The sequence below is a fragment of the Chionomys nivalis genome, chromosome 6 (assembly GCF_950005125.1).
Source record: "Chionomys nivalis chromosome 6, mChiNiv1.1, whole genome shotgun sequence".
Taxonomy (NCBI): Eukaryota; Metazoa; Chordata; class Mammalia; order Rodentia; family Cricetidae; genus Chionomys; species Chionomys nivalis.
In genome coordinates this window covers 5,586,518-5,856,056 of record NC_080091.1, presented here as the reverse complement: position 1 = coordinate 5,856,056, position 269,539 = coordinate 5,586,518, and the positions used below count along the sequence as shown (strand labels likewise).

The 269,539-nt window shown below is 57.3% G+C and overlaps 19 protein-coding genes and 1 non-coding gene across 41 annotated transcripts in view; 9 read left to right on the top strand and 11 right to left on the bottom strand.

Moving 5' to 3' along the window:
• Positions 1 to 4,297, top strand: part of LOC130875556 (fizzy-related protein homolog) — a 12,415-nt gene extending 8,118 nt beyond the window's left edge. The window contains exons 2-14 of the mRNA XM_057771551.1: positions 1 to 42; positions 151 to 276; positions 370 to 433; positions 535 to 662; positions 825 to 907; positions 997 to 1,180; positions 1,472 to 1,537; positions 2,021 to 2,123; positions 2,202 to 2,386; positions 2,544 to 2,777; positions 2,953 to 3,057; positions 3,421 to 3,513; positions 3,597 to 4,297. The exon at positions 1 to 42 is cut by the window's left edge and continues 61 nt beyond it. Of these exons, the coding sequence (XP_057627534.1) occupies positions 1 to 42; positions 151 to 276; positions 370 to 433; positions 535 to 662; positions 825 to 907; positions 997 to 1,180; positions 1,472 to 1,537; positions 2,021 to 2,123; positions 2,202 to 2,386; positions 2,544 to 2,777; positions 2,953 to 3,057; positions 3,421 to 3,513; positions 3,597 to 3,638 (1,455 nt within the window). The 3' untranslated portion in view covers positions 3,639 to 4,297. The remainder of the gene's footprint in view (positions 43 to 150; positions 277 to 369; positions 434 to 534; positions 663 to 824; positions 908 to 996; positions 1,181 to 1,471; positions 1,538 to 2,020; positions 2,124 to 2,201; positions 2,387 to 2,543; positions 2,778 to 2,952; positions 3,058 to 3,420; positions 3,514 to 3,596) is intronic.
• A 1,180-nt stretch (positions 4,298 to 5,477) lies between these two features.
• On the top strand, positions 5,478 to 8,072 carry LOC130875558 (tektin bundle-interacting protein 1-like). Its single transcript, XM_057771553.1, has 4 exons — positions 5,478 to 5,681; positions 7,011 to 7,249; positions 7,325 to 7,450; positions 7,893 to 8,072. Exons 1-4 carry the CDS (start codon positions 5,599 to 5,601, stop codon positions 8,060 to 8,062), a joined length of 618 nt encoding a protein of 205 aa, XP_057627536.1. The 5' UTR covers positions 5,478 to 5,598; the 3' UTR covers positions 8,063 to 8,072.
• On the bottom strand, positions 6,103 to 14,666 carry LOC130875557 (major facilitator superfamily domain-containing protein 12-like). Its single transcript, XM_057771552.1, has 10 exons — positions 14,315 to 14,666; positions 11,695 to 11,905; positions 10,680 to 10,818; positions 10,417 to 10,602; positions 9,860 to 9,952; positions 9,682 to 9,774; positions 9,202 to 9,372; positions 9,030 to 9,124; positions 8,505 to 8,635; positions 6,103 to 8,405 (listed from the first exon to the last, which is right to left on the bottom strand). Exons 1-10 carry the CDS (start codon positions 14,601 to 14,603, stop codon positions 8,383 to 8,385), a joined length of 1,431 nt encoding a protein of 476 aa, XP_057627535.1. The 5' UTR covers positions 14,604 to 14,666; the 3' UTR covers positions 6,103 to 8,382.
• A 7,769-nt stretch (positions 14,667 to 22,435) lies between these two features.
• On the top strand, positions 22,436 to 26,969 carry LOC130875818 (SWI/SNF-related matrix-associated actin-dependent regulator of chromatin subfamily E member 1-related). Its single transcript, XM_057772055.1, has 10 exons — positions 22,436 to 22,489; positions 22,719 to 22,774; positions 23,433 to 23,541; positions 23,790 to 23,993; positions 24,374 to 24,494; positions 24,629 to 24,675; positions 25,771 to 25,843; positions 25,992 to 26,207; positions 26,325 to 26,457; positions 26,537 to 26,969. Exons 2-10 carry the CDS (start codon positions 22,737 to 22,739, stop codon positions 26,547 to 26,549), a joined length of 954 nt encoding a protein of 317 aa, XP_057628038.1. The 5' UTR covers positions 22,436 to 22,489; positions 22,719 to 22,736; the 3' UTR covers positions 26,550 to 26,969.
• A 2,062-nt stretch (positions 26,970 to 29,031) lies between these two features.
• On the top strand, positions 29,032 to 35,304 carry LOC130876197 (PDZ domain-containing protein GIPC3). Of its 4 annotated transcripts, none has more exons than XM_057772653.1 (7): positions 29,032 to 29,360; positions 30,419 to 30,604; positions 30,711 to 30,891; positions 31,410 to 31,522; positions 32,703 to 32,797; positions 32,943 to 33,283; positions 33,320 to 35,304. In XM_057772653.1, the coding sequence occupies exons 1-7, from the start codon at positions 29,181 to 29,183 to the stop codon at positions 35,161 to 35,163; spliced, it is 2,940 nt and encodes a 979-aa protein (XP_057628636.1). In that variant the 5' UTR covers positions 29,032 to 29,180; the 3' UTR covers positions 35,164 to 35,304. The 4 variants fall into 4 exon arrangements, with proteins under 4 accessions (XP_057628636.1, XP_057628639.1, XP_057628638.1 ...); XM_057772654.1 differs by lacking the exon at positions 29,032 to 29,360 and adding an exon at positions 29,478 to 29,574; XM_057772656.1 differs by lacking the exon at positions 33,320 to 35,304 and having other exon boundaries at positions 32,703 to 32,784; positions 32,946 to 33,199.
• A 119-nt stretch (positions 35,305 to 35,423) lies between these two features.
• LOC130876198 (thromboxane A2 receptor-like) lies at positions 35,424 to 40,483 on the bottom strand. 3 transcript variants are annotated; one of them, XM_057772658.1, is made up of 3 exons: positions 40,212 to 40,483; positions 36,795 to 37,613; positions 35,424 to 36,035 (listed from the first exon to the last, which is right to left on the bottom strand). In XM_057772658.1, exons 2-3 carry the CDS (start codon positions 37,569 to 37,571, stop codon positions 35,787 to 35,789), a joined length of 1,026 nt encoding a protein of 341 aa, XP_057628641.1. In that variant the 5' UTR covers positions 37,572 to 37,613; positions 40,212 to 40,483; the 3' UTR covers positions 35,424 to 35,786. The 3 variants fall into 3 exon arrangements, with proteins under 3 accessions (XP_057628641.1, XP_057628642.1, XP_057628640.1); XM_057772659.1 differs by lacking the exon at positions 40,212 to 40,483 and adding an exon at positions 39,131 to 39,184; XM_057772657.1 differs by lacking the exon at positions 40,212 to 40,483 and adding an exon at positions 37,718 to 37,931.
• A 1,848-nt stretch (positions 40,484 to 42,331) lies between these two features.
• Positions 42,332 to 47,868, bottom strand: LOC130876621 (splicing factor Cactin). Its single transcript, XM_057773260.1, has 9 exons — positions 47,657 to 47,868; positions 45,962 to 46,406; positions 45,212 to 45,453; positions 44,708 to 44,870; positions 44,479 to 44,593; positions 44,026 to 44,218; positions 43,534 to 43,653; positions 43,163 to 43,440; positions 42,332 to 43,077 (listed from the first exon to the last, which is right to left on the bottom strand). The coding sequence occupies exons 1-9, from the start codon at positions 47,851 to 47,853 to the stop codon at positions 42,587 to 42,589; spliced, it is 2,244 nt and encodes a 747-aa protein (XP_057629243.1). The 5' UTR covers positions 47,854 to 47,868; the 3' UTR covers positions 42,332 to 42,586.
• An 817-nt stretch (positions 47,869 to 48,685) lies between these two features.
• LOC130875450 (phosphatidylinositol 4-phosphate 5-kinase type-1 gamma) lies at positions 48,686 to 73,760 on the bottom strand. Of its 3 annotated transcripts, XM_057771251.1 has the most exons (19): positions 73,573 to 73,760; positions 62,918 to 62,949; positions 62,364 to 62,456; positions 61,853 to 61,983; positions 61,277 to 61,394; positions 60,447 to 60,599; positions 58,285 to 58,584; positions 57,082 to 57,287; positions 56,204 to 56,287; positions 56,012 to 56,060; positions 55,530 to 55,614; positions 55,129 to 55,290; positions 54,737 to 54,875; positions 54,625 to 54,657; positions 54,187 to 54,288; positions 53,216 to 53,342; positions 52,306 to 52,383; positions 51,134 to 51,208; positions 48,686 to 50,761 (listed from the first exon to the last, which is right to left on the bottom strand). In XM_057771251.1, the coding sequence occupies exons 1-19, from the start codon at positions 73,664 to 73,666 to the stop codon at positions 50,759 to 50,761; spliced, it is 2,064 nt and encodes a 687-aa protein (XP_057627234.1). In that variant the 5' UTR covers positions 73,667 to 73,760; the 3' UTR covers positions 48,686 to 50,758. The 3 variants fall into 3 exon arrangements, with proteins under 3 accessions (XP_057627234.1, XP_057627235.1, XP_057627236.1); XM_057771252.1 differs by lacking the exon at positions 52,306 to 52,383; XM_057771253.1 differs by lacking the exons at positions 51,134 to 51,208; positions 52,306 to 52,383.
• A 2,088-nt stretch (positions 73,761 to 75,848) lies between these two features.
• On the top strand, positions 75,849 to 90,681 carry LOC130875828 (tight junction protein ZO-3). The gene is made up of 21 exons (XM_057772077.1): positions 75,849 to 75,874; positions 80,673 to 80,729; positions 80,800 to 80,909; positions 81,287 to 81,389; positions 82,103 to 82,430; positions 83,007 to 83,110; positions 83,308 to 83,467; positions 83,646 to 83,754; positions 83,880 to 83,941; positions 84,311 to 84,377; positions 84,518 to 84,674; positions 85,081 to 85,189; positions 86,276 to 86,516; positions 86,883 to 87,091; positions 87,647 to 87,742; positions 88,720 to 88,790; positions 89,002 to 89,212; positions 89,298 to 89,398; positions 89,661 to 89,921; positions 90,037 to 90,083; positions 90,468 to 90,681. Exons 2-21 carry the CDS (start codon positions 80,682 to 80,684, stop codon positions 90,568 to 90,570), a joined length of 2,697 nt encoding a protein of 898 aa, XP_057628060.1. The 5' UTR covers positions 75,849 to 75,874; positions 80,673 to 80,681; the 3' UTR covers positions 90,571 to 90,681.
• Positions 90,660 to 96,847, bottom strand: LOC130875829 (amyloid-beta A4 precursor protein-binding family A member 3). Its single transcript, XM_057772078.1, has 11 exons — positions 96,743 to 96,847; positions 94,657 to 95,347; positions 94,536 to 94,575; positions 92,435 to 92,580; positions 92,263 to 92,349; positions 92,019 to 92,180; positions 91,723 to 91,893; positions 91,417 to 91,629; positions 91,169 to 91,288; positions 90,945 to 91,082; positions 90,660 to 90,841 (listed from the first exon to the last, which is right to left on the bottom strand). The coding sequence occupies exons 2-11, from the start codon at positions 95,230 to 95,232 to the stop codon at positions 90,770 to 90,772; spliced, it is 1,725 nt and encodes a 574-aa protein (XP_057628061.1). The 5' UTR covers positions 95,233 to 95,347; positions 96,743 to 96,847; the 3' UTR covers positions 90,660 to 90,769.
• Positions 96,848 to 98,880: 2,033 nt separating this feature from the next.
• Positions 98,881 to 101,435, top strand: LOC130876217 (39S ribosomal protein L54, mitochondrial-like). The gene is made up of 3 exons (XM_057772685.1): positions 98,881 to 99,026; positions 100,378 to 100,543; positions 101,055 to 101,435. The coding sequence occupies exons 1-3, from the start codon at positions 98,909 to 98,911 to the stop codon at positions 101,185 to 101,187; spliced, it is 417 nt and encodes a 138-aa protein (XP_057628668.1). The 5' UTR covers positions 98,881 to 98,908; the 3' UTR covers positions 101,188 to 101,435.
• A 1,602-nt stretch (positions 101,436 to 103,037) lies between these two features.
• LOC130875466 (megakaryocyte-associated tyrosine-protein kinase) lies at positions 103,038 to 132,837 on the bottom strand. Of its 11 annotated transcripts, XM_057771313.1 has the most exons (31): positions 132,602 to 132,670; positions 131,727 to 131,845; positions 127,558 to 127,750; positions 125,206 to 125,296; positions 124,332 to 124,576; positions 122,842 to 123,021; positions 122,160 to 122,346; positions 121,346 to 121,491; positions 120,544 to 120,663; positions 119,828 to 119,967; positions 118,838 to 118,970; positions 117,900 to 118,078; positions 117,138 to 117,312; positions 116,275 to 116,413; positions 115,386 to 115,480; positions 115,200 to 115,295; positions 114,738 to 114,849; positions 114,063 to 114,160; positions 111,871 to 112,101; positions 107,227 to 107,286; positions 106,501 to 106,614; positions 106,303 to 106,418; positions 105,997 to 106,216; positions 105,618 to 105,711; positions 104,932 to 104,997; positions 104,399 to 104,498; positions 104,219 to 104,303; positions 104,066 to 104,139; positions 103,777 to 103,972; positions 103,460 to 103,546; positions 103,038 to 103,377 (listed from the first exon to the last, which is right to left on the bottom strand). In XM_057771313.1, the coding sequence occupies exons 3-31, from the start codon at positions 127,696 to 127,698 to the stop codon at positions 103,138 to 103,140; spliced, it is 3,960 nt and encodes a 1,319-aa protein (XP_057627296.1). In that variant the 5' UTR covers positions 127,699 to 127,750; positions 131,727 to 131,845; positions 132,602 to 132,670; the 3' UTR covers positions 103,038 to 103,137. The 11 variants fall into 11 exon arrangements, with proteins under 11 accessions (XP_057627296.1, XP_057627297.1, XP_057627293.1 ...); XM_057771314.1 differs by lacking the exons at positions 131,727 to 131,845; positions 132,602 to 132,670 and adding an exon at positions 132,820 to 132,837; XM_057771310.1 differs by lacking the exon at positions 131,727 to 131,845 and having other exon boundaries at positions 132,602 to 132,676.
• A 1,866-nt stretch (positions 132,838 to 134,703) lies between these two features.
• LOC130876495 (caytaxin) lies at positions 134,704 to 164,529 on the top strand. The gene is made up of 13 exons (XM_057773063.1): positions 134,704 to 135,012; positions 137,048 to 137,176; positions 137,793 to 137,851; positions 154,965 to 155,186; positions 156,308 to 156,493; positions 156,686 to 156,788; positions 157,140 to 157,271; positions 158,065 to 158,151; positions 158,818 to 158,916; positions 159,344 to 159,379; positions 161,206 to 161,283; positions 161,569 to 161,601; positions 162,257 to 164,529. The coding sequence occupies exons 2-13, from the start codon at positions 137,100 to 137,102 to the stop codon at positions 162,264 to 162,266; spliced, it is 1,122 nt and encodes a 373-aa protein (XP_057629046.1). The 5' UTR covers positions 134,704 to 135,012; positions 137,048 to 137,099; the 3' UTR covers positions 162,267 to 164,529.
• A 1,502-nt stretch (positions 164,530 to 166,031) lies between these two features.
• Positions 166,032 to 170,234, top strand: LOC130876076 (nicotinamide riboside kinase 2). Its single transcript, XM_057772505.1, has 7 exons — positions 166,032 to 166,125; positions 167,392 to 167,482; positions 167,842 to 167,890; positions 168,529 to 168,685; positions 168,884 to 168,955; positions 169,154 to 169,260; positions 169,382 to 170,234. The coding sequence occupies exons 1-7, from the start codon at positions 166,100 to 166,102 to the stop codon at positions 169,465 to 169,467; spliced, it is 588 nt and encodes a 195-aa protein (XP_057628488.1). The 5' UTR covers positions 166,032 to 166,099; the 3' UTR covers positions 169,468 to 170,234.
• A 5,146-nt stretch (positions 170,235 to 175,380) lies between these two features.
• Positions 175,381 to 188,390, bottom strand: LOC130876478 (death-associated protein kinase 3). Of its 2 annotated transcripts, none has more exons than XM_057773036.1 (9): positions 188,292 to 188,390; positions 187,462 to 187,560; positions 178,195 to 178,555; positions 177,987 to 178,116; positions 177,852 to 177,900; positions 177,398 to 177,424; positions 176,572 to 176,724; positions 176,045 to 176,090; positions 175,381 to 175,966 (listed from the first exon to the last, which is right to left on the bottom strand). In XM_057773036.1, exons 1-9 carry the CDS (start codon positions 188,375 to 188,377, stop codon positions 175,448 to 175,450), a joined length of 1,470 nt encoding a protein of 489 aa, XP_057629019.1. In that variant the 5' UTR covers positions 188,378 to 188,390; the 3' UTR covers positions 175,381 to 175,447. The 2 variants fall into 2 exon arrangements, with proteins under 2 accessions (XP_057629019.1, XP_057629020.1); XM_057773037.1 differs by lacking the exon at positions 188,292 to 188,390 and adding an exon at positions 187,845 to 188,084.
• Positions 188,391 to 188,937: 547 nt separating this feature from the next.
• On the bottom strand, positions 188,938 to 194,153 carry LOC130875851 (elongation factor 2). Its single transcript, XM_057772117.1, has 14 exons — positions 194,010 to 194,153; positions 193,200 to 193,414; positions 192,837 to 193,018; positions 192,294 to 192,505; positions 191,904 to 192,082; positions 191,720 to 191,825; positions 191,359 to 191,611; positions 191,082 to 191,277; positions 190,738 to 190,996; positions 190,536 to 190,643; positions 190,108 to 190,461; positions 189,839 to 190,021; positions 189,630 to 189,762; positions 188,938 to 189,404 (listed from the first exon to the last, which is right to left on the bottom strand). The coding sequence occupies exons 1-14, from the start codon at positions 194,010 to 194,012 to the stop codon at positions 189,211 to 189,213; spliced, it is 2,577 nt and encodes an 858-aa protein (XP_057628100.1). The 5' UTR covers positions 194,013 to 194,153; the 3' UTR covers positions 188,938 to 189,210.
• LOC130876648 (small nucleolar RNA SNORD37) lies at positions 192,164 to 192,227 on the bottom strand. Its single transcript, XR_009057307.1, has one exon. It is a non-coding gene; the product is annotated as a small nucleolar RNA SNORD37 (small nucleolar RNA).
• Positions 194,154 to 203,564: 9,411 nt separating the features above from the next.
• Positions 203,565 to 216,732, top strand: LOC130876527 (E3 SUMO-protein ligase PIAS4). The gene is made up of 11 exons (XM_057773117.1): positions 203,565 to 203,630; positions 206,822 to 207,227; positions 212,001 to 212,085; positions 212,497 to 212,538; positions 212,694 to 212,784; positions 212,875 to 213,003; positions 213,114 to 213,219; positions 214,335 to 214,408; positions 214,491 to 214,651; positions 215,546 to 215,676; positions 215,753 to 216,732. The coding sequence occupies exons 1-11, from the start codon at positions 203,604 to 203,606 to the stop codon at positions 216,025 to 216,027; spliced, it is 1,527 nt and encodes a 508-aa protein (XP_057629100.1). The 5' UTR covers positions 203,565 to 203,603; the 3' UTR covers positions 216,028 to 216,732.
• A 3,951-nt stretch (positions 216,733 to 220,683) lies between these two features.
• On the bottom strand, positions 220,684 to 233,729 carry LOC130875656 (zinc finger and BTB domain-containing protein 7A). 4 transcript variants are annotated; one of them, XM_057771693.1, is made up of 3 exons: positions 233,712 to 233,729; positions 224,747 to 225,990; positions 220,684 to 222,176 (listed from the first exon to the last, which is right to left on the bottom strand). In XM_057771693.1, exons 2-3 carry the CDS (start codon positions 225,973 to 225,975, stop codon positions 221,714 to 221,716), a joined length of 1,692 nt encoding a protein of 563 aa, XP_057627676.1. In that variant the 5' UTR covers positions 225,976 to 225,990; positions 233,712 to 233,729; the 3' UTR covers positions 220,684 to 221,713. The 4 variants fall into 4 exon arrangements, with proteins under 4 accessions (XP_057627676.1, XP_057627674.1, XP_057627675.1 ...); XM_057771691.1 differs by lacking the exon at positions 233,712 to 233,729 and adding an exon at positions 232,502 to 232,907; XM_057771692.1 differs by lacking the exon at positions 233,712 to 233,729 and adding an exon at positions 232,540 to 232,907.
• Positions 233,730 to 243,647: 9,918 nt separating this feature from the next.
• On the bottom strand, positions 243,648 to 259,158 carry LOC130876134 (dual specificity mitogen-activated protein kinase kinase 2). The gene is made up of 11 exons (XM_057772583.1): positions 258,839 to 259,158; positions 256,888 to 257,098; positions 251,520 to 251,666; positions 249,145 to 249,222; positions 248,611 to 248,662; positions 248,380 to 248,504; positions 248,056 to 248,269; positions 246,774 to 246,838; positions 246,025 to 246,086; positions 245,486 to 245,531; positions 243,648 to 244,802 (listed from the first exon to the last, which is right to left on the bottom strand). The coding sequence occupies exons 1-11, from the start codon at positions 258,928 to 258,930 to the stop codon at positions 244,692 to 244,694; spliced, it is 1,203 nt and encodes a 400-aa protein (XP_057628566.1). The 5' UTR covers positions 258,931 to 259,158; the 3' UTR covers positions 243,648 to 244,691.
• Between the last annotated feature and the right edge of the window lie 10,381 nt (positions 259,159 to 269,539).

Sequence of the window (269,539 nt, the reverse complement as noted above, 5' to 3'; positions counted from 1 at the left end):
CTGCGGCAGATCATCATCCAGAATGAGAACACAGTACCGTGTGTGAGTGACTGGCTGCGCCCATCGAGCCCCCAGTGTGTCACCTGCAGACCCTGGCCAAGGGACCTTTTCTGGGGGTCGCCTCAGCTGAGCCCCCCACCTCTCTCCCAGGTCTCAGAGATGCGGAGGACCCTGACACCAGCCAACTCCCCAGTGTCCTCGCCCAGCAAGCATGGTGACCGCTTCATCCCCTCACGGGCTGGGGCCAATTGGAGTGTGAACTTCCACAGGATCAATGTGAGGGCCAGACCTAGCAGAGAGCGGGCTAGTCACCCCGAGGTGGGCACAGCCCCCCATTGCGGTGTTCCCTCACGGGCTGCTCTCCCATAGGAAAACGAGAAGTCCCCAAGTCAGAACCGGAAGGCCAAGGATGCCACCTCGGACAACGGCAAAGGTGAAGGTCGGCCCCGCCCATTCAGCCACAGCCCCGCCCACCCCTCCAGCCATGGGCCCCGCCCAGAGCACACCCAACAACCTTCCGTCCTGCCCCTGCAGACGGCCTGGCCTACTCCGCCCTGCTGAAGAACGAGCTGCTGGGTGCAGGCATCGAGAAGGTGCAGGACCCGCAGACAGAGGATCGGAGGCTGCAGCCATCCACGCCCGAGCACAAGGGCCTCTTCACGGTGAGCCAGCGGCAGCCAGGGCCCCGTGAGGGAGAGGGATGTGGGGGGGCCGGGGCTGCTCTGTCTGCGGCATCCAGCCCATTCTGTGGCGGCTTTGGGCGCTTGGGGGTTCCCAAGCCCTGAGGCCACAACAGCCACTCCGCACGGTGTCCCTGCCCCCAGTATTCCCTTAGCAGCAAGCGCTCCAGTCCTGACGATGGCAACGACGTGTCTCCATACTCCTTGTCCCCTGTTAGTAACAAGAGGTGAGCCACGCCTGGGTCCCCGAGTGTCCGGGTGGTGATAGGGACGCGGGTCTGGGACAGCAGCAAGCGGCCTCCTGCTGTCCCCGCAGTCAGAAGCTGCTGCGGTCGCCACGGAAGCCCACGCGCAAGATCTCCAAGATTCCTTTCAAGGTGCTGGATGCGCCCGAGCTTCAGGACGACTTCTACCTCAACCTGGTGGACTGGTCCTCCCTCAACGTGCTCAGTGTAGGGTTGGGCACCTGCGTGTACCTGTGGAGCGCGTGCACTAGCCAGGTGTGCACCAGGCACCGTCCATGGGGGTTTGACTGACCACAGGCGGTGCAGCCCACGGGAGGGGGCAGAAGGAGGGAGTAGTGAGCACAGAGTGTGCCTGTTCCTTCGATGCCCCCACACAGACATACACCCACTTCTCCCTGAGGAGACGTGAGTGGTCCCGGAGGCAGGGACCACTGTGGATGCTGGGGCTCTGGTGCCATCTCTGTACATTCCACCCCGTGGGCACTAGCTGGGGAACACAGGTCTGAGGCCAGAGCATCTGCCCTCACTCTGACCTCCTGCCCACAGGTGACCCGGCTCTGTGACCTCTCTGTGGAAGGGGACTCAGTGACTTCTGTGGGCTGGTCTGAGCGGGTGAGTGAGGAAGGGGAGCCCTGGGGTCACCTGTGACCCCTAAAGGAGGAGGGGTGGAACCCACCTGACCCTTTGATCTTTGAGTAAGGCCACTGAGCTGGAGGCTTCTTCCCTGTGCCACGAGCCTTGCCATCTCTGAGACTGTGCTGCTGCTGCTCACTGCAGCCTGGGGTGCAGGGGTGGGCGGTGTCTCCCGCACAAGGCTGGCACAGTGGTGGCCGAATGGTGGTGTTGCCAGGAAAGTCCCGCAGACGGTTTAAGCAAAGCAGTATGTCAAGGTAGCTGAGTGTGGTGGCTCCCAAGGCTGGAGGATTGCCCTGAATGTGAGGTCTACTAGTCTGGATTATAGAGTGAGCCCTTGTTTTAAAAATCAAAACAAAAAAATGGGCTACAGAGACCGTCCTGCCTCTCTGGGCACGAGATGGGTAAACTTCTTGTCCCCATATCCAGCTGATGGCCACCTGGCCACTCCTGTCCCTCTAGGGAAACCTGGTTGCAGTAGGCACACACAAAGGCTTCGTGCAGATCTGGGATGCGGCCGCTGGGAAGAAGCTGTCGGTGTTGGAGGGCCACACTGCACGCGTTGGTGAGGACCTGGCCAGCCCAGCCGCACCCTTTGCCCCAGCCCTGCCCAGGCCCGGGCTGACCCGCTTTCATCCTGCAGGGGCACTGGCCTGGAACGCAGACCAGCTGTCATCGGGTAGCCGTGACCGCATGATCCTGCAGCGCGACATCCGCACACCACCCCTGCAGTCAGAGCGGCGGCTGCAGGGCCACCGGCAGGAGGTGTGCGGCCTCAAGTGGTCCACAGATCACCAGCTGCTCGCCTCAGGGGGCAACGACAACAAGGTACAACTGCTGTCATTCCTGCCCTGCCCCAGGAAGGCACGGCCCTGGGGTCATCTTAGGACATAGAGCTTATGACCCCAGAGTTGGCCTGGGCATGTGCCTGCCCTGGGTGCATGTTTCTGGGTGGGCCCCTGTCACAGCCTCGACCTGCCCGCAGCTGCTCGTGTGGAACCACTCAACCGTGAGCCCTGTGCAGCAGTACACGGAGCACCTGGCAGCCGTGAAGGCCATCGCTTGGTCCCCACACCAGCACGGACTGCTGGCGTCTGGGGGTGGCACAGCTGACCGCTGCATCCGCTTCTGGAACACGCTGACAGGCCAGCCCCTGCAGTGCATTGACACTGGCTCACAAGTGTGCAACCTGGCCTGGTCCAAACATGCCAACGAGCTGGTGAGTGCCCACGTGGGCCCGTGGGAGGCAGGAAGCATGGGGGCTGAGACCCCGCCACCTGTGTGCACTGTAGACAGATGCCGGCCTTGACCGGTCCAGACTCCATGCCCCACTGAGGGAAGCCCAAGGGCGCCTCCAAGCCCTCTGCAGCCCTCACACCTGGTCTCCATCCTAGGTGAGCACACATGGCTACTCACAGAACCAGATCCTCGTATGGAAGTACCCGTCCCTTACACAGGTGGCCAAGCTCACTGGCCACTCTTACCGTGTCCTCTACTTGGTGAGTGTCGGCCACTGTTACTGTCAGCCCCCTGGGGCCCCACGTGGTGGACTTGTTCCTGGCTGGCTGAGCACCGCCCCAGCCTTCCTGCTGTACGCTCCTAAACAGTGTCCCCCTACCCCGGGATGTGGGAAGTGGAGGATCCTCCCCACCAGGCCTCTGTCCAACAAAAGTGCCAGTGTCCCGCCTGCCTGGTAGGCCCAGCTTGGGAACCCAGGGCTCAGACCCACCGCTGCAGGGACCTTTGTGTCCTGCACCCTCAGCCTGGGGTGTGTCCCCTGGCACCTACCTGGCTTCTGCCTGGGTCTCAGAACCTGCCTGCTGCAGCTGGAAACAACCAGGTCCCTTTTGTCCCCTCTATAGGCCATGTCCCCTGACGGGGAGGCCATTGTCACTGGGGCCGGAGACGAGACCCTGCGGTTCTGGAACGTTTTCAGCAAAACACGCTCTACAAAGGTAAGGAGGGTGCGTGGTGCCCTCACATGGTCACACCCCTTGGGTTCTCAGGGCACACGGTCATTCTTGTTCCCTGTTCCCAGGAATCCGTGTCTGTGCTCAACCTCTTCACCCGGATCCGATAGACCCGCGGGCGGGAAGTGCAGCCCCTTGGGGCAGAGACAGAGCAGCCAGCATGCGTGGCCCTGCTGTGCCCGCAGACCCAGGAGGCATCTGACGGGCGGGAGCCGGGCTGGAGACCCCAGAGTCTCATTAAATGCCTCATTGTGAGCTGTGAAGCCAGTGTCTGGGACAGGGACACGGGGACCCTCGTCCACCGGCTGCATCCCCTCTCTGCTGGCCGCCAGCGCTCTCAGATGGACACTTTTGACCTCCCTGTCACCACTGCCCGAGCCATATTGGACACAGCTGAGCAGGAGGCCCGAGACCCCCATCAGAGCCCCAAACCCAGTGTCACCTGGACCTGTGGAGCAGAGCCGATATGCCGCTCTGCAGCCACCCCAGCCAGAACATCCTGGGAGGTGCTGGCGGGGCCTGCGCCTCTCGCCCTGACACCCTGATCGCGCTGCCACTCTGTGTCTGTGTGTGCGCCTCCTGTAACCCATGTGTCACCTCGCCCCTCCCCAGCCAGCTGCCTTGTCTGCCTTATCCACTTCCTCTTGGCCTTCTGGAAGCTTCTCAGGCCTCCCTGACCTCAGACCCCCATCTTTGCTGCTCCTCCCCAGTGTGGTGGCCATGACCGTGGTGTGTGCACGTGTGTATATATGTATTTGTGATGCCTTGGGGTCTGTTGTGTGTTTTGTTGCCTTGTTCTAACACTCTGATGGCCGGAGAAGCCACTGGGCTTAGGACACAGGTTACTGTGGGGTCTGCTGCCTGAGGCTGGGAATGAGGCAGACAATCTTAGCTGTGCTCCCCAGCAGGGGCTTCATCCCCAGGCAGCGGGGTGGGTGGCTCAGCCTGTCGGGAGTCACCAGAAACGGTACACCCTGGGACCCTTGTTGCCACAGGAGGCTCCATAAGCCACCTGCCTGAACAGAACAGCCTTGTCCATCTGTCAGTCCCAATACCACGCTTGTGAGTGAGGCTGGGCTGGTCCCCAGTGGACAGACAGCTGTGAAGGGTGAGGTCCTATCTCTACCGAGGGAGAAGCTGCCACTGTGGTGGAGGCTCAAAACTGCAAGCAAGCGGGTGTGGTCCAGGCCCCCATCCACACACTGGGGAAAGCCTGCAAGGGTCCTGAGTGGCCAGGGAACTCAAGCCCCAAGTGCCCAGAGGTGGCCTTCTGCAGCCTGGGCAGTGGGCAGTTTGCACAAAGTCCCTGGGGCAGGACAGGTCCAGTATGTTGCAGAGAGGGAGTTGATGTTTGTGCTGTGGGAATGACCCCAGATGGACCCTGGTGCCTGGGTAGCTGCCACCGGATACCGGTGCCACCCAAGGGCAGCGAGGTGGCCATCAAGTACTTGTGTTGTTTATTGCAGTAAAAAAGACAAAACATCCACTGTACTATCGTAAGATGAGCTCTGTAACAATCACTGCTAATTCCGGGGCATCCTCTGACCAAAGGTGCAAACCCAACCACATCCATCACGAATCCACTTCCCTCTGTGGACCCCTGGGTCACAGACATTTACTGTCATGGAGCCCACACTTTCTCCCTCGCTGAGTCCTGTGTCCTCGAGGTCCCTCCACACTGGCTGGTGACAGTCTCCTGTCTAGGCTGTGTCCCCACCACCCAGCAGATAGCACGGAGCAGTGCCTTCCCTGTGGGTGTCCAGGACAGAGACTGGGGTGAGGTGGACAAGGGCAGACTGCGGAGACCCTGGCACAGGGAGGGCATGGCTTGCTATTGTGGGGCAGGGAGAAAGTTAAGGAATGTTCAGGTATCCCCAGGTAGGGAGCTGGTGAGAGCCCAAAGCCACAAGTCCCACTTCTGTCCTGAAGGCTCCAGTCTCACACCAGGAAGTAGGCTGAGGTCATGGGGACCATGGCTGCCCACTTCCCTGTTGCTGGGACACCTTTGTCCCTGTCAACAATGGCCCTAGGGCCTTATTGGTCTGCGCCTCTGGGAACACAGGGGCAGACATGGAAAACCTGAGGCGGGAGGCTGCCCAGCCCTTTGTCCCCTCAGGCACTCTGGAACTCAACTTCCCCGCCCTTTTATACAGGTGGGTTCCTGCATTTGGCACCTCCCTTCACCCAGGCACCAGCTCGCGCCCCCCCCTCCCCTGTAACCTGCAGTTCAGTGGGCTGGGATACAGGGGTGCAAGGGATTGGGAGTTAGGCATGTGCACACCCACACTCCAAAGAAGGGAAGCCCCCAGTCTCAGATTGTTGGATTTGCAATGGTATGTGTGAGAGGTGGTAGCCCTAAGGGGCAGTATGCCTGGCCTGTGCACCCGTGTACTTGTGAGTGATGGGGAGGTGACGTCTCAAGTAACCCAGGCTGGCCTCATCTTTACCACGTGGCTGAAGATGACCTTGAACTTATGACCCTCCTGCTGCCCTCCACAGGGCTGGAATATACCACCACACCATACATTTTTTTTTTTTGGTTTTTTTTTTTTTTTTTAAAGAGTTTATCATGTATACAACATTCTGCCTCCATGTATTCCCACATGCCAGAAGAGGGCACCAGATCTCATCACAGATGGTTGTGAGCCACCATGTGGGTGCTGGGAATTGAACTCAGGACCTCTGGAAGAGCAGCCAGTGCTCTTAACCACTGAGCCATCTCTCCAGCCCCTTGGTTTTTTTTTTCGAGACAGGGTTTCTCTGTGGTTTTGGAGCCTGTCCTGGAACTAGCTCTTGTAAACCAGGCTGGTCTCGAACTCACAGAGATTCAACTGCCTCTGCCTCTGCCTCTGCCTCCCAAGTGCTGGGATTAAAGGCGTGCGCCACCACCGCCCGGCCACACCATACATTTTTAAAGTTTGAGCCAGGATCTTTCTGTATAACCCAAAGGCTTAGAAAGATCCCCCACCTCACTCAGCATACTGAGCACAAGACTTGTCACCCAGCAAAAGTCCCATTTCAGGCCTGTTTCACATCGGTCTTTTGTGGGCTAAGTACAATCCCAGGGGGTCACCACGGAACGACCGAGTCCTGGTTTTGGTTTTGAAACTATAGAGGATGTACCCTCTTCTCCGCTGCAAGCTCCAGGCCACCCGAGGCCTGCCCGAGCGCTCAACTCCGGGTACCATCTGAGAAATTTCCTGCCAAGCAGACCCCGGCTTGGTCCCCTTCTGTCCCCAGAAACTAGGCTCGTGCCTGTCATACAAGCACTTGAGGGGCTACGGCAGGAGGATTGCTGCATGGTTGGGAGACGTACCTCAAACACAAGCAGGGCATCCTCGGCTATGAGACAATGACAGCGGGTGGTGACAGAGGAGAGCCTGGGCGGGTATGGGGTGACCCTCACCCCTTTGCAAAGGGGGCGGACACCCTTGCGACAGGGAGCAGCGAGGCAACTGCGCTCAGTGCCCATCCTCCCTCAGCAATGACTACCTGTCCCTGGAGGGCCCCCGTTGGGCACCGGCCGTCAAGCAAGCCGTGCGCTGGAAGTTCACGCCCATGGGACAGGACGCAGCCGGCCAGGTGTGGCTCACCGGCCTGACCAACTCGGACCCACGCGAGGCCTGGTACATGCTGCCTGCTGCGCTTGACAGACCGTACCGCGAGGCCCATGCGCGCTGGCACGGCTGCTTTGAGAGTCGCCAGCGTGGCCTGCCGCCCGGTGAGTGTCGCACCCCCAGCCGTGTGCACGCCCGCCCTTGGGTCCCATGCTGACCCCGCCCTCGCCTTCCCTCAGCCTACACGCAGCGCCTGCGGGAGACGGCTTTCTGGGACCCCGTGCTGCCTGCGCAGTATCTCAGCCCAGGCACGCGCTGGGGGTGCATGCCGTGGAGGGACAGGCACATCCGCGGCAAGGAGTTTGGTGAGTGGCGGATGGGGACGGGAGGGAGGTGGGGCGGAGGTGCAAGCGGGTCACCCCAGCACTCCCGCGGCAGTGGCAGGAGGATCTCTGAATTCTGGGGACAGCCTGGGCTACACGGTGTCAAGCTTTAAGAGACCCTGCATCAAAACTACAGGGAAAGAAAAAAAAAAAAACAGTGGCCGGGTGATGGTGGCGCACGCCTTTAATCCCAGCACTGGGGAGGCAGAGGCAGGTGGATCTCTGTGAGTTCGAGGGCAGCCTGGTCTAGAAGAGCTAGTTCCAGTACAGCTCCAAAGCTACAAAGAAACCCTGTCTCGAAAAACAAAAACAAAAAACAGCGAAGACCCGGGCAGCAGGTGGGAGGGGGTGGGGAGCAGGGGCAGGGCGTGGCCAGCATGCAGAGGGTCCCCTGCCAGCCTCTGAGCCCAGTCCCGCTCCCCAGTGGTCAACAGGAACCAATTCGGGGTGGAGCCCTGGCGGTCCGACTACGTGCCCCACCTGTCGCCGCCACAGCGGCCGCGCTACACCTCGCAGGACTTCAGGCAACGGGATAGAGAGCGCCCCTGCCCGGCCACCGGCCAGCCGCCCCCGGCCTTCACGCCCGCGCTCTGATAAAGCCCTGCTGCCGACCAGTGCCTCGCGCGTCCGTGGGCCGGGCGACCGTCCCCACGCATGCAGTCCGGGGTGTCAATCCTGCTTTATTCTCCTCGGGTCCCAGAGAGCCGACTGAGGGAGGCCCTGGCCTTCTCGTCCCTGGTCCCTGCGCTGGTCCACGGTTGGGGCGGGACACCCACGGGTCCCCGGGGTTCAAGGTGCATGGCCGGGTATCCTTCCCCCACCCTCACACCGTGCCCTCTGACCCCCTGCAGGTGGGGGACCAGGGGGCCAGGGTGTCTGCCTGGTCCTTCATCGTGTTGCCCTGGGGAGCCAGGTCAGGGCCGGTCTCCGAGGTCCCCTGAAAATGAGGAGCAGGGTGGCGTTGGGGAGGGCAGGTCCCAGGTCGCACCTACCCCAGCCCCGAGACCCCACCCAAGCCGCAGCGATGGAGACTCACGGGTGCGGATGCGGATGGGCCAGATGAGGAGGCTGCAGAGAGCCAGGGCCGCGGCCACACCCACGCCGCCCGTCACAGTCACCATTACCCAGTGGTAGAAGCCGACGCAGGCCCAGCAGCAGAGCTCAGAGCTAGGGGGCAGACGTTGGGCTGAGGGCAGTGTCCCCTGCACCAGCCCTCCACGGAGCCCATCTCAAGTCCCAGAGGACCCTAGGCCTACACACACCCCAGTAGACACAGAGTTCCCCTGCAGCCCACAGCCCTGCCTTGTCCCGTAGCTCCAGTGCGGGTTTGGTCCTGCCCCAGGGCCTTTGCGCGGGCCCTCAGGAACCCTCCCGGCCTCCTGTCTGATCCCAACTCCTGAGATGGCACCTTCCCACCCCCACGCTCAATCCCGTTTCCTACACGCCTGGCACTGTCCTGGGCCAGGACGGGTGACTCTGTGTCCCCTGTAGCCTGGCCCTCAGCTCACAAGAAACTCAGAGAAACGGATGCTGCTCCTGGGGTCTGAGGACATGAACTCACGGGCAGGGGTGCAGGCTCTGCACAGCCATGACGGCCAGCCCGTTGGCTACCTTATCCGAAAAGCTCATAGCACCGTACACGAAGGCTCCACTGTGCTGGGGGACACAGATCGTCAGTCCCCAGGCCCAGGATCCAGACCACTGCCTCCCGAGACTCCTCCCACCAGCCCTACCGTGTGTGGGCCGATGAGGTCAGCTGTCATGGCCAGCGAGGTGACCAGGATGGTGGCACAACCCGCACCCAGCAGCACAGCGGCCCCGTACACGGCCACGCCCAGCTTATCTACCAGGGCCACCCACGCTGCGAAGGCCAGGATCACCAGCAGCCCGGTGAAGTAGGTCATCTAGAGAGGAAGGAGGCGGGGCCTGCATCAGGCCCCCATGGCTGGGCATCCCGTGCCCGACACTCGCCCTCTCGGGTTCTCAGCCCAGTGAAAGGCTCCACTCCCAAGACAGGCATTGCTGGTCCACGCCAGGGCACCCATTACCAATCAGCCTTCTGTTGTACAGCCAAGTCAGACACTACTAAGCAATTTTCCATCCTACATCCAGGGTAGGCTGTCCAAGGGCCGCAGCCCACCAGGAAGGGCCAGAGAACCCCTGCCACCACCCCCACCCCGCCCCTCCAACCCGTCTTCCCAGCCGTCACTCACATTCCTCCCTATGCGCCTGTTGACTGGCTTCATGAGGAAGGAGGAGAAGAAGCCACTCAAATACATCACCAGAGGAATGGTGGCGATGAACTTCTGGGGAGGGAGAGGCGGCGCCGGTCCAGAGGGGTCTCCCGGGTGGGAGGGGCCTGCCCATCTCCTCCCCACGACCCTGCCTCACCTTGGGCAGGCTGAGAGAGTATGTCAGGTACATAGCGATGTAAGTCTGGGACAGGTTCACGATGAGCCTCGTGGTCATGTACAGCATGCCCACCTGTGGGCAGATGAGCAGGGGGACAAGCCCAGGGCTCAGTGGGAAACCCAGACAAGGATTTGGAGAGCAAGCTGAGGGCTTCCCCAACGGCATGACTCATTACAGCTGACTGCTCAGCAGGCAGGCCAGGAGAAACGACATCTGTGATTAGTAATGTCTGCCCTGGGTGGGGTACGGGAAATCGGGAACATATGCCCCGTATGTGGAATGGAAAGCTGAATGATGTCTGCCCCAAGTATGAAACAGAATTCAGCTGGCCCCGAAAGATCAGCGAGGGAGTGATTAGTCTATCCTGAGCACGGGACGGCAGCTGAATGGACACCCCGGCTGTAGAAGATTGGTTCACAATGTCTACTCTGGATGAGACAGGTTGATTAGTAATGCCTGCCCTGGGTACAGACTGTGAGAGCCACTGGTAATGTCAATCCTGGGTGGTGCCATGGGACTGGGCACCCACAGTGTACCTGGTAGAAAGCTGGCTCCCGAAGCCAGTGTTTCCAGAGCAGGAGTGGCCGGGCTGTGGGGGCCACCAGGGGGCTGTGTTCATCAGGTTCTATCTCCCGAGGCCGAGGCCAGCGCCCCTCCTTGGTACCCAAGTGGAAGAGGAGCGAGAAGATGGCTCCCACGCCCACCACCAGCAGGGCCAGGTTCTAGAAAGAACAGCGGGATTCAGCTATGGCTTCCGTAGGCTCGGGGACCCCAGGGCCACCACACAGCCCTGACTTACCCGGAACACCGGCACATCCTGGACTCCCAGCTGGTCACCCACACTGATGTCCTGTTCACCATGGGCAGAGCCCTGCAGGTGCAGCAGCAGCCAGGCAGCGCCGTAGACCGTGATGTTGGCCACCACCGTGAAGGCATACCTGTGGGTGAGCGCCCGGCTCAGCATGAGTCCACAGAAACCACATCTGTACACAGCAAGCGCTCAATAAATGCTTGCTGCCTATCAGAAATCTAGAATACTTACTTCCCGAGCCGGCAGAGCTCCCGATCCCACAGAGTCCCAGCCCTGCCGGTGTCCTTCCCTGAGGCACAGGCCACAGATCCACAGCACAATAAAGGGTCAAAGGGTCCCGTGGAAACAATTAGGCCCTGGGCCAGTTGCCCAGTTGCGATTCCTTTGAAGCAGTGTCCCTGGAGGGTCTGGTCTAATCAGGTGACCTTAGGACATCAGCCTTAGGCTACGACCTGGGGTCACAGACCACTGCCAGCATCAGAGAATAACCCAGCCAAAGCTTCTAACTCTACAGCCAGGCTAGTGCACACCCACCCTGCTACTCTGGAAACTGAGGCAGGCAGGAAGACCACACACAATTCAAGGTCAGCCAGGGCAATGGAGTAAGAACTGACTCAAATTTGTCTTTAAAAAATGGGCTGGCAGCCGGGCGGTGGTGGCGCACGCCTTTAATCCCAGCACTCGGGAGGCAGAGGCAGCGGATCTCTGTGAGTTCGAGACCAGCCTGGTCTACAAGAGCTAGTTCCAGGACAGGCTCCAAAGCCACAAAGAAACCCTGTCTCAAAAAACCAAAAAAAAAAAAAAAAAAAAAAAATGGGCTGGCAATGGTGAGGCACGCCTCAGAAGGCAGAGGCAGGCGGATCTCTGTGAGTTCGAGGCCAGCCTGGTCTCAGAAGAAAGACTTAGGGCACCGCGTCCCTCTCTGAGGCTCACCACAGCTGGGACTGACAGATAAAACTCCCCAGGGATACCTAGCTAGGTTACTGCCCCCAGCCCTGGGTACCTGAGGGCTGTGAGCTCCACCTTCTCATGCTCACTGGTCACTAGCTCGGGGATGAGGCTCAGGTGGGCAATCTGCGTGGCAGCCCAGCCAAACTGGAAGATGACGATGAACGGTGCATAATAGAGCAGGGCAGCCCACTCTGGGGTGGCCTTCCCGCAGCCGAGGCACGGGCTGAAGATGAACGGGAAGGACAGCAGGACGCAGACGGTGCCTGTGGTGGCAGAGGGGCAACATGGGGCGGTAAGGGGAGGCTACAGAGCGGGCAAACGTGGCAGGCCAGGAGTCTCCTTGAGTGGCCTGTGACTAAGGATGGGGAGGAAGGCCAAGAATGGGGTCACTCACCTGCTGAGCTCAGCATCACCCCCCCCCCACATCTACAACCTGCCCTATGTTCTGCTCCCGAGGACCAGCTGGACAGGGAGGAGTCCGGAGGCCGCTCCTGGGTACAGAGCAGAGCCTGCCCCTGTCCAGGACATGCTGGGTGTTCCATCCTGCTCCATCCACTCAGAAAGATACTAATGAGTTTAAGATGCTCCTCATCCTACCGCGTCCTCCCCACCCAACCCCTGCCCCAGCCCCCAGGATCCGTCCGTCCTGTCCCTGAGCCTTCCCACGGCTGCCCCATGTATCCCACCCTGCACTGTCTGCAGTCCCTGCCCGACACACCCAGACCCAGGGACTCCTCTCCAACCAGACCACAGGGCCCCCGGGACTGGAGCAGGTACCCCCATGTCCCTTCTGTGTCCTAGGCATTCAGGTCAGCCTGAGGACTCTGAGCCCCAGGTGCGTTCATAACAGAGGTTTCTCTTCGGTCCAAAGGGAGACATTATCACTCCACAGTCCAAGCTAGCCTTGAACTCCTGATCCTCCTGTCTCAGCTTCCAGAGTGCTGGGACCAGAGGCGTGTGCCGCCACCACCCCCTGGTTCCCTTCACACATTTTTAAGTGGATGAACTTGAATCTGAGGCCCTGTGAGACACACATCCCTCAGAAAGAACCCTGAGCCTCCTTCTTCTGCCTGGCAAACTGGGCTTCCAACTTCCCCTTTCTGCTCGGAGGTGACCTTACCCCCCTCCCTCGTGTCTTGGATTGAGAAATGAAACCAACCCTCAGGAGCGGACCAAGGCAGATTCCTAGGGGCTGCCCCAGGGGGCCGTGTGGCCTCTGGACTCTCTCCCGTGACCACACACACCCTGAACTACCTGGTTAACCACTGCAGCCAGGGCTGGGCGGGTTGAATGCAGGTGGGCCTCAGTTAACCTAAGAGTTCTTGTTTGGTTCTGGGACCCAAAGTGGGGGGAGTTTCAGGTTTAATGAGCACATCTGCCAGGCATGGTGGTGCACCCTTCAATCCCAGCACTTGGGAGGCAGAGGCAGACCAATCTCTGAGCTCCAGGCCAGCCAGAGCTGCCTCCGCTATCCTGGCTTACAGAGTTCCAGGCCGGCCAGAGCTGCCTCCACTATCCTGGCCTAGGCAGCACAGAGAAGTTGTCAGTTTGCTTGGGTGCCCACCCGCCTCACCTGCTCGGGTGCCTCCCAGTCTGCCCTCCCCAAACCCTAGCCACCGGCCCATGCTCAGTCACAGGCTCAGGGCCTTGGCACAGCTGGGCTGGCCTGGTGTCTCCAGGCAAACATGAGCCCTTTTGTGTGCTTCTTCTCTTTGTTGGAAACAGGGTCTCACTAAGCAGCTTCAGACGCCTACACCGGCTACTACCAGTAGGTCCGTAGCCTAGAACACTCCCGAGAAACTAGAAATTCCAGCCCTAAGGCTCAGAATCCAGTTTGGGGCCACTGCTGTGTCTCGCAAAAAATGTCGCCAAGGGGCAGGGCTGGGTCCCACAACTACCACCCCAGGGGCAGGGCCAGGCCCTTCCAGAACAGCTGCCTGGAATTCCAAAAGCAGCAGCTACAATCCCAGGGCCATACTCCCCAATGTCCACACCAAACAACAGCCAGAGGGGGACCCCAAGCTGGGCCACCCCAGACAGGATGTGAGGGATGAGAGGCAGGCAGTTGTGGGGTGGGGATGTGAGGAGGAGGCTAGACCACTGGATGTCAGGGAAGGGAAGGACGTGTCCCGAGATGACAGACTGCGGGAAAGTGAGAAGCGAGACACGGGGTGGCAGGGTGTGGGGGGAGGGCAGACAGAGGGTGACAGTTGGGTAGGGGGCGATGGTCCCAGGGTGACTGTCAGAGGGGGAAGGGCCATGCCACAGGATGGTAGTCAGCAGGGAGGATGGACACAAAGTGACGGAGTTGGGGGACAGTCCTGAGTGACAGTCAGAGGGTGGAGGACAGCCTGGGGTAACAGACGTGGGGGCACAGCCCGGGGAGACAGTCAGAGCGTGGAGGGCAGTCCCGGGGAGACAGCGGTCAGACGTGGGGGACAGCCCGGGGAAACAGTCAGAGCGTGGAGGGCAGTCCCGGGGAGACGGTCAGAGCGTGGAGGGCAGTCCCGGGGAGACGGTCAGAGCGTGGAGGGCAGGCCCGGGGAGACGGTCAGAGCGTGGAGGGCAGTCCCGGGGAGACGGTCAGACGTGGGGGACAGCCCGGGGAGACAGCACCGGTGGAGGACGGTACCGGGGCGGGAGTCTGAGCCGGGAGTGGGAGGACGGCTCACCTGCCAGGTGCCAGGCCTTGCGGGGTCCGCAGCGCGCGCAGGCGGCGCGGTCAGCCTCGTAGCCCACGAGCGGCGTGCAGAGCCCGTCGGCCGCCTGTCCGAGCAGCAGCAGCAGCCCGGCGCCCCGCGAGCTGTAGCCGCGCACGGAGTGCAGGAACAGCAGCAGGTAGGTGAACCACATGCCCGCGCACAGGTCGTTGAGGAAGTGGCCGACCGCGAAGCTCAGCCGCGCGGCGGGGGACAGCGTCCGCGGCGGCCCGGGGCCCGCGTCGCCCGGCGGAGGCGACATCGCGGCCGCAGGCCCCACCGCACAGCGGCCCCGGCTGCCGCGCCGCGCGCCTATGCGGCCGCTCCCGGGAGCCGCCTCGACGGGGCGGAGCCGCGGAGCGACGGCCGCGATCGCCAATCAGAGCCGCGCGCCTCGGCCGGACGCCCAATCAGCAGGCAGGAGCGTGGCCTCGGGGCGGTGCACTCCCGCGGCCCTGAACGCCACCCGCTACGCGTCAGGCTTTCATCATCGCGGTTTGTTTCCCTTTTATTTTCTTCGTGTTTTCATTTATTTGACTAAAGGAATTCTTTTTTGTTTGTTTCTTTTTTTTAACGCAGGGTCTCCTGTAGCCCAGGCTGGCCTTGATATACCTGTGTAGCAGAAGACATCTTTGAACATTCTCCAGAGTCACCAAATTTATCCTTTCAAACTGAAAACTGTTTTGAGAGGGTCTCATGTAGCCCAGGCTAGCCTCAAACTCAGTGTGCAGCTGAAGATGGCTCTGAACTGTTGATCCTCTGACCTCCCGTCCTGGTCATGGGGTTGCACCCACAAGTGAGCCTTTTTTATTGTTTCTGCTTTGAGACGGGGCCACACTCGTCGCCCAGGCAGCTAGCCTGGACCCTCAACAACCTAGGCTGGCCTTGCACTCTCAATCCTCCAACCTCAGCCTCAGGAGCTGCTGGGATTTCAGGCCTGGCTCGGGGAGTAGAGTCGTGAGCCCTGTTGCCTGCCACCCACCCACGCCTTGGACCCCAGCCAGCTTGCTGCTGGAGGTTGGGGCTCCCTGCAAAAGGCCAGAATGAGACCACAACTGGGTGATCTCATAAACTTCCAGAGATACACAGTGAGGCCCTTGGGAGACATATTAGTTCTAATTAATTATTAATTACAGAGAATACTTGGGTAGAATGGCATAACACCCACTAGCCTTTAATGAGGCTGCAGGTGCCAGGCGCCCCACGTGGCAGATGCCCAGCTTTCACTCCTACTTACTGGGTGGTTCTGAGAAGCACTCTCAAAGAAAGGGGAAGCCAGGCCTCTGTGGTGAGTCAGAGGCACACACACTTCCAGGCCCAGACGTGGGATGTAGTGGGACGAGACGAGGGTTCTTTCACCTCCTCCACACGACATTTCATCCCTTTTTTTTTAACCCCCCCCCGCCCCCACTTTGGTACTGAGGCTGACCTTGACCTCTGAGTGCTGCCTGCCGGGCAAGCTGCGTGCTGCTCAGAGGCTGGAACCTGGGCTTCGCCATAGCTCGGGCTGGCTGGGACCACAGCCCCGCTACCGTGATGATGTCTCGGTTACCACACAGAGCCTTCCTCCTGGGGCACTCAGAGACATACAGCCTGGTTGTGAATCTCTAAGTCCCAAATGGAACTGCTCTCCCGTGAGCCCCTATGCTCCCAACAATAGATGTTAAAGTGATCAAGGTGTCATGGCCACATCTTTAATCCCAGCACTCGGGAGGGAGAGGCAGGAAAATCTCTTGAGTTGATGCCAGTCTGGCCTAGGAGTGAGGTACAGAGAAATCCTGTCTCAAATAAATAAATATATAAAGACTTCATTCCAGAAGGCCGGAGGATCTGATACTGGGCCGCACAACACCCAGGGGACGTCCCAGGCTCCTCTGGGGAGGTGACCTGGCCTGGGTTGGGCAGCAGATAAAGGGCAGCTCCAAGCTCTAGGCCTGAGGGGACTAAAAGATAGGAGAGATGAGGAACCAGAGGGGTGGCTCAGGCCGGTCTCTCCCAGAGAACGTCAGCCTCGGGCTGACTTGTAATTCTCAGCACACAGGTATGTCAGCTGTGGCTCCCAAACCTGGGCAGAGACACCTGGGATGGACCATACCAAGTGGCTGTTTTAAAGCTGGCTAATCACGCCTAGGGTTTATTTCTGTTCCTGTCCTTCTCATCAACCACCCCAGAGGCCTCTATTTGCTGACGAGGTCTCCTATGACCCAGGCTGGCCTTAAACTCCCCCCGCCCCCCCCCCCCGTAGCCCAGAAACTGCTGGGATATCTCCCAAGTGCTGGGATAAAGGTGACAAAGGCCTTAGCTGGTCCTCCCGCCTCGACCCCCCAAGTACTGGGATAAAGGTGACGAAGGCCTTAGCCACCCAGCTCATTTATCCAGTTGCTGGAGACAGAACCCAAGGCTTTCCTGCAAGCTGGGACAACGCTACCTACTGAGCTCCGACCGCAGCCTTGGATTATTTTATTTTACGGACAGGGTCTCATGTAGCTCAGGCTGGCCTGTAATTCCCTCTATAGCTAACCTCAAACTCCTGCCCCTCCTGACCTTCCATCCACCGTTGGTGTGAAAGGCCTGGATCAAGGTGCTTAGTTCCAGGAGGCTGCTGGCTGACTCTGCAGCACCACGGTGTACCTGGGCTTCTTACCCTTTTGAATTCAGCTCAGATTTTCCCTGCCCTTTCTATCCCACCTCCTGCCCTGTGCCTCCCTGGTTGGAGAAGTCACCAGGAAAGTAGTCCAGTGGCAAGGTGAAGACTGAGTGTCAGTGATGGCATTGGGGAGCCATGGCAGGTTTGAGAGCAAGGCCTTCTGGGTCAGACAGGATGAAAGCTGAACCCCCTAGGATGTGGGATCTCTGGCCAGGGGAGACAATGGCAGATAAAGAACCCAACAGAGCACAGTGATCCTTCTAAACTCCGGAAGGGAAGGCATTTGTGCCCCAGGAGAGGCTTTGGAATTGGGCAAAGGTCAAAAAGACCAGTTAAGAGGAAGGAATCATCATCCGGACCCTCAGGGTAGGACACCGGGACTCAGAGTCCAAATAGATCCTGACAGCCTTTGATGTCCCTTGAGCGTCTGGCAGCCCTGGACGCCAAACCCACGCTCCCATCCGTCCATCCTCTGGGCATCGGATATCCTTGTGGCCAGAGTCCAGCCTCGGGGTGCGGGGCCAGCTTTGAAGCAGCGGGGGCCAGACCTGCTGCGGGGGGGGGGGGTTTCCAAGTCTGTGCTTAACATTCTGAGATCTGAGGGTGAAGGTCAGGTGTCAGGGCAAGCCAGGAGGCCTCAGTTTCCCTCACTGTTCAATAAGGAAGAGACAAACTCAGAGATCTGCCTACCCCTGTCTCCTGAGAGCTGGGATTGGTGGCACTGTTCCAAGTTCTAAGAAGCCTTTGTTTTGTTTGGTTTGATAACCTGGCAGGGATGGAACCCGGGGCCCGCAAGGCTAATGCTCCACCACTGAGCTTTGTCCCCAGAAGGATGAGGCAGGGGGATTGCGAGTTCAATGGCAGACGGGGCTGTCAGGTGTACTGTGTCACATAGGTGGTCCAAGAAAAAGGGTCGCTCCAGAATGTGATTTTAGGTTCTCTGGCAGCCGGGAGGAATGGAAGTTTTTGTACACAAAGGTTGTTTGGGGTACAAGTTCCTCACACTCAAGCCCCTTTGATCTATTTCTATATGTTACCCTGAAGGAAATCATCACAACCAGTTCACAAACTTGTGCCTGGATAGGCTTGTGTCCAGAGACAGATGGAAAACCTCAGAAAAAACAACTCTACAGATCATAGGAAACAGCCATCATTCTCTACAATGGTTTCTTCAAAGTCTAGGATCTTCAAGGAACACTAATACATTCAACTGTTACCTCAGACGGTGAGAAACAATTAGAACATTCTATGTTTACCAAAGATACAATAACTCTTCTAGATTCCCACTACACTGAGCAATTTAGTGAAACCCTTAATCAAGATGGTAAAAGAAGACCTGGGGCATGGTCTAGTGGGGTACACCATTAATTCCAGCACCCCACAGAGGCAGGTGGGTCTGGATGAGGTCCAGGAGAGCAAGGGCTGCACAATGAGGCCCTGTCTAAAACAGGATTAAAAGCAACAACAACCAAAGTTGTCAGGGACATGGCTCAGGGGTCAAAGAAAATTCCCTAGAATCCCCAGTGAGGGGCTGGGGGCGTGGTCAGGGTGGAGCCCCGCCTAGAATCCCCAGTGAGGGGCTGGGGGCGTGGTCAGGGTGAAGCCCCGCCTAGAATCCCCAGTGAGGGGGCTGGGGGCGTGGTCAGGGTGGAGCCCCGCCTAGAATCCCCAGTGAGGGGCTGGGGGCGTGGTCAGGGTGAAGCCCCGCCTAGAATCCCCAGTGAGGGTCTAGGGGCGTGGCATAAGGGTAGAAAGCCTGACTAGTCTCAGCAAAGTACTGGGTTCCATTCCCACTAACAAAAATGAAAATTAAAAATGTAGAACCCCCGGGGGGGTCGGGGGTGGAGAGATGGCTCAGTGGTTAAGAGCACTGACTGCTCTTCCAGAGGACCCCGGTTAAATTCCCAGCACCCACATGGCAGCTCACAACTGCCTAAAGACCCAGTTCCAGGGGATCTGACACCTTCTCACCAATGCACATAAAATAAAAAGTTAAATAAACCAAAAATAGAAGAGATATGCAGATACATCTGCTATTTGAGCATCAAGGAAGCAGGCTCCCACACGCACTCCATCTGGGCAACTACTTCTGTCTGGACCACACCCCTCACCAACAGCTCTCCCCACGCCCACCGCTGATGTCCTCTTGCTTCGTGGGGTGGGAAACACCGTAACTCACACCTGAGTCTGCCTTATTTTTTATTTATTTTTAATTGTTATTTTTGAGAGGTTCTCACTATGTATCACAGGTTGGACTGGAACTCACAAATTACTCCCGCCTCTGCCTCCAGAGTGCTGAGGTGGAAGGCAGGAGCTGCCACGCCCAGCTCTTAACACCGGTAGCAGGGCGGCGGCCAGGCCAGCTTCTCCCTTCCTGATCCTGGGCCCTGGTGTCCCCTGACCAGAAGAAGCCTCCCTTGGCTGGGCCCTGTGCTCTGTCCTCACTGCAGCCTGCGCTGTCTCCAAGCAATGCTCATCTATGCTGTCACAGGAAGCCCAACCTTATCTACCCTGCTTCCCCCGGGGGAGGAGGGAGGCTCAGAAGCCTCCAACTGGTGAGTTTTGGGGAATCACTTGCACCTGCCATTAAGGCAGAAGTATAATCACATGCCTGCATATGTGCACATCTGTGTAGTCCCTTAGAAACATGCCGTAACCACCACGTGTCTAATGAGTCACCTACATTGTGATTAGTCCAATGTTACAGCATCACAGCGTTGTACTTCAGTTTTCTGCAGTGTGGGAGGATGGAGCGCAAGACCCCCGTGTTTGGTGGAAACAGCCTAACAGGCCCCCAGCCCCTCACTGGGGATTCTAAGCGGGGCTCCGTCCTGACCACGCCCCCAGCCCTCACTGGGGATTCTAGGCGGGGCTCCACCCTGACCACGCCCCCAGCCCTCACTGGGGATTCTAGGCGGGGCTCCACCCTGACCATAACCCAGCTCTCTGTGTGGATACCAGGTACCAAACTGGTAGAGCAGTGTACTTTATGCTTTTAAACCACTGAGCTAGCAGGGTGGTTGTGGCACAGGCCTGTAATCCCAGCACTCTGTGAGTTAGAGGACAGCCTGGTCTACAGAGCAAGTTCCAGGACAGTCAGAGCTACACAGAGAAACCCTGTCTTGAGAGAGAGAGAGAGAGAGAGAGAGAGAGAGAGAGAGAGAGAGAGAGAGAGAGAGAGAGAGAGAGAGAGAGAGAGAGAGAGAACACGAACTCCTGCAAGTTGTCCTCTGAGCTTCACCATGTGCTCCGATGTGTGCGACCCAACCCCTACACAAAATAAACAAATGAACATACTCTTTATGCAGGAGGACTGCGGAGATGGTCTGTGTGCATTCCCTGACCTGAGGTCGCTGGGTTTTTTTCCCATGGAGCCTGGATTTTACCCCCTGCACAAGAGGTACATTGAACTACAGCAGGACGACCAGGCTGGGAGGCTCCTCACTGACTCCTAGATCTGGGATGGAGGTTTGCTTGGGAGCATTTTCATAAAAACAGCATTTTGAAGGCTAGCCCTGGGCTGGTGAGAAGACTCAGCTGGCAAAGGGGCTCTCGGAGAAACCCAAGAACTTGAATTTGATCTCCATTATTTGAATAGAAAAGACAGAAGACCACCTTCTTCTTCTTCTTCTTCTTCTTCTTCTTCCTCCTCCTCCTCCTCCTCCTCCTCCTCCTCCTCCTCCTTCTTCTTGTGGTTTTTCGAGACAGGGTTTCTCTGTAGCTTTGGAGCCTGTCCTGGAACTAGCTCTTGTAGACCAGGCTGGCCTTGAACTCACAGAGATCCACCTGCCTCTGCCTCCAAGTACTGGGATTAAAGGCGTGCGCCACCACCGCCCGGTGACAGAAGACATTCTACATCTCCTTTGCCAGGTGTGATTTTCACTCTGGTCTTCTGTGACTTCCACAGTTAAACAGAGACTATAAGAGATTTGGAGAGCTGGCTCTGTGGTTGAGTTCCTGTTTCTCTTGCAGAGGACCTGGGTTCAATTTCCAGCACCCACTTGTCCGCTAAACGACTATCTGTAAGTCCAGTCCCAGAGTCTGTTGATCGACCTGGGTATGAGGCAAGCACATAAGACATAGACACGCATACAGTAAAATACTCATAAACATAAAATAATAAGTCACTCTTTTTTTTTTTTTTTGGTTTTTCGAGACAGGGTTTCTCTGTAGCTTTGGAGCCTGTCCTGGAACTCCCTCTGTAGACCAGGCTGGCCTCGAACTCACAGAGATCCGCCTGCCTCTGCCTCCCGAGTGCTGGGATTAAAGGCGTGCGCCACCACCGCCCGGCCAATAAGTCACTCTTAAAACAAAACGGCAGGGGGCTGGAGAGATGGCTCAGAGGTTAAGAGCACTGCCTGCTCTTCCAGAGGTCCTGAGTTCAATTCCCAGCAACCACATGGTGGCTCACAGCCATCTATAATGAGATCTGGTGCCCCTTCTGGTCAGCAGAACACTGTATACATAATAAATAAATAAATCTTTAAAAAAAAAAATAAAATAAAAAAATAAAATAAAATAAAACAAAACGGCAAAAGGGCCTGAAGTATGGCTCAGTGTTGTTTGTTTAATTTTTGTTTGATTTTGGGTTTTTTTTTTTTTAAGACAAGTTTCGTCTGTGTAAAAGCCCTAGCTGTCCCTGAGATCACTCTGTAGACCAGACTGGCCTCGAACTCACAGAGATCCACCAGCCTCTGTCTCCTGAGTGCTGGGATTAAAGGCGTGTGCCAATACTGCCTGTTTTTTTTTTAACTAATAATTTATTTACTTTTATTTTATATGCCTTGGCGCTTTGCCTGTGTATGTCTGTGTGAGGGTAGTTGTGAGTGGCCGTGTGAGTCCTGGGAAATGAACTCAGGACCTGTGCAAGAGAATTTAGTGCTCTTAACCACTGAGCATTTCTCTAGCTTGCTTATCAGTTCGTTCGTTCCGTTCTTTCATTCACCGGTTCTCACGTTCCGAACTCATGTCTTGCCCACTAGGTGGCAAGCTTCTCCAGGTGCTGTGGCATCTCATAAGCTCCCCCTCTTTTTTTTTCAATGTGGTAAGAAAAAGTACACTTTGTCCTACTGCAGGGGTTGCCTCTTTGGAAATTAACTCCTTCCTCGTAAACCTAGTAAGAACGTCTCCTCTTAGTGAGGACTCCGATCCTCATTCCCACACCGGAGCTCCCATGTCAGCATGGGGACTTCTGGCCCTTTAAGGAGCTCCGCCCCATAGCTAGCAGCCAATCACCTCCGATTGGTCCCGAGCGCGTCCGAGCGCAGCCGAACTTGACGCACCCGCCCGCAACCTGCCCGACGCGCCTCCCACGCGGTTTCGTAGCTTTTCAGCCAATCACCGCCGGGCGCGCCGAGACTGATCTGCATGACCCCGCCCCCGTCAGCGTCCTTGGCCAATGGGCGCATTATGCTTGGCCTCATTAGCATATGGGCGGGGCGGCCGCGGGCGCTTGGTTGGAGCAACGCCGCATCCCAGGTCCCGGGAAAGTTTTTTTGGAGGTGAAAAGAGCCGGGAAGTCGGGGCCTGCGCGGGGCGGGGGCTGGGGGGCTCGGGGCGCGGCCTCCAGGACTCGATCTCTCAACAAAGGATCGCGGGGCCGCCTGCCCGAGGACCTCCCGCCCCGGGATCCGCCTCCCCCCTCCCCCCCAGGGCGCCCTGGGCACTGGCCTGGGGTTCCCATCGGGGTGGCGGGCGGGACCCCCTGACCTCTGCCGGCCTCCGTTCCAGGTCCCGCCCAGAGAGGCCATGTCCCACGGCCCCCGGCAGCCAGGCGGGGCCACCGCGTGAGTGCGCCTTCCCCAGCTTGTCCCCTCCCTGGGCACCCCGGTCATGCCCTGTCCCATCCTTGGGTACCCCTAGGCATGGCGTGTTTTCACCCCGGGTACCCCCTAGACATGCCCTGTGTGCACCCCACGGGACCCCTGCCCACCCTCGGGTACTCCTGAACCTGGCATTCCCTGTCCCCACTCCATGTAACTCTAGAATTGTCCTATCCCCAACTCAGGGTACCCCAGACATGGCCTCTTTCAGCCCAAGTGCTGCTGGACATGCTCGGTCCCCACCTTCCTGAACCCCTGGTTCAGTCTTGTCCCTGCCCCCTAGCTACCTTATCTCCACTCCTGGGACCTCAGTATTCACAGGTTTCTGACTCTAGGGTCTCTGCTCCCCCAGAATTGTTAGGGTACCCTATGGTCTCCCTCACTACCTCATCTTGTCCCCAAGTTCCTGCATGGCCCCGAACCCACCCGTCCCCAGCTTGAAATCCTTGGGCTGTTCCCGAGGTCTGCTGTGACCCTCCGGTCCTCAAACGTTCGGTCCCCACTCCTCCCTTTTCCTGGGCTCACGTGGACTCCCACACACTTCTGCGATCCCCAGCCACAGGAGGTGGTATGAGGGGATGCTTCCGGCATGGGGGATGACCCTGGTTTCCGTGTTCCCAAGGCCTGCGGGAGGCAAGACTCAGGGCCAGCACGGGGCCTTTGTAGTGACTGTCAAACAGGAACGCAGCGAGGGTCCCCGTGCGGGAGAGAAGGGGTCCCAGGAGGAGGAGGTGAGTCACAGGTTCACACCGTATAGAAGCCTCCCACTGCCTAGCTAGAGGCCGCGCTCCAGCCTGCCTAGCCTGTCAGTGGCCTCGGCGCCACCCCTGGCAGGCTCAGTACCGGCCCAGGACCCCCTCTTTTGACTCTCCGGAGTTCTGACCCTTGACCAGTGCCTGAGCTAGACCCTGCCCACACGACCCAGGGCCACGCCCACATGTCCCAGGGCCCCTCCCAAGTGCACAGCTCCCTCCTGCAGCCTGTGAAGAAGAGAGGCTGGCCCAAGGGCAAGAAGAGAAAGAAGATTCTCCCCAATGGGCCCAAGGCGCCTGTCACGGGCTATGTTCGCTTTCTGAACGAGCGGCGGGAGCAGATTCGCACTCGCCACCCGGACCTGCCCTTTCCGGAGATCACCAAGATGCTGGGCGCCGAGTGGAGCAAGCTGCAGCCGACAGAAAAGCAGGTGGGGAACGAAGGAGATGGGAGAGGCAGACAGGAGGGCCCCTGGGGCTCCTGGCCAGGAAGGCATGCCTCATGGGTGAGATCAGTGAGTGACCCTGCCTCAAAGAACAAGGTGGAGAGTGACCAACGGACTGAGGTCTGCACACGTGGGCACAGCACACATCCCACACAAATCACACAGCTATCACACCAGCCAGGGCGTAGAACATGGAGTTCAGGGGCAGAAAGGTGAACAGAAAATCCTGGGCATCAGTTAGACGTTGAGAATGTATATTCTCCAAGAGCTAGAGGGAAGGTGGGAGCTATGGGGGCAGGGTCCTGGCCCTGGCTGCCTGCCTTCCTCTGGGCTATCCCTAATCTGTGGTTGCTGCCCCCTCCCAGCGGTACCTGGACGAGGCGGAGAAGGAGAAACAGCAGTACTTGAAGGAGCTGTGGGCATACCAGCAGTCAGAGGCCTACAAGGTCTGCTCGGAGAAGATCCAAGAAAACAAAATAAAAAAAGGTGAGGGGCCCTGGGCCTGTGATGAGGTGCAGACACAGACACTTAGTATCAAGACGGGGTCATGGGTGTCGGCACTGGCCTGGAGGAACCCCCCCCCCCCAGCCCTGACTGACCACGCTCTCCCTCTCCACTAGAGGACTCTGGCTCTGGACTCATGAACACACTCCTGAACGGGCACAAGGTAAGGTGCTGGCCGGAAGTACGTGGGGGAGAAGGCGTGGATGTTTCAAGCTGGTCAGGGCCATGTTCAGAGGAGGAAGTGATCATGACCGTTTCTGGTCTAGATGTGCTCCAGTCAGAGGCAGGACTCCTGAGGGGCCACAGCAACCCTGGATGGGGCATGACTTAGTGGTGAAATCATGGCCCAGCATGCAGAGGACTCATGGCTCACAGGCGCGCACACACACACACACACACACACACACTCGCATGCATGCACACACACACACACACACACACACACACACGGAGTCAATTGAAGTGTTTTCATTTGAGAGAGAGGGCCTTACGTAGCCCAGGCTAGCCTGGATCTCACTGTGAGGCTGAAGATGGCCTTGAATTCCGATCTTCCTGCCTCTTTCTCCAGTTTGGGGATGACAGACATGGTGTGCGTCCCAGAGCTCTGTGCTGGGCAAGCGCTCCGCCCACTCAGCTGCAGCCCTTCTCGCCCCTGACTGTTGCTGAGGTGGGCACGGCAGCACACACCTAAGCTCCCGACACTTGGAGCTTGTGGTAGGTGGGGTGTGACAGGTTTGAACAGAGAAGGACCTTGTGTTAAAACACAAGCTGAGCCGTGGTGGCGCACGTCTTTAATCCCATCACTCGGGAGGCAGAGGCAGGAGGATCTCTGTGAGTGTGCAGCCAGCCTGGTCTACAGAGCGAGTTGCAAGACAGCCAAGGCTCAGAGAGAAACCCTGTCTCAAAAAACAAAACAAACAAAAAAGAACCACAAACATGAAGAGTAACGCCAATCACAGGAATAAATCTGTGCACAGAGTGCTTGCTTGGTGTGTACAGAGCCCTGTTCAGCACGGTTAAGAGCATCGGTTGCCCCTGAGGAGGACTGGGGTTCAATTCCCAGAACCCACATGGCCACTCACAGCCCCTGAAGTTCCAGCTCTGCGGGAATCCTCTGTCCTCTTCTGGCCTCTGTGGGCATACACACAGACACACAGCAGAAGTAGGCCGCACTGCCACCGAGAGTGGCCCAGGAGATCCGCCCCCCCTCCCCCCCCCCCGCCCCAGAGTCCCCATCAAACTCATTGCCATGTCCCAGGGTGTGGACTGCGATGGCTTTTCCACCTTCGATGTTCCCATCTTCACTGAAGAGTTTTTGGACCAAAACAAAGGTGAGGTTTGGCAGGTGCTGGTACCTTGGTTGGAGAGTAAGGGCTGGAGGGGGCTGGGGGTCAGAGGTGAGGCCAGGGATGGAGTGCCTGTCGCGCGCCCTCCGTGCTCTATCCAGCCCCGCGCTGGGCTCTGACTCCCTTCCCGCAGCACGTGAAGCGGAGTTGCGGCGCCTGCGGAAGATGAACGTGGCTTTCGAGGAGCAGAACGCGGTGCTGCAGCGCCACACGCAGAGCATGAGCAGCGCGCGCGAGCGTCTGGAGCAGGAGCTGGCGCTGGAGGAGCGGCGCACGCTGGCGCTGCAGCAGCAACTGCAAGCCGTGAGGCAGGCGCTCACCGCCAGCTTCGCCTCGCTGCCGGTGCCCGGTGCGCGGCCCCGCCCACAGCCCCGGCCCCGCCCACCGAGCCCGCCTTCCTACGCGCTCGACCCGCTCCGCCCTTTCCCAGCAAGGCCCCGCCCCTCGCTCACCCGCTGTCCCGCAGGCACCGGGGAGACGCCGACGCTCGGGACCCTGGACTTCTACATGGCGCGACTGCACGGAGCCATCGAGCGTGACCCCGCGCAGCACGAGAGGCTGATCGCGCGCGTCAAGGAGATCCTGGCGCGAGTGGCCAGGTGCGCGGGCGGGGCGGGGCGGGGGGCGGGGAGTGCACGGCTCTGCCTCCGGTCTCCATCACCCCTTTCCGTCCCACAGCGAACACCTGTGACAGAGCCCTCCAGGACCGGGAGACCCCCGACCCCACCCGCCGAGGAAGAAGCTGGGGGTCCCGATGGGGCCGCGCCCCGTGCTGCACCTTGGGGTCTCCAGAACCCCCCTCAAATGAAGTGTCAACGCATCCCTTTAGCTTCGAATCCTAGACTCCCAGGTTGCAGAGCCCGGGCCCTCCCTGCCTTGCAGGGAGAGGAACGGAGGAGCCACAGCCGCTCGACTTGGACACACCCCGCCCCAGGTGCAGAGCTCGACCCTAGGGCACTCACCGCAGGTCCGGGGGTCCCACTGCGCAGGCGCTGGGCGACGTGTCACAGCCAGGGGAGGGTGCAGTACAGCCCCCACCCCAGTGTCTTCCATCACCCGATCCGGACTTTTAAATAAAAAGAAGTGGGATTTGCACTGAAGTTAATTTTTGCGGCTTGGGGGGAGTGGGCCTGGCCCTTCGCCTGATTCTCTCGCTACAGTGACCTCTGGTAGAGGGTCTCAGATCCTTTACTACCCTCTTATCAGGTGGGGAAACTGAGGCAGAGCTGGGCTGGGGTCTCCCATCGACCCGGCCCTCCTGAGGGTCCTTTAAGGGTTCGAGGGTGGAGTCGGGCTGGCCATTCAGTTCACCCCAGTTTCCAGACTAGGTCCTCAGCAATTTTACTGTCTTAGGAAACAGCACACGCACTTCCCCGGGTCCTCCAGCTGTCAGCTCTGCGTAGTTCCAGAAGTGCACCCGTCACCCATGCCCCGTGCTTGGAGTCACGTGTCTGGCTCATTCACCGAGCACGACAGCACCGTCCTGACGCTGCGGGCCATGCCCTCTTCACGGCTGAGTAATACTCCAGTGTGCATGGTACAGTCCAGTGTGCCCCGGGACTATCCAGTGTGCACCGGACGGCCCAGTGTGCTCTGGGATGGTCCAGTGTGCTCGGGGACGGTCCAGCGTGCCCCAGAACTGTCCAGTGTGCCCCGGGAAGGTCCAGTGTGCACGGGACTGTCCAATGTGCCCGGGACAGTTCAGCGTGCCCGGAAATGTCCAGCGTGCCGCAGGCTGTCGTGCGTCACTCTGGCGAGGCCAGCCTGTGCCTGCGTCCTGTTTACACAGCAGTCGGGATGTCGCAGATAATTGTCTCGGATAACTCTGGCTCCTCCGTGAGAGAGTTCTGCCAGGGGGCTGCTTAATAATGAGAGAGTGAGACTATCTGTAAGAACGTGCACAATCCCACATGCGTGGTGCCGAGGAACTGTCTCCCCTCCCCCCCACGTGTTCCAGCCCTCGCCCCAGAACCTCCAGGCATGACCGTATTAGGAATTAGGGTGATGGCGGGTGTAATTAACTCCAGTGAGGTCACGCTGGGGCAGAGTGGGCACTGTGCCAACAGAGAGTGTCTTTTCGAGAAAAGGAAAGTTGACACAGAGCTAGGACTGTCCGCTGAGAAATGACAGAGGTGGAGACTGGTCAATAGGCCTGCAGCCGGGCAGACAGAGTAGGGAACGCCTCTCAGAGCACGTGAGGAGGGGGAACACCCCCACTTTAGAACTGAGGGAGGGAGCCGGGCATTGGTGGCGCACGCCTTTAATCCCAACACTCGGGAGGCAGAGGCAGGTGGATCTCTGTGTTGGAGGCCAGCCTGGACTACAGAGGGAGTTCCAGGATAGCCAGGGCTACACAGAGAAACCTTGTCCTAAAAAAGAAACAGACAAAAGCAAGTAAGTAGGCAAGCAAACAAAAATTCAACTGAACAAGCAAAAGAGCTGAGGGACAATTAATTAATTTTGAGTTTTGTTTTGTGTTAAGGCCTCATGTAGCCCAGGCTAGCCTGGAACTCACTGTGTAGCCAAGGGTGACACCGAACTCCTCATTCTCTGCCTCCACCTCCCCCGCTGGGCCGGTGTCTCCAGGCCTAGACACTTTCTCTGTCTCTCTCTGTCTGTCTCTCTGTCTGTGTGTGTGTGTGTGTGTGTGTGTGTGTGTGTGTGTCTGACTCTCTGAAACCAGCTCCTCTGTGGCACTCTGTAGAGGGAATCTAGGAGACCCGTGCGTCTACTTCTGCCCCCTACTCCACTTCATCTGGCTCAGGTCTAGTCCACCACACACCTGCATCTCCATCCCAGCACTGGGGAGGCGGAGGCAGGAGGATCAGGAGGAGTTCCGGGCCAGCCTGCACTACCAGGAGACCCTGTTTCAAAAACAAAACTTTTTTTTTTTGAAAAAAAAAGGGGGGGCGGGGAGATTCGGAGGTACGGGCAGCAGGTGGTCTTTGGCATAAACAGGTGAGCAAGAACTCATTGGAGGCTCTGGGGACTGAGCCCCAGAGGAGGTCGCAGCTTGTGCAAGGGCCCTGGGGCAGGGAGAGGAGGGAGGCACGCGTGGCTGAGCAGAGAGGAGGGCGGTGGGCCTTGCGCGGAGCGGGGAGGGGGGCGAGCGGGGCGGGGCTCCCGGGACGCCTGGACTGCGCGTAGCGCCGGAGCCCAGGGCCTCCCCCTGTTGTTCGCGGGTCCCCAGGGAGCTGCGCGTCTGGTCCCCGCGCGGTTTCACCTTCCCGCGGGCGGCTCAAGTTCCCGGATCCGCTTACGCCCGGCTCGGCTGTCGCCGGCCCGGGGCGGGAGGCGCAGGACGCGGCGGACCCCGCGCGCCATGGACAGCGCTGCGCCCCGCGAGCCCGGGGCCACCGAGCCCCCCGCCCGCGCGCGCCCGCGCCTGGTGTTCCGCACGCAGCTGGCGCACGGCAGCCCCACGGGCAGGATCGAGGGCTTCACCAACGTCCGCGAGCTCTATGCCAAGATCGCCGAGGCCTTCGGCATTGCGCCCACAGAGGTGAGGTCGAACCCCAGGCCCCGCCCGGGACCCATCTGCACGCCTCGCGAAAAGCCGGACGAGACCGTGTGGGTGGGGTCCCCACATCCGCCGAGGGCCCGACCCAGGCGTCAGGACGCCGGCGTGGCTGGTGGGTGGGAATCAGCTCAGTGGGCAGAGTGCGCGAACGGCCAAATTCCGTCGCCCACATAGGATACAGGTGTAGTAGTGTAAGGTAAGGGCTGTTACCCAGTGCTGGGAAGGTGGAGGATTCAAGCTACGCAGTAAACTGGAAGGTCCGCCTGGGCTACACGAGACCCTTAACACATCACTTTTAATTTCTTGAATTTAATTCTTCGTGTTACGTTTCTAGTTGTTGTTTCTTTTCTTTCTTTTTTCTTAATTTTTTTTTCTGAGACCAGGGTCTCACCGTGTAAACCCGACTGACCTGGAACTCGCTCTGTAGACCAGGCTGGCCTTGAACTCACAAAGGTCCGCCTGCCTCTGCTTCCCGATTACTGGGATTAAAGGCATGCGCCACCACTTAGTGTGTTTTTAGTTTATCGCATGTGGGGGCACCAGAGCAAACGGCGGAGGTTGGGGAACAGCTTGTGGGGGCAGTTCCCCCTTCCGCCATGTGGGCCTGGCCAGCTGGCAGCTGTCTCGCCTGCTCCCGTCCCTTTGTTTGTTAAATTAGGATAAGATCTCACTTTGTAGCCCCGGCTGTCCTGGAACTTGCTCTGTAACCCAAGCTGGCTTCTAGCTTGCAGCAATCCCCTTGCCTCAGCTCCCCAGCTTCTGTGGTTACATTGGTAAACCAGGATGCTTGAGGAAGTCTGAGACTCTCAGTCATCCTCCTGGCTCAGCCTCCTGAGTGCTGGGATGACAGACAGACACCATGCCCACAGTCAGGCCTGCCCCCTTGTTTACAGGTGAGCAGTGGGGGCCACAGCTGTGGCCCATGGGCGCACAGGTGCCTCTGGCCTCCAGGGGGCGCCCACAGAGCCCATCTACCCCAGAAGGGTGTGCACAGGGTGGTACCTCTGTGACTGATTGTGGTCCCTGTCCTGTCCGGACAGATCCTGTTCTGTACCCTCAATAGTCACAAAGTGGACATGCAGAAGTTGCTTGGGGGGCAGATCGGACTGGAAGACTTCATCTTTGCACACGTGCGTGGAGAGACCAAAGAGGTGGAGGTCACCAAAACAGAGGATGCTCTAGGACTGACCATCACGGACAACGGGGCCGGATACGCCTTCATCAAGGTGCCTGTGGGTGTGTGTGGTGACGTGGGTGGTCTGGGTCTAAGGAGACTCTGGGGACCCTGGGAAGGATGGCCCGGCGGCCTCAGGAGTGACCGATTCCCCACAGAGAATCAAGGAAGGCAGCATCATCAACAGGATCGAGGCAGTGTGCGTGGGAGACAGCATCGAGGCCATCAACGACCACTCCATTGTGGGCTGCCGGCACTACGAGGTGGCCAAAATGCTGCGGGAGCTGCCCAAGTCGCAGCCCTTCACCCTGCGCCTGGTGCAGCCCCGAAGAGCCTTCGGTGAGGACCACCGCGCCCCGGGCTTGCCCCAGGGCAGGGAGAGGCAGGAAACAGTTTTCTGAGACAACAGTCTCGTAGCCCAGGCTACCCTCAACCCAGTAGTTAGACAAGGATGACCTAGAACTCCTCATCCCGGCCTGGTTTGCGATGGCTTCTTCGCGGTGTGCCTGGGATGCTCAGATGAGGAGAGGCGGTTGCTTCCAGGAGAGTTTCTCAAACTTGGCGATGCCAGCAGTGTTCTGGCTGTTTTCTCCGTAGTGTCCCAAGCTCTTCAGGGTGCTGAACTCACTCCTTGTCAGGAGCTCCGCAAGGTGGGAAGCCACAAATGTCCCCAAACATCACTCAGGGTCGCTCAGGGAAAGAGGGATTGTGGGCGGGGCTCCACCCTGACCACGCCCCCAGCCCTTCAACAGACTTCAGGAGCCGGCTGCAGCCAGAGCAAGACCCTGTTTACAGAAAAGAACAAACATAAAACAGTCCGCACAAAACAGAACACTGTGTCTGCTTTGTCCCCGCAGACATGATTGGCCAGAGAAATAGAAGCAGCAAGTGTCCCGTGGAAGCCAAAGTGAGCAGCGGGAGAGAGACACTGCGCCTGCGCTCTGGGGGCGCTGCTACCGTGGAGGAAGCGGTGAGTTCAGGGTCCCTAGGAGTCCCATAACTAATGGTGTGGCCACAATTAACACCTTCTCGTGGAGCCCAGAATGCGGATGGTAGCCCAGGGCTGTCGTCCCAGCACTCAGGAGGGTGAGGCAGGAGGATGGTTACAGTAAGGCCAGCCTGATTCAGAGCAGGACCCGGGTCTCTTTCCCAGCTTGTGTAACGGGTACCGGGTACCGGTTGGAAGGCGGGGAAACAGGAATGAGTCCAGATCACAGGGTCCCAAGGGTGCCAACCGTCCCTGGCCGGAGATGCAGGAGGGACCGATTGACCTCCAGCTTTTCTTTTTTTGCACTTGTGTGTAGAGGCCCAAGTTTAATATCTGTGTCTTCCTTTCTCCCCAACTTTAAATTATAAAATTTCATTCATTACTCTATGACATTCTGCCTGCATAGTGTGTGTGTATGTGTGTGTGTATATGTGTGTGTGTGTGTACAAGCGTGCAGAGGTCAGTGGACACCAGGGGAGTCATTTCTCCCCTCCTCCTTTACGAGGATTCTAGGGGCTGAATTGAAGTCCAACTTTCTCTCTCACAGAGCGCCTAGACAATTATAATTCTGTGTCTTAATTGTACTAGATAATGGGTGTCCTTGTGAGATGTTTCACGCGCGTGTCAAGCTTGTTTGAGGGCACCCATTACCCCCTTTCTCCCCTCATCGTGTCTCCCTCTCTCCCTCCCCCCAAGACCTCCTCCTCCACTCACCTCTTCTTTTTTTTGTTTTTTTCGAGACAGGGTTTCTCTGTATAGCCCGAGCTGAGCTGTCCTGGAACTAGCTCTTGTAGACCAGACTGGGGCTCAAACTCACAGAGATCCTCTGCCTCTGTCTCCTAGAGTGCTGGGATTAAAGGCGTGCACCACCACCGCCGGCCCACACACCTCTTTTTAATGTCACGTGATTTACTTCAGGGACTGACTAGCAGCAGCTTCACCACTGAAGAAAGTGTCGCTCACAGTCTGGCTCCTTGGGGCGGGTCGCCCAGCCCCTCCCTTTGCCGTCTGTCGTCAATCCGTCCGGAGGGGAGGGCGTTACCCCAGCCCACTCACCCATCAATGCTTAGGCGCGCGGTCCGGCAGCCCTTTCCCCTAGCAACCACCAAAGGTTTATTAACCTTGGTCCTGCTCTCTCACCCGGTCACTCACCTGTCCGCAGCCCAACGACTTGGAGGTGGCGGCGGCGCGCAGGGTGGACGACCTGCTGGAGAGCTACATGGGCATCCGGGACCCCGAGCTGGGTAAGCGGCGCGGGTAAGCGCGGGGTCCCCGGCGTGGGCTGGGGGCGGGAGTACGCGCCCGAGCTGACAGTTGGTTCCGTCGCTGCGTCTGTCTGTCCTGTCCCTCTGTCCATCCCATCCCTCCGTCCGTCCGTCCTTCCATCTGTCCGATCCTGCAGCAGCTGCAGTGGTGGAGACTGCCCGGAGCGCAGAGGGAGCCCAGGCCTTCGCGCGCGGCCTGGACGCCGTTCTGGGCGAGTTCGCCTTCCCGGACGAGTTCGTGGTAGAGGTGTGGGCAGCCATCGGCGAGGCCCAGGACGCCTGTGGCTAGCATGTGCGGGGATCCGAAGCCCTGGGCCCAGCCCCCTGCCGCAACGCCGCTCCAGGACCCAGGACAGCCCTGAAACCCGGGCTGGTTCTAGAACCCGGCCCAGTTCTGGAACCCAGGCCCACCCCAAGACCCAACCTGGCTCTCGAACCAAACCCAGTTCTGTAACCCAGGTCAGGCCTGGGGCCCAGCCTAGTTCTAGCACCCAGGTCAGCTCTGAGACCCAGCTGGAACTCCAGCCAACGTCTGGAGCCCAGTTCAGGCCGGAGGCCCAGTCCAGCTCTAGAACTAAAACTGAGGCCTGGTCCAGCTCTAGAATTGAGCACAGCTCTGTAACCCAGGCCTACCCCGAGGCCCAGGCCTACCCTGAGGTTCTGCCCACTTCTAGCACCCAGGTCAGCTCTGAGACCCAGCCAAGCTGTAGAACCCGATCTAGTCCTGGGACACAGCCTGGTTCTAGAACCCACAGCAGTCCTGAGGCTCAGACCAGCTCCGGAACCAAGGGCAGCCCTGGGGCTGAGCCCTGTTCTAGAACCCACCCTGAATTTGAATTCGAGTCCAGCCCTAGAACCCAGGCTGGCTCCGAGGCCAGACCTAGTTCCAGAGCCCAGGGCGGTTCTGAAGACCACACCAGCCCAGAGACCAAACCCAGACCTAGAACCCAGGGCAACTCCCAGGTCAAATTCTGTTCTGAAATCAAGGCTGCTTCTAGAATACAGACAGGCCCTGAGGGTGGGCCACGTTCTAGAACTCAGGCCCACCCAGATAGGAATCCTGGCTCTAGAGCCCAGCTGGGCCTGGGGTCTAACCCTGATGCTGGAGCCCAGGTCCCCCGGCCAAGTCCTGCCCCACAGCCCCACTCCAGAACCCAGACAAATGTTAAGACCCAACTGGGCTCAGAGCTCCATCCCAACTCTGAATCCCAGACCAGTTATGAAACAGTCGCCACCACTGTAGCCTGGCCCTTTCTTAACGTTTGGAGCGACTCTGGAGGACCAGCTAGCTCGGGAGCCCAGGCAAGGTCCACCAAGCCACCAGCGGCTGTTGGAACCCAAGCCAGCTCCACTAGCCAGCCATCTTCCCGACCGCTGCCCCAAGCAGGCAGCCAGAGCCGTGCTACAACAGAGTCCAGACTCAGACCCCAGCCCTGCTCCCCAGCCTTTGCCCCCAGCGCCTCCCAGCACCCTGCACCCCAGGCTGGCTCTAGTGGTGAGTCAGAGTCTGAGGATCAACCAGCCGGTGGAAGCCAGCCTGCTGTGAGGGCCGGGCCCCACTCCCAAATGGCCTCCATCTCCCGTGGGAGGCCCGGCCCCAGGGTGCTGGGCGCCCAGCCCTCCTCATCCAGAAGTCATGCCGGCTCCAGGGCACTGTCTAACTCAGGGACCCAGACAGACTTCCACGCCTGGCCCAGCTCCGGAGCCCACGTGGGTGTGGCCAGCCATGGAGGGTCTCAGCCTCGGCCACTGGCTGAGAAGGAGCCCAGCTCCAGAGCCCTGTCTAGTTCTGGGGGCAGATCCGGAACAGATGCAGGCTCCCGAAACCAGCATCTGAGGACAGCTGGAGCCAACTGTGCCTCCCAGCTAGACGCAGGACAGAGGCTTGGCTCTGGAGCCCACTCGGTCTCTAGAACCCAGTTCCCTCCTCAGGTTCCAGCGTGCGCTGGAGCCCAGGCAGGTGCCGCAGAGGCCTCGGGCCCCAGAACCCAGCCAGGCCCTAGCCCTGGCGGTTCTGGAAGCCGGCCCTGCTTCGGAGCCCATCTTCCCAGCTCTAAAGACAAACCCCGACCCCAGACCCCAGGCCTCGGGCCTAGAATACAGCCTGATCTCCCTGCCCAACCTCAGCCTCCAAGCCCACCACTCACAAGAGCCTCCACTCCTGCCCCAAGCAAGGTGGCTGGGCCTCAGCCTCAAGATGGAAGCGGGGCCACAGCCTGCCCTGGGTCACAAACCCCCACCACTCCCCAGAAGCCAGCCCTTTCACCCAAGCCCCAGATGGGACCCCAGAAGTCCTTGCGCCCCACCATATGCGTCCCTCCTAGCCTCTTCTCAGGGCCCCTCCCCCACCAGGGGTAGCCAGGCTGGAGTTGTCCCCTGGGCAAGATGGTGGAACCGACACTTGGGTTTCAGGAGCCTGGCTGCGAACCTTGAGTAAGAGGATCCGACCACAGAAGGGGGGGAGCTCCCTGGGGACCTTGGCAGTGAATAAAGCCTCGAATCCCCACAGCCCCATCTCAGCGAGTGGTTTGCATCGAGCTGCGGGGGAGTGGGGCGAGCGGACAGCACGCTAAGCTGGGTGCCTGCTGCACGCCTCGGATGCGCACCACCGGGCCATTTAACCGTTTATTGAGCAAGTGCATTGGGTGGCCACAGGGGAGGGGGGCTCCGGACCTGGCTGTGGGGACCCCAACGGAGGCTTCCAACACTCAAGGTCGATGACCCTTGAGTCCAGACCAGAGGAACATGAAGCTTCGTGTCTCAGACCCAGGCTGTGGCAAGGTGGGGGACGCCCCCACTCAGGCTCCGGGTCTCGCTGGTCCCCACATCCCCAGGTTGTTCTGGGAGGAGTCTGGGGATTCAGGGAGGACATCCCTAAGTTAGGGGCTCCCCTCTTTAGTCCACAGGGCACTCGGGCTCCTGGGATAGCACATGGGCCTGTGGTAGTCACCGAGGACCTGAAGTTTGGGTGATGCTGTCCTTCAGGGCCCACTGGGCGCGGCCTGGGCTGGGGGAGGGTGCAAGGTCAGAGCCCGGAGCCGTGAACTGAACCGTGGGTGCAGGCGCCGAAGCACGGACCTACGAAACAGGATGTAGACCCAGGGGTCCAGGATCTGGTTCCACGTGGCCACGCGCAGGTAGATGAGTAGCTGGTGCTCCGTGGTCCGCAGCAGCTGCCCAGAGGAGCTCATGACAGGCGGCGTCTGCAGCAAGGTCTGTGCGATAAAGACCTGCAGGAGCAGAGAGGGCTGTGCTGTGTGACCTTGTGGGAGCGGGACAACCTCTCTGAGCTGCTGCTGTAGGACCCAGGAAGGAGTACAGGCTTTTGGCTCATGTCTTAGCTGGACAGAGGCAGAGAAAGTAAACTTGGCTCAAAGCAGCAGCACACCCAGCGCCAGGCTCCGACCTTTTTTTCGCTTTCTGTGTAGGCCAAGCTGTCCCGGAATTCACTCTGTAGACCAGGCTGGCCTCGAACTCACAGCCTGCCTCTGCCTCCCAAGTGCTGGGATTAAAGGTGTGCGCCAACATGTTTTAGTTTTAGACAGAGTCTGGTCAGTTGCCCAGGCTGGCGTGAGACTTAATCCTGAGTGCCTGGGCCACACGCCTGCTATTCAGGCCCAGAGGTGGATCTGCTTTGTGCTGGGGAAGCCTGTATACAGTCGGCACATCATAAATGTCTGCTGAAGGAATAACGCCAAAGAAATAAAATAAAACAAAAGGTCTTGTGCCCGTGTTATAGCGGGGCTCCTCCTACCAGCAAGATTCCATCTATACAGGAGTCCACGGGGCAGCCAGGGGACACGCGTGGTCCGGCCACGCTATCTAGAACATGTTTTCCTCTTATTCACCCTTCAGAGCCCTGCTCCGGAGTGCCCAAGCCCAGACACACTCCCCGTGGCAGACCCTAGAGGCCTGGAGGTGTGAACCCGGGGGCTGCTCCCCCCCCCCCCGCCCCGCCCGGCCCGGCCCGGCCCGGCCCGGGAACTCACCAGCAGGGGCATCCAGCACACGGTGGCCACCACCATGATGCCCACCAGCTGCACCATCATCTCCACCTCGCAGTCCCGCGGGCGCTGGCGCGCGGCCTCGCGGCCGTGGTAGACGCGGCAGAGCGTGGCCACGCTCACGGTGTTGAGCAGGAAGGACAGCCCGACGGACAGGCCGCCCAGCAGCGCGAACAGCAGGCCGAAGGCCACGTCCCCGCGCCGCGCGCCCAGCGTCAGGAAGCACCAGGAGCCCGGCCACTGCACCGAGTAGCGGCCGAGCCCCAGCAGCGGCAGCAGCCCGAGCGCCAGCGCCGCCAGCCACACGAGCGCCACGGTGGCCCAGGCGCGACGCCCGGGGGCCGCGGGCCGCCAGAAGGGCCGCGTGATGCCCACGAAGCGCTCCGAGGCCATGGCGGCGCCCAGCAGCAGCGGGCACAGCCCGAAGAAGACCATGGCCACCCCCATGAAGTGGCAGAGGCGGCAGCCGGGGTCGGCCGCCTGCCAGGCGAAGAGCGCCGCGTGCTGCGCCACCACGATGGCGCCGGTGACCAGCAGCCCCAGGAAGTCGGTGAGGACCAGGCCGCACAGCAGCGTGAGGAAGGACGAGCGCGGCGCGGGCGCCCCGGCCAGCGCGCTCAGGGCCAGCAGGTTGGAGCCCAGGCCCAGCACGCAGAAGGACGCGGCGAACCAGGGCGACGCGATGAGGCGCCGCTCCTGCGCGGTGATGGTGGCGTTCATCGGCCTGAAGCACGGCCCGGGGAGGCTGCCGTTGGGCCACATGGCTCCCGAGCTGACCCGGGCGTCACCACCCCATCGGGCGACCTGGGGAGACGAGGTGGACGAGGTGGTGAGCGCCCTGGCCTCCGGGGTGGGGCGCAGAGCTGGACCTCAGCTTCCCCCTCCGTCGCCCCGGCCCGGTTCGGTACCTGCCCCGAGGCCAGCTCACGGGACCGGCCCTCGCCATTCCTCCGCGTCCCTAGCGTCACTTTTATAATAAGAAAGGAACCCAGAAGCCCTCGTTCCATTTTGGGAACAAGAAAAACCCAAGCTAACCGGGACACATCCCCCGGGACGACGGCCAGTCTGGACCTGGCGTCTGTTCCACAGCCTGGTCCCTCCCAGCGCAGGGAGCGTCCGAGGCAGGAGGATGGCTGTGAGTTTAAGCTACACAGAGAGATAAAAAGCCCAGACTGGAGACAGGTGGGCACTTGCCAATGTCTAACAACAGCCTCAGGCCGACGAGCGGTCCGTGTGATCCTCCTGCCTCAGACTCCTGGTGTGAACCATGTTTGGTCTTTTCCCTTAGTTTTGCTTTTTCGTGTTTAGCATTGTTCATTTACATGTGGGGGTGTGCACGGGGGCCTGGGCGTCAGAGGACTGAGCCATTGCCAGCCCTTGGTGCTCTCTTTTTCTTCCTCCCCCTGAGGCCCCCTCCCCTCCCACTGAGTTCTAGGGTTTTGCTTTAATTTTCGAGACAGGGTTTCTCTGTAGCTTTGGAGCCTGTCCTGGAACTAGCTCTGTAGACCAGGCTGGCCTTGAACTCACAGAGATCCCCCTGCCTCTGCCTCCCGAGTGCTGGGATTAAAGGTCTGCGCCACCACCACCTAGCTGAGTTCTGGGGTTTTAACGGTTGGCCACTCAGGGTTCAGGAACCCCTGTTCTTGTTCTCGTGTCACTGCAGAGACTCAGTTTCCCCTCCTGTAAAGCCTGCTGATGCTGAGAACGATTATCTTTTATGTCCACTCCTGGTACACAGAAGGTGCTCAATTCATGCAGCCCAGAATGCTCCAGGAGGACAGGAGCAGTTCCCTGCCTCACTCCCATCTCATCCCCAGGCCACCGACTGAATGGGCCTTCCAGGGCCATCGAGGAGGGGAAACTGAGGCTGGTGCCGCCCTGGCTCTGAGACACTGTGCACGTGTTTGAGTTTCTGTGATCCCGGCACTCCACCCCCCTACCCCTGCAAGGCAGGTCTACATCAGTGGCTGCCGCCTCCTCTGTCCCTGTCTTTGGCCCAGCCTTAACTCTGGGTCCCTCAAGTTTGCTGTGCGGGGAGCAAGCCCCTCTCTCTGCCCAGGGCTTCAGCCTCTGAATTCTGCACCGAGGATGGCGGTTTCCAGTCTCCCCTCTGCCTGGCGCTCCCTCCCCTGGGGTTCAGGTGATAATGGCAGGCTCAAGTTGCCCAGGCCAGACCTGATGCAGGGCCTGGCAGCCTCCCAGGCTGGCCAGCAGCTGGGGCTGTGTGTTCCCAGGGAGATCTGCAGCATTTCTGCGCCCTTCGGATTCCCCAGCAGCAGGGAGCTCCGGGCCTGGGAAGACCGGGCTAGCCTAGAACTCACCGAGATCCTCGCCTCCAGCCCCACTGTGATGACAAGCACAGGCCTCCCTCTGCTGCACCTGACCCCGTGTGCCCGAGGATCCTAGAATCCTGTGGTCCTGAGTCCTGGGGTGTAGGGTGGGTGGCAGAGCCCAGCCAGGGCGGCTCTGTGTCTCCACTCGGGTCTGTGATGGAGCCTCGTCCTTGTCATGTGTGCACCCTGGGGCACTGCTCCCCGTTCCTTGAGGCCCAGGCATTGGTGGTTGGAACTCAGCCACCAATGTGGAATGTGTTGTGGGGCTGGGTTCTAAGCGCCAGGCCCTTCCCCCTCCTCTCAGCCCATCCATCTCCCTCAAGCCTCTGCACCGGCCTCAGAGCAGCCTGGGCTCTCCAAGTCTCCACCCCACAGCCACTGGGCACAGCCTCAGCGTCCCCCTGTACAATGAATTCGTACCCCCTCTCCCCTCGTGATTTTCTGCTAACACCAGGATGGGCAGGGCTCCTGAGGCCAAGCCTTGGCCCTCGCTGTGGCCAGAGGGGACTCTGCCGGCTCCGCCAACACCCTAGACACCTGGTGTGGTGCCCCACACCCCCCACAGACCCTCAGGGCTCACCATGGGCTGTGTCTCTCCCTCCCACAGGGCTGCTTCCTGTTTGTGCCGAAGCCCAGGGTGCAGGTTTCATCTCTATTGAAGTGTGGCTCAGCGGAGGCTCGGCCTGGGCCTCAGTTTCCTGGTGTTCAGTGAACAGGCCAGGAGATGAGGCCCGAGCTGAGCCCATGCGTGTCCACACTGGTGTGCACAGGCATACACACACCCTAAGTCACATGCCACGGTCCCCAGCTCCATCACTGCCTGAGCATCTTGGACTGGCCTGGCCCAGACTCAGGGAACCGGGATGCCCATGGGTTGCCAAGGGAACTACATCTGTGCACTGGACCACTGGAGCGAAGACCACACCCGGGATTCCCTCCAGGGAACTTGGAGACCTGGTGGCTGTCACCACACCCCAGGGGATGTGGTTCAGCAGAGAGGTCAATGGGTCTGGGCTCCCAGCACAGCTCACCTCGGCAGTCAGTGTTAGGTCTCATGGGGGGGACTCACCGCAGGGTCAGTACCAGGGTGTCGCGGTGATGTCCCAGGAGCAGAGCAGGCAGCACCGCTGTGCTTTCCCAGGTCAGGCAGAGAGAGCGGGGAGCAAAGCACCCTGGGGAAACCGAGTCACGGGCTGAAGACAGGTCCCGACAGGGGCCCTGGGGCTGTGGGCGGATGGTGTAGCGCTGGGGACCCCCAGGGGCACGAAGCTGGGGGGTTGTGATAGTGAGGCTGTCTCCCACCACGCCCTGTCTCCATCTGTCTTTCTGCCTGTCTCTCGCCAGCCCCGCCCCCTGCTCTGGCCTCGCCCCGCAGCCGGGTGCTTTGGCTAGGGTGGGAACTGGGCAGGGCACAAGGGTGCTGCGGACTGTCGGTTGTTGACAGGCCACTGACCCAGAGGCCCAGGCCCGTGCGTGTGGGAAGAGCTGAGGGCAGGATGGGGGCCAGTCCTGGCAGGACAGCAACCAGGCGTCTTCCAGGAGACTCGGGAGGGCCAAGGTCCGGCTGCTGGGGCCACAGGGCTGGAGAGGGAGCGGCGGGGGAGGGGTGCTGTGGGGGAGGCCAGATGTCAGGCTGCCGCCAGAGATGGAGCAGACTTGGGGACCCCTCCCCCCAGCCCATGAAGTTCTACTGTGTAGTCTAGTGAGCCGGGCCCTGAAGGGACGGATAGCTGGGCCAAGGGAGGCGACCTTGGGCCTCTTTGGCCTCAGTTTGGTGGGGACCAGGATGCCTGGCCTAGCCGTGACCCCAACCCACCCAGTTCCACAGCCGGTCCAAGGTCAGCCAGATTGTCAGCAGCCGGAAGCCCCTTCCCTGATGCCCTGCCCCTCACCCTTCCGGTCTCACTCCTGGGGGCTCTCCCGGCCCATCCCATTATTCAGCCCTGAACCCTAGCTTGTCTCTTTCCTGGTCAGGGGCTCCGAGCCTCTTGTAGCTTCTTTTTGTCCTCTCCCAGCTGGACCTGTCTTTTCTACCCCAGATTTCTGCCAAGCCAAAGCCAAAGTCCTTACGGTCCCCAAAGTTTGGCTAGGAATTAAGGCTGTGGGAAAAGGGTTTAGGGACTGGGGTTTTGTGGGGTGAATGTGTTCCTCTGGTCCGAGATACGAGGCGCTGGCAGGAATGGTGGGAGTAGAGCCTTGTGGAACTGTGGTGTGGGGCTATGGGACCGGCGGGGAGGGCTGCTGCCGTCCGTGTTTGTGTCAGCTCCCCACAGTGTGGAGGGCACAGCACACAGCGTGCGTGCGGAAAATGAGCCAGAGAGGAAGTGTGCGGAGGCAACACGTGGCTCCTGGCACACAGGCTCACTCAAGGCTCGCTAAAGCTAGGGGCTCAGGATGCACCCCCTGTGGCTGTGGCTTCCTCTGAGGCCGGGCAGGGGTGCCTATTCTTAGCTGTGGATGCAGTCAAAGGAAGGAAGAGGCTGGAGCAGGAGCTGGACACAGCTTCCGGGACACCAGGGCACCCGTGGGGTCAGTCTGATCCTTGCCAGGCCCGGTGCCCCCACGGATCCAGTGCCGTGGGCGGGACCCCCTGCCAAGTGTCTTCTACACGGCAGGGCACCTCAGGGTCTCCTTGGGGTCCCCTTACTTCCCTGTCTCCCCAGGCCGGAACCCTGCTGGGGCTGTGCACACAGAACCAGCAAACCAGAGATCTCATGGGGCAGGTGGTAAAGGGAACAACCCCTTCTGGTCCACATAGAGAAACTGGGCCCAGCATGCAGTGCACCATGCACGCATCCAAGTAACTCCTGAGCTCAGACGCCCCGGCCTGGCTGCCTGGAGGACCCGGAGCCCTGGCTGCCACAGGCTCCGCGGGGGCATGAGTGTTACCGTGAGGATGGCTGGTTTGGACAGGTCTGGGTCCTGCTACACTCTCAGGCCCCTGCCGGAGGCCCCTGGACCTGGGCTGGGCAATGCTTGGTAGCACATCTGGGATGCAGTAAGGCGCCCTTGGCCTCCACTGGATGCAAACCATGACCTGGGGGTGGTGCCAGCACCACGTCCCCAGAAGGGTGGTCTTGGGCTCAGGTGGGCGAAACAGACTGAGTACTGACCCTCCCAGAGACACTTGGGCGTGGTGTCTACACTACGGCCTCAGAGCTGTGACTCAGACACGAAGCCATTCTAGAATAAGCTTTCTATTAAACGTATCAAAACCACATGGGGTGCCGCGGGTAGAAAAAGTCTGTGGAAACAGAAACAAGACATCCTTCCCACCTAAAGCAGTCCTGTCAGATAAACAGTCACAATCTGTTCCAGATGGGCTGGGATCTGAGGGGGCCAGGGCCGGCAGAATGGCAGGGACTGCGCCCAGAAGATGCAGAGGAAGGCGTCCCTGTCACTGTCCCCTGGGAGGTGTCCGGGGCCAGCCCTGCCGCGCGGACGTCACCTGCGGTAGCGGTACCGCTTGAAGTGGAACCACAGCTGGAAGATGCCGTTGGCGAACTGGCAGCGGAAGCCGTGGCGGTGCGAGTACTCCCACTCACGGCTCACGATCTTGAAGGCGATGTCCTCGTAGGGCGGCCCCGCGTGGAAGCGCAGGATGGCGAAGTCGCGGTTGTCGGCGCAGGCCTCCAGGAAGTACTCCGGCGTGGCTCGCTTGCGGATGAGGTCGGGGTAGAAGATGTTGAACTTGTAGCCCTGCACGATCTTGGGCGGCGGGTTGTCGAAATCGTAGTGCGTCTGGTTGTACTTGTTCCACTCGAAGCCCGTGTGCACACGGTTGAAGAAGCGAGGCTTGCGCGGCCGGTACTTGTCAGCCCACAGGTAGGCACGTCCACTCAGCGGCATCTCCACACTGAACTGCGCCTCGTCCTGCCCCATGCCCTCCCGCGCACGCCTGAAGAAGATGTCCTCAGCGCTCTCGCTCGCATCGCCTGTGGGGGTGGAGGGTCAGTCGCGGCGCTCCAGGCCCCCACCGGCCCCCACCGGGCTGTCCCTCCCCCGGCTGCCTCGCCCCACCTGTGGCCTGGAGCTGCTGGCGGGACAGCTGCAGGCGCTGCAGGTCCTCGTGCGGCTCCAGCACGTGCGCGTCCAGCGGCAGCTCATGCGGTGTGAGCAGCCGCGGGCTGTAGCGGCCAGCGTCATAGTCCGCCAGGCTCTGCTGGATCAGGTCCTCCTCCATCAGCACCGCCTCGCCATCCGCATCCACCTCCGCCTCCGTGGCTGCCGGAGTTCCCTCGGCTTCTGCGGGGTCCGCGGAGGGTCCAGGGCTGGGGGCCGGCTCCTCAGCTTCAGGGCTGCATGGGGCAGTGGAGGAGGGGTGAGACCCAGATGTGGTGGGTAGGGCCCACACCCCGTCCCTGTCCCCCTCCTGCGGGCCCCTCCCTCACCTGTGGGTGGCCGTGGGCTCAGTCTTGAGGATAGGGAACAGCGGTTCGCTCTCCACCCCCTGCTCCTGCTTCAGCTTGAACAGCTTTTGCCGCAGAACATCCTGGTGGCGCTCACGGAGCCTGTGGGACAGGAGGGTGGTCACCGTCCTAGTCCCCAGGCAGGGCACATTCCCTGTGTGGCCCCAAATCCAAGCCTCAGGACACTGTTAGCCAAACAGTCAGGCAGGGGGCGCTGGCCTGCTCAGACTGGGGACATGTGGAGTAAGCAGAGCAAGCAGCAGCCACTGTGTTTAAACCACAGTGCCAAACATGCCGGAACATATATCCAGTTCTCAAGCAAGACGGGTGGACCGAGGGAGCAGGCGGGACGACGGGCAGGACAGACAGCCCAGTTTCTCAAAACTCTCATGACTCTAGAGGAACTGGCCCTGGGGACCTGAACTGGTCTGGTGGCTCTGAAGGGTGCTGAGGCCAGCAGGGACAGAGCCTCACCTGGCCCTGGCCATGTGCGCTCGCAGCTGCTGCAGCAGGCTCTCCCAGTAACCCATGTCCAGGTTGGGGCCACCTGCGCGGATCTTGCCCTCGATGCCCTGGAAGATGACCTGCAGCTGGTTGTACGTCTTCCCCTTGAACACCGACTGCACATCGGAGCTGACAGAGGCATTGACCCCCTCCCGGCGCTCACCTGCAGGATGGGGCTATTCAGAGTGGGCCTGAGTTCCTCCTGCCCCACCTGCTGGGTGCTGCATTCCACCCCAGGCGGGGACGGGGATGATGGGGCTGCCACCCTCCTGGAGTGGCCTGCCTGGGAGAGGGGTGGCTGGAAGCACAGCCTCCGGGAAGCAGTGTACCCTGTTTAGATCTCAGCTGCCCTGGGACAGCAGCGAGCACGGGCCCTAGCAGGGAGGTCTCGGAGCAGCTAGGAAGACGCCTCAGGCTGCTCACCTGGGCCCTTGCCCGAGGCCTCCAGCTTGCGGAGCTTGGCAATCTCATCTTCCGTGATGGTTGTCATGTCCCGCCAGAAGTCCACGTTCTTACCCTGCTCCAGCTCCATGTACACCTGTGGGGTGGGGCCGTGAGGGAGGAGCATCAGAGGAGGAGCGAGGCGACACGGGGGTGGGGCAGCAGGGGTAGGCAGAGGCAGGCACAGCTGCAGAGGTAGGCAGGGGGGCACCTGGATGTCCTCCAGCAGGTCCTCCATGTCCGCTACCGTGAGGCCATTGAGGAAGGTGTAGGGCTCGTGCATCTCCACGGCCAGGTCATCGTCCTCTGCGCTGATGTACTTGGCCAGCAGGTCGATGGGCTTAGCTCGCCCGTCTCGGATGCGGATCTTGGAACTGCAGGAGAGGATAGGGTGGCAGGGTCAGGGCCAGCAACATGATGGAAGATGACCCTAGGGCATCCTCTTGGGACCTGGGAAGAGTTGACTCTGGGTCCTAGCCAAGCAGGCTCAGGCTAACAGAAGCACCAGGACAGCAGGACTAAGCTGGGTCCCCAACACAGTTAACCAGGTCTGTGCTCAGACTCTTCGCGTGAGCCCTCGTGAGCCCCCTGGAGCCCACCCCCCACCACGGTCTTAACAGACTGCGGAGGGTCTGTCTCGGGAGTCCACACGTTCCACCCCGCAGAGCCAGGGGAAAAGGGGCAGGGTCTGCAACAGAAGCCAGCGGGGGCGCACCGCAGCTTGGCCTGCCGCAGGTGGAAGCTGTCCTCCTGCTCCTCCCAGGTCTTGAAGTGCTCCGCCTCCTTCTCCCGCTGCAGCAGCTCCAGCTCCTGCTCCCGCATGGCCTTCTCGCGCTCGCGCTCCAGCCGCAGCTGCTTCACCTTCTGCAGCTCCAGCCGGTTGTCCTCCTGGATCCTCTTGTTGCGTTCCTTCAGCTCTTTCTCCTCCAGGTGGCTGATGCCCTTCTTCTCCAGAGCCTGTGGAAGCAGCCACACCCACTCAGTCCTCATGTCTACTGTTGAGGGAGGACGGCAGAGTGCCCAGAGGTGGCCATGGGTGCTCACAGGCTGGAATGGGCAGGGGCCTCAGGACTGAGACCAAAGCTGCCCGGGATCCCCATGGTCCATGGTAGGAGGGCTCCTGGGGTCGGCCCTTCTCCCAGACACAGCCCCAGGAGCCCCGCATGTCACCTAAGAGTTGTGCCCTAACCGTGTGCTTTCGGATGCTCTCAAAGTGTATAAGGATGTCTTGGTACCCTGTGGGGTGTCCCCAGGGCTCAGAGACAGCGGCTGGCAGCACAGCTAAGCTTGGAGCCTGCGTGGGTGCACGGCAGGCAACGACTTGGGAGCCAGTGTACTGGAGGACACTCTGTAGGGGCTAAGGCTCCAGGAGCCAGGCTGGAGGGAGAGCACTGCAAAGGCCGTGGGCAGGAAGGGTCCCTCTCCGGACATGACAGCTCCTGGCTGCTGACGCTGGAGCACCCACCTTGTTCCAGATGAAGGTGCCGAGCAGATTGTTGTCTCCAAAGGGGTTGTCGGTGTTGGTGTAGCCCATGTACTCCTCACCCCAGCCCATCTTCTCCCGCTTCTTGCGCTCCTTAGCTTCCTTCTTGGCTAGTCGCCGTGCACGCTTCTCCTCTGGGGTCTCGAAGGCCTTGAGCAGCTCTTCTTGCTGCTTCCGCTCCTCACGCAGCCGCAGCCGTTCCTGCAGGCTCTGCTGCTGGCTCAGGGCCAGGGCAGCCGCCCCAGGGCTCCGAGAGCGCTTCCGAGATTCCAAGCTAGATGCCGATGACCCCGGGGACCGCGAGCACCGTGCCCGCTCCTCACCCGAGTCAGACTGTGAGGACTGGTCCTGTGAATGCCATCGGGGCGGACGAGGGCTCCGGCTTCGCCTCCCAGACCTCTGCCGCCGGTCTTCTTCCGAATCTGACCTACAGGGAGGACACAAAAGTATACTCTACGCCAGCTGCAGCTGGGGTACCATTGTTGGTGTCGAGGTCACAATGACACCCTGAGACTACATGCCCTTGCAGTCTCCCAACCGGCAAGTCACTCTGACCACACAAACCAGGCTGCCCTGCATGGTACAGCCACACAAGTCTCACGGCACAGCCCACGGCACAGCCGCACAAGTCTCACGGCACAGCCCACGGCACAGCCACACAAGTCTCACGGCACAGCCCACGGCACAGCCCACGGCACAGCCGCACAAGTCTCAGGCCTGGACAGACAACACTGCAGGAGAGCTGTAGGTTGACGGTGAGAAAATGTATTTATTTTCTTTTTTAGGTTTTTCAGGTTTGTGTAGCTTTGGCTGACCTTGAACTCTTGGAAGCAGAAGTTATGGAATTAAAAATGTGTGCCACTAACAAAAGGGTGGGGGATGGTTCTTAACACAGCCAAGTATCAACCAGAGGGAATGGGGGGTCACAATGCTGGGTCATGTGGGCAGAAGAAACAGCATGAACAAAAGCTCTGGGGCATGGACAGCCATGGGAGCCAATGGGGTGGGAACAAGGGGGCTGACCACCTCCAAGGTACTGAGGCTGGGCATTCAAGGTGTGTGTGGGATGGAGTACTTACGTTGGTCCTATCAAATAAGAGAAAGATAAAGGTTGTTTTATTTTAGATACGTAATTTACATTGCTATGTCTGAGAGGGGCATCTCCCTCTACAGCACAAGCTGGCCGTCAACGTTCAAAAGCGCCCCAGTCTGTCTCCTAAGTGCGGGGGTTACTGTTGTGTACCATACCATCAAGTCCTGCTGAGATGAAAGGTCGAAGGAACGAGGCCCAGCGGATGGATTCTCTGACATCCCAGGAACCATGAAAGAGGAAAAAGCATCACCAGGTAATATTTTGAGGACACGAGTTCGAATCCCCAGCACCCACAAGAGAAGGTGGATGTGGCTGTTTGAGTTTGTAACCCCAGTGCTGTATGGGTAGTGTCCTGGTCAGTTTCTGCCAAATGTGATAAACGACAGTCACTTGAGGAAAAGCAACGCCCATTGAACAAAATAACTTAACTATGGAGAAACACAACATGGGGGGGTGGTGTCGAGACAGGGTTTCTCTGTGGCTTTGGAGCCTACTGTAGACCAGGCTGGCCTCGAACTCACAGAGCCCCGCCTGCCTGCGCCTCCCGAGCGTCGCCGCCGCCCCTCAGCCCCCGGGACGCTCACCTGCGCCCCCGGCTCCGCCGCCTGCGTTCGCGCCGCCTCTCGCGCTCCCGGCGCCGCCGGCTGCTCCGTCCATGGCTCCCGCTGCGGCTCCGGCTCCGACTGCGGCTCCGGCTCCGACTCCGGTGCCGACTCCGGCTCCGCCGCCTCCGACTCCTCCGCCCCGCAGACCGCGAGCGCGAGCGAGTGTCGCGACCCATTTGGCGGTCCGCGCTGCGCACGCGCAGACGTAAACAACCAAGGGACGGCGCGTCGGGGGCTTTCCTTTGCCGTGGCGCGCTTGCAGCTGCCCAAAGTGCGCCTGTTCCCGGAGAGTGCCTTAATCCCTCTGCCCCGACTCTCAGAAACGTCACAACCCGGGTATCTTTTGACTTCTCAAGTTTGGCACGGATGAAGGACTCCGACAGAGTCGCTGTCAGGCCAAGCGGGGCGAATCTACATTCAGGCGGTGAGAGAGACTGACCCGAGGGGGGTCCTCGCGCCCTAGGGAGCCTGGGAAATCAGGGCTGGTGCATGGGGAGGCGGTTGCAGGGCGGAAGAGGAGTCCGAGTGGGCGGGGCCTGGGCGGAACGGCGAAGCGGTCATAGGAGAAAAGCTGGCCGGGTGGGCGGGGCCTGGCGGGCTAGATTGACAGCCGTGGATCTGAGGGCGAGTGGGTCCGGGCGGAAGTGGAGTCGCGTTAGGAGTCAGGAGCCTCGGTCGGCGGGGCCTAGGACGCGACACAGACGGACGTGGATCTCAGGGCGGGACCGCTGAATCCAGACTGCCCCGCCCCACCCGGAAGAAGAACGCGAAGGGAGGGCGTGGCTTACGTGGGCGGGACTTAGGGGGGCTGGGTAGACCTAAACCGTGACGTCCCGAAGCTCCGGAGCGCCACCGAAGCCTTAGACGTTCGAGCCCAGCCTGGACGGGAGCCTCTGCCGACTCCTGGATGTTGCTCTGGGCACTGTTCTGCTGGTCAGTGCATGCCGCGCGTGTCCCCCCCTGACGTCAACAATCTCTTCCCACCCCAAAGACCCCGGCACACGCTGACGTCATCGGAGGCGAGCTGTTTATACCCGATTTATTAGAGACCTCAACTTAAAAAGAGGAGCTGTGGCGGGTGGGGCGGGAACCTGGGCTGCATACGGATGCTGGCTTCGGCCAGCAGCGGCTGCACTGGAGGGACAGGGCCCCGATTGGTGCCGGGGGACACCGTGCTTGGATTGTCACACACCAGACAGCAGGGGCTGAGGATCCGGGATTCCCTCGCCCTGATGAATAAGACACACGAGGTTTGTAGTTTTCAGAATGGATTCAGCAATAAAAACAGGACCGGGGTGAGGGTATGCGATGCGATTTTTAACCACCGGAGAGAGGAGGTGGGGGCGGGGGACGGAAGGACTGCGGAGACAGTACCGTGCCAAGGGACCCCACGGGAAGAGCATATTGCACTGAGGTTGCTGTGGGGCTGGACAGGGGACTTGCTAGGATGGCTGGGGGGGGGGGGACAGAGACGGACCGAGGACACCTCAGCCTTGGAGGTGCCGCTGGTCCTTACAGTACAGTTCACACGCCGTCCACGGTGGGGCGATAGCGGCCGTTGGAGAGAACAGGATGGGGGTACAGGATGGGAGTCACAAATACTATTTACAGATTGTTTTTTGAGAGGGTCTCATGTAGCCCAAGCTGGCCTCCGACTGGATATATAGGCAAGGATGACCTTGAACTGCTCCGTCTCCACCTCCCAAGGGCTGGAACCTAGAGCTCCTGCTGCCGGTCACTCACCAGCGCTCCACCTCTCTCTTTTTTTTTCTTTCTCTTTTGGTCTTTTCACTCTGTAGCCCAGCCTAGCTTGGAACTTGCCACAGTCCTCCTGCCTTAGCCTTCCAAGACTAGGAATGACAGACATGACACAATGCTTTCCTGGAGTGGTCTGTGCAGGCTGGAAGTCAGTGGCTCACCACGTGGGTTTTCACTCGCCACTTGCGGGTCCCATCAGCAAGCAACGCAGACCTGTGGAGGGGCTCTGAGACCTAACAAACACGAACTGTGGCAGGCATCCATCCCTGTCTGTCCCTCCTACTGTGGCTCCTCACCCCTCTACTAGCCTGCTGTGGTCCCTGGAAGCTAGCCAGGTCCAGACTCTAGGTCCCTGCCAGTGCAACCCAGGGGCCCATGGGTCTGGGCTGTGTACTGGAGCTGCAGCCTGGCTGGCAGCTGGTCCCACTGGACTCCTACCACACGTAGTGGTGGAGCATCCTTGAAGCAGGGGCAGGATGGTTCTGCACCCAGCATACTACTTCCCAGGAGTCCCATGTGGGTGGAGATGGGGTGCAGTTGGCTCTGGTTGCTGTCTTCAGCCAGGGTGAGCCCCACCTGCTCTTCTCAGGGCAGGGCTGCTCTGAAGGGGAACGCCCAGAGAGTCGAGGGGAACCACACCCCCAACTCAGGGCTTCATGGGGATGGGAGGCAGGCAGCGTGGCTGCCCCCAGTCAGCGCCAGGTGTGATTGTAACAGCAGGACATTCGTGCTTTGGGTCATCCTTCCTGTGGCAGTTTGAGAAGATGCAGAAAGTCCACAGGGCATGGCTCGTCCTGGTCTGCTCGGGTCCCAAACCTGAGGTGACGGAGAGGCTCTGCCAAGGCAGCAACAGTGGCCTCGTCCAGCTCAGGAGCACAGATCTGGGACAGCAGGCAGAGGCTCCCGGGCCTGTCCCTTCTGCAGGCCACTATGAGAGCCCTGGAGAGTGGTCGCTGGGGCAGGAGGCCATGTAGGGCCTGATCGGCCAAGGCCAGCAGCTGCGGCCTCTTCCTGGTTTCCTGTCTTCTGTCTCTCTCCTGGAAAATCGCTCCTGTGCTCCCTCTCCGTGCAAAAAAGGACCCAAAATAAATATAAACTCGGGCACTCCGGATGTTGCCGCCCCAACAGGCACAGGTGGCGGCAGATGGTGGCCCAAGCTATCCTGGGATGGCATCTGTCGGTGGGGAGGGCAAGAACGAGGTTGGGCCAGGGCCTTCGGGGTGATGTCGCTGAACTCTGGGCCCCAGTGGGGATCAAGCGCCTCCAAGAAGTGGCTGGGGTGGCAGAAGGACACTGGGCTCCAGACTGGGGACTGCATAGAAGTTACTGCAAAGACCAGAGGGGCAGGTGAGGGAGGGCAGGGCCAGCGGGAACCCCAGCCACCCACTAGGCGTCCAGGTGCAGCCTCAGGGCTGCAGGTGTGGGTGGCCCGGAGGTCAGGCCCGGTTTCCCTGGGCCACCTGGCTGGCACACACAGAGATGCCTGTGCCTAAAGCAGGTGGTGGGGGGGGAGAGGAGGAGTTGAAGCAAGAGGAGCAAGAACGGGTGGGAAGTCAAAGGGAGGAGGGGCTGGGAGAGTCGGGGCCGGAGGAAGAGGGGGGTCACCAGGAGGGGAGGAGCTGGGAGAGGAGGGGCGGGAGTCGCCAGGGGAGGGGGAGGAGCTCCGGCCTCGTCCTCCCACCCTGCCTGGGGACTTACTGTGTCGCTCTCGCCGGAGGCGGGCCGCGTGCTATAGTGGAGTGGGGAGTACACCCAGCTCCTCTCGTCGGTGGGCTGTGCAGCGCGTGCAGGAGGGGTGCAGAAGAGCAGGGGGCGAGGAGCAGACAGGCAGAAGGAAGAGACAGAAAGTAAAAGAGGGGGATCCCAACCCTGGGGAGCAGCCGCAACCCCGGTTCCCTTTGTGAGGGGCACCTGCCCCCAACCCTTGGCCCTGGGGAAGCAGCGGTGGCAGCGGAAGCAGTTAGTGAAGCCGGGGTGCAGGAAGGACAGCGGGGTGTGGGGCAGGGGTCTCCTCCTCTCCATGTGTACCCCGATCTGTTCCATTGCCCTGGTCCCCTAGCCTGCTCTGGCCAGTCCCCTGGGCACTGAGACAGTACATGCCCCCTACAGCGGGCTCCCACAGGATCAGAACCCCAGAGAGCCAGCTTGAGCAGCCACCCCGCAGCTGCAGGCTTCCCAGTGGCAAACAGCACTGTCCTGGGTGGGAACAGTGGCACAGACTAGGAGGAAGAGATCACAGGCCAGCGGCCCAGGCACAAAAGGGCCTCAGGGCAGCATAGCAGATGGATAAAAATCCTGGGGTGATCTCCCAGAGGCCAGGGCCAAGGTCAGCCCGGCAACTGCGGTCTACTTACTGTCTCCTCTGCAGACTGCAGCTTTGCACCCCACCTAGCCACCCCCGGCTGACGTCCATCCCCACCTCTGGTGCTGGGGTGACAGGCTGCGCCACATCCGCGCTGTCCCTGCGAGGGTGGTGCTCACTGCTGATGTGGAGGTGACAAGCCCTAGCTATGAGGTCCAGATGGCAGCCAGTCACAGGTACTGGGAGGTGACCTAGCAGTAAGTGTGGGGACTGTGGGGACATAGTCTCTCCTCCTGTGAAGTATGCTGCAGAGGGAATGGCAGCGGCACCAGGATGGGAAGAGGTGTCCACACGCAGGACGCAGGTGGCTGGGGTCTTACAGACCCCGCCTGCCGCAGATGGGCAGCTGCTGCTGTGGGCTCTGATCACAGCGCACATCTGCTCAGGTCGGGGCTCAGCTGACCTCCACTATGACTGTGATTTCCCACAGTCATTTGAGGAGAGAAGGGGTGTGGGGTGCTGTGTTCCGGGAGCCCATCTCCGCGTGTGACGGTCTGTGGTCACTTACAGCGCCTGTGTGGCTCGGTGTCACGGCCCGCAGTTGGTGACGACGGGGAGAGAAAAGCCAGTATCTCCCGTGGGCGAACTGGCCACACAGTGGGCCGGGCGGGAGGAAGGAAGAGAGGAGAGGGCAGAGGATGAGGCGGGAACCAGGCAGGGGAGACAGGCGGGTGGCCGAGCAGGGCTGGTGGGCACAAGCGACTGAAGCAGACGTGTGGGCGGGGTGGAGGCTGGGGGACCCCATTAAGGCCGGAACCTAATTCAGGTCGCAGTCCTGGGTACCGCCAGGTCAAAACCAGCAATGCACGCACACCTTAGCCCAGCATGGGTGACCACAGGCCTGACTGGGGCTCTCTAGGGCCTGGTGGGGGACAGGGGCCTCAATGGCGCAGTGTAGAGACAGTGGGTGAGTTAGTTGGGAAGCAGTGAGGGCCTCGGGTGGGTGTGAGGACAACCCCGGGCCCCAGGTGAGATGGCAGGACACTGTGATAGGCTAGCTCACCCAGGGGCTACTGAGGCTCTGACCTATTTACGGGCATGTCGGGGCCCACAACCCTCTACCACTCTCCCCACGGTGGATGGGTCATGGAGGACCCCAGATCCCTGAGGCCTGGGCTGACCCAGCCTTGTCCATGAGGGGCCAAGTCCCAACTTGCTCTGCAGCCACGGGGCCTGTCGCTCACCGGGTCTCCAGACCCTACCGCCACAAACAGAACTTGCCCCCAGAAGGACGTGGTATTCTCATGGGTCCCTGGCTTGCAGGAAACACAGGGCCTCAGTTTTTGCTCAGGTCTCCCCAGGGCCAAAAAGGGGCAATGCCCCTGTCACCCAGAGCGCCGACACGAGACAGAAGCAGGCGTGACTGTCCACAGGGGCCTTGGGGCCCCAAGGGGCTGGGAAGGCTTAGGGGAACTTACAAAATAGATGTCTGTGGAGGGCGCGTCCTCCTCATCCGAGGCCTGGCTGGCGGGCTCTGAGGCCTGGCTGGTGGTATCCACTTCCACAGTGGCTGTAGCCGACGCCCCAGACGGGGGAGCCTCCACTCTGGAGACACAGGGCAGAGGTGGGGTCCTGGGTGTCTCTGTGCACATCACACTCTCTCCCAGCCTTAGCCGGATCGACCAGCTCCCTCCCTCCCTCCAGATTAAGGGACCCTGGGTTGTGTGTGTGTGTGTGTGTGTGTGTGTGTGTGTGTGTGTGTGTGTGTGGTCAGGAGAGCGGGTGCCAACCCGAAGCTCTGTGCTGTCCAGTCCCACCAAGACACAAGCACTGTCATCCTTGAAGACGGACCCAGGAATGAGAAAAATGCCATCAGATTGTTCTGTATACAAGTCTGTGGGGCATTTCCTTCATCTTTTAGTGATTTATGTATTTATTTTGAAACAGTCTCTCTTCAGAGCCCAGCTCTCCTGGAACTTGCTCTGTGGACCAGGCTGGATTTGAACTCAGATCCTCCTGTGTCTAAAGGCATGCCTTACTATGCCCAGCCTATGGGGATGTTTTCTTGATTGACTGATATGGGAGGGTCCTGCCCACTGTGAGCCGGGTAACCCCAGCAAGGCTGCGTAAGAAAGCAGGCAGAGCCCTAGGAGGCACCTCCATGAGCTCAGTCAGTTCCTGCCCCGTTTCCCTCCTGGCGGAGTATGGAGTGTGGCAGGAGATGAACCCTTCCTCCCCAAGCTGCTTGTGCTCACGGTGTTTATCCCAGCAGCAGATCCTCGGCCTCCCCAGTGTTGGGGTGACAGGTGTGCACACCCTTGGATCACTGGACCCGTGTCTAACAGCAGCAGGCCAGGGAAGGTGTCCTCCGTGGGGCAACAGTGACAGACACACACATCTCTAGATATGGTAAAGTCATCACCCCTGACCGGGGAAGGCACTCCCTCACCCTGCACCCCGCTCCTGGGGGGCCACAATCCCCACGTCACACACTGGCTCCACCTGGACTGTTATCTTCTGTAGGTCCTCCACGTGGGGCTCCTCCTGGGGCCTGCAGAGAAAAGCCCAGCCTCAGTTTCCTCCCCGACCCCAGAGCCGCCTGCAATTCCTGATCCCTGGGGGTCCTAGTTTGGGGGCTATGGGGGAGCAGGAGCAGCTTGGGTCCTGCTGTGGTCTGTGGGGATGTCTGCAGCACAAGCAGGTGGCCAGGTGGCCAGCAGCCCACACGCTGGGGAGGTGGATACTGCTGGGTGTCTGGACCTGAGATGCAGGAGGGTCGGAAGGTTCTGGAAGCCGCCAGGCCTGCAGTGTCTGGGGTGAAGCCTGGAGCTCAGTGCCAAACGCTGATGCCTTTGAAGGTGGATGGGGACAGGGAGAGGGGGCTCACCGGCCATCCTGGCCCGAAGACTGTGTGCGCCGCCTGTGGGGAAGGAACAGAGTGACTGGGACCCATGTCAGAGCTGCAGAGACCCAGCAGCCTCTCCTCGAGCTCCACCCACCTGTACCGGGGCTGCTCTGATGTCTCGGAAGGAGAGCGCTCTGGGATGGAGAGGGAAGTGGACGACAGGGTGGTGGCGATGGAGGCCGTGGTGGCTTCTTCAAAGGATGGTGGGGTGCAGGGCAGGAGGTCAGGCCGGCCTGGGGGGAAGAAGTCCAAGCGATTGGGGTGCCATCCCCCCCACTTGCTCAGCCTCAGGAGCTGGCCTTCTTCCTGCTCCTGCCTTTCGGATTCTCCATCCTGTCCGAAGCCCCTAGCCAAGACCACCTGATGCCTGCAGGTGCTCCGCACTGCTCCTCCGCTTCTCACTTCCCCCCAGGCCACCCTGGGCCTTTGCACGTCTGTACTGCACCCCCAGTTCCTTGATGCCCAGAGCACAGGCTGACGGGTCACCTTCATCTTCCAGCGTGGGGTAGCTGCGGGCCCCCCGCAGGTCATACTGTGCGTCTTCCCTCTCACTGGGGATCTGGCTAGCTGAGAAAGCCGCCGTGGGTCCCAGGGGTTTGACCGCCAGCAGGGCACCACGCCCTTTCTTGGATGGAGAGGACTTCAGGGCTGCAGGGTGAAAAGGGCAGGAGTTGGGTGCTGGAGTGGCCTTGGACCCCATGGCTTCCTGGAGGTGACTCTTCCCCTCACTGCTTGCCCCTCCCCAGACATCCTGTGCTGGGCTGTGATCTGGGGAAGTGCTGCCTCTCTGGGCCCAGTGGCCAGGAGCTCACTGGCTGACCCTGCACCGTCCCCAGCCCCAGCCAGGGACTCTCTGGCCTGTGTTCCCTCCCACAGGCCAGGCTCACATGAACTCTTCCGGAAGACTGTGCTGCTCATGAACTTGAAGAAGCGCTCGGCATAGAAGCTGGGCCGGTGGACGGAGACAGTGTCCTGGGTGGGGGGATGGGAGCGGAGTCACTGGAGGACACAGCACCAGCCTTCGGCCTCATCCCTTGAGCGTCACCATGACACTGCACCCCAACCTTAGCACGTGCTCCGGAAGCTTCCACTTGCCCCTCTAGGGACCCCTCACAGAGTTCCTCTCTCGGAGCCCGGATTCTAGGATTCTATGGGCAGCCTTGAACAAATGAGTAAGAATTCCTGAGGCAGGGCTGTGGCAATGAGGCCCCGGGAGCTTGTCAAGTAAAGAAACCCTTCCCAGCACTCCTGTGGAGAGCAGGCTGGAGGCCAGCTCTGAGCTGTGGGGTCCTGTATGCCCCCTGCCGTCTCGGCCTGGCCTCCCTGGGTGCAGTGACTGAGTGACCGGACGAATGTGGATGGCACTCACCCCATCATGGACGAGGGCCTTCCAGGTGTGTTCTAACTTCTTGATGAACCTGGGGACAAGCAGAAGGACTCAGGTCAGCCTGCTGCCTGAGGCAGGGCTGGGAGGGACCTGGCCAGGCTGAGATGACAGGGGCTGGGTCCTGAGGAGGCTAACGGGCAAGGTCGGGGAGGATGAGGTGGGTGTGGCCTGTACCTGTAGGACTGCAGGATGTCAATGATTCCGATGTGCAGTAACAGTCTCTCCCCACGCCCGTTCACAGCTGGGATCCCACCCATCCTGCAGAGAGGCTCAGGATCAGCCAAACACGGAAGACCTGGCCCACAAATCTGGGACTTCCTTCCTGAGGGCCCCGGGGTTCAGGCTGAGCAGACACAGCACACCTCCATGCGCGCAAGCACACTGCGCCCAGGGCACAGCCGCTGCCTCACACAGCCTAAGCTGCTAATCACACCACACTGGCCGCCACGCGGCCCCGTCCAGTTACTGATACCCCTTGATGCCACAGCAGCCCAAAGTCCTACAGCTGGAGAGGAAGCCCCGCCAGTTGGCTCACCTGGTCCCCGCGGGGCCCCACGCAGACCCTACAAAAGCCGAGACGGTCTCAGGGGGGCGGCCTCACAGGGCCTCTGCTCACCCTTCTCCCTCTACAGGTGACAGAGCCACAGCCAACAGTCCTCACGCCAAGTCAGTGTCACTGGGCCTCATCCCCGAGGCGTGACTGGCAGCTCTCCCCACACTAGAGACTTTGGACCCGTAGTTGGGAACCTGAGGGGCGAGGCACCCTCCCTTTCAGGGCCCTGGGGTGGTAGATGAGAAGACAGGGACCTGAAGGTCTCCCGCTGGGTCACTACACAAAGGCGCTGTCCCTCTTTAGACTCACTATGCAGTCTTCGCTGGCCTGGATCCCTTAGATTCCCTGCCCAGCTCCACTGCCCCCTGGAGCCAGGGCCTGTAACTGCACACACAGCCCGTCCACTGTGGAGATTGCAGGCTGCATGCGTGTGCACAAGATACAGCCCCCACGAGAAAAGTGGACGGGGCCAGCTCTGGGCGCCCCGTGACCCACTTACGTGTCGTCTGTCTCGATGGCCTCCCCACGGGCTGCGCCACCCTGGATGGACTCCATGGCCGTGGAGTACAGGGCCTTCTGTGCCACTGGCCGCTTCTCATCCGCGGTGCTCCGGGCACCTTCGGCCTGGCGCTCCCGCTCCTGCTGGTCGATGTTGTGCACACCCAGCAGGAGGCTATAGTCCATGATCTTGAAGCTCTCTAGCACCTGGCGCCGGGGACATGGGTCAGGGGACGGGTGGCTCAGTTGCCAACCCAAACCCAGCGCAGACCCGCAGCACACTGGGCACAGGAGGGGCTGGGTCTGCCACTCTCGGACCTAGGGCTCAGTGCCCCTGGGGGGCGGGCGGGGTCTCCCAGGACTGGAAGCCAGGTGCCTGGTCTGGTTCCTTCTAGGAGTCTGTGAGCTATGGGCAGTGAGAAGACACAGTGCTGACAGCCAGGGGGCCCTTCTAGTCTCTCAAGGACAGGAATTTAGAAACTCCATTCAGGCCTTGTTCAGCATGCGCCTTTAGTCCCAGCAAACGTGAGACGGAGGCAGGGGGATCTCTGTGAGTTTTACGTCCAGCTTTGTCTACAGAGCGAGTTTCAGAACGGCCTGGGCCTGTCTCAAGAAAACCCCACATAAACAAAAAAACAAAAAAGTCAGGCAGTGGTGGTGCACGCCTTTAATCCCAGCAATCAGGAAGCAGAGGCAGGCGAATCTCTGAGTTTGAGACCAGCCTGGTCTAGAGCGAGTTCTAGGACAGGCTCCAAAGCCACAGAGAAACCCTATCTCGAAAAAACAAAACACAGAACAAAAGAAAATTGTTTTGTCTTATTTTTCAGAAAAGGGTTCATGTAGTCCATGCCGGCCTCAAACTCGCTATGCAGCTCAGGCTGACCCACCTGGTTTCTGCGGCAGTGGGATGGACCAGGGCGTCAGCATGCTGGGCAGAGACCCTGCCCACTGAACCCTGCTAAGCTCTTGTCTCTTGGTGTGTGACGTTGGGGAAGGAGGCCCCTGTGCTAGCTAAGTGCCAGCCACTGAGTTCATTTTTAAAAGAGGCTCTAGTTAACCTACCCAGGCCTTGACTAATTCCCCAGCCTGAGTGATCGATCCTCCTGCCTCAGGCTCTCGTGCAGGGACAACAGGAGTCACCAGAGAAAACTGGTTCCACTCTTGAGCCTAGCAGGGCAGCTCAGGGTGAGGGGGCCGTGTTTACCAGGCAGTCACGCTGCAGGGTCTTAACCAGGGCACCAAAGGTGTCAGCGTCCAGCAGCAGCCCCTCGGGCATGTCCTGCATGAAGTCCAGGTCCTTGTAAGTGGGCAGGCTCTTCTCCTTCTCCTTCTTGCTCGCCCTGCGCTTGTAAGTGGAGCCCTTGAGGTCAAATTTGAGATGCATCTTGACGACCCGGGGCAGCACGTTGTTCATGACCACCACACGGATGTTCTTGCCACCCGACTGCACGCAGTACAGTCCGTAGAACTTGGGCAGCAACGTGCGCGGGTTCTGGTTGAGGTTCTGCAGGGCAAGGCGACAAGGAACTAGGAAATGGCCGTGGACCCCCATGGTCAGATCTCAGAAGAGTGGGGGGCACATGCCATGATTTCCCAATCGTCCACCCCATCTCAGCCCCACTCCTCTCATCACCTCTCATCTAATGTTTCTGGTTTGTTTGTTTTTTTTTTTTGGGGGGGTGTTTCAAGACAGGGTTTCACCAGGTGGGGCCACACACCTTTCATCCCAGCACTCGGGAGGCAGAGGCAGGTGGATCTCTGTGAGTTTGAGACCAGCCTGGTCTACAGAGCTAGTTCCAGGACAGGAACCAAAACCACAGAGAAACCCTGTCTCGAAAAAAAAAAGAAAAGAAAAGAAAAGAAAAAAAAGGTGAAAGATGAAAAGAAAGAAAGAAAAAAAGAAAGAAAGAAAGAAAGAAAGAAAGAAAGAAGAAAGAAAAAAAGAAAAAATACAAGACAGGGTTTCTCTCTGTAGCCCAGGCTGACCCCAAACTCATAGCAATCCTCTTGCTTCTGCCTCCCGAGTGCTGGGATTAAAGATGTCCACCACCAACCGACCAGCTCTCATGTAGTTCTAATTTTTATATTTTTGTGCATGTGTATATATGCATGCTGTATATGTATATGTGTGTATATGCATGCTGTATATGTATATGTGTGTATATGCATGCTATGTATGTATATGTGTAATATGCATGCTGTATATGTATATGTGCATGTGTATATATGCATGCTATATATGTATGTGTGCATGTGTATATATATATATGCATGCAGTGTATGTCTGGTGTCCACAGAGGCCAGAAGGGAGCATCAGATGCCTTGGACCTGGGGTACAGGCAGCTGTGAGAGCCAGCCATGTGTGTGAGAATTCAGAATGCTTCTCTGAAGAGCAGCCAGTGCTCTTAACCACTCCAGTCCCCATTATCTTTGTTTGTTTGTTTGTTTATTTATTTATTTATTTTTTGGTTTTTCGAGACAGGGTTTCTCTGTAGCTTTGGTGCCCATCCCAGAACTAGCTCTTGTAGACCAGGCTGGCCTCGAACTCACAGATTCACCTGTCTCTGCCTCCTGAGTGCTTGGGATTAGAGGTGTGGCCACCACCCGGCATTTGTTTGTCTCTTTAAGAAAGGTCTCACTGTGAGGCCCTGGCCAGCCTGGACTCACTCGTACACTAGTCTGACATTTAGCTAAGAGATCCTGAGAGCTGGGACTGGAGGTGTGGGTGCCACATGCACACATTTTACTTTGAGACCGGGCCTCACCCGGCACTCGTCCTGCCCCAGCCCCGACTCCAGGGCAACGGTCTGTTTGTGTACCCTCTCCGTGCCATTTCTGTCTGTGCACACGTGCGTCTGACCGCATGCCACAGCACACACGTGGAGGTCAGAAACCACTTCTTTCCTTACACTGTGTTTTCCTGCATGCCGCTCAGTGTGGCAGGTGGGGATGGGGCCTCTCCCTTGAGCTGCCCTCAGCCCCTGCTCTGGTCTCTTTCAAGGTCAGAATTCCCAACCTGTCCCATCGCAGAAACACAATGGCAGGCTTGAGCTTGGGACATCTGGGGTACCATCCTGGGCATCATTCAGTCTAAGAATGATGCTCCAGAACTGAGTCGCACTCCATGTTTGGCTACCCAAGGTGGTCATAGTCAGGTCCCTGCCCTGGGCTGAGAATCTGGTGCACTCTGACTCAGTCCTGCCTGAGTTCCCGGGTGAGTGAAGCAGGTGGGGAGCCAGCTCCTGCCACCCATGCCAGTGGCCTTTTACGATGGGGTCTTCTCCTTTGTGCCCATGACTCACACCTCCCCCGGCTTGGGGCCTACAGTCAGTTCTGGAAGGTGCCGCCCCGCCCACCCGCACGCACCATGTAGTAGCCGGGCAGCAGCTTCTGCAGGAACTCGGCCTCTTTGTGCATGACAGTCTTGATGATAAACTCGTCGTCGCTGGTGACGTAGAAGACGGAGCCGCTGGCACCGGGGTTGGAGAGTTCGATGAGTGGCTCATTGCACAGAGAGTACTGGGGGTAGAGGTGGGAGGCGTGAGCAGCTGAGGGCTGTCGCCTTGGTGGGCCACATGGTGTGTGATGGGCCTGGGCCTGTTCCCATTGGCACCTCGCTCCCTCCTACCTATTCACCACCTGGAACCTCAGCGTGACAGCCATCTGTCTGTCCTTCCTCCATCCACTGCTGTGAGCCACCGATGTCCCCGAGGCAGGGACACTCACACCTGCCTGCATTACTCTCCCACACTGCTGGCCCCTGAGTGTCACGGTGACTCAGTGGTCAGGACCCTGGGAACCCAGGTGCCCGTCCTATGTCTGTCTACTGTAAACCAGGCCGGGCTCACTTTCCACAGGGCCCCTCAACCAAGGTTTCTCAGGGCATGACGCCCAGCCGCTCTCTATAGACTGTGCCCAACTCAGCAGGAGCCAGCAAACAAGGATCGTGAAAGGGACCAGGGATACACAGCCTTGAGGAGGCCCATGGGTGGCAGCGTCAAGGCAGACCCCATGGCTGAAGACTTGGTCCCCAGTATGCTCATGGGTGGTGGAGCCTAGGAGGTGCATCCTTAAAGGGGCCATGGGCACCCAGGGGAGCCATACACTCCAGGCCCTGAGAGGTGGCACGCAGCCGCTGTTCTCAGCACCAGCCTAGGGCCAGTTTGTTACTTGGCGATGCTGACTGATACACTTACCAAATAATCGTCTGGCCGGATGCCAAAGAGTTCCCGGAAGTAACGGAAGGCAACAGGTGCATAGGTCTTGAAGCGGAAATCCTGGAAGTGGTGGGCAGGGGTGAGGTTGCTCCCTTCGCTGCGGAGGAGGACGCAGGGGGATGGCTGTGAGGGATGGTGGCTTTCTGCAGTGCCTCTCCCCATTAGTGCCACATGTGCACATGGAGGTCAGAGGTCAGCCCCCTTCACCTTATTTTCTGAGACACTGAGCCCAGAGGTCACTGATTTGGCTGTGAAATCTCTGCCTCTCCTGAGCTAAATTATAGACATGTACCAGGACTGGCTGGAGTGGTTTTGCGGCACCAGAGGCCAGAGAGGCTTGCTTACATGGTGGCTGTGTGACCCGCGGCCCCTCCCTGTCTCAATGGAGCCCATGACAGTTCCCAGGGCAGAGATGGTCAGAACAAGACAGCCAGCTATAGTCATGTGACTGATTCTGGCCAATGAGATGCAAGCAAGCAGAGCAGAGGTGCACATCCTCCTTGCCCCAGAGGGTGGCTGTGAGGCAGGAGGCAGGCGCTGCGGCAGCAGGCATACCTGGGGAAGAAGATGCTCTCCACCACGTAGAAGTCCTGCATGAGCACGTCCCGCTCCGGCTTGGAGCTGAGGTTGCCCACTGTGTACCCGATCCCCAGCTGGATGGCACCCTTCAGGGTTGACGAGGTGGTCTGAGGGGAGAGTTGGTGACATCAGAACCCTGAGGACTCTGTGCTCTGTAGCAAGATCCCGGCATCCATCCAGTCAACAGCCACCCTCTACGGCAAGGCCCTACAGGCCTTACCACACGGAACAAAGGGCGCCATGAAGTGGATCCTTGGGACAGCTGCTTCTCATGGGCTGGGTGGGGTTTTCTTTGGGGAAAGGCAACACTCTAAGCCTGGCAGCAGGGACGGCGCCACATCTCTGGCAAGCTCAAAGGAACTGACGTCTCACCGAACTGTGTGTAGCAACTGCTATGGTGGGGGCCACAGCGCCTGGTGACCCGCAGGGCCTGCCGGTCAGCCACGGTCCCTACCGCCCTGGCCCCCCATGACGGCCCCCCAGCCACCTTCTTATATGTGGTCTCTCCAGATGCGTCCACGCCTCGATGACCCAGCTTCTTCCCATGGCCAGGGCCTGGCTGCCCCGTCACCGAGGGGGCCTGGGGAACAGGGAGCAAAAACAGGTTGGGAACGTTGCCAGAAGGTCTAGGAAGCTCAGAAAAGGGCTTGGGAGGCAGAAGTCGCTGGTGATGTGGGCTGAGGGGACAGAGGCTGCAGTTTTCCGTATCTGACACCAGGGGGCGGACTGCTCCCAGACACTCGGATGGCCGCACACCCCATCCACAGACACTGGAGCCTGGGGTCCACCCCCCACTGATTGATCTGCGGCTCTGGCTGTCCCTGGGACCCTCCCTTATGAGGACTTGGGGGAAAACGGTCCTCAGCTAGGGGGACAAGGTCTTCCAATTCCTCACCATCAATTCAGGACTCAGGCCTGGAGGCAGGTGGTGCCCTAGACACCAGGCTCAGGCGGCCAAGGTCTCTCTTCCCACCACTCTCTCCCTGACAGCACACTGGACAGTATCTGTGCCTCCTTGGAGAGAAGGGCAGGTGGACTCACCTCTGCAAGGACAGCCTTCTTCTGGGTCCCACCTGGAGAGGGAGAGCACAGTTAGAACTTGTCTTCCATGTTGACCTCAGCGCCCAAGCGGAGGCCAGGGTCCAGGCTGGCGTCAATTGCTTCCTCAATTGCTCTCCACCTTGGATTTTTGCTCTGAGGCAGGGTTTCTCTGTGTAGACCAGGTTGGTCTTGAACTCACAGAGATCGGCTTGCTTTTTGCCTCCTGAGAGCTGGGATTAAAGGTGCACCATGGCCGCACTGCGGCTAGGTCTATCACTGAGCCGCGGCCCCCACCCCCACTGTCTCCGTCTCCCAGCGCTGGTCGCAGGTGTATTGCAGCACCCAGCTTCTCACCTGGGTGCCGGGGGTCCAAATGTGGTCCCTCAGCTTGGACACCCACCAAGCTGGCCCTGGTCCACAAGGGGTGTGCATGCCCGTGCCCAAGGGTGACTTCCTCCCCACCCCAGGCTCATTGGGGTCCCTGGATCCAGACAGAGACAAGGACCAGGTGACTGCTCACGTGGGTTTCACACCCAGGACTGCGTGGACCGCAGTGCTGGTGACACAGGGGCTGGAGACTCGGAGGCTGTGGGATCTCAGAGTGGATGGAGGTCACAGGGTCATGGAACTCGCAGGAGGCCCTAGAAGTTGACCTGGTGCTTGCCCTGGCCTCTCTGCAGCAGAACAGTCTGTGATTTTGTGCCCCAGGAGCCTCGGGGAGTCAAGTGCTCACAGCAAGGAGCTGCTGGGTACAAGGAGGCGTGAATGGAGTCACTCGGTGATGACAGGGGTGGGGTGGGCAGGTGCCTCTGTGGGAGGTGAGCTAGGATGGGGGTGATTCCTAGAACCCAGCATTACTGCGGGGTCCTGGGGAAGGAAGGAACTGTAAAAACAAGGGTACAGGCTCCATGTGTTCCAGGTGGGCCTGGGAACCTTGATCCCAACCGTGACTTGGGGACTCTGGGGACATGGGTGACAATGGTAGCCATCCGACGGCTGAGCACCTGTAGCCAGCGAAGGTTCTAGAACATCATTTGCCTTGATAGTGGAGCAATCTGTGGATGCATCTGGGGCCCAGAGAGAAGGGAGGAGAGGCGGGGACGAAGGACTGGGGGGAGGACTAAGGCAGAATGTTCTAGGGCTCATAGGAGGCCCCTGGGGTTGGAAGCAAGAACTCAGCAGCTCCCAGGGCTGCAGGTGACATTCTGAGGCCCTGAGACCCTCTCTGACCTCACTGGGCTCCTGCCTCGGTTTCCCTTCCTGCCTGAAACATGGTAGCCAAGCAGACCCTGTGACATGGTCTGGAGGGGTAGAGCGTCACTCTCGGCCCTGACTCAGCGCAGACACCCTCTCCTCCCAGCCAATTATCTTCTGAGTGAGCAGCCCCGTTTTCCAGGAAATTATGTTTAAAAATAGGCGGGGAGGGGGGGAGGGGGGGTACCAGCTGGCTACGGGTGTGGTGCATGAGCCCTGGTCAGCCCACGTCTGCCAGCAGCACCCAGGGTCTGCTTTCCCAAGGCTGTGTGACCTCGGGTAAGTCTACAAACTCTCTGGGCAGGTTGGGAGCTGTCAGCACCCATCACAACCACTCATCCGCAAACGCGCTGCCTGCCTGGGAATACCACCTGGCCACACCTGCACTCCATCAGCCTCTATCTCTGCAGACACTCCTCACCGGCCACCCTCTGCCTCACTAATGCTGCCCTGCTCTGAAGCCGCCATCTGCGTCCTCCTGCCTCAGCGCTCTTCCAGTCACCACTTGCTGACTGACGGCCAGATGGACGCCACACACTGTGGGCCCTGAAACTGAGGCAGGGAACAGGTAAACCCCGACGACACCAACAGGGAAGAAACACGGAGAGGCCTGCGGCACAGGAAGGAAGGGACTGCGCTAAACTGACAGGAAACAGAAACTGCGACCAGGGAGATCCCAGATCCTCGCCAGCCTGGGGCAGGAGAAGAGGAAGCACGGATGGGGGAGGGGGTCCCAGCAAGTGCTTCCTGTCCACAAGTTTTCCTGTTCCGTCTTGCCCGGGCCTTTGCACGGCTGTGTCCCCTGAAGCTCCCTCTGCCAGATTCCTGCAAGGCCTGCCCCACGGGCACCCTAGACAAACCTTGTGTGCAACTGCTAAGGGCCTGGTGGCTGGGATGCCCCACGCACACAGGCCTGCTCTAGCCCTGGGCAGAGCCGTATCACAGAGAGGGTCTTTGAAAAGCTGGCGTGTGGTCCTGGAGGTCCTGGCAGCTCGGCTTACGGCTTCTCCCGCTAACCGTGACCACAGGTGAGACCCACGGAAGAGCAGCAACCCTGGCTGAAGGCACAAACGAGGTGCAGAGTCCCCGCATCCGCGCTGTGTTCTGCTGCCCAGCGTGACTCCCCGCACGGCGGTGTATCCTGTCGGCCTGCTCGTCTGCACACTGGAGGCCACACAGCCAAGCACAGGAATGAGCCCTGACACCGAGGACACAGGCTCAGAGAAACCAGACACGAAAGTCACAGTGCAGTCTGTGTCTGTGGGCTAGGGGCTGCCTGAGGGACAGAGAGATGCTCTGGGAAATGTAGCTATACTGGCTGCACAACCAGTAACCCCGGACATCTCGCAGGTGGACACCGTTAAGTAAGTGATGCCTGCAGTCCACCAAAGAGAGCTCAAGAAGCCCCAATCCGAGCACAGAAGAACCATGGCTGTGAGCACACCGCCATGCCCAGCCTCAGAGGACCTGCAGACTCCAGCTGCCAGAGCTCAGGCCTGGTCTCCGAGTGGCCGGGGTCACAGAGAGCCACCACTTTCCCTCAGCAGTTGCACACATCGCCCCCACAACCCACCGCTGCGGTGTGCGAGGGGACAGGCCAGTGGCTCTCTGCAGGGCTGAGAAACAGGTGGAGGAGGAGGAGATGGAGGAAGAGGAGGAGATGGAGGAGGAGGAGATGGAGGAGGAGGAGAAGATGGAGGAGGAGATGGAGGAGGAGGAGGAGATGGAGGAGGAGATGGAGGAGGAGGAGGAGATGGAGGAGCAGATGGAGGAGATGGAGGAGGAGGAGGAGATGGAGGAGGAGATGGAGGAGGAGATAGAGGAGGAGGAGGAGATGGAGGAGATGGAGGAGGAGGAGGAGATGGAGGAGGAGATGGAGGAGGAGATAGAGGAGGAGGAGGAGATGGAGGAGGAGGAGGAGATGGAGGAGGAGATGGAGGAGGAAGAGGAAATGGAGGAGGAAGAGGAGATGGAGGAGGAGATGGAGGAGGAAATGGAGGAGGAAGAGGAGATGGAGGAGGAGATGGAGGAGGAACAGGAAATGGAGGAGGAAGAGGAGATGGAGGAGGAGATGGAGGAGGAAGAGGAGATGGAGGAGGAGATGGAGGAGGAGGAGGAGATGGAGGAGGAGATGGAGGAGGATATGGAGGAGGAGATGGAGGAGGAGGAGGAGATGGAGGAGGAGGAGATGGAGGAGGAAGAGGAGATGGAGGAGGAAGAGGAGATGGAGGAGGAGATGGAGGAGGAAATGGAGGAGGAAGAGGAGATGGAGGAGGAGATGGAGGAGGAGGAGATGGAGGAGGAGGAGGAGATGGAGGAGGAGATGGAGGCGGAGATGGAGGAGGAGGAGATGGAGGAGGAGATGGAGGAAGAGGAGGGATGAAAGAGGATGAGGAAGAGGAAAAGAAGACGGAGGAGGAGGGGGAGGATAAATAGTCTTGGGCAAGGAAGTGACCAGAACTGGTGGTGATCTCCATCTTTCAAGGACTCTGAAGGCTGAGGTAAGAGGACAGTGGTGAGCTGGATGTCACCGCACTGCTGAGTTGGTGTCTTAAGCTTGTCATCCAAGCACAGGGAGGTAGAGGCAGAAGGGCTACTGTTTACGATCAGGAGGGCTATCCTTGGCTACATGGTGACCTTGTCTCAGACAAGAAAAGCTGTGGTGTCTCCTGTGGACTACCACCTCTCCCTGGTGAGCAAGTCGCCACATTGCTGGTGCATCCTGCCACTTGCCAAGAAACTGGGTCCTAGAAGCTGCTAAGGAACAGGGAGGGTCTAAGGTCGCAAAGAAAGAGAATTTACCAGATCCTGGCGGAGCCACCACCCCGGCCCTAGTGCGATGGCACTCCCACCCTCCACCGGTTAATCTTTACCCCACGCTGCAGGCGGCAGGACAACGCTGGACCCTTGGACTCCATGGGCCACCGCTGTGCCGCTGACAGCTCTGACAGGCATCGTGCCCCACACCCACCCAGGAGGCTGAGGCAGGGGATGATGTGTCTCCTGTGGTGTGTGGGCAAGGGGAGGGTGTTGAGACAGGCAGGGTCTTACTGTGTAGACCAGGCTGGTCTGGAACCCATAGACATGCCCCTGCCTCTGCCCCTTAGTGCTGGGGTTGGAGGCAGTGCAAGCCAGGCGAACACACTCTGCCTCACCTCAGATTTTACCTGAGGACTCAGGGAGGCTGGGAACCCTGGGTTAATGTTCTCAAGAAAGCAGGTCACAGTGGCGGTGGGAGCTGAGCACTGGGGAGGCCTGGAGACCAGAATGCACCCTGGATCACGGGATGGGTGGAGGAGGGACAGGACAAGGGTCTGCTGCCTGGGAGGCCGCGCGCGGCTGCAGAGTCCACGGCTACTCATTCCCCAGGGGTTCGTTCTGAAGCTTTTGATAATCAGATCCCTCTCTGGGCGCCAGAGCCTCCACACCAGGGCTTTCTGGTTCTGGCTTAGGAAGAACTCACGTTGTCCTGGGTGCCTGCCGTCTGCCATGTACTGTCCCCATCATTACCCCAAGCCTGGGTCTCTGCCACAGGATTTCTGCACGGCCAACTCCTCCATGCTGCCTGCCGCACTGCTCAGTTCTCAGGGACAACACGGCCAACAGACACCTTTTTTGGCAGTCCCTTCTGTTTCGGCCACTTCAATCCTTTTCTCTTGTCTCTGTCTGTCCTGGCATCCACTCTCTAACTGTCCCTGAAGGGTGAGCCCCAGGCAGCAGGACTCTCGGGCACCTCCCAGCTGAGATTTTACTGGTTCATCTCAGGGACACTTGCAGGTGCTGGCACATTTAAAGATTAAAACAAAACAAAACAAAAAACAAACAAACAAACCCTACGCAGAGGGGACTGGCCATGCCCAGAGGGGATGCTACTCAGAGACCAATGAGGGGCACAGCTCACCAGCACGCAAGACATCCTGAGCTCCCGGCTTCACAGAAGGCACGGCAGCCCCCACCTGCCATCCTGGCTCTCAGGAGGTTGAGACGGAGGATGGGGAGTTAAGGCCAGCCTGGGCTACACAAAGAGACCCTGTCTAAAACACAGACGACCATGGGCTAGGAGGCAACGTGATCGGTAGGAGCACCAGCTGCTCTTCCAGAGAACCTGGGTTCAATTCCTAGCACCCAGTTCCAGGGGATCCGTGGCACCCTACACACAGGTGGCTACAAACCCACACAGACACGTGTGCACACACATAAACAATGAGACAACCCACAATGAGATGCCTCCTCGCGCCCTCCAGTTTAGCTTCGTCAGGAAGCAGGCAATGTGGGCCAGCAAGAGGACGCGCTAGGTGAAGACGCTTGCCACCAAGCTGGACAGCCGGAGCTCAATCCCAGGACCACAGGGTAGAAAGAGAAAAAACGATTCCGGCAAGCTGACCTGTGACCTCGACACCCGCAGGGCAGCACACGTGATAGGTATATACATAATACTAAAAATTAAAACAACCACAAACATCAGTGAAGCTGGTCACAGGAAGCCACCTGCGGCGGGCAAGAGGGAGAAGCGGCCGTGGCTGTGGGCCTGGCTTGTTCTCAGTAGGACAGTTTCTCAGTGACTCAGCAGCCACCAGGGGAAGTAAAAAGCTTGGTCCACCCAGAACCCTGCGCACACACTCCCTACACGAGCACCCGAAACAGTCGGTGTCGGGGAAGCACCAAACAGCTGCCCACATGGGGAGCAGCACACCAGCAGGGCTGATCCCCAAATGGAATATTACTCAGTTGTGAACAGGAGCAAGGTTCTGACACCCCACAGGTGTGTGTTCCAGTATAGGCCAGTCTGAGACAGAGACTGGATTGTGGGTTTGGGGAGGTGAGGAGGAGGGGATGGGGTGATGGAAGGTTCTGGAAGGGTACAGAGATGGAGGCTGCATAATTCTGATATCAACACCACAAGGGCAGCACATAAAGACACACAATCCTGAGGACCAGCATTCACTCCCCTGAACCCACATGAAAGGAGAAGAGTGGCTCAGAGCCACCTCGGGAGGGCAGGATGGTGACAGTAGCTGCAGCCCGAGCTACTAATGGGGGAGCGCACCGACACCCGGAGGTGAGAGGCAGGCTCGCGCAGGTGTCGGCCACGCGGGACACCCTGTCGGCCGGGAGGCTGGGCGGGCCTGGGCTGCACTTCCTCTCAGCCCACCACTGTCCTGGGAACAGAAAGAGGAAATCACGAGGTGGCTACTGCAGGAGAGGTGGAGGCAACCACACACACCTCAGGCCCTTAGGGGCCCTGGGGACCATCAGGGTAGAGATGGGTGCAAGCCCGGGTGGACACTGGGACCCCATGGCACCCATTCTCCAGGGTGACTGTCCCTTCGGCCCTCCCACTACACTAGACAGCAGTGTGCCTCCCTGTGGGTCAGCTCTGGCAGCAAACAGGAAGCCAGGCCAGGCAGGGAGACAGCCTGCAGGAGTGGGACAAGGCTCAGGCCCAGGGGTGGAGAGAGGAGAGAAGGCTATAGAGCCTGCCCCGAAGAATTAACTGTGTGTCAGGCAAGGCAACTACCATCAAAGTCCCAGGTAGGAGGCCGGGCTGTCCCACCAAGACACGTGGCCGGGTATCCCCACAGGCAGTGTCCACCAAGGTGTCCACCCACGCAGAAGCCCTGGCCATTTTTCTGCTCTGTGGCTGGGGCTCAGCGGGCAGAGCACTCTCCCAGCATGCACCAGGCCTGGGCTCCGTCCTCAGCATCATGTGAACCAGGTGTGGTGGCACACACCCGTTACCCCAGCACTGAGGGGGCAGAGGCAGCAGAATCGGAAGCTTAGATCATCCTCTGCTACACAGCGAGTTTGAGGCTAGCCTCGGCTACGTGAAACAAAAACAAAACACAAAGAGGGAACTGAGAAGAGTGAGAGTTAAAACCTCAGGATGGGAAATTTCTGTCTGTGATGTCAACCTGGGAACAGACACACGGACACACTTGGCAACAGAAAAACTAAAATCTGCTGGAGGTCAGCGGCCAGAAGAGCAGCGGGACGCACACTGGCGTGGCAGGTGTCAGAGAAGGGTCCACAAGGCTCATTCAGAGAACTTCCTACACACCAACAAAAGATCACACGATTGGAAGCAGAAAAGATGCGGCTTCCAGAAAATCATAGGACCAAAGGCAGGCACATGGGGTGAGCAAGGAAAAATGGCCGTGAGGACAAGAGGGCCACCATGGCAGAAAACATCCAAACCAGTGGTCAGCACCATGTGGTGAACCACCCAGACCCCAGCACCCTCAGGAGCCAAAGCTTTGGCCGGACCCAAAGCTTACTCGGTGCCCTGCTGCTGCAGGCTGGGGATTACGTGTGCCCCACATCCTCTCCCCCGCACCCTGACACAGATGGACACAGAGTCACCGGCAGTGTTGGGCGTCAAGCCCTCTGTCAGCCTGAGACCGCAGCTTTGTGGTGGCTCTGAGCTAATTCCTGGCTTGGTCTAATCCCAGGGAAGGGTCTCCACCTGCACCGTCACCAGGGACGGGTGCCACTTGGCCCAGCAACAGAAGAGCAGGAACCCAACAACTGACTCCTGGTCCACTCAAGATCTGCCAGAGCCCTCGACCGTCTCTCCATAGCCGTGAGAACCCACCACACTCGTTCTCAAGGGACGCAACCACTCAAGACCAATGCTGGTGTGGCCTCAATCGAGCCCAGGCTGCCGAATTCCAGGTCCCCAAACCTGCAGCAAATACATGTAACCACAGACAGTCGGGGCTCTGGGCCGGCTGGGTCACAAATCCTCTGAGACCCTGCCTCCCAGAGGGAGCAAGAGCTCCAAGCAATCCCCAGCCATCGCAGGCCCTGGTGCTGCCTCTGGTCCTCACAGCCCCAGTGAACCGAACACAGTCGGAGCTCCTCAAGATAGGTCAGTACTGGGCCTGCAAGAGGAGCTTCCTGCCAACCCTGAGGACCTGACGCCACCTCCAGGACCAACAAGATAGAAGAAAGAGCATTGACCGCTACAAGCACGTAGCCCAGGCTGACCCTCTCACCTCCAGCTCTCGAGTGTTGGGATGGTAGGTGTCTGACCGAGTAAGGGCCCCAGAGCCTCTCTCCATCGGACAGTCTGAGGCAGCAGTCATCCGACTGCAGGATCTCAAGAGGACACTTAAGGCAAGACCTGACTGAAGCTTCTGTCTCTAGGGTCAACAGTTCTGACCCTCACATAGACCACTGCCTCTTCATGGTACGCATGGCCTGGCATGGGCTACCCCGGCACTCCTTGGCAGTCGCAGCGCACCTGTTGATGACCCCTGTCCTGGTGCCATGCTGTGGGAGGGGCACTCAGGCTCCTGTGGCTGGAGCTGAGAGAGAGGGGCAGAGGGAGGGCCCTGAGCCAGCTCCTAACAGGGCTCCTTCTGGACCGGGAGAGCTGGGGGAAGCTGGACCAGGTGGAGGCAGAGGGTGGAGGATACGTGGGCAGGCTCTCGGGTGATTTTAGAAGCAACGCTGACATAATTGGCTGCCCGTGTGGATGGAGGAGGGGGCAGTGGCAGGCTGGGAACGATGGGGTTTAGGAACAGGCTCACACTACAGCCCAGGCAGGTCACCAGCCTGGCCCAAGCCATGCCACACACTCACAAACCGCACAGGGCCCCCGGTAGTCATGGGAAGACATGACGCAGGCAGGTTTTGGGGCCAGGCCTCTGGAGCAGAGTCCTTAATGTAACTGGATTCTAACCAGCACGGAGATAGGTTAGTGTCCCATCAGATTGGTGGAAATTACCAGACCAGATAGCAGGCCGGCTGGCCAGGCTTCCAGGAAGAACCAGCAGAGGCCTACTCCGCCCGCCCCCACCCCGCATGACTGACTGGACACCCCGCTGTGTTCACACATTTAACAGACAGAAGGCCTCAGAACAGACCACAGTGGAGGGCTGGAGGGGGGGGCAGGCATGCAGTTGGTGGTAAATAAATGCTATCACAACGTGCCACACTGACTCCTTTAAGTTGGTCAGGGGTGCGGTGCTCCCCAATTTACAGCTGGGGGCATATGGAGGAGCTGGACTGGAGGATGGGACCCACACACGGCAGCTATGGGATTCTGTGTGGATGACTAACTTAACAGGACTCCAGTCAGGAAGAAGGACTTCCGGGAGGAACAGCCCCTGGGGGTCTGGAGTCAGGCTTGTCCAGAGTTCAGTGGCAGATCCTCTGTCCCCAAGGCTCCATGACTGCCGTGGGACCTAGCACCTACAACTACCAGAGGCCAGAAGGTGGGCAGGGAGAAAGGGACCCTGGACAGCTCTTCCAGCGCAGCAAGGGACTGACTGCCAGGGCACCAGGAAACAGTGGAGAAAGAGGGCAGGTGGCGAGAAGCAGGTTCACTGCCACTGGGTTCCAGATGGCGCGGAGGAAGGCGCTGAGAGCCTGGGGCTGGGGACCGCCGGCAGCCTGGCTCCGCCTCCCTCTCTGGTCTCTAACGAGGACAGTTCAGGAGACCTAACTGCACCAGTGAGCCATGGGATACTGCTGGACGCATCGACGGTTCTGTGAGTCCAGAAAGTTCCTGTGCTCTCGGTGGAGAAGGGAGAGCTGTGTTCTCTGAGCTGTGCACATCCCTGCCTGCAGAGCGCACGCCCTGGGAGGCTGCTCACGACGCCGGCTACGCTAGCAAGGCAGACAGGGTCCAGGGGGAAGGGTTGACAGGACTTCGGCTCACGCAACCAGGATGGAAGAAATGACCTCAACATCATTCCAACGACAGGCGCCCCCGCCCCCCGTTCTAGAGAGAGGTAAACTGAGGCCCACAAATGGGTGACTGACTGGTGGTGTGTAGCAGGGAGGGACAAGAAGGTGTCACTTGTATGACAGCCCAGCATGGTGGCCCCAGAAAGGGGTCGGGGTCGCATGGAGGACGTTTTCGGTCTTCCAAGCCAGGCAGGGCCCACAGGTAGGGTCCTCTCCCTAGAACAGGGTGCTCTAGCATCCCCCGCACTGTGGAGAAGCCACTCTCCACACACGCAAAGAGGCAGGTTTGGAGGGCTGTCTCCATCACCTGCAGCAAGACGATGTCCCCAAACGGGTCCCCTCTGCCTCCAAACCTGAGGACCCCTAGCCTCGCTACCGCAAGCATCTAAAATGGGCTCGCCCCCGCCACAGGCTGCTAGGATAAAGAGCCGCACCCACGCACTTCTACGAATCGACCGTGTCACCCAAGGATCCTAAAACCGGCCGTGCGCTGCGAACCCCGCATCCGCGGGTGGGGCGGTGCAGCCTCCCGGCCCAGCGCTGCCTCCCCCCGCGCACGGAATGGGCGAGCGCGCTCCCCCCCGCGCCGCGTGTGCGAATGGAACAGCCCGGCGGGCCGCAGTGCAGCGCGGAGCCAGCGGGCGAGGCCACTGCGCCGCGGCGGGGGAGCGGGCGAGCCCATCGCGGCGACAGGGGGTTGGATTTACCTGCCTCCGCCCCGCTCTCCGCAGACCAGGCCGCCTCCGCCGTCACGGCCCCCGCCTCGGCGCTCTCCGCCTCGTCCGGCACCTCCAGCTCCATGGCCGAGCGCTCCGGCGGCGGCGGCGGGCCCGAGGATGCACCCGAGCTCAGCCGCCGCCGCTGAACAACAAGCGCCGCCGGCACCACAGGGCGGAGGGAGTGGCGCCGCCGCGCGGGGGCGGGGTCTGGGAGGAGCCTGGCGGTGACGCAGACCGCTTAACCAATCAGAAACCCGGACGGGGCTTAGGGCGGTGCCCACTTAAGGGAGTCGCGAGCGCCCTCAGGCGCCCGGAGCCGGAAGAACTCGTGTTCACGTGCAGTTCGGGGGCGGAGGGAGGGACTTCGGTAGGGGCGGGACCTAACCAATCAGCGATCAGGGGCGGGGCTAAGGTGAATTACGACTCAGCAGCGCCTTCAAGCGTCCATAGAGGGAAGAACAGAGCAGCGAATATTAACCAGAGAATGCAGGGGAGGAAGCCTTGCGAGGGGCGGAGACAGGAGCGGGGCTTGGGGTGGAATCTAGTGACAGGAGGCTCAGGAACGCCCCAGGCGGAAAGCAAGTCTCTGAACCAGACACAAGGCCAGCCTGGTCTACCGCAGCAGCAAGTTCTTGGTCAGCCAAGGCTACATAATGGTATCCTGAAATAATGTAATATTATTTATATTGATAATGTACGTTATAGTGTAAAGCGATAAAAAACAATAGCAGTAAAGAACACTTCCACTCATAAACATATTAAATTTCTTTGAGGCAGAGACTCATATAACTCAGGCTGCTAGAATAATAACCCTGACTCTCCTGCCTCAGCTTCCCCGTGCTAAGGCAACAGGTGTGGCCACCCTTCCTGACACTAAGACTGTTCCACCTGAAAGAGCGCACGGATAGAACCGAGTTAGCCTGACTAATGCCAGTGCTTCCAAACGTCCTGGAGCCGCAGAATCAGCGTTTGCCAGGAACGGCTAGAAACCTGAATCTGAAGCCCTTCCTGCCACAGAACTACTCCCGGTAAAAGCTGAGAGTCTCGGGGAATCACAGGAAGGAATGAGGTCATGAGTACTCAAATCAAGTGGAAGCAAATTAAAAATAAACAAAACAACAACAACAACAAAATTTTCCACCTGCAATTGGAAAGTCACGAAGGGCCAAGAGACAGGATCTAGACATAGTTAAGTCAATACTGATACAAAGGATAATGATCTTGGGAGAGACTCAGAGGTGGAATCTCCCTAGAACCCTTCAGTGAGAGACTGGGGGCGTGGTCAGGGTGGGGCCCCACCTAGAACCCCCCCATGAGGGGGCATGGTAAGGGTAGGACCCCACCTAGAACCCTCAGTATGTGGGTTGGGGGCGTGGTCAGGGTGGAGCCCCGCCTAGAATCCTCAGTGAGGGGCGTGGTCAGGGTGGAGCCCCACCTAGAACCCCCAGTGTGGGGGTAGGGGGCGTGGTCAGGGTGGAGCCCCGCCTAGAATCCCCCAGTGAGGGGTTGGGGGCGTGGTCAGGGTGGAGCCCCACCTAGAACTCCCCAGTGAGGGGACTGAGGGCGTGGTCAGGGTGGAGCCCCGCCTAGAATCCCCCAGTGAGGGGCTGGGGGCGAGATCAGGGTGGAGCCCCACCTAGAACTCCCCAGTGTGGGGGTTGGGGGCGTGGTCAGGGTGGAGCCCCACCTAGAACCCCCCAGTGTGGGGGTTGGGGGCGTGGTCAGGGTGGAGCCCCGCCTAGAATCCCCCAGTGAGGGGCTGGGGGCGTGGTCAGGGTGGGGCCCCCCACCTATAGTCTCCAGGGCACAGCTCAGCTGTTAAGTCCTGTTCTATTTGGTGTCAGCCCCTGCAATGAAAGGAAGTTTGGCAGCGGATGGGTTGCACAAAGGGCACAGCCCCCCTCGACCCCATAGTGCGCTCAGTGTTTTCTGAGCGCCTTCTCTGTGATCCCCGAGGTTGGTGCCGTGGGGTGCATTCCTAGGTAGGCCTCTGGGTGCTCAGGGGTTAAGGCCTGTCCTGCCACGTGAGAGTACCTTGCGACAGAGCCACACGCCCTCCCACCTGCGGGCGGCCTCCTGCACTCACCATTGCCCAGTGTCGCCGGCTCCACCCGACATAGGGATGCGCCCTCCCGCGCGTTCGCTGCGCTCTGCCAGGGCACCGCGGTGAGCAAACAGGTCATCCGGCCTGAGCAGCCAGCTTGGGTCTCCTCCCTGCCACCCATGCCAGACGTGCATCCAGGACCCGGCTGCTATGACCCACCCTGCCTCCGCTCAGTCTTCCAGACGGGTAAGTCTCCAGCCAAGCTCACCCAGAGGGCCACATGCATGCAGGTGACCCCGCCTCGGGCTCCGGGGACCCCCCAAGTTGGCTCTGAGTGCTCCTCGGGGGAGCCGGAAGCCGCCATCCTGCGTGGGCATCTGACACAGTTTCCGAGGCTTTGCGCGGCTGCAGTTTCTGCCCTGGCACGGTGCCCGGGACGCTGCAGCCGAGACTTCAAAGGGTCATTGTGAGCGCAGGTGCCGGGCAGGGAGGTGGGGACAGCGAGCTGGTCCCTGATCCCCTAGCCCGTGAGGGAAGTCTGGTGGACTAAGTCCGGGTTTTCCTGGAACTCTCCCAAGGGTCACCCCGAATTCCCAAGGCAGAGGGGTGCCACCTGTCCCAGGTTACACCCTGAGGGGACCCGGACAGGACGGGGCTGGAATTGTATGCTGAGGGGCATGGCAAACGCCTGACAGGGAACCAAGGGGGCGACAACAGGAATTGGTTGCTTCTGGGTCATTTGCCCCCAAACAAGGAAGGAATGAAGAATTCCTTCAGGAGGGTGTGACCTGCCACCCGAGGTGACTTTATTCTGGACCAGGAAGGCTCAGGTGGCAGGGTGGGTCTGGCCTTGTAGTTTCAGAGGTCGACCACAGTGTTAGCCCAGCCTCAGTTTCTCATTCTGCAACACAGAGAAGCCAAGGCTACACTCACAGTCGCTGGGGCAGGCGGTCCCCATTAGCCACAGAGTGAACTGAGAGGCCCAGAGAGGGTCAGCCATTTCCCTGCGGATGCACAGTAGAGTAAGACTGTCCCCGAAGGAGACCTCGGAGCTGACCCCTAAGACACTAGACACTGCCCCAAGCTCGACATCTAGGAAAAGTCCCTGTCCCCTCCGTTCAGGCACTTCCGTGTGGCCCCGAGTCTGGGGAAAGTCCATGCAGAGAATTTGGGCTCCGTCCTTCCTCCTGGGCCTGGCCGGGTGCCAGGGAGGCAGTGTTTGCTCAGGGTAGAACCCAACACCCTTGGGCATGGCCAGGTCAGTGGGACACGCGGCTATGGGGACAGGCTGCCTAAGCAACGACGTGCGTTTATTGAGCGTTTACTGTATGCCGCCAGGTATATCGGGAGCAAGGCTCAGAAATTCAGTTTTATCTTTTCAGTTTTTTTGGAGACAGGATCTCAGGTAGCCCAGGCTGTCGTCTGTCTCCCTAAGTAGCCAAGGGCAACCTTGAACTCCTGACCTCCCTCTGCCACTCCTGGCTGCGCACACAAGACCCTGCCCAGAAGTTTAATTACTGAAGTGGCGCTCGGGGCTACGAACCGATCGTGAGCTAGAGGCACTGCCCGTCAGGCGCTCGCCCCTGAGTCCCCCTTATTCCTCAGGGGCCTTGCGTCCAGCTGCACCCCTGAGCTGTGCCCACTATTCAGAATGAGATCTGGCAAATAGCAGGCACTCCATAAATGCACAAATGGCGCGGTGGTACAGACAGCTGCAGTCTGAGGAACCCCCCCCCCCCGAGTTCTACATGGTGAGCTCTGGGCCAGCCTGGTCTACGTGAGACTAGAAACAACAACACCCCCAATCGACAGGGAGCTGAGGAAGCCCGCAGACTGTTTGATGACTTGGGGGGGACAGGGACCCCGTCTAGACCTGCGACGCCCGGTTCCACTCCTGGGCTCCGCGTGCCCCCTGCTGGCCGAAGCTGGAATTGCAGCCCCAAGTGCTAGCCTTTCTGAGAAGGGGAAACTGAGGCAAGGAATGAAGCGGCTGGGGATCTTTCTGGAGCCCCGCTTGCTCCAGGGTTGGTCTCCGGGCTCGCCCACCCCGGCGGCCCCCACGCCCCATCCCCCTATACAGCCAGACCCTGGCCAGAAACGACAGAATCTGCCCTAAGTGACTCAGCTTCGTAAATGTTCCTCTAAACCTTGGAAACAGGTGCAACTATCACTCCCATTTCCAGAAGGGGAAACTGAGGCACAGACCCACAGTCCACCCGCCCACCCTACCGTGCAGGACGTGGTCTTTGGTTTTAGCTCGGAGACCTCGTGGTCAGCTCCACCTTGACCGACCCCACGGTTGCGGCCTCGGTCCGGACGCACCCTTTGACCTTGGGATGGGCGACTCCCCCGGACGCGGGGAGGCCGAGGAACCTGACGAGGGTCTCACTGTAGCCCAGGCTGGCCCGGGCTCACTCTGTCCCGAGGGGGCTGTGCAGTTCCCGGAGCCGCCCGTGGGCAAGGGGGATTCGAACTCAGGTCCTCGCGCTCTCACAGCAACCGCGCCGAGGGGGCGGGAGATCATCGCTGCCCCCGTCTCCGCAAACTCTTAACCGAGCTTCAGAGCCCCATCTGCCACGTCCCTACCCGCCACACGCCGGCCTCGTCGCCCTCTGCGTCCCGCCGACCCGGGTGCACCCCGAGCGCGACGTGTGACCGGCCCACGAGTGGGACACATCAGCCGGGCCGGTCCGCTCTGCCCCGCCGCCGGCTCAGCGCGGCTGTGTGGAAAGCCGGGACCGGATCGCGGGTGTGGGGACCGGAGTGGCGGGGCGTGACCTGGTTGGGGGCGTATCAGAGGGGCGGGCCCAGGTGGGGCGTGTCGGCGGAGGTGGGGTCTGGTGGGGGCGCGTTGGGAGGGCGGGGCGTACTAGGGGGCGCGGCCTTGTGGGGCTGAGAGGCGGGGCCTGGTGGGGCTGCGGGGCGTGCCGGGGGCGGGGCGTGATCGGCGGAGGTGGGGCCTAATGGGGGCGTGTCGGGGTCTGGAGGGCTGCGGGGCGGGGCCGGGCGGGGCGGGACCTGGCGGGGCGACCAGGGAGGAAGACAGGTGCGGCGGGAGCGCCGCCCGACCGGCCTGCGACCCTCCTGGCCCCCGGTCGGGGCGGACCTACGGTCTCCAGGCCCCTCCCTCTCCACGGAGGGGCGCTGGTTGTCGGGTTCCAGGTCCCCTGTTTGCACCATGGCGGTGAGATTCCAGGCGAGTAGCTCCGGAGCTCGGGGGAGGGAACGGGAGTGCGACCCAGGCTTTCCAAACCTTGTCTGTCTGCTTAACAGCCGGGGAAACTGAGGCCCAGAAGTGGGGCCTAGCCTGGGGCGGCGTAGGGCTACAAAGGTGTGATCCCGCCCCCGAGAGCCCCGAGTTCGAATCCCACCGCGACTGTGAGACCCGCTCGCACGTGATAGATAATCGGGCTTTGTTCTATTCTTGGCTGCTGGCATTTATAGAGCACCAACTGTGTACAGACTTTCAGGAGCCTGGAGGGCGGGGTGATTGTAGCCGGCTCTGGGGACCTTGGGGGACTTTGCTCTTTAGGCGTGGAGTCCTTTACTCCCCAGGAGGATAAACTGAGGCAGCAGCTGCTGGGTCACCTCGCTGCAAGCTTTGTGTCCGCCTGGGAGGAATGACGACCCCCCCCCCCCGCAACCCCGCCCCGCCCCACGGACCTGTTCCTAGCCCTGCCCCTCCCCCTGCCACCTGGCCCGCGGGGAGGGACGGCCGGGAGCCAGTGTCCCCCGGCCGAGCGCGCCTGCAGGTGACAGGGGCGGGGCCGAAGGGCTGGGAGCTTGTGGGTTTAAACCGCCCTCCTCTGGTTTTCAAGCACTCGTCCCTAGACCCCCAGCTGCCGCCGGCGCCCAGAGTCGGGGCATCCCTAGAGGAAACGGGATTAGATTGTGACACCCCAGACTCCAAAGGGAGGGTGTCAGATGTGCGTGTAGGAAGCAGAGGAAGAGACCGTGGCCATGGGGCTTTGAAGGCTGAATAGGAGTTTGAGGAGGGCTGTAGCTGCTAGCAGGTCTCCTGGGCTTCCTGATGGCTGGTTCCGGAACTCACACCTAAGCGAAAGGGCGAGAGCCTGCAGGGGACTGCGGCGAAAACCGTAGGAGCGCCAGGGACTGGCAGCCAGGCTCGGGCTAATCCTTGGGGAGCCCCGGAGGGTTTTAGACAAAGCCTGGCTACCCTCAGGGGACCGGCCCACACCAGCGGGGACAGGCTCGGCAGGTCCGGACAGGCCCGGCCACCTGCCTCCCCTCCCCCAGCAGCCCAGGCACCCTCCAGAGCCTTATCTTAAAGGAAAGCAAGAAATAAAAATTCCACAGCCGGGGACCTTTCCCAGCGCTTGAAGAAAGTCAGCCAGGGTTTGTGGTGCCTGCGGCACCCAGGAGCTGAGGCAGGAGGATGGCCATGAGTTTGGAGCTACCTAGGCGACGGAGCAAGAATCCCACGCCCGCCCCGCCCCCCAAAAGCAAACTAAAGCCCAGGGATCAGAACTGGGGAGATGGGGGGTGTCACACAGCTCAGCAGGGGGGAGGTCACAGCTCAGCAGGGGGTGTCACACAGCTCCGCAGAGGGGGTCACGCAGCTTCACAGAGGGGGTCACACAGCTCAGTAGGGGGGGTGACACAGCTCAGCAGAGGGGGGGTCACAACTCAGCAGAGGGGGTCACACAGCTTCGCAGAGGAGGGTCACAGCTCAGCAGAGGGGGGAGTCACACAGTGCAGCAGAGGGGGTCATACAGCTTCGCAGAGGGGGTCACACAGCTCAGCAGAGGGGGTCACAGCTCAGCAGAGGGGGGGTCACAGCGCAGCAGGGTGGTCACACAGCTCAGCAGAGGGGGTCACACAGCTCAGCAGGGGGGTCACACAGCTCCGCAGGGGGGGTCACCTAGCTCCACAAAGGGGGGAGCCCCGGAGGCAGATCTGGAGGAGAGGCCCAGCCTGTGAGCTGGATGGAGGCTGGTGTTTGGGGGCAGGCAGGACGCCCTTGTGGCTGCCCCCGAGGAAGGTGGTCTTCTCAGGCCCCATGAGCCTGTCCCTGTCCCCGTAGGTGGCAGACATGGAGGAACTGACCATCTGGGAACAGCACACGGCCACGCTGTACAAGGTGAGCTGCAGCCTGGCCCTGACGGAGGGGGAGCCCCTGGGCCCGGGAAGTAACGCCCTGTGTCCCTCAGGACCCCCGCCGCGGCTTCGGCATCGCCATCTCTGGAGGCCACGACCCCGACAGCAGATCCGTGGTCGTGTCCGACGTTGTGCCCGGAGGCCCGGCCGTGGGCAGGCTCCAGTGAGACTCGGAACGCGATGGGGGCGGTAGGGGGGAGCATAAGGGCCAGACCCCCCCCCCCCCCCCGCACCTGCAGATCTGTCAACAGGGCCTCCTGTCCCTAACACTTCCCGGTCCCAGAGGCAGGGCAGAGCCCCAGGGCAAGATGGCAGGGAACTGGAACAGAAAGATTGCAAACAGGGTTCCTGGAATCCGGTGGACAGAGCCATGGGTGATGGAGGGAGGAAAAGACACAGAGACGCAGAGACAGAGAGAGAATACACCGGAGGGCAGGACGGAAAAAGCAAAACATCTACTTAGAACCAGTCTGGGTACACCAAAGAATGGCCACGGGCTGGGTGCAGCCCTGAGCTTCCTCACTTGGGCCACTCCCTCAGGACCGGGGACCACATCGTCATGGTGAATGGGGTCTCCGTGGAGAACGTCACTTCTGCCTTCGCCATCCAGATTCTGAAAACCTGCAACAAAACGGCCAACATTGTGAGTGGGCATAAGTTGGGGAAACTGAGTCCACACTCAATAAGCCAGGAGGTCCTGTGATACTGGCGGGAGCATATATAATTCCGTTAGCATGTTTTTCTGGTGGTGCTGGGAATGGAACACAGGATAGGGCACATTGAGTCTGTGCTCCGCCCTGACCACGCCCCAGCCCCTCACTGAAAGAATCTAGGCAGGTACAGCTAGCTCCCTTTTTCCTTTTTATTTTTCTCAGTCTCTTTTCCGAAATCTTTCCTTCTTTTTTTTAAACTTATTTATTTTACGTATGTGGGTGTTTTGTCTGCCTGGACATCTCTCTGCCCACCGAAAGAGTACACACCATGAGACCACAGTCACAGACAGTTGTGAGCTACCTTGTGGGTGCTGGGAACTGAACTCGGGTTCTATGAAAAAGCAGCCAGTGAGCTAACCGCTGAGCCCCCTCTCCAGTCCCTAGTTTTTAAGTCTTGATCCCCCTGCCTGGGTCCCTTGTATGGTCAGAGTGGCCATCCTGGACTGATGGGCGAAGGACCTGCTCCTGATAGCTGCTGTGCTGGGGAAAGAGCCCACGTTGTGCTCATATCGGGACCCCCTCCCCCACAGAGTCACACACGGGCCCAGTCAGATGACAGCTTTGGTGCTGAGCCCAGAGAGGGGCTGGATTCCCTAAGGTCCACTCTTCCTACCTCTTCTGACGTCTCTCCTCCCTCCCACAGACAGTGAAGCGCCCTCGCAGGGTGCAGCTACCTGTCACCAAGGCCAGCACATCACCGGGCCACCAGCTCTCAGACCGGGAGGAAGTTGACCATGGCCGGGGCTATGAGGGCGACTCCTCCAGCGGCTCTGGCCGATCTTGGGGTGAGCGTTCTCGCCGGACCAAGGCAGGACGCCGTAGCCGCGTGGGTAGTCACCGGCACCAGAGCTCGGGTGGTAGATCTGAGCCCAACGGACTGGACCTGGTATCTGGCTACAAGCGCTTGCCGAAGCAGGATGTGCTCATGAGGCCGCACAAGTCCGTGCTGGTGAAGAGAAGAAACAGCGAGGGTGAGGGGACTGGGCTGGACCCCAAAACAGAAAAAAAAAATCCTCAGGCGCAGGGAACATGGTGGATGCCCCCCTACCCTCTCTCCACCTAGAATCCTCCAGTCAGGGGGTGTGGCCAGGGTGGACCCCGCCCACTTTAGAGGCTAAAGCAGGAAATTTCATTTTTTTTGTTTTTTGAGACAGGGTTTCTCTGTAGCTTTGGAGCCTGTCCTGGAACCAGCTCTTGTAGACCAGGCTGGCCTCAAAGTCAGAAAGATCCGCCTGCCTCTGTGGTGGGATCCGAGTGCTGGGATTAAAGGCATGCGTCACCACCACCCGGCCAGGAAATTTTTTTTTAAGACTTATGTATTTAGTATTATGTGTGCAGTGTTCTGCCTGCAGCCAAAAGAGGGCATCAGATGGTTATGAGCTGCCATGTGGGTGCTGTGAATTGAACCCAGATCCTCTGGAAGAGCAGTGCTCTTAACCTCTGAGCCACCTCTCCCGCCCCTAAAGCAGGAGGATTATACGTTACTTCAAAGTCAGGTTAAATGATCTTGGTCTCCTGGCTAAAGAGTTCCCTCTTCTCCCCTCCAGAGTTTGGAGTGAAGCTGGGTAGCCAGATCTTCATAAAACACATCACAGATTCTGGCCTCGCTGCCCGGAACGGCGGGCTGCAGGAAGGAGACCTTATCTTGCAGGTGAGGCCAGGATTATGCTTGAGGTGGGGAAATTGAGACCAATGCGGGCAGTGCTGTGCTCCCAGCACCAGGAATTATTTCCAATCCTCTTGTTGTCTGCTTCGGGATCCCTCCCCAAGCCAAATGTTTCCAGTCCCCCCTCAATCCCATGCTGCTTCTCGACACTCGGGTTGTTTGTTTCTACCGACCCCTCTCAGATCAATGGGGTGTCCAGTGCGAATCTGTCCCTGAGCGACACACGGCAACTCATCGAGAAGTCAGAGGGGGAGCTGGCACTGCTGGTGCTGAGGGATAGCGGGCAGTTCCTGGTGAACATCCCTCCCGCAGTGAGTGACAGCGACAGCTCCCTTATGGAAGGTGAGGAGGGCAACTCCAAGCTTGGCTCCCGGAGACTCAGAGAGGGATGAGAACTGACCTCAAGCCTCGCAAGTCCACAGCGGCACAGCGGGCTCTTCAGGGCCTGCGTGGTTCCCAGTGTGACATGAATGCCAAGACCAGGTGCGACCCTGGCTGACCCGCTGCCCCTCCTCTACAGACATCTCAGACCTGACCTCGGAACTGTCCCAGGCGCCCCCATCCCACATCCCTCCACCACCTCTGCAGAGTCAGCGGAGCCCCGAGGCCAGCCAGCCAAACTCTCCGATGTGAGTGCAGGGTGGAGGCTGTGAGAGGCCAGACCCTTGCTCTGCCTAGTTGCAGGGGTGACCCTACGTCTGGGGGGGGGCCCATGCAGATGCACTCCGACTCACTGGGCTCTCGTTTCACCCAGGGAGAGCCCGCAGCCCCGAAGGCGGGAACGGTCAGTGGATTCGAGAGCCATTGCTGAACCAGGTGAGCACTCATGGCTGCACTCTTCCTCACCTGCAGCAGCCATGCTAAAAGCCAGGCAGGGAGGGGAAAGGAGGGACTGGGGGCGTGGCCAGGGGATCCTCCACCTAGAATCCCCCAGTGAGGAGCTGCGGGGCGTGGTCAGGCTGGAGCCCCGCCTAGAATCCCTAGTGATAGGCTGTGGGCGTGGTCAGGGTGGAGCCCCGCCTAGAATCCCCAGTGATGGGCTGTGGGCGTGGTCAGGGTGGAGCCCTGCCTAGAATCCTCCAGTGAGGTGCTGGGGGAGGAGGGTGTAGCCCCATCTCGGTTGGCTCTTTGCTCTGTGCAGTATTTGTTTAATCTGAACGAATGAAGGCTGCCGGTTTCTCGTAGAGTATCCTGGAGAAACCCGCTATGACATTTACCGGGTCCCCAGCCAGCAGAGCCTGTCAGATCGTGGGTGAGTATATCAGATGAGCATGTGATTCCAGAGGTCCCACATCCTGCAGCCGTCCTCCCAGCCCATGTAACCCTAACTTCCTGCTTGTGGAATGTCAGCACCCACCGCCACGATGGCCTGATCACCCTCCTCTCTGGTAGCTACAGCCCCGACACGCGTGTCGTGCGCTTCCCCAAGGGTGCAAGCATCGGCCTGCGGCTGGCTGGCGGCAACGACGTGGGCATCTTCGTGTCCGGGGTGCAGGAAGGCAGCCCAGCCGACGGTCAGGGCATCCAGGAAGGGGACGAGATCTTACAGGTGACACGGGGACAGCAGGCCCCGGGAATGTGGCCCTGGGTCCTCCTGGTAGCCCAGGCTGGCCTGCAACTTACTATCCCTGAATCGTTGGGATCACAGGCCTGCGCCCCATACCTGACTTTTTCCATGGGTGGCAGGGATTCAAATTCAGGTCTTCATGCTTGCATAGCAAGCAATTCCGCTGAGCTCTCTCACTAACCTGGAGATTTTTTACGTGGTAAAGGGATGGGGCTGGGCCCCTCAACACTGCCTGAGGCTTTCAGACTTGGCTGTGTGTACTAAGTCTGGGTCCTCCCTGGGTCTGTATGACACTCAGCCGTGGGGGGAGATCCGGTCACAGAGACACTGGGGAGGCAGTGGCTCAGGTGCCAGCCCCACCCCATTACCCTTACCCCTTTTCCGGCAGGTGAACGGCATGCCATTCCGGAACCTGACCCGGGAGGAAGCTGTGAACTTCCTGTTGGAGCTGCTGCCGGGGGAGGACCTGGAGCTTGTGATGCAGAGCAAGCAGGACAGTGAGTGTCCTTGAGGTGTCCCGCAGGCGCCCGGACCCCACGTGAAAATCCAGACACTAGCCAGGTGGTGTTGGTACACCACCCAACACTTGGGAGGCATGAGCAGGCAGAACTCTTTTTTTTTTTTTGGTTTTTTGAGACAGGGTTTTTCTGTGACTTTGGAGCCTGTCCTGGAACTAGCTCTGTAGACCAGGCTGGTCTCGAACTCACAGAGATCCGCCTGCCTCTGCCTCCCGAGTGCTGGGATTAAAGGCGTGCGCCACCACCGCCCGGCCCAGGCAGAACTCTTGAGTTGGAGGCTAGACTGGTCTACAGTGTGAGTTCCAGGACAGCCAGGGCTACAGTGAAACCCTGTCTCAAACAAACAAACAAAAAAAACCAAAAAGCCAGACTCTAAGCCCTGGACCAGCTATGGGGATGTGGAGACAGGAGCATCCCCGGGGTCACGCCAGTCTGGCAGAGCTGCTGAGTCCAACATCAACCTCTGGCCGCCACCAGCCACCATGATGGTGCGCACCTCTAATGCTAGCACTCGGGAGGCAGAGGCAGGCGAGTGGAGTTCAGCCTGGTCGACAGAGAGAGTTCCAGGGCTACACAGAGAAACCCAAGGGGGCTGGAGAGATGGCTCAGTGGTTAACGGCACCGGCTGCTTTTCCTAGAGGTCCTGAGTTCAGTTCCTGCCCAGAACCCAGAACCCACAGCGATCTGTAATGAGATCTGGGGTGCAGGCAGAACACTGCATACACAAGAAATATATGAATCTTAAAAAAAAAAAAAAAAGCCGGTGGTGGTGGCTCACACCTTTAATCCCAGCACTCGGGAGGCAGAGACAGGCGGATCTCTGTGAGTTCGAGGCCAGCCTGGTCTACAAGAGCTAGTTCCAGGACAGGCTCCAAAGCTACAGAGAAACCCTGTCTCGAAAAACCAAAAATAAACAAATAAACAAACAAATAAATAAAATAAAACTAAGACCCAAAGCTCCAGGCCCCGCAGGGACAGCGCACTGTGTCTGCCCAAGCGAGGTCCCCAGGAGGGATGGGCCCCTGAGGAGCTCGCGAAGACACCCTCCCCCACCTCTGTCCTCAGTCTTCAGGAAGATGATCCAGTCCCGCGTGGGTGACTCCTTCTACATCCGCACGCACTTCGAGCTGGAGCCGAGCCCACCCTACGGCCTGGGCTTCACTCGTGGTGACGTCTTCCACGTGGTGGACACTTTGTACCGTGGCTCAGGGTCTGGCTACGGTGGTCGTGGGGGCCTCTGGCTGGCCGCCCGCATGGGCAGAGATCTCCGAGAGCAAGAACGCGGCGTCATCCCCAATCAGAGCAGGTGGGAGAAGCTCCCCAAGCTCGAGCCTCAGTTTCCCCATTGCCTAGGACTCCCTGGGGTGAGTCACAGTGGTGTGAGCGGGGGAGTGTGCTGCCGCCACTGTATACTGAGCGCAGATATGGCCTTATTTATCCATTGATTTCTGAGGCAGAGTTCCTTCCCAGTATCCAACCCCTCCCGGGTACCAGCATCCAGAGGCCCCGCATCCCTTGACTTGTGGTCCCATTCTCTCTTCAGAATCAGCGCAGCCTTTCCCGCCTTCCTCTAAGGACCCACCTCGGATGTCCCCAGTTCAGGGTCCTCAGCCTGACTTGGTCCTGCCTCTCTAGGCCGTGTTCTGCCCCTCATGTCCCCTGTGCTCCCCAGGGCAGAGCAGCTGGCCAGCTTGGAGGCTGCCCAGCGGGCAGCGGGCGTTGGCCCAGGCGCTCCCTTGGCCTCCAACCCACGAGCCGAGTTCTGGCGGCTCCGGGGTCTCCGCAGAGGGACCAAGAAGACGCAGCGGAGCCGCGAGGACCTGTCAGTGCTGACCAAGCAGGGACATTACCCACCCTACGAACGCGTGGTGTTGCGAGAAGGTGGGTGGTCGTGGGAGGGACCCTCCTCCCCAGGTCACAGGGCCTCAAGGCCATCGCCTGCCTTCCCCTTGGTTCTGTTGGATAACACAAACCTGTGCACCCCCCCCCGGAAGCTGAGGCAGAGGGATTTCTGTGAGTTCGAGACCAGACTGATCTACAGAGTGAGTTCCAGGACAGCCAGGGTTACACAGAAAGACCTTGTGTCTAAATAAATTACTAAAAATCTTAATAAATAAAAAAAACAAACTCAGGCATTTTTGACTCTCTCAGCCCAACTGTACTCAGTTGGCTGCGCAGCGGGAGAGGCAGGCAGATAGATGGTATCTCAATAAAACTTTATTTACAAAATCAAACCAAGGGCCAGACACAGTGTGACTGTAGTTACTTGCCAGTCTGTTCCACATCTAGTAGTACCAAATAGGATCAGAAACAAAACAGAACTTCCTTTGTTTGCCCGCCTTGAACTTGCAGCAATCCTCCTGCCTCAACTTCCCAGGCTTCTGGCTTGAGCACCCTGACCCCGAACCTGACCTCGCTACTTTCTCCACTTCCCAGCCAGCTTTAAGCGCCCAGTGGTGATCCTGGGACCAGTGGCCGACATCGCCATGAAGAGGCTGACGGCAGAGATGCCCGACCAGTTTGAAATTGCGGGTAAGACATGGGATGAGGGCAGCCATGAAGGGGGTGTCCCACCCTCTCCCCCATCCGTGCCAGGGCCAGATAGCATCCATCTATGCCAGCTCCCACCTGCCCCCACCTCTCCACCCCCACCCATGCCTGGGCCAGACAGCATCAATCTCAAGCCAACCACTGCACTCAATGCCAGGGCCAGACATTGTCAATCGATCTGGGCACAGTCTGTTGGTCTCTGGGAACCGAGGCAAACACCACCTTCTCATTTGCTGAAGAGTTGTTCAGTTTTTCTTCTTTATTTTTAAAATTCCGTTTCACTTTTAACTATGAGCACGTCAGTACATCATCCCACCTAGGATCCCTGCTGCTTCAAGGCTGAGGCAGGAGGATAGCAGTTTTCAGGACAGCCTGGGCAACTTAATGAAACTCTGTATTCAAATCATGTCTCCATCCCAGCATAAACTGGGCCTGTCATCAGGAGTCCAGGGTCAGCGCTGACTACATAACTAGAGGCCAGCTTGGGCTACATCAACTCCATCTTTTAAAATGTTAAAAGGGGAAACCGAGGCCCGTGGGTGTGGTTCAGGAGTGAGCGCTTAGCAGGTGGGGTGGCTCTAGGGGGCTGGGAGTCTTAGAGGGCTCCTCACACGGAGAACCAGATAGGACAGATGTCAGGCTGCTCAGAGAGGAGGCCCCTGGAGGAGGCTGGGTGGCGTTCAAAGGGCAAAGTCATCTGCAACCCCATTAGTCATCAGGAAATACAATCGCTGGGGTTGATGTGCGGAAGGACGGAAAGTCGGGCCCCAGACAAGCACGTGGTGGACTATTACTCAGCCAGGAAAAGAAAGAAACCCCCATGGGCGGTGGGGTGAGGTCCTACTTCCCGGAGCCACAGGAAGTGGGAGGGTGGGAAAGGGGCTGGGGTGAGTGTGCACACCGCGGTGGGGGACACGGTGGACGGCGGATGGCATTAGCCGGGTCCCCTGCCTCCTCAGAAAGCGTGTCCCGGACTGACAACCCATCCAAGATCATCAAACTGGATACGGTGCGGGTGATCGCCGAGAGGGTAAGCACAGGCATGGGGAACCTGAGGCCCCGCATGGGCACGGAGGGATCCCCTCTGGGGCAGCGGTGCGCTGCGGGCTCCTGCGGGACGCGGGTCTCAGGCCCACACCCCTGAGGACCCGAGTTCGAATACCCGGAGCCGTACACTTGTGGATCCGGGTTCCCAGCCACAGCGGACCCCTCACCTGCCCCTTACCCCGCCCGTGACCCAGGACAGGCACGCGCTCCTGGACGTCACCCCCTCAGCCATCGAGCGCCTCAACTACGTGCAGTACTACCCCATCGTGATCTTCTGCGTCCCCGAAAGCCGCCCGGCCCTGAAGGCTCTGCGGGAGTGGCTGGCCCCGGCCTCCCGCCGCAGCAGCCGCCGCCTATATGCACAGGCGCAGAAGCTCCAGAAACACAGCGGGCACCTCTTCACAGGTGCAGGGGGGGTGGGGAGGGCAGTGCGCGCGGGGGGGGGCGTGTAGAGGAGGCGCCGGGGTGACGTCTGCCCTCGTCTTCGCAGCCACTGTTCCCCTGCACGGTACCGATGACTCCTGGTACCAGGAGATCAAGGCCGTGGTGCAGCAGCAGCAGACGCGGCCTATCTGGACTGCGGAAGACCAGGTGCGGGGTGCGGAGAAAGGAGGGCATACATAGCCTGGGCGAACCCCATAAGTAACCAGGTTGTGGCTTCCTAGTACACAGTAGCCAAGATTTTGCTTGAGCAAGCTCCTGCCCTTAGGGCTGGACTTTGGATCCGGGACTTTGTAGGATGCATAGAAGTTGTCCAGAGCTGAACCCCAGCAAAGGCACCCATCAGACGTCGTGGCCGGGCATGGGGTAGTGGAGGCTGGCATTCGGGGTCACAGCATCCTGTTCCCCACAGCTGGACGGCTCATCCGAGGACCTTGATCTGCCGGGCCGCGGCCTGGATGCCAGCTCCGGGGACCTCAGCTGTGACAGTCGGGCCAACAGCGACTACGAGGACACGGACGGCGCCTACACGGACGGCGAGGGCAGCGGGCCCCAGGACGCCGATGAGGAGCCCCCGGTCCCCGCTCTGGCCCGGTCTTCGGAGCCTGCATGGGTGGAAGACCACGAGGGGCTGAGGGGTCACGGGGGTATCACTGCCGAGTTTGAGACGCAGGTGGGCACGGCCCCGCGCGGTGGGGGAGTGGGACCCTCCTGTGCGCCTAGTCAGTCACCCCACCCTCACCCCCTCTGCGCCTGTCAGCGGGTCACGGCCTTTCTCTTCCCTCCAGGCTGGCAGCCGCCATCCCCAGGGCCAGTGGCGCGAGGACAGCATGCGGTAAGCGCCCTTGAGGGACTCAGGGGCGGAGAGGCGCCTCCCACAGAGCCACTTCGCACCCCACCCAGTCAGGACTTGAGGATAAAGAAAGCCTAATGAAGGAAGGGCATTGGGGCTGTGGCTTCTCAGGATGGGAAGGAGTTTACTTGCAAGTCCCAGCCCACAGTTAAATGCCTGGTGGGGTCGGTGGGACAAGGTCACGTTGTGCATCCCCACCTCCTCCTTACCGCGCACCTGCACCCCCTCCCCCAGCGCGCACCCACACCCTCTCCCTACTGTCCTCCCCAGCGCGCACCCCCTCCCCCACCGCGCACCCACACCCGCTCCCCACCGTCCTCCCCACCGCACACCCCATCGCCGCCCTGCACCCACTTCTGCCCCCAGGACCTACGAGCGCGAAGCTCTAAGGAGGAAGTTCACAAGAGCCCGGGATGTTGAGTCCTCGGATGATGACGCCTACGACTGGGGCCCAGCCACCGACCTGTGACCTGTGACCTGAGAGGTCACAAGCCCTGCCTCCTGCTCCCTGGAGCCTCATTTTCCCTTGTAGGACCCAGAGCCTCTGACCATTTAATAAACCTTTAATTTTCTTTAACATTAGAAAGTAATATAAGGCTGAGGATTCTGGGGTCCCCGTGGGCTGATAGAGGTGGTGGCCGGGACGAAGGCACGCGTGGGCAGGGCGATCACAGGTACACCGGCTGTTCCTGCCCCGTGAGCAGCCGGTAGGTGGCAGCTGGCATCGTCTTGATGTGAATCTAGGGGTCAGGGGTGATGGGTTAGAGGTGAGGTCAGGGCGATGGTGCAGGGTGAGGGGCAGGGGTGACAGGGTTTGAGGTCGGGTGATGTCCCCTCTCGCACCTCCCGCGCCTCGGTGAGCAGCTGGATGATGCGCGCGTGGGGCATGGCTACCACGCTCTGCCCGTTGACCTCGATGATGCGGTGTCCCACGCGGACACCCCCGCGCTCGGCCGCACCCCCACGCAGCAGACTGCAGATCTGGGGGGAGACACGGCGCTCAGGACCCGTCCCTGGGCTGTGGGCTAGCCTCCACCCCACACCCGGCCCGGAGGTCCCGGCCTCACGATGCCGTCCTCCACGCAGAAGCCCAGTTGCTCGCGCACATGGGGCCGCCGGATGACGGCCGTGGTGACCGGAGGGCAGTGGATGATATTCAGTGTCACTGACGAGTGTCGCCTCACGTCCTGAGGGACCCACCGTGCCGTTTAGGCCTCCGCAGGCCTCAGTCTACCCACCCGCCTATCCCCCGGGCGGCGAGGGGCTGTGATCAGTGGCACCCCTGGGGCCCGGTCCCCGCGGAACCACGACTCACACGCACGGCGGCCTGGCAGGCGGCCAGGGACAGCCCCACCAGGCTGGTCCCGTTGATGGCGGTGACACGGTCCCCGATGCTGAGGGCCCCCGAGCGCTCGGCAGGGCCCCCGTGAAGCAGGTTGGCGATGACAGCGGTGGGCAGCAGTGAGCCCCAGCCGGACTCAACCAGGGCGACGCCCAGGGCCTCTCCAGGCCTCTTCTGGATACAGACCTGGGGGCGGGGCCGCGTGGGCGGGGCTCAGAGGGGGCGGGGCCTAGCGAGGGCCCTCTGTAAGGCAGGGGCGGGGCCCGAGCCCTCGCTCACCTCCCTGCAGTTCTGGCTGTTGCAGAAGTGGTCCAGGTCGCCGTTGTGCGGGTGGCTGGCAGCATCCGAGGGCCGCGTGCCCACTTGGCTGGGGTCGATCCCATTCTCCTGCAGAAACTGGCTGTAGGCGATGCTGAAGGCCTGGCCGATGGCCTGGGCGATAAGCTGGGCCTGTGGGAGGACAGCAAGCGCCTTCGCACCCTACAAAGCCCCAGTTCCAAGGCCCACACCTTCAAGAAACCTCACGGTTTCTGAGTCAAACTCAAGGAGGGGGCAGGCAGGGCTCGGCTGCTTACATCCTCCGAATGGAAGACATGGCACAGCATCTTGTAGAGACGCCGACCGCGGTCCTGGGGAGTGGTCCTCCTGGCCATCCGTCTCCGGGCCATCACGACCAGCACAGGCCCGATGTCCGCAATGTAGGAGATGGTCTGCAGGGCGTGGTCCATCAGGGCGTCCTGTGGACACGCGATGAATGGGCTGGGGACCTCTGGAGATTCCCGAGAGTCCACCACAGCCAAAGCCTGGCCCTCTGGGTACCTGTGAGTCGGCGGCCAGCACCTTGACCCTCTTGGTGGAGATAAAGATGTCCACCTCTGCCATCGGTTGGGTCTCACCTTCGGGGGCCTGTGTGGAGGGGGGTGGGACACGGGGATTCGTGGTCATCCAGGACACCACGCCATGCAGCCCCAGCAACTCCACCCTGGCTCACCTTGACGCGGTCCACAGCCTCCTGCGCCTGCGCCATGCGCGTGCTGGGCGGCGGGCTGCGCTCTGACAGCAGCTGGGTGGAGCCCAGATATTTCGCAGTGAAGATGACACCGTCCACGAGCTCCTCGTGTCCACAGGGACCTGGAACTGCGGGTGACAGCGAGGGGCACCTTCAGGCCAGGCCCGTCCCGGGGATTGGTATAGGCTAGACCCGCAGTGCTCCATCGCCTGTTCTAGAAAGATCCACAGGACTCCAGCTCCAGTGTCGGCTAGCCTGCTGTGTACCCGCCACTCCCAGAACTCCTGCGAAGCATCACCCTCAGCAGGACCCGGGGCTCATGGACCCCTCTTCTAGACTAACCTTCTGACCGGGCTGAAAGCCAATGACCTCACTGTGGTGTCTCAAACCCCTAACATTCCAGAATTGGGCAGAGGCCAGCAAGATGTCTCAGCGGGGTACAGGGCGCTCTGCAGCCAAGCATGACACCCTAAGTTCGACCCCGGGGACTCCACATGATGGCGGTGAGAACTGCTCCCACAAGCCGCCCTCCAAGCCCCTTCTGTCATAAGCAATAAATAAATGCAAAAAAGATAAATAAGTGCAAAAAAGCAAAAAAGAGGAGGATCAAGGTCATTTCCCTTTTCTTTCTTTCTTTTCTTTTTTTCGAGACAGGGTTTCTCTGTAGCTTTGGAGCCTGTCCTGGAACTAGCTCTTGTAGACCAGGCTGGCCTCAAACTCACAGAGATCCGCCTGCCTCTGCCTCCCGAGTGCTGGGATTAAAGGTGTGCGCCACCACCACCTGGCTTCAAGGCCATTTTCCATAGTTACCTAGAATTCTCTCCAGACAGCCCAGAAAATCCACAGCATCTAAAGCCCAGGTCCTTGACAGCACTCAAGCAATTTCGCCCAGACCCTGTAAACTGCTACACTGCTGAGACCCGCGCTATTCCCTGCCCCTGGCAGCCAGAAACTCTTCCACCCTAGTCTTTCTGGACTCCTGAGTACCAGGATCCCTTTCCATCCGAGCTGCAAGGCTGACAGACCCTTCTTCAATTCCAGACCACTTTGGTTTTTAACCTTTCTTTAGCCCTGGGCCTATGCAGCTCAGGCCAGTATGGAACCTGCCATCCCATCCCAGCTTCCCGTGTGCTGGAGTCAGGTGGGTGCCAGCATGCCCATATGCTGACCTGCAACTTCCAGGTCACCCTGAAGCTGACGTAGGATCCTGTTCTTTCTGTGGTTCTAGAACGTTCAGGCCTATGCAAAACTGGGCAAAACCATCAGCTTGGACACCCCTGAGATAAATCATAGCATTAACCACAGCCCTAGAATCTTCTGTCATGCAGGGCTGCACAGGCTCCTGGGCTCCTTGAGTGAGCAATGAGGATTCGAACCCAGTTCCTCATGGTGGTGTGCCGTATCCACTTAGATGCCTCCCTGGATTCGAACCCAGGTCCTCATGTTGGTGTGCCGTATCCACTCAGATGCCTCCCTGGATTCAAACCCAGGTCCTCATGCTGGTGTGCCGTATCCACTTAGATGCCTCCCCGGATTCAAACCCAGATCCTCATGCTGGTATGCCGTATCCACTTAGATGCCTCCCTGGATTCGAACCCAGGTCCTCATGCTGGCATGCCGTGTCCACTTAGATACCTCCCAGCCCTCAAAAATTCGCACAAAACTATAAATGTGTTGCGAAGCGGTGGTGGCGCACACGCCTTTAATCCCAGCACTCGGGAGGCAGAGGTAGGCGGATCTCTGTGAGTTTGAGGCCAGCCTGGTCTACAGAGCTAGTTCCAGGACAGGCTCCAAAGCTACAGAGAAACCCTGTCTTGAAAAATAAAAGCAAAACAAACAAAAAAGTCCTGTAAATGTCATCTTTAGGTCCTAGGAGCACTCTCCCACAGCAGTCTGGAGCTGGCCTTGTGGACAGTGGTTTCTAGGATACTTTCCATCCTATATCTCATTTCTAGCCATCCAGGGTCTCATTCAGCCATCCTCTCTAACCCTGCATCCTCAGGGCAAACGTATCAAGTTTGGGAGTCTGGTTGTGGGCTGTTCTAGAAGGCTGTTCTGGTCCTGTGTGAGAAGGAACACTTACCCTCTGAGACAGCAGGGCATGAGGCCAGGGTCTCAGGGCTCTGGAAGATAGAAGAGGAACAGGCCTGGGTCCCCGGGCTGCGCTGCAGGCCGAGGTCAGGATTCATGAGTCGGGGTGTTACCTGAGCACCCAGAAGTGGCTCCTGCTGTGTCACCAGGGGCACTGTCTCTAGCCAGGGCTCTGGGGAGCTGCTGGAACTCCTGCTGTCTGCTGGCTCTGCCGACACCCCCTCCATCCACCCTGGGGATCCTGGGTCCCCCTCTGGCTCTTCAGGCGGCTGCAGCAAACGGGGTGTGGTCTGTGGAGGATCTGGGGGTCCCGGTTGGGCAGGCAGAGATGTCTCACACCTCAGCAGACCCAGAAGGTCATCCCCGCCCGCGTCGGCGGACAAGAGCCCACCAGAGTCTGTGCTGTCCTGGGTGGCCAGGCCTTGGCCAGTGGCAATGTGCAGGGGACAAGGCTCTCCATCTGGGAACGGGCCACCCAAGTCACCAGGCAGAGCTTCCAGCTGCTGGACCAGCACCTGCACACCAGATGCATCCAGCTCCATCTCGCTCAGGGAGGCAGGTCCTCCAGGTCCCGAGGCCCACTGGGTACTGGAGGGGTGGTCCTCAGGGGGCACCTTGGGGCCTTTGGGCTCCTCCAAGTCCATGGCTGGGAGCCCTAAGGGGTCCTGGGCGTCTGGCAGAAACTCCATGTCTGGAACCCAGGTTCAGGCTGGCATCGTCACCAGGCTGAAGAACAATGATGCCAGGTGAAATCTCTTAGGAAAGCCACTATCCGACAGGTGACAGTCTCGGTCCCCATGAGGCCTGCACAGGAAAGAAGTTCCTTTTCACACAGGGGCCAACCAAGAACTCAGGCACTGACCCTCAGAACTCAGGCTGCGGCCCCCAGAACTCAGGCACTGACCCTCAGAACTCAGGCTGCGGCCCCCAGAACTCAGGCACTGACCCTCAGAACTCAGGCTGCGGCCCCCAGAACTCAGGCACTGACCCTCAGAACTCAGGCTGCAGCCCCCAGAACTCAGGCACTGACCCTCAGAACTCAGGCTGCGGCCCCCAGAACTCAGGCACTGACCCCCAGAACTCAGTCTGCAGCCCTCAGAACTCAGGCTGCGGCCCCCAGAACTCAGGCACTGACCCTCAGAACTCAGGCTGCGGCCCCCAGAACTCAGGCACTGACCCTCAGAACTCAGGCTGCGGCCCCCAGAACTCAGGCACTGACCCTCAGAACTCAGGCTGCGGACCCCAGAACTCAGGCACTGACCCCCAGAACTCAGTCTGCGGCCCCCAGAACTCAGGCACTGACCCCCAGAACTCAGTCTGCAGCCCTCAGAACTCAGGCTGCGGCCCCCAGAACTCAGGCACTGACCCTCAGAACTCAGGCTGCGGCCCCCAGAACTCAGGCACTGACCCTCAGAACTCAGGCTGTGGACCCCAGAACTCAGGCACTGACCCTCAGAACTCAGGCTGCAGCCCCTAGAACTCCAGCACTGAGCCTCAAACTCAGGCACTGACCCTCAGAACTCAGGCTGCGGCCCCCAGAACTCAGGCACTGACCCTCAGAACTCAGGCTGCGGCCCCCAGAACTCAGGCACTGACCCTCAGAACTCAGGCTGCGGCCCCTAGAACTCAGGCACTGACCCCAAGAACTCCGGCACTGACCCCCAGAACTTAGGCTCTGGTCCCCAGAACTCAAGCACTGACCCCCAGAACTCAAGCACTGACCCTCAAACTCAGGCACTGACCCCCAGAACTCAGGCTGCGGCCCCCAGAACTCAAGCACTGACCCCCAGAACTCAGTCTGCGGCCCCCAGAACTCAGGCTCCGGTCCCCAGAACTCAGGGTCCGGCCCCCAGAACTCAGGCACTGACCCCCAGAACTCAGACACTAACCCTCAGAACTCAGGGTCCGGCCTCCAGAACTCCGGCACTGACCCTCAGAACTCAGGGTCCGGCCCCCAGAACTCAGGCACTGACCCTCAGAACTCAGGGTCCGGCCTCCAGAACTCAGGCACTGACCCTCAGAACTCAGGGTCCGGCCCCCAGAACTCAGGCACTGACCCTCAGAACTAAGACACTGACCATCAGAACTCAGGCACTGACCCCCAGAACTCAGGCACTGACCCTCAGATCTCAGGCCCCGGTCCTAAATCTCAAACACTGGCCTCGGGTCGCCCCGTCTGGTCCCGCGCGGGCGCAGTACCTGTGCCTCCGGCCCGGGCCGGGATGACCAGGTCCGTCCGTCCTTGCTGGAGACTCAGCAGCTCTCTGGGATCCCAGCTTTGGATCCGGATCATCAAGCTGTGCACCTCCCAGGAATATTGCGCACGCGCAGCCTCACGCTGCCTGCTGGGAAATGTAGTCCTTACAGGCGATCTCGGCAGGTGCACAGTGGGGTTGTAGCGTAAATAACAGAGTATCACGGGTTCGAATCCCAAGACTCCAGGCAAACTGGCTTTTTCTCTAAAATGGGGTTCCGCATCACTCCCAGGTGCAAACAACCGAGGTGGAAAAAGGGAAGAGACACGGCAGGGAACTAGAAATGGGAACACGAAGATCTGAGGAGAAAAGACAATTGTGGGCAGGAGTTGATGAGGACCAACTTCCGGTTTGGGTCTCAGGAGTGACACATAACTTCGCAACCTAGATTCGAACTGACACTGGAGCTCACACCACGGTCCACAATAACAGTCCCTAAGCTTGACTGTAAGAGGGCAGTGGGTTAGGGTGTAGTGATGAGTCTATTTCTTCTTGAGACATAGTCTCATGTAGCCTAGCCTGACCTCGAAGTCCTGATCCTCCTGCCTCTGTCAAGTACTGTCAGCCTGGAACAAAGGACTTCTACGGAGCCCCGGTCACCACCTCCACTTTCTTCTTTATTACAGGCCTGATTATGTAGCCCAGGCTGGTCTAGAATTCACAAGGATGCACCTGTTATGCCCAGATCATGGGATTCCCCCAAAACCAACCAGAAGACCGAGTCCTGTGTGTAAAAGCACAGAGCCTTTATTCTTACACAAGTTTGCAACTCGGTTTCTGCGTGTGTCCAGCGTATTGGAGTGATCCGAGAGCCCAGGGCTGTTAGAGTTGGGTTTTTATAATAGTAAAGGTGGGGGTGAGGGGTTTCTGAGGTTCAGAGCCTCTGACTGGATGACATTTGTCTAGGGGTGTCCTGGTGAAAAGCGATGGGTGTCTGCTGGCAGGCGAGCCTATCTACAGCGGTTGGAACGTTGGGAATTCCTTCGGATGGTTTGTTCCTGGGTGGTGCCTGGGTGGTCTCAGTTTGTGGTCTGTATCGGAACCAGGGTAAACTACTGAGACTCAGGCCTCTATTGAGCTTGTCATGGCTGGGTCCTACACACCCCCACTACTTCCCACACGCTGGAATTAAGGTGGTGCACACCACACTCGGCCACCTTATATTTAAGCCAAGGTGCCATGTAGCCCAGGCTGACCTCAAACTTGATGCGGAGCAGAGAGCTACCCTGATCCTGATTCTCCTGTCTCCATCTGTAATGGATTAAATAAAAGAGCTGCAGGTGTCAGAGTGGCTGCAGCAGGCGGCTGGCCATGAGACCATGCCGCAGATCTCCGAAGGCGGCTGGTGCCGGGCAGGGAGACATGCGGAGGCGGGTGAGAGACAGAGCCATGGACAAGCATGCCATGCAGAGTGAAGTTGGATATTTATTTAGTGGACTATGAAGAAGAGGAGGGGAGCAGAGAGGCAGAGAGAAGGGGGAGAGAGAGAAGGGAGAGGCATAGCTGCCTCTTCGAGAGGGAGACAGAAAAGGAAGAGACTCAGGCTGCAAACAGGAAGATCTGCCTGCCTCAGCGGAGGGGGAAGGGAGTGGGCGTGGCTCGTCTCTTAATGAGACAGAACAAATCATTACACCGTCTCCCACGGCAACAGACTGGGTTTTGAGTTTTTTTTTTTTTTTTGGTTGTTGTTTTGTTTTGTTTGTTTTTGTTTTTGGAGACAGGGTTTCTCAGTGTAACAGCCCTGGCTATCCTGGAACTCACTGTGTGGCCCAGGCTGGCCTCGAACTCACAGAGATCTGCCTGCCTCTGCCTCCTGAGCGCTGGGATTAGAGTGCACCACCACTGCCCAGCTTGTTCTTAAACTTTCAAAAATCCCACACACAATACAAGCACGAACTTAATGTGACATTTTAAGTAGATGAGGATCTAAAGACAAGAATTTCTTGAAATAGTCTTTGAACGGGTGATAACTACATGAGTTCAAACTAGTCACTAGCCGTCCAATGCTACGACTACATTTCCCAGAAGGCCGCGGGCGCCGCCACCGCCCTAAAGCGGCCCCGGAGCGTGACGTAGCCCGGAAGCATGCACGTGCAAGCCGGCCAGCATTATGGCGGCCACCCGTCTCCTCGGGGCTTCCCGGATGTGGGCCGGCTATCGGCTCCGGGCTCTCCCGGTCCCCGGAGGACCTGGAACGCTCTCCGTCCGGGACTACGCCAAGAAGCCAGGTGAGGCGCCTCCGGAGGAACCAACGCGGGCACGGTGGGAGGCCAGGAGAGTACGTAGTGCGCAGGCGCGCTGCTGTGGGAGGCGGGGCTCCGGGAACTGCTACTGCGCAGGGCAGGGGGGCCAGAGGAGCCGGTCGCTGCAGGGCGCCTGGAATACCAAACCCACCCGCAGAAATTGAGTTATTGCTGGGTTTTTGTTTGTTTGTTTGTTTGTTTGTTTTGTTTTTAAGATTTATTTATTATGTTTACACCGTTCTGCCTGCACATCTACACACCAGAAGGGGCACCAGATCTCAATGTGTGAAAGCACCTTCCGGGAAAGCCTGCAGCCTGAGTTCGATCCTCAGAACCCACGTAAACGTGGGAGGAGATGGCCGCCTGCACAAATGCGCTACTGTCCACCCCCCCACACGTGATAATACTTAAAAATTACGTTTTGAGGCTGAAAATGACTGCCAATACCTTTAATTCCCTCACTCAGGACAGAGAGGCAGAGGGGTTTCTGTGAATTACAGGCATGCCAGGAAAACCACATCCCAATAGAATATATTTTTAAATGTTTTATTTTTCTACCGGGCAGTGGTGGCGCACACCTTTAATCCCAGAACTCAGGAGACAGAGGCAGGCGGATATCTGTGAGTTTGAGGCCAACCTGGTCTACAGAGTGAGTTCCAGAACAGCCAGGGCTACATAGAGAAACCCTGTCTTCAAAAACAAACAAACAAACAAAAAACAACAACAAAAAAAACTTTTTTGATGTTCCAGGAGAGCTGTATAATGATATCTTGTCTCAAAATATAAATAAGTTAGCCAGGCAGTGGTGGCGCATGCCTTTAATCCCAGCACTCGGGAGGCAGAGGCAGGCGGATTTCTGTGAGTTTGAGGCCAGCCTGGTCTACAAGAGCTAGTCCAGGACAGGAACCAAAAAGCTATAGAGAAACTCTGTCTCGAATATCCAAAAAAAAAAAAAAAAAAAAAGAAAGAAAAAAAATATAAATAAGTTTTGTTTGTTAGTTTGTTTTTGGCACAGGTAGTCATATATGCCACGCTGGCGTAGAGCTGCTGAGCCATCTCGCTAGCCTTAGTTTTTTATTTTTTCTGAGACAGGGTCTTATGGTCCCCCAGCCTCAGCTGAGACCTCTGGGCATCGGGTAATAGGCACGTACTGTCCTGCCCCCATCACTGAAAGGAAGAGGGGCTGAGTGATCAGGCCACACAGCCTCGGGCCAGGGGACAGGGGACCCTGTTATACCTGGGGGTGTCCGGGGTTGCCAAAGCCAGGAGGCCTCACAGAGGGAGGCATGGGGGCAGGGCTGGGCAGCCTAGAGTGACCTGAGCTCACTCTCTGCAGTCATGAAGGGCAGCAAAGGTGCCAAGGGCAGCGTGGCCACTGAGGCCCTGAAGGACCCTGAGGTGTGCACAGACCCCGCCCGGCTGACCACACACGCCATGGGGGTGAACATCTACAAGGAAGGCCAGGACGTGGCCCTGAAGCCAGACTCCGAGTACCCCGAGTGGTGAGTGTGGATGGCCACCTGGCCCGCAGAGGCACCCTGGGGTCTACTGATCTCACCCACCCTGGTCCACCTAGGGGAGCTGGTGCACAGGACCGTGTGTCCCTGAGGGCAGAGGGGGCAGGTGGGGGGCTTTGTTTTCCTTGACATTGATTTAAGGCTGTGTCTATTCCTGGCTGTCCAGACCCTGGTATCTCCTGGAGTGAGCTGGGGACCAGTTAGCTGCACAGGCCCGTGTGGTGGGGCCACATTCCCAGGACACTGGGAGAGACAGGGACAGCGGGTGCAGCCCAGGCTGTCAACCAGATTTTGAGTTTCCACACGGAGTCAGGGTCAAGTGGCTGGAAGGTGTGGTCTGTGCAGATCCCAGAGCAGAACACAGCCTGCTCTGGGGCAGTGGCGGGAGCCTGCGGCTTGAACGGAGGGGGACCAGGGCAAGAGCCAAAGCCCCAGCTCAACGCTGCCTACACCCCAGAGCTGTGAGGTGGCCATGCAATCTTGACACTCCCCACAGGCTATTCCAGATGAACTTGGGTCCCCCCAAAAAGCTGGAGGAGCTGGAACCCGAGTCCCGTGAGTACTGGCGACTGCTGCGCAAACAGAACATCTGGCGTCACAACCGGCTAAGCAAGAATAAGAAGCTGTAGCGTGAGGATGGAGCATCTCATAGGAAGCTGCCCGGCCCAGGCCAGCGAGAGGACTCTGCGGGGAGCGGCCTCACTGCTCCATGTGAAGACCCGAGTTCAGTCCCCAGAACTCGCATGGTGGAAGGGACAGAACTGATTCCTGCAAATTTTCCCACCTCTGCTTGTGCGCTTGGCAACACAGGCCGAATGCACACAGACACACAGACAAACACACACAAACACACACATACCAATAAACAGGTAGGAAACAAATGACTGACAGGTGTCTGTGGCGGTGAGCTCTGTCTAGGACGCCTCAGCTCCGGACCTTGAGGCAGGTGGGCTGGTCCAGGGCTGGGCTCCAGGCCTTCAGGCAAGGCTAAACCCAAGTGCATCAACACTGAGGGCTGTGACTCGGCCTGGTCTGGGGCCTCCAGGTGGAGGGGGTGGCATAGCCCCCCAGCCCGGCCAGCTGAAGGGAGCTAGGCGCAGGGCTGAGTGCTGTTGCATTCCTTCTGGGATGGGTCTTGCTTGTCCATCGTCGGACCCCAGAGCTGAACCTGTCTTTGCCAGCGTCATGTGGCCCGAGTTCCCCTCAGTTCCCAGGAAGCTCTCTGTCCAGCTGAACTATGAACTACGAGAATGGGTGAGATTATGTGCAGGGGAAAGAGACACCAAGGTGACAGGGCCTGCTCCCTGGGACAATCGCGTGGTTCTGCTGTCCTTCTGTGCCTCACTGGAGGGGTGTGAGGCCCTGCCTATACAGTAGGAGTCTATGGAGCCTTTCTTGGCAACAGCCATCTTACCCCAAACGCCTTGTGGCAAACTTAAGAGTTGAGTCAGGCTGGTCTCCCTGATTCCCCCACCTGCCTGCTGCTTTGGGCAGCAGCCGCATGGGCTCCAGCCCTCCTCCACTGGGGACCCAGCCTGGCCCAGGGCTTTCAGGCCGTGCTCTCTGCCTGGAGCACCTGGACCTCCTCCTTCCCTTAGTCAGTGTTTGCTGTACTCTTGGCATGGCAACACCAGCATGGGCCAGAGTGAGTTCCTGAGCTCTCCATAGTTGAGAGGGAAATCTTGTGTCTCCATGACTGCTTGGTGTCAGCACAGCGTGTGGTATGTGCACACCTGTGGACGGGTGGGTGAATGACTTTGTGTTGGAGGAGCGGAAGAGTGGCGAGGCGGAGACATGCAGGGGGGTCTGGAAGGTGGGAGTGGGTGGTTGTGTGAGCCGCGGGCCTCGTTGGTAGTGGGATGTGAAGGTAAACAGCGTTCTGTCTGCTACACTCAATGTTACTGACACAGCCTTTGACCCCCAGCTTGGCTCTACTTTGATGTCTGAAATCCCATGGAAGAAAACCACCTTGGCCTTGGATCCAGAAAGTGGGTCCCCTCTGCACCCTCTCACCTCTATGGGCAAGAGACTTGCTGTCCTGGTACCTGTCCCTTCTGTGACATGGACACCCCTCATTCACCCCACACCGTGAGATGGGATGTGATCTGAACGCCCCAACTTAGTGCTGCTACATGGGGGGGCCCTTTAGGCTCTCTTCTGTAGCACCTCCTTAGCCTGCAGTGACTCAGGCTCCCTTCCCAGCAGGTGCCCCTGAATTCCCTGAAGATAAGAGAGGATGAAGGAGGCAAGGCCCCAATGACAAGCAGATCCCCAGCCCAGCTATTCCCCAGAGGCCTCTGGCCTCACAGGCTGGCAGGGACAAGGTAGAGTAGGCAGGGACTTGGGGCAACAGCACAGGCATCGATAATCGTGTGGACTCAGGACAGTGGGGGCAGGTGAGGCCTGCCACAGTCGAGTGCAGGGGGCCCGGGCGAGGCGGACACGGCTTCACAGAGACACAAATGTACCAGTCCTTCCGATCACTCTTTATTGGGGGTTCAGGGACTTCGGAGCCTGCGCAATGGCCCATCCTGGTGCCGTGACCATGAACCTGTGTCCTCTTGCTCCCTGCTTCAGGGTCAGGGATCCTGGCTCCGTGGGGGAGCTGAACCCTCAACTTCCTGTCCCGCAATGGGAGCTGCGGTGCCCGCACTGCGGAGCTCGCGGCCCAGCTTTTCTGCTATTTTGCGGAAGGGAGGTCTGCGTGCAGGCTCGGCCTCCCAGCAGCTGCCCATGAGGGTGTGCACAGAGGCTGGGCAGCCGTCGGGGGGCTCCATGCGGTAACCCTTCTCCACGGCCTCTGAGACCTCCTTCAGCGACTGCAGACACAGAGCGTGTAGCGTGGGTGGGAGGTCAGCAACATAGGATGCACAGGGCGCCCCTTCCCAGGGCGCTGCTCACCATCTTGGGGTACGGAGCTCTTCCATATGAGAAAACTTCCCACAGCAGCACCCCAAAACTCCAGACGTCCGATTTGCTGGAAAACCGCTGTGGGGGCAGAGGTCAGGGTGAGCAGGAGCCCCGCGGCCTCTCTGGACACACTCCCCTCCATGCTAAGTCCATGCCAGCAGGGCTGCCCTGAGCCCTGGGCTCACTGGAGGACCCATTTCCCCTTGAAGCTCAGAGAGATCAAGGGATGTGCATGGGGTCACACAGCAGTCACAACATCAAGCTCCCTCTGAGGAACCCCAAAACCTCAGGGGTAGAATACTGCTCACCCCATTCTTGAGAGCCTCAGGTGCTGACCACTTGACTGGCAGCCGGCTGGAGTCCAGTCCCTTCCGCTCAGCCTTGGCTAGGCCAAAGTCACTGACCTTGGCCACCAGGTCCTCAGAGACCAGGATGTTGCGAGCAGCCAGGTCCCGGTGTACCAGCTTCTTGCCTTCCAGGTACTCCATGCCTTCAGCAACATGTCTAGGGACAGACAAGGCCCAGTCACCCTGCACTCAGGCCTCAGTTTCCCCCTTCGACTTCGGGACCTACCTTCCCGGAAGGAATGTCACTTACAGGGAAAACTGCAGGAGCTGAGATGTGCTCACGAGGGCGCGGCCCCGCGTGCGCAGGAAGTTCACCAGGTTGCCCTGTTTGGGGGGGAGGGACCTGGGGGTCTCCAGGCTGTTGGGCCACCCCGCCCATCCACCCATCTGCCACCCCACACACCTTGCTCACGTGCTCCATGACAATGTACAAGCCGTGGTGCAGGATCACGCCTAGGAGCCGTACCAGGTTCCTGTGCTGCAGCTTTCTGGGGGCGCGGTGCGGGGCGGGAGGTGGGGGTGGTGGGAAGTGAATACAGAGCGGCACCCCAACCCTGGGACCCAGCCCCACCCGGCCACTCACGTCATCACAGCCGTCTCATCCAGGAAGGCCTGGGCTGTGACGTCACACTTGATGTTCTTCACGGCCACCTTCTGCCCCAGGTACTCACCCTGCAGGACGGCTGTGTGGGAGGGGATAGAGCTCAGGACCCACCAGCAAGACAGACAGACCTGCTGAGAGCCCTGCCTAGAATCCCCTGTGAGGGGCTGGGGGCGTGGTCAGGGTGGAGCCCCACCTAGAATCCCCAGTGAGGGGCTGGGGGCGTGGCCTTGGTCCATCCCCAGTCCCCAAAAGAGAAATAATGCAAATACAATGGCTGTCTCATTATTCAAATTCAAATTTCTGTTCCATGACAAGCCCACAGGTCCTGCCCATGTTTGCATAGTTTCCAGCCGCTCGGGACGGGCAAGGCATGGTGACCGCGCGTGTTCACTGTCCTCTGGTCTAAGTCCCGGCATTCTGAGCAGAGCTCCTAGGCGGTGAGGGCGGGGCTGCGCCCAGCCACCTGTCCAGCCTGGGAGGTGCCGGCATTGCCTTCTGCGCCCCCTCCTCACCTCCGAACTCCCCCTCTCCAATCTGTGCTCCCAGAGTCAGGTGCTGCAGATCGAGTAGCCAGCCAGCTGCAGGGGCAGAGAGACCAGGTCAGAGCCACAGCCCGCTTGCGTCTAGTGAGCTGTGGAGCGCTAACATCCCCAGAGCTACGCAAGTGCCCACCCAGCGGCTGCCCCAAGGCTGTATGGCGGACACCCCACCCCCGGTGCCAGTTACAATCCTGCAAGCCACAGTCTGTCCAGGAGGTCATCAGAATTCAGTCCCACCGGGTTCCCCAGACTTCAGCCATGGCTTCAGGACCTCCCTCAGGGATAGGGGCTGTGGCTGCCTGGGCCCCTCCAAGCCTCTGGGGGACACACGGGTTCTGGAATATTCCTGATCTTGTCTCTGAGAGGCTTTTGCACTCTATACACACCCTACTTCTGAAAGGCCCCCTCCTTCCCCCCAAAGCTCTCCAGTCCCCAGCTCTGAAGAGTCTAGCAGGACAGACACCTTGCTCTGTCCTGGGTTTGTCTCTGGGCCTCCAGGCCCCACGGAGACATGTGACAGCCAGGCTTGGAAGACTCTAGGGCTTAACCAAGCCACGGGCAGGGGCTTAAGGATGAGCGATTGAGGCTGAGAGGTGGGAGGCTGAGGTTGCATCTGGGCTGATGCGTATGAGAAGATCTCTCCTGGGTGACTGCCATACCCTTTGCAAGCTCCTCCTCGGCCGACTTGGCACCCTGTTTCCTCTTGGGCTTCACCAGCTTGGTGCAGATGGCCCCCTTGTCCTTGGTGTAGTGCTGTGGGGAGTGGGAGCCATAAGCCTCTGCCTCCAGGGACCCCCTGTCCCTCACTCCTCCCACCACAATCTCCACAGTGGGTTAGACAGAATTAACCGTGCACCAGGCTAAGGTGACTGGTTTCCATGGCAATAGTGGGGGGTGCAGAATGGGAGGTGAGGGGCGGTTGTTGTCCCCGTGGGGCTCCCTGGAGAAGTGACCCCGGTTCTAGGGACAGTGAGGCTCCTGGAGACCCCCCCACTCCATTTGCCACCCGTCCTGCTCCAGCGGTTTCCCACAGGTCACCTCCACCATGTCCATCAGGTTACAGAAACACACGGCCTCGTCGATAGTGAGGTGGCCGTCTCGATGCAGGACACGGTAATGGATGACGTCTCGGCCAAAACTAACACACAGGACGTAGTCTCCGGGGTGACGAGCCGACTCGCGCACGAGAAACAGCCCGTCCTCTGGGGGCTGCAGCTGCTGCACGGCTTCCTGGCCTGAGATCTTACCGTGGAACCATCTGTGGGGACCCGCGGGAAGAGGACACAGTGTGGCGCAGGGCGGCTGGGGCCCTGATGCCACCCACCCCACCAGGGCACCACTCACGGCATGAGGCTGAGCTTGGGGTCCGCAGAGAGGGCCTCCCGCTGGCGCAGAGCAGTGGCTGCCAGCAACCCCTCCTGCCCGCTGCCGTGGTGCTTGGCGCGATACCAGCCCTTGTCCTGCACCGGGAGGGAAGGAGCTCAGGGAGTCTGTCCTGGCACCCCTAAATGCACCCCAACTACTTTTCAGCGCCCCTCTCACCTCACAGGCCTCCAAGACGGTCACCATGTCGCCCTTGCGAAAGGCCAGCTCACCAGGCTTGGGGCGCGAGTTCTCACACTTGGTCATACATTGAGTCCCAGGGGCCCAGCGCCTCTGGGGATGAGACAGAGGCCAAGGATGTCAGGGACAGAAGGGAGCTGTGAAGAAAATTGGGAGGGACAGGGAGACCTGGGAGAAACTGGGAGCTGAAGACAGGACAAGGGAATGGCGAAGACACGGGCCAGTAGCCTAGCACTCAGGTGGCTGAGACAGGAGGATTCCAGATCAGTTAAAGGTCAGACTGGGCTGCAGTGAGAACTTTTCTCAAAAAAACTAAAAAATAATTCTGGGGATGGTGGCCCACACCTGTAGTTCCAGAACTTGGAAGGCAGAGGCAGGTGGATTTCTGAGTTTGAGGCCAGCCTGGCCTACATACTGAGTTCCAAGCCAGGCTCATCTGTATTGTGAGACCTGGTGTCAAAAGCAAAATAAAACAATAAGTAAGTAAGTAAATAAATAAATAAATAAATAAAAACTTGGAGTAGATGGAAGGGAAACTGAGTCACAGAGAGAGAGAGAGACAGAGACAAGGGAACAGAATCACAGTCATATGTAGAGGCCTGGGTGGCCAGACTGGCCCAGTCCCTGGGGGAATGTCAGGGGTGGGAGCTTGTCTCGGGGCGCACGCCCTCCCCCAGGACAGTTGAGGATGGTCTGGTAACTCACGGTTGGCATCCTAGCTGCGACAGGCGAGGGGTGCCAGGCTCGGAGGAAGCGAGGGCTCACCTGTGGAGGAGTCAGTGTGATGTTTAGATGTCCCCAGGTTCAGTTCCTTCCGCTGGGCCTGGCCGGGTGGAGGCAGCACCAGAGGCAAAGAGCCCCCTCCATCAGCCCTCAGGTGGCTTGGGTAGTGACCCCTCTGCAGCCCAGGCTTTGGGAAGTTATCTTTACCCGAGGAAGGTCCTTAGACTCCCAGCCATCAAAGGCCAGCCAGGGGACCCCGGAGCCTTGCCCTGCCATTGCTCCGGAAGGGAAACTGAGGCCTAGCGGCAGGAGTGTAGGGATCCGATGACTCTGGTGGCAGCCAGGGTTGTGTGTGGGGAGGATGGTGCCAGGAGCTGGGCCCGCAGCTTCCTCTTTCCTGGGCCGTGGGCAGGGGCGGTGACTCAAGGTCATTCCTGGGAATCTGACCCTGGGTGGAGTCTGGGGAGGCCGGGCACCTACGTGGCTCCTCAGGTCACCAGGGGTCACTAAGGAATCATCTGGAAGGACCCACACGACCCCAGCGTGGAGAGCGCAGGGCAGTTACTGCTGGGGTACCCAGCTGGTGGCTGGCAGAGGCCAGGGCAGAAGAAGGTTGGGGTGAGCTTCTGGCCTCGGGCTCAGTGGGTTTTGCAGGGCAGCTGCGCGCAGGCGGAGGCGCACGTGCATCTGGGCACAGATGCCACCCTGCCATCCGTGTGCGCGCGACACGGGTGCCGGCTAGACACGGGTGCCGGCTAAACACGGGTGCCGGCTAGACGCGGGCACCTGTGCGTGTGTCTGCAGCACACATGGGCCCTGCAGTGACCACCAGGGCGCGCGCACTCAGAGACGCGCACGCCGCACCCAGAAAAAAAAAAAATACCCAGCCCTGGCACCTGACGTCCCCGGGTCCAGGACCGTTTTGAGGGGCGTCCCCTCTCCACCCGCGCGCACGCGCTCACCTGCTCAGGGCGCAACCCCGGGAGGGTGCCTGCCAGCGGGTCGTGCGCCCCAAGGCTCAACTCGGAGCAACTTGCTCCGCTTCCTCATTTTGGGGCGAGGATGGAGGGGACCCGGCTTAGAGCCCCTGCGGGTCCTAGCGCCGGCCGCACTGCGGGCCGCGCTACCGCCTCCTCCCGCTCCGCCTCCCGGGCGGGATGCTAGGTGCCGGGTGCTTGGTGCCCGATGTTCTCTGGGTCCCCGCTGAGTCCCGGCCTTCCGTAGACCACTCCGGAAAGGCTAGGAGCAAGGAACGGCTCGCGCACGCGCCAGTACAAGGAATAGGAAGGAGCTCCCCGTGTGGGGAGGCGATCAAGGCAAGCAGCTCACAGCACAACGACCTCCTCGCTGCAGCCATGGCCCCACAGCCTGGACCTCCACTCCCCGCTGCGCTGTGAGCCTGGCGCACGCACATTCAAGTCGTTCAGAAAGGCCAGGCTCCTCCTGCTGTGGGGCTCTCGAATGTTTCCCCAGAACTCAGGAGGCAGAAGCAGGCAGATCTCTGTGAGTTCAAGGCCAGCCTGGGCTAGAGAGCTACGTGACAGCAGCGAGACCTTGACTGGAAAAAAAAAAAACCCAAAGAACAAAAAAAACAAAAAAAGAACAACAACAAAAAAGCAACAAAAAACACCAAACAAACAAAAGCCGAATCAAATAAAATAAAACCTATTTAACTAATTAAAAAGAGGGCGGGGTGGGTTGGGGGCGGCTCAGGAGTATCGGACAAGTCTGGACAAACGTGTCCTCACGGATGGCTGTGAGATCACAGCCACAGGTCTCCAGCCAGGTGTGGGTGCCCACCTGGGGAGTCACGGGCCAGGGAGGACCAGAGACTGCAAACCAACTTCTGCTCTTGGGTGACCCTCATTGCTGAAGACACCACACGTCTGAGTCACAGGAACTGACCCGGAGACTTCCTCCCTACTGCCGCTGTCACGCAGCTCCCACGCTGCAGGAGATACCCACTGGTGCAGCCGTGGTCCGAGCTTATGTGGTAACCGGCTGCTTTCTGATCAGATCTGACCCATCCTGCACAGGTTCCATTCATGCGGTACTGGGCCATACAGGCCGACCCCGAGGCTGGAGCACCCCCACAGCAGGAGGAGCCTGGCTCACAGCGCAGCGGGGAGTGGAGGCCCAGGCTGAGGGGCCGTGGCTGCAGCATGGAGGTCGTAGTGCTGTGAGCTGCTGGCCTTGACCGCCTCCCTGGTTGCTTTGCCAAATGGACTTTGTCCAGATGTTTTCTCTGGTACAGCTGGCAAAGATGCAGAAGACAGGCCTGGGGCTGGGGGCTCAGTAGCTGGCACACTGTGGTCACAGGCCTGTCACCCCAGCACTGAGGAGGTAGAAGCAACGGGGAAGGGAGTTAAAGTCAACCTCAGCTATGGAGTCGACCTGAGGCCAGGCTGGGCCACCGGGGACCTTGTTGGAAGAAAAAAAAGTAAAGCTTATGGGCTTACGTGTTAAATGATAACAGTACTGTCCCTCTGGGTTAGGGGAGCCTGAGGCAGGAGGCCCCACCATCAGTGGCTTTGGGCACTCTGGTCTTGGCAGAGCTGGGTGGGGATCTGAGGTGTGGTTACCCTCTCACTGGGGGCCCCGTGGCAGAGATTCCAGGAACACTAAGGATCCATTTTCGTTGGTAAGCCGTCACAGCTGCCTGAAATAGACGTGCTGAGCCACAGACCGAGCAGAGGAAACACCACGGCCAGGAAGTTCTTGTCCACACGTGGCACTGTTGACCGTAGCCCTAGCCTGCGAAGCCCTGGACACTTGACGTGGGACCTGAATGTGTTTAAGCATGTTTTTCGTGCCGCAGGAGGCTGGGGCTGGGCTCACGGGCATAGCACTCGCCTGGTGTGCACGAAGCCCTGGACTCTAGACCAGGTGTGGTGGTATGCGCCTGTCATTCCAGTAATGGGGAGACTGAAGCAGGAGGGTCAGGAGTTCAAGGTCAGCCTCAGCTACCTGGGATGACTACGTGAGTCTCTGTCTAAAGAACAGATAGAAAATGCCCTAACACTTCTCTTTAAGACACTTTCACTCATAGTCCAGGCTATCCTAGAACTAGCCATGCTCCTGCCTCAGCATCCTGAGTGCTGGGATGACAGGTATGTGCCACCATGCCCGGCTCTCCAAATGGATTTTTATAAAGCCACTACCTTCAGAGCTGTGCAGGGAGCAGGCATTGTGCCCATCTTGTGGATGGAGAAACTGAGGCCCTGGCACTCACCGCCATCAGTCAAGGCACTGGGGACACTTAGGCTTCTCAGTTGCCACGGAGATAGCTCCCTTGCAGCCTGCATCCCTGGCCAGAACCTGCTGCCCCAATTAACACGCCTTTAAAATTAGCTCTGCTTGGTGCTTCTCATGCTAGGGGACTCCCAGATTCAGGGAAGGACCAGGCTTCCTGCGGGGAAATGACCCTTGCTCTCTTTGAGGCCCAGCTGCTCTCACCCTCTACCGTTCTTTTTAGTTTTTACGGCAGGGTTCCACTGTGTAGCCCAGGCTGGCTCATCCTTTTTTAGTTTTTATGGCAGGGTTCCACTGTGTAGCCCAGGCTGGCTCAGGACTCCTGGCCATACTACACAAAACCCACAAGGACTGGCAATAGGAGCTGGCTTCCTGTCGTGTCAGCTGAAGAACAGAGATTAAAATAATATGCTCATAGGCCACCCACCCTCACCGCATGTCCAAAAACCAGGACACGGAGCAGGAATGAGAACCCAGAGGGCGAGGCTGTCCCACGCCTGCATATACTCTCTGTGACACACACCATGAAGAGAGACTCCCGAGGGCTGGTCTCTGACCACAGCCTCGCACACATGCACACAACCACCACGCGTGCACACAGATACACTTTATTGTTGTCTGAGACAGGGTCTCTGTGTAGCTTTGGTTCCTGTCCTGGAACTCACTCTGTAGACCAGGCTGGCCTCAAACTCACAGAGATCCGCCTGCCTCTGCCTCCCAAGTGCTGGCATTAAAGGCGTGCGCCACCACCGCCCGGCAATATCCAAAATTTTAACAAATGCCTGTGACATGAAAGCCACTTTTCCCCATCTCAGTTCCGCATGCAGCACGGCGCGCTCACTCCCATTGCCACTGGCACCATTGTGTCCAGAACTGTCTCCTCACCCCACACTAACTCCATGCCCTCCCCTGCCCAGGGCCCTCACTGAACCACTTCCTATCTCTGTGGGTCTGATGACACCAACCCTGTGGTGTGTGGCCCATGTCACTGGGCATTATGTCCTCCAGGGCCACCTGCATTCGAGCAGGGGTCAGAATGCCCTTCGTGGCTGTATAATATTCCAGCGAGTGGCTGGACCACGCCATGTGTGCCCATTCGTTCCTTAGAGAAGTCTTTGGTGTCTCCTTGGCCAGTGACAATCACGCAGCGTTTTATTTTCAAAACGTCAGCGAACATGGGACGGGCGAGGCCCGTAGGGGGCTGTGATCCCCCTCCTGAGGAGCACCCGTCCTCCGGCTGGCTCTTACTTCGAGCCCTGGTGATCATCGCCCTTCCTGAGGTCAGCAGTGACCTCCTGCAGGCAGCCATCTCCCCAACCCCTCCTGCCTGGACCGCGGCCCGCCCACACGCACGCGTCACCGGCCCACACTCACCTTGTCTCCTAGCAACGCTCCCCTGCATCCGCAGCCCGGGTCCAGCTCTCCCTCAATACCCTGGCGCTCGGTTTCCTGCCTTGTCTGGGGCCCAGCCTTGTGCCCCTGATCCTCGGCCGACCTGCTGCGGGGTCCCCTGCCCCGCGGGGACAGGACCTGGGCGGGCCGATCAGTTGCTGCGGCTCTTCGAGGCTTCAGGAGCTGCACAGCCCAAACAGGACTCCATCTGGACTGAAATCACCAAATGCTGGATTTGTCGCGGAAGCGCCGTGGTTTGGGGTTGCTAGGCGGGTCCGACTTAACTCTTTGTCACCTGGCGTGGACTCATCTGCCTTCCCAGGGAGACACGGGTGGGCTTGACGGAGGGGCTCAGCGTGGAGCGGTGGGGCGCAGTGCTTTCCCAGCACTGAGCCTAGACCAAGGTCGCAGCCACCAGTCCCCTCCACTTGTGAGCTCGCCCAGCTGTGAAGCACTGTCCCCGTGAGCCAGCTGCAGGCTGAGCGCCACCAGAAAGAGGCTTCCTGGTTTGGCTACCCGTGTGTGCCTGGCTCAGCCGGACCCAGCCTGTACACTTTTCTGTCTGATAAGGACGCTGCCCGCGCTGTACCCTTATCAGGGCGGGGGAGGGTGGAGTGTGGAGGCGGAGGCTGGGAGGAAGGACGACTGGTCTCGCACACTGGAGGGTTGCTCTCATGGAGGCTGAGCTTAGATTCGGGGTTCCACGGGGAGGAGGGCGCTCAGGGAGAAGAGGGAAACTGGGAGACTTTCCCAAGGCCTGGGGCCTTGCGCTCCGCGGCACTTCCTCCAGGAAGCATTCTGCTCCTGACCAGGCCCTTCCCGGGCGGGCGGAGATCTGCCCGCGCTCATGAGGCAGCCTGGTGGGGGGAGACTGAGGCCTGTGGGCACTCCCACCCCCACCCCAGAGTGAAGGACACGAAAGCCACAGGGCACACAGGCAGATGTGATTTATTACCCACCCCGGCCAAGTTCTGGATGATTCTACAGACTCCAGGCATTGTGCCTTTAAAAGTCACAGGCAGAATGGAGCAGGGTTGAAGCCTCAGGTAGTCCCGGGGGCTCAGGGGTCCACAGGGTGACCTGGGGCGGAGTGGGCCCTATCTGCAAAGGCACTCAGTGACTGGGGCTGGGTTCCACTGTGGGGGACAGCGTCCCAGGGACCATAGGACTCGCCGCTGGGGTGGAGCTGGAGTCTGTGTGGAGGACAGGATTGGGTCTGGGGTCTGGGGAATCCCATTCTGTGCTCTCTGCTCCTCCACCCCAGCTCTGTGACTTGTAGAATCTTCCAGGCCACCCTTCCTGGCATTTCAAGGAAGTGATTCAGATCCCACCTACTTCATGTGACATCAAGGGAGTTTCAAATTGATTAGTATCAAGGAGTGGAAGTCACTGCTGCCTGGGGGTGGGGATGACAGAGCCATGGCACGGGGTCACCACAGGGCCCACAGCATGTGAACAAGCCTACAGACCCAGGAGGCCCAAGCAGGTTCAGGCCTGTGGTGATGCTGGCTCAGGGCAGCCCTGCCGTGCCCTGCCGGCCCCGCTTTTTCTCCCCAGAGCCCTCCTGGGCCTGACTAGCCTCCCTCATCCTCTTCCGGGCCCGGGCCCCAAATCTGGTCCGCGGAGGTAACTGTTCCATGTGAAGGACCTTGTGTATCTGCCGGAAGGCCACGAGACGCAGGGCACGCTGTGGACAGCGGGGTCCTGTCAGGCCTGCCCACTGCAGGGACCAGGGAGCAGGGCTGTTCTGTCCCTGTTACAGTTTCTGGAGACAGGCATGCAGCCTGGGGAATGCCACCTCTGGCTGCTGGCACAGGCTGGCCTGGAGCCCTTGGGACCCCACCTTGAATTCCGTGCAAGATACCTGACTCCTCTGAAAGTGGCAGTGTGTGGGACTGTGGGTATGTGTGGCTGAGGTATTTTCTTTGACACCAGGCCCAGGCTAACCTCAAACTTTCTATACAAATTCTATATAAATTCAAGGATAGCCTTGAATTTCTGCACCTCCTGCCTTCATACCCCGTGCCCAGGATGGAGCCTAGAGCTCCGTGTAGGACAGTGGAGCCCTGGACTTCTGTGGCCCAGGCCACTCAGTGCTGCTCTCTGGAGCTGTCTGTCACTCCCAGCCCCATTCCTGAGTCCAGACTGCAGGAGGAGGATGGGGACCCGTGTACCTGAGCACTGGCCGTCAGGTCTTCCCGCTGTTGTGGGGTCATGGGCTCCAGGGCATCCTGTGGGCCTTTCTCACAGGGGTCCTGCAGCCCCGGGCCATCTGAACCAGGGAGAAGGTGGACACCCTTGTGAGGGACTAGCGGGGTGATTTCACTTGTAGTCTGTGTTTGCCTGCAGCGACCCATGGGCCACACTGGGCCAGGTCTGCCTCGATAACATACAGCCTGGGCACATTGTATGGGTCCCCTACGGCCCCTTTGTCCCTGTGTGGGTAAGCACGCCCCAGCCTGTGTGACAGCCCACAGGACGGGCCTGACCCCTGGCCCTCTTTTCCCACCCAGAATCACCCTTCGGGGCCCACTTCTGTCCCTTCGGAGGGCACTGCGGCCCCTCCTGCCTCATCCCAAGTGCTGGGGTGGCAGCTGCCCACCAGGCCTGGACTGTGCAGTGCTGGGGTGAGATCCAGGGGCTCCGGGGACACTAGATGAGCCGCAGCCCAGCCCACGGTGTGGCGCCATGGTCACCGCGGAGTCCCTAAAGGATGCCGACATACCTCTGCCCCTGTGCTACTCTTCCAGCGTGTGTAGATGACCTCTCTTCTTGTACGTGGATGTGGATGGCTGCTGCATCTGCCGTCCATAGCCTAGCCTCCCGCCCACGCCTGTCCCATCACTGACCTGTCAGGAGCGCGCCTGTGGCCACGTACTCCAGGACCCGCCGCATGGCATCCCCTGGGCTCAAGGGCCGGGGTGCGCTGCTCAGAACCTTCTCCACCAACAGTTCCATGGCCTGAAGGGGACACAGGGCCATGGTGTGGAGGGCACGACAGGACACACTGTAGCTTGGAAGGGGGCAGGGTTGGTGAACAAGGCCATGCTGGAGTATGTGTCTGTGAGGATATGAGCGTTCTCGAGTTCCAGGGGCGCCCTGGCTCCTGCCCTGATGCTGACGGCTCTTGTGAAGCAAGTATATTCCCTGGGACACCTGCATTTGCAGGGTCTGGGCTTCACCCCCCCGCCATTTTGGCATTTAAGGCGACTGTAAAACATGACAGTGACCCACTCTGGGTTAGTCGGGCACTGAGAGGAGAACACGCTGGACCCCCACTTGTGGTTCTTCACTGTCCCCTGCGGCCTTACCCAGGCGGGCAGGGCCCCCCAGGGGGGCAGGCAGCGACACAGCTCCCGCAGAACTCTGATGACAATCACACACGGCTGCAGGCCACTGGCTCGAGCCTTGGGGAGGATACACACTGGCGGTCAGTGGGACTCTGAGACAAAGTGTGGCTGGTGACTGTCCCCACCTCAGCCGCCCCAGGTCCTGACCTGGAACCACTTGGCATGACGGAGGGCGGCCAGGGTCTCAAGGCACCGTTCCCTGTCCAGGACATCCTCTGGGTCAGGCAGAGAGTCTTGCAGTCCTATAAGGGACAGGACACTGAGTCCCTGCCTCACAGGGTGGCCCTGTTCCTCTGCACTGCACACTGGGCTCCAGCTCCCAGGCCTCTCTGCTCAGCCTCCAGAGCACTGGGATAAAGGGCTGACACCGTGCCAGCACCTACAGCTGGGTCACTACTGTACACGCTGACACCGTGCCCCACACCTACAGCTGGGTCACTACTGTACACGCTGACACCGTGCCCCACACCTACAGCTGGGTCACTACTGTACACGCTGACACCGTGCCCACACCTACAGCTGGGTCACTACTGTGCACGCTGACACCGTGCCCCACACCTACAGCTGGGTCACTACTGTGCACGCTGACACCGTGCCCCACACCTACAGCTGGGTCACTACTGTACACGCTGACACCGTGCCCGCACCTACAGCTGGGTCACTACTGTGCACGCTGACACCGTGCCCGCACCTACAGCTGGGTCACTACTGTACACGACCGTATGCTGAAGTAGTGACAGCCTGCAGGTCTCAGGCCTGGGCCCGGCTGCACAGAGAGGCCCTGTCCCTAAACTCCATGGAGAGGTGCGCTCAGTAGGAGAGGACTTTTCCGAGCACGTGCAAAGGTCCAGAGGGTTAGCTATTAGCTTGACTGCCCCAGATTTGCTCCTACAGGACCCCATGTGACCCTGCATGACCCCGTGTGACCCCATGTGACCATGTGTGACCCAGAGCTAGTGAGGCCACTGGGGTCCTGCCCAGGGCAGGGTGTGTCTGCTGTGCCCTGGAGACCTAGCACAGGAAGTTGGGGATGTACCTCGTTTTACAGAGGGGTCTTCGCGCATCAGAGGTGAGGTGGCGGACACAGTGACCTTCACCCCTGGCTCCACGCAGGCTGAGATAACGATGTTGGCGTCGCGGTCAGATGAGACCTCGTACTTGTCCTCTGCCACTGTCTGGGGTAAACATGACAGGAGCCCCGTGCACACAGAGAACGGTACTGCCTGTGTGCCCGTCTGTCCACCTAGTGTGCCTGCTGCCAGGGCCAGCCCTGCGCTGGAAGGCCTGGGCGGCTTGAGACCCGCCAGGGAGGCTGAGGAGCCTCTGTGGCGAAGGGCACCGCTGCACACAGGACAGCGACTTAGTAGGAAAGCGGCTGAACGGCAGAACGGGAAGGAAACAGCCTTTCACAGGCAGTCACCCTGTGGTGCACAGCCGCAACTGTGTGTGCGCCTGTCTGTGCGTGTACATGCCAGTGCTGGGAATGGAGCCCAGAGCCTTGCACCTGAGAGTGCTCACCACTGAGCTACCGACCCAGCCCTGGGTAGAGCTTGTCATCCCCCTGCCTCAGCTCCTGGGATGACAGGTGTGTGGCTGATTCCTCTTTTGTGCATGTCAGGGCCAGAGACTGAAGTCAGAGTGTTTCTCAATTGTTTTTCCTTCTTGTTTTGTTTGTTTGTTTTGGTTTTTCAAGACAGGGCTTCTCTGTGTAGTCCTGCCTTCCTGGAACTAGCTCTTGTAGACCAGGCTGGCCTTGAACTCACAGAGATCCTGCCTCTGCTTCCCGAGTGCTGGGATTAAAGGCGTGCACTGGAACTCAGACGCCAACACGTGTGTGCGAGACGATGGTGTCACCCCAGCCCTGTGGGCTCTCTGCCGTCTCTCCAGCCTTGCCCTTACCGACAGCTCTCTGGGCAGCTCCTGCTTGATCCTCTGCAGCAGGGAGTGCGTGGGCTTCTTGGAGCACAGCAGGGTCAGCTGCACACTGTGGTCCCCTCGCAAGACCAGGCCCTTGGCCAGGATGCCAACCCGCACCACACCCTTGAGCATCCGCGGTGGTGGAGGCGCCAGGGTGCTGAGGAGACAGAGAAGCAGCACACGTCAGCAGGGAGAGATGGGAGGGTGCTGTACTCCTGAGTGCCAGGAACCAGGCCTCTCTACAGCAGACATTGGCTGATAGGAAATGAAACACACCTCCATCCCCAGTATTCATCCCTCAGCCCATGCAAGCAATCCCATCACTGGAGAGGTCAGACATCTACCTCTCTATGATCTAACTGTGTGTCTATGATTCATTTATCTACCTATCTATGATCTATCTCTATCTACATATCTACCTATCTATGATCTATCTACATATCTATCTATCTATTTACATATATACCTATATATGGTCTATCTACCTCTCTATGATCTATCTCTATCTACATATCTATCTATCTATGATCTATCTACCTATCTATATCTGAAACAAGGGTTCACTGTGGAGGCTGACCTCACCCTCACAGCATTCCTCCTGTCTCAGCTTCCTGAGTGCTGGATTCACCAACCCCTACACATGGGGGGTGGGAGGGATTTTCTCCACCAGAAGCCTTGGGAGACAACGGAGGTGGGACAGAGCTTTAACCCTGTGGCATCCATGGCCTCTGGCGTAGCACTAACCCATGTTGGCTGCTCTCCTCGGCCAGTGTGTCCGATACCAGTCTGAGGGCTCGTTCTGTGTGGGACACAGCCGTCTGGATGGCCTGCAGTTCCTCCTCGGTGGGGTAAATGGAGGCATGCTTGCTCATGACATGCCGATCGTCACTGCTCTCTGGCCGGCGCCCCGACTGTGGGGAGAACTACGCCCATCAAGGGTGGGCTGAGGACAAGACAGCCCTGGCGGGACTGCAGAGAGGGTGCAAGGCCAGGCAGGCTGCAGGGAGCCCTGGCAGGACCGCAGAGAGGGTGCAAGGCCAGGCAGGCTGCAGAGAGCCCTGGCAGGACCGCAGAGAGGGTGCAAGGCCAGGCAGGCTGCAGGGAGCCCTGGCAGGACCGCAGAGAGGGTGCAAGGCCAGGCAGGCTGCAGGGAGCCCTGGCAGGACCGCAGAGAGGGTGCAAGGCCAGGCAGGCTGCAGGGAGCCCTGGCAGGACCGCAGAGAGGGTGCAAGGCCAGGCAGGCTGCAGGGAGCCCTGGCAGGACCGCAGAGAGGGTGCAAGGCCAGGCAGGCTGCAGGGAGCCCTGGCAGGACCGCAGAGAGGGTGCAAGGCCAGGCAGGCTGCAGGGAGCCCTGGCAGGCGGGAGCTGGCTGTGGCCAGCATCTGAGCAGCTCCCACAAGGGAACACATGCCGGGGCCGGGGTCTGGGTGGGACAGCTCTTCTCTGGCAATGTTCTGCCATTCACAGGCCAGAGGCCACACAGGGCCTGTCCCCAAGCAAGAGGCCAGACTCAGGTCCCTATTCAGCCTAAGGATGGACATTTGTGGAGAACAGGAGGAAGCCATGGTGTGGGAGAGACATGCCATGCTGAACCCACATACTGGGTAGTCTTCATGGTCCTGTGCCCCTGAGGGGCTCCTGAGGCCTGGTGGGGACCGGCACATCAGCCCCCCTCACCTACCTGGCGCCGGGTGGTGGCCATTCCTGGCTTGGCAGTGGGAACTGGCAGGGCCCAGGCGGGTGACGTGGGTGACTGCTCTTCAATCTGGGGCTGGGAGAGCTCCTCAAGCTCCCTGTTCTCTTCTTCTTGCTGTCTATGGCCAGATGTGGGAGGACACAGGGCTGTGATCACCAGAGAACCCCACAGACTCACTCCAGCCCCAGGGCCCAGGTGACCACACAGAAGGTCTAAAGAGTGAGGCAGGATGGATGCAGAGATGCCAGAGGTCGGGGGGCACGGGGACATCAGAGATCAGGGGACATGGGGGCATCAGAGGTCAGGGGACATAGGAACATCAGAGGTTGGGGGACATCAGAGGTCAGGGGGCATCAGAGGTCGGGGGACATAGGACATCAGAGGTCAGGGGGCATCAGAGGTCGGGGGACATAGGACATCAGAGGTCAGGGGACATAGAACATCAGAGGACAGGGGACATGGGACATCAGAGGGCAGAGGACTTAGGACATCAGAGGACAGGGGGCATAGGAACATCAGAGGTCGGGGGACATCAGAGGGCAGAGGACTTAGGATATCAGAGGTCAGGGGGCATAGGAACATCAGAGGTCGGGGGATATCAGATGTCAGGGGACACAGGACATCAGAGGACAGGGGACATGGGACATCAGAGGTTGGGGGACATCAGAGATCAGGGGACATAGGACATCAGAGGACAGGGGACATGGGACATCAGAGGTTGGGGGACATCAGAGATCAGGGGACATAGGACATCAGAGGGCAGGAGACATGGGGACATCAGAGGTCAGGAGACATGGGAACATCAGAGGTCAGGGGACATCAGAGGTTGGGGACATCAAAGGTCAGGGGGCATCAGAGGTTGGGGACATCAAAGGTCAGGGGGCATCAGAGGTTGGGGGACATAGAGACATCAGAGGTCAGGGGGCATCAGAGGTTGAAGGACTGTGAGGAGGTCAGAGGGGACATCATGGTCACCTTAGTTCAGAGCTCCAGTGCCGTGCATCCTCTAGTCTTGCCTGTGCCAGCTGCCGCTGCCGCTGCAGCCTCTTGACCAGCACCCTCTGCATGGGGCCACTGGGCCGGGTGGCCACCGGAAGTGTGGGGTCCACTTTCTTCTGCAAAAGCAAAGCCAGACAGGTGATGCCGCTAGAGGGGACGGACTGATGCAGGGGCCACCTCATGGGCACAGAGGGCCCCAACTAACACTCACCAGCTGCTTGTTCTCACAGAGCTGCCCCTCCCACAGAGCAATGGAGGGAAGTGTGCTGTGGAGACAGCAAGTGACATGCAGGCCACAGCAGCCAAAACAGGTGCTTTGGGAAAGGTCCTGACAAGGTACTGGAGGTGTGGGCTACTCCTGCTCACACTGTACGGCGTACCGAGCACTGGTGGGCTCAGGAGCGCAGCTCCACAGGGAGCCACCAAGGGGCATGCTCCATCTGTCCAAGTTCAAGCCGCGTGTGCTCACTGAGGGACTAGAAACACTGAGCCCTTGAGGAGCTGCAGCAGCTAAGCACAGGCTGGTTCTCATTCAGCCCTGGCATTGAACATCTGCAGTCTCCTGCGTGGCCAAGGAGAAAGACTCCTGGTGAAGAAGAAAGCTAATGACGTGTCTGCCCACCCTCCTCCTGCACCCCAGTCCTCTCCCACCGGGTGGTCCCGGCGGCCTCTGGTGCCCCTGCCGGACATACCCGGTACTGCAGCCGATGCCGGCGTCCGGTCAGGTGCATGTCCCTGGCGTTGCGGTCATTGAAGCTGCACTCGCAGAGCTTGCACCGGAAGCGAATCACCTTCCCCTCCTCGCTGCGCACCTAGGACAGAACACGGCTCAGCCGCCCACTGGCCAGCCCTAACACCCTGGAGGATTCTGGGCACCAAGACACCCAGGACACTGGTCCTCCTAGTGGGGCTGGCAGGAGCCCAGGTTCTGCCCCTGGCCTGGTCCCCTCCTCCCCCAGCTCTACCCCAGGACAGAGTCCACATCCCCATCATGCTCTGTGGAGCGCCAGACACTTTCTTTGGTCTCCATGACTTCTGTCTAATGCCCTGTCACAGCGGCAGGCCACCACAGCTGGCTCCAGCGGCTGAGACAAAGTGCAAGGCACAGAAGCACCCTGCACACACCCACACAGGTGACATCTGGGCATGCAGGTGCCACGGAGCCAGCTGTGAGTGGAAATGGCTCTGCACAGGGCAGAAGCTTGTGAAGAAACCGTCTGCCCTGGGTGTCTGCAGTGACGGGAAGGGCTGTCCTTGGGCTGGCAGGTCCCAGGACCTCAGGGTGGAGGGAGCTGGTTGATTCTTTCAGGAAAGGCCAGGGTGTGGAAGCCAACTGAGGTGCAAGGTGCCACAGCCTGGCCTGCTGGGTGACAGGGTCCTGGTACCCTGACAGGCTTTCCTGCCCCCGGCCCTCTTAGCACACCCTGAAGGAAAGTGGACATGAGAAGAGGCTGGTGAGTCTCGGGCCCGTGGCCCTGCATGGAGCTCACTCACCTCCTCCACATACTCTGTGCCCACTGGCTCCATGTCCCCATAGGTCCCTGGAGCTTCCCCAGGCCCTCCCCTGGTGGCCTCTGCCTTGGGGTGTGGTGGTCTCCTTTCTCCGGGTCGGCTGTGTGCTGTCTGCAGTTCAGGTGGCCCTGCCAGAAACCATGACCAGCTGCAACCCACGCTCTCCCCACCTCTTTCCCACAATGCCCCAGGAACCTGAAGCAGAGGAGCAATAGCCCCTCCTTCCTCTGGAAGATCTCAGCGGCAACATGGAGCCGTGCAGCCACAGAAGGGCAGGTAGAATGTCCAGGCTACATGGGAACAGCTCAGAGCAAGGAAGCGAGGTGCTCCGCAAGTGGCCACTGTCTGTCTGCTGAGGGCAGGTCACCTCATGGAGCTCCCAAGGACAGTGGCTTTCTAGTCAAAATAAGTTTTCACAGAGCTGGTGGTGCACACCCTGCTCATAAGTTTGAGGCAGGAGGATCACCAGTTTCAGGTCACCATGGGCCACACAGTGAGATCCTGTCTCAGAAACAAGAGATGGCCAGGGTGGCACCTGTCTTTAATCCCAGCAACTGGGAGGCAGAGGCAGGAGGATCTGAATTCAAGGCTAACCTGGGCTACAGAGTCAGAAAGAACTCTGACAGCCAGGAACCCTGGAAATCCTGTCTAAAAAAAACCGAAAAACAAACAAAAACACCCCAAAAATATCTAAAAGCTGGGGGCATGGCCAGGGTGTAGCCCCACCTAGAATCCCCAGTGAGGGGCTGGGGGCGTGGTCATCTGCTCACATATAGGGAACTGGAGAGACCTGTACCCTTGCGTGAAGCTGTTGATCCTTTGGCTGGTGCTGGCCGGCCTGAGGTGTGTGAGCTGTAACTGCCGTGAGCTTCCTGCTTGACTGAGGTTTCAGGGGTGCTGTCCGAGCCTCTGGTGTAGGTGACACTCTGAGGCGTGGGCTCAGAGGGAATGGGCTTCCCTAGCCTGGTGTGCAACTTGAAGACCTGCAATGGACCCCACAGCCCTCAGTCAGGAGCGAGTTTGGAAAACAGGGCACTTCACACCGAATTGGCTACTGGAGGGAATGTGGGGGCCGCACCCTGGTTTCTATACTCTGTGGGAAACTCCACGCTAAAACACCTCCCGGAGCCACCTCCTGCTTGCAGTCCCATTTCTCAGCTGTGGCACCTCTTTCTCTCGACCACCTGCGCTGGCTCCCACTGAACGTCGTCTACCTCCAATGCAGCCAGCTCTCTAGCTCCCCAGCTGTAGCCTGTGAGTGTGTGCACGAATACGTGATTTGGGGGACCCCAGCTGAGACAAACGCAAACACACTCATGCCCTGGGTTCAAACTCTAGCCACAGTACCACTGCCTAAGGTCGCTGCCTCCAGCCACATCAGAACAGGCTCAAAGGCTCAGTCAGCATGCCCCCCCCAGGTGCCCTCCCCCCACACCTGCATGTGCTCAGAGCTCACAGCAGGCTTGGGAGGCTCATACCTTCTGGTGCCTGGCTCCCCTCATGTGAGCTGCATAGGCATCCGCCCCGGTGCAGGACACAGCACAGAGGCCGCAGTGCAGGCTCTGGGCCCCTCGTGGACCTCCGCTGGGCTGTGTGCCTGTCCTCTGAGCTGCCTGCTTCTTCCTGTGCTTCTGTCCTTCCAGGTGATCCCGATAGGTCTGGAACAGAGCGAGGTGGCCTGGGTGACCACACAGTCATCATCTGCAGGCTGCAGAGCTGGCTAGTGGGAGCTCAGAGGGACACAGGACCCCTGCTTCCTCCAACACTTATGCCCAAGAGAGGTATTAAATTACAAGAGTCAGGCTGTATCACCGTCTCCCTTCCCTGACCTAAACTCCAACCAGGTTCTTAAGAAAATATTTACCAAGGGTTGGGTGGTTTGTCTGGGAACAGGGGGCTGCCACCGAACAACACCTGGATTTCCAGGCTGGGGCTGAAGTTTGTGACAAAGGGCTGAGTTTCATCCCCAGGACCTCAGGAGTTAGATGTGGGGTTGTTGGCCTTTCCTCTGAGGCAGGGGCATCGGGAGTTCAAGGTCATCCTCAGCTCAGTTGTGAGTTCAAGGCCAGTCTGGGGTACGTGAAACCCTCCTTAAAACAAAACAACTAAAAAACAAACAAACAAAGAAAAAGATAGATGCTGGGTGAAGTCAGGGGTTAGAGCAAAGCTCCAGGGGATCCGACCCCTGCCTAATGGACAGGCACACGTAGAGGCACAAACTCACATGGAGAAAAGAAACGCAACTGAAAACATGAGCATGGAGAAAAAGCCCCTTCGGAGCTGACGCAGAGTGCGGCACTTGCACACGTGTGAGCCTTGATCTCACAGAGCTCTCACAGACGAGCAACCACAACTGCAGATCAGATGCACATCCGGGCGTCAGTGCCCACAGGGTCTGACAGCTCAGCCCGTGTGAGTGAAACAGGCTCGGGTCTTAGAATCATGAAAAACAGGCCAGCCGCAGCCCATGCGGCCCAGTGTGGCAGCGGGCGAGTGACAAGGGCCCCAGAAACACACAGCATGCCTGCACCACCGCTGACTCGGGGTAAAACTAAGAAGGTGCTGAGGCCGGAGAATGGCAGGCTCAGAACAGCCTCAGCCACCGGGAGACGGCCTCAGCGTGCTCTCTCCTCTCTCCATTGTGTCTGCGTATGTGTGTGTGGGTGCATGTGTGGTATGTTTGTGTAAATCTGTGTGTGGTGTGTGTGTCAAGACAATCGTTCTGTGGTCACCTCTCAGTGCTTTCTTTCTTCTTTTTTATTTTATTTACTTTGGTTATTTCAAGACAGGATTTCTCTGTGTAACAGTCCTGGCTGTCCTGGAACTCGCTCTGTAGCCCAGGCTGGACTCGAACTCAGAGATCCACCTGCCTCTGCCTCCTGAGCGCTGGGATTGAAGGTGTGCACCACCACCCGGCCCTGCCTCTGTTTTTGGAGGGTGACACTAAGCTGCCCACTGCTATGCTGACCTGCGGCCCGGCGCAGCTGACCCTGCAGACCTCACAGTAGTGCATGGAGGGTGGCCGGGGGCCCGCCTTGGGCTTCGGCAGCCTGTCCAGGAATGGCAGCGCGTCGCTGGTAAAGCTGGGGTCCCAGGGCCCGAGGCCTGGGCCACCCCAAGAGTCCGAGCCCACAGGAGCCATTGGGGATGTCTGTTGCTTCTGCAGGACCCGCTGATACTTCAGTGGGCGGTCTGAGCTGTGGGTGCTCGGGCCTAGGAGGGCAAGAGACAGTACACTCAGCCAGGCTTACCCAGAGCAGGGAGGGGACAGTCACAGGGGGTCAGCCTGTGACCTCCCATGGCCCCCAGCTGCAGCTCTGCCAGAACGCAAGGAAATTTTAAACCTGAGACTGGAGCTGGCAAGATGGCTCAGCGGATGATAAAGGCTCTTGCGGCCAAGCCTGCTGACTTGTTCCATCTAAAAGAGCACTCCCTCGGGAAGCTGTCCTCTGCCCCCCACATGCGCTAGATGCATGCGGTAACAAGTAAATGTCACAGACAAAAAGACACAAGACTGCTGGCTGGCTGGTGATGGTCACAACTTTAATCCCAGCACTCGGAGGCAGAGGCAGGTGGATCTCTCTGACTTCAGGGCCAGCCTGGTCTATCAAACGAGTTCCAGGACAGCCAGGGCTACAGGGCTACACAGATAAACCCTGCCTCGAAAAGCTAAACACCAAAACAGAAAAAAGAAAAAAATAAAACCTAGGACTAGGGTCTAGCCAGAAGGAGCCCCGCATGGTCTGGTCCAGCCCAGGGCTGTCGTGTCTGTGCTGAGTGCTGGCTGGGATGTGGCCCCTGTGATGGCCATGGCCATCCCTTCAGAGGACCCCGACACTCACCTGGTCGGCAGAGAGGGGCTGCAGCTGGCTGCTCTGCTGTGTCCTCACAGCTCCTGGGCACCTTTGACTCTCGGCAGCTGTGACCACCCTGCTGGAGCATTCCATGGGACAGGAAGAGAAAAGGAAACAGCTCAGTGAGGTGAGTGGGACAGAGGGGGCAGTGGGGTGGGACACGGGGGCAGTGGGGTGGGACACACTAGGGGCAGCGGGGTGGGACGCTGGGGGCCAGCGGGGTGGGACGCTGGGGGCCAGCGGGGTGGGACGCTGGGGGCCAGCGGGGTGGGACGCTGGGGGCCAGCGGGGTGGGACGCTGGGGGCCAGCGGGGTGGGACGCTGGGGGCCAGCGGGGTGGGACGCTGGGGGCCAGCGGGGTGGGACGCTGGGGGCAGCGGGGTGGGACGCTGGGGGCAGCGGGGTGGGACGCTGGGGGCCAGCGGGGTGGGACGCTGGGGGGTCTCTGTGGTGAGACATGGGAGGGGCAGTGCGCAGGCGGCAGCTTTATGGTCTGAACCCTGGTCATGAAGTGTGTTTTGATGAGACAAGCTCTCATAGTCCAGGCTGGCCTCGAACTCCCCACACAGCCAATGGTGACCTTGGATTTCCTCCTCCTCAGGAGCTGCCCCAGGCCTGGTTTACATAGTACTGGGGATGTACCCAACAATCTTGTGTGTTGGGCGTGTATAATGCCCACAGACTACAGGTCAGTCATTTGTTTATTAATCTGTTGCGTGTAGCGTGCACATGAGCATGCAGGGGCATACCACAGCCCACACGGAGGTCAGAGGACAGTCTGTGGGGTCACTTCTCTCCATCTACCACGTGGGACCCAAGGATCAAATTCCGACCATCAAATTTTTTTATTTATTTTTTTGAGATGGGTTTTTTGCATCTTTGGAGCATGTTCTGGACCTTGCTTTGTAGACCATGCCGGCCTTGGACTCACAGAGATTCGCCTGCCTCTGCTTCCCAAGTGTGCCACCACCACCCAGCCCCGGTTCTCAAATTCAGTCACAGTGTCTTTCCCCGTGCCCAGCCAGCCAGTCCTACTGCTTTATTTATTTAATTTTTTCAGACAGGGTTTCTCTGTGTAGCCCTGGCTGTCCTGGAATTCACTCTGTAGACCACGCTGGCCTCAAATTCACAGAGATTCGCCTGCCTCTGCCTCCAGACCTGGACCCTAGTTTTGCTTTTTTTGAGGCAATATCACCCAGCCCAGGATGGACCCAACTCCCTACACACATGGGCCTGTGTCAGCACGGTAGGTCTGAGACATTGTTTCAGTGGCACTAACACAGGACTGAGGAATCAGGAGGGAAGAGCCCTCACCACAGACGGCGGACCCTCCTGTGACAGGTACAGCCTCATCACAGACGGCAGACCCTCCTGTGACAGGTACGGCCTCACCACAGACGGCGGACCCTCCTGTGACAGGTACGGCCTCATCACAGACGGCAGACCCTCCTGTGACAGGTACGACCTCACCACAGACGGTAGACCCACCTGTGACAGGTACAGGCTCCACAGACAGGGTTGTGCACGGTACTCGAGCCTGCGTCTCTGTGACCTATCGACTCTGCTGCCCTTCAGAGCCACCCAGGGCTAAGACAGCATCCAAAGGTCACCAAAGCCTCCAAGATTACCAGGTACGCCAGAGCTGCACCAGTGTGACCGACTTCCTCCCAAGGCCCCCATCTCAACCTTCCTGCTTACATCCTGTTAAAACCTCATGAAACCCCAGTGCTGATTCAGGACCACCTGGCCCAAAACTCTTCTCAGTGTGGAAGCCAGGAGCCCAGGTTGGTCTGAGTCAAGGCACCACAAGTGTTGGCTACATGAGTCAGGGATGAGAGACAGGGCAGGAGCGGTGATGGGGGAGGTGACACAGTGGCCCCAAGTCCTGGTACCCCCATAACTGCTGTCTGCTGGAGGGGATTCCCTCAGAGCCTTGCAGGCTCCTCCCGAGGCCACTGCCTGGCTGGCGCCACAACTCTGTCCATCTCAGTGTCTCTAGAAATCCCCTCCTTGGGAGGTGTCAGTGTGGTGGCTCCTGTCACCGCAGAGCAGGTCCTGTCCCTAGAAATGCTGATGTCAGGGACACCATGGATGTCCCATTCAACACACATTTCCTTGTGGTGTCAGAGCACCGGTCGCTCACACAGAGGACCCGGGTTCAGTTCCCAGCACCCTCATGGCAGCTCATGACCACCTGTGACTCCAGCTCCAGGGGCTAACAGCCTCCTTTGGCCTCTGTGGGCGCTGCACACACGTGACGAACAGACACACATGCAGGAACTCACTTACACATGTAAAAAATGAACTAAAATCTTGTTGCATGAAGTGGTGTTGCAGTACCTGGTGGGTAGATGCAGCCGCGGCCACAGGGACAGGACCTGGGGGCCGGCTGCTGGACTCGGAGTCCTGGCTGGCGTGCGGCTGAGTGGCAGGGGCCAAGGCCCGGCTGGTGGTGCTCTCTGTTCCGGGGGTAGATTTCATGGCATAGCTGGGCCCAGCAGCCGGGACAGGAAAAGCCGAGGATGGCTGGGTGCTGGAGCCCCGGAACACAAAAGGCAGAGGGGGTTAACTGGGTCTCCACGGCATACGACCCCCAAGCAGGTGCTTGGCCACAGACGACTCTCACGTCCCTGGAGCTCACACTAGCTGGACGGCCTGGCCAGCAGGGGCACAGAGGTATGTGCCGGCACACCGACACTGCAGATGAATGTTGGGAGTGAACGCGGGTCCTCACACTGTCTAGCAGGTGCTCTGACAAACTACGCTCTCATCTCCCCCGTATGGCTCCATAGCCGCAGTGACAGCCCAGGAAACCCAGGTGGGTGGAAGTTCTCGCAACCAGGCCTGGTGGTCAGGCCTGGCTATCCCTGCTATTCTGGAGGCAAAGGCTGGGGGCTGGGAGTTCTAGGCTTGCCTGGGCTACCGTGAGTTGTGTTTTTTAATTTTATTTATTTTTATTTTTATTTTATTTTATGTTTCGCTTGCATTACCACTTGTGTGCCTAGTGCCCGCAGAGGCCAGCAGAGTGCCAGGCTCTGTCACTGAAGGCAGAGATTGTGAACCACCCTATGGTTCCTCTGCAAGTGCAGCCGCTGTATTCCAAACACCTCTCAGCCCCTGATCTTCCTTCCACCGGTGCCTGTATTGCTGTCTACCCAGCGACCAACAGCACGGATGGCCACCAGGTACAGCTGTCCATCCCAGGACACCTTCCGGGGAGACTGTTAGTTCGCTCCACAGAGGAGGCTTCTACGTCCCCAGTGCTGGGAGGGTCTACTAGCCACGGAGCCCAAAGACTCCTTCGTGCTAATGTGTGCTCTACCCACCAGGGGCCTCGAAGGATCGCGGCCACGACACCAACATTCCTCAGTGTCACTGTGAGTTCCGAATCAGTAAAAACTGGGGTCACAACTGAGGGTTCCCAGGCGCTAGTTCACTGGGCCCCCTGAGAAGTCAGAGGTTACCACCACAGTGAGCGCATCTAGGACTCAAAAAACTGGACCTGGCTTAGAAGCTGCCAGAAGGGTGGCAGGTGACAATCAGCAGGCTGGGCCGCCTGGAGGGGCGTGGCCCTGGGGATGGACAGGAGGGACACCTGCTTTCCTGGGCAGTTTCGTGTTAACCTGACACAGACAGTAGTCATCAGAGAGGAGGGAGCCTCAGCTGAGAAAATGAATGCCTCAAGATCAGGCTTCACACGAGCCTGGAGGACATTTTCTTAGTTGGTGCTCAATGTTGGAGGGTCCCACCGGCTGTGGGTGAAGCCTCCATGGTGTGGTGCTCCCTGGTGTGGTGCTCCTGGGTTCTACAGAAAGCAGGTTGAGGAAGCCATGTGGAGCAAGTCAGTGAGCAGCCCCTCCGTGGCCTCTGCAGCAGCTCCTGCCTCAGGATTCCAGCTACTTTCAGTGAGGGCAGTGATGTGAGACCCTAAGCTGAATTAAAAGCCTTCCTTCCCAACCACGTTTGATGACAGCATTTCATCACCTAGTAACCTTGGCTAAGACAGAAACTGGTGCCGGTGCTGGGGTTGCTGAGACAGACCTGGCTGGGTTCTGGGGGGGACTAGGGGAGGCACGGAGTGCTCACCACCAGAGGACAGGGAGGTCCCTCACACAGATGGCACCAAGAGAGGCACAGCTGCTGGAGGCCTGTGAAGTTCAGAGGGGAGCAAAGACCCTGTGGGCCATCTGCAGTTCTGAGTTAAGAATCTGTGGTCAGCTGGGCGTGTTGACCACGCCTTTAATCCCAGCACTCACGAGGCAGAGGCAGGCAGATCTCTGTGAGTTCGAGGCCAGCCTGGTCTACAGAGCTAGTTCCGGATCAGGCTCCAAAGTTACAGAGAAACCCTGTCTCGAAAAACCAAATAATTTTGCGGGCGGTGGTGGCACACGCCTTTAATCCCAGCACTTGGGAGGCAGAGGCAGGCGGATCTCTGTGAGTTCGAGTTCAGCCTGGTCTACAGAGCTAGTTCCAGGACAGGAACCAAAGCCACAGAGAAACCCTGTCTCGAAAAACCAAAAAAAAAAAAAAAAAAAAAAAAAAAAAACCAAATAATAATAATAATAAATGTTCCTGGCCTGTTGGAGCTAAAGAATTAGCTGTGATTAGCAAGGAGCCAGCACCACCAAGGTGAAATCGTCTGGGACAAGTGTCCTCAGAGCACAGAGAAGCTGTGTTCCAGAGGTGGCAAGGCTGTACCTCACACTGGTACCATGATAGGCCGGGAGAGGGCACTGGTGAAGGCGTATGCTCAGTGGCAGTTGACCAAAGGAGCCATGCCGAAAAGCTGAGGCTTGGCCCCGCGAAGAGAGCCTCTGAGAGGCTGCAGCAGAGACCCCAGTGCTGTGGAGATGCCCATAGCATGGGATGAGCACCAGGAATGGGGGGAGGGGGAGAGTCAGCTGGAGCCTGGACGACAGGCTGTGTGCTCTGAAGAGGGCCTACTGGACGTGACCCAGGCCCGTGGAGGAGCCCAGAAGATGGTGAGTGGATCCCAGATATTTGGACATTGAATTATTTGCACTGTTGCAGTTTGGTTTTATCTTGTTCCGACGGTTACTGTGCTTGGTTCTTTCCTCTTGGAAAAAGAGCTTAATTTCTTTTGATTTTACAGGATCCCACAGTTAAGACTTTGAATTAAAAAAAAAAAGACTTTGAATTTTTAAAGTGATTTTGGAGTTTTACAGAGGCTTCAGATTTTATTTATTATAATTGTTGTTGTTTTTCAGAACAGGGTTTCTCTATGTAGCTCTGGTTATCCTGGAACTCCCTCTGTAGACCAGGTTGGCCTCAAACTCAGAGATCTGCCTACCTCTGTTTCTCAAGTACTGGGATTAAAGGCGTGCGGACCGCTACTGGCTCAGAGACCAGATATTTTTAAAAAATAGATTTATTTATTATATATACAGGATTCTGCCTGCATGTACACCTGCAGGCCAGAAGAGGCCTCCAGATCTCATTACAGATGGCTGTGAGCCACCATGTGGGTGCTGGGAATTGAACTCAGGACCTCCAGAAGAGCAGTCAGTGCTCTTAACAGCTGAGCCATCTCTCCAGACAAATCAAAGGACAGGGTAGAAGGTGCCGCCTGGCTGGTGACCTGCACCCCATGGCACCCCATGATCTGGGGTGCTCCCCATTGGAGTTGGGCTCCCCAAGTAGGAGGCGCTGCGCTGCGCTGGTCTCTGGAGGCCAACTTTTCCTGAGCCGAGGGGCTCGGCCTTGTCCCCTTAGGGGCTGTGTCCGGGTGATGCAAACAGCTGACATTGAGGAGAGGGGTAAAAATACAGCTAAGCGATGAACAGAGGTGTCAGGGCTCAGCTTTCGCTTTTCTCTAACACAAAACCAGACGGAACCAAAATGAAATTCCTTCTGACCTCTGCAGCTCAGAGGCCGGGCTTTTCCGCCTGCCATGTGCCATGCAGTGGTCTCAGTACCTGGCACCCAGCCATGCATCACTGTGGCAGGGATTTAGGTTCTGGGCTGGGGGTGGGGGTAGTCTAGCTTTGCTCTCCTGGCTGCGAGAGGCCGAGGTAGCCACAGCACCTCCTCCAGAGCATGCGCAAACCAAGCCGGGGCCCTCTCCAGAGCACGAGCAAGCCAAGCCGGAGCCCCTTCCACGCTGAGCATCGTCGCCCAAGGCCTAGGAGGCCTGCATTAGTCTTCCTTCTCTTCTTTTCTTACCCAAATGTGGGGAACTAATCGCAGGCCTTCATAGGGCAATGAAGGGGCAGCTCTTGTTGCAGCCGTAATTCTCATAAGGGTTGTTCAGGGCCACAATTAGTGAGCAACGGGGCTGGTGGTCCTGGGTTCTAGAAAAAAGCAGGCTCAGGAAGCCAGGAGGAGCAAGCCAGTGAGCAGCATCCTCCATGGCCTCTGCATCAGCTCCTGCCTCCAGGTTCCTGTCCTGACTTCTTCAGTGATGACCAGTGGTGTGGACGAGTAAACCGGAGAAACCCTTTCCTCCCCAGCTTGCTGCAGGTCTTGGGCCATAACAGAGGACCACTTACAGGAGTGAGCCAATCTTTCAGCCTGAGTCCCAGGGACTGACCAGATTCCAGCTTCGGCAGCAAGTCCTTTTCCACACTCTCTCCAGCTCGTGGCCGTGGTGTGTCATCACACAAGAACCCTACCAAGATACCTGCTGATGGGGGAATGTGTCCCTAGCCTCAGCCCCCCAACTCCCAACACTGTCCAAGTTGACTTGCAGTGACCGACTCATTTGTTCATTTATTTAGAGACGAATTCTCCCTAAGCTGCTCAGCCTGGCCTCATTGAGCTGTAGCTCAGGCTAGCCTTGAACTCCAGACAGACTCCCCCCCACCTCAGTTTCTCTCCCCAGGAGCTGGGGCTGGAGGCCTGTGCTATCCGGCCCATACTTTTACTGAAGAACAGAGCCTCACTTCATCCTGCCTACCTGGGTCCCCCTTGGACACCAGAACCCCCAATCCATACACACCTGAATGGTTCCCCATCCATCAGGGACTAGAACTTCCCCCTTCGTCCCCATCTGGAGGATCCCCCATCCATTAGACAGCAAAACCCCACACTCCATCCCCGTCAGAAGGGTCCCCATTTTTAGACAGCAGAACCTCAGCCTCCATCCCGGTAGAGGGTCCCCCATCAATTAAACACCAGAACCCCCACCCTCTCTCCGCTCCGGAAGGTTCCTCAAGGTCTCAAGTCCTCTCTGAGGTCAGCCCCCCCCCCCAGCTGTCCTCCAGTCCCCACCCTCCACGACCCAGGTCTGTCCTCTCAGGGTCCCTGCCCCGCCCTCCCGCGGACCCCAGGGACCGTCGCCCCGCCCAGAGCCCGCCCCGCTCCCCGTGACTCATGACCGCGTCCCGCAGGGTTGGGGCACCCAGCCGCACGCGGGGCTCGTTACCTGGACGACGGGCCGGCGCCCTGCGCGAGGCCGGAAAAGCCGCTGGCCGCCATGTCTGCGTCCTCCCCGAGCCCGCGGGAGTGACGTCACGGCCGTGCCCCCCGACGCACCGCCCGGGCCCCGCCCCCGCGCGAACCTGCCATCCCTACCCCCTGAGCGCCTCCGTCTGGCCCCGCCCACGTGCCAAGCCCCGCCCTCCTGGGCCCAGCCTCCCTGACCTCTGAGGGCCTTCTCTTGTTCCCTTCAGAAGCCCCCTGCTCAGCCTGCTTGCCCTGGTCCCCTGTGATGATGAGAGGACCCACTATGCGCCCCGGGGACCCGACTCCAGATGTGGAAGTCTGCTGGCAAGCCGCTCACTTACTGGTGCACATCTCCAGCCCACGTCCGCAGAGAGGGCACACGGGTGGCACGTGACACCCCCCCCCCCCGTCCTGAGCGCCTGTGGCTTCCAAAACCCTACCTAGGCGAGGAGCCCCACGTCTTCCTAGAAGGCAGGGAGGCTACAGCAATTTCTCTGGTTTATGTATTTTCTTCTTTTCCTATTGTGCCCTTGATTTCTGCCCCTGCAAGTCGCCAACCACGGCAGACATTCACACGGGTGGTTGTTCGGGGACTTGTTCTGGAAGGGTGCGCACTGATTTATCCCTACTGAGGGAAACACAAAATGGAGCATTACTCAGCCCAGAAGAAAGAGGGAAACCTGGAGACATGCTCCAACGGGGATGGGTGGCCCTTGAGAACAGCACGTCAGCACCCTGAGCCAGACCCAGAAGGACGCACAGCCAGCGAATCCGCCCTCACAGGTCAGTTGCAGAAAGTCGGAAATCCGAGAGCGCGGGCAAAGGGCCTGTGGCAGGAGGAACTTAACGTTCTCATAGGATGCAGGGAAGAGCCTCGGAGGTCTATGAGGGTCATGGAGGAAAAAAGAAGTACGACAGATTGACGGGGTGGGGGTCTTAAACCCCAAGCATGTATTCTCTCATATTTTGGGGGACCAAAGTCTGGGCAGGATCCGCTCTTTATAGACTCAGGGAGGATCCGTCCCTGTGGCTTTTTACCTTCTGGAAACTATTGACAGTTTTCATGAAACCATCATCAGTTTAGCCTCCATCTTCCCAGGATCTCTGCCCCTCACTGGGGATTCTAGGCGGGACTACACCCTGACCACGCCCCCAGCCCCTCACTGGGGATTCTAGGCGGGGCTCCACCCTGACCACGCCCCCAGCCCCTCACTGGGGATTCTAGGCAGGGTTCCACCCTGACCACGCCCCCAGTCCTCTTTACATTTTAGTGGGGCGGGCTGTGTGCCAATGCGCGTGCGGAAGACAGCCGCTGACGTCACGCGTCTTCCCCAATGGTTCTCCCCAGGCTCCTTCTGCAGGTACACACAGTCACGCTGGAATCCTGGCCCCTGCTATTTCTCCTCACGCTCGCAGAGCAAGCGCTTTACCCACTGAGCCATCCCCACGAACCCCTCTTCTCACTTCTGAGATGGGGTCTCGCTCAGGCTGACCTTAGCCTCACTCTGTAGTCCTGCCTGACCTCGAGCTGCAATCCCCTGCCTCAGGGCACTCAGCAGTTGAGTCCAGGATGCAAACTCTAGTCTTCCCTCAGCAACTAGAATTCCTCTGGAAACCTGCAGGGGGCGCAGTTCCCGCGGCAGCGCAGACCCAAGCCATCTAAAACAACCAGCTAGGTCCGCGGCACCCCAAAACCCAGCTTCATCCTGGCTTACCCCTGAAGGGGGATCTGAAAACCTCCATTTCTCTGCCCTCAAAGATGGTTTCAAGGGCGCCTCCCCCAGGCCCCGCAACCAAAGAACCCCGCAGGCTCCCCGCCCCCACCCCGTAAGGAAGGATGCAGGCCACGGCGGTTTGTTCATTTATTTTCTCTCTTGTTGTGATTTTGCATAAGTGCGACGCACCATTTCCGCGGATTTTTTTTTTTTTTTTTTTTGCACCTGCTCAGGACGTGGCTGGGAGATATGCTTTTCCCTCAGCCAATCGGGAGAGGAGGATGCGAGCAGGGGGGCTGGAACTGTCTATCAGGCCTGGGCCCGCCCCCTGCACACAAAAGCAGCTTCCTTCACTATCTGGGGGCAGGCAGAGCCTCTGTCATCCGGGAAGGGGGAGAGCCAAAGCCGCGCAGGCCCGGGGCTGCGATGGCGGGGGACACGGAGACCGTAGGGGGGAAGGGGTGCTGCTACTGACCCGGGCACCCCCTTCTCCAGCGGGGCCGGGGAGCTGGGGTGCCGCTGGCCACGTCGCCCTGGGTGACCTTCCTTGGATGTGAACCTACCCCTGAGCATCCTTCCGCCAGGCCCCGGCCTGGGTACCACCCGCGAGATGCCCGCCTGCATCCGCACCCAGCCCGCCTTTGTGTCTCAGTGACGGCGCGGAGCCGCCGCCGAGGTGAGTGGGCCTTTAGCACTCTGGCAGTGTAAATTGTCTTTTTCCCCCCTGCTGGCAGCCCAGCTGGAGGAAAGGTTTATCCGGGAGACGCTGGCGGCTCCCGGAATGGCTGCTGCGATGGGGCGAACAGCCGGGGCTTGATCCTAGGTGGAGAATGAAGAGCCCCAAGGATTAAAACCCCAGCTCCGAACCGGAGCATCCTGGGGGCGGTAAACCTCCCATGCGGTGTCGGGTGTTTTCTATTTATAACCCTGACTGCGGGCATGGAGACATCAAAATTGCATATACATTGAAAAGGACAGATTTTTAGCAGTAGCTATATGGCCAGGGAAGGAACCTGCGCTGTCTTTCTGGAGTTGCCAGGGATTTCTGGTCCCCCGCTGTGGCCAGCGCCCAGGAGACCCACCACACCCTGTGTTTGGAAGTGTGTAGAAGGGGTCCTTCCCCTTTCCACCCGGCTTGGCTTGGCAGGAGGGACCGGTGTCCCTCTCTGCGTAGACACAATGGACTGGACTCAGCTGCGCTGGAGGAGGCCTGGAACACACAGGGGGAGTCGTGTTTTCTCCCGCACTGTGTGTGTCGCTCCTCCATGAATGGGTGATGACATTCCAGTAGGCCCGCCTTCCCTCGGCTCACACCTGCAGGCCCACCACCGGCTGGGCTGCGGGAGACACACCCCGGTCAGCAGCTGCAGATGGCTTGGTGATCACTGACAGCTGGGACAGGCAAGTGGCCCTTGTCTCCGGATCAGGGAACAGATTAGGGATGGCCTCCCGTGACCGGACCCTGGTATCCTGTTGTTAAGATTAAAAAAGGGAGGAGGACCATAATTTCACAGATGTGGCCCTGTGGGTGCCGAAGTTTGGTCTGGGGGGCGTCCTTAAGTTGCGTGTGGGGTGTGTGTGTATCGTAACACTGGCCTCTAACACAAAGCGTGTCCATCCATCAGACAGTCTGGGGAGTCCACACAGCACCCGGATGGAGCGCAGGATGGTAACTGCTGGCCAAGCTTGATTCCCAGCACTGGCAGAAAAGCCTAGTGCGGTGGCATCTGGGAACCCGGAGCTGTTGCCATGCCGACTATGCTCCCTGGAACTCCGCATACTGTGCACACACCCCACACACAGGCAGAACAGGTGATCAAAGTTGGGCAAGGTGGTGCACACCTTGAACCCCAGCTCTTGGAGGCTGAGGTGGGAGAGCCAGGGTTATCCAGACACACGCATGCACACATGCGCACACGCATGCACACAGGCACGTGCGCGCCTGTAATCACAGCCTGACCCCAGACATACAGGCAAGCAAAACACACACACACACACACACACACACTAAAGTTGGAGGACAAAAAAGTAATCCCATACCTGGGGAGGCAGAGATTGGGGGTTCTGTGCTTAGCTTCAAGTGTAGAGAATGACCTCTGACCTCTATTGGCATATACGTACCTGCGAATACATAAACAACTGGTTTTTTTGGAGTGAGGGAACCAGGGGTGATAGGCTCGGAGGACACCCTGAGAGGCCATTTGTAGATGAAGTATGGCGGTCAGGACACACGCTGAACTCCTGGTTGTCTCTTCCACTTTGTGGGTCCTTCCAGCTTGGTGGAAGCCGCCCTTTCAGCAGCACGGGACTGGAAGGGGGGGTGGACTGGAGCAGGTAGAAGCAAGTGAGAGAGCAGCCCCTCTCTGGAAGTGACTATCACAACGCGGAACGTTAGTCCTGATACGCATTCGTACAAAAACGCCTGCACTTTTTCTTTCTTTTTTTTAAAAATTTCCACCACAGTTGAGATGCGAGGAAAAGAAAGGAGATTGGGTCAGCTTGGTTCCAGGGCTGCTTTAGAGAAGGTGGGCTTGAGAGATCTCAGCGGAGGGGGTCTGTGTCTGGGGGCTCAACTCCAGTTAATGCGCAGGCCGGGGCGTCCCCTTGTGTGTCCTCCTGCCGTGGGATGGCTCGGTCATACAGGCAGACGGGTGTCATAGGTGGTGGCTGTAGCCATGGCTGTCTAGATCACTCTGTCTTTTCTTCCTCAGATCCTCTTCTGAGGTCAGCCAAGCTTCCAGCCGCCCTCTCTTTCCAGCTCCCATGGGGACCACGGAAGCCACGCTGAGGATGGAAAACGTGGATGTGAGGGATGAATGGCAGGACGAGGATCTGCCCAGGTGAGGGCGACAGCGTTCCTGTTATTGGGACTCAGGCTCCCAGCAGTTTCCACAGATGCTGATGGAGACTTCTGACACCTCTTCCTTCAAGACTCCCAGACAGTGAATTCCTGTAGCCAGGCTGGGAGTGATAACCTGGCCTCGCAGTCCAGCTCCCACAGAGGAGGCTGGAGAATGAGTTCTGGTCAACCTGGGGTGCAGAACAAGACCCTGTATCGAAAGGAAAATGGAGGGACGTGGTCAGGGCGGAGCCCTGCTTAGAAGCCCCCAGCGGGGGGGGGGGGCTGAGGGCGTGGTCAGGGTGGAGCCCCGCCTAGAATTTCCCAGTGAGGACTGGGGGCGTGGTCAGGGTGGAGCCCCGCCTAGAATTCCCAGTAAGTGCTGGGGGCGTGGTCAGGGTGGAGCCCCGCCTAGAATTCCCAGTAAGTGCTGGGGGCGTGGCTCTTCTGAAAGGTATCTTTCTATATTCCTGAACCATCCTTTCCAAGGGAGAGCTGAGTTGAGGCATCACTGTCTTGATCTGATGGCGTTTTATTTTTCTTCTTTTCTCTCAACCCCCTTGACTGAACCTGCCACCTGCATTCCTCCTGCTGCGTGGCTCCTGGGGTTTCCACAGACCTCTTCCTGAAGACACAGGGGTGGGGCTGCTGGACGGCGCCGCGGAAGACTCCTCCTGTAAGCTTACAGAGTGCACAGAAATGCGAGTTTGTTTTCAGGATGCAGATGGTTGTCCGGGGTTGCATGCAGGGTGGGGCGTCTAGCAGGGGCTGTCATGAGAGGCTCAAAGGGGTAAGAGAACACCCACATGAAGACTGCGCGGCTCTTACTGTGTGTCCTTTATCCGGTTTCCCGTTGTCTCTGTGCTTCTAACCCTGAAGAAGTAAATGAAGGTAATGCACTTCCATTCAAGAAGCTGGATGGCTGAAACCGGGGGTGGCTCAGTAGGTAGCGCATTTGCCGTTCTGCTCTAAGGACCTGAGTTCAGATGCCCAGAACCTCAGGGCGGGGGAGGATATCAGACATGATGGAGTCGTTTGCAACTTTAATACTGCAAAGGAGGATGCCTGGTACTCTCTGCCCCTGGGCTGCTTTTATCAGTGATCGTCAGGGTCAGGGAACGAGGTGGAGAGGGACTGCGGAGACACCGGAGGGCGCTGCTCTCTGTACTTACACATACCGTACACAAACCTTTTCACTTAGAAAAATACGTATTTAAATTTGTGTCTGGATATGTGAGGAGTCCAAGAGGCAGGGGGGTTGCCGGAAGTTCCAGGAAAGCCTCAGTTGTGGAGACAGACCTTATGATTAGGCCAAGTTCTAGGGATGACGAGCTCCTGAGGCCAAGGACGATTTCTCCAGCAGACACTTGTCAGCATTGACCGCCAAGGTCCTGCGTGTGGCCTGCTTGTAGAAGCAGACCTAATTGTGTGCCCATGTCACGGTGACATGCCCCTGTGTGTGTCTTCCTTCAGATCTCCCCTCCTCAGTGCTGTCTAGTTCTTGGGCTGGAATTTAGAATTTAATACTGAGGCATTCCAATGGCCCCTCACTGGGGGAATTCTAGGCGGGGCTCCTCCCTGACCACGCCCCCACCCCTCACTGGGGGAATTCTAGGCGGGGCTCTACCCTGACCACGCCCCCAGCTCTGTTTTTTACATTTAATTCATCAGGATCTTGCTAATTGTCCTTCTTGCATACTGAACTCATCCTGTGCTCTGGTTGGCCTCAAGGCATGGCAATCCTACTCTCTAAGACTCCCATCATGCTCAGCTAAACAGTTACCCTGAGGACACAGTGGGCGACTCAAACTCCAGCCGAGGCTCCTTCCCCGTGCAGGGAACGCCACACCCCATCCCGTCCATCTTAGAGCCCCAAACGTCATAGTCTATCCCAGCACCAAAGGGGAGATTTGGTCCTCAGCCAAGCGTTCGAGGCCTGAGGTGATGCTGCTGGCACGAACCTGTGCACACAGTACAGTGACCTCTGGAGGGGCCAGCACGGGGTCCTTGGAACACAGAGACCTGTAGTTGGCATTTACTTAGGGCTGGCGATCAGTTCCAAAATAAAGACACAGAGACTTATTAGTTATGAATGTTCGCCTTCGTTTAGGCTTCTCCCACTAATTCTTTTAACTTAATTTAACCTCTTTCCACTCATTGACATTTTGGAGCAGGGTTCTTTAGACAGGGTTTCTCTGTAGCTTTGAAGCCTGTCCTGGAACTAGCTCTTGTAGACCAGGCTGGCCTCGAACTCATAGAGATCCACCTGCCTCTGCCTCCCGAGTGCTGGGATTAAAGGTGTGTGCCACCACCGCCCAGTTTACCTTTCCTTTATGCTGTATGGCCCACTTTCCTGCTTCCTCCGTTTCTGGCTGGCTGGTCCCTGGTATTTCCCTGGCATCTCTTTTTCTTTCTCCCCCTGCAGCCTAAATTTCTCCTCCTACTTACTCTGCCTGCCTGGAAGTCCCATCAATACCTCCTTCCTATCTATTGGCCATTCAGCTTTTTATTAAACCAATCAGGTGCCTGAGGCAAGCAAGGTAAAACAGCACCACATCTTTACAAGATTAAATGAATATTCTACAACATTTTCACCTTTTGTCTAAATAAAAAAGGTTTTAACTGTATCGGAGTAAGACAATAAGACAAATATCAAGCAAAAACTGCATTCACAATGTCCAGTCCATTTGTATTTGGCAAATTCAAAGGAAATACTCCACTATGGGTCCTCTTGGTGCACTCACAGTTGTGTGTCTAAGCCACTTTCTATCCTAACCTGTATTACAACCCTAAACCATCTTTTCAGACCTCAAAACATTTTCACAGATAAACAATTTAAGCTTTTATGTTTCTTAACCTCATCAACTTTGTATCTCTTATGTAAGTTTGTTTTCTGAATTTCCCAACAAGGAAAGCTGTAAATGTAACTGCATAGTCTTCACTCTATCAGAGACCCAAGAAGGATATAATATTACCTGAATAAGTAGGTTATTTATTGCACAGAGCAAGCGACTTCCAAAACTTTAGAGATGACATGTTGCATTATGTTTTACTCTTTTGGCTTTTGGGGGGGTTCCACCACCCAGCTCCCAAATAAATCACACACGAAGGCTTAGTTATGCCTGTCCTGCCTGTTTCCAGGCAGCTTCTCTTATCTTACATTACCCCCACCAGCTTTTCTTCTGGGCTTTTACTTCTGTATATCTTTTTTCTTTCTTTCTTTCTTTCTTTCTTTCTTTCTTTCTTTCTTTCTTTCTTTTTCTTTTTTTGATTTTTGAGACAGGGTTTCTCCGTAGCTTTTGGTTCCTGTCCTGGAACTAACTCTTGTAGACCAGGCTGGCCTCAAACTCACAGAGATCCGCCTGCCTCTGCCTCCCGAGTGCACCACCGCCCGGCTACTTCTGTATATCTTACTTTCCTTCTTACTCTGTGGCTGGCTGGGTGACTGGTGCTGGCCCCTAGTTCCTCTTTCTTCTCTCCTCCCATATTTCCCCTATCCCTGCTGCTCCACCTGTTCTTGCTCCTGCCTCGCTATTGGTCATTCATCTCTTTATTAGAGCCATCAGGCTTATTAGACAGGCACAGTAACACAGCTTCATGGTGTTAAACAAATGTAGTATAAACAAAAGTCACACCCCTGAAAATAATATTCCCCAGTAGTGACAGGACAGCTGGCTGCTTGGACAATCACCCCAAGTTTTCTCTGTAACATTGGGATATCCATCTTCTGTTTATGGGTCTCGAATATCTGACCGCTGTTTACTGTAAAGCAAGAATTTTGAAGAACGGTCTCACCTTGTTTTGGCAAAGTTTGGTAGTTACTTTTTTGTGTCCTGTATGTCCAGTTTGGCCAACATACTGTCAGCAGTCGAGGCAAGGGCAGTTTCTTGTCCAGTAACCAATTTTTGCCATAAAGAAATCAGACTCCATATGGAGGTTCTTAAATGTCCGTTGTCATAAAAAGTCATTATGTTATTTTTTTTTAATATTTATTTATTATGTGTACAATATTCTTTCTGTGGTACGCTTGCAGGCCAGAAGAGGGCACCAGACCTCATTACAGATGGTTGTGAGCCACCATGTGGTTGCTGGGAATTGAACTCAGGACCTTTGGAAGAGCAGGCAATGCTCTTAACCTCTGAGCCATCTCTCCAGCCCCTCATTATGTTATTAAAACAACTTAAATACCATATTCTGAAGATCTCTGAAATGTTTGAAGATGACCCATCTATCTAAAATATCTCTGTTTGACCTTGAAAAGATCTCTAATATGACAGTTTAATTGTTACACATGACTGACTACTACCCTACATTTCTTAATTATTCTAAACAGTTTGTAATAATAGCTTTCAAGGACTAGAATTTTATATTACATTTTTAAATGAGCTACATACATACAATACCTTAGAAACATATATTCAGTATAACAAAAATAACCTTAAATTTGCATCAACATACAAAAATCCACTCAATTGTAAAATATTTGAGATGAATAGTTGCCTTTTTTTAATTGAGTATTTTTTATTGATATTTATTGAGCTCTACATTTTTCTCTGCTCCCCTCGCTGCCTCTCCTTTCCCCCTTTCAACCCTCCCCCAAGGTCCCAATGCTCCCAGTTTACTCAGGAGATCTTTTCTTTTTATAGTTTCTACTTCCCATGTAGATTAGATCTATGTAAGTCTCTCGTAGTGTCCACATTGTTGTCTAAATTCTCTGGGATTGTGGTTTGTAGGCTGGCTTTCTTTGCTTTATGTTTAAAAACCACTTATGAGTGAGTACATGTGATAATTGTCTTTCTGTGTCTGGGTTACCTCACTCAAAATAATGTTTTCTAGTTCCATCCGTTTTCCTGCAAAATTCAAACTATCATTATGTTTTTCTGCTGTGTAGTACTCCATTGTGTAATGTACCACATTTTTCTTATCCATTCTTTGATCGAGGGGCATTTATGTTGTTTCCAGGTTCTGGCTATGACAAACAGAGCTGCTATGAACATAGTTGAGCACATGTCCTTGTGGCACGATTGAGCATCCATTGGATAAGGACCCAAAAGTGGTATTGCTGGGTCTTGAGGAAGGTTGTTTCCTAATTTTCTGGGAAATCCCCACACTGACATCCAAAGGGGCTGTTCCAGCTTGCATTCCCACCAGCAATACAGAAGTGTTCCCCTTTCCCCACAGCTTCTCCAGCATTGGTTGTCATCAGTGTTTTGATCTTGGCCATTCCTACAGGTGTAAGATAGAATCTCAGAGTTGTTTTGATTTGCATTTCTCTGATGACTAAGGATGTTGAACATCTCCTTAAGTGTCTTTCAGCCATTTTAGATTCCTCTGTTGAGAGTTCCCTGTTTAGGTCTGTGCTCCATTTTTTTTTATTGGATTATGTGATCTTTTGGTGTCCAATTTCTTGAGTTCTTTGTATATTTTGGAGATCAGACCTCTGTCTGATGTGGGGTTAGTGAAGATCTTTTCCCATTCTGTAGGCTGTCGTTTTGTCTTGTTGACCGTACCCTTTGCTTTACAGAAGTTTTTCAGTTTCAAGAGATCCCGTTTATTAATTGCTTCTCTCAGTGTCTGTGCTGCTGGGGTTCTATTTAGGAAGTGATTCTCTGTGTCAATGTGTTCAAGTGTACTTCCCACTTTCTCTTCTATAAGGTTCAGTGTGGCTGGCTTTATGTTGAGGTCTTTGATCCATTTGGACTTGAGTTTTATGCATGGTGATAGATATGGGTCTATTTTCATTTTTCTACATGTTGATATCCAGTTATACCAGCACTACTTGTTAAATATACTTTATTTTTTCCATTTGATATTTTTTGCTTCTTTATTAAAGATCAGGTGTTTGAAGATGTGTGGATTGATATCCGGGTCTTCTATTCGGTTCCATTGGTCCTCCTGTCTTATGCCAATACCAGGCTGTTTTCAGTACTGTAGCTCTGTAGTCAGGGATGGTGATGCTTCCAGAAGTTCTTTTATTGTACACGATTGTTTTGGCTATGCTGGGTTTTTTGCTTTTCCATATGAAGTTGAGTACCGTTCTTCCGACGTCTTTGAAGACTTTTTCTGGGATTTTGATGGGCATTGCGTTGAATCTGTAGATTGCTTTCGGTAAGATTGTCATTCTTTTTTTTTTTTTTTTTTTTGGTTTTTCGAGACAAGGTTTCTCTGTAGCTTTGGTGCCCGTCCTAGAACTAGCTCTTGTAGACCAGGCTGGCCTCGAACTCCCAGAGATCTGCCTGCCTCTGCCTCCCGAGTGCTGGGATTAAAGGCGTGCGCCACCACCGCCCGGCCATTCTTTTTTTTTAACATTTATTTATTTATTATGTATACAATGTTCTGTCTGTGTGTATGCCTGCAGGCCAGGAGAGGGCACCAGACCTCATTACAGATGGTTGTGAGCCACCATGTGGTTGCTGGGAATTGAACTCAGGACCTTTGGAAGAGCAGGCAATGCTCTTACCCTCTGAGCTATCTCTCTAGCCCAAGATTGTCTGTCTTACTATATTAATTCTGCCTACCCAAGAGCATGAGAGGTCTTTCCACTTTCTGATGTCTTCTTCAATTTCTTTTTTTTTTATTCTTTTTTAATTAAAATTTCCACCTGCTCCCCGTTTCCCATTTCCCTCCCCTCCTCCCAAATATTGCCCGCTCCCCCCACTCCCCTCCCCCTATCCCCACTCCTCTTCTCCTCCCCCCACTCCATTCCCCCTCCCTCTCGATACTGAAGAGCAGTCCAAATTCTCTGCCCTGCGGGAAGACCAAGGTCCTTCTATCTACGTCCAGAAAGGTGAGCGTCCAAACAGGCTAAGCTCCCACAAAGCCAGTTCATGTATTAGGATCGAAACCTAGTGCCATTGTCCTTGGCTTCTCATCAGTCTTCATTGACAGCCATGCTCAGAGAGTCCGGAATCAACCCATGCTTATTCAGTCCCAGACCAGCTGGCCTTGGTGGGCTCCCAATAAACAAGTTCCATTGTCACAGTGGGTGGGTGCATCCCTCGTGGTCCTGATTTTTTGCTCATGTTCTCGCTCCTTCTGCTCCTCATTTGGGCCTTAAGAGCTCAGACCGTTGCTCCAAATTGAGACTCTGTCTCTACCTCGATCCATCGCCAGATGAAGGTTCTAAGGTGATATGCAAGATATTCATCAGTATAGGATAGGGTCATTTCAGGTTCCCTCTCCTTAGTTGCCCAAGGTACCAGCTGGGGACATATTCCTGGACACCTGCGAACCCCTCAAGAGTCAAGTCTCTTGCCAACCCTAAGATGGCTCCCTTAGATAGGATATATACTTCGCTGCTCCCGTATCCATCCTTCCTATATCCCCACCATCCCAATCCCCCGAGCTCCTCCCATCCTCCCCTTCTCATGTTTCTCATCCCATTTCCCCTTTGCCCCATGCCACCTCACCCGCAAGTTCCCAGTTTTTGCCCTGCAATCTTGTCTACTTCCCCCTCTCCATGCGGATGACTATATGATTTTCTTTGGGTTCACTTTCTTATTTAACTTCTATAGGATCACACATTATATGCTTAATGTCTTTTATTTATGGCTAGAAACCGATTATGAGTGAGTACATCCCATGTTCCTCTTTTTGGGTCTGGGATACCTCACTCAGGATAGTGTTTTCTATTTCCATCCATTTGCACGCAAAATTCGAGAAGTCATTGTTTTTTACTGCTGAGTAGTACTCTAATATGTACATATTCCACACTTTCTTCATCCATTCCTCCATTGAAGGGCATCTAGGTTGTTTCCAGGTTTTGGCTATTACAAACAATGCTGCTATGAACATAGTTGAACAGATACTTTTGTCATTTGATGTGGCATCTCTTGGGTATATTCCCAATAGTGGTATTACTGGATCTTGGGGTAGGTTGATCCCAAATTTCCTGAGAAATCGCCACACTGATTTCCAAAGTGGTTGCACAAGTTTGCATTCCCACCAGCAATGAATGAGTGTGCCTCTTTCTCCACAACCTCTCCAGCAAAGGCTATCATTGGTGTTTTTGATTTTAGCCATTCTGACAGGTGTAAGATGGTATCTCAAAGTTGTTTTAATTTGCATTTCCCTTATCGCTAAGGAGGTTGAGCATGACCTTAGGTGTCTTTTGGCCATTTGAATTTCTTCTGTTGAGAATTCTCTGTTCAGATCAGTGCCCCATTTTTTTATTGGGTTCATTAGCATTTTAAAGTTTAGTTTCTTGAGTTCTTTATATATTTTGGTGATCAGACCTTTGTCTGTAGCAGGGTTGGTGAAGATCTTCTCCCAGTCAGTGGGTTGCCTTTTTGTCTTAGTGACAGTGTCCTTTGCTTTACAGAAGCTACTCAGTTTCAGGAGGTCCCATTTATTCAATGTTGTCCTTAATGTCTGTGCTGCTGGGGATAAACGTAGGAAGTGATCTACTGTACCCATATGTTGTAGAGTACTTCCAACATTTTCTTCTATCAGGTTCAGTGTGTTCAGACTAATATTGAGGTCTTTAATCCATTTGGACTTGAGTTTTGTGCATGGTGATAGATATGGATCTATTTTCATTCTTCTACACGTTGACAACCAGTTCTGCCAGCACCATTTGTTGAAGATGCTCTCTTTTTTCCATTGAATACTTTTAGCTCCTTTATCAAAAATTAGGTGTTCATAAGTTTGTGGGTTAAAATCAGGGTCTTCTACTCGGTTCCATTGATTGACTTCTCTGTTTTTATGCCAATACCAAGCTGTTTTCAATACTGAGGCTCTGTAATAGAGTTTGAGGTCAGGGATGGTAATGCCTCCAGATGATCCTTTATTATATAGAGATTGTTTTGGCTATCCTGGGTTTTTTGTTTCTCCATATAAAGTTGATTATTGTCCTCTCAAGATCTGTGAAGAATTTTGATGGGATTTTAATGGGGATTGCATTGAATCTATAAATTGCCCTTGGTAGAATTGCTATTTTTACTATGTTGATCCTCACAATATTGAAACAGAGAAGTCATTGCCAAATTCCTTTTATGAAGCTGAAGTTACTCTGATACCAAAACCACACAAAGACACAACCAAAAAGAGAACTACAGGCCAATCTCACTCATGAACATCGACGCAAAAATACTCAATAAAATACTGGCAAACCGAATCCAAGAACACATTAGAAAAATTATCCATTATGATCAAGTAGGCTTCATCCCAGAGATGCAGGGCTGGTTCAACATACGAAAATCTATCAATGTAATCCATCATATAAATAACCTGAAAGAAAAAAACCATATGATCATTTCATTAGATGCTGAAAAAGCATTTGACAAAATTCAACATCCCTTTATGATAAAGGTCTTAGAGAGATTAGGAATACAAGGGTCGTTCCTAACTATAATAAAAGCTATTTATAGCAAGCCGTCAGCTAACATCAAATTAAATGGAGAGAAACTCAAAGCTATTCCACTAAAATCAGGAACATGACAAGGTTGTCCACTTTCTCCATACCTCTTTAATATAGTGCTTGAAATTCTAGCAATAGCAATAAGACAACATAAGGGGATCAAAGGGATTCAAATCGGAAAGGAAGAAGTTAAACTTTCATTATTTGCAGACGATATGATAGTGTACATAAGTGACCCCAAAAACTCCAGCAAAGAACTCCTTCAACTGATAAACACCTTTAGTAGCGTTGCAGGATACAAGATCAATTCCAAAAAATCAGTTGCCCTCCTATACACAAAGGATAAGGAAGCAGAGATGGAAATCAGAGAAGCATCACCCTTCATGATAGCCACAAATAGCATAAAATATCTTGGGGTAACCCTAACCAAGGAAGTAAAGGATCTATTTGACAAGAACTTTAAGTCAATGAAGAAAGAAATTGAGGAGGATACCAGAAAATGGAAGGATCTCCCTTGGTCTTCTTCAATTTCTTTCTTCAAAGATTTAAAGTTCTTGTCATACAAGTCATCCACTTATTTGGTTAGAGTTACTCCGAGATATTTTATGCTGTTTATGACTATTGTGAAGAGTGTTGATTTTCTGATTTCTTCCCCAGTTCTTTTATCATCTGTGTACAGGAGGGCTACTCATTTTTTGAGTTAATCTTGTATCCTGCTACATTGATGAAAGTGTTTATGAGTTGTAGAAGTTCCTTGGTAGAATTTTTGGGATCACTTGTAGAAACTATCATATCATCAACGAACAGTGAGAGTTTGACTTCTTTTCCAATTTGTATCCCTTTGATCTCCCTTTGGTGTCTTATTGCTCTAGCTAGGACCTCAAGAACTATATTGAATAGGTATGGAGAGAGTGGACAACCTTGTCTTGTTCCTTATTTCAGAAGAATCACTGCGAGTTTCTCTCCATTTAGTTTGATGTTGGCTGTTGGCTTGCTGTATATTGCCTTAATTATATTTAGGTATGTTCCTTGACCTTTATCATGAAGGGATGTTGTATTTTGTCAAATGCTTTTTCGTCATCTATTTAGATGATCATGTGGTTTTTATTTTTCAGCTCATTTCTATGGTGAATTACGTTGACAGATTTTCGTATGTTGAACCATCCCTGCATCTCTGGGATGAAGCCAACTTGGTCATGGTGGATGATGGTTCTGATGTGTTCTTGGATTAGATTTGCCAGTATTTTTATTTAGTATTTTTACATCAATGTTCATGAGTGAGATTGGTCTGTATTCTCTTTCTTAGTATTGTCTTTCTGTGGTTTGGTTATCAGGGTAATTGTAGCCTCATAAAAAGAGTTTGGCAATGTTCCCTCTGTTTCTATTGTGTGGAATAATTTGAGGAGTATTGGTATTAGTTCTTCTTTAAAAGTCTTACAGAATTCTGAGCTGAAACCATCTGGTCCTGGGCATTTTTTTGGTTGGGAGACTTTTGATGACTGTTTCTATCTATTTCTTCAGCAGTTATAGGTCTGTTTAATTTGTATATCTGGTCTTGATTTAATTTTGGTAAGTGATATTTATCCAGAAATTGTCCAATTTTTAAGTTTTCCAATTTTGTGGAGTATAGGTTTTCAAAATATGACCTGATGGTCCTCTGTATTTCCTCCATGTCTGTTTTTATGTCCCCCTTTTCATTTCTGATATTGTTAATTTGGATATTCTCTCTCTGTCTTTTGGTTAATTTGGATAAAGGTTTGTCTATTTTGTTGATTTTCTCAAAGTACCAACTCTGTCTCATTGATTCTTTGTATTGTTTTCTTTGTTTCTATTTTGTTGATTTCAGCTCTCAATTTAATTATTTCCTGCCATCTAGTTCTCTTATGTGAGTTTGCTTCTTTTTATTCTAAAGTTTTCAAATGTTCTGTTAATTCACTAGTGTGGGATTTTTCCAGCTTCTTTATGTAGGCATTTAGTGCTATGAACTTTCCTCTTAACACTGCTTTCATTGTGCCCCATAAATTTGGGTATGTTGTGTGGTCATTTTTATTGAATTTTAGGAAGTTTTTAGTTTCCCCCTTATTTCTTCCTTGACCCATTTAAGATTCTGGTGAGCATTGTTTAATTTCCATGTGTTTGTGCATTTCTGGAATTAGTATTGCTGTTGACTTCTAGTTTTAAACCATGGTGATTAGATAAGGTACATTGGGTTATTCCATTTTTTTTTTTTTACTTGTTGAGGTTTGCTTTGTTACCAAGTATGTGGTCAATTTTTGAGAAGGTTGCATGAGGTGCTGAGAAGAAGGTATATTCTTTTCTGTTTGGATGGAATATTCTATAGATGTCTGTTAAGTCCATTGGAGTCAAAACATCTGTTAGTTCTCTTATTTCTCTGTTCATTTGTTGTCTGATTGACCTGTCCAGTGGTCAGAGTATTGAAGTCTCCTTCTATTAGTGTGTGGGGTGTAATATATGATTTAAGCTTTAGAAGTGTATCTTTGACATATGAGGGTGCCCTTGTATTTGGGGCATAAATGTTCAATATTGAAATTTCCTCTTGATGAATTTTTCCTGTGACTAATATGAAATGTCCTTCTTTGTCTCTTTTGACTAATTTAACTTGAAGTCTATTTTGTTAGATATTAGGATAGCTATACCCATTTGTTTCTTAGGTTCATTTGATTGGTATATTTTTCCCAACTTTTTACTCTGAGACGATGTCTGTCTTTGAGATTGAGATGCGTTTCTTGTATGCAGAATAGGGATGGATTCTGTTTTTGAATCCAGTCTGTTAGCTTTTGTTTTTTTATGGGTGAGTTGAGTCCATTTACATTAAGGCTTTTTTTTTTTTTTTTTTTTTTGGTTTTTCGAGACAGGGTTTCTCTGTGGCTTTGGAGCCTGTCCTGGAACTAGCTCTGTAGACCAGGCTGGTCTCGAACTCACAGAGATCCGCCTGCCTCTGCCTCCCGAGCGCTGGGATTAAAGGCGTGCGCCACCACCGCCCGGCTTACATTAAGGGATATTAATGACCAGTAGTTGCTGTCTCCTGTTCATTTGGTTTTCATTGTTGGTGATGTTAATTTGTGCATTTTATTTCTTCTTCAGGATTTTCTGTAATGAGATCATCAATTGTGTCTGTTTTCGTTGGTGTAGCCATCTTCCTTGGGGTGGAGTTTTCCTTCTAGTATTTTGTGTAGGGCTGGGTTTGTGCCTAGGTATTGGTGAAATCTAGATTTGTCATGGAATATCTTGTTTTGTCCTTCTATGGTGATTGACAGTTTTGCTGGGTATAGTAGTCTGGGCTGGCTTCCATGGTCTCTTAATGTCTGCATAACGCTTGACCACGACCTGTGTTTCATTGTCTCCACTGAGAAGTCATGTGTAATTCTGATTGGTCTGCTTTATATGTTACTTGGCCTTTTTCCTTGCAGCTCTTATTATTCTTTCTTTACTCTGTATGTTTAGTGTTTTGATTATTATGTAGCGAGAAGACTTTTTTTTTTTTTTTGGATACAGTCTATTTGGTGTTCTGTAAGCTTCTTGTATCTTCATAGGCATATCTTTCTTTAGGTAGGGAAAGTTCTCTTCTATGATTTTGTTAAATAAATTTTCTGTGCCTTTGAGTTAAACTTCTTCTCCTTATTCTATACCTATTATTCTAAGATTTGGCCTTTTTATGGTGTCCCATATTTTGTGGATATTTTGGGTTAAGCTTTTGTTAGATTTAATGTTTTCTTTAACTGATGAGTTTATTTCCTCTATTGTATCTTCAGCGCTTGAGATTCTCTCTTCCATTTCTTGTATTCTGTCGTTCATGCTTGCATTTGTGGTTCCTGATCTTTTTCTCATGATTTCTGTTTCTATAATTCCTGTGGCTTGTGTTTTCTATATTTTTTCTATATATATAGTTTCTATATATATAGTTTTCAAGTCCTGAATAGTTTCTTTTATACGTTTTGCTTCTTTTTCCTGGTTTTCTTTAAGTGATTTGTTGATACCTTCCAATTTTTTTGTTTGTTTTTTCCTCCATTTCTTTCAGGTAATTTCTCATTTCATCTTTAAGAATTTCAAAAAAAAAGAATTTCAAACATTCTCTTGGGGTTATTTTTTAGATCATTTTCTTCTGGTTCATCCATATTTGGTTGTTCAGGTCTTGCTTTTCTAGGGTCTTTAGGTTTTACTGGTATTGTGTTTTTCTTTGTGGTGTAGCATGTGATCTTACCTATCCTACTCATCTTTTCCTCTAATAGGTGTGGTTGGGGCTGTCTGAGATTCTGTTGAATAATCTTCTAGGTGCCAGTGGATCCGAGGCTCAGATGGTTGTTCCTCGTGGTACAGTCAGTGCCACAGTTCTAGTTACCCCGTTGGTTATTCCTGTTCCTGCAGATAGCTCAGTGCTCCTGTGCTTTACTCTGCTCCCTCGGAGTTTGCTGTCTCAGGCCTACTTTGGCCTAGGCTGCTGGCTTTGATCTGCTTTTGTAAATCCTGGTCTGGATCTCCTCCTGCAGAAGTCCCTGGCTTGGAGTTGGACCTGTTGTGGTGGAGATCGCAGACTCTGAGTCAGATTGCAGGCTCAATCCTGGTCTGCCAGTGTCCCAGGACTGGGTTTGCTCCTGGCTCTGCTCCTGGTGGAGTTTGTTTCCTCAGGCTCTCTCTGTCCTAGGTGTCTCATTCAGTCCTACTTCTGTGGAATTTGTAGCCCAAGGTGGAGTTCCTTGCCTCAGGGTAACTTTGGCCTAGGTTACCAGCTTTTACCTGTATCTGTAAATCCTGGTCTGGATTCCCTCCTGCAGAAGTCCCTGGGTTGGAGTTGGGCCTGGAAAGGTGTCTGGTTCCAGTCTATGCCTCGGAGGTTCCAAGCTCCGGTGCACCCCAACCCACCTAGGACCTGCTTACTCCCCCAGAGGTCTCAGACTCATGCTTGGACCCACAGCGGTTCCAGGTTCCTGTCCATTCCCTTTGATGTTCCAGACCAATGCCCAAACCCACAGAGGTCTTGGCTCAGGGTTACTCTCTCTGAGGTCCCAGACTCGTGCCTGGCCCTGCCGAGATCTCTGGTTCCTGCCTATTCTTTCAGAGGACCTAGGTTCACTAATGCCCAGGCTGACAGAGGTCCTGGCTCTGGCCTAGTTTCTGGGAGATCCTAGACTCTCGCCCAGATCCACCAGGATGTTGGTTTAGGTCTATTCCCTTGAAGGTCCCTGATTCATGTCTGGACCCTCAGCCAGCTCTGGCTCACTTACTCAGCGGTTACTGTAGTGGGAGCTGTGGGCCTCTTCCCACAGCCCAGCTCATGGCTGCCTAGCTAGCTTATGCCCCGAAATAACAACACATAAACTGTATTCCTTTAAACACTGCTTGGCCCATTAGCTCTAGCCCTTACTGGCTAATTCTCATATCCCGATCAACCCATCTCTAATAATCTGTGTAGCATCAGTCTTATCAGGAAAGATTCAGCATGTCTGACCTGGCGGCTTGCTTCATCGCTTCTGCCTCAGAGAGTAGAGCTATTGAGGCTGCCCGGGAGAGGGGAGCATGGCGTCTGTCTCTCAGAGGAGCTGCCCTGCATCTGAGCTCACTTCCTCTTCCTCCCAGCATTCTGTTCTGTTTACTCCACCCACCTATGTTTTAACCTATGAGGGCCAAGCAGTTTCTTTATTTTTAACCAATGACCTTCCTCCATCAGGTTACTCCCTTGTATCTGTTCCAGTGGAGATTGTTGGCTCTGGATCTGGTCGCTGGTTCAATCCTGATCCACCCGTGTCCCGGGACTGGGTTTGCTTCTGGCTTCTGCTCCTGGTGGAGCTTTCTCTCTTTCCATCTTTTTAATCTATTTTTTGTTTGTTTTTTGAGACAGGGTGTCATGAAGCCCAGGCTAGCTCAAATTTATTATGTATCTGAAGATGACCCAGAATTCCTGATCCTCCTGTCTTCACATCCCAAGTACTGGGTGAGAGGCGTGCTTTCGAGGGCCTTCTGTGTGTTTCTTTATAGAATAAAACCTCTTTCCCCATGTGTGTCGGAGCAAATACCATTTTTTTGAGACATGGTCTCACTGTGCAGGTTAAGCAGGCACTTGCTTGGTAGAGCAGGTTGGCCTACAGCTCACAGAGACTCTGCATTACTGGGATTAAAGGTGTGCACCACGATGCCTGGCCTGTTCTCTCTCTCTCTCTCTCTCTCTCTCTCTCTCTCTCTCTCTCTCTCTCTCACACACACACACACACACACACACACACACAATGCCATTTAACGTTAAGGCTTGACGATACCCCCCTTCACCTCACAGACCATCCTTTGGTCCCTTTGTGCTGTTGGTCATGAGCGTCACCTCCACATGTGACCCTGGGCCATGATTTTGATGCTGCCCTGTGGGAAGAGTCGGTAGCCTTTTAGCAAACCTCATGGATCCGGAGGCTCCACCCACTTCTGGGAGGGAGGCAGAGGGTGCAGCCCTGGATTCCCAGTGTGGTCCTCAGCAGCAGTAATCACTCACACCCTGAGGTTGGGGTGGGGGATATGGACACACTTCCGCTGCACAGTCACGTGACACCTAAAAACAAACCTCTTCCTGAGTGGGTGGCACTGATGGTGGCTAGTTTAGAATTTTCTTGGAAAGTTTACTCTTATTTCCAAGTCCCAAAGAGGCAGCTCTGACTGATTCTGCAGAGACTAGGTAGCTAAAGGGAAAGAGAAAAGAGAGGAGCCCTAATGAGTCTTAAATAGTTTTCCTTGGTACCAGGAACGGAACAGAGGGCCATTGCAATGAGGAGGAGGGAGCTCCACCTGACCACGCCCCCAGCCCCTCACTGGGGATTCTAGGCGGGGCTCCACCTTGACCACACCCCCAGTTCCTCACAGGGGATTCTAGGCGGGCCACACCCTCAAGGTGTGTATTGTGGGTTGTTGGGTGTCACACGTGGATTTGGAAGAACAGCTTATGGCAGTCAGTTCTCTGTGTCCACCACGAATAAAGCCACCAGGAGGGGTCATCTGATTGTTGAAAAAGTTTTTCAGTCCTACGATTGAGAAATCTGTCAAGGCCAGGCTGCCTCTGCCTCAGTGTGTCGGTGGGATGACAGGCTTGTATGAAGACCTCCGTGAGCGTGGGTCCACGCAGTGACTGTGGATGAGGGCTTCCCTAGAGCGCTGTGGTTGACCCTTCACTGAGCACAGACTCTGGGGCCAGGCCCCCTGTCCTTAAGCTGCCCACTTCAGACATTTGGAGCTGTCCTAGTGTGCTTTCTGTGACTGTGGCAAACATGGTGACTAAAACCAGCGTGGGGAGGACAGTGCTTGTGTGGCTCATACTTCCGTGTCACAGTTCACCACGAGGGACGTTGGGGCCAGAACCTGGAGGCGGGAGCTGAAGCAGAGGCTGTGGAGAGGCGTTGCTTCCTGCGTGCGCCCCCCCCCCCCCAGCCTCCTTGCTCTTTTTCAAGTTCAGCAATTTGCCTCCCCTCCCTCCTTTCCTCCCAGTCTTCCCCGCCCCCATCCACTCCTCATCCCCCCCCCCCAGCAGAAAAGAGCAGGCCTCCCGGGGATATCAGCATCAGCCAGAGGTAGGAAAACAAGTTACAGCATGTTAAGGCTGGTGGAGGGAGCCCAGTATGAGTAGGGTCCCCAAAGCCAGAGTAAGAGTCAGGAGATAGCCTGGCAGTGGTGGCGCACGCCTTTAATCCCAGCATTCAGGAGACAGAGGCAGGCGCATCTCTGTGAGTTCGAAGGCAGCCTGGTCTACAGAGCTAGTTCCCGGACAGCCAGGACTATCACACAGAGATGTCAGAGACAGCCCCTGTTCCAGCTGTTAGGAGTCCCGCACGAGGACCAAGCCACACACCTGTCACATATATGCAGAGTGCCGGTCAGTCAGTCCCATGCAGGCTCCCTGGTTGATTCAGTGTCTCAGCTCCTATGAGCCCAGGTTAGTTGATTCTGTGGGTGTTCTTGTGGTGGCCGTGACCCCTCTGGCTCCCACAACCCTTCCTCCCTCTCTTCTTCGTACTTGACTGTGGGTCTGCGTCTGTTCCCACCACTTGCTGAATGGCGCCTCTCTGGAGATGATTCTGCTTTTACAGCACTCAAAACCCCTGCCCGGGTGGCCCCACCCACAGTGAGCTCAGCCCTCCCATGTCAGTCTGGTGGGCATTTTCTCAGTTGTGATGCCCCGGGGTGACGTCTCTCTCTGGTCCTCTCAGAAGACCCAGGCGCATTGAACTCGTTCTGGGTGGACTTGGGTTTAGGGACAAGGCGTGGGAGTGGGACAGAAACTTCCCGAGAAAGAGGTCACATCGCGGAGGCTGCGCTCCTCGGGCAGAGGCTCACCCGGGGAGGGGACACGAGAGGGGTTCTGAGGTTAGCCTGGGCTACCGAGAGCCTGTCTGGGGAGGGTGGGGTGCGAGCAATCTTTCACACTTGTGGGTCCCCGCAGCTCCTCCCTCCACCCTAAACTTGGGCGGAGCACATCGGAAGAGAAAGACCCTGGTGGCCCCAGAGATCAACATTTCCCTGGACCAGAGCGAGGGCTCCCTGCTGTCCGACGACTTCCTGGACACGCCAGATGACTTGGACATCAACGTGGACGACATTGAGACACCCGACGAGACTGACTCGCTGGAGTTCCTGGGAAACGGCAATGAGCTCGAGTGGGAAGGTAACGGTGGGGTCCCTGCCCTGTCCCCCTCTGGCTTCTCCAGCCACCTCCTCGCCAGCCCCCCTACCCCCGCCCCCATTACAGCTCCGGGAGACGGCGTTGGCCCTAGGACCCAGAATGTCTGGTCCCACAGACCTGTGGTCTGTCACAGGATTCTCGTAGCCCAGCGAGGTCGCTACCTCCCAGAGGGACGCTACCTACGGGCTTGCGAGGGTGGGGTGGGCAGAGGGAACTAGACGTCCACAGGAGGGTCTATAATAGGCATGCGCGAAGCCCACGTAAACCAGGAGTGATGTGTGCATGTCAGGACTATCCCTCCCTGGCCTCTTCCAGTCTCCACCAGGGCCACACACATCCCCAGACATCAGTCAGCGAGTGACTCACGTACAGGGACAGAATCTTTGTGCTCAGCTCCCTGCAGGGCCCAGGAGGAGGAGTGAGCTGGGTTCAAGCAGTCCTGGCAGGCAGCTAGGGAGGGCCATGCGCTGGAAGGCCATTTTAATCTCATTTATCATTATTATTTATTTGCTTTTTCTTGGAGACACGCACTATATAATCCCAGGCTGGCCTCAGAAAACCTCACATGATCCACCTGCCTCTGAGTGCCAGGATTAAAAGCATTCAGCATCACGCTTGATAAAAAAAAAAGGGGGGGGGAGAAAGGAAGGAAGGAAGGAAGGAAGGAGGAGGAAGGAAGGAAGGAAGGAAGGAAGGAAGGAAGGAAGGAAGGAAGGAAGGAAGGAAGGAAGGAAGGAAGGAAGGAAGGGAAACAGCGGGTTTGGGATGGGTCATGGGGGGTGGTCAGCGGCTACCTCAGGTGCAATCATGGAGGGCTTCCGGCAGAGACAGCGGTGTAGCCAGAGCGGAGCAGGCTTTTCTCGTGGCTGCGACAAATCTTACACACAAACAACCAGGGGAAACGGGTTTATTCTGACTGACCGCTGGAGGCTACAGACCATCGTGGCGGGGAGGCCTCGGCTCCTGGGATGGGACAGCGCCACCTTCAGGGCGGTTATCCCAGGCTACGTCACCTCAGGTGTTCCCAGAGCTCCCAGGATTCACAGATCAACCTTCGTGTGGGGAGGGCTGGATTCACACTGGATTCACACCCCCCACTGCAGACGACACCCCAGTGGCCACTGCCAAGAACATGCCCGGAGACAGCGCGGACCTGTTTGGGGACAGCGCTGCGGATGATGGCAGCGCAGCCAACGGTCGCTTGTGGCGGACTGTCATCATCGGGGAGCAGGAGCATCGCATCGACCTGCACATGATCCGGCCATACATGAAGGTGGTCACCCACGGAGGTGTGTGCACCCCGCGACCTCGCCCCCACGACGTCACCGCGGACAGTGGTTCTCCTGACGGGGGGGCCTGTCCAGCTGGGGTGCGCAGGGGCTGGCACACTGGGCATCATCCCCGCCACCGGGAGACGCTGGTCAGGGAGGAAACGGTCTAGCCTGGGTTACCGTGACACTCACAGGATGCCTCCTTCCCAGGGTACTATGGGGAAGGCCTCAATGCTATCATCGTCTTCGCAGCCTGCTTCCTCCCAGACAGCAGCTCCCCCGACTATCACTACATTATGGAGAATCTCTTCCTGTAAGTCAGCACTGGGAAAGCAGAGGCGGCGGAGCTCTATGATTTCAAGGCTAGCCTGGTCTACAAAGCAAGACCGCGTTTCCCAAAACCCACGCAACGAGGAGGATGGGGCCCCTTGGAGCTCAGAGAAGAGTTGGGGTTCTCAGCTGTCTGGGGGGGCGGCGCTGGCGATGGAGGCGGGGGCCCTGGGTGGCGTCTCAGGCCCAGGTCCCTTCCAGACTGTTCGGGAGCGCACCAATGGGCTCCCACACCTGCTGGGGTGTGTCTGGCCCTGCCCGGCAGGGCTGCAGGAAGGCCCACGCGGGCCCCACTCTCGGTGCCTCATATGGGAACCCCGTCCCCCCACCGCAGGTACGTCATCAGCAGCCTGGAACTGCTCGTCGCTGAAGACTACATGATCGTGTATCTAAACGGCGCCACGCCCCGGAGGAGGATGCCGGGCATCGGCTGGCTGAAGAAGTGTTACCACATGATTGACAGGAGGTGAGAGGAGGAGGAGGGCACCGAGGGAGGAAGTCAGCGAGGGTCCTGCCAGTATCTGCTGGTGACTGGGGAGGACTCTAGGGACCCCTGCAGAGGGAGGCACCGTGCTGCGTGTCCTTCCGTGTCTGATCCACGCCTCAAAGCATTGAGTGCATTGAGTCCTCAAGGGCCGTCCTCTCTAGAGGTGTCAGAAAAAAGGGCCTTTTCTTGTGCACGGCTGAGTAATAGTCCAGCCTGTGATCAAACTGTATTGTCTGTTTATCCATCTGTGAGTAAACGCTGGGCTGTCTCTCTCTTCTGGGTTTTTTTTTTTTTTTTTTTTTTTTTTTTTTTGGTTTTTCGAGACAGGGTTTCTCTGTAGCTTTGGAGCCTGTCCTGGAACTAGCTCTTGTAGACCAGGCTGGTCTCGAACTCACAGAGATCCGCCTGCCTCTGCCTCCCAAGTGCTGGGATTAAAGGCGTGCGCCACCACCGCCCGGCCTCTCTTCTGGGTTTTATGAATAGCTTCAGACAGATTTTTGAAACCTACAAGCACTTCCTAGAATTCAGGACTGTGGTGTGTGTGTGGGTGTGTGGGTGTGTGTGTGTGCGCGTGCGCGCGAAGGGCCACACTGCTGCCTGGTGTTGATGAGTCCCAGGGCCTCCAAATTCTCGCGCTGTGAGGGTGCAGTCAGCTAAGAGGACTTGGGGATGGCAGACTGTGGAGGGATGGCGGGTAAACGGTCCATCTTGTCCCCGGGGGGCTCCCTGCGCCCCAAGCCTGTGACAGTGTCATCCTCGCCTCCCCACACAGACTGAGGAAGAATCTGAAGTCTCTGATCATTGTGCACCCGTCATGGTTCATCCGCACCGTGCTGGCCATCTCCCGGCCCTTCATCAGGTGGGACCCCGCCCGGCGCTGTGCCCTGTGTGTGTTCTGCGGGTCGGTCGGTGCGATTCCACTAACCACATGGTTTGGGGCCCCAAGACTCACTGATCCAGCCAAATGCAGCGATCCTCCTGTCTCCGCCTCCCCAGCACCACGCCCGGTGTTTTGTGCACGTGCTGTGGATTTGAACTCATGTCCTAACACTTGCACAACAGAGCCTTCTGCTCTGGCCCTGCGCTCCCTGTGTAGTGTGGGTCAGTGCCGAAATGGCAATCCCCAGGCCTCAACCCCATGAGTGCCGGAATGACAGGCGTCACCAGGCTCGGAGGAGAATTCTGCATTTTATTTTTAAGAATACGCTTGAAGGGCTGGCGAGACGGCTCTATTAGTAGAGGAGCTTGCTGCCAGGCCCTGACAGCCTGAGTTCAATCCCCACGACCACCTGTGGGATGGAGGGAGCCGACGCCCTCAAGGTGTCCCCTTGTTTCACTCGCGCTTGCGCAGTAAAGAGACGTGACAAAATGATTCTAAAAAAGAACACATCTGAGGTGTTCGTCGTTCATCACGGTCGTACTGAGGCAGGAGGGTTCCAGGCCAGCATGGGCGACTTGGCAGGTTGGGCAGGGCCCGGCCCGGCTGTGCCTGGTGACCCCTTGTCTGCCCTCCTGTGTCCACCAGTGTCAAGTTCATCAGTAAGATCCAGTACGTGCACAGCCTGGAGGAGCTGGAGCGACTCATCCCCATGGAGCACGTGCAGCTGCCCGAGTGTGTCCTGCAGTGAGTGTCCCTCGGGGTCCCCACGCAGGCAGTCTGCCACCAACGCTGCTTCCGGCCGCGAACCCCCCCCCCCCCCCCGCAGCGGCTTCCTTTCCATTGCTGCTTACACTGGGGGACTGGAGAGACAGCTCAGCGGTTAGCGCACCGGCTGCCCCTGCAGAGGGCCCAGTGGGCTCCCAGCATCCACAAGGGGCTCACAACCCCTGCGTGACTCCAGTTCTGGGTACTGCACGCGCGGGGACCCGATGCCCCCTTCCGGCCCCCGCGGGTACTGCACGCACTCACAGGCGCGCTCACATTGAACCATTATCACAGCTCAGCGTGAAGCTCAGTCCGCAATCCCTGGCACCCGCCCTCCCCTTCAGCTCCGTGGCCCTGGCAGCCGTGTCTGAGTCTGACTCCCTGCTTGTATTTTTCTTTCCTTCAGGTATGAAGAACAGAGACTCAGAGCCAAGAGAGAGAGGTCAGTGCGGCACAGCTCCTGAGGGATCTGAGGGGTGGTTTGGTGGCTTCGACTTGGTGAGAGCAACCGATGGCCCCACTGGCTTGGCTCGGCCTTCAGTGGAAAAACTGATGCGGGCAAGTGCGAGGACCTGAATTCAAATCCCCAGTACCCATGTAACCCGCCGGGCCTGTGGTGCCCATTTGTAATCACTGGGGAGAAGGAGATGGGACCCTGGGGCCAGCAGCCGACCTGAATCAGCGAACCCCGGGCTCAGTGAGAAACCCCATTTAAAAACATGACGTGGACTGGGCCAGCAAGATGGCTTGGCCAGTAAAAGGGCTTGCTCCCAGACCTGACAACTGGGATTCAGTACCCAGGACAACGACTGACGTGACCTCCTCACAAACGCAGGGGTCCACACGACCTCATACACACCCGGAGACCTGCCTTTCAGACCAGGCCTCTGGAGACAGCCATGGATTCACACCCTGTCTTGGTCATCCATCAGACGTTATTTATCTGTCTGTGTTGGGTGTGTGTGTGCGTGTGTGTGTGTGTGTGCGTGCATGCGTGCAAACCACAGCACACATGTGGAGGTCACTTGAGGGGATCCAGGTCCCGTGCCATCAAATGGGATCAAACTTGGGTTGCCAGACTCGGCGGCCAGCGCCTTTACCTGCTGAGCCAGCTCACCGGCCCCTGACTCCCTAATTTAGTTTGAGGACCTTACTCAGCACAGAGACCCAAAGGGGTGATCTTTGGTGACCATGCCCAGGGGCTCGGGCTGCCCCTGAGCCCTCACTGACTTGGCCACACGACGGCCCAAGCTCAGGATGAGACCCCTGTAAGTTTCTCTCTGTTGTCTCTTTCTACCATCTTGTCCATCTTTAAAAGTCAGCGAGTAAAACTCTGCCCCTCACCTATCCCAGCCTGCAGCTGGGCACAGCGGAGTCCGGTCACAGGGCTGTGCCCTCCCCTCCAGCCCTTCAGAACCTTCCGTATCCCAGAGACGCTCCACCCCCATCTCACATTAACTCCCTGTCCATCTGTTCTCGGTGCCCCTCCCACCCCCGAGACCCCCGTCTGTGTGGCTCTTGGGACCTCCTGGGAGTGGGTACTGCCATGCCAGTCCTCCCAAATGTCCCATTAAAACTGCTGTGCTCCGAGTTCCCGTGCCATCCATGTTGGCGTGGTACCAGAGCTATAATCCTTTTCGTGACCGGGTAACAGTCCAGGGATCTCATGGGAAAGGCCCCACAGCAGTGGGTGGAGCCCAGTGGGTCCCCGCCTAGTCCCCCCGAGACTCTGGTGGCCTCTTCCTTAGTGCCGAGACCCACTGTTTTTCTTCTTTGGGACAAGGTATTTGGTGGCCCAGGCTGGCCTCGGATCCCATGCCTCAGTGTCCCCAGTGCTGGGATGGGAGGCACGAGCCAGCAAGCCGGGCTCTGTGTATCTCTTTCTCCTCCCACCACCCAGACCTTCCAAGCATGGACCTGGGACTGTGGTTCAGATGGTAGAGCACTGGCCTCGCTGGGGCCATCCCCAGTGCCACATATCCAGCCTGCCTGCAATCGGCATGAGGAGACAGGAGTTTATGGTCATCTCAGCTACGTAGGGAGTTACAGGCTAGCCTGGGCTATACAACACCCTATTTTCAAGAGGGGGGGACAGGAGCCCTTGTGTTACGACTCAAGCTTGTCCTATCCTGGGCCACCAGCTCCCTCCAACACACCAGAAACAAAATGCTAACATCAGTCCATACTTGAGGGGCTAGTGGGATCCCAGAGTCCCTGCCTCAGCCCCAGCCGCCTCCCATCCTTGTCACCTGGTTCTGTCTATCACAGCACACGACCACCAATACAACCAGAGTTCCTCGTTCCCAGATCCGAAGAAAAACCAGAGACGGTGGAAGAAGAGGACAGGTAAGCACAAAGGGATGGCGGGCCATGGCAGGGAAGAAGATGGACGTAGTTAGCACCTTCCCAAGCTTGATGACACCCGGGCAGCTGCTTCAGCTCCTCTGGTCCCCTCATTTTTGTTTGTTTGGGCTTGCCCCTTTAGCGGCAGGTGCAGGTTGACACCTGTTTTCTGTTAGAAAAACACAGCAGGGTGGCCGCCTTCCTGTGGAGATTTCCAGCCATGAGTAATAAATGGGAATCGCCTAGGGTCTCGAACAGGCAACTAACACCTTCTCCTCCCCATCACAGGTCAGCAGAAGTGACAGAAGACCGGGAAGTGAGGTGGGTGTAGCACGGGGTGTCAGCGGGTTTTCTTGGAATGTTCTGAGTGCAGTTCAGTTTGGGTGAAGATTTGTATGCTTGGCCCAGCAGGTGACATAAGAGTGCATCTGTTTCCTGATTGTGTGACATGGTGGTCATGACCAGAGAGCACCCACACATTGCCAGGCTCAGATGAAACTCAGAGAAAGGAGGGATGAATGGGTGGATGGACAGATGGACGGATGGGCGGATGTGTGGGTGGATGGGTGGATGAATGTGTGGGTGGATGGACGGACGGACGGACGGGCGGGCGGGTGGATGGATGGATGGGTGGACGGGTGGGTGGATGGATGGATGGATGGGTGGGTGGGTGGGTGGGTGGGTGGGTGGATGGATGGATGGATGGATGGATGGACGGACGGGTGGACGGGTGGGTGGACGGATGGGTGGATGGATGGATGGGTGGGTGGGTGGGTGGATGTGTAGGAGTCCACAGATCTTTATTGCTGTTGCCCTGGGAGGAGAGTCATCTTCTGATCTGTATTTGGAATGTTAGTGGCAGCCATTGCTTTTTGCTCCGAGCTCTCCCAGCCAGATAACTGACTCTGAGTTTTCCTGTGGAAGTTCACCTCCGCCTCAGACACTGACCCCACCTTGCTTGTCCTGTACTCTCCAGCATGTCCTGATTTAACTGGAACCTGGAGATGGACAGAGAAGATTCCAGACACCACATAACCTCCGTCAGAGGCCTGAGAGCCCCAGACTTCATCCTGCCTCATCCTGTGTCCATCGTTGGAGGATGTCCAGCTCCTTTGTCCCCCTCTTCACCCCCTGGTGTCTTCCGCTGCTTGAGTCCATCTCACAGTTTTTATTGAGATGTGTGCCGCCTTCTGGAACGAACTGGGTCCTTGGCCTCTACCCTTCCATACTCTGAGCTTGTGGTTGGCAGAGCTGGACATGGACGGCGTCGCCCTGTTCCTGTGTGACTCCGGCTCTTCCTCCAGACCTCCACAGCCCCACCTGAGATGGCATAAGTGTGCGTTCTCACTGACCACGAGAGACCATTGCTCAGCTCTCACCTGTCCCCAGCTGGAGCCTTGGATTCCTGGTTAGGGCTGCGTCTGCTCCTCTGTGGAATGAGACCCTCTGTCCCCTCTCCCTGTCACCCCAAGCAGGGCTGTGACCGCTGACCTGACATCCTCACTGACACCCCCATTCTGCCATTTGGCGTCTTCAGGGCCCTTCAAGCCCGTTGCACACATGCTGGTCCACCTGGTGGTCCCCAAACCCTCTTCCCCACAATCTGGAACATTTTCTAGCCCTTTAAAGTAGCTGTGAATCCTGGAGACTTTAACCGACACCTCCTCAGAGAAGTTGTGTCCACCTTTCTGTCCCCTGCCCGGGCCAGTCTTAGGCCTGTGTCACCAAGCAGGAGACACCAGCTCAGTGTAAGAGGACATAAAAAAAGATGAAGATACAGGGCTGTGGGTGCTAGAAGATCTGGGGGATTCCCTAGGGAAATATGTCCAGTGGGCGGGACACTGAGGCCACCTGACCTTCACGCACTTTCCGAAGAGCAGGTTTACCCCGATGACTGGACAGTTGGGACCAACGGTGTCCAGACGCCATGGGAGTGTAAGAAGCAAGCCTCCTGTCTCCACGGGCACTAAGACCGGGTGACATTTATGAGGAGGAGTCCCCTGTGGTTCCCTGAAGACTTGGTGGCACACACTTTTAACCCCAGGATCTCAGTGAGTTCCTGGACAGCCTGGTCTACAGAGAGGTACTCATCCACCAACCACTGGTCCTTGCCTTCTCCAAGGCTGGGTTCCATCCATCCCACCATGAGGTGTTTGGCCTCTGTGACATGCCTCTGCCTCTCACTCCTGAACCTCTGGCGGCCGCAGGAGAGCAGCTTCCACCTGGAGAGTCACAATCTCCGACCAACAGCACCCAAGGATCTGAGTTCTGCTGGGGACGCACCACACGCCTGGGCCTCAGAGGGACCTGATAGAGCCTGTTGTGCAGGGCACTGGGTTTTGTTTTGTTTTGAGACAGGATCAGTGTGGCCTCAAACTCCCGATCCTCCTGACTCAGTCTCCTGGCAGGTGTGTACCCCCAAGCTGGGTGAGGGCTTTGCAAGTTGTATTTATCCAACATCAGATAGAAGAGGGGATCCCAGATGGCGCCCCAGATCGAGGCCCATAGACGGCCTCTCTTGGCTTTTGGAAGCAGAATACTACAGGCTTTTCCTACCTGGTGGCTTCTGGTGACAGCCCACGCCTATGGCATGAGGACAGCTGTGGCAGGGACGGATGGACGAACATAATCCTCCCAGCCCTCAAGGGTCTGAAGTCCTTCCCCCAACCCTGGGAAACTAATGGAGGCTGCGCCATGGCAGCCCACCACCACCCCACCGCCACGGCAACCCACAGCCCCCACACACAGCCCCACCGCCGCCACGGTAGCCCACGCTCCCCTCCGCCCCCCGCTGCCGCTTCCACGGCAGCCACCCCTCCCCCGCCGCCACGGCAGCCACCTCCCCCCTCCACAGCAGCCCACACACCCCCCACCGCCACGGCAGCCACCACCCCTTTGAGATCACCAGCACCCACCGACCCAGGGAAGCAGGACCCAGAACCACAGCCACAGAGGACCCCAAAACAGGAGAAAGACCCTGCGTTGCTTAATATCCCAGTCCACACAGGGCCACCACTTCAGGTAGCCAGGGGACAGTCTGAGGCGAGAGGAAAAGGCCCAGCGGCTCCTGGTGAAGGGCCGCTGAATTTCTTTACAGAGAAGCCCCGGGATCCATTGAAAACTTTCCCAGAAGAGTGCCCACCTTCCACCAGCGAGTTGTGTAGATATAAACATGGAGACGGTGGGGACAGTCGCTGTGATGACTGGCAAGCTGGGGGGGGATTTTTATGTGAAATAAATTATAATACAGAGGGAGAGTTGGTCCCTCTGTGCTCCCAGGTGTGGGTGGTGAGGGTGTGGGCACAACCTCCTGAGATGGGGGAGACCACTGCTCTCCCATTGCTCCGGGAGAATGGGAGCCAGCGAACTTCCGAGGACCTCAGTTCCACAGCCTGGACCTTGAGACATACAAAATGGCAGGAGACCAAAGACACTTGGGCACGGCCATGTTGCGTGTCACTAGCAAGACATGATGGGGTCATGGTGACCTATGCCTGACGTCCCCGCCCTCAGAAGGCTGCTGAGGCAGGAGGATTACAGAGGATTCCAGACCAGCCTGGGGTATGGATGGAGAATCGACCAGTGTGCGGTCACCCGGATGTGTCTGGTCCTTCCAGGCCCTATGGAGGGCGGGATGAAGGCTGGGTGGGCCTTCCATTGCATGCAGGCTCACATGGCACCCATTGGCCCCCTGACCCCTTCGTTCAGTCAGTCCCAGGCCGTCATTCCCGCCCTGTGGCTCCGGGTCCAGCCACCACATATTTCCGTCTCAGTCACAAGGCAGGCACAGTGATGGTTCCAGAGCTGAGGAGGCAGAAAAGGGAGGGTCCCTGGGGGTCATTGACTAGATAGCCCAGCTCAGTGAGACACCCCCTACCGCAGAAAGAACTGGTTAGTGCACCTGCTGCTCCCAAGGCTACCTGTGTCTCCAGCTCCAGGGGACCTGACACCCCTTCCAGCCTCCTGGGTACCAAGCATGCATGTGGCACACAGACGGACAACATACATACATACATACAAAAATAAAATAAATAGGCCAAGCGGTGGTGGTGCACACCTTTAATCCCAGCACTCGGAAAGCAGAGGCCCCAGCCATAGGAAGATCCCAGAAGGCGCCTGGCATAGACCCCCTACCTCCATACATGGCTGCACACACACAAAGAACGGGGTGTGCACAAAACCCCACCTTGGCTCCCCCGAGCCTGATCTCAATGACTCTGATCACATGTGTTCACAATGACAGGGTCACACTGAAAAGGCCATCAGAGCAAGGCAGTCATGTGAGTCACCATCCAGAGCCTAGACCCACGTTAGCCACGACACTTTTGGATTTCCTGGCAGGGCCTCGCTGGGGCTGGCGGCGGGTGGGGGTGGGGGGGAGGGAGGGGGACGGGGGCAGAAGGAGCAGTCTCTTTTTTTGGCCCCATAAGAGCCAGTCTCAGTGTCGGGGTCAAGCCAGGGAACACAAACTTAGGCCGATATTTTTAGGGATAGAAAGGTGTGACCGGGTAGGATGGGGAGGAGGGGGAAGAGAAGGGAGGGAGGAGGGGAGGCAGACACAGGGGCAGAGGATGGAAGTTGGCTGCTGTTCCTCTGCCCTCTGGCTCCTGACTAATTTAGGCAAAAGGCTACCCTGCCGAAGCTATTTGCAGCCTGCGAAACAGGTGCTCCCCCCACACCCCCAGCTTGGGGTACTTCCTCCCCTGGGGCGGCCTCCAGGCTGCCCAAACCTATAAAGGCTTACGGCTTTGTCAATGAGGCTGGGACTCCCCCAAGCAGCATTCTGCAGGTCAGGACCAGGTCACGACCAGTCCCCAGCATGAAGGTCATCGTGGGCATTGGAGGGTGAGCCCTGGGGGCCTGGCGTGTGACCTGTACTGGGAGGGGAACGGCCCTGAGGCCCTGGGAAGGCGGCCGCCGCTGCCCACAGTCTGAGTGCTTGGGGACAGTGGGCTTGAGGGGTGTGGGGGCTTTGTGATCACAGAGGGCACATGGGCTATACCTCCGTAGATTGTTTTAAAAAGTACCAGGAAGAGATGGGGAGACCTGCTGGAAACCTGGGGACCAGCCCTGTGAGGATGGGGGCAGATGCCTGGACAGGGTAGTCAAAATGTCACTGAACAAGATGAACACCCCGGGTTTGTTTTATTTTATTCTGAGGCAAGACAGTAGATCTAGGGTCTCAGGCTTACAAAGCCAGCCCTCAGCACTGGCTACCACCCAGCCCTCTTTACTTTTTATATTGAGATGGAGTACCACATAGTCACGCAGGCTGGCCTTGAAGACTAGCCCAGAACTGAAGATCCTCCTGTCTTAGCCCTTAGCTGAGGTGACAGGGTGTGCCTCCATGCCTGGTTAAGATAGACCTTCTTGCCGGGCGGTGGTGGCGCACGCCTTTAATCCCAGCACTTGGGAGGCAGAGGCAGGCGGATCTCTGTGAGTTCCAGACCAGCCTGGTCTACAAGAGCTAGTTCCAGGACAGGCTCCAAAACCACAGAGAAACCCTGTCTCAAAAAAACCAAAAAAAAAAAAAAAAAAAAGATAGACCTTCTTGTAAGGGACCCCATGACCCCACCACATGGGGGCCATCAGAACCATGACTGCAAACAACCATGTCTTCAGAATGGTTGAGGGTGACCTGAGTCCCCACCTCAGTCACCCTAAGAGCCGGGATGCCATGACCTACTGCCCTGATGTCCCTAAGGCGGGGCTCTGCCCTGACCACGCCCCCAGTCCCTCACTGGGGATTCTGGGCGGGGTTCCACCCTGACCACGCCCCCAGCCCCTCACTGGGAGATTCTGGGCGGGGCTTCACCCTGACCACGCCCCCAGCCCCTCACTGGGAGGACCACGCCCCCAGCCCCTCACTGGGAGATTCTGGGTGGGGCTCCACCCTGACCGTGCCCTCAACACCTCACTGGGGGATTCTAGGTGGGGCTCCACCCTGACCACAGGAGCTTGATTCCCCCCCTCATATTCTCACACACACAGACACACATGCACACATGCACGCACACCACCCTACTAGGCAGGAGCAGCACAGTGGGAGAGCCTGCTCAGGTCACGGGGCTCTGGCGTCACCCCCTCGACCTCACACATGCACCCTTGCAGCATGACCAACGGCGGGAAGAGCACCTTGACCAACCGCCTCCACAAGGCGCTACCCAACTGCTGCGTGATCCACCAGGATGACTTCTTCAAGGTGGCTGCCCTGCGCAGGGGTGGTGGGCTGGAGGGGACACGGGGCAGGGAAGAGGATCATTCCCCTGTGCCTGGGAACCCTGCTAGGCTAACAGGGGTGGCTTCACTGTGGCATGCTGGGTTTTCTTGTTTGTTTTTAGCTCGTGACCCCTTTATGCGTTTGCTTTCCCTTCTGTGCAATGGGCTCAGAAGGAAGGAGTGACAGGCAATAGGCAGGGAGAGTCTCCAACACAACTTCCACCCGCTCAGGACCCCAAGTTCCCCCAGGCTCATGGCAGGGCAGCCCCAGAGGCCCCCAGAGGGGTGACGAAGGCTGAGTAGGTGCAGGTCTAAGCCCGGACTTGGGGTACTGTCTTTCAGCCCCAGGACCAAATAGCGGTTGGGGAGGACGGCTTCAAACAGTGGGACGGTAAATGCCCTGTTCACCCCCCCTCCGCCCCGTCTGTGCCCCCAGCCCCGTCTGTCCCCCCCGCCCCGTCTGTCCCCCCCGCCCCGTCTGTCCCCTCTGCCCCGTCTGTCCCCCAGCCCCGTCTGTTCCCCCCTCTGCCCCGTCTGTCCCCTCTGCCCCGTCTGTCCCCCCCTCCGCCCCGTCTGTCCCCCCCTCCGCCCCGTCTGTCCCCCCCTCCGCCCCGTCTGTCCCCCCTCCGCCCCGTCTGTCCCCCCCTCCGCCCCGTCTGTCCCCCCCTCCGCCCCGTCTGTCCCCCCAGCCCCGTCTGTCCCCCCAGCCCCGTCTGTCCCCCCAGCCCCGTCTGTCCCCCAGCCCCGTCTGTCCCCCCCTCTGCCCCGTCTGTCCCCCCCTCCAGCCCCGTCTGTCCCCCCTCTGCCCCGTCTGTCCCCCCCTCCGCCCCGTCTGTCCCCCCCTCCGCCCCGTCTGTCCCCCCCTCCGCCCCGTCTGTCCCCCCAGCCCCGTCTGTCCCCCCAGCCCCGTCTGTCCCCCCAGCCCCGTCTGTCCCCCAGCCCCGTCTGTCCCTCCCGCCCCGTCTGTCCCCCCCACCCCCTCTGTCCCTGTTCCGCATCCCCGTCTGAACCCCGCCATCTTCCCACTAGTGCTCGAGTCCCTGGACATGGAGGCCATGCTCAGCACAGTACGCGCCTGGGTGAAGGACCCATGCAAGTTCGCGCGCGCTCACGGCGTCAGCCTCCAGCCCAGCGCCTCGGACACCCACATTCTCCTCCTGGACGGCTTCCTACTGTACAGCTACAAGTAAGCCTGGTGCCGCCAGAGAACCCAGAGAACCTTCGAGGGCTCGGGTCCCCAGGCTGAGCCGCCCTGCTGTGTGACCTTGGGCCCTGAGCACCTCTCCGAGCGGTCAGTTTGGACCGTGGAAGTAGGGCGGGTCTGAACGCTGGGAGACATGCGGGTGCGCAGGGGTGTCAGTTGACGTGTGACCTCCCCGACCAGGCCCCTGGTGGACATGTACAGCCATCGCTACTTCCTGACTGTGCCGTATGAGGAATGCAAACGGAGGAGGAGGTGGGTTGCAGGGACAGGGGGTGTCCGTGGGGCACCGTCCCGGGAGCCCACCCCACCCTTTCCCACGCATCTCAGGCTCAGCTCAGTGGTGGGAAGGTGTGGAAGTCGGGGTCCCCCAGCCACAGCCTTGGCTTAGGGGTGAGATTCCCCCACCCAAGGTCTGTGGAGCACTGCCCTGCCCTCTTTCTCTCGCTCCAGTAACCGTAGTTACATGGTTCCTGATCCCCCGGGCCTCTTTGATGGTCACGTGTGGCCCATGTACCAGAAGTATAAACGGGAGATGGAGCGGGACGGAGTGGAAGTGGGTAAGCCTGGGAGTCGCCCGAATCTCACCCCCAGTCTCCCTTGCCATTCCCTGGGGTCCGAAGAGTGCACGGCCCGCCCCACCTGCGGCCCAGCCCCGACACAGGTCTTTTCCGGTTCCAGTCTACTTAGACGGCACGAAGTCCCGTGAGGAACTCTTCAGGCAGGTTCTGGAGGACGTTCAAAACAGGCTGCTGAACCGGTCCTAGCAACTGCGGACATCATCTGGTGTGAGGCGCAGGCGGGCTGGGCGCCGTGGTGGTCCCCGCGGGGGACCTGTACACAGGAGGGGGTGTCCCCACACACTGAGCCACGGCAGCAACTCACCATTAAACTGAACCGTGTTTTTTAACCTCTGGTGCCTTGTGGTCTCTATGAATGGATGAGCCCACCCCCCCTCCAATGCGCTTCGCCGGCCAGAGGATGACGCCAAGAGCACTGGACACTGTCAGCCTCCACCTCTCTGTGACCTTGCTAACGTGCCTCAGTTTCCCCAAAGGAGACATTTTCTATGAACTTGAGGAGGGAAATTATCGCCACTAATCTAGACAGGCACAGAGAGGTTACCTGTCATACCCATGGTCACACAGCAAGGTTAGGTATGTTCAGCCAAGACTGAAAGTTGAGAGTCTAGAGTTCTTGAGGGAGTCCTGAGACCTTCAGTCTCCCATCCGAGCCTCCCTCCACCCTGTTCTAGCCCCAAAGCACACACCTACTGGTCCGGGACCTAGCATGTCCCCTCTCTCACACAATCAGACACCTCCTGAGCCATGGTGGCAGCCTGAGGGTGACGTTTTATTATTTGTGTTCACTTCATGAAAGGGGAAACTGAGGCTCAGAGCATCTTGCTGATGTTGGGATGTGAATGTGTGGGGAGGGGGCCGCAGAGTCCATTATTTGGCCTGAGTGCGACACCTCATGGTCGTCTGTGGTATTGCAATGACAGCATCCCAATTACATATCGGAAATAATGCGACGGGTGGATGGGTGGGTGGATGGGTGGATGGGTGGATGGGTGGGTGCTTTATTAAACAGCAAGTCTGACTACATGAAGCTCTGTCTGATAATAAAATAATATAAATGCAATAAAATAAAATGTGAATTCAAATTTTTTTTTCCTGTGAATTCCAATTTCTTTTTCCTTTCTTTTTGGGAGGGTTGAAAGGGGGTTTCTCTGTGTAAACCTGGCTGTCCTGGAACTCCCTCTGTAGATGAGGCTAGCCTCTAACAGAGATCCGCCTGCCTCTGCCTCCTAAGTGCTGGGATTAAAGATGTGTGCCACCACTGCCTGGCTTTTGAATTCCATTTTCTAACACTTAAATTTTACAGACTTCAAACTTAAGGGTGTTTTACTTTGTTGTGCTTCGGAATGAGGCTCCTGTCGCTCGGTTGGTCTTGAACCCTCATCCTGCCCCCACATACATTTCCCTTACCCTGGTTCACCCTGCCCAGTGTCTGTGAGACTCCGTAGCAGGCGTAGGATGGCCTTACATCTGCCTGGAATACTGAAGACATCTATCGTCTCCCTTTCTGCGGAGGTCACATGACGGACAAGGGGCGGGAAGCGCCGTAGGGCCGCAGCTTCAGGGACAGGAGGACACTGAAGTCCCTGTGACCTGCAGGACTGGAGCAGCTTGTGGCACTTGCCAACCCCTGGCCTTCGTCCCAGGCACGCTCTGGGATCAGGCTCATCTGGTCACTGTCCCCAAAATAATTCAGCATGAGACAAGGCAGAGGTGGCTTCAGGGCAGCCCCACGAACAGCCTGGACATGATTCATGGAATAAAGAATAAACTAGAGAGTTGGAGCAGTGGCTCATGGTTAACACACCGGCCACCCTGCAGAGGGCCCGGGCTCAGTCTCCAGCACCCACACAGCGGCTCACAACCATCTACAGCTCCAGCGGACCAGATGCCCCCTTCTGGTCTCTGTGGGGACTGCACACACGTGGTGCACAGACAAAAGTGCAGGCAAAACATCCATACCCAAGATAAAAACCAAACATAAATACACATCCACACACAGGACATGTATACACATGCAAACACAAATGTAACAAGAATGTTTTTAAATGCTGAGAGCAGCTTGCTCAGTCTCTCCAGAACATTCCTCATTTATAGGGACCACCCACCTTGTCCTCAGCACACTGGGAGGGTGGGGCTGTGTTTTAAGATTGGTTTATTGCATGTCTCATATCTGCAGAGCTCAGAGAGGGAGAGCTGTTTGCTTGGAATCACACAGCAGTCAGAATTTGAACCCAGGTCTGTGGTCTTCCCCTGCTGGGCAAGCAGGACCTCGATGTGCACCCCTGCTCTGCTTGGAAAAGCTCCTCACAGCCTTCCCAGAGCGACAGAGGGTGCCAGGGACACCCACCTACGTCAGCCTGGCCCTAGCAGAGTTAGCCAGCCCAGGGCCGTGAGTGGTGTCCTACCACCCACTCAGACACAAGCTCCCCGCAAACACCCCAAATGTCATCAGCTTAACTGAGGGATGGGACAGTCTGGAACAGATACAGGTCACCTCAATATTGTAGCTCAGAGGAACAGAGAGTGTTGCTTTTCCATAGTCAAGGATGCTGTGGCTCAGGGGAGGCGGAGACCCTTGACCAAGGTCTGTTACAGAAACGTGGCTCAGGATGGGCACTTTGACACAAGTTATCATCCTAGCACTCGCTCAGAGCCTGAGGCAGGAGCTCCAGCCTTGGCTACACAGTGAGTTGGAGGCCAGCCTGGGCTACATAAACCCTTATCTCAAAAAAGAAAAAAAAACTCAAATCTCAGGTTGGTGGCTGTGTTCCCCTGAGGGTCCCGGGTGATATCTGGAGACACATGTCACACGAGGGGAGCTCCAGGCACAGAGCGGGTGGGGTCAGGGACACTGCTCAGCACACTCCAGAGTCGAGGATATCCCACACAGAGCACCCAACCAGACATTCCCACACAATGAGCCCAAGGCTCCTCAGTCTCCAGTAAGACGCTGACACAGATGCTCACCAGCCCCGGATTCAGGAGTCAGCTAAGTCATCCCCAGGTCCCAAGGAACTTGGCATACATAAGGTCCCCTCCTGGAGTCCCCATCTCCCCCTGCCACCTGGCTACCGGGAGCCACTGTGTCCATCTTTACTCGAGTCCTGGGGATTCGAACCCAGGCCTTCACACATCTTACTTAGGTAAATACTTTATCCGCTGGGCCAACTTCCCAGCTCAGAGAACCTGTCACCCCGCCCAACCCCACACACCCCGAGTCCTAATGACCATCACAGGGGCTGAGGTGACAGTTTGGTCAGGACCTGGAGGTGGGTGTCAGCGCAACCACCTGTCTCTGACATCCGTTCGCACTCAGCAGAGATCTCAGTCAGCATTTATACCCCTGAGCCCCACCTGGGCCAAAGGGCACTGCACTCCAGACGTAAGGTCCCCAAGGGCCAGAGAAGGGGGGCAGCCCCGGAGCTGAGTGGAGAACCAGCCAAGGCCAGAGGGGAGGGGCCGACAGAAGAGGCAGAAGCTACCAACTGCAGATGTCCCCATCCTGACTCCCCAGATCCACTGGGCCAACTCTAGAGACTGCAAGCAATCTCAGACATGAAGATCGCATCTCCTTGCTTCCCCAGCCAGCAGGTCTGAAGCAAGGTGGACAGAGGTGGAATTTGGGGACACATCTATACTTGTGGGCCAGCCACAAAACGCCTTTAGCCAGGAGGCAGAAGCAGGCGGATCTCTGTGAGCTTGAGGCCAGCCTGGTCTACAGAGTGAGTTACAGGACAGCCAGGGCTACACAGAGAGACCCTCAGAATAAAAACAAACCAAAATCAAGGTGACTACAGAAGGTCAGGGGCTGCGGACCCAGGGAGAGATGGGGTTAGGGACAGAGGGGGTCCCCTCTTTGGTCCCTCAGCTGTTCACCACCCACACCAAGCACACATGCATTGTTGGGGTCACTTGGGTGGGACGGGAGTGCCCCTGGCTCTCCACCCTGTTGCATGTCACCTTTCCCTTCCGCCCATTGTCCCAGAAGTCACTGGGGACCGTCAGGGTCTGTGTTTCACTCATCCTTCGCTTTAACACAATTCTTTCTTTTACTTTTTGGGGTCACCATGGCCGCATGAAGCCTCGGTGAGGGCCAAGGACCCCGGGGAGGTGGTTGGGTACTTACTTTTAAGATCTCAGGGGTTGAAGGAGCCGCCGGAGGCTTGCAGGCTTGGCTTTATAGCCTCGCCGCGGGCTCCCCGCCAGGTTATTAATAGCGAGGCAGTGTCTTGCCCAAGTATGGTCAAGAACTGAGAACCATGAACTTGGCCAGGCCACATCTGCTCTGAGCACCTGATCCGGGCTGTGACGGGTGGGGGTGGCACATACCAGTGTCCTCTGACCTACATGAGGCTAAAGCTGTGTGTGTGTGTGGGGGGGGTTCTCCCCAAACCACAAATAGAACGATCTGTAGTGACATTAGCCTGTCATCCTGGCACTTCAGATCTGGGGTACACAGTTCAAGGACAGCCTGGACTAGGTAGAGTTCCAAGGGTACAGTGAGACCCTGTCTCAAAGACATAAAAATCAATTAACTTGAGACTCAATCCTTGGGACCGCTGCTACCGAGGCCCCCACAAACTTGAGGTGTCTGGTTACCATCTTGGGAAGCACGGGGACTCACTGGAGGCTGCACGGGTTTGCCGGGAATGGGCTGGGCTAGATGGGAACTGGAGGCAGTAGCCAGGGCGCCTCCAGTGGCCTCCTGCCTCCCTCGGACCAGACAGGGACCTGTAGCAGGCGCGGGACCACAAGCCCACCCTAATGGGATAAAGCCTTGACACCGGAACAGGAGCTGCATACCAATGGCTGGCACACCCCCTTTCTCCAATTCCAAGCTGAGCCTCTTTGTTCTGGAATATTCCATGTCTGCCTGAAGCTCAGCACAGTCTTCTCTGAACTTAGCTAATATTAATGGAGAGACTGATCTCAAATAAGGCTCAGTCCTGCGTCCTGAGGGTCAGCACATCATATTTGGGGTAAAACCAGGGCTTATCAGGAAAGCCTGTGAAGGGGCCTGTGGCGACAGCTTTAATCTTTATTTTTTTAAAAGATTTATTTATGTATTATGTATACAGTGTTCTGTCTACACATCTGAGGGCTCCAGATCTCATTATAGATGGTTGTGAGCCACCATGTGGTTGCTGGGAACTGAACTCAAGACCTTTGGAAGAGCTGCCAGTGCTCTTAACCTCTAAGCCATCTCTCCAGCCCAGCTTTAATCTTTATTAACTTTTGATTTCTGTGGAGCCCTGACAGTCCTGAAATGCACTATGTAGACGAGGCTGGCCTCGAACTCACAAAGACCAAGCTCCCTTTGCCTCCCCAGGTCTGTGCCATCACACCTGGCTTTTTAAACATTTAGAAAACGTTATTTATATGTATGAGCTTGTGTCTGTGCACAAGTGCGCACCCTGTGCCCGTAGAGCACATCGGATCCCCGAATCTACAACTACAGGAGGTTGCGCGTGGCTGTGGGGTATGGAGCTCGGACCTGGATCCTCTAACCCGGCAGCCAGCATCCTGACTAGACTAGGGCGGCCTCTGCCGCTAATCTCCACCGCCGTGAGACCGCGTCTGTAAGGCTTTGCTGGGACCGCAGGGGCTCACGGTCAAACCAGGTGGGGTCTGAGCGCGCCGGAGGTGCACAGCTGTTCCGCCCACGCCTGCGGTTCAGCACAGAGCTAGACTAGAGGTGGGACTGGAAGCGCCGTGCGCCTTCACTACACAGACGGAAACCCAGGTCTCCAGGGACACCAGGCAGGACACTGGGTCAGCTCACAGCTCAGGGACTTAACTGCTCCGGGATGTTGTAGTAAACGCTGGGATGACAGGCGCATAATGTTTGATCTCTCCCGTGGTGAGGCCTTTTGTGTCTCTTACTTGCTGTGTGACACTCCAGGGGACCTGCTGTTTTTAGTTCAACTTCACTTGTCTGTCAACTGTGGGTGATGCCACCCATGGCGTGTCGCGTGGCACAGAGCATGATCTCCAGGGTGGGGACCCTCCGGGGTCGTGGGAGGGGGGTGGAGACCACACACCGTGTGGGCTGCTCGCTCCTACCCTCCCCGCGGAGCGTGGAACACAACGCGGCAGTACGTGGAAAGTAGCTTTATTCCGGGGTTGCGCGGGGGTCCGGGGTGCGGGGCTCCGCGGCCGCAGCCTAGCGCACGCCGCACTCGGCCTGCAGTCGCTCCTGCTCCAGCGCGCGCACCAGATCGCGCACAAACTGCACCTCGGCAGCCACCTGCGCGGCCAGCGCGTCGTAGCGGTTCTCCAGGCGACCCAGGCGGCGCTTCAGGCCCCCGGCACCCAGCAGCGCCGCCCGCGCCTCCTCCTGCGCGCGCGTGCGCAAGGCCTCGGTGCGTCCCAGCTCTGTGCGCAGGCGCCGCAGGTCGCGACCTAGCCCCGCGCTCCCGTCCCGGCAGCGAGCCTCCCGCTGCTCGGCGGCCGCGCGCAGCGCGCACACGCGCTCCCGGCACTGGCGCCGACCGCGCTGCAGCTCGCGCAGCCCCTGCTCCGCCGCCGCCACGTCCTCCAGCACGCGCGAGAAGCGCTCGAAGCTGGCGTAGCTCGTGTTGCGTGGCATGCTCGAGTGCGACTTGAGGCTGTATTCGCGCAGGCGCGCCGCGCGCAGCCGCCGCCGCTCCGGCTTCCGGGCGCCGTCCTCGCGCCTTCGCACCTGAGGGGAGCGGAGCTTAAGGCAAGGGAACCACGGCCGCCCGCCAGCCCGCCCGTTCCCGGGGTCTCGAGGCCCCACCTTGATCCACGAGTGCTCGAGGCTCTGCGCGATTGTCATCCTCCTCCTGCAGGATGGGGCGGGTTAGTGTTTGTGGGACCCCCACCTTCAGCCTGGCATGTGACCCGTCAGGGCGACTCGGGTCATCGCTGACAGTACCCCGTATCGCGGGACGCCACCCCGATTCCCATTCATCCACCCTTGCCCCACCCCATCCACCTAGGAACGTGGAGGAGCCCGAAAGGCTGCAACCCTGTTGTCCCCAAACCTTCCCCCAGGCTGGCTGTACTCTGCTAGGCCCCTGCGGCTTTATGAAGAGCCGTGGACACTGACGCCCTGGAGTCCGCAGGGTGTAGTAGAGGCTGGTGAACACGGCAGGTAACAAGGGAGTAAACCTGCCACCTAGTGCCCTGGAGGGGGAGGCAAGATGATGAATTCAAGGCCAGCCTGGACTACAGCAGACCCTGCCTCAAAATTACAGCAAAAGTCCCCAAACCAAAACCCAGGTGTGGCCAGCCGTTGAGAGGCCACCGCCGCGGTCCGCCTACTTGGGGTCTTTGACCAGCAGCTTGCGGATGAAGTCCTTGGCCAGCTCGCTGGTGCTGCTGAAGTACTCCTCGTCAAAGTCGTAGTTCACCGCCGAGATGTTTGTCAGGGTCTCCTGCTTGGTCTCCCCAAGGAACGGGGACGCCCCACTCAGACTGCAAGGGGACAGGGCGGAGGGAGAGTCAGCTGATGGAGCTGGCACCCCACCCTCTCCACCTTGGCGCAGCTAGGGCTATCTGGGAATGGGACCTCAACTGAGAGACTGTGTGTTTGTGGGCGGGGGTTCACCGTTGATGAAGGACTAGGCCACAGTGAGCAATGCCAACCCTGCGCAGGTGGTCCCTATAAACCAGGGGTGCGCAAGCCACAGGAGCAAGTCGATAAGCTCCACGGTTCCTGTGCGACTGACTGGTCACTGTGAGAGCAAACCCGTTCCTCTCCAAGGTGAGTTTGTCACAGCAGTAGAAACCAAACTGGAATATGTCCTGACCCCAACAATCCAGCACACTGGTGCTATGGAGGAGAAGCAAGAGAAGCATCTCCAAGGAAAGGACAGGACAGACCTTAGGGTAATCAACACTCAGTGAGGGGGCTGTGGGCATAGTCAGGACAGGGCCCACCCAGAATCCCCAGTGAGGGGGGATTGGGCGTGGTCAGGACAGGCCCCGCCCAGAATCCCAGTGAGGGGGCTGGGGGCGGGGCCGGGGGTCCAGCCACAGTCAGAGTGAGCCGCTCCTTCCCTGGCTATCTCCCAGTGTCCTTACAACAGGTCCCAGCCCAGACCCTGTCCCCCAGCAGGTGCAGCCCGGGGCTCGTCCCAGCACTCACAGGATGTAGGTGATGACGCCGATGCTCCTGTAGGGGGCAGAAAAGATGGGTCAACATGACCATAGCCGCACCCTACGCCTAGGACACAGCCTCCAAATCTCTAGGACCAAGGGTTCTAAGAGTGTGGTCAGTGTCAATCACAGGGTCGCCTGAGCACCTGGGCCAATGCCAGGACAGCAGGTCCACAGAACCTCTGAATCGATGTGACCCAGCATCCGCCTGGCCGGCTCTGGATGCAGTGGGTCACTATCCTGTCAGCTGGGAGACCCTCAGGGGCAACCTGTGAGGGTGCAGACCCCACACACCAAGGTCAGCCCAGGAGGCTCATCTCTTCCGTGGGGCCGTCCAGTGCCCACACCCTCACTAGGCTGTCTCGGGCCTGTACTGGGTACAGCTAGGGAAGGAGGGAGCACAGCAGGGGAGGGCGGAGCAGGACCTCACACCCACCACTCACCACATGTCAGCCTCCAAGCCCAGAGGTTCGTAGTTGACAATCTCGGGGGCTGTGGAAGACAGGGTCGCAGAGGCCGGTCAGGCTGTGATGTGCAGGGGCCCGCCCCACCCAGCGGTGTCCGTGCCTGCCCCTCACCCACGAACTCGGGAGTGCCGAAGATGTTCTTGAACTCGCTGCCGGCCTCGATCCTGTGTGCGATGCCAAAGTCGATGAGTTTGATGCGCGGGCTGGCCGCGTGCTTGTCCAGTAGCATGATGTTCTCAGGCTGCAGGAGGGCAGGGGGTGATGTGACCCCTGGGGACACCCCCAGCCCCACCTCCCAGCGCCCATGCACGCGTACTACCTTCAGGTCAAAATGCGCAATGCGCTTGGAGTGCAGGTAGTGGACTCCGTCCAGGATCTGCTTGAGGAACTGCGTGGCCTCGTCCTCCGTCAGCGACTCCTTCTCGGCCAGGAAGTCGAAGAGCTCGCCGCCGGACACCAGCTCCAGGATGAGCACGACGTCCGTCTTGTTCTCGAACACATCGTGCAGCGTGATGATGTTGGGGTGGCGGATCTCACGCAGGATGCTCACCTCGCGCTCGATCTCCTCCCGGCTCACACCGCGCCGGCTGGACGGCAGGCGCCGCTTCTTGATGAACTTGGCCGCGTACTCCATGCCCGTGCCCTTCTGCTGGCACTTGCGCACGATGGCAAACTGGCCGCTGCGGGGGAGGGGACAGCTGAGCGCCGCAGACGGAGCCACAGTGCACTGTCCTCGGGGCTCCCACAGCAGCAGGTCTGCCCAAAGAGCCAGGACATGTGGCTGGGGGAGGGGGGAAGGCTCAGGGGAGACAGTGAGGCCAGGGAGCGCCAGGGATCGGAGAAAAGTCAGGTGGGGTTAACCCCATTGCTAAGGGAGAGAGGAGGGTCCCTGGCCAGGGAATCCAGCTGCCTCAGTGAGCTCCGGGTTCACTCAGTGAGCCACTCTGTCTCAAAAAACCAGGTGACATAAAAGTGGGATTCCTCAGACTGACATGGAGACCACGGCTTTAACCCCAGCACTCAGGAGGCAGAAACAGACAGATCTGCCTGTCTTGTGAATTCCATGAGAGCCTGATTTACGGTAGTGAAATTTGTAGCAACCCAGGAAGATACTGAATGTCAACCTCTGGTCTCCACACACATTCTAAATACTCTGTGTATCAATCAAGCCAGGTGTGGTGGCACCTGTCACCCAGCACTCAAGGGCTGTGGGGGGGTCTCAACTTAAAGCCCAGCCCCTCACTCCAAGACGGAAGCCCCTAGGATAGGAAGCCCACACCTCATCAGTTTCAGGAAGTCCCTGAAGTCAACCAAATGCACTAATCCCCCCTCCCGATTTATGTAAGTATAAGGACTCTAACTCAGACCAGCTGGGCTGCCTGGGGGCAGCTCGCCCTGGGAGAACGCTGCCCACTCGGGGAAGGGGGGTTGCCCACTGGCTGTACAGTGCATTCCAAACTCCCAGCACTGACAGGAACACAGCTGTCTGTTTCTGCTGTCCGTAACCCTGTACTGGCTGGATTTTGTTGACTACACAACCCTAGACCTAACATGGAGGAGGGGCCTTGCTGTGGGATACTACCTATGCAAAGATGCATTACTTCTGTTTATGTTGTGGAATATTGCTGCAACTAGGCAAAGATGTTACAGACCCATTTGCTTTGCCTGCCTAAGGCACCTGATTGGTCTAATATAGAGCTGACTGGCCAATAGCGAGGGAGTAGAGGGACAGGTAGGGCTGGCAGGCAGAGAGTAAGGAGGAGGGATCCAGCCTCTAGAGAATGGAGAGAAAGGAGAGATAACGAGAAAGAGGGAGACACCTGGGGCCAGTCGGGTAACCGCCAGCCAGACAGGGAGGAGGACATCCAGAATGAAAGGTAAAAAACCCGGAGGCAAAACACAGATGAAGACAAACGGGTTAAGTTATAAGAGCGAGCAAGAAATGGGCCTAAGCTTAGGCCAAGCATTCATAACTAATATTTAGTCTTTGCATCATGATTTAGGAGCTGGTTGGAGGCCCAAGAGAAAGCCTGCTCCAGGGCCTCCCGAGAAAAGGCATGTCTGTGGGGCATTTTCTCCACGATGACTGATGTGGAAGGGACCAACCTGCCGTACTTCCTTCCATCCCTGGGCTGGTGGTCCCAGGTTCAAGAAGGAAGCAGGCTGAGCCAGCCATGTGAAGCGCACCCTCGGCAGCCTCTGCATGAGCGGCTGCCTCCAGGGTCCTGGCCTGACTTCCCTCAGGATGGGGCTGCCCCGAGAGCTGAGCAGAAGTCTGTCCTCCCAAACATGCTTTCCGTGTTTCCTCACAGCAGAGACCACAACCAAGACAGCACCGAAACCCACGTTCCTGCAAGTGACCCCAACAAAGCTCACTGGGTCCCCAATTTGGCTTTAGTGCTGTCCGTACTCGGGTCTGTCACTGGTTCCGGCTGCGCGAGGGGACATCTGTCACCCTCTCCAGCAAAGGCACCACAAAACAGTGAGTGCCCAACAGGGACCAACAACCAAAGATGAGCTCGGGAGGGCCCAGCACGCTTGGGCAATGGCACACAACGGAGGCTGGGTGGGGGTGGGATGTACCAGGGGACAAAGGCGACCTTTCCCTATGGGGTACAGGTCAGTGTGCCTCCCTGCTGGGTCAGCGGACCTACAGTGGTTGGGGACACAGTCATGGCTGAAGTCTGGGTGACGACAGTGAACATCCGTGGATGTTGTTTGCCTGTTAAGTAGCACGGAGTGTTTCATCAGCCTGGTGAGTGGGGTCCGGTGAGCATGGGGGTGCCCTGCACAGAGGGACGCACAAATGTCGCGGTCTGTGAGAGCGTCAACAGGGCTGTGCAGAGTCACATAGGTTTCAGGTTGAGGAGGCAGAAGCAGCCGTCTGAGAGGATGGGATGATGCCACAGCTGTTCCTTACAGTTGGGGACCCTCAGAACTGGATAGTGTGGATGTCAGGGGTGGAATAGCAGAAAAATTAAAGATTTTTTTTTTTTTTTTTTTTTTTTTTGGTTTTTCGAGACAGGGTTTCTCTGTGGTTTTGGAGCCTGTCCTGGAACTAGCTCTTGTACACCAGGCTGGTCTTGAACTCACAGAGATCCGCCTGCCTCTGCCTAAAAATTAATTTTTTTTTTTTTTTTTGGTTTTTTTTGAGACAGGGTTTCTCTGTGGCTTTGGAGCCTGTCCTGGAACTAGCTCTTGTAGACCAGGCTGGTCTCGAACTCACAGAGATCCGCCTGCCTCTGCCTCCCGAAAATTAAAGATTTTAAAAGTGACATTTGGCCAGACAGTGGTGGCACCCATCTTTAATCCCAGCACTCGGAAAGCAGAAGCAGGCAGATCTATGAGTTTGAGGCCAGCCTGGTCTAGAGCTAGTTCCAGGACAGGCTCCAAAGCTACACAGAGAAACCCTGTCTTGAAAAGCCAAAATAAATAAAGTGACATTTGATACCCAGTTCACCAGGCCATGAGATGTTGTTCATTCAAGAGCTGAGGAAAATGTCTATGTATCAGAAGTCTCAGGACCTGGACAGAGCTTCAGTGCCTTTGGTGTGTCCCTTGGTAGGGCAGGACCCCTGTGCTGTCAGAGAGCCTTTATCTTAGACTAGCATGTGAACTACGGAAACAACTAAAAACAAAGAGAAAGCAACCCAAGGGACCTGGCATGCTGCTCAGTGGATTCACACTGGGCCAGGGTCCTCAGGAAAATCAGCAGACCGAGACAAAATGCAGCACTTCTGAGCCTTTGCAGGGTCAGGGGCCTGCCGAGTACTTCAGCATGGTAAGAAATGGGTACGGGGCGGGGAGGATGCTGGAGAGATGGCTCAGAAGTTAAGAGCATTGCCTGCTCTTCCAAAGGTCCTGAGTTCAATTCCCAGCAACTACATGGTGGCTCACAACCATCTGTAATGAGATCTGGTCCCCTCTTCTGACAGCAGGCATACACACAAACAGAATATTATATACATAATAAATAAATATTTTTTAAAAAAAGAAATGGAGCCGGGCGATGGTGGCGCACGCCTTTAATCCCAGCACTCGGGAGGCAGAGGCAGGCGGATCTCTGTGAGTTTGAGACCAGCCTGGTCTACAAGAGCTAGTTCCAGGACAGGCTCCAAAGCCACAGAGAAACCCTGTCTCGAAAAACCAAAAAAAAAAAAAAAAAAAAAAGGATACAGATAATTGCTAGAGCACCCTACCCCAGGGACAGGAAGGGGGTCTCAAGGCTGGGACTCCCCTAAATGGGTGGCTGGGGCGCTTGCAGGGTGACTACATGGTGGGTTGACTGGTCTGCGGATGCTGGTATTGGGGCTCTGGAATGTTTTAGAAGTTTCAGTTCTCGGGGGGCTCAGATATACAGCAGGGGTGAAAGGGAGTAAACCTGCCCAGCTGGAGGTGGCTGCAGGTTGGCCTGAGCCCCAGAGCTGCTATGAAGGGCACCGTCCTCCCTGTCTTGATGCTCTTCCCACCTTGTGCTGTGGGACTCTGCTGTCCTTGGTGAACGGGTGGCTGTGACCTACAGGTGACGCAAACCCAGCACTTACGTATTCTACACACGTAGACACCCACGCATGTGTGAGTGTCATGAAAGAATGGCATTCACGCCGGGCAGTGGTGGCCCACATCTTTAATCTCAGCTCTCAGGAGGCAGAAGCAGGTGGATCTCTGTGAGTTCGAGGCCAGCCTGGTCTACAGAGTGAGTTCTAGGACAGCCAGGGCTACACAGAGAAACCCTGTCTAGAAAACCAAAATAGAAATAAACAAATAAAAAGACTGTTGGGCCGGAGAGATGCTTGGTGGTTAGCGCACCTTCCTGTCTGGAAAACCAAAATAAAAATAATAAGCCGGGCGGTGGTGGCGCACGCCTTTAATCCCAGCACTCGGGAGGCAGAGGCAGGCGGATCTCTGTGAGTTCGAGACCAGCCTGGTCTACAAGAGCTAGTTCCAGGACAGGCTCCAAAAAACCACAGAGAAACCCTGTCTCGAAAAACCAAAAAAAAAAAAAAAAAAAAAAAGAGCTAGTTCCAGGACAGGCACCAAAGCTACAGAGAAACCCTGTCTCGAAAAACAAAACAAAACAAAAATAATAAAATAAAATAAAAAGGCTGTTGGGTTGGAGAGATGCTCGGTGGTTAGCACACCTTCCTGCAGAGGACCCAGGTTCAATTCCCAGTGTGCATACCGGGCTCACAGCTGCCTGTGACTCCAGTTCTTGAGACCCAACGCCCCCTTCTGGCCTCCACAGGTACTGCACACAGATACTTGCTGAGGATGTCATAAGCCAAGGTGAAGACTGAGTCTAAAGTGTCCCCTCCCTGTGGCTGAGCCGTGGTGGCCCACACGAGCTGCAAAGGTGGTTGGAGAGAATTGCACCCTGAATTCTCCCAATGACGAGCAGGGTGTCAGCCGGTCGGAGGCAGGGCCTATGGCTAGGACTATTCTTTTTGGTGGCTGCTCCGGTGCTCACTGAGACTCACTAGTCAGGCTCTGGGGACGGAAGGACAGGTTCACAGCTGGGTTCGCGTCCTCTCAGGACCCAGAGACCATGAGGGGGGGCTGGGCTCCCCAGGATTAAAACCATCTAAGGGGGATCCCTAACAGCGATCCCAGGGCGCTCCACCCTGTAGAGGCCCCTTAGACAGGAAGTCGCTGGGTCCTCCCTTCCTGGGAACACGGGCAGAAGGGGCTGCTGAGAGGAACTGTCACGCCAGCCACCTGGAAAGGCCGCTCTCCAGCCTGCAGCTATGTGGGCTGTCACCCATGCTGGGGTGGCCTTGGTGAGACAGCTGTCTTGTAGCCATTTCTGCTCCTGTACGTGACCCCAGTGAGACTCGTGGCTCACCACACCAGACGTTGGTGGTGTCCAGGGTTTCTGCCATTGGCTCCCTATCTGGGGCGAATTGACACTTCTCCTCTGCCCAGGAATAGAACCACCACCACCTAAGCTACGACTCCTGGTCTCAACAACAGCCAAATCATACTATGTAGCACAGGCTGGCCTTAAACTCAGTGACAGCCGGGCAGTGGTGGCACAAATCCCAGCACTGGGGAGGCAGAGGCAGGCGGATCTCTGTGAGTCTGAGGCCAGCCTGGTCTACAGAGCGAGTTCCAGGATAGGTTCTAAAGCTACAGAGAAACCCTGTCTCGAAAAAACCAAACAAACTCAGTGATAGCCCCCTGGCCTCAGCCTCCTGAGAGCTGGGGGAGGGGGGCTTCCACAACCCCCACTTTCTTTGATGACTGTCTTTGGCTGGTGGGTCTTTCATTTGGAGATGGGAGATGCTGCCCTGCCTTGTTCTCACAGCTGGGACAGACTTCCTGCAGGCTTCCCCAGGACCTGCAAACAGGAGAACAGAACGCACCTGTCATCCTAGTACTGGGGAGGTGGAGACGGGAGGATGGTGAGTCTGAAGCTAGCCTGGGCTACATGAGACCCTGTCTCAAACAATATGGAGCTGGTGCGACGGCTCAGGGGCAACCAGAGCTCTATTTCTAAACCTGCAGAGTGGGGGGAGAAGCGAGCTGTCCTGACCCCTGCATGCACACACAAATAAGCATAGTTTAATAAGTCAGGTGTGGCGGTGCACACGTCTTTAACCCCAGCACTCAGGAGGCAGAGGCAGGCGGATCTCTGTGAGTTCTCAGCCAGTCTGGTCTACAGAGGGAGTGCCAGGACAGCCAGGCCTGCACAGAGAGACCCTGTCTCGAAACGACAAAAGCACGGGCCTGCTCTGAGAGCCTGCATCCGTGTATCCACACCCGCAGCACACACCGTGTATCCACACCCACTGCACACACCGTGTATCCACACCCTCGGCACACACCGTGTATCCACACCCACTGCACACACCGTGTATCCACACCCAATGCACGGACCGTGTATCCACACCCACTGCACACACCGTGTATCCACACCCACTGCACACACCGTGTATCCACACCCGCGGCACACACCGTGTATCCACACACACGGCACACACCATGTATCCACACCCACGGCACAGACACCAACATGTTGTCCCCTGATGGAGTTGGGGCAAGGAGTCACAGGACTTGTGTCCTAGCGACTCACTCGCCAGGTCCCCAACACCATGGGGACTCCAGCAGCTCATTCCTGGGGTATGAGGAGTCACAGAGAAGCCCCTGGGACACTGAGGTACAACACGGATGAGGTCTTCTCCAGCAGGTGCGCCATGGCCCTACGAGCTAAGTGCCGCCATCACCCTGCTTCATGGCCGAGAACGGTGTTCAACCACGCCCACACAGGGCAACACGAGACTGGACCCTCCTCGCTGCAGGACACAGCCTGGCACCTGGGTGACCATCCCTCGCTTGCTTCCCGTCGTAGGACTCAACAGCTGAAACCCCACTAGATCACCAAGAACTAACTCTCAGCTGCAGCACAGAAGGACTGAGGCCACCTAGTCACTCTGCCTGAGAAAAGTGTCCACACATCAAGGCTACTCGGGTGGATGCAGCTGGCAGGGCTGAGGCAAGGAAGGGAGGAGCCACAGCTGGGGCACTGGAGCCCCTCGGGCCGTTCTTAGCTCCCGGCCTGCTCTACACTGGAGCTTCCAAGACCCTGAGTGTACAACAGCACCGGGTAGCCATCCTCAGCCACTGTGTGTGCCGGTCCTGTGGACCGTACCCCGTCACCAGAAATACAGGGATGGGCATTTCCTGGCATTGTTTCGGATCACAAAATACAAATCTTTCTCCCAGGCACGTAGCAATAGTCAAGTTTGGAGTTCAATCCCTGGATCGCACATGAAAAGCCAGGCGTGGTGGCATGTGCCCAGAACACTGCGCAAGGGAACTAGGGCTTCTTGCTCAGCTTTGCCCAATCACTGGGCTCTGCTAGTAAGACAGTGTTTACAAACAAGGCGTAGAGGCCTGCGGAGACCACAGCGGCCACCAGCACCTGCCGCTGAACCCAGCACCCACAGCTCACAAATGGGTGACGCCAGGCCTGGGGAAACACCACCACCTTCTGGTCTCTGTGGGAACTACATACACACGGGGCACAGAAGATGAAAATAAATCAGAAAACGGTGGGGAGTGGACAGGAGACACGAACTCGGCCTCCACCCTCACACATCACACCTGGGACCACGTGATGGAGAGCCAACGCCTGCAAGCTGCCCTCTGCCCTCCACATTCACGCTGCACACATAATCAACATCTCTCAAAATCAAAAAATAAAAATGCAGAGACGTAGGCAGGGGTGACTGTACAGGGCTGCCAGGACCTGGGGACACATCACAGCCTGTGACATCGTGGGGTCCTAGAACCGTTCCCAGGGTCTGACTAGTAAAAGGGCTACACTTTCCCAGTCTTCTGGGGAGGACAAGGGTTTGTGGAGGGTGAAGGCCCACAACAACCTGAGCTAAGATCCGAAATGTGCTCCGTATTTATTTCCATGCGCATTCTGTCCACAGGGTCCAGAAGGGGGCATCGGATCCCCTAGGACTGGAGTCGCAGATGGTCGTGAGCCGCTGTGTGGGTGCTGGGAACCGAAACCCAGCCCTCTGCCACAGCAGCTGGTACAGCGCGCTGACCACTGAACCATCCCTCCGGTCACTCCGGGTCTCAGTGAGCCTGAGATGGCTCTACACCCCCAGTACTGGGCTTACAGAGGTAATCCCCACACCACACGGTTGAGGGAGCCCTCCTTCTGGGGTGGGAGACACCCACAGCCTGAGCACATGGCTATCCCCAGAGTTCAGGGTCCCCACAGATTCAGGACTCTCCCCAGCAAGACAGTAAGTAAGGCTACATTATTTACATTCCGTCTGGATGACATCATGGGGAGAGCCCTGAGCTTCCCAGGCCAGAATTTGCCAAATAAGGTAGGGGGCCTCTTAGAAAGATGGGCCCGGTGGGCAGGGCGCGGTGGGCAAGGCGGGAAGGGGAGGGGGCTGGGTGTGGGAGCGGTGCCCACCAGTGCCTACTGGGAGGGGGAATCTGGCTTTCTCAAGAACACCAAGAAAAGCTGAGGGGACTCAAGGCTAAAGACAGGAGACCCGAGTCTACAGACAGCACGTGCAGTGTGGGGTGACACCTGTCACCAGCAGGTTCAATACCCAGGTCTGAGGCACATGACCTGAGCTCAGTCCCTGGGGCCCACATGGCAGAGAACAGACTCCAGAAAACTGTACATCTGTGGTATACACACAAACATGCACACCATAGCAATTACAAGGCCAGTCTGGGGTATGTGAGACCTTGCCTCAAACAATCAACCAAGGCCAGGTGTGGGGCCCAATGCCTTTAGTCCCGGTTTTCAGAGAGGGGGAGGGGTTCTCTGTGAGAAAAAGCTCCAGACCAGCAGAGACTCCACAGTGAAAAGTGTCTCAAGAGGAAAAGAAAAACTGAGTGCAGAAGAATCCCACAGCCAAGAAGGCTCGGGCGCCACCCTGCCTCAGGGCAGCAGCTGGAAGAACACACACCACGGCCCCACAGCTCACTCACAGAGGGAACCAGAGGAAAGCGACTCAGGCCCATGGCCATCTGGGAATCTGAGTGTGACACACTCAGTGGTCACACAAAGGACAGAGAGAGAGAGCACACCAGCAATGTCACTCACCTGCCCAGCTCCTCTCCCATCTCATAGTGGTCCTCAACATCTTCCTGCCTAAATGTGGACATGGCGGCCTGCCTTCTGGAGGACTCCTGGGACAGGGGGCTGGGAAGACACAGGGGAGAGAACTCTTCATCCGGGAACTTGGGGAGGCCCATCATCCCCTGGCACAAATGACACCCCCTAGTCGCTGCTCCCAGGTTTACTGTGGCCATCTAAAGCTCCCACCCACTGGGGAGGGGAAGGCTGGAGGACTAGAATTCCAGGGCATCCTCAAATACTCGGGGAGCCGGAAGCCAGGATGGGCTACATGAGACCATCTGTGTGCGCGCGCGTGCGCAGGGGACTGCCACGACGGCTCAGCTGCTGAGAGTGGGCGCTGCTCGTACCGAGTACCTGCGCTCGGTTCCCAGTGCCTGACCAGTTGACTGACCACCACGCCAGGTGACTTAACGCCCTCTTCTGGTCACCTCAGGTACCTGCACTCTAGCGCACCACTAAGAAACAGGCATAGATAAAAGTAAAAGCAAAAAAAAGACATTTCAAACAGTGACACGCAGAGCGCTGGAGTGCAAGTGTTCTCTACTCTCAATATTCTCACAGCCTCCGGTTACTGGGGATCCTCGCGAGCTTCCTAACCTGTCAATCATGCCCACCTGCACCCCGGAACTCAGGGGCGTCGCCGGAGCGCTAACGCATGCGCAGTCCTAGCGGTCCAGCCCCCGCGGCTGGAGCGTCCCGAGACCACCATGCCTCTCGCGTGTCCCCCTCCCCTGGCTACCGCCCTCGCCTCGTGTCCTCTGGATCCCCGACACGTTGCCCTGACCCGTCCATACCATCCACAGTCCGCGAGTCCCCGCCCGGCGCCAGTGTAGCCCCCGCGACCTCCTCCTGCGGAAGTCCCGGGAAAGCATGTACGCATGCGCCAACCGCGCCACGACACAACCGGAAATCAACGCTAATTGGTCCGTGTCTTAGCCAGAACCGAGTGCCGTTCATTGGCCAACATCACCAACTAGACGCGGAAGCCAGCACTCATTGGCCCAGTGAGCAGGAAGACGGCACCCATTGGCCAGCGGGCTTGTGCTGCCGTCATCCGCACTGAGCAATTGGTTGACTGAGTCTTCCGGCTCCGACCCGATTGGTCAAACCCTACGTCGACGTGGAAACCAAACTCCTGAGGATACGCTTAAGCGTGCGCCCTGCAAGTTACAGCCCAGGACGTGCTGGGCCTAGAGTCAAAGCCTGAGCAACTAAGAGCTCAGTGGAATGGAACAAAGTCTGTTCTGTCTCCAAGACTCAGGGTCACTGTAGTGTGCCCTGGAAGTCCCGCTCAGCACAGGATGGAGGAGTGCAGGGAGATCAACCACAGCTGAGTTTATTACTCCAAAGTGTCACAGTCATGGTCCCCAGGAGGCTGCCCACCTCCCATGAGCAACGCCCCCCCACTCCGCTCTGGGGAACTGCACTTGGGCCATAGAAGGACCCCACAAACCTCTGAATGTGTTTATTTATAGACTTTTGACATCCGAGCATTTCTGAGAATGACAGCGTGGTGTCCCGCCCACCCCATGGCCCGCCAGTCCAGCCTGCAGAGGGGACTTTGATGCCTTGGAATTCCAAAATAAATAGAATCCACGTGTTAGCGCACAGCTACGGCAGTTGGCCCCACAATCTCCGGAGCGGCACTATGGGACAGTCTCAAGGTATCTTCTGATGGGCGGGCACCGTGCAGTGTCCGGCAGTGCCAAGCGTCTACAGTTTGTCCAGGAAGTTGTCCAGCGCCGGGATGCCCTCCTTCAGGCCTTTGCGCTTGCGGGTCTCAGCGACTACTTGGCAAGGGCGGCTGCTGTTGTCAAAGGGGTCCCCAGGCAGGATCTGCCAGTGGTCGAACACACACTGGGGGAAGGCCTGGCCACCCGTGTTGGAGCGCAAATCGGCTGTGAAACCTGCACCAAGAGGCAAGAACTCAGCAAGGAGCCTAGCCCCAGTTCTGGGCCTCCCCATCTCCCTGCCCAGTGATTCTTTGGTTTTCTGTCAGATCTGCCTGCCTGTGACACCCACCCCACAAGATGTGACACAGGCATCTTGTTTTGGTTCTACTAATATGCAAACCAGCAACCTCAGGGAGCAGAGGCCTGGGACACCACAGGAGAGCCAGGGAAGGTACTCACCAAAGGACTCATTGACAGGCAAGTAGGCCTTGACCACAAACATGGGGGTGCCAGCCACCTGGGACTCCTCAAACACATGACCACGCTTCCTGTTCAGGACACCATAGATGCCACCCACAACTTGCTCAGGACACTGAGGGAAGAGAGAAGCAGTGAGAATCAGAGTGCACAGGAGGATGGGCAGGTGCCACACAGACAGGTAAGTTTACCTGTATCTCCACAAGGTAGATAGGCTCCATGAGGCGGGGCTGTGCGGTCAACACACTGGCATAGAGGCAGCGCCGGGCTGTGGGGATGATCTGGCCACCACCTCGGTGGATGGCATCAGCGTGCAGAGTCACGTCATGAACATCGAATCGCACACCACGCATGTTCTCCTCACAGAGAGCGCCCTAAGGAAAGAAAGCTGGCTAGTCACACCCCAATAATTCAGAAGCCAAGCTCCCCCACAGGCAGTCCGCGCAGGCCCCACGCTCACCTCCTTAGTGGCCCACTGGAACCCAGCCACCACGCTGTCCTTGATCTCATTCAGGTACTGCACACCCTTGGTGATGTCCGTTAGGATGTTGGGGCCGGTGCCGTCAGGCCCGAAGCACCAGATCTTGCGGGCTTCGGCGACGTCCCACTCGTACTTCTCGGCCAGGTAGCGTGCCCGAGCCTTGAGCTCCTGGCGAGCAGAGACTTCCCCCTTGTCGATGTCCTCAGCCAGGCCATCAGGGAAGGGCCGGGCCTTCATGTACAGCCGGTTGTGCTTGTTGGGGGACTTGGACAGGCACAGCACATTCGACTCCTCGCTCACTGTCTCCCGGTATGAGACAACAGGGTCCGATTTCTGCAGAAGGGAACGCCCATTACTGCTGGAAACATCTGCAGGCGGCAGCAGCAGTACCCTGAGGAGGTACCCACCTTGATGGGGATGCAGGCATGGTCTTCTTCCAAGTCCTTGAGGCAGATCTCCAGGTGCAGCTCCCCTGCTCCGGCAATGATGTGTTCCCCAGACTCCTCAATGATGCACTATGGGAACAGAGTCAGCTGGCACCGCCCTCCTCTCCCAGGGCTCCCTCCAAGACCTCACCACAGTACACCAGCACCAGAGCCTGAGGCACACCTGCACCATGGGGTCGGACTTGGCGAGTCGCTTCAGCCCCTCGACCAGCTTGGGCAGGTCGGCAGGGTTCTTGGCCTCCACGGCCACTCTGACGACAGGGCTAACGCTGAACTTCATCACACGCATGTTGTGCGCCTGCTCGAAGGTGGTGATCGTCCCAGTCTTCACCAGGAACTGGTCCACACCGACCAGCCCCACAATGTTCCCACAGGGCACGTCCTCGATGGGCTCCACATAGCGCCCCATCATCAGGATGGTTCTAGAGGGAGGGATGGAGGAGGTCAACAGGGCCATGAGGGAAAGAGTCAGGGCGCAAGTGCAGGCAGGCGCGGGACAGTGCTCACCTCTGGATGGGCTTTAAGTACAGGTCCTCCTTCTTCCCAGGTGTGTAGTTGGGGCCCATGATGCGGACCTTGAGTCCCGTGGACACCACCCCAGAGAACACTCTACCAAAGGCGTAGAAGCGGCCTTTGTCGGAGGTTGGCACCATCTTGGAAATGTACATCATGAGAGGGCCCTTGGGGTCGCAGCTTTTAATGCCTGGAGAGAGGACGCCAGGTCACCCTTTGCCGAGGCTGCAGGGCCCAGGATCTGGGTAGGGAGATGGACTGTGACACCTACCCATGGCGGCCTCATCATCAGGTGGCCCCTCGTAGAGCAGCTCACAGCGGTACTTCTGCGCGGTGACAGGGGACGGCAGGTGGATGGTGATCATCTGCAGCAGCGCGTCCCCTGCAGGCAGCCAGCGCCGCATCACTGCTTTGAGCAGCGGCTTGCCCTCCTTGTCCTTGTCCTCGCTGTCCAGCTTGATGTCCAGCTTCTCGATCAGCTTGGCTGTCTCCTCCTTTCTGAAGTTCATGATGGCATCGAACACCTGTCAGAGAGATGGATGTGGGCTTGGGATGGGAACAGGAGCGCAGCTTCCCGTGGCGAGGGTGCTCTGAGCTACTGCTGCCAACAGGCCAGAGCCACCTTCACCCACCTTGAAGATTGGGTCCAGGATGAGCTGGCAAAAGGTGCGAGGCAGCTTCTTCCCATCAGGGCTGTTTGCTGACTTGCTGAATTTGCCATTGGCTGGATCAAAATACCTTCAAGAAGAACGGGTCATGTTGCAGCTCAATGCACAGAGCCTCGAGAGGTACAGGACATGCGCAGGACTCACTCACCTGTCTCCCCACAGTTTCTTCATCATATCCTCCACTTTCTTGGCACGTTCGGCTGGCCCCAGTTGGCCCTCACCCTTGGCTGCAAATTTGGCTACATACATCTCTGCGAACTGCTTCAAAGTGAAGGCCCAGCCATGCAGGCCAGAGCCGAAACCCACGGTGCCCAGCACGGGGTCGATCTAAGGGAGAAGAGCAGCACTGATCAACACTGAGCCAGGAACAGTCCTCAGAAGCCCACCCCTGCCAAAGCAGCAGCACTGGCTCAGACACAGAGTTTCTTCAACAGACATCAGGTCAAAGTGAAGAATTTCAGTCATCATGTCCAAGGCCAAGGACTCCAGAGAGCATGGCTGCTGACCTAGCCCCACCCCCTCAAGGTGGGCCCCGCACCATGATATTGCCCATGGGCCCACTCTCGCCCTCGCCGTAGGTAGAGATGATGACGTTGACATTCTCCACGATGCGCTGGAAGGTCTGGTACAGTTCCTCAGGCTCCAACTGCAGCTCAAGTAGAGCACGGTCCATCTTGTTCATCATCAGCACAGGCTTGATGCGCTCGGCAATGGCCTGCCGCAGCACCGTTTCCGTCTGCACACAGACGCCTGCGAGGGAAGCGGGGGTTTTCAGTGGACATATGTAAGTGTGAGCCCATGAATGCTAGCAACCATGTCAGACCCCAGGAAGAGCACACCTTGTCCCCTGGACGGGCAGTAAGAGCTATTCCTCACTACCTCTGACCCTGAGGTCGCGCCCCTGCAGCTAGGCAGGGAGCTGAATGAACTACCCATGTCTTCCAAGAGCACCCTGGGCTCAACCTTCCAGTCCCTGTGTGGTCTGACTGGCATGAACTCGCCGGCTCCTCCTCTCCAGTCCAAGGGCGGCCCCAGTACCCCCACCTAAGTTTCCCTTGTATGTCCAGCATGTACCGCCTACCAGACACGCAGTCCACCACCACCAGAGCTCCATCAGTGACACGCAGGGCAGCTGTCACCTCCGAGGAGAAGTCAACGTGGCCTGGGGAGTCGATGAGGTTGATGAGGAAGCCAGAGCCGTCCTTGCTCTGCTTGATAAAGTTCAGGTCGTTCTCAGACAATTCATAGAAGAGGGAGATGGCGCTGAGGGGGAGGCCGGGGAGTCAGCCCAACAGAGTGGTGGTGGCCACTGCCCACAGGACCAAGGCATTCCCACTTGTCACCGTGCACTGGGCAGCAGGGTCCCTGTGGGCACCCCTTTCTCCGCGTGCAAAGGCAGAGACAGCGGCGGTCCCCGACCCCCACACCCCAGAAGCTCGCTTACGTGGACTTGATGGTGATACAACGCTCCTGCTCGTCCTTGCGGGTGTCGGTGAAGCGGGTCTCCCCAGCTCGCGCAGAGGCAATGATGCCGGCCTTGCACACCAGGGAGTCCGTCAGCGTGGACTTGCCGTGGTCCACGTGGGCGATGACAGACATGTTCCGGATGTTGGCTTTCTTGTCCATGATGGCACGGATCTGGTCTACCGTGAAGTTCACCTGCGGCGGGGGGAGGGGCAGCGGCCCGGGCTGAGCGCTCGGCCTGGCAGGCAGCAGCAGGTCGATAGCCCCATGGCCGTGGACTCTCGAGGGCGCACGCAGGCGCGGAGCCTCGGTTGTCGTTCCCAAGGGACAGTCCACGGCGTGACTCACGGTTGCAAGGCCAGCCCTGTCATGGCGGAGCCCACCGGGCCCGCCACCTCCACCGTAGGCAGCTGTGGGCGCGAGCCCTGCCACTCCGGCGCCCCGAGCCCGCGCTGCCTCTCCCGCGACGCTCGGGTGACAGGCAGGGCGCTGGAGAGCGGGGCCGCCGTGGGGACCTCCCACTCGGCTGTCAGCGCCGGGGACGCGCGTCCTCCTCCCCCGGCCCCGGCGTCCCCGCTCCGGGACGCGGCCACGTTAGCCGGGCGAGGCCCGCAGCGCGGCACCGCACGGCGAGCACGGGCCGCGCAGACATGGCGCCGGGCGCCTGTCCGCCTCCCGCCGCGGCCGCCATGTCTCCTCCCCGTCCTCCCGGGGACCCGCCACGGCCACCCCCCCGCCGCCGCGAGCGCCCGACTCCCGCCGCGAGCCCCGCCGAGCCGCGGTCACTCACCATGGTTGCGGATGGCGCCGGATTCTCACGGGCAGAACAGAAGGACGAGCTGCGCCGGCGATGGCGGCGGCTGCGGCGGAAGAGACCGCTGACGTCAACGCCCGGGCCTTTATAGGGCGACGCCGGTTGGGCCGGTCACGTGACGGCGCGCGCGCGTCGCGGCCGTGCCCGCTGGGGCGGGGCCGTGCCAGGCCCCGCACACGCGCGGACCCCGCGTCTGGGGATTTAACCCTCGCAGCGCCGCGGAGGCGGCTGCGGAGGTGGCGGGGCGTGGCCAGCTCGGTGGCTGGACCCTGCGCGACCGTCCCCGCCCTCGGGTGTTAAAGCTCCGCTGCCTCAGACCGCGATCACCTCCGCGATGATCCGCAAAAGGCCTTGGAGAACAATTAAAAGAGGACTTTGAAATTCGGACCTGGCCAGTGGGTTGGGTCAAAGTCCTGTTTCCTGGGTTTGAGGTTGTTGTGTAATATGATAGCTCTGGAGGAAGCTGGAGGAAGCTAGCCTTCTGGCTACAGAATACATAGTCTCACTATGTAGGCCATGCTGGCCCCAAATCAAGGCGATCTGCTTGTCTCTGCTGTCCCACCCCTGGGACTAAAGTCCTGTGCCAGCACACCACCAGGGCGACACCTTTTTTTTTTTGAGAGAGGATATCAGGTAGATTCTCTCTGCTCAATAGACTGTGGAAGTTGTCCTTGAATTCCTAATTCTCCTGGGGTCAGGAATACACACACACACACACACACACACACACGTAAAATAGAGCCGGGAACGATGGCACACAGACAGCTGTCATCCCAACACTTAGCAGGCGGAGGCAGGGGCATCAGGACTTCAAGATCATCCCTGCTACGTAGTGAATTCCGAGACCATCCTGGACTACATAAGACGACGCCTTAAAACCAATACAAACAAGACCTGCTGATTCTTGGAATCTCGTCTCTTCTAATTTTTATTTCTCTCTTGAGACGAGATTCAGTCGATAGCAGCCCTAGTGCCTGCGCCGCACCCGCACTCCGCCGGTCTCGCGCGGCCAGCAGGAGGCGCTGCAGGACCGCGCAGCGCGGCTGTCCCGGCCTGACCCTGGGCTCGGAAGCCTCCTGCACACAATAGGCGCTCACCGCTTCCCGCGTCCGTGCAGATCAACTCCCCTCTGGAAGCCTCAAGCTCCCCGGTTAAACGGAGGGGACACATGTGACCCTCCTAGGCTGCCAGGGAGGGAGAGGAAAGAGAGGTGTCCCAGCCTAGAACAAATAAATAAAGCAATACGGTTTTCGAATCTTGGCTCTAAAATAACTCGGAACTCGCCTCCGCCGCCGCGGTCTCTCAATGACAATGACAATTGACTGTCAAGCATGCAAGAGGAACGCCTAAACTCCATATGCCCTCTGGTCGCGATCTTGGGGGAAATTGCACCCTGATTTTTTTTTTTCCCTCAATACCGAGTGTCAGAGGCCTTGACGGTCCTATTTCTGGAGCGTGGGATCTTTGCCAGGCAAGATGCAAATATTCTCATTCAAAGAAGAATGGGCCCGGGTGTAGCGCGCTCTTTTGGCACAGGAGCAAAGCTGGGATCCACAGTACAGGAGTTCAAGGTCAGCCTTGGTTAGGCTGAACCTTCGTTTGAAAAACAAAAAACAAGCCGGGCGGTGGTGGCGCATGCCTTTAATCCCAGCACTCAGGAGGCAGAGGCAGGCGGATCTCTATGAGTTCGAGGCCAGCCTGGTCTACAAGAGCTAGTTCCAGGACAGGCTCCAAAAACCACAGAGAAACCCTGTCTCTAAAAACCAAAAAGAAAAAAAAAGAGGTGATTGGGGCCATACTTGGAGGGACTGTCCTGTCCTCAGAAAGTTTTCTTTTCTTTTCTTTTTTAACTTTTTTTAAGATTTATTATTTATTATGTATGCAGTCTTCTGCCTATATTCTGCCTGCAGACCAGAAGAGGGCACCAGGTCTCATTACAGATGGTTGTGAGGCACCATGTGGTTGTTAGAAATTGAACTCAGGACCTCTGGAAGAGCAGTCAGCAGCGCTCTTAACCGCTGAGCCATCTCTCCAGCGCCCCCCCCCCAAAGTTTTCTAAGGTGAAGCAGAGGACTGTACAAATTTCCAGACAACTTTGACTTCGCAGCAATATGTAGTCTCAAAACTAAATAAAGATGGTGAGATCGGTGAGGGAAAGCGCTTGTCCCCTGCTGATGACCTAAGACCATGGTGGAAAGAGAAGGGCCTTCCACGAAGTTCTCTGACCCATGTGTAAATTGCCGCACGACATCATACAGCCTGAATAATAAATAACAAAGTGGTCAGGCTGGGCTGGGCTCCATGAGAACAGGGTGCACATGTCCGAGTCCTGGGTTCCATTTCAAACAACCACAGAAACTAGGCATGCCAGCACCCGGAGACGCAAAAGGTGGGGTCAGAAGGTCAAAGTCAGCCTGGGCTATTGGAGACCGTGGCTCAAAAGACTAAGTGATTTTAGTGGGTTTTTTTTTGTTGGTTTTTTGTTTTGTTTTGTTTTGTTTTGTTTTTGAGTTAGGGTTTCTCTGTAGCTTTGGAACCTGTCCTGGAATTCACTTAGTAGACAGAAATACTCCTGCCCCCAGCTCCGGAGTGCTGGGATCAAAGGTGTGTGCCACTACCATCTGGTTAATATAGAACTGATTTTGAAAACAAAACTCTGAGACAGAGTCTCACCATGTAGCCCAGACTGGCCTGGAACAACAGAAACTAAGTAATTAGATTTCATTTAGGAGTTAAATTTGAGACAAGGTTTCTCTGTAGCTTTGGAGCCTGTCCCGGAACTAGCTCTTGTAGACCAGGCTGGCCTCGATCTCTCAGAGATCCGCCTGCCTCTGCCTCCCGAGTGCTGGGATTAAAGGCGTGCGCCACCCCGCCCCCCAACACCCCCCTGCCCCCCCCCCCCGCATTGTTGGCATATTCTAAGAAGCTATGATGAGGGGAGAGAATAGGACAACGTTCAGGGCTGAGAAACGAGAGGGGCGCATGGACAGGCTACTGCAGGGATGGGGCCAGATGCACAGAATCCAAGATATGCAAAGCCTGCAGCTAGACGAGCCTCGGTTGCGAGCGGACGTGGGGTCATCAGTTCAGGCGGAACGACGCAGAGAGGTACCACTGCGCGTGCGCGCCCAGAGCAAAGGGCGCAACAGCGGCCCCTGCTGACCATGTGTCGCAACTGCATGAATCTCGGATCTGATTTCCAGTGTGTAGAGAAATCTATACACGGAGAAAAATCAGATTAATAATTTGTTTTTTCGAGACTGGGTTTCTCTGTGTAACAGTCCTGGCTGTCCAGGAACTAGTGTGGGACTCAGCCATGGCAAGCTTAATAGGAAACAGTGGGACCCAACCACGGCCTGAGTCTCAGTAGGTAAAACCTGAGGGCGGGAAGGACCAAACTGAGGTTACCTGAGCACCACCCAAGAGCAGACCATCCAAAGGAAAATGCCTAACGTTCCAACCGCTGTAGTTAGGATCACCTGCCAGCACACACCAAGACACCCCTAGACAAATGTTAGCCAATCAGAGGTCCTGAACCTCAGAAACCCCTCACCCCCACCTTTACTACTGTAAAAACCTTACTCTAACCGAGCTCGGGGCTCTCTGTTTACTCCAATACGTTGGACGTGCAGAGAGACCGAGTTTGCAAACTTGCATAAAATAAAGGCTCTTTGCTTTTACATACAAGACTGGTCTCCTTGTTGTTGTTGTTTTATTTTTTTTGGTGGGGGGGGTCTTTGTGGATCTAGCTCTTGAAGACCAGGCTGATCACCTGTCTCTACCTCCCAAGTGCTGGGATTAAAGGCATGCACCACCACTACAGGGCTCAGATTCAGGATTTGGTTAGCTGCGGCCTGAGTTTAAATTCTGGTTCTGCTTTAATGAGACCTTGGATGAGTTAATGAATGTCTCCGGTCTTTAGGCTGAATAATAACCTAATTTATGTGGTGCTTGTAAGACTAAAGAAATAAGTTGGTGGCTGGAGAGATGGCCCAGCAGTTAAGAACACTGACTATTCTTCCAGAGATTCTGAGTTCAATTCCCAGCAACCACATGGTGGCTCACAACCATCTGTAATGAGATCTGGTGCCCTCTTCTGGGGTGTAGGTACGCATGCAGGCAGAACACTGTATATAACAAATAAATAAAACTTTTTAAAAAAGAAAATAAAAAAATGAAACTCAGAAGGCACAGGGGCAGCCTAGCATGCCCCAAGCGGTCGTCACCAACATCACACGACTGATTGTACGCCTGTCACTTCAGAAAGAGGAAGGCCTGGGATCCGGAGTTCACAACAAAAACAAAACAGCAAACTGGTGAAGTCCTTGTCACACAAGCATAAAAATCTGTACTCAAAGCCGGGAGGTGGTGGCACACGCCTTTAATCCCAGCACTCGGGAGGCAGAGGCTGGTGGATCTCCGGGAGTTCAAGACCGGCCTGGTCTACAAGAGTTAGTTCTAGGACAGGCTACAAAGCTGTCTCCGAAAACCAGAAAACAAACAAACAAACAAACAAAAAACTGTGTTCAATTCCAAGTTCCTGTGTAAAAAGTTAGGCGTGATGGCACATGCCCTCGCTGGATCTGGAGTTCTTCTAGGAGGCTAGCCTGCCAGCGAGTATCAGGAATCCTCCTGTCCCGGCCTGATAAAAAAAGAAAAAAGAAAAGAAAAAGGAAAGAAGATAAAAGATCAAGAAAGCCATTCAGGGCCGGGCGGTGGTGGCGCACGCCTTTAATCCCAGCACTCGGGAGGCAGAGGCAGGCAGATCTCTGGGAGTTCGAGGCCAGCCTGGTCTTCAGAGCTAGTTCCGGGTCGGGCACCAAAGCTACAGAGAAACCCTGTCTCGAAAAACAAAAAAAAAAAAAGAAAAAAGAAAGCCATTCAATGTCCACCTCTGACCTGTACACACACAAATGTCTGCACACAAACATGCAGAAGCATATACACACAACAAAAAAAATTGAAAGTAATTAAAATAGCTGAGATGAAGAAGAATCAAGGTTCATCTGGAGACGGGGGAGATGGCTCAGTGGGTAGGAGGGCCGATATTACAGAAGATCCTGGTTGGATTCCCAACACCCATATCGGGAGGCTCAGGGGGTCCGACGCCCTCGTCTGGACTCCTGAGGCACAGCACTCGTGTGTATACACAGTTTAAAACTAATACAAGAAAACCGGGTGTGGTGTCCACGCCTTTAATCCCAGCCCTCGGGAGGCAGAAGCGGGCGGATCTCTGTGAGTTCCAAAGCTACCCAGGGAAACAACCAGCGGTACACAGAGAAACCCTGTCTCTAAAACAGAAAAATACTTAACGTAGGAAAATCTCTTCCTAGATGTCTTTTAAGCTGCCTGGAGAATGGTCTCCTTTCTCGAGGTCCGGTATTTGGTACACCATCCCAGCCTGGGTCGAAGAGGAAGGAGGAAAAGATAAGATGCATCACCTCCGCTATTGGCCGGATTCTAGTCATGTGACCACAGCTCGCTGCTGGATCCTGGGAAATGTAGTCCACACTGAAAAGGCTACTTAAAAGGGAAATTGATAGACGTAACTGAAGTGTTGGACTTCGTTGAGGTTAGTAAGCCAGGAGACATTTCAGTGGGGAATGAGTTTACTGCACACGCAGACGGAAATGAGTTCGAATCCCTAAACTATGCAAAGAACCAGGTGTGGTGGCTCGCCTGTCATTGCCGCACACCACAAGGAAAACTGATAGGGATCCCTGAAGCTCCGTGGCCGCAAACCTAGCTCAGTCACTGAGAAGCAAGTTCAGTGAGAAAATCTGTCCAGAAAACAAAGTGGAGTGTGGCTGAGGTGGTGCACGACATTAATCCCAGCACTAGGGAGGCAGGGACAGGCGGATCTCTGTGAGTTCGAGACCAGCCTGGTCTACAAGAGCTAGTTCCAGGACAGGCTCCAAAACCACAGAGAAACCCTGTCTGGAAAAACAAAACAAAACAAAACAAAAAAAGCAAAGGAAAAATAAAATAAGATAAAAACAAAGTGGAACTAGGGGATGATGTCCACACCCTCAATTTCACATGATGTAAAGCCAAAAGCAGACAGAACTGTGAGTTCCAGGCCAGCCAGGGCCACACAGAGAGACAGTGTCTAAAAGAAAAAAAAAAGTGGGACCACTCCACCACCAATTTTTGAGAGAGTCACTGGGGCCAGCAGCTTGCCTGCCGTTTCTGCAAGGCAGACAGACCAGAGCTCCAGGGTCCCTCCTGTCTCTGTCACCTAACTATATGGGACCACGTTTCCATCACTTGCTGGATAAAACACAGTGACCACCTAGAATAAAAGACAGTGGGCTTCATGCCCCTGTGTGCTTGCACTTTGGTGTGGTCAGGCACAGTCTTCTACAGAAAAAATTGCCTTGTGAACCCACCTGTGTTTTCTTAAGGTTCTTTCTGCTTCATTTTTTTCCCTCCCAAGTGCTGGGACTAAAATTCCTATGCAACACCTGGAGTATATGTTTTTTTTTTTTTTTTTTTTTTTTTTTTTTTTTTTTTTTTTTTTATACCTGGAGGGACAGCCGTGGGTGCTGGGAACCGAACTCTTATATTTTTGGTTGTGAGCCTAGCCTTTAACGGCTGAGCCATCCCTCCAGGCCTGGAGTATATGTTTTAATATAATTTACAGCACATATTTCTATGTGGCACCTCTCGGAGTATATGTTTTAATGTAATTTACAGTACATATTTGCAGCAATGGTGAGACTCAAAGCCGAACATTTCTAGACAGTGGTGGCACACACTTTTTTCCCTTCGAGACTGGGTTTCTCTGTGTATCCTGGCTGTCCTAGAACTGGGTAGACCAGGCTGACCTTAGACACAGAGATCCACCTGCCGTTCCCTGCTGAGTGCTGGGATTAAAGGTGTGCGCCACCACTGCCCTTTGATTTTGGTTCACAACTTTAATCCAAGCACTCTGGAGGCAAAGGCAGGCGGATCTCTAATCTGAAGGTCTGGTCTACACAAGGTAACTGTGAAAAAGCTAGCTAGCTATGGTTCACACCAGCATCCTGACACTCTGGAGGCTGAGGCAGGGGAGACTGCCTCAGGGAGTAAGGATGCTGTGAGCAGGTGTACAGGCTCAGTTCCTGTCATCCCAGCACTTGGAGAATTAGAAACTCGGGCTTACGTAGGGAATTTCCAGGCCAGCCCCGGTTTCAAAACACGACAGTTTTTTACCCTAACCTAAGGAGCCAAGGGGTCTTTTGAAACTGACATGAGAAGTTAGAGTTGGTACAGGGTTCTGGAAGTTTTTAAATTGAGCTAAGACAAAAGGAGGGGTGGTGCGGTCCAATCTGAATGCCATCGTGCATGTGAAGGGCAGGGAAAACAGTTTTGACACAGGTCTTTCTTTATTGCCCCAGTGACCTCAAACTCCCAATCCTCCTGCCTAGGCCTCCCAGTGGCTGGGAATATTAGTTATATTCCCAATTTTTATATTACTTATTGTTTGGTCGAAAGCATCACCCCAGCTTCCTAACACTCCTTAATACAAGTCTGGATTGTTTGCCTGGGGACTTTGCCCCAGTTCCTGGCATAAGACCCCTCCCCAGGGAGGGTCAAAACCACTCCCACAGGCTATTTAAACTGCCCCCCCCCCAGATTGAACAGGTAGTCTCCGCTTTCCTCCCTTCCCCACCCGGGAGCATTGCATTAAACATGGGCATCTTTTATTCTGTTTCATTTGATCTGATTGCAATTATTTGCGTGGGCAGAGAGGTCCTTCTTAAGAAATCCCTAACAGCTATATTGGCAGCTTTTTTTGGGGGGGGGGTCTGCGTCTGTGTGCTTTGGAGGAGGCCAGCCACGTGCACGCGGAGCCCGGATGTGCAGGACCAGCTGAGCACACCACGCCAGTACCACAGGCCAAGCAAGCCCTGCACCTGCCAGCAGCCGCTCGCGGGAACAGCGACACCTGCCCGGCCGCGTCCTGTTCACCCCAACTCTTCCTCCCTCCAAAGCACCAGCACAAGCGAGAGCCACCCAACGCGCCGTGAAAGGAAGAACGTGCGCCTTTAAGGAGCGCCCTCGGGGGCGAGCGAGCCCCGCTCCCGGCGAAACGGCGCGGGGCGGGGCGGAGTTGGAGTGGGCGTGGCCGCAGCGCCAGTGAGGAGAACCGGGAGGGGGCGGGACTTCTGTGTATTGAGAGGCCGAGGAGGGACCTGAGAAATGGCTCACCCCGGAAGGGGTGCTTACTCTCAAGCGTGACTACCAGGGGTTCGGTCCTCGGGACCCACGTGGGACCCATGATTAAAGAAAGTAATTCCAGCAAAATGTCCGCCGACATCCACGTGGGAGGCGTGGAAGGCGCGCACCCACACCCCCGCGCACTCGTCTCCAAACCTGACTGAACCCATACGGTGGAAGCTGAAAAACCACCTCGTAAATGTTGTCTTTTGACGCCCACAAACATACGTGCGTCTTCCCGAACATATGCTCTCTAAAGAAAAGAGACCGCATGGCCTCGAGCCAACAAAAATAGGAGGCAACTGGAGCTTTTTTAGGGTTTTGGTTTTTCAAGACAGGGTCTCTAATGTGTCACAGCCCTAGCTGTCCTGGAACTAGCTCTTTGTAGACCAGGCTGGCCTCGAACTCCCGAGTGCTGGGTGCTGGGATTAAAGGCGTGCGCCACCACCACCGCCCTGCTGGGTTGTTTTTTGTTTTTTGTTTTGGTTTTGTTTTGTTTTGTTTTTCGAGATATGGAGCGGGTCCTGGAACTCACTCTGTAAATCAGGCTGGCCTCGAACTCACGGAGATCCGCCTGCCTCTGCCTCCCGAGAGAGCTCGGATTAAAGGCCTGCGCCACCACCACCTGGTTCGGGAGGACTTCTAAACCCTTCAGAAGCAAGACTAATGGGGCGTGGTGGGGCACACCTTTAATCCCAACACTCTGGAGGCGGGGGTGAGTGGTCTACACATCAAATTCCAGGAAAGGCGGGGTGCGCGGTGACCTTGTATCAAAAAGATTAGTTTAGTAGCCCCAGGAGTCCAATTGAAAACGAGGCAGGGGGCCCCCAGCGTGAACACTTTTAAGAAAAGGTGGGGCCAGCGAGAGGGCACGAGGCAGGAAGGCCGTTGCCCCCAAGTCTCAGGATCTCTACCTGGGACCTACAGGGTGGAAGGAGAGAACCTACTTTCCTGAACTGCTCTGACTTCCACTCATGTACAGACCAAATGAATAAGTATTTGTAATTTTTTAACCGAAGCCAGAGAAAAGGCGGATAGCACTGCGCGAGCGCGAGGAAAATGAGGAGGTAGGGCTAACTTCTCCTTTAAGAAGTTAGACTCCACCTCCTAGTGGGCGTGACCAAAGCCAGCGCCTTTAAAAAAAAAAAAATAAGCACAGGGGCGCGTGGGGGCGATTGGTCAGATCCTCGGGCGGTGGCGCTCGGGCGCGCTTGCGCAGCACGCAGCTCCCGCCTCTCGGCGGGGGCTGGGGGGGAGGAGCCAGCTACCGCTTTTATTGGCTCTCGCTCAAGCCCCGCCCTCCGGTCGAGGGCCGTCACGTGACGCGACGGCTGGGGCCTCCCGGCGCGGGGGACGCTAGTGGCCAAGATGGCGGCGGAGCTGGTGGAGGCCAAAGTGAGTGAGCGGCGGCGGCGCGGGCTGGGGCCGGCGGGTGGCGCGGTGCGGACGGCGCCTCGCAGCCAGCCGGGAGGGCAGCCTGAGGGGTGTGGGAGTGCGGGTCGGCCGGGGCGCGACCGGGACGCGGGCTGAGGCTGCGGGCGGGGGGCGGGGAGACCGGGGGCGGGGTCGCCAGCACCGTCTTCGGAGTGTCGCGGTCGACTCCTGTCACTCTATTTCCGATCGAAGCTGGAAGTCCCTACAGTGTGGGGACGCAGATTCCCCGGTGCAGGCACCGTCCCTTCCTTTGGGACAGCCCCACTGGGACAGGCCTGGAGGGTCCCCTGTGGTCTCCCAAGCCTAAGGAATGCAGAGAGTGACTTCTCCATCCCGTCTCCAAGGCAACGAGGAGGACTCGGGTCCGGGTCCCCGCATCTCCTCGCCTACGGGACAGCATGGGGAAGGTCTGCAGGGAATGCCACAAGTCCTCTGATTCTCGGGGTCCCCATTGGCACCTCCCCCTAGTGAATAAGTAAGACTCCAGACTCAGTCCAGCTGTGAGTTCCGGGGTTCATTTTAGAGTCTCCGAGTCGCCGAGAACCGCCCCTCCGTCCCTTACACACTAGCTGTCTCCTGTCCTCCTGGGAAGGTCCCCAGCCCCCTCTGTTGCCTTCGAGGTTCCAGTCAGCAATGGGGTACCACATTCTCCAGTAATCCTCACACTGTACTCCACCTTTAATCTGGACATCCTGGCAAATCATCTTACAGGGTTTCGGGCTCCCTGCCAGCCCACCCAACCCACCACCCCCTTATTTTCCTGTGTTGCTCCCCAGATTGATCCCTGAACTGAGTCCAAGGGAGGACTGCTTAGGCCTGTTCCCCCCATTTCTGCTTTGAGGTGCCAGGGCTCTGTCCCTCCACCGGGTGAGTCCCCATTAAACCTCCCTGAGGCGTGGCTCAGCATCGCCACCTTCCAGTGCTGTTCTCTTTCCCAGCACACTTGTCCCTCCTGAGTTCCTGCCGGACCTCAGCCTCTCTCAGGAATCTTCCCACCCATAAAGTCACAACTTGTACCCCTTCTTTCCTGGTTCTCTTGTTACATGGCTCTTCCCTGTCCCACTTGGACCTTTTGGGGTATTTAGAGATTCCAATTAAAAAAAATGTATCCCTTTCCCCTCTCCCCCTGTTCATTCACCCAAAATGTACACTATGTTCATAGTCAGAGTTTTGAGATACTCAAGATGGGAACATGTGAACTGTGAAGGTCCCAGGCACAGTCTTACTGCTTGAAGCCCCCTTTGTAGCATCCTGGAGCATTCCAGGGAGGCCAAGCCTCTTTGCCCACTTCATTCCTCAGTGGCAGGGGTGTGGTCCCTCTCTACTGGACCCTCTGGACCTCCAGCCCCACCTCAGTTGAACTTGACCCTCTTTTTTTGGTTTTTCGAGACAGGGTTTCTCTGTGGTTTTGGAGCCTGTCCTGGAACTAGCTCTTGTAGACCAGGCTGGTCTCGAACTCACAGAGATCCGCCTGCCTCTGCCTCCCAAGTGCTGGGATTAAAGGCGTGCGCCACCACCGCCCGGCTTTGACCCTCTTTTTTGAAGCTCTGTGGTGGTCCAGGGGAACCCCATCACAACTCCTCAGAGAACATTGAGTGTAATGGAGACTCCTCCATCTGTCACAGTGGGCTGGAGATTCTGTCCTTTGCGGTCCACTGGGGCTTATCGGAGGCGATGGTGGCATTTCAGGATGACTGGACCATTCAGCAGGCCCCGTGGCAGGCTTGTAGGCTGCCTTCATTCTTGGTCAGGGTCTCGGCTTTCTGAAGAGCCTGGTCTAATGATTGTCGCCTCTCATTGAGCCCCAAGTGGAAAGCTTTAGACACTATGGAGCTGACACTGTTTATAAACCCAGCCGTGGTAGCCATGCCTGGGCAGGAAGTGCACTCTGGCGATGGATGGAGACATCTTGCTATGCACTGTCCTAATGCCGTGCTGTCCCTAGCAGCTGCTGGGAAACCCGACCCAGACCATATGGCAACGACCTGGGTGCTGGGATGTTTGCCATCCGTCATGGGCACCCCTCTCCTTAGTCTTTAGGGCTTGGGCTTGTTCTAGTACAAACGTGCTAACTACATGCTGTGTGTGCTGCATGGCCCTGCATGAGGTAGGAAGTCAAGGCTCCTTTGAGGGTGCCCAAGGGCCACATACCCTGGAGTCCCTGGAGAGTCAGGGCTCCCCAGCAAGAGGTCTAAAGCCTGGTAGCCACTGGCCAAACTCCATCCCAGCCCATTGTACCAAGAGGCCTCACATTATGCTGTCGTAGTTGGCGACCCAAGTCCCAGGTGCTCTGGGAGCCTTCTGGGACACTGCTCTTGCTCCCGAGGGCCATGTTCCCCAAGTGATCAGGTGGGTACCAAATGTGATGGATTCCTGAGACTAGGACCTCTGGGCTGGTCAGGTGTGCTTTCTGTGTCTTGCAGGCTTCTTTGGGGCTCATGGCCTGAGTCAGCTGCCTATGTCCCCTCCAGCCACTTGGACCATCAGCCAGTCCCATGGAAGTCCCTCTCTGTCTCCAATTTTCATTGAATTCAATCCAGCTGCAGAACTTAACACAGGAGGCCCAGGGCCTGGCTGGGCTGTCCCTCAGGGAGACTTGGTCCTTCCACCTGGGGGGCATGTCAGCTGTTGTGAATGCAGGTCCCACCTGAGGGACCCCGATACATCTGTCCCTGGGCCTTTCTATCATCTAATACTGTGTCATCAGCTTGGTCACTGACCTGTGCAGCTGCTTGGTTTCAGGCACCAGCTGTTCTCATGTAGGCCCATCCTGCTCCTGGGCACCCTGGGTGATGCCTGGGGAACTGGCATGGTTGGGTGGAGACCTGGTACAGGGTCCAGGACACCTCACTGTAAGACCGGGTCCAGTCCACAGTGTCCCGGGGACCTTGCCCGAGACTAGCAAATCCTACCTAGTCTGGGTAGCACACATGGGAAGGGTTTAAGAGGCCTCCCCAGGGTTCAGTCCTGACACCTCTGCACAGGAGTGCTGTCTTGGGACACAGCCATGCCCCTGCCGTAGCCAGGGCAGGCAGTCCTTCTGTTTCATGCACACCTCCCACCAGGTGAGGCTGTGAGGGACGGGGAGGGGTTCTGGTGGCCGGCATGTTAGAGGGCAGCTGCTGAGAGTCGCTGTGGTCACCCTTCCACAGAACATGGTGATGAGCTTCCGAGTGTCGGACCTACAGATGCTTCTGGGCTTTGTGGGCCGCAGCAAGAGCGGGTTGAAGCATGAGCTGGTGACCAGGGCCTTGCAGCTGGTGCAGTTCGACTGCAGCCCCGAGCTCTTCAAGAAGATCAAAGAGCTGTATGAGACACGCTACGCCAAGAAGAACGTGGATCCCAGCCCACAAGTGCCACGGCCCCTGGACCCCCTGGCTCTGCACTCCATGCCCAGGACTCCCCTGTCAGGGCCCACCGTGGACTACCCCGTGTTGTACGGGAAGTACTTGAATGGACTGGGACGCCTGCCCACCAAGGCCCTTAAGCCTGAAGTGCGCCTGGTGAAGCTGCCCTTCTTCAACATGCTGGATGAGTTGCTGAAGCCCACCGAGCTGGGTGAGTGGTGGGTATCGGCTGGGGAATCCCCACAGTAGGCTCAGCCACTGGGCCACGTGCCATAGGAAGGCATCGCAGGTCACACTGGTCATCTCAGCATTTAGGGGCTGAGGCAGTAGTATTGTGAGTTCTGGGCTACAGGGCGAAACTGTTTTTAAAAAACAGCAATGACTGAGGACGTAGGTACCGTAGTGAGCAGAGCATTCACTGGCCTGCTGACCAGCACCGAGGCCTGGCAGCGTGTACCTCTCATCCCAGCTCGACACGGGGAGTGCCGTGAGTCTGAGGTTAGCCTTGGCAAATAGATTCCGATTTTTAAAAAAGAAAAAAAAGCTGGGCATGGTGGCAAACTCAAGTTATCACAGCACTTGGGGGGGAGATGCAGAAGGATCAGCAGTTCAAGGTCACTCTCAGACAGCTACCAGTTTGAGACCCCATCTCAAGAAAAGCTAGCTGTGTTCCGAGCTGTCAGGTTAGGTTGTCAGGTGGCCTAGACCATCAGACCACTGTCTGTGGGGCACAGATGGCCCTGGGAGGCCCACATCTAGGTTGGTCCCAGCACTCAGCAGACTCACGCTCACATCCCTGCGGCCTGTTCTCCACTGGTGCTCCTTTCCTGCCGTTGTCCTGGGACTTGGTGGGGAGCTCTGTTTAATTGGGGCTGCTGCAAGCGCCTGAGGAAGGGTGGCACTTGGCCTGTCTGAGGGCTGCTTCTGTGACCTGAGGCCCCACCCCCTGGCTCGAGGCTCCACCCCTAGCCTGAGACTCCATCCTCCATGGCACTGAAGCTGGTTTATGGCAGAGCCTTCTGGCCCTACCACCTTCTTGCCATGCTTCAAGTACTACAATCCTGCCTTCTCCAAGGTCTCCACAGCCCTTGGCAGCTAGGGGCCAAGCTGCTGGGTATCATCTTGAGGATGACCCAAGTGCCAGGGAATTGGTCCCCCTGCCTGCCAGCCTGCATGGAGGCCTTCCTTCCTGCAGAGCAAGCCCAGCCGTCACTCTGCCCCACAATGCAATGCTGTGCCCTGGGCCCCCAGGGACCCTGGTCACCTGATCTCCGGGAGAGCATGCTCCCCTGTCTACCCCAGCAGCTTGAACAAAGAGGACTACTGCGCCTCACCTGCCTCCCCACCAGGGCACCCCCTTCCCTGGGTCCCACACCCTGAGGGGCTCCTGGATCAGGAGCTCTGATCCTGGGCCTAAGACCATGATCCCTCAAGCCCTAAACCCCGTTATTTCACAGGCCTGCCCCACCCTGACCTGGGCCCTCTAAGCACAAGCCAGTTCATGGTGGTCAACCACTTGCCCAGGCCTGAATGAGCCCCATGCTCCTTCAGGATTCCAGAAAAGCTGCCTGCTCATCCTGCATTGGGCAGAGCCCATAAATCACCTGAGCACGCAGAGTGGCAGGGAGGAGGGCCACAGGCCAGCTGCAGACCAGGGCGCACTAACATCCCGTTTAAAGAGGGCTGCTGACCAGAGAGGGCAAGGGGCTCATACGCGTACACACACGGCAACCTGAGCTCCTGCCCCCCAGGCTACGCCCTGCACCCTTGTTTGCTTTTTACCCACTCCCGGGCCAGGCAGGCCCAAGGCAGCAGGACTGGATGGGGAGGACTGTGTCTCCTCTCCCCCACCCCAGGGCTGTGCAGCTGGAGGGTGTCCTGGGCATCTGTGGTCGGAAGTGTAGAGATAGTGCCTGGACCTGAGGAGGTGGCCTGAGGAGGTGGCCAGGGCTGGTGACCTGTGACCCGTAGGTCCCTAGGATGTCAGCTTCTTCAGCCCTACTCCTTCCCCTTGTGGGTTTTTTTGTTTGTTTGTTTTTTTGTTGTTTTTTTTTTTTTTGGTTTTTCGAGACAGGGTCTCTCTGTGGTTTTGGAGCCTGTCCTGGAACTAGCTCTGTAGACCAGGCTGGTCTCAAACTCACAGAGATCCGTCTGCCTCTGCCTCCCGAGTGCTGGGATTAAAGGCGTGCGCCACCACTGCCCGGCTGTTGATGTGGTTTTTTGAGACAGGGCTAACAGTGTAGCCCTTTCTGGCCTGGAGCCTGGGATGCTCTAGGTCCGAGGTTCTCAACCCTCCTCCTGCTGCGACCTTTAACACAGTTGCTCGTGTTGTGTGACCCCCAACCGTGAAGTTACTTTGTTGCTACTTCATAAGTGTAATTTTGCTGCTGTTATAAATGGTAACACAGATCAGTGGTCTCCAGTGGGTTTTGTTTTTGTGACCCCGTGAAAGGGTCAGAATGACCCCCAGAGAGGTCACACCCCACAGGTGGAGAGCGGCTGCTCTAGCCTGAGGCCTTGCGTTGCTAGGATCAGAGCCACCCTCTAGCACTTGCTGACTGGGAAGGCCTGTCAGGTTCCTTCTGCCCCAGGGTCTTTGCAGGACTGTGGCTCCTCACCCCCCAAGCCTTCGGTTGCTGTCTCTGTCCTCAAGGTCACACCCTACTGCCTGCCCTGTCCCTTTAGTATTTTAGAGACAAGGTTTCTCTACAGAGAGACAGGCTTTAAAGCCTGTCCTAGAGCTAGTTCTTAAAGACCAGGCTGGCCTCGAACTCACCGACGTCCGCCTGTTTCTGCCTCCTGAGTGCTGGGATTAAAGGTGTGCACTACCACTGCCCTGAATGCCCTGCCCTGCCCTGTCCTCCTCCCTTCCAACAGGCCTTTGTCTGTCTTCATCTTTTTTTTTTTTTTTTTGGTTTTTTGTTTTTGTTTTTCGAGACAGAGTTCCTCTATGGTTTTGGAGCCTGTCCTGGAACTAGCTCTTGTAGACCAGGCTGGTCTCGAACTCACAGAGATCCGCCTGCCTCTGCCTCCCAAGTGCTGGGATTAAAGGCGTGCGCCACCCACCGCCCGGCTATCTTCATCTTTTGCATGATTTTTTGTGTGTGTGCTGTGTTTTGAGGCAGGGTCTTAGGTAGCCCAAGGTGGCCTTGAACCTCTGACCAGCCTGCTTCTACGTCCCTAGCCTGGGCTGACAGGTATGTGCCATTGCGCCTGGTGTGACCCTTGCTCTCTGATACCCAATTCGGGTCACTGATTTGAAGCAGGTCAGCAGCACAGTGGAGCTGACTGGTACCCTGTCCGCAGAGCTAGTGTCCATGCTGCCCCAACTCTGCGTGCAGGCTGGGGTGCAGCTGGGGGACACTCAAGCCCGCGGTGCTGCCCTGTTAGGGCTGCCTGAGCCAGTAATGCGGTGTTGCTTTCTCGTGGTGCTGAGAGGTACCCAAAAGTTCTAGGTCGCCTTGGGTCCCCACTGGTCCACCCTCCAGTCCTGGAGTGCACAAGGCTAAGAGGGGCCATGTGAACCTGAATGGCCTGGGCGTTGTGTTCCATGACCCTGAGTGCTCTGTCCTGGTCCCCACCTGTCCCTGTTGACCCTTCATGATCCCTTGGTATTCGCCCACCTCAGGCATGGTGGGGGTGGCGACTGTGGGTTCCTTAGCTTCTGTGCTTGGGCCGTGCATGTGTAGCGTATGTCTTGTCTGGTGCGGACCTCCACCCGAGCCCATGCTGCAGTGGGCCAGAGAGAAAGGGAAAGTAGTTGATGGGGGGCAGATGGAGCAAGGTTGCTGTGTGCGGTGCCTGCGTGCCAGGTTGGCCTTGAGCTCCTCCCAACAAGTCCTGGAGTTTACTCAGGTTCTCTGGAGGATGGCAGGTTCAAGGCCAGCCAGGTCCATAAAGTGAAACCCTCTCTTGGGGGAGACTGGGGTAAGGGTAGGACAAGGAGGTACAGAGGCCTTAAGGCAAGGGTGCGCCTGGTTTGTAAGGCCACCAAGGAGGAGTTCCCAGCTGGTGCTGCTGAGGAGACCTTGCCCTCAGGGTCTCAGACCTGGCAGGGCTACAGCTGTAGGGCCTGGCTGATGGACGAGGGGACCAACAGCCATGGCAGAGGTCCTGGCCTGGGGAACAGCATAGGGCGGGTCATGCCTCAGCTGACTGCTAGGGTGTGGGACCCACCCCAGCAGTGTACTCACCCGGCAGCCTGGGTCCTGCTTGATGCCCGCCCCTATGCCACAGAAGCTACCCAGCCTCCCTTAGGGCGATTGTTCCAGTTCGTCCTTCAGGACCTATAGGTTTGCTCAGCAGCGGCCACCAGCCACCCAAGCACCCATGGGCTCTCTCCACGATCCTGGGCGGGCAGCTGTGACCCTCACTGGAGCAACCCCGCCTCCCAGCCCTGAACCTGCCTACACTCACTGTGATGGTCCCTCAGCCTCTAGTGAGACGGTGCCAGGCCAGTCCAACCCAGTGTCAGTACTCCTTGTAAACAGGGTGTTGCAGGAACTTGGCTTCTGGGGCCTCACAGCTAGCAGTGCCTGTGGCTAGACAGGGAACGCCATCTGGTGAGGTGCTGGTTGATCTCGCAGTGTTGGGTGGAACTTGGGGCCTGCTCCCTGCAGCCAGCTGCCCTTGGACCCAGGATGCTTCTGCTCCAGCCTACTGCTTACTAGGGTGGCTGGCTCTGAACTCCCTCCTCCTGCCCCTCAGAGGCCTGCTGTGGATGCACTGCTGAGTCACATGTCCACATGGTCAGAGCCCTCTGCTGGGGAAGGAACTGGGGCACACTAGGCCAGCAGTCTCTCCTGGAGCCACAGTGGCCTCAGGATATAAGTAGCTACCCTTCTGCCTTTGGGGCACCCTCTTCTAAAGGAGCCCAGAGTGGGAGGGGCCAGAATGTGTCCCCTGAGTCCCAGGCAGAGTGGGTTGGCCTCTTGCCCTATGGCTGGGGAGCTGTAGCCAGGCGGCCTGACCCATATGCATTCAGTCCCACAGAGCGCAGAGAAGCTGCAGGAGAGCCCGTGCATCTTTGCGCTGACGCCTCGGCAAGTGGAGATGATCCGCAACTCCAGGTGCGTCCACCATGAGCAGCTCCCTTGTCGTGTGCCCTCCTGTGCTGGGCCATGTGGGCCCTGCAGGCTCACGAGCACCCCATCACTCCATGCCAGGAGAGCCCAGTTCATCCAGATGTCACCAGGGTTCCCTGGGAAAGATGGATATGAATGAACTTTCTGAGGGTGTGGCCAGGACAGCACAGCCGAGCTCTGTTTACGGTTGTGACTGTTGTCAGAACAGAGGTCAGGCTGGGGTATGGCCAGGTCCTCTGCCTGCCTCCTTCCTCACCCCTACAATGGACACAGATTCTTCCTGGCATGGGCCAGGAACACTCTGTCCTGTTGCCTATTACTCACCTGGTGATGATGGGGAGGGCTCCAGGGTGGTCTGTGCTGCCCACTGACTCCTGCCTTGTGCCCTGCCCACAGAGAGCTGCAGCCTGGAGTGAAAGCCGTGCAGGTGGTGCTGAGGTACGTGAGAGCAGTGCCCTGGCCCCCGCCTCTCCCGTGGCCATCACTCTGCACACACAGCCTCATCCTGTCCACCCCTGTTCCTCTACCGTCTGCTGTCATTGTTGGGACCTCTGCTGCTTGTCTTCACAGCCCCGTGTCCCCTGTCTCCCCAGGATCTGCTACTCTGACACTAGCTGCCCACAGGAGGATCAGTACCCACCAAACATCGCCGTCAAGGTTAACCACAGCTACTGCTCAGTGCCGGTGAGCCAGCCGACAGCAGCCAGGGGCGGGGCGACATGGACGCAGGGTAGGGATGGGACCTGGTGGGGCTGAGCACATCTCTGTTCACAGGGCTACTACCCCTCTAACAAGCCTGGTGTGGAACCCAAGAGGCCCTGTCGACCCATCAACCTCACCCACCTCATGTATCTGTCCTCGGCCACCAACCGCATCACTGTTACCTGGGGCAACTACGGCAAGGTGAGCCCCCGTGCCCGAGCCCCACTGCCCCATGTGCACCCTGTCCATCCCACATTGACCCCATCAACCCTGCGTTCAGCACCCTGATGCTGCAGCCGCTCTGTCCACAGAGCTACTCCGTAGCCTTGTACCTGGTGCGGCAGCTGACCTCCTCAGACCTGCTGCAGAGGTTGAAGACGATCGGTGTGAAGCATCCAGAACTCTGCAAGGCGCTGGGTGAGCAGCTGGGGCCCCAGGGCCTGGCTGTGCCCGGTGGGACCTGCTCTGTTCCAGGGTGTGCAGCACCATGGTGTGTGCAAGGGTGGCTGAGGGACTGGGGGCAAAGACACGTCAACCTGCGGTCGGGGTTCTGGATCTGGATGTGGGGGTTTCAGGGTCCGGTCTGTGAGCTCAGGCCTCCTGACTTAGACAGTTGGAGAGCAAGGGCAGCTAGGCAGTCTGGGAGGCAGGTGACACCGGAGATCCAGGCCAGGGCACTTGTGATGGTGCTTGGTTTGTGGAGACAGGGTTTCTCTGTGGAGCCCTGGCTGTCCAGGAACCAGCACTGTAGCTCAGGCTGGACTCGAACTCACAGAGATCCACCTGCCTCTGCCTCCTGAGGCGTGGGGCCACTGTCACCCGGCTGTGACAAGGGGTTTTCAGATGAGACAGTGTGGTTGTGAAAGACAGAGTTTCTGCGGCAGCAGCCCACAGCGCCCACCCACACTTGGCTGACGGGGCCTCGGAGGCCCTGAATGTCGCCGGTGGCCATTTCTCTGCAGGACAGGTTCAAGCCACCTCGGAGGCATCCAGGCCTGTTGTCACCCTTCCAAGCTGGGGTTGACCGTGCTGGGCCAAGACTCCTGACCAGGAGGACGTGGCCCAGGCCCCCTGGGGGTGGCTTATACCTGGAGAGTTGAAGGCAAGCTTTGCAGACCAAGGCCACCAACTTTATTATTTGGTGGCCAGGGTGGGACAGCACTCACAGGTGTGCTGTCTGTGCCTGGGCTGAGCCTGCTCAGTGTCCCTGGACCTGCATGGCCTGGGTTAAAGGGTTTCCATGCTGCTCACAGCTGAGTCCTCCAGGCTGTGTGGCATTAGCATCTCTACCTCCTCTGGGCAGGTTGTGCTGCCTGGGACTTTGCAGAAACGCCCAGCAGGTCTCGGGAGCCCACAGGGTCCCTGTGTGGAGTGAGCAGGGTTTTTGGGCTGGCGCTCAGGAACTGGTGGCAGAAGGATCAGGTTCAGGGAGATGTGTGGAGGCCAGCCTGGCCTCCATGAGTTCCTACAGTCTCCTTCAACTGTGGAGAGACCCCCGCCCTCTGACGCCCGTCCCCTCTGTCACCTCACAGTCAAAGAGAAGCTTCGCCTAGACCCCGACAGTGAGATCGCCACTACTGGAGTGAGAGTGTCCCTCATCTGCCCGGTGAGTCCTCATCTGTCCCCAGCCACGCGGGTGCTCGGCCTCGGTGGGACGGTGTCCTCACAGCCCGTCCTTTCCCTGACAGCTGGTGAAGATGCGGCTGTCGGTCCCCTGCCGCGCAGAGACCTGTGCACACCTGCAGTGCTTCGACGCAGTCTTCTACCTGCAGATGAACGAGAAGAAGCCCACATGGATGTGCCCTGTGTGTGACAAGCCCGCCGCCTACGACCAGCTGATCATAGACGGGTGAGTCTGACGGGCTCTGCGCGCTGCAAACTCCAGAGGGGCAGTGGGGCCTGTGGCCTGGCTTGTAGGACCTGTTGGAGCCTTTGTTGTGGAGGTGGTCGTTGTGTCTTAGTGCCTACAGTCCCCTGTGCCTGTGATCTTGTGACCTTAGTCTTTGCAAGTGGCCACCTGCAGTCCTGACTGCCCTGCAGGACTCTGCCCCATAGCAGAAAGGGAGGGGTCGTGCTTCCCCTTGGGACGGCTCAGCTCTCCACTCCAGACACTGCGTCTGCTGTCTGTGGTACCTGAGGCTCCTACCAGGCGCCACCCGCAGCTCTGTACCCCAGAGCCATCACAGGCGGCCCAGCCGAGGCCCTCAGAACCTCTTGCCTGGGACCCTAGGTGCTTTCTGCCTGTCCTTGGGCTTGGCTGGGAGACTTGAGTGTGTCCCCAGCAGACCCTGGGGAGTCCCAGGTCAGCGTTTAACCTGCCATGCTCCCAGGAAGGAAACTGAGGCTGTTCCCAACCCAACTCCTTCAGCAGGTGCTGGGCTTTGCCAGGGTCCTGGCTGGATGGGCCACTTGCTTCCCTGCCGAGCTCTAGCATTGAGTGGAGTGAGTGCCACCCTGGGACTGCGCATGTGGGCTGCATTCAATTGCCTTCTGTTCTTGCCCAGCTGTGCTCTTCCGCCCAGGCCATCCCTAGCCCAGGGCTCGAGGCAGAGTCTGCCCTTGGTGGAGCCCTCTGCCACCACCCCAGTGGAGAGGGGCTGTCTGGAGGAAGGCTCAGGTTGGTAGCCAACAGCCCTGGGCCGTGGGAAGTTAGCAGACCGCAGGCCCCCAGAGGATGTAGTTCTTCCTGCTCGGGCAGTGGAGTTTGCCCAAACCCAACCCTGTCCACTCTGCTGCCCCCAAGGCTGCTGTCGAAGATCCTTAGTGAGTGTGAGGACGCAGACGAGATTGAGTTCTTGGCCGAAGGCTCCTGGCGCCCAATCCGTGCGGAGAAGGAGCCGAGCTGCAGCCCACAGGGACCTATCCTGGTACTTGGTGAGTGCCCACACACCGCCCCAGAAGTGTGCCAGCCACCCTGGCCCGCAGCTGAGCACTGTCACTGTCCCCGCAGGCACCTCGGACGCCAACGGGCTCCCGCAGGCCTCCAGCAGCCCCGGCGTGGGAGGCAGCATGAGCAGCACACTGAGCGGTGCAGGCAGCGGGGCAGGGGCGGCAGGCGGCCCAGAGAACGGGAAGCCTGGCGCCGACGTGGTGGACCTCACACTGGACAGCTCGTCTTCCTCGGAGGACGACGAGGACGATGACGAGGATGACGAGGATGACGATGAGGGGCCCCGGCCGAAGCGCCGCTGCCCGTTCCAGAAGGGTCTCGTGCCCGCCTGCTGATGCGCCGGCCTCCCCTGCCCACCCCTCCCTGGCTCCCATATCTCTGGACTCTCCTCTTGGGGGGGATTTAAAAAAAAAAAAAAAAAAAACAGTAAAGTGACAAAAATGAGAAAAGTACAAAACGAGAAAAAACAAGAGCAAATCAACACAACCCAGGCCGGCAGCCCGCGGGCCACCTCCCGGAGCAGGCCCCGAGGGGCACAGGAGGGATCTCGGACACTGGACAGGCAACGGCTGCGCGTGGCTGTTCTGCTTTTCCTGCATTGAGGCCGGGCCTGGAGCGCTGGCCTGGCCGCGAGCGTTTTTAGTTGAGAAGCCATGGTGGGGCGGCGGGCCGGGGACAGCAGCCACAATGTGCAATAACGTGGTGTCGCGGACCCGCGTGGCGTGGGGGGGTGTTGTTTTCTAGCCAGCTACCTCGGTAACTCCAATTCATTCAGGTTCACTTCCCCACGGGGCAGCCCTGCCGCGGGCTCGGGCTCCTCAGCTGCCTCCCTGCCCGCGGGAGGCTCTCTCTTCCACCGCCCGTCGCCCTCACCACCCGACTCTGTCAGGAAGCAATACCGGGTCTGGTCCGGAGCGGGCGGCCTGGCGGTGTCACCGCATGAACTCGCCGGGAGGCCGGGGGCCCTGGCCAGCCGCGCGGCACTCTTTTCTAATATTTGTATTCTAATTTAATTGTTTTTTAAAAATGCAAATAAAATTTAAAAAAAAGAACCAAGAGTAGCCAGTCCTGGCCATCTGTGGGTTTTGTTTTGTTTCTTTGTAACCTGCCTGTCCTCCCTTGAGCTAAAAGCTGGAGGGGGCTTGTTAGATAATGTCACCAGGAGGCCCCTCAGGGTCTCTGGGCATGTAGAAACACACACTGGAGTTATTACTTGACCCTGAACAGGAGCAAGGCTCCGACACACACCCAGGGACGTGCAGGGACATGAAGACGCCTACTTGAAAATTTTGGGGTGTTGGAGTTGTTTTTTGGTATTAATTTTTTTTTTTTTTTTTTTTTGGTTTTTTCGAGACAGGGTTTCTCTGTGGCTTTGGAGCCTGTCCTGGAACTAGCTCTTGTAGACCAGGCTGGTCTCGAACTCACAGAGATCCGCCTACCTCTGCCTCCCAAGTGCTGGGATTAAAGGCGTGCGCCACCACCGCCCGGCTAATTTCTTTTTTTGTTAATACTAAATTTTAAGCTATATTTGCGTGATTACTCGAATGTGAGAGAGGCCGTGCTCAGTGAGACCCACCCATGTGCTGTGACCAACCGCTCAAGTGGATGAGGCTGGTGGACCACGCAAGCAAGCCTTAGATATAGTATGATCTCGAGACAGAAAACCTCAGCACGCTAGAGCCAGTCCTACACGTGAGCATGTGTGAGCATTGCACCTCTAGGCCCAGAAGCCTGCCTCGCTCAGGTCAGGCCTGGGAATACTGGCCAGGAGAGCCCAAGGAACGCCCATGGTTCCCATCTGGGAATGGACGGCCTGGAGCGGTCCAGCAGACAGCCCCTCGGGGCAAGGGGCAGCCACTCGGTGGGCACATGTCCAGGATGCAGAACTCAGACTTAGTGGGTTCCCGACACCCAGGACCCAAGTGCACTCCACCCATCCACGGCTCCACTGCCCTGGATACAGCCCGTGGGAGGACCCCATGCCTACCCCATCCCCTTTCCCTAGTGACAGGGCCCCAGTTCCCACTTCCTCCTGGGGACAGGAAGTTGTCCACAGCCAGCTGAGGTTTCCGGACCCCTAGGACCGATAAGGTCACTGGAGACCAGCTGGGGACAGCAACTAGGGGCCTTCCTATTGTCCAGGCACAGGCGACCAGGGCCTGAAACACCCAGGATTTTGAGGTCACCAGCCCAGGTGACCTATCTTTGCCTGGAAAAACCTAACACCCACCCTGGGACCCCCCTGGGTCCCTCTGTCAGACCCCACCCTCAGGGCATGTGAAACTGGGCAGATACTGGGTGTCTCCCAGACACCCCCCCAAAAAAAACAAAAAAAAAAAAAAACCAAGACAGAACACAGAGACCAGGCAAGGAGACGTCGTAACAGGCTGCATTTAGTGGTTGGGTTTTTCTTTTATGTACAAGAAAAATGAGCTCTATTTTTTCAGATTTTTTTCATAATCTTTTGTTTGTATGTTTTTTATTACTTTTAAATCTTGTCCCCCCACCCCCAAAAAGTGCATTTTTTAAATCAATTGATTTGTTTTCGTTCTGCCTCCCCCACTTTACTTTATAAAGATTCTTACATCCAGTCAGTGGAATGTCTGTTCTGTGCTCCGGACCCTATACACCAGGCCTGGGCCCTAAAAATCCAAGGCACCTCATTCTGGACCTGGGGCGGGGCTCCCCTGGCCCTCTGTCTCCTGAACCCCGTGCCCCCCACCAAGATAAGTCAATATTTAGTGCGAGCTAGTTCTGAACTGAGATAATCATTCCTGGGGTGAGGAGCTCCCCAAGACCCCTGACCCGTCCGGTGCCAGCCAACCCGAACTCCGGGAAGGCTGTTTCCTCAGCTTAAATAACTTTTTAAAATAAAATTGCAAATATAAATATCTTTCTTTCTCAAAAAATAGGATTTTGCTCTTTTTTATTTTTTGTCGGTTTTTGTCTTTTTTTGTTTTTTTCTATTTTTCCTTTCAGCCTGTGTCCCCCTTTACAATCCCGATTCGCACTGTGGACACCCAGGAGTCCCTGACAGCCGGCCTGATGCCTCAGCAGGAGCGTCCCCCGGCCGCCCACCTAGAGGACCCACGGGAGCACCCGAGGAAGGTCAGCTGTGCTCAGACAGGGTGACAGGGTGGTGGCCGCTGGAGGGAGGGGTCCTCCTGAGTGACCACCCCAGGGCACCCGCTTTGGTTCCGCCCACTCGAGCCCAGCTTGGCGGGGCCATGGCCAGGCCAGGTCTGTCATTTACATTCATTGGTTTCTATATATATATATAGATATATATAGATTTTTTTCATTTTTATTATTTTTTTGCCTTTTTATTTTATTTTTTTTCTTAATCTCGAAAGGCCAGTGGGGTAGGAAGGCAAAGAGCAGCAACTACTCAGCAGGCGTGGCCTATGCTCAGGTCACAGGCTGGGGACAGCTGCAGGCCAGTCCCCTCCCCAGTCCTGGGGTCCCCGGAACCCCCCTGGCTGGGCCCTCTCTCTCTCTCACTCAAACACACGAAAATTCACCATAATGGAAGTAACAAGTTTGTTATCTTTTTTCCGATTTTTTTTTGTCGTTGGTACCAGGCATTTAAAAAGAAAAAAAAAAAAAAAGCACACACACAAAAATAAACCCCCAAACAATCAAACAAAAACCTCTCTCTCTACAGCACCCTCCGCTCAAACCTCTAGTGAATTCCACAATTCTCTTTGGCAACTTTTATCACGGCCTTAATTTAAATAAAAATTTGTAAAAATCGATCCACATTCTATATACAGTGTGTGATTGCAATATGGGGAGCAGGGGGCGGGTCTTGGGTTGTCCCAGCGATGGGCCCATGCGGTGGCTGCGGCCCCCCAGGACGGGCTGGTGGTTAAGGCAAGGTGGGTGTGGGTGGGCAGAAGCTGAGCGCAGAGCTGGGGGCAAGGGTTTAGTGCAATTCCCAAGGGGGTTTGCGTTGTCGCTGGCGGGCTATGGGGCACCCCCCACCACAGTCCCCAAGGGCTCCACCCGCCCCAAGTCTGGTGGCCACTGGCCAGGATGACATGTGATTAAGGTTGGTTTTATTGCAAGGGTGGAGTAGTGGGGGCTGCTGGGCCCTGCTTGGCCACAGCCCGGTTCCCGGGACAGCTGTCCATGGGAGTGGGGTGCAAGGGAGGCCAGCACCACCCCGCCCCTGGGCCTGCCCCTTCTGCTGGCCCCAAGGGGGGATCCTGAGACATTTGGGGAGGAGGCTCGCGGGATGGGAGGGGATGAAAAGGAAAACCTCTCTGTTAGAGACTGGAAACGGCCTTCTTATCGAGCTTCCCTTTAGAGCCAAAGAACAAGACATTTGTCAACAGACACACGGGGCACCTCCACCCATGCCGGCACCCGGCAGCATCGTCCCCAACCCCGGCCCCTGTCCGTGGCCTGTGGCTCGGTCACACCGGGCCTTTGGGGGGGAGCCGGAGTTTGGGGGCGTGGGGGGTCAGGTGCCGGCCCCTGGGTTACAGTCAGTGCCTTTGAGTAAAAAGGGGGTGCCTAGGAGGTACTACCACACGGGAAGGGGGACCGGGCAGGAGTCGTGGGGTCTGGCTGGCCAGGGACCAGCCCTCTCTCCCTCTCTCTCGGGACATCCCTGAGCTGGGAAGCAAATTGGCGAGCCGGAGGGGACAGCGGCCCTGGCTCCCAGGCCTGTGGTCTCCAACAGAGACAAGAGAAGATCAACTGGGCTGGGGAAAGGGGCCTGGCAGACTCAGGGACCCTGGGTCCCTTCCCGCGGCGTCCTGGCCTCCCCGCCCTGAGCCTCGGGAACACACGTGGATTCTGCCGGAGCAATGGGTTGGGTTTCTTTATTTTATACAAAAATAAATTGACTTAGTTACTTTCCACTGCTTGCTCGCTCGCTCGCTCGCTCTCTCTCTCTCTCTCTCTCTCTCCAATTTTTCATAGAAGCTGGGCGCAACTTGTAAACATTTTCTTAAGTTAAGAATGAAAAGTACCCGTTCAGTTACAAAGTGCCAAGATCCCCACGTGGCTGTCGCCGCTTTAGCTGATTTTTTTTTTTAAGTTTTTGTTTTCCCTTCGTATTTAGTAAAATCTTGGGGTTTTATTGCTGTTTTGTGACATTAAGCTGTGGCCTCTCTTGCCCCCTCCCCTGTCCCTGCCTGAGTCCCTGGGGTTCCCTCTGATCTTGGCTACGTCCCCCCAAAACTGCTGCCTGCTGCCGGCCCCTCCGAGGAAAAGAATATTTTATATATATCTCTCTATATATATCTCTATATAAACTGTCTTTAAGGAGGAAAAGGGGAAATAGATCTAAAAAGTGCTTTAAAAAGTGGGGCGCAGGGTGAAGACAAATTTTCAATCTCTGAACATGGGGCGGGGTCAGGCTAGCGGAGACAGGAGGGTGGGGGGGTCGCCCTGAGCAGTGGCCCTGAGGACCCCGCCAGGTGTAAGTGCCGTGAAAGAAGGTGGCGGGACCCCGGCGGCCCCCCAAATCCCAGCTCCGGCCACCCAGGCTTGGGAATAAATAGACTTGTATGTCAGTGGTGGCCAGGGTAGGGGTGTGCAGAGGTGCGAGGCCACAGGCGGGACGGGAGCAGGGAGGCCGAGGGGACACCCCCCTCTTTAGTAAGTGCCCTGAGGAAGGAGGGTGGGGAGCCGGGGACCATTTTAACGTCCACTCACAGTGGACAGAAAGCATTTAAGGTCTGTCTGAGACCCCTAAAACCAACCAGCAAGGAGCCGGGCGCCTGTCCTGGGGGTCCCCATCACCCTCACCTTAGCCAGGAGCAGGCAGGGAGGCCCCCGGGGTGGGACCCCACGCGGACAGGGGCGAGGGGCACAGGAGCGGGTGCGGCCACGTCCTAAGAATCTGTGAAAGGCAGGCGTGCCCACAACGGCCATGGATATATACACGCACACAGGTCCGCGCGTGGATGGATGGAGGCGTCTGGACAGACAGCTGTGGTGCTAGGGTGGGTGTGGTTTTTCTCTCTTCTCTCTTAGTTTGTTTTGGTTTTGGTTTGTTTTGAATACGAGTCAGGTTGCAAAGTTACCCTCTGCAGCGGCCACAGCAGGGCCACCTGCACCATCGCCGACGCTGCCTGCTACATTCACGCGGCCTGAGCCGTCGGGGCTGGCCTCGTCCTCGTCCTCATCCTCGTCCTTAAAGTGCTTCTCCTGGCCATTGCGCGGGGTGTCGGGGAGCCCGGGGGGCGCGGCGGCCCCAGTGGGGACATCGGGGGGCACACCCCGCACGCGGGGCTTGCGGCCGCGGCGCGAGGGCACCCCGTTGCAGCCGTCTTTCTTGAGGTGTCTGTGCAGGTGGTCGGAGCGCACGAAGGTCTTGCAGCAGCTATCGCACTGGTAAGGCCGCAGCCCCGTGTGCACCCGCATGTGGTTCTTCAGGTCGTAGTTGTGCGCGAAAGCCGCGCCGCACTGCTGGCACAGGTACGGCTTCTCGCCTGTGTGCTTCCGCATGTGCACCTTCAGCTTGTCCTGCCTGCGGGCGAGCGGGTGGGGGCACGGTCAGCAGGCACCCGAAGACCCCAGCCCCACCCAAAGCCCGTACTAGGGGACACTGCTGTGTAACCCCAGGAAAATGCTAAGCTCAATCAAGTCACCTTCCCTTTCCTGAAGCGGGCGAGCGCAGGTGTGCCCCTTCGCACAACAGTACTGATTTACTCGGCACCTGCTGGATGTCAGGGCCTGAAAATGCCACTGGGAGAAGGGACCCAGGGCTATGGGTGCTCTGGCCCAGAAAGACTTTTATGCCGGCCGGGCGGTGGTGGCACTCGCCTTTAATCCCAGCACTAGGGGGCAGCAGCAGGTGGCTCTGTGTGAGTTGGAGCTATCCTGGGCTACAGTCAGTTCTACAGCCTGGTCTACACCTTGAGAGACCCTGTCTCAAAGAAAAGTACTAATCTCAAAAACATGCATGGAAGGATAGCAGCACCCCCAGGCCAGCCTATGGGGCCTCCTAGACCCTCACAGTGACCCTGCACCACAGCTCCCCACACCCCAAGGCCTCACATGCATCTTGGCTGGCTTCCCTTCTGTGCCCCTGTACCTGAGACAGCCCGGTACTGTGACTACTGGCAGGACCACAGCCCACAGAGCCCGGGGGTGCACTCACTGGGCGGTGACTTTCTCCCAGCCCTCACTTGCTGACTCGTGTGACATTTCTTAGTTCTGTCTGTCCTGTTCTGAGGCATGGACTCCCCGCGTAATCTCCCAGCAACCCGGACAGCTGGACCGCGTCTCTGATCACGAGGAGCCCTATGGCCCCTCTGCCTTTGCCAAACCCTGGGCACCAGGCTCCTGCTTGGGCTCCATCTCTGGCACAGCCCAGGCTGCCACCCCTGCACCCTCCATGGCTCCCTACTGCTGGAAGGACAAGGCCACTGGTCCTCTGCACCAGACCCTTGCCTCTGCCTCAGCTGTACCAAGAGAACATGCATGAGGTGAACCCCACCCCACCCTCTGTACTTTCCTCCCAAGATCTGCATCAACTATTGGGGGTTTCTTCGGCTGTCCCCCTGCACAGCCCCCCACCCCCCACGCCAGTGGTGAACGATTTTCTAGATGTGTAAGGGAGAGTTCCCTAGAAGGCTCAGAGGGGAAGCTGCATGGCCTGGGGTTGCACAGCAGGACAGGGGCCACACAGAAGCAGGGAGGGGGTGGGAGGCAGCCCCGGTTTCATCACCCCAAGCCCCGGCCTGGGTAATTATAGCCCCGGCTGCCACAGGCCTGGCTTACTCAATGCTCACTGTGAGTCACAGGGGCCCCTGGGCTCCAGGCCTGGAGGGGGCGGTTGGGGGTGGGGGCGGGGAAGGCCCCAGAGAAGGGGTGAGCATGCAGGCCATGGGCGAAAAGGCTTCACTAGGCACCCCTCCCTGGGCCTCAGTTTCTCTGTGGGGAGAGCCAGCCCCAAGCCTGGATGGAGCCAGGTGCACACCTGGTGAGAAGGGAGAGCGCTGGAGAGCGCTGGGTGGCAGCTGGCCGGCCAGGAGCTCCACCATGCTGGTCCCTGCAGAGCCTAGTCCAAAGGAGGGGCCCACGGTCCCCCAGGCCACTCCCCGGGGGCGGAGATTCCCCACTGCTAGTCTCACCCACTAAAGCAACCGCCTCCCCCTCCCTGGTGCTCTTTGTCCCCACCTGGCACTCCTGGGCACCAGAACCCTGCCGCACCCTCCTCCCCTGCCCTCTGAGGAGGGGGCCAGGTTCTGGGGAGGGGGTCGGGTGGGGCCAGGAAGTTAGGACAATGGTTTCTTTCTTCAGGCCTCGTAGGCGTGGCTGGGGGAACCCCAGGGCAGGGGGTAACAGCTGAGTCACTGGGCCTGGCTGCACCCCTGCCTGCCACACACAGGTCTAGTCTGCCCTGGGTCCACACAGCTCAGGAACTACCTCAGGACTGATCAAATGCAATCACAAATAGCCCCCGGCCTACCCTTGAACTCTCCGTAACTCCTTCCCAGTTCTTTCCACACCTTAAGGCTCAGACCCAGAGACTCCAGCTAACAGCAGGCCCCAGGGCCTTTGCACAGCTGGCCTCGGCTTGAGAGCCTCCCCTGCTCAACTGGCTGGTGGCCTGGTGGGACTCTGGCCCATCTAGGCACAACAGCATTCCTGCACCTGGAAGGCACCTAACAAAGGCCGGCTGGGGAGCCCAGTGCGGTGGCGCACTTTCTGCCCAGCGCTGCTGCGGCAGAGCAAAGAGGGTCTCTGCCAGTTCCTGGCCTGCCTAATCTGCATGGGGAGCCCGGGTTTCAAAAAGAGGAAACCAAAACAGGCCGGGCGGTGGTGGCCCACACCTTTAATCCCAGCACGTGGGAGGCAGAGGCAGGCGGATCTCTTGAGTTCTAGACCAGCCTGGTCTACAGAGCTAGTTCCAGGACAGGCTCCAAAGCCACAGAGAAACCCTGTCTTGAAAAATAAAAACAAAAACAAACAAAAAATCAGAGAAAACATCGTGGAGGCTGATGGATCCCAGTGAACAAACAGACGTGGGCGATGCAGGGAGGCCCTGGGAGTCGAGCCCCCCTCCCACGACGTCCTACCCCGCGTGCTCACCTGGTGAAGCGAACTTTGCAGATGTTGCATTCGTAGGGCTTCTCGCCCGTGTGCGTGCGGATGTGGCGGGGCAGCTTGCCTGCACCCTGGATCACCTTCTCGCAGATGGGGCACTTCTGGAAGGCCTTGGCCCGGATCTTCTTCTCGCCCTTCTGTGACCAGGCCGGGTACACGTCGCCATCGTGAGCGCCGCTGAAGTACTTCAGGTAGTAGTCCATGACACCCTTGTCGTCTGTGCGGGACTCCTCATCACTGTCCCCTCGGCCCACCGACGACATCATCTGCTGCAGCAGCGTGCTGGCCGCCAGCCCGTCCACATCAGCCGCGTCGCCATCCTCGCCCTCGGCTGCGCCCGACAGGAAGCCTGGGGAGTCGCCAGGCTCGGGGGCCGCCTCGGACAACGAAGCTGCCTCCTCCTCTCCGGCGCGGCCATAGTGGCCGTTCTGTGTGGCGGCCGGCGGGGCGGTGGGTGGCGGGAAGAGTCCCCCGGCCGGGGCGTCCTCGCCCCGCTCAGACCACAGCCCTGGGGTGCTGTCGCCCTCGTCCCCGTCGCCCGCGGGGGGCCGCTCGGCGGGGGGCCCCGGGCCGTAGAAGTCCAAGCCATTGCAGTCGCCCGCAGCCACGGCGGCAACAGCGGCAGCCACGGCGTCCTTAGTGGCATCGAGGTCGTCTTCAGGGGCGCCGAAGCCGGGCCACGGGAAGGCGGCGGGGGGCAGGCTGTTCATGGGGTTGCTGCGGAAGAACTCCAGGTACTCCTTGGCGCGCAGCAGGTTGCGCTGGTCCGTGGGGCCCGCCCCGTCGGGCTGGCCTGCGTCTCCCACATCGTCGGCCGCCAGGATCTGGCGCTCCAGCAGGTCTGCGCACACGTGGCTCACGGCCGGGATCTCCAGCAACCGGGCGGCGCTCAGGATGTCGCCCACATTGGCCGTGCTGACCGTGAGCGTGGCGGTGTAGGCGAAGTCCATGAGCGCCGTCAGCGCCTCGGCGCTCACGAAGTCGATCTCGTACACGTTCTGCTGGTCCACGACGGCGCCTGACGTGAACAACTTCTTGAAGTACTGGCTGCAGGCGGCCAGCACCGAGCGGTGTGTAGGGAACTCGCGGCCCTCCACCAGGATCACGACGTCACACAGCAACCCCTGTGTCCGCTGCTCATTCAGGCCGCTCAGGATGTCGCTGCTGTGGTCCGGGAACGGGATCCCGATGGGGCCGTCCACGCCGCCAGCCATCTTCCCCGCCGACACCTGCAGAGAGGGAGAGGCGGTTATCAGCCGAGGGGACCCCCAGGTAGAGGAAGGCATCACCAGAGAATGGCTGGACTCCCTGTGCCTGCAGACCAGACCTGGGTCCTGTAGAGGGAGGCTTACCCGTCAGGCCAGTGAGTAACTGGGGAAACCAAACTGTCAACCAGGCCAAGCCTCCACACAGGATAGGGCCTCCTGTCTTGGTTGTTCCCCAGGATGGCACTCAGCACGTGCCAGGCCTCAGTCTCCCCATCTGACAAATGGGCAGCCACTCCTGGAGGACCCTGGCAGAGGGGTATCAGGCTGTCCCACCCGTCCCCACCCCTCCTCGTCTCTGCCCCCCCCTGCTGTGACTCATCTGCCCACGGCCTTGTGCAACCCTCTGGCTCTGTCCCCACCCCTCCGCCCTCTCCAGGGAGCCAGGCTGCCCTTCGCCACCCAACAAGGCCCACATTCCTGCAGCTCCTCCTGCCTGCCATTGTAGGGCCAAGGGCCACTGCAGGCCGTCCTTAGAAGGGACAGGGCCCAAGCTGCACCCTCTTCAGCTTCCTGAGGCCTCTGGGCCCCTCCTGTCCCATGCCTGGCCTGGCGCTCACCCAGAGGTTCAAGAGGGAGGCACGGTCCATAGTGGGTCTCCCCTCACAGGAGTGCCTGGTGACACAGACTCCTTTGTGCCCCTCGGCCACCGCCCACCCTCTCTTCCCGCCCCACCAGCTTGAGCAGAACCCCACACACACACCGTGGACAGGGGAGGGACGACTCAGATGTGATTGTAGGGACTAGGGGGCCAGAGGGGTGCCCAAGGCACAGCCCTGGGAAGCTTCGAGGAGCCCCCATTGGTGGTTTCCACCCCCTCCCACCACCTGCTGTCTGGCCCTGGGCCTTGGGGAGAATGTGGGCAGACAAGACAAGCCTGTCCCCTCCAGTCACAGCCAGCCACGGAGAGGGAGGGGGCACGTGACCCCAAAGATGTCCCCCAGCCAGGGTGACCCAGGTCCCTTGAGAGACGGCTCAAAAGTGTCCCTGTAAGGGCCCCCAGGGCCTGAAAAAGTCCAAATGAGTCAGCCTAGCTGCTGCCCTGGGCACGGCCACCCTGGCTTCCCACCAGGCGCTGGGCTCCAGGGCCAGGGGCTGCCGAGCCCTATTTTAAGTGCGAAGGCGCCCAGGCTCCAGCCTCTGGGTCGTGGCTGGGCCAGGCCTGGAGACACGCGGCCACAGAAGCCAGCCCCGTATCACATCCACCCCCCACAAAGGTGACAGGGTGCCCAGGGCCCCAGCAGACACCTGCCTCGCCACGCCCTGGGCCTCTGGAGGCCTCAGGTGAGGAGCAGGCCCCGAGAACAGCCACAGCTCCTGAGGCACACAGGGTGTCAAGAACCTCGGCTGGGCTCCTGTGAAGCACACCGGTCAACCATGAAGGAACTGAGGCTGCCCAGCTCCAGGCCTATGTCCCTCCTCAGGGAGACCTTCCCAACGATGACTGGGGTCCCCACACAAGAGTTCCTGCCTGTGCCTGCCTCCGTGGGATTTCTGAGGCTCTTCGGTGCTGAGTCGGCGGCCGGGCAAGGGGCAGGCCCTGGCAGGCCCCTTCTGGGTTAGAGAGGTGGGGCACCCTCTCCTGAGGCCAAACGTACAGTAGGGTCAAGCAAAAGGTCAGATGAACCAAAGACCCAGGCCCACACCCTGTTCCACCCACCTGGAAGGCTGACACACCCAGTATCAGGGGACAGCTGCTGGTCCCACCTCTCCTCTAACCTAGGATTACCCGCTGCTGCCCTTTCCAGCCAAGGCCACACAAGTACCTGCGAGGGCCCCAGGGGCTGAGGAAGGGTACTCAGGCAAGGGTCTGGAAGTGGGGAGGGGTGGAAGCCTAGATCTGGGGTCTTTCCAAGGTCACACAGGTGAAGGCTAGGACTGGCCTCCAGGTCCTCAGGGAAAAAGAGGGGGCTTCTGGAAGGGGCCAGGCGGAAAACTTGCCACCCACCACCTTACTTCACATTCCTGGTGCAGGGCCCAGGCAGCAGATGAGGTTGCCAGGTTCCTGCGTGAGCTCCTGCAGGAGGCCACGCCCCTCTGGGCCTCAGTTTCCTTAGGGACTCTGGCCTGAGGTCGCACACCGCACCCCTGCTCAGGTGCGCCCATCAACCCCTTGGGGCTCTGGGGCTTTTCACCCTGGCCTTCATTAGGCCCAGAAAGGGTGGGCAGCCACCCCAAGGTCACACAGCAAGCCTGGCAGCAGGTGCAGCCCGCCAGGCCCCTGCCCCCTCCCCAGCCTGTGTTGCAAGGGTTGGTCCCTAGGGGTTACAGGGCCCTGACCTGATGCCAATGCCCGCCTGGCCTGGTCTAATTGGACAGGAATTCATTGGGGGCGCAGGGGTGGCCTCCTGAACAAGACTAAGCAGCAGAAGGCCAGGCAGGATTCACTCAGGCCGCGCCATTGACTGTGCATTTATTGCCGTAATGGGGAGGGGCTTCCTGCCCGGGGGCCTTAAAGGGCCAGAGGCAGGAAGGCAGCCGGCCCAGTGGGAAGTGTGTGAGTGTGGGGGTGGGGACAAGCAGGCCTGTGGGGAGCCCAGCTACAGGGTGGGGCCCAGGCCCACCCTGTTCCCACGCTCCGAGTGCCACTCATCCAGGAAAGCCAGAAGTGAGGCCTAGTTCCTTCCCCCTCATGGAGGAGTGAGGCTCCCGCTGCTGGGGGCAACCAAGTCAGACTGAAAGGACCCTGAACGGGCAGAACTGAGCTTAGCTGCACCTGTTATCCAGGATGCCCTCCGAAAGCAAGTCTGGGGGGCCTGGCAAGACTCTCCTGCCACCTGTAGCCACCTGCAAATGCTCCCCAGAAGGTCCCTGGCTGGCCCAGGGGCCTGCAGAATCCGCCACCTCCCTCCCCAGACTCGTACTGGCTCAAGGTGGGCCCGGCCTATTTCCCGTCAAACCAGAAAGGTGTGGGTGGGGAGGGCCACTCAGTGGCCCAACCCCAGCCTGCTGAGGGGACAGATGGAGGGGCCGGGCCTCAGGCCACACTCCAGATCCCACAGGGTGGACACAAAAGGAGGCCGGACCCTGAGAAGGTGCTGGAGGAGGGCTGACCACCCTCATCCCACCTGAGGACAGGGACACTGCTGGAAGGGCCTGGAACCAGGGCCCCTCCCTCAACACACGGGGGACTAGATCAGAGAGGGGAGGCCAGGGCCCAGGGCCACAGAGCCAGCTGGAATTTGAACCTGGCTGGTCTTGCCTAACTCGTTCTTCCCAGGGCGCCTCTCCCCTCCCCCGATACAGCCCCCAGGGAGCTCAGGGCACAGGGGCGCTACCCTACACGAGCTATGGGGCAACATCACCCTGGGGGGCTGGCAGGACTGGGGTCCCTCTGCCAGTTCAGGACGGCAGAGCTGCTCCCACCCACCAGTCCCTCCAAACCTGTTCAGGTTGGCGACGGGAAGTAGGGAAGAGGACACAGTCAGGGAAACTGAGGCAGAGAGGGAATTTGGCCCCTTTTGGTGGGCTGCAGACCCTGCCTCAGCTTGCTCTCCTGGCTCGCTGCAGGGCCTGTGATGGGGGAAGGCCAGGGTGGCTCAACTGGCAAAGACCCTGGGGTGCCCCGAGCAGACCCCGGGGAAACCCAACCCGAGAGGACACACAGACACCCAACGGGTTAAGAATCTGAGACAAGAGTTGTGGGCCCTCCCCACGTCAGGCCCTGGGGACCAGGGGTGCAACTGTGGCACTGTAAACCTGGAACCCAGATGTACACTGCCCACCATGTGCCCAGTCCCCAGGGTGGCAGATGCATGGGACCAGGGGACAGACTAGGGTTCCAGCTGTGTGACCTTGGAATCTCACTGTCCCTCTCTGGGCTCAATGTCATTGTGGGCAGGATCCCTAGGCATGACAGGTGTTAGTTACGGCATCCAGTCCCAGACACCAGCACCCCAATCTCTTGGAAGAGAGTCCCCTGGAACACTAGGGGACTTTTGGGAAGACCCCTACACTCAGGGGGAGACCACCACCAGGGACATGACCTTGAGTCTATCCCCCTGTGCCTCCCAATCCCTCTGTCCCTCTGGCCTCGAAGACCCCGGCTTACCAGAGCCCTCCTCACTCCAAGCCTGGGTTTCCTTCTATGTGACAAGGACTGAGTTACAGGTCACACAGCCTCAAGGAAAAGAACAGAATGCACCCAAAAGCCACCAAGGACGAGGCACTCCTGCCCAGAAACCGTCCCCACACCAGGCCACACAGGACTCTGCCTCTCTGGCCTCAGTGTCCCCAAACGCATGAGACCCTGGGTGTATAGCTCCCCTTCCTGAACCGGGAGCTGCCTGGCCTCGGCCACGGCCAATTTCAACTAAATAATAAATACCCCCACCCCCAAAGTGACCGGCAAATTAAAATTTCAGTGTCCCGGTTGGATCCTGTTTCCTGCCTGTCTTCCAGCCCAGGCTGCCCCCTCCCTCCTTCCCCCAGGCCGTCTCCACAGCGATGCCTGCCGGTAAACAGAGCCCCGAGCCCAGCCCCGGAGAGGTGCCAGGGCCTAGCTGGGGGAGCCACTGGAGTCCCTCCGGGAAAGGTGTGGGGTGGGGAGGTGACCCTGGGGTGAGCAGACGTCCCCAGGCTGAGAGAACCCCCTTGCAACCCATGGCCTAGCCTGAGCCGAGGGAGGGAGGGAAGGCCTGGGGACCTCTCCCACCACAGTCCTGCCAATTGCAAGTAATCAGCTTGGTGCCTGGGGGGGCTCCCCCCTCCTCAGCGTGGGAGCGGCCACTCAGGGTGACGCCCTGGGCCCGGGCTTGGGGGAAGGTGGGGGGGTTGGCTTGCTGACATCGGAGGCCGGAGACACCCTCGCCGGGGGAAGCAGCTGTGGCAAGGAGGGGGGGGGAGACACAGGGTTTCCGCCAAGTCTGTCACCCATGGGTGCTGGGCTTAGTGATTCGCGGGTGCTGAGCTAAGTAGGTCTGCTTGGAAAGAGAGGGAAAGGAGAGGAGGGAACCAGGGAAGCCATCTGTCTCTCCCTCTCACTTCCGCCACTAAAGAAGCACCCTTGGGTGCCAGGCCCAGGTGGGGACGGCGGCGGGGGCGCACGTGGTGGCGATGGCGACGGGGAGGAGGAGGAAGGGGAGAAGGAAGGGACGGGACGGCGGCCCCGAGGCCGCGCGGCTCCTACCTCCTTCCCGGGCGGCGCGAGGGCCCCGGCGACCGTGACGATGGCTGCGGCGGGCTGGCGGCTCCGAGCCCCGGCGGGCGACGCTGAGCCCGGCCCCGCGCCACCCTCCGCCGCCGCCCGGCCAATCCCCACCCGGGCTGGGGGGAGGGCGATGCAAATTACCCCGGATCTGGGTCCGCCCGTCACCTCCCCCGCGCCCGGCCCGGCCCGCGCCAGGCCGCGCATCCCCGGCCTCGCCTGAAGCCCCGAGGCCCCGACACCACACCCTCCCCCTGGGAGGGAACGTCTCGTCTTGCGGAGGAACCTTTCTCCTCGTCCCGGAGCGTCCGGAACTAAACGGAAACGGGAAAAAAAAAAATAAAATAGCGAAACGAAGGGGGGGGCCTAGGGACGGTTACACAACAGGAGGGGAGGGGCGGCAGCCGGAAGCCGGGACCGCCACCGGCCCCCGGCGAGGGAGCCACGGAAGCCCCGCCCCTCCCACAAGACCCCGCCCCTCGACGCGGGGTCCACCCTCATACTGCGCCGCGCCGGACGGCTTCTCCCTTCCATTGGCCCTCTGTTCCGCCGCTCACCGCCCCTCCTCTGCAACGCCCCTCCCTGACCGGTGGCACCGCGGAGCATTCTGGGACTTGTAGTCCAAACTCCCTGACCACCTTACGAGACGCCAAGCCCTGAAGGTAAGAGAAAGAACTACAGCGCCCAGGAGAACCGAGAGAGGCCGCGCCCGCCCCCTGGACACCCCCACCCCTTCCCCCCGCCTCTCGCTCTTTTTTTTTTTTCTTTCTGCAAAGCCCCCCTCCCTGTTTTTTCAGCCCCCTCCCCCCTCCCCCATGGAGCTCCATCCTGCGTCCAACTCCAACGTCTGCGCGCAGTCCCGGATAGCCCCCCCCCCCGCCCCGCCTGCCCACGACCACTCGGAAAGGGGAACGGCGCGCGCCCCGGGCCCTACTGCAAACTTAGCACGCGACGCGCCCCTCTGCCCCCACCTCCGCCCGCGGTGCGGCCCGGCTCCCCTCCCCCGCGCCCCGCGCGCCCGGAGCCCCAAGGCTGGGCAGACCGAGTCGGGAGGAGGGGAGCGAGCGCAGGCTCGTGCCCTTCGCCCCGGAGGGACCCGGGCGGAGCCCCCCCTCACTAGCCTCCGGCTGTAACCGGGCACCCCCTGGTTTCTAGAACCCCGGAGCTGCGGAGGCGCCCCAGATCCCTCATCCAGCCCGTCTCCGCTCTCTTCGGGCGCTCCGGGTGCGCACTGCACCCCGGCCGCGTCCCCACCCTGCAAGGAAATTAAAAAAAAAAAAAAAAAAAAAAAAAAAAAAACAGAAAGAAAGAAACAAAAACAAAACCCACCTCTCCGAGAGGGCTCCCCTTCAGCCCGGGCGGCTTACCTCGCGGGGACCCGGGCCCGGAGGACGCGCGATCGGGGCTGCCCGCGGCGCGGACCTCGCTCGGGCGGGCGGCGGCGTCACTGCCCCTACAGTAGCCGTACAGTACGCAAAGCCCCGTATGATGCTCGCGACTCCCTTCCTGGTTTGTCCGAGGGCAAGAGGGGTCCTCCCTCGTCTTAAAGGTGCCGCAGCGCCGGCACCCCCACGCCCAGCCCGCCCCCCCGGCCGCCGCGGCCAGAACAGGCTCTGCAGGTCGGCTCTTGCCACGTCCCGCGGGGCTGCGCCGCGAGAGCAGATCCGGCTGCGATTAGGGATTTGGGGGTGCCGGGCGGGCGGGGGGCGCAGCCCCGACCCGTCGGCCCCTCCCCTGGCAAGCCCGTGACCTCTCCGCCCCGTGCGCGGCGCCGTGCCAGCCTGCTGGCTTATCTACGGCCCGGAGCACCCCGGGGTGCTGGGGGCGGGCAAGAGGGGCCCCTCGGGTGTAAGGGGTGGGGGCCGCAGATAAACAGCCCCAGCCTGTGCGCGCTGGGCGGGGTGCAGGGGGCGCGAGCTGTGCCCCCGACGCCCGGGGCAGGGTGGGGCGGGTTGGCAGCGGGGGCGGGAGCGCGGTGCGCACCCGGAGGACCCACTGCTGGAGCGTGGGGGGCGCGCCGGACCCGGGAGCTGAGGGGAAGGCGAGGAAGTGACGGTCCTCCACCGCCACACCTCTCTCCTGGGCCACCAGGGCGATGGCACGATTCCTCATCGCCCTCCCCTGGGCCTCAGTTTCCCCAAGTGTTGCAAGGGACTGGAGGGAGAAGGATGGGGTTGTTGCAAAGACGGCGAAGTTGCCTCGGAGCTCTGGCTTTCTGTACCTTCACCCTGAGCCTCAGTTTACCCAAGAATTCCAAGCGGCCCAGGAGAGGAAGAAGGAGGGTATTTGCTAGCGTCAGGAGCCTGCATCTGAGCTCCGGGTCCCCCAGCCTCCACCATAAGCCTCAGTTTACCCAAACTGCGACGAACCTAGAGGAGGGGGAGCTGTTTGCAAGTATGGCTGGGTTGTTTCAGAGAGTCGGGTCTCCATCTACCCCCATCTGGGCCTCAGTTTACCCAAGGCCGTGCCAGGGACCCCCCCAGGGTTAGACTTGCAGGGCCCCGAGGTGGCAGCTCACCTCGGGGGGTCCCTCCCTCACCGTTGCAGCCAGCCAGCAAACCTGCCGCCCCGCGATTACATAAAACAGTCGCCTCCACCCGGCTGTGCCAGGGGCGTAGCGCGGGGAAGGGGTTGGCGAGGGGCGGGGAAGGACGGTTGTTTTCCAGGCCTTGTAATTTTCCCCGCAGCCGGCTGGCTGGCCCGGCTGAGGTGGGGCGTGGACCCGGACCCTCGCCGGAGCGTCGCGCAATCCCGGAGCAGGACGGAGGTGGGGAGTCGGGAAGCGCGGATCCAACCCAGCTTTATTTCTTGTTTTCCTTTTTCACCCCCGTGTCTTTTTCTCTCCCACTTCCTCTCCGGTCGTGGGAGAGGTCCGGAGAGGGAGGGGAAGGGAGAGGAGGGGACAAGCGACATCCCGGTTCACCAGGCCTCCTGGGTTTGGGCTCCACCACGCCACCCGACAACCCGGCTGTGGGTCCGCGGCTCGCGGGAGGGGGCGGAGTAAGAGCGTACTCCAGGCCTCAGTTTCCCCTTCTGCACGCCTTCTGATGGACAGCATGGGATGTCAGCCTCCAAATATTTGTGTCCTTTAGGATATTTTTTATTCATTGGTATTACTGTTATCAATATTTTTTACAGATTGTCCTAATATGTTTATTTTGTTTTTTACATCAAAGCATCGACCCCTCCCCCGACTCCAACACATCTTTAAAAGTACAGTTCACCTGGATCTAGGAGGCAGATAGAGGCAGATGGATCTCTGTGAGTTCTAGGCCAGCCTCGTCTACAGAATGAGTTTCAGGACAGCCGGGACTACATAGTGAAACTCTGCCTCAAAAATATAAATAAAAATGCCTTTCAACACCCAAGCAGTCTGGATTCGCGTTTTATATTAATAAATTGCCTTCTAAGGGGAAACCCAGGAGGTCCCCCACAGGGGAAGTGGTAGCCCCGGGCCAGGCAGTAACACCAGCCAAGAAGGTGGGCAGCCACGTGAGCCCGACGGGGGTGGGGTGGGGACCCGGAACCTTGGCCATGGAACCCTTCCTCAAGCACCGGGGTGCCACGCCCTCCTGGATCTGCCGGGGCCACAGGGGGCGGGGTTACCCGTGTGTCCCGGAATTCACTGAGGGCACTTTCCACGCCCACGGCTGAAGCTCCTCCCACCTGCCTCGATTTCCCCAGAGACTCGTGCAGCTCCAGCGGTCACCTCAGGCTGGACCCTCCCTAGGGGCCTGGACAGACCAGCATCACCTACAGAGCACCTTGGACCACATCTCCCCCAGTTTTCTAATAAGTTCGAAAGGGGTCCAGGCCGGGTGGGAGGATGGGGGCGGGGTGAGTCAGGAGAGAACTGGAGGAGAAGGCTAGAAAGGGCTGGCCTGGGCAACTTTCAAGATCTCCCAGCAATCGATAGGATGACTTGATTGGTTGGTAGCAGAGGATTTTAATTCTGAGGAAGAGACAGAAGGATTCTAAGAGTCCTGAGGCTAGCCTGGTCAACATAGCGAGTCCTAAGTCACGCAGGACTACGTGTGGGGATCTTCTCTAAAAGGGAAAAAGTAAATAAATTAAAATCGAATCTAGGGCCGGGTGGTGGTACACGCCTTTAATTCCAGCACTTGGGACAGACACGTGGAGCTCTTTTGAGTCTGGCCAGCCTGGTCTACAGAGTGAGATCCAAAACATGAGGGCTACAGAAAAACCCTGTCTCAGGGGGAAAAAAAATCTAGTCTAAATTTAAATCTAATCTAATCTAATGCTGTGGGTGAGGTGACACAGACCTGTGAGCCCTGCAGGTCAGAGGCCTGGAGAACCAGGAATTAGTTCAAGGTCACCCTCAACTACTTACAAATTTGACCCCACCAGGGCTCCTCGGGTCCCCAGCTCAAAAATAAACAAATTGCCTGGCGACAGCAGTGCACACCTTAATTGGAGCCCTCTGGGGGCAGAGGCCAGCCTGGTCTACAGAGTGAGTTCCAGCACAGCCAGGGCTACACAGGGAAACCCTGTCTTGATAAAACAACAACAAAATAATAATTATAAGGCAGCAAAACGTTAATGCAATTAAAATATAAATCAGAGCGAGGAGATGTGCTAGGGTCTGTGGGATATTTTACCCCTTAATTTATTTTTATTGATTTTTTATTGAGCTCTCCTCCCTGCCTCTCCCCTCCCTTTCAACCCTCTCGCAATTTACTCAGGAGATCTCATCTTTCTCTGCTTCCAGTGGATGAGGACAATGTGGCGCATTTACACAATGGAGGCCCTTAATCAGTGATTAAGTCTGCGGCACTGCTGACAGAGCATAGGGCCTGGAACATACAATGCAAATTCACGACTTTTTTATTTTTATTTTATGATTTATTTAACTTTAAGTGGATTGGTGTGAAGGTGTCAGATCCCCAAGAACTGGAGTTACAGACAAATGTGAGCTGCCATGTGGGTGCTGGGACCTGAACCCAGGTCCTCTGGAAGAACAGCCAGTGCTCTAACTGCTGAGCCATCTCTCCAGCCCCAAAGTATTGAATTTTGAGGGATTTCTTTAATTTTTTTTCTGAGACAGGGTTTCTCTGTGTAGACCTGGCTGTTGCTGTCCCGGAACTAGCTCTTGTAGACCAGGCTGGCCTCGAACTCACAGAGATCCGCCTGCCTGTGCCTCCCGAGTGCTGGGATTAAAGGCGTGCACCACCATCGCCTGGCACAAATGTTCTATTACTGTAGCCCAGGTTGGCCTCCAACTCTTTGTGTAGTGGAGGATGACCCTGAATTTGTGATCCTCCTGCCTCCACCTTGCAAGCGCTGGCTGAGGTGCTAGGCTTGCACCACTATCTCCCTGTTACTCCCCATTTTTAAGGAGTGAATACAATTGCTCACATGTTAGAAGTTGGACACCCTAGGTGTGGAGGAAATCAGGTGATGTGGGCCCTTCGTTAAACATTCTGGGAGCACCCTGGAGTCACAAGAGGACTTTGAGGGGTTGCTGGAGAAAGTGCCCCTTCTGCAGCGTCAATGTGCTGTTCCTCTGATGAAGGCATTGTGGCTGTCGGTGCTGTGAAGTAGCTTGTGCGTGTGTGTCTGTGTAGCGTGCATGTGTGTGCACGTGTTTGTGTGTGCGTGTGTCTGTGTAGTTGTGCGCACGTCCATGTGATATACATAAAACACAGAGAGGCTACAGCATCACACAGCACTCAGCTTTGCTCTGGGACAAGATTTATTTTTATTTATTTTGCTTTTTCTGAGACTGGGTTTCTCTGTGTATCTCTGACTGTCCTAGGACTCACTCTGTGGACCAGGCTGGCCTCGAACTCACCACGTAGCAGAGGATGACCTTTAACTTCTGACTCTTGTACTGGAACGTCAGGCAAGCACTCTGCCCACTGTCTTGGCCCCAAGAAAATATTTTCCTTTCTTACTTTTTTTTTTTTTTTTTTTTGCTTTTTCTCTGTGGTTTTGGAACCCATCCTGGAACTAACTCTTGTAGACCAGGCTGGTCTCGAACTCACAGAGATCCACCTGCCTCTGCCTCCCAAGTGCTGGAATTAAAGGCGTGCGCCACCACCGCCCGGCTCTTACTTATTTTTTTTATTTGAGTCAGGGTCTCACTACATGGACCTCATTTTCCTGGAGCTCACTTTGGAGAACACTCAAACAGACAAAAGGCAGGTACGGTGGCAAGTGCCAGTCATCCCAGTACTGGGGAGGTGGAGGCAGGAGGTCGTCCTTAGCTACTTGTGAGTTTGAGCCAGCCTGAGCTACAGGAGGCCCTGGCGGGGCACAGGAGGTGGAGAGGGCTGTGTTTAACTCTGGTTGCTCCCCACACGCTTAGGCAAATGACCTCTCTTCCTTCTCTACACTGGGGTGGGGCCTGCGTGGCCACTATCCTAGAGAACCTCAGCCAGGCCTGGGGACGTGGGCGACTGGGAACTCCCAGCAAGATGTGTGGAGGCCAGGGGGACCTTGCTGGGCACCTTGCAGGACCCAAGATGTGTCAGAGCCTATGTCCTGGACCGGAGTCCACAGTGCAGAGGAGAAGCTGGCTGGAGTCTAACTTTAGTCTTGCATGCTGTAGTTGTCTTTCTGATAGTTCCTTCCCTAATGGGGTCTTTAGCTGCTCTCCCTCTCCTGCGGCCTCACTGGAAGGCAGACCTGAATTTTCCTATCTGGGGTGACCGGTGGAGACTGAAGAGGATCCCCCAAATGAGTGAGGTCGTTCGGTCGCCTTGTACCCCGATTATGCAGCAGTCAGAAGCCGCGCTGGGACTGCCCGGCGGGTGGTGTGGGAGAGGACGTGGCGGCAGGGGCAGTTGTCCCCACCGGTTCCTTAAAAAAAAAAAAAAAAAAATCACCGCAGTTTAGGCAGCGCCCCCACTCGCAGTGGCCTGCCACGTGGGCCGGCGTCTGTGGTGCTGTCCCCTCCCGCGGGCTGCAGGGCCTGGGCTCCTGGGCTCTGGTTTCATTTCGCTGCCGCGGTTTCAGTTTCAAGCTGTGGAGAGAGAAGGACCTGGAGGGACAGAGCAGGGACAGCAGGTGCAGAGCGCCCGCCCGTGCCCCCGGCCCACCCGGTGGCACTCAGCTCGCCAGCCAAGCTCGCCCCCACCCCACACACAGCCTTCCGCGCCAAGGTTAAGGGGTCAAGGTCAAACTCTCCCCACGTGGCGCTGAACCGGAGAGACTCGTCACCTGAGGCCCAGGGTCGCCCCATAAGCGGGCAGGGTGCTGGGGACACCCACCCAGTGACTTATCTAGAAAGTGTGGCCGCCTCCCCCCCACACCCGAAAGTCCCTTTCCCACCCAGAGGGAGGGGCGGGGCAACGTCCCGAGCAGAACAGGATGTGGGTCACCAAAGTGTCCCAGCCTGGGACACCGTCCGTCGGTCCAGAGTCCACCGGGACTTGAAGCAGCTCAGGGCTGTCGCCAGCAGCTTGCGGTCCAGAAAGGCCGGGCTTCTAGAAAGACCCTGACTCAAAACACACACAGACGACACTCACACACAGTCACACAGCTACAGACACACACAGAAACACAGACACATACACACACTCCTTATACACACATTCACACACAGACACACACACAGTCACACAGCTAGACACACACAGAAACACACACATTCACACACAGAGACACACCCACATGCACAGAGTCTCACACACATACACACACACACTCAGCACCTGTGTCCCAGACCGGGTGTTTGCTCGCTCAGGCGCCCACCCCGCCCCACCCCCACGTCCTTTCCTGCAGGTGGGGACTGGGCCTGGCCTGCCTACCTGTTCCCCGGCCTTGGGGACAGACACACCCTTAGGTAAGCCTGGCGGGCAGCCAGGGACAACACGCCCACGTACCTGAGTGCCCTAGCGCCCCCGTGGGGCTTGATCGCGCCTGGACAGGTGCCGTGTCAGGTGAAGGTGTGACCGGCCACCTGGGGGACGACACCGCCTGTGCGGTGTGAGGTCAAGCGGGTGGGCGGGGCTTTGCTGAAAGGCTCCACGGAGTGAGCAGAGCTCACTATTTACTCTCTAAACACTCAGAACTCCATCAACACATTTTCACACGTCCTCAAGGTGGCACAACGATTCCAGAACATTCTGTCTCCCTCAATGGAAGCCTCGATTCCCCACCCGCAGCATAGACAGGCAAGAAGACCTGAGTTCGAATCCCTGGCACCCACAGAGAAAGTTGAGGAATGACAGCCCCTGCCTTTGTTCCCAGGGAGGCAGAAACAGGATTCTTGGGACTCACTGGTCAGCCTGGACAGATCAGTGTCAAGTTCAGGTTAGAGGGTGAGGAGGAGAAGCTCTGCCAGTCAGCTCACTTGCTCCCAGTCTGGGACTGGAGCATAAGCTCTTGAAGTCTCATAAAGATGGGGCCTCTGTGAGTTAGGGGCCTGGGCTACATAGTAAGATCCTGTCTCCAAAACTCTATCCATCGATAGCAAATATACACAATCGCACACATATTCACACACATCCATATGGAAGAACTGAGCTTGTAAGAATTGAGCTCGGTATTTGTCACATGCAAAGGTGGTCCGTCTTCTGTAAGTTAAATAACCAAATAAATAGGAACACAAAAACTATAGAAAACTGTCCAGTGCAGGACACAGGGCCCCTGACAAACCCTCCTAGCTGGGCTGGCTCAGGGGGACCCCAGCAAAAGTGAGGACAGACAGGGGCTGCCTCTGGGGCTTGCTGAGACACAGGAGGAAGAGTGACGAGGTGAGAGGGGGGGCTGGGTCTACACCACGCTGGGGCTCCCTCCTGCACTTCCGGCTCTTTCTTGTGGGCTGAGGATCTGAGACAGCACACCTCCCTTGAAGTCCCAGGCATGAGACAAGGGGCTGCCCGCTCACTCTCTGCACCCTTCTCTTCCAGGACAGCCCAGCTCCCATGTAACTGACCGAGGCCCTAAGAGCCTGCTTCCCTGCATGCTGGGTTACAGGGCCCCATGCGGCACAACAGAACAAGCAAAGGCTGAGGTCTGGGACACAGTAAGGGGGCATCCCAAGGAGAAGCAGGGAATGGGTATCAAAGAGCTGAGTCCCCAAGAGGCCACTGAGATGGCTAAGCAGCTGAAGGTTCTGTAAACAGGCATGAAGACCCGAGCTTGACATGGTGAGGGATTCCCAAGAGTCATCCTGCAATAAATACAAAGACAGACAGATAAAATGATACTAACCAGCTGTTAGGACACTTGTGACTCTTGCAAAGGACCCAAATTTGGTTCCCAGCATCTATATCAAAGGCTCACAACCACCTGTAATTGTAGCTCCTGGGATCTGATGCCCTCTTCTGGGCACTGCAGGCACTGCAGATTTGCACAAACACATAACTGAAAACAAAAGACCTCCAAAAAAAAAAAAACAAACCCAAAAGTTTCCCCAAGGTCTGAGGAAGTCTGTGGGAGGGATATGGGCATAGGTCAGCTGCCCGGGGACCACCCCACCCTGGGCCCCAAGGTCTGAGGGAGTCTGTGGGAGGGACGTGGGCACATGTCTGCTGCCCAGGGACCACCCAACTCCAGGCCAGAGTCTTTGCAAGAAAATTCTGTTATCCTTGATTCAGGAGAAACATATTCTGTGGCTGTGACTTGTAGACTTGCCATTAGTCATGGTCAGGGTCCACACAGGAATGACAGACATGTGGCACCAGGCTGCTATTACTTTTTTTTTTTTTTTTTGAGGCAGGGTTTCCTCTGTGTAGCCCTGGTTGTCTTGGAACTCACTCTGTAGACCAGGCTGGACTCAAACTCACAAAGATCTGCCTGCCTCTGCCTCCGGAGTGCTGGGATTAAAGGCGTGCGCCACCACTGCCCGGCTCTGCAATTATCTCAATTTATTTCTGTGTGTGTGCACAGAAGCCCATGGATTCCTCGAAGCTGCCTGGCTGGGTTTCAGGAGCGCACTGCCGTGCCTGGTTTTCTTTTTTTTCTTTTCTTTCTTTTTTTTTTTTTTTGGTTATTAGAGACAGGGTTTCTCTGTCGTTTGGAGCCTGTCCTGGAACTAGCTCTGTAGACCAGACTGGTCTCGAACTCACAGAGATCCGCCTGCCTCTGCCTCCCGAGTGCTGGGATTAAAGGCGTGCGCCATCGTGCCTGGTTTTCTGAGGGTTTGCGAGTCCAAGACTTCACATGCACTTCACAGACCAGGTCAACTCACCAATCCCTATTTTATTTTCTGAAACGGGCTCTCTCCATAGCATAGCCTGGCCTAGAATTCAGGACAATTGTGCCTAGTCTACCAAATCCTGAATTATAGGCCAGTATCAATAGCCATCTAGGAGACTTTCTCTTGGCACTGGAATGCCCACCACAGAGGCAGGACCAGCACCATAGCCAACTTTTTTTTTTTTTTGAACAGGGTTTCTCTGTGTAACCCTGGCTGTCCTGGAACTTGTTCTGTAGACCAGGCTGGCCTTGAACTCACAGAGATCTACCTGCCTCTACCTCCTAAGTGCTGGGATTAATGGTAAACACCAAAACACCGACCCCCACCCCCACCCCCCAGGCCCAGGTAAGGTCCCATGTAGCCACGGTTAGCTTCCAGGTCAGTGTGCTCCACTCTTTAAGGACAGGGAAACCGAGGCAGACAAGGTGCCAGGTTTTCCTCAGGTTCCTGAACTGTGAGGTCTCAGCTTGATATTCACCCCCCTCCCCGCCTTACACCTCTACCTGCCCAGTGAACCAGAGCCACTCTGTGGGCACAGCTACGTTGCAGGTGACAGCGCCGGGCATTGCCTGGTGAGACAGGCTCCTCCTTCACCTGCCTATTGTTCTGAGAGGCCCACCGCTGGCCCTACAGACCCTCCTTTCCCGGGAAGCCATGGGAAACCACAGCCCCGCTGTCACCCCTCTCTGGAGTCAGGTAACCCGAGCATGGCTTTGCACCCATGCCCAGAGCCATTTGGCCTGTGGGTCCAGGTGCCTGGGAGGTGACTAGCCTGCTCTGGGAAGACGGGGGAGGGAGCCAGCAGTAGCCTGTCTTCTGGAAAGCTGCTGATGCCCACAACTGGGTTCTGGTGGTGGTGGCAGCTGCTGTCCACCTTCCAGAAGGTTCCAAGATGCTTCTCCCTGTGTACCCACACCGTACTGGGTATCAGAGTCTGGACACAGAGACTTGGGAGCACTGGCTAAGGAACACCACTGCTGTGAGATGCTGGGAAACATCCCTGGTACTCCCAGGCAAGAACTGTTCTGCATATGTCCCACGTCCCTAGCTGTGGTGGAGGGCCCCAGGGATGTCAGCTGTCACACTGAGCTACCTGGTGATCACTCACAGCTGGGGGTGGGGTGACAGCACAAATGACATGGCCCCTTCTTGGCTTCCTGTCAGTTTTTTTTTTTTTTTCTTTTTTGAGACAGGGTTTCTCTGTGGTTTTGGAGCTCGTCCTGGAACTAGCTCTTGTAGACCAGGCTGGTCTCGAACTCACAGAGATCTGCCTGCCTCTGCCTCCCAAGTGCTGGGATTAAAGGCGTGCGCCACCACCGCCCGGCTTCCTGTCACATAGTTGAGGCTAACCTCTGAGCTCACCACGTATGTAAACCAGGGCATAGAACCCAATCCCCCAGCCTCTGCATCCCAATGGCTGGGAGGACAGGCGAACGCTGCCGCTGCAGCTGGTTCTTGGTCTCGTGATTGCCCGAAACTGTCTCACTCTGTAGGCTTGTCTCAAACTTGTAACAATCCTCCTGTCTCAGTTTTCCTAGTGCTGAGAGCCACCCCATCCAGCAGACCCCAGGTGTATTTCCTGGGCATCACACCTGGCTGTGTATCCCTGGGTGACCACCTGCCTCTGCATCCAAACACAGGATGGCTGGATGCTGAGCACCCAGGACCCTCCAAACACCTAGTGTTCAGGTCCACATGGCCACGCCTGACTTAGCTGTGCAGTTGGGATCCGAACTCAGGTCCCTAGGCCTGCCTGCACAATTATGGACCCCAAGTCCAGTCAAGGCTAAGGCAGTGGATGGGGATAGTGCAGGGAGTGAGACATGGGGACAACCAGCCAGTGGTGTCCTGAGGCAGCAGGCCAGGTATCGGCCAAGGCAGGTGGATGTGCTGAGTGGCTTGCATCACTGCTCTCTGTGGAGGGCTGGGCACAGGACAGTAGAGGACAGGCTGGTCCATACAGTACAATCCAGGTTAGAAGACACATTTTAAATAAAACAGGGTCCAGCAGCAGTCACACAGACTACTGGTGGTTCAGGTGCTCCTGACCAAATGCTTCAGAGTGCTGTTAGGGACCCGGGGTCTACCCCAGCACTGAGGAGGTGGGGGCAGTATGAGTCACAAGTTAGTCTAGGCTACCCGTCTCAAAAACGATTAATTGCCAGGGTGTAGTGCACACCTTTAATTTGGCACCAGGAAAGGCAGGCAGATCTCTAAGTTCAAGGTCAGCCTGGTCTATGTAATGACTTTCAAGACAGCCGGGCTATGTGGAGACCCTGCATCAAAAGCAAAACAAAAAAATAAAAACTGCACGCAGGAGAAACACATGGAGAAGAAAGGCTAGCTGTGGCTCATGCCTGCCCTGCACTGTTCAGGAGGCTGAGGCAGGGGAGACTCCATCTCTAGGCTAGCCTAGGTTGCAGAGAGCTTGTGTCTCCAACACAAAGGCAGGCTTGGGAGGCAGATCTCTCTGGGCTCAAGGCCAGCACAGTCTACAGAGCAAGTTCCAAGAGAACCAGGGCTATACAGAGAAATCCTGTCTGGAAAAACAAACAAGAAAACACAAACCTGTAAGAGCCCGATTCCTGGTGTGCTCTCACTATGGAACTCAGGCTAGCCTAGAACATGCCGTCCTCCTGTCTTAGCCTTCCCACAAGATTCATGGCAGTGAGGTGGAGGGATGTCCCATCCCCCTTTGTACTGTGTACTCACTCCCTGTTTCTTGGCCCCTCTCGGGGTATCCCATTCCTAGCAATTGGGGGCTCTGCAGCTGAGCTGGGCAGGACCACAGCAGTGTTGGTGGAAGACAGAACCCGCTTCAGGACTTTTGTGGATCCCAAGTTCCAGCACTTCTACAGTGCCGGCTCTGGGTCCAAGCCCACGTCAGCACATGTGACCTCTGCACGTGGGAGGTGTGCTCAGCCGCAGCTGTGGAAACTGGAAGAGGCCTCTCTACTTTCTCACAGCCCACTGGGGCTGAGTTTGACTGTGCTTGGTGGGTGGGCAGAGGTGACAGGGCCGCCCAGACTGGCTGGGGTCTCTGCCCGAGCGCAGCAGGGCACTTTCTGTGCATGGCGCTCCATCAGCTCAGCACAGGGCACAGAAGGCACCCCTGCTCCCATACCCTTTCTGGGAAGGAGGCCCCGCCTTCTTCCACCCCGTGAGTGAGCGAGCGAGTGAGCGCGGATAGCGAGCAATGGGCCAGGAGCACAGGGGCAGCTTTCTCTCTCCATTTGTTTGGTTTTCAGACGCAGGAAGCAGGTCCCCTGCACAACACACAGCTTCACTGTCCCCAGAGGTGGCCACCGTGCCGACAGGGACAAGGGCACAGAGGCTGCTGGGCAATGGCGGTCACACTGCGGTGCGCGTGGGTGTGCTGGGCTGCTTCAGCCGCAGGGTTCGGCACAGCCAGCCTGCAAAGTCCACCTCCTCCCCCTCCGAGCGCTTGATGAAGGCATGGTTCTGAAAGAGACGAGGCGACAGTCAGGGCCCAGACCCCAGCCCTGTTCAGGTGGGTGTCCCTGACCTGTACAGTGGCTCATCTCCAAGGCTGGCTGAGGGTGAGCTGGGGCAGGATGGCCACGCCCTTCACGTGATAGTTTGGGTGAGATAGGACACAGAAGCGCACAGCCTGGTCACAGGGGGCAAGGCCACCCTACTGCTCCATCTTGGCGTTCTCTCTCTCTCTCTCTCTCTCTCTCTCTCTCTCTCTCTCGTCAAACATGGTCCACGTTAACCTTACAACATGTCTATGTAGTCAAAGATGACCTTCAAATTCTGATCCTCAAGCTTAAACTCCCTGAGTGCCATAAAGGTGTGTGCATGAGCCAAGTTCCCTAGGCTGGCATGGCAGGCATGCGCCACCACACCCAGCTATGAGGCCTGCATCCATCTCTGGAGTGGGCAGGGGTGCACACACCCATAACCAGCACCGTTTTCTTTCTCAGGAGCCTAAGAAATAGACAGATGGGGCTTAACTCAGATTAGGCCTGTCCGGTGGGGGTGCTGAGTCTGCCCTAAGTCCCACCCTGTGGGAGGGGCCTTCCAGGGCGTAGGCCTAGAGAGTCTTTCACGTCCAGACAATGCCAGCATCAGGGGCCCATCAGACAGCCCCCAGACCCCAGGCTTCGGGCACCTCCACTCACCATCAGCATCTTCAGATCCGCCCGCTCCGCTGGGTTCTTAATGAGGCTAGCACGGGGGATAAGATAAGAGAGTCACTCAGGAGCTACGCTCAGGCATTCTAAGGGGTGGTGTGGGTGGGCAGGGGTCTGCCCACCAGTAGCCCGATTTTCATTTTTCTTTTTCAAGACGGTTCTCGGTTCTCTGTGTACAACTCGCTCTTGTAGACCAGGCTGGGCTCAAACTCACAGAGATCCACCTGCCTCTGCCTCCGAGTGCTGGGATTAAAGGCGTGCGCCACCACTGCCCGGCTATAGCTAAGTTTCTAATGAACTAGCGAAGGCAAAGGGCTCTACTGCCCAGCACACAAGCAGCTGGCCGCTGTGCTTGGGAAATACCTCACCACACTGACCATACTTCAACGGTTGGGGATCAAACGGCTCAGCTGACCCCCCAGATGTCCACTGGGTGGGAGCTGTGTGTATGCCCCCAGGTATGGGGACATGTGCCCCCGACAGCACAGTGGACTGCGGTTGCCTCACCATCCCTGGGCCCACCTCACCATTTGTTCACAAACTCCTGGAAGTCCGAGCTGAACACACCGCTGGGCAGTTTGGGAGGCGGCTGTGGAGGAAGGGAAGGATCACTGGGGTCTGCAGGGATGCTGGCCACTCCCTCACTGTGCTGGGTTCCTGCAGTTCAGCTTCTCAACACTATCAAGTAGGCGGGCAGGGACACCCTGTGCAAAGGCTGAGTCCTTCCTGTGAAGGGTGGCTCCAGGACCCTGGGAGAAGTGCTGGCTGAACTGGAGTCAAAGCCAGGAGCAGTGGCCATCCTGTCACGAGCCACATCCCCACCCAGGCTCAGCCACAGCAGGCAAGCAGGGTCCAAAGCTCATGTCTGCCAGTGTTCCTAGACCTTGTCCTTTCTGGAGACCTGCTTGGAGTTTTTGTTCCATTATCTGCTGTTTATGCTTCTGAGTTAGGGTCTCGTATTGTAGCCAAGATTTACCTGGAAGTCACTATGTGACTAAACTCAATGCCCTTGCCTCAGTCTGGTTAGAAGCTAGCCTGCCTTAGGAGCTCTCTGAGCCCAAATACGAGGGAGGGCAGCAACTTCCCAGAGGAGGGCGGGAACACGGAGGAGCTAACCCAGCCCCTCATGCTCACTGGGGGATTCTAGGCAGGAGCTCTTCCATGGCCTCCCCCCTTTTCTATGGAGGTGGCACAGCAGCGGCAACAGCAGGCGGCAGCTCCCTCCCATCCACAGCTAACTCCCCGAGCAAAGTGGCCGAAGCCCAGGGGCACACACCTCATTCACGATGTAGTCCAGCAGTTCAAAGATGGCCATGGCAGGTCGGCTGTCCATCCCATGACCTACTTGGCAGGACAAAGAACAGATACTGGGGGTGGGAGACGAAACTGAAAGGTGGCCCTGTCCGGCCTCACCCCTGCACTCGTACAGGCTGGGGATGCTTCCAGTCCGTCAGTCGCAGCCCTGGCTTCTGCAGGCCTGGCAGGTGGGGGAGGGTCTGGTGACCAAGCAAGGACACTGATGTGACCTTGCAGAGCAGCTGCTGAGGACCTGGAACAGGAGGCTGGCGGGTGGTGACCCTTGCCCAAGGCCCTGGTGGCCAGCAGCTGAACTGGGTTGTTTGCCCATCCTGCCATAGGGTGCTGCTTTGGGACTTAGGCAGGGAAGGTGCTGGCCAGGAGCTGGCCTGTTGTCACCCCAGCTCACCAGGGGATTGGGACCCCTGGTACCATCAAGAAGGGGTTAGCTGAGGAGCATGGCCTGCAATCCAGGGTCAGGGCGAACAGCCAGCAAGAGCACAGGGTGGGGAGGGGCTCATTAAGGGCACGAGAATCACACACCGCCCACCCAGCAAGTCCAGCCACATGCAGGGACCTCCCAAACACTGTGCTTAGTAAGACCATGGCACAGAAAAGGTCCAGAGGTGACCGGGGCTGGCGACAGCCCACATAAGAGTATGGCCTCCTTTAGGGGCGGTCGCATGTTCATCACGGGGCAGCAGGGCCTTCAGGAGACAGGCTCAGTGCCTGTCCTGTCTCAGAAGTCACAAAGACACGCACACCCAACAAGTTGCTTATTCCAGCATCCAGTGCTCTGCAGAGGCTCTATCCCCACACCAGGACTCTGTCCCTGACCCTCAGTGGCCAAGGTGGCCACTCGAAGGGCTGGACTGAATCCCCAGGACTCCTGGCAACTGGTCTGCCCTTCCTGTGCCAGCGGAGGCCCCAGCACCGGGATGGCACTGGGTTGAGGGGCAGGCTGCAGGCAATGTCTGGCTCCTTTTGCACCCCAGCCCCCATTTACACAGTTTCATGAGGAAATGCTGGGAAACCTAGCAGCTGGCCAAGGCCTGACCCAGAGTGGAGTTCCGGGCCTTTCAGCTGGCAACAACAGGTGTGGCTGCCCTGGGCAGCTGACGAGGCGCTTGCTGCCTGCAGTTCTGTCCCCGGGAAGCCCAGGAGTCTGAGGACTGCGACTACAGCCTGCCCTGGCCAACGGACAGCAGAGCAGCAGCTGGTCCCCTACCCGTCCCTCCCCAGCTAGCTGCCCTGTCCCATACCGCTGATGGGGCGTCCGGGCGGCCTGGGCCGCGGTGAGACACTATGGGGCTCTCCATCTGCGCCATCGACCACAGGCCGGCCAAAGCTGGCCTCTAATTCCTTGGCATCAGGTGGGGGAATGGGGTACCTTCCGATGGCCAACTCCACCAGCGACAGTCCCATGCTCCAGATGTCTGACTGCACAGAGTAATGCGTGCCCTGCAGCCGCTCTGGCTGTCGGAGGAGACAGGGACAGAGCTGGGGTTGGCATAACCAGACAGGGGCCATGCACACAACCACATATGGACCCCGGTGAGGATGTGCAGGGGGGCCAGGACACTCACAGACATGTAGGAGCGCGTCCCCACAAATGAGTTGGCCATGGAGTCAATCAGCTGGCCGCTCACCCCGAAGTCGCACAACTTGATCTCGCCACGAGAGTTCACCAGGATGTTGGAGGGCTTCACGTCTAGAGAGAGTACTGGGGTGAGGCTGTGCCCGGGCTTGCCCACACAAGCCTAGACCCAATCACCTCTGTGCCCAGGTCCTGCCCACACAAGCCTGGACCCACTCACCTCTGTGCATGATCTGGTGCTTCTCGCGCAGGTATGCCAGGCCCCGGAGCACCTGCAGGGAAGACAGCATGGTGACCCACCACTTGGGTCAGACCTGGGTAGCTTCTGTGCCAATGGCACCAGCTCTGGGCTGTGATGAACCTCCCCAGCCATGGCAGGTGGGTGACACATTAAGGACCCAAGCCCCTCATAGCCATCCGTGGCAAGCACATGGTCACTGTTTGTATTTGAAAGTCCAGGGTGGAGGGTAGCCTCAAACTCACTGCAATCCTCCTGTCTTGGCCCTTCAACTGTTGAGATGACAGGTGTGTGGTACCAGGCCTGGAATTTTTTCTGTAACCCTAGCTGACCTGGAACTCGCTACATAGATCAGGCTGCCCCTGGCTTCTGAACGCTAGGTGGGTGCATGCCACCACACTCAGCTCGGTGTAGTCATGGAGGGGAGAGCAGAGGACCCCAAGTGGATTAGGACATGACCTGCTTAGTCTCCCAGGGAGAGGCTGCTGTCGGAGTAACAGCAGCTGGAGAACTCACCGCAATGCTGACCTTCCCCAAGATGTCCTCAGGGATCCGCTTGGCCTCCTTCAGAACCTGATCCAGTGAGCCACCATCCTGTACACAGAGACAGCAGCTGAGGAGCCGGCCTTGTCAAGAAACCCAGCCACCAGCAGCCTGCATTCTCTGCAGGCGCTCAAGCAGGCATATGATATGGGAGGCTGCAGAACCCTGAACCTCTGTTGAGAGCCAGCTCCTCGCACCAGGACAGCGAGGGAAAGTGGTGGGCAGGATGTGACAGGCCTGGCTCACAGTCATCTGTCCTGGCTGGTTCTCAGACCCAGGACATGGCCCTGACTCTACTCAACAGATGAGGAAATCATGTCCTGACTCTAGCTGGGCCAGGACACTGGGCAGTCACTGCCAGGTTGTCACACCTGTGTGCATTTCCAAATTGACACAGGAAAACAGGACGTCAGAAAATGAGGTTAAAACGGGCCCCTTCCTGTGCTCCTGAGCCCCGTGTGTATTCCCCTGCCCCTGCCTCCCCAGTGCTCAGTGGGACACACAAGGCAGGTGCAAAAGACCTGGCCATCTCTGAAGCTGCTGAACGACAGGTAGACTATCACCAGGTGGACCTGTGCCACTGGGCATTGGGTCACTGGAGCCCTACGCTCTGTTGCTATGAACTGGGAGATTGGAGGTGACGCTGGCTGGACACCGGAAAGAACAGACAGCTGCCTACTGAGGGCAGCAAGGGCCAAGGCTTCTGTTAGCCCACCCTGGGCCCTGCAGGGTGTTGTTGAGGCCTGACTGACCTGTCCCTGACTTGACACCTGAGCTCCCCTAGCGTGACAGTTACGCACATCCCCAGGCATGGCTCAAAGTCCCTGGGAGTGAGTTCAGATGATCACAGCCTGGTCATAGTGTCCCAGACGGGGAACTGCAGACGCCACCTGCTGGTCCCTGCACGTGCCCAGTGCTCTAGAGACTGCCACCATCAGTGTTGCAGGATATCTGCTAACGAAGCAAGCACGTGTTGCATGTGTTCATGCTGCATTTGTTTAGTTATGGAAAGACATGCTGCTGTTTCACCTTGCCTGCCTAAGGCACCTGACTGGTCCAATAAAGAGCTGAACGGCCAACAGTGAGGAGAAGTATAGAGGACTTCCAGGCAGAGAGACTGGATAAGAGGAGGAATTTAGGTTTGGGAGGGGGACGCCAGGGGCCACTCAGCCAGCCACAGAGTACTACATACAGAAAGGAAGAAAGGTAAAAAGCCCCACTGCAAATTGCAGATAAAAGAAACAGGTTAAACTGAGTTAAAAGAATTAGTGGGACAAGCCTAAGCTAAGGCTGAGCATTCATAACTGGCAAGTCTCTGTGTCTTTATTTAGGAGCTGACGGACTGCCCAAGGAAAATGCCAACTACATCAGAGAGCATCACAGTTTCCTTCGAGGGACTCAAACACAGAGAAGTCAGGCTGAGGGCTGAGTCCTGGAACCTTAGCTTTCCCTGACATGGTGTTCCTTCAGTGCCTTCCATCCCTCTGCAGCTGCCACGCAGACCGCAAGAACAGTTTCAACTCTCCAGCGGGCTTCGAGCAGGCGTGCGGCACTAATGACACACACAGCTTCTTGTCTACAGTAACAGCTGGGTCTGCAGTGTGGTGGGGGGGCAGGCCCTCTGAGAGGCGGCCCTCGTAGGAAATGGTCTTGGATGGGCACAGCAGGACCCAGCTTCTTCCTTCCCTTCCTCCTTGGTATCTAGGTGTGGGGCAAGCAGCTCTGCCCACAGGAGCCTTCTCTCAAGCTGGGGCTGGATAAGCTCTCTGTGTACACAAGCTGTGGGTGGAGACCAGAGGTCCTGTCAGCCCAGGGCCAGGCCTCAGTTCATGGACACAGATAGGGCCGGGTGTTGTGCCCTTCCCAAGGTCTTGTGAATATGAGCCACCATAACATGGGAGTTACAGAGCTGCATCAGAGGCCACAGCTGCATGCTCCTGTAAGTGACAGGTTCTCAGGGTACATGCGTGCACACCCCTAATACCAAGTGAGGGCAGCCTACCCCAGGGGCCACAGCAGCCACCAATCCTTGCAAGGGAATCTCAGGTCTGGTGCCTGGCTCAGCAGGGACTGGGCAGGGTTCTTGCTGGCCCCAACCCTCCATCCTGCCCACGCCTGAAGACCCAGACTATAACAGTCCAGAGAGTGAGGTGTGTAGCTCCCATCTGAAGCTGAGGGCCCACTTACCTAGGTGTTCTCACCAGCCCAGAGAGCACAAACACCGACTGGAGCAGGAACCCACTTCCCACGGGCTTAGTGTGGGGACCACACCCTACAGACTGCCCGGGATCCCAAGACCATGAATGACACAGCACAACACTGCCTGGCAGATGGGGACAGAGCCTCACCATGTGCTCCATGCAGATGCTGATCTCGCCGTCGCTGTAGAAGGCCCCGTAGAAGCCCACAATGTAGGGCGAGTTGCACTCGTGCAGCACCTGCAGCTCCCGGATGATCTGGTTGCGGACGGCTGGCTTGATCTCCAGGTGGATCAGCTGCAAGGAGGAAGGGCGGCTGCTCAGAGGAGGGAGGGGTGTTCTGGCCACCAAGCCCTCACAGACCCAATACCAGGCATGTGCCTGTGAGAGGGAGGACATTGTCTACACGGGCTCTCAGTGAGTGGGTAAGACTAGGTCCCCAGATGGATGACGGGCACACAGCACGCCTGTCCACACACTGGGACATTATCCACCACGAGCAGGGGCAGCTGACACTCAATGTGGAGGGTCCTCCGCATGAAATCTAGAATAGGTGTCTTCCAGTAAAACTGGCTTAGAGTGAAGGTTTAAAAAAGGGAAAGCAGGGCTGGAGAGATGGCTCAGTAGTTAAGAGCACTGGCTGCTCTTCCAGAGGACCTGAGTTCAATTCCCAGCAACCACATGGTGGCTCACAACTGTCTGTAATGAGACCTGTTGCCCTATAAATCAATCAATCAATCAATCAGTCAATCCGTCTTTAAAAAAAAGGGGGGGAGCCGGGCGGTGGTGGCGCACGCCTTTAATCCCAGCACTCGGGAGGCAGAGGCAGGCGGATCTCTGTGAGTTCGAGACCAGCCTGGTCTACAAAAGCTAGTTCCAGGACAGGCTCCAAAGCCACAGAGAAACCCTGTCTCGAAAAACCAAAAAAAAAAAAAAAAGGGGGGGGGGAAGTAGAGCTAGGCGGTCATGATGCACACGCCTTTAATCCCAGCACTTGGGAGGCAGAGGCAGGAGGATCACTGTGAGTTTGAGGCCAGCCTGGGCTACAGCGTGAGTTCCAGGAACAGACAGGATTGTTACACAGAGAAACCCCGTCTCAGGAAAACCAAAAACCAACAAATCAAACAAACAAACAAAACCAAAAAAACAAAAGGGAGGAAGTCACTGTTGTATTCTTGTAGGGGAAAATACACCAGGCTCACGTGAATCACGTGTCGGCCAAGCTACCCCATGCACCAGGCACTAGCAGCGCCCTGTCTTCCTACAGGCCTGCCATCTCCAGAGCAGAGCTCTGCTCAGAGGCCAGGCCCACTCACCCTCCCGCCCTCCCAGGAGTCCAGAGCGCTGTGAGAGCGGCCAGAGTGCACAGGCCTGGACCCTGGCGCCCAGGGCGAGCAGCCATACAGGAGATACCCAAGTCTCTGAATCTGCCAGGGGAGGGCACGTGTCACCACCAGAAGCTGGTGTGGCTAGTCAGGAAACACATGTGGAGCCTGTAAGGTAAACAGGGCACCCCAGGGCCCATGGGGCAGCATCAGGAAAAACGAGGCACCCCCCTGCTCCACAGAAGGCCACGGGCACGTGGGTGGCCCAGAGACTAAGGAAGTCTCTGCATGGGCAAGGCAGGGGTCAGAGGTTGGGGAGAGATGGGCTGAGGTGGAAATGCCCGCTGTGGACCAGCACAGAAACCGCCATCAGGTGTCACTAGCGTGGCTAGTGAGGAGGAAGGGTGGTGGGGTAAACTGGGGAGGTCTTTTCGCAGGGGACAAAGAGACACCTAGGGGAGGGCACTGGAACATGAGGGAGCCAACTGAACTTAGGACAGATGAGGGTGACTCTGGTGGCCATAGCCACAGCGGAGATGCCTACGAAGTACCCCTGTGGCTTTGTGGTCCCTGTAGGTCCTGCAAAGATCTGTAACTAAGGCTGACCCCAACAAGGGTGCCCAGCACCACCCCGCCAGCCATCCCAGCAGGCCAAAGGAATGCTTCGTGATGCTCCCTCCTCCCCAGGGTCACGCAGTGAGAGCATCCCAACACACACCCACACACTGAAAAGGCTCTGATTCAGGGGCACCTGCATCTGGGGACTTGCTCCAAATGGCCACTTGGGCAGAGCCTGCTGTCCCACAGCCCCGTTTCATCAGAAGCCAACACGACAGTCACTCTGGGGTTCAAAACACAAACCAGGCTGCAGAGACAACTCAGTGGTTAAGAGTACTTCCTGCTCTTGCATGGGTCCTGAGGTGCTTCTGGCACCCATGCAGCCACTCACAGCCACACGGAACTCTACCTGCAGAGGACTGCAGTGGGGCCAGTGGCCTCTTCTCGCCTCTGGGCACCCACAGACACACTTTTCTATGTTTATTATTATTTATTTATTTTTATTTATTTATTTATTTATTTATTTATTTATTTATTTATTTATTTATTTATTATGTATACAATATTCTGTCTGTGAGGACTGCAGTGGGGCCAGTGGCCTCTTCTCGCCTCTGGGCACCCACAGACACACTTTTCTATGTTTATTATTATATTTATTTATTTATTTATTTATTTATTTATTTATTTATTATGTATACAATATTCTGTCTGTGTGTGTGCCTGCAGGCCAGAAGAGGGCACCAGACCTCATTACAGATGGTTGTGAGCCACCATGTGGTTGCTGGGAATTGAACTCAGGACCTTTGGAAGAGCAGTCAGTGCTCTTAACCGCTGAGCCATCTCTCCAGCCCCGTTTATTATTTTTTGAAAAGTTAAAACCATGCCGGGCATGGTGGTACATCCCTTCAATTCCAGCACTCGGGAGGCAGAGGCAGGTGGATCTCTGAGTTTGAGGTCAGCCTGGTCTACAGAGCAAGTTTTAAAATAACCAACCACAGCTACATAGCAAGATACTGTCTCAAAAGGACAAAAAAGATCTCTCCTCAAAGCCACACCACTACAGAAGCGGGCACAACACGTGGAAACAGGGTTCTACACACAAAGGACGAGCAGCCCTCGTGAGAACCACAAACATTTCAGAACCCCAAATGCTCAAGCAGGCCTAGAAGAGTAGCCCAGGTTGGCTCTGCCTCCCACGCTTCTCCGACTTGGCTCACCCCACAACCATGGTAAGCCCAAGCTGTCTGCCTCAGTTCCAGGAACTCCAGTGTTTGGGCATGGGCTTGTGTGGTGGGCCTGCATCTCCTGGTGCTCACATGACCAGGACCTGTGGGGGTCCAGGTCCGCTCTGAGAACCTCGGGAGAGCTAGCAGTGAATGCAGAGCAGAGACCCGGGGCGCAGCAGACCTTCCGAGTTGGGCACGGCCGCAGATGAGGGAGGCTCTCAGTTGTCAGGTGCCTGTGTGACATCAGAGGCGTACTGACAGGAGCAGGGGCGGCACAGTGAGTTCCCACAGGAACACCAGCCCTGAGGAGAAGCAGGTACAGGTGTTACCACCGTCTCGTCCACTGATGTCCAGCTCCCAATGGCAGCCGCTGCCAGGTAGGTGAGCCAGGACTGGGGCTGCTTCCTGGCACTGAGGGGTTGCTCAGCAACGGCAGTGATGACTAGGAGGTAAGGATGCCATCTTGTTGTGCAGCTTGAACACAGTCCTGGCTTCCCAGGGGACCTGGATCTGTGTGGAAACACCTGAACTGCCTCTGGTACAAGCCTGACTGTGGGTCTGTGTGTGTCCCCTGCTGGCAGTGGGGACAGCCCTTAAGTAGGGCCATCCTCCTCCACTAGGGAGATGAGATGAAAGGGTTGGACATCACTTCCTGTGATTAGAAGCAGAGTCAGCAAGATGGGCGGAGCCTACAGTGCAAATGATTCAGGAGGCCCTCCCTTTGACAAATGTCTTGACAGCCGGTGCAGAGCTTGGACCACGGAATATGGAATCCTAATGCAGTCCCAGGCTCCCTCTCATTGTGCCATAGGCCTGACATCAGCTTGCGGCAATCACACGCCAGCTCCGCACATCTGCCCGTCAGGGAGCTGGTGGCACTGAGATGTGGCCTCTGCGTTACACAAGCTTTGGGCAGAAAAGTCACTTGTCATGAAGAAGCCGCTTCAACCCAGGTGTGTTACAGCGCCACTTGAGTTCCACTGACCCTGCCTGGCCCAAGTCACAAGGGGACTGGGAGTGTAGGTCAAGGATGTCACTGGAGGTGGGACTAGTCACAGAAAGCCAAAGTGGAGCGTGCAGACATGTTGGGTCTTCTGTATGGTCCATCAGGGCAGATAATCACAGGGGCAGAGAAGGGTATGTTGGCCAAGGGGCAGTGTGGACAACTCTCAAAGTGGCTCCAGACAGAGGTGACCTGCATCCAGATGTCAGGGAACTCCTGGGTCCCCACAAGGACTTGGGCCACCTCTTCAGAATCCCCTGCTGCCCTCTGAGTGCCACAGTGGTTCTCTGCGTGAAGCAGGAGGAGGTTCCAGGGTGCAGCAGTGCATACTGGTCAAGAGACCCCGGGCAGGGAAGATACGATTTCCCCAGCAACTCACCACTGGCTGTATCCTTATCTCACCTTTCCACACCTCATGGGCCTCCTGGCACTAAGGGCGAGGACCCAGCAGGCAGGTCGGTTCCTCTTCAGCTGGCTGGAATCCTGCAGCCGAAGCCCTGGGGCCTAGCATGCTCCTGAACCAGCCTCCTTGCGCTGGAATGGCGCTCTGTGAGGCAGAGGCTGTGTGCTTTCAAAACAAAGAAAAGCAGGCGACCAAAAGGTGACAGGATGGGTCTCATCCAATTAACAGGAGGTGGGAAGCAGGGACACCGCTCCAAAGTGGCCTTGAGGGTTCCTCTGAGGATCCAACGTGGAGGCCGACCCTGCTTCACAGGCACTTGCTCATTCTCCGCAGTCAGAGTATGTCTGGTGTCTGGAGGCCTGGGTTAACCCCCCTGCTCCAGAGGCCCCAGCGCTCCTGCTGTGCGCATGTGCAGGCCCCAGCACTGCTCCTCTGCAGACCAGAGTGCTGGACTGGCTTAGTCTCATGCAGGGTCCTATGCAGCCGGGTTGGCCCAGCACGCCACACGCAGATCAGGAGGACATTGTACTCTTGCTTGTTGCTGTTTCATGTGCACTGGTGCCTGACTGCATGTGTGCACTGTGCAGGTGTCAGATCCCTGCAACCACGGCCACGAGCCACCATATGGGTGCTGGGAACTGAACCCAGGCCCAGTTGTCCCACTGGGCCAAGGCTCCCACACAGACACACGAACTCCACATGAGGCCGTTTTCTAGCCAGCGGTCAGTAGTTCACAGTCCAGTCCTGGCGATGGTTTTCTTGGGTGAGGAAGAGGCGTGGGAGGTCCTGCTACAACATCTGGGGTCTGGAGCGTGCTAGGCCAGCACTCCCCAATACTCCACACCCTCAGCTCTAGAGTGTGGAAGGGGCAGGTAATCTGTGAGTTCCAGGTCAACACAGCAAGTTCTAAGACAGCCAGGGATACACAGTGAGACCCTGCCCTACCATCACAAGACTGACGAGAAGCTGAAGAACGCATGAGCGCCCACCCTGAGCTCCTCACCTTTCTGGCCATGATGAGGCCTGATGGCCTGTGCTGGGCCTTAGTGACCACGCCGCCATTACCAGCACCCAGCTCTGAGATCCTCTCAAAGTCGTCGTCCTTGAGTTCGCCAACCTTGGCCTTCTGAGTCAGGAAAGCCTCCAGCCGCTTCCTCTGCTGCTCATCCAGGTCCAGTTCTTCCAGCTTCTTCTGCAGGTCCACCAGGTTCGCCCTGCAGAGCCCCAGGAGTAGAGGGTAAGCCAAGTACCCAAAACCCATGCTTGCGCTCCGTGTAGGAAAGGAACACAGGTTACCAAACACGGAGGCTGAATCCCCAGGTATGGAGGCATTGTAATAAGCTGCTCCAGAGAACCCATGACACCTCCAGACCACATCAGGAGAAGAAGGAGCCAGAGGCCAGGTGTGCCAAGGACCTTGTCTTTGCTGAGGGAATCTCAAGTAGCTTTGCAGCCAAGAACCAGGCTAAGAGGCAGGAGACTAAGGTGGCAGCAGCCACGCCTGTGATTTAATTTTGTGTGTGATTATGCTATCAAAACCTGAGGCCTCCCACACTAGGCATGACCTCTGCCAGCCCCTCTGGGGAATTCTAGGCAGGGACTCTTTTAGGATGGGGTCTAAAAGTTACCCAGACTGCCTCTGAACTTACCTGAAGTTGGCTTGAACTAGCGATCTGCCTGCCTCAGCCTCACGGGCTACGCTTTTACAGTTGAGAGAACTTCGTTCCCACCATTTGTCTCCACCCATGGGGAAGTGGTACCCTCAAACAAGCCACCACCCCACCCTGTTCTCTCACACACAGTGAGCGCCCTAGGATGGTGATATACTGGTCAGCCTCACAGGACCTCAGGCTGCACCCAGCCCTGGGAGTCCTCAGCACCACCAGGACGTCACTGCGGGCTCAGGTCTCAAGGCTCTCCCCCCACCTCACGTCCTTACTATGACTTCAGGACTGGAAAGCTCCACACCCTTTCCCAGAACTCCAGCACCCCAGGCCATCCAAGACCCTCCACCCTACTTCTCAGGTAATGCCACGGTCCCCACTCTGCTGTACTGTGGGGAGGCCTTCCATCACACCAAAATTCCCACGGGGGGGCCTCACCTCAGCTCTCCTTACAGAGGATCCCCTGGTCTGGTACCCTGTCCTAGGACACACCCCTCTCACCTCAGGAAGCCCAGCCTTCGCCTTCTCCCCCCAGGAATCCCTTATACCCAACCTTCTTTGATGATCCTCTTTCTGGACCCCTCATCCCACCCCACCACAGTGAGTCAGTTAGTTACCCCTGCCTACCTCTCAGGGCACCGCCCACTTCCCACTAGGTCACCATGGCCCCTACAAGCCAGGACCTCCTGCCTCCTGGGTCTTCAGCTAGACACTGCAGGCTCCACTCACTTCGTGTGACTGAGCTAGCCAGCCCTTTCCTCTGTCACACTCTAACCACATCCCACACGCACCTGGAAAGCCTCGCTCTCCCGGACCCTTCAGATGTCACATCCCTTCCCCCTTCTTGGGTCTCCAACTGCCCCGCCTCCTCTTATGCTCCTCTCCATCCCCCTTTCGTGGCCCCAACACACGCACGCATGCCTTTCTCTTGTGCTCACCCGCCCCCTCAGTTTCCCAGCAGAGGTGTACGCGAAGAGCCATCCTGTCAGACACAGCCCCTTGTCCCCATCTCCACCGTGCCTCAACCATTGCCATCTCCAGACCCCTTGGTTACTTTGGACCCTTTCTTCTTAAGGCAGGGTGCTTACGGCCACGCCCACCCATCGCAGGTCCCGCCCCTCTAAGCTCACAGGCCACAGGGCTCTCACCTTTTAAGCCACGCCCCCACGGGGCTTTGTTCTGGTCCTCAGAGGCCACGCCCCTCTCCCCTCCGTCCACTGCACTTTCCCCTCAGACCACAGCCCCGGCCTCTGGCCCCACCCCCTTCCTTCTGAGGCCCCGCCCACTCACTCGGAGGCGCCCTCGCTGGTGGGGGACGGGCCCTCCGCGATGGCGGGGTTGATGGTGAGCGCCGGTAGGACCGGCTTCCTCCGGGCCAGCATCAGGGCTCCGCGGCCGGCGGTGGCGCCTCAGCCGGGGCCCATAGGGGGCGGCGCGACGCGAGCCAGGGGCTGCGGCCTAGGCAGGCGGGCGGCGGAGGGCGGCCGAGCTCGGGGAGCCGAGGTGAGCGGACCGCCGCCGAGGCCGAGCGAAGCTGACGCTGCACCGCAGCCGGGAGGCCGAGGACCAGGGGGCGTCCACGAGATTGCCGGCCGGGTTCTCGCGAGATCGTCCCCCGCGAGGCTCCGCCCTCAATTAAGGTGCATGCGCGCTGTGGCGCCCCTGCTCTTGAAGGAGAAAGGGCGGACGCTGGGCTACGTCTGAGCACATGCGATCGGCCGGCTCCCACGCGCGGCTGCGCATGCGTCGCAAGGGCGGGGCGGGATTACGAGCGCTGACGGACGGGCTGCACCAGAACTGGGCTCCAGGGTGTGGGTGTAGGGAGTGCCCAGCAGGAACATTCCAGACCTCGTGTGAGCAATATCAATCAAGTCAGGCTTGTCTGGTTTTAGTGTTTTTCCTAGGCTTGGCTTCCCGGTCACTGTGTAGTTGAAGCTGGCTTTTCAACCTCTGATCCTCCTGCCTCATCCTCCCAAGTGTCCGGATGGTAAGCCTGAGCCATCTTGCTTGGCTCTGTGGTGCTAGGGCGTCGTGTCCGATGGGCAAGAGTGCTGCCCACTAAACCGTACTTCCTGTTTGTTTTTTATTTCAAGATAGGGTCTCAGTACCTCACACTGTCCTGGAAGTTACTGTACTGTCCGGGCTTCGCTCCCACCCCCACCAATCCTCTGGTCTCAGCATCTAGTATGTTTCCACTGTTGTGCGACCATCCACGGAGGGAGGGGGAGAGAGAGAGTCCGTCGTGTGACAGTGCTCACGTGGAGGGGGGAAAGCGAGACAGGAGGCTGTCAAGCCTTTTCTGAGGGGACTTTGCTGATGACTCTGTCAGGACCCAGCGGGTCAGTCCAACACAATGCCTGAAGGCTAACACCCCAGACCTTCCCCATCGCGTCACCAGAAGCTCCTGTCGGGCTAAAACATGAACTCCACTTTCCTTCCCAGTCCCTGGCAGCCAACCATTCCAATTTCCGTCTGAATCGGATTAGGGTCACTTTCTGTCTGATTCATTTCACAGAGACCAGAGGATAGAATAATATTCCATCGCAGTGGACGTCCCGCTGGGGGCTTGTTCATTTGTCTCGGGTCATGCTCCGGTGTTTGGGAGTGAACAAATGCCTCATTGAGCCCCTGCTCTTGCCTCTTCTGAGCAGCCACATGGAAATCTGTTTGTTGATTTAGGTATTGTTATGACCTGACACAAAGACATGTGTCCTCAGGCCTGGTTCACACAGCCTTCTCCGAAGCTCCACCATGCTATGCAGACACACCACCTCCAAGCCGCATCCCCAGCTCCTTGCAGTTTCATGTTTTTGAGAATCAATTCAAGACTTTTTTGTTTTTCTTGGTTTTTCAAGACGGGGTTTGTCTATGTAGCCCAGGCTGTTCTGGAACTTGCTCGGTAGGCCAGGGTGGCCTTGAATTTACAGAGATCCGCCAGTCTCTGCCTCCCGAGTGCTGGGATTAAAGGTGTGTGCGGCCACCGTGCCGTTGTTAAACCAAAGGCTCCAGGCGTGGTGACACACGGGCCTGGGAAGATCGCAGTGAGCTCCACGCCGGATGGGAAGGGCTATTCAGTCAGGCTGTCTCTAAATAGATAAAGAAGTAAATCCAACAGAGCTCAGTCACAGACTATAGAGAAGTCACCTGTCCCTCAACCCTCAGGAGGCTGAGGAAGAAGGGGCTAGCCTGGGGTACATACTGAGACTATCTCAGAAATCAATCAAGGGTTGGGGTCCAGCCCAGCAACGGAACCTAGACGAGCGCTCAGCCCATGAGACAGACCCCACCCCACCCCAACACACTCAGTTATTGTTTTATAAGTTTGTCAAGTCGTTCACAGGCCAGGTGCTGCGTAGGAAAGTACTGCGCTCAGAGTGACGTCACCACAGGTGCTCCGCGGGAAGCCCTCCTCCACCAGCTCCACCTGGAGCAGGTCTGGGACCCGGTTCCTGTTTCCCTCTGTCTCGGGGAGCAAACTCAGGTCCTCTACCTGCTGAGCCCTCCTGCTGACCCTCAGGCTCATCTCCAGCTGCCTCCTCCCTGGTAGCCTAACACGGTGCACTTCCAGGCCTGGGATCGGATCACAGGCTGCGCGCCTGTCTTCCCGCACCTCCAGCTGAACTTCAGCTCCATGGAATCTGTTATTGACTGTAATGGACTGTAATAAATGCAGCCTCTGGAAGGTGTAATTTCAGGAACTTTTACGGCAGTGCACAGTGCACACCCATGGAGCCGTTCCGCCCCAAGCTGGATGTGTCTTGTCTCTTGGGCTGTTCCTCTTCTGCCCATGGTGGGCAGTGGCGCAATGGTCAGGGATTACCACTGCACTTGCACTAGGGAAGCACCCTGAAGGGCAGAAGCAGGAACTTAACAAGTTCAAAGGCCTTTAGGTTGCAAAGAGCATATAAAGACAGACACTGTCACAGCAAAGAGCAGTCAGGTGTGGTGGCCCATGCCTTAAGTCCCAGCATTAGGAGGTAGGGGCTGACGGCTCCAAGAATTCAAGGCCAGCCTGCTCTACCTTAGTCATTTTCAGACCAGCTGGGGCTACATTGTGCCCTATGCCAAAACAACAAAAGTATCCCTGGTGGCCGGGGCGTGGTCAGAGAAGTCCCACCTAGAATCCCCAGAGAGGGGCTAGGGGCGTGGTCAGGATGGAGCCCCGCCTAGAATCCCCCAGAGAGGGGGCTGAGGGCGTGGTCAGGATGGAGCCCCGCCTAGAATCCCCCCAGTGAGGGGCTGGGGCGTGGTCAGGGGGGAAAACCCCCACCCCCGCTTAGAATCCCCTTTGGGGGCTGGGGGCGTGCTCAGGGGTGAAACTCTTAGAAAACCCTGGGCTTAATGCCTGGTACTAAATAATAATAACAAAAACTGAACTGCTGTTATGCCTTTGAAGATCACTGGTCCTTGCTGTGGACCTCTGCCCAGGCTCATGTTACCGTGTTTTGTGGCTCTGACTAGTCTAAGGGAGAACGAGATGTCAGAGGTGTGTCTGCCTCTATCCAGCTCAGCGGACACGGTGGATGTGGGAATGGCGTGCACTGGGCACTCCTGTCTCCGGTGGCTGTGTGCTGACTCTCCCCCGTTTTCTAGCTCTTCAGCCCTTCGCAGGTTTATGACTGAGGGCGCAGGGCGTCTCACACCTCGCTGTTGCCTGCCTTACCTCTGATCTTTCCCAGCCCGTATCTGACTTATCACCAGCCCCAATAACATCCTCCGGGCACCTTGTTCCAGACACTCCGAGGAATAACTGTGTAATGGCTTTCCCGATAGTGCTAACTCAAGGTGACCCTTGTCTTGCTGAGCAGAAGTGGAACGACTCACCTGTGTGGTGGCTGAGGTTGCTGGAAAAACGTCTTCTCCCGTCCGGACACTCCAGAACCCTGCTGGGTAGTGATTAACGCACCAGCTAAATCCATCCCTGCACATAAACAGAAGATACGAGGTCTCATGGCTTGCTTGCGTTGTTTTACTTTGAGGCAGGATGTCTCTGTGCAGCCTGTCTTTCCTGGAACTCACAGAGTCGCCTGCTCCTGCCTCCAGAGTGATGGGATTAAAGGTGTGCGCCATCACCGCCACTTTCTTACTTGTAGACATATGGGTGAGCATGCGTACACCACAGAGTGTGTGTGGGGTTGGATGGCCCTGCAAGGATCTCCCGCACTTGTCTTCCGGCCCCATTCGTACTGAATGAAATTGACCTGACACAGTTCACCATTTGGGAGAAGATGCTCAGAGGGCAGTGAGGCTCAGGAGAAGGTGTGTGCACCTGTCCAGCTGCAGGCCAGCCTAGGCAATATTCAGAAACCTAGTTCCAAATGGGGCAGGTATAGGACGTGGGGCCCAGTGGGCAGAGCTCACCCGGCACACAAGGGCCTAGGTTCTACCCCAGCACTCCGTGGGCCAGGCACAGTAGTGACAAGTGCCCCTCAGCACCTGGAGGTAGACATGGGAAGATCAGGATTTCAAGGTCCTCCTCGTTATCTAATGAGCGGATAGCCTGAGCTACAGGAGACACTCGTATAAACAAACAGCAAGGAGTCGAACCCAGTGGCTCACAATTCTGAAAGAGGATCTCTGTGAGTTCCAGGTTGGCCAGGACAATGTATAAAGACATTTCTCTTTTAGACATAAAGAAAAAAAAACATGCCGGGCGGTGGTAGTGCGTGCCTTTAATCCCAGCACTCGGGAGGCAAAGGCAGGTGGATCTCTGTGAGTTCGAGGCGAGCCTGGTCTACAAGAGCTAGTTCCAGGACAGGCTCCAAAGCTACAGAGAAACCCTGTCTCAAAAAACTAAAAAAAGAAAGAAAGAAAAAAAGCAGCCTACAATTCACAATCTCAGAGAACCTAGACAACAACAAGGACCCTAAGAGAGACATATATGGATCTAATGTACATGGAAAGTAGAAAAAGACAAGATCTCCTGAGTAAATTGGGAGCATGGAGACCATGGGAGAGGGTAGGAGGGGAGTGGAGAAGAAGGGAGGGGAGGGGAGAAAAATGTATAGCTCAATAAAAACATTTTTAAAAAGAAAAATACCATTTCTCAAAAATAAGTAAATAAGCCGGGCGGTGGTGGCACACGCCTTTAATCCCAGCACTTGGGAGGCAGAGGCAGGCGGATCTCTGTGAGTTCGAGACCAGCCTGGTCTACAGAGCTAGTTCCAGGACAGGCTCCAAAGCCACAGAGAAACCCTGTCTCGAAAAACCAAAAAAAAAAAAAAAAAAAAAAAAGGCACTGACCCTCGACTCAAGGGCCTGCGTACAGTCCCTGGCATACACAGGAGACATGAGCCCTGGGAGTAACTGTCCAGCCTCCATAGGAACAGTGTGGCACACACATGTGAACACATACACACGTACGGCAGCACACACACATACTGCACACACACACACATGCACACCACACACACCTGCACACATCACACACGCACACACACACACACACACACACACACACGCAAACTCCCGCCTTTACAGCTCGGGCATCACCCCAGCATAGGGGAGGCTAAGGCTCGTGATCTGGATCCAGCGTGGGGCACACGGGCAAGCCATCTCCATAAAATGGCAGCAAACAAATATAGTGGTTGGCACTGGTCATCAATTTCATGGAATTTAGAGTTGCCACAGAGACAAGCCTCAGGGCCTGTAGGCAAGAGATTGTCTTCAGTAAGTAAGTAGGGGGGGCAGTGTCTCCTGTAGCTCAGGCCGCCATGACATACTGTGTCCTGTGCCCAGGCCCACGGAGGACTGTGTCCTGTGCCCAGGCCCACGGCGGACTGTGTCCTGTGCCCAGTCCCACGGCGGACTGTGTCCTGTGCCCAGGCCCACGGCGGACTGTGTCCTGTGCCCAGGCCCACGGCGGACTGTGTCCTGTGCCCAGGCCCACGGCGGACTGTGTCCTGTGCCCAGTCCCACGGGGGACTGTGTCCTGTGCCCAGTCCCACGGCGGACTGTGTCCTGTGCCCAGGCCCACGGCGGACTGTGTCCTGTGCCCAGGCCCACGGCGGACTGTGTACTGTGTCCTTTGTCCGGTCACCACGATGGACTAAGTCAGAATTAACACTTCTATTAAAAAAACTTTTTTTTGCTAGGCAGTGGTGGCACAGGTCTCTAATCACAGCACTTGAGAGACAGAGGCAGGTGGATCTCTGTGAGTTTGAGGCCAGCCTGGTCTACACAGTGAGTTCCAGCACAGCCAGGGCTATGCTATATAAAGATACCCTGTCTCAATAGTAATAATAAATAACAACAGAAATAATAATTTTTAAAATTAAAACTTGAACGCCATCCGCTCAGTTTCGGGTGTTGATGGGAGGGGAGGGTAAGCACCGAGAAACACAGATGGTTTTTCAGAGGAGGGGGTCTTTTCAGTGAGAAATAGCCGAAAAGGGCACAGTTTGGGGAGGAATTCTGTGTGAGACGCAGTCAAAGCTTCAGATGCTGCGGAGGACAGGACTGAAAGGAAACCTGACATTATGCCACAGGACAGCAAGAAGGCGTCCCGAGGGTCAGACCCCCTCGGCAAAGGCTCCAGTTTGCGAAAACCCAGAAGCTGAATGACTCATTCCATCCAAACTGTCCCTTCCCTGCCGAAACACAAGCTCCTCAGGAGCCCAGGACCAGCACACAGACGGGCTGAGGCTGTGGCCCCAGGTGACCAGATGCCTTCCTGACATGCCTTTGACCTCCACAGTCTCTCCCACTTGGTACTGGTTCTGCGACATTTCTTGAAAGGATCATGGTGTCCTGCTGCACGGTGATCAAGAGCCACTGAGGCCAAGGAAGGTGTGGCAGGCTGAAGTCCACAAATGGAGTCTGGAGAGTCCACTCTGTGAAGGAGGCTGTGGGTGAGGCCTAGGTTACAGTGGGGACCCAGGCTGCCATGGTTGGGTTTCCGTAACTGTGACAGAACACGGACCAAAACCAACTTGGGAGAAGAGGGTTTATTTCGTCTAAGGGAGTCAGGACAGAAACTCAAGCGGGGCAGGAACCTGGAGGCAGGAGTGAACACAAAGGCCATGGAGGATGCCGCTCACTGGCTTGCTTGTCATGGCTTGTTCAGAACCCAGGACCGCCAGCCCAGGAGTGGTCCTGCCCACAATGAGTGGTCCCTCGTGTCAATCATCAATCAAGACCCATGGACTTAGCCGGGCGATGGTGGCGCACGCCTTTAATCCCAGCACTCGGGAGGCAGAGGCAGGCGGATCTCTGTGAGTTCGAGACCAGCCTGGTCTACAAGAGCTAGTTCCAGGACAGGCTCCAAAGCCACAGAGAAACCCTGTCTCGAAAAAACCAAAAAAAAAAAAAAAAAAAAAAAAAAAGACCCATGGACTTTCCCATAGATGTGTGGCGAATCATCCCGAGAGGCTCCCTCCTTACCAGATGACTCTAGCTTGTGTCAAGTTGACAAAATGCCCCGCGCTGCGGTGACGCCAGACTGTGCGTCTGCTGAGGTAAGCGGCAGACAAGAGGCAAGGAGAACCCGTGTGGGCTGCACGGGCAGAGAGGGGTGGGGCTCCCCAGGCCCCAAGGAGCCCAGATGACTCGATCATCGTGAGTCACAGAGGTAGGACATGGAGCTGCAGGATTTGGGGTTTGTCCTGCTGGGTGTTGGTCTTGCTTTGGTCGGCTAATTCTTTGCTGTTCTGATTTGTCATCAAATCAGGAGGGATGTTCACTCTGTGCAGTTTTTACCTCACAGGGAGTTGCAGTTAGGAAATTGCGTTCAACTTCAGGAGATGCTTTGTACTTTTGAGTTGTGTTGTTGAGACACTTACAGACCATGTAAACTCTCTCTTTTCCAGACAGGGTTTCTCCGTGTAGCCCTGGTAGTCCTGGAATTCACTCTGTAGACCAGATTGGCCTCAAACTTAGAGACCCTCCTGCCTCTGCCTCCTGCGTGCTGGCTGGCGATGGGGATTTTGAAGCGGAGCTGAATGCATTTTGTATGATGACACACGAGGACAGTGGCAGGGTCTCACTTAGTGCATTGCAAGAGCTGTGTGTCGACCAGGGTGGCCGGGGGCTTGCAGAAATTCCCTTGCTTCTGACTCCCCAGGAAAGACTTGACCACCACATCTGGCAATGGAGTCTCATACAGACCAGGCTAGCCTGCAACTCCCTCCATGGCCAAGCCTGACCTTGAACTCAGGATCCTCTTGAGTGCTGGAATGACAGTCATGTGGCACCAAGCCTGTTTCATGTGGACACACTCACATAGGCTTCATTGCCCAGCACATATAGACACAGGTACAGTTCCTGTCCCTAGGACCAATCCTTAGGTGAAACCCGTGTCCCACTCGGTTTACTCAGTGGAGAGGGGGCATGTCTGGAAGAGCCAGTCAGCAAACATTCGCGTCATGTTCACCCTGGGACAGCAGGGGTTGTTCCTAAGGCGTTTGGCTCCCCACCAGCTCTGCCTTGGGTCAGTGTACCCTGAGATTGGCCAGCTCAGAAGGAGCAATGGGGGCAGGGAAGAGAATATGCGAAGGCTGCCTGCTTGGGACTAGCCCTGAAGGTTGTGCAGTGTGTCTGCCAGTTGTCCTGGACCACAGACAGGAAGCACTTGTCTGTTTCCTGGCTCCTGCTTCTTGGGTCTGTCTGGACCAACAGGTACCGGGAGAGGAGGAGGGGAGCCAGGCTGGATGTGGTGAACTGTGGGTGATGGCTGCTCTGCTGTGAGTTACTTCTTCAATACGAGGCCTGGGGAGAGGGCTCTGTGGGTGAGCACTTGCCACACAAGCCTGAAGACCTGAGTTCAAACCCTGGCAGGTCCATAAAGTCCATGTGGAGTGTGCATAATCCCAGCAGTCCTAGTGGACGGGGGCCGGCTGGTGAGCAGACCGGCTTCAGACACTGTGGTATGTGGGCAGTACACACTCACATACTCACACTCACACACGTGTGCACACACGCATACTCACACATTCATGCTCACACACACGCTCATGCTCACATGCGCACATACACACACTCACACACTCATGCTCACATGTGCACATACACATACTCACACTCACACAGTCGCATACGCACACACTCACACACTCACTCACACACTCACTCACACACTCACATACTCATGCTTACATACTCATACACAAGCACATACACACACACTCACACATACACTCACACACGATTCTCTGAAAAATGACTTAACTAGTTGGGCATCATCTTTCCAATTACATTTTATTTTATTTTATTTGGTGACATGATCCTGCTCTTTCTGTAGCCCAGACTGACCTCAAACTCACAGAAATCACTGTCTTCTGAGTACTGAGACTAAAGGCATGCACTAACACCACCAGTTAAAATATTTACCTTTTGAGGCAGAGGCAGGCAGATCTCTGTGAGTTCGAGTCCAGCCTGGTCTACAGAGCTAGTTCCAGGATAGGCTCCAAAGCCACAGAGAAACCCTGTCTCGAAAAACCAAAATAAATAAATAAATAAATAAATAAATAAATAAATAAATAAATAAAATATTTATCTTTCATTTGTTTGTTTCTTTGTTTGAGACAGGGTTTCTCTGTAGCTTTGGAGCCTGTCCTGGAACTAGCTCTTGTACACCAGGCTGGCCTTGAACTCACAGAGATCTGCCTGCCTCTGCCTCCCGAGAGCTGGGATTAAAGGTGTGCGCCACCATCGCCCAGCACCTTCATTGGTGTGTGTGTGTGCGCACGCGAAGGTGTGTCTGGCCTCAGTGCTGGGAACAGAACTCTGATCCTTTGCAGACCCAGTGTAAGCCACTGAGCTGTCCCATCTCTCCAAATTTTAAAGATGTCTAGATAACTCAGACCACCCAATTGGTTACAGAATATTAACAAGGAGGGGTAAGTCTGTCCATGTCCAGGGCTGACATGACTTTTGGAACTTTTGAAGTGGCAAGTGTGAGGACCTGGGTGGCCAGGGCGAGTGTGAGGACCTGGGTGGCCAGGGCGAGTGTGAGGACCTGAGTGGCCAGGGCAAGTGTGCTTCCCATTTTGCCTCTAAGCTTCCCTACCATTAGGTGTGGTTCAGGCCTTAATCCTGTTACTCGGGAGGCAAATGCAGGTGGATGTCTATAAGTTTGAGTTTCAGGAGAGCCAGCGATACGTAGGAAAACCTAGTGTCAAAAACAAACAAAAGAGGGGACTGAAGGGATGGCTCAGTAGTTGAGAGCACTGGCTGCTCTTCCAGGGGACCTGGGTTCAGTTCCCAGCACCCGCATGGTGGCTCACAACCATCTGCAGCTCCAGGGGAATCAGTGCCCTCTGTGGAGACCAGGTGCACACATGGTGCACAGACACACATGCAGGGAAAACACTCACACAGATAAAATAAAATAAAATAAATAATTTTTAAAACATAAAAGAGGGGCTAGAGAGATGGCTCAGAGCTTAAGAACACTGGCTGCTCTTCCACGGGTCCTGAGTTCAATTCCCAGCAAACACATGGTAGCTCACAACCATCTGTAATTGATCGGGTTCCCTCTTCTGGCCTGCAGACAGAATAGTGTACATGTAATAAATAGATAAATTAAAAATAAATAAATAAATAAAAGAAGCCGGGCGGTGGTGGCGCACGCCTTTAATCCCAGCACTTGAGAGGCAGAGGCAGGCGGATCTCTGTGAGTTCGAGACCAGCCTGGTCTACAGAGCTAGTTCCAGGACGGGCTCCAAGGCCACAAAGATACCCTGTCTCAAAAAACCAAAAAAAAAAAAAAAAAAAAAAGAGGAAAAAAAATCAGCCTCAGCTACACAGTGAATTCAGAACAGATAACACAAGCTGAGTCTTGTCTCCAACCAGGTTAACTAAACAACAAAGCAATCAGATAATCAATTAATGAAAACCCCCAGCAAGCACACTATATGCGTTGGCCTCTAGGGGGCGCCACCATTCGGCAGGCACGACCAAGCTGGGCCTGTGTGACCTGGATGGTTCTGGTTCCTGAGGGTTAGGTAATCTTCTTGTACTTTTTTTTTTTTTTTTTTTTTTGGTAGGGCCTCA

Coding starts and splice junctions, on each gene's coding strand:
- LOC130875829 (XM_057772078.1), bottom strand. CDS start 95,232: ATGGAGTTTCTGCCAGACGCCCAGGACCCCTTAGGGCTCCCAGCCATG. Junction 92,181..92,262: donor TGCTGGCCGCCGACTCACAG/GTACCCAGAGGG, acceptor GCGTGTCCACAG/GACGCCCTGATGGACCACGC. Junction 91,083..91,168: donor TCTGCGTGGAGGACGGCATC/GTGAGGCCGGGA, acceptor GTCTCCCCCCAG/ATCTGCAGTCTGCTGCGTGG.
- LOC130876478 (XM_057773036.1), bottom strand. CDS start 188,377: ATGCGTACATGCTTTCCCGGGACTTCCGCAGGAGGAGGTCGCGGGGGC. Junction 177,901..177,986: donor CGGCACTCCCGAGTTCGTGG/GTGAGGGGCAGG, acceptor TGTCTTCCACAG/CCCCCGAGATTGTCAACTAC. Junction 176,091..176,571: donor CTGCTGGTCAAAGACCCCAA/GTAGGCGGACCG, acceptor CCCATCCTGCAG/GAGGAGGATGACAATCGCGC.
- LOC130875558 (XM_057771553.1), top strand. CDS start 5,599: ATGGAAAACCTGAGGCGGGAGGCTGCCCAGCCCTTTGTCCCCTCAGGC. Junction 5,682..7,010: donor TTCCCCGCCCTTTTATACAG/GTGGGTTCCTGC, acceptor ATCCTCCCTCAG/CAATGACTACCTGTCCCTGG. Junction 7,451..7,892: donor CATCCGCGGCAAGGAGTTTG/GTGAGTGGCGGA, acceptor CCCGCTCCCCAG/TGGTCAACAGGAACCAATTC.
- LOC130876198 (XM_057772657.1), bottom strand. CDS start 37,816: ATGGAACGAGGGCTTCTGGGTTCCTTTCTTATTATAAAAGTGACGCTA. Junction 37,614..37,717: donor GTGAGCTGGCCTCGGGGCAG/GTACCGAACCGG, acceptor TCGTCTCCCCAG/GTCGCCCGATGGGGTGGTGA. Junction 36,036..36,794: donor TGTGCTGGATGCCCCTGCTG/GTGAGTTCCCGG, acceptor CTGCTCCTGCAG/GTCTTTATCGCACAGACCTT.
- LOC130876495 (XM_057773063.1), top strand. CDS start 137,100: ATGGGGACCACGGAAGCCACGCTGAGGATGGAAAACGTGGATGTGAGG. Junction 156,494..156,685: donor GAAGGTGGTCACCCACGGAG/GTGTGTGCACCC, acceptor CCTCCTTCCCAG/GGTACTATGGGGAAGGCCTC. Junction 158,152..158,817: donor ATCTCCCGGCCCTTCATCAG/GTGGGACCCCGC, acceptor TGTGTCCACCAG/TGTCAAGTTCATCAGTAAGA.
- LOC130876134 (XM_057772583.1), bottom strand. CDS start 258,930: ATGCTGGCCCGGAGGAAGCCGGTCCTACCGGCGCTCACCATCAACCCC. Junction 246,087..246,773: donor TGGACTACATCGTGAATGAG/GTGTGTGCCCCT, acceptor CTTCCTCCACAG/CCGCCTCCCAAACTGCCCAG. Junction 245,532..246,024: donor CAGGAGTTTGTGAACAAATG/GTGAGGTGGGCC, acceptor CCCCCGTGCTAG/CCTCATTAAGAACCCAGCGG.
- LOC130875851 (XM_057772117.1), bottom strand. Junction 193,019..193,199: donor TGTATCACCATCAAGTCCAC/GTAAGCGAGCTT, acceptor CCTCCCCCTCAG/CGCCATCTCCCTCTTCTATG. Junction 192,506..192,836: donor GGTGGTGGACTGCGTGTCTG/GTAGGCGGTACA, acceptor CTTCCCTCGCAG/GCGTCTGTGTGCAGACGGAA.
- LOC130876197 (XM_057772653.1), top strand. CDS start 29,181: ATGGACAGCGCTGCGCCCCGCGAGCCCGGGGCCACCGAGCCCCCCGCC. Junction 30,892..31,409: donor GCAGCCCCGAAGAGCCTTCG/GTGAGGACCACC, acceptor TTGTCCCCGCAG/ACATGATTGGCCAGAGAAAT. Junction 32,798..32,942: donor GAGCTGGGTAAGCGGCGCGG/GTAAGCGCGGGG, acceptor CCGATCCTGCAG/CAGCTGCAGTGGTGGAGACT.
- LOC130876217 (XM_057772685.1), top strand. CDS start 98,909: ATGGCGGCCACCCGTCTCCTCGGGGCTTCCCGGATGTGGGCCGGCTAT. Junction 99,027..100,377: donor GGACTACGCCAAGAAGCCAG/GTGAGGCGCCTC, acceptor CACTCTCTGCAG/TCATGAAGGGCAGCAAAGGT. Junction 100,544..101,054: donor GACTCCGAGTACCCCGAGTG/GTGAGTGTGGAT, acceptor CACTCCCCACAG/GCTATTCCAGATGAACTTGG.
- LOC130875656 (XM_057771690.1), bottom strand. CDS start 231,379: ATGCGCGGCCTGGCGCGGGCCGGGCCGGGCGCGGGGGAGGTGACGGGC. Junction 225,991..231,154: donor TCGCGCCGCCCGGGAAGGAG/GTAGGAGCCGCG, acceptor CCCTCTCTGCAG/GTGTCGGCGGGGAAGATGGC. Junction 222,177..224,746: donor TGCAAAGTTCGCTTCACCAG/GTGAGCACGCGG, acceptor GCTCGCCCGCAG/GCAGGACAAGCTGAAGGTGC.
- LOC130875450 (XM_057771251.1), bottom strand. CDS start 73,666: ATGGAGCTGGAGGTGCCGGACGAGGCGGAGAGCGCCGAGGCGGGGGCC. Junction 62,950..73,572: donor GGAGAGCGGGGCGGAGGCAG/GTAAATCCAACC, acceptor CTCCCTCTCCAG/GTGGGACCCAGAAGAAGGCT. Junction 56,288..57,081: donor GCCATCGAGACAGACGACAC/GTAAGTGGGTCA, acceptor GCCTCTCTGCAG/GATGGGTGGGATCCCAGCTG.
- LOC130875557 (XM_057771552.1), bottom strand. CDS start 14,603: ATGTCGCCTCCGCCGGGCGACGCGGGCCCCGGGCCGCCGCGGACGCTG. Junction 10,819..11,694: donor GTGGAGCTCACAGCCCTCAG/GTACCCAGGGCT, acceptor GCTCACCCACAG/GTATGCCTTCACGGTGGTGG. Junction 9,775..9,859: donor ACTCTCTCAGCCTGCCCAAG/GTGAGGCAGGGT, acceptor CTCCCTCCCCAG/AAGTTCATCGCCACCATTCC.
- LOC130876621 (XM_057773260.1), bottom strand. CDS start 47,853: ATGGGTCGCGACACTCGCTCGCGCTCGCGGTCTGCGGGGCGGAGGAGT. Junction 46,407..47,656: donor CGGCGGAGCCGGGGGCGCAG/GTGAGCGTCCCG, acceptor TCCTCCCTGTAG/GTCAGATTCGGAAGAAGACC. Junction 43,078..43,162: donor CCAGCAGCTCCAGGCCACAG/GTGGGGCGAGGC, acceptor CCACCCCCACAG/GCGATGCGAGCGAGAGCGCT.
- LOC130876076 (XM_057772505.1), top strand. CDS start 166,100: ATGAAGGTCATCGTGGGCATTGGAGG. Junction 166,126..167,391: donor GTCATCGTGGGCATTGGAGG/GTGAGCCCTGGG, acceptor GCACCCTTGCAG/CATGACCAACGGCGGGAAGA. Junction 167,483..167,841: donor ACCAGGATGACTTCTTCAAG/GTGGCTGCCCTG, acceptor ACTGTCTTTCAG/CCCCAGGACCAAATAGCGGT.
- LOC130876527 (XM_057773117.1), top strand. CDS start 203,604: ATGGCGGCGGAGCTGGTGGAGGCCAAA. Junction 212,086..212,496: donor GAGATGATCCGCAACTCCAG/GTGCGTCCACCA, acceptor CCCTGCCCACAG/AGAGCTGCAGCCTGGAGTGA. Junction 213,004..213,113: donor CCTGGGGCAACTACGGCAAG/GTGAGCCCCCGT, acceptor CTCTGTCCACAG/AGCTACTCCGTAGCCTTGTA.
- LOC130875466 (XM_057771310.1), bottom strand. CDS start 132,654: ATGGCGGCCAGCGGCTTTTCCGGCCTCGCGCAGGGCGCCGGCCCGTCG. Junction 125,297..127,557: donor CGGCTGCATCTACCCACCAG/GTACTGCAACAC, acceptor GGAATGCTCCAG/CAGGGTGGTCACAGCTGCCG. Junction 123,022..124,331: donor TCAGCTGCGCCGGGCCGCAG/GTCAGCATAGCA, acceptor GCTCTGTTCCAG/ACCTATCGGGATCACCTGGA.
- LOC130875828 (XM_057772077.1), top strand. CDS start 80,682: ATGGAGGAACTGACCATCTGGGAACAGCACACGGCCACGCTGTACAAG. Junction 82,431..83,006: donor GAAGAGAAGAAACAGCGAGG/GTGAGGGGACTG, acceptor TCTCCCCTCCAG/AGTTTGGAGTGAAGCTGGGT. Junction 89,213..89,297: donor CAGCGGGCACCTCTTCACAG/GTGCAGGGGGGG, acceptor TCGTCTTCGCAG/CCACTGTTCCCCTGCACGGT.
- LOC130875818 (XM_057772055.1), top strand. CDS start 22,737: ATGTCCCACGGCCCCCGGCAGCCAGGCGGGGCCACCGC. Junction 25,844..25,991: donor GTTTTTGGACCAAAACAAAG/GTGAGGTTTGGC, acceptor CCCTTCCCGCAG/CACGTGAAGCGGAGTTGCGG. Junction 26,208..26,324: donor CGCCTCGCTGCCGGTGCCCG/GTGCGCGGCCCC, acceptor GCTGTCCCGCAG/GCACCGGGGAGACGCCGACG.